The sequence below is a fragment of the Microcaecilia unicolor genome, chromosome 4 (genome assembly GCF_901765095.1).
Source record: "Microcaecilia unicolor chromosome 4, aMicUni1.1, whole genome shotgun sequence".
NCBI classification, from domain to species: domain Eukaryota; kingdom Metazoa; phylum Chordata; class Amphibia; order Gymnophiona; family Siphonopidae; genus Microcaecilia; species Microcaecilia unicolor.
Window position 1 is genome coordinate 317,377,262 of NC_044034.1, and position 288,358 is coordinate 317,665,619.

The following is a 288,358-nucleotide window of genomic DNA, read 5'->3' on the forward strand; positions in this document are numbered from 1 at the left end:
CTGCGCAGCAAGTGCTTTACTTGCCACACAGCCATTTCCTGCAAGAAAGAAAGACTTCTTCCCTTTTACCCGCTGCGGTAAAAGGGGGCCTCGGCGAGCGTGAGAAACACGCACAGATGCCAGCACAGGCCCCCTTTTGCTGTAGCTTGGTAAAAGGGGCCCAAAGGTTCCTAAATTAAGGTGTTTTAGCTATCTTTTGAATAGGCACCTTTATAAATGGGAAGGTGAATTTTTTTTATGAGCAATAATCCAATAAGCTAAGCAGATGTGCATATCTAGTGTTGAGTAATAATGTAGCCAGTTTAAGCAATTCACAGTTTTTAATCTTAGAAGGGGATATATTACAAGTGGACCTTTTTACAGAATCCTTTTCAGGATTGCTTCTGTAACTGCGCAGAGGCCTCTCCTAGCTTCCAGCAGTGCACCCCTAGAGCTGTAATTGTTTTTACACTATTTCTAAACATAAATGATTGTGTGTTTGGAAACATCCACTTGAAAATTCAGTTGTTTCTTCTTGACAAACCCTATATTGGTCGTAATGTAGATTCTCTGGATGGCACTGCAAAAAGTGCATACTTGCTCATAATATTATCTAAAGCAACATTCCAATGAAATTATGAAGGAATCATGTATGTTAAAAAGAAAAGAAAAAAAGTTATTTTTTCTAGAATTGCCATCCCTTATGGCAGGCACTTGCAGTGTTTGTTTATAAAGTAGTCTTCTTTTAACTAAACTGACCCTTAAGAAGAAAGTGCCTACTGCTTTAGTCCAGCCTCTATTAGCAATTAACATTCTCATAAACATTCTACTCCCTGTTCCTGCTATCTGAATTAGTTAAAGTGGTGCATGATTGATGCAATGCCTATTAACCGCATTAAAGGACAAAAGGGAAACAAATGGACTGTACTCCAGCTGGCTTGCTGACAAGGTTTGTCTGCACCTTTGACCTTGCCAGAGCTTTAGTTAATGCTACTGCTGCCCTGGTCACCATAATCTTCTGCGTTATATCCCTTATTTATCTTCTGTTCAGAATACCTCAGGATCAGCAGCCCCTCATCAATCTTGGTTCTCCTTATACAGCTGGTATTGTAAAGGGGGGGGGGGGGGAAGCTGCTGGTTGTACATTTAGGCTTGAGAATTCATTCTTTTAGCTAGAAGTTCTATGTAGTGAAAGTGAGCAGGGAGACCTGATTAAGCTGTAGTCTCTGAAAGAATCAGTTTGTGCAATGCCTGCAGGTCTAGAGCTTACAGCAAAGCAACAGTTGACAGAACTGTCGGCGAACAACTCTCACTGTGCTAAGTTTTAGTGGTATACCAATTGCCACTATCTTTATGTTATCAAAATGCTGTATATGATACATTTTATTACAATGTTGTTTTATACAAATCAGTCCACTCCTGCACACAGAGTCTACTTGTTCTAGGCAAATATTTTAAATTGATTGGAAGCCAGAGGAGGAACATTTGGGTTACTCTAGTTCCATTTACTAAGGCTGTAAAGCCCAGCTCTACTGTGCGGTATTCACAGTTCAAAACATAATGTAACCCTTTGGCTGTACATAAAATTAATACCAGTTGTTTAGTGATTATCTCAGAATGTTGTACAAATGAATTACCTAACTCAAGTTATGCAGCATAAATTAGTAATCTAGAATTGTTACTTTTATTATAGCATCTTTCAAAGTTGTCAGTTTTTGTTTATACATTTTTTTCTTCATATATTTTTTTCTTCCAAGTCTCTTCAATAACACATTCTCTCAAGTAAAAGTAAACCTGTATTGTCTAATTTAAAAACCAGTGTTCCTGTATAGTGCAAAATCTGTATTTTTGACAACCCATGCCTTTTTTTTTCTAATTTAGTATGTCTTTTGTTTAATGTTTTCTGATGTGTTTGGGAGCTTGGGACTTGTTGGTGCCTTTCTGTATTTCATGCATACTGAGATGAATTCCACAGCAAATGAGGTCACAAGAATTTTACTCAGCAGCTGAAGATGAGAGAAAAGACTGGATCCAAAAAACAAAGCCAAATGGGAGATTTTGGCGTGTGTGTATATATATGTATATATATTTGGTAAAATGCTATAAATAGGAAGCATTCATAGCAATTACTAAAACTTGAAATCCTCTGCTGTACTTTGAACTGTATTTTTGAACCTGGTACAAGTCAGTTTGTAAATACTGGAGGTTAATACCACTGATGAACATGGGCTCCAGTTGGGAACGGATACAGCTGTGAAAGATGATATTGTACTTTGCACTGATAGTTCATTTATTTTATAAATGGAGAAATAAATGCTTAACCTACTTTTGGGAAATATGTAAAGTATTAGCTGTGGTGATCCTTCTGGCACATCTTATGGTAATGTGATAACCAGGAATGTGCAGATGTATTAAACACAGACATTTTTCCAATTGTGAACGATCAAAGGAAACCTTTAGCTAAGGCAATGTGTATAAACACATTTTCTGTAGGCAAAGTCTGACTTCTAGATTCGCTTCACCCTGATAGTGCTTATAAGAAATTCTTGTAGATGTAATTTTTTTTAATGTTAATTCATAAATAGTATTTCTGAATCTTATACTTGGAAGTTTAGGTTGTTTCTTTTTCTGCAAATTGTTTGGAGGGCACTAAGGGGGTCTTACTAAGCTGCAGTATTGTTTTTAGCTCGTGGTAGAAATCAGCTTGCGGTAAATACCCATGATGCCATTAGGAATATAATGAATGTTTTGGTGTTTACCGCGAGCTGACCCCCTAAAACAGTTGTGTTTTATAGTATAAACTTGTAGCACTTTAAAAGTAAATTGATTGATTCAGTTTAGGAAAGCTCTTACTCCCTCCCCAAAACTCACTCCCAGTTGAGTTCCTTCTCCTACAGTCCCAACAGCCCAAACACACACACCTGTGCTCCCCAGTCCCTGCCCTTCACCTTCAGTATATTCTGGGGGAATTTTGCATTTAAAAAATAATTCTGCAAATAGTATCTTAAGATTTTACCTAGATTATTTGTGCTTTTTAAAAAACGTTTCAGTAACAAAGCACCCAACTCCCTACGTATTACTTATTCACAAACAGTAGTAGAAGATTTTTATTGGATCAGTCAGAACCGCATGTTACCACCACATTGGCATTATGCTTAAGCCAAACTATTGATCTGGGTGGGCATGTAATCATCATCGATCCAACTTTGCAATTTTGTATATTTTTTTTGTATAAACTTTTATATATATATGCTCAATTTCGTAAATGGAAAAACACAAAAGTACTTAGCTCCATATGATTTTTCTTTTTCACCCCAGTGTTCTATAAGATAGTTGTCCAAAATCAATCAGGAGCCCTTCTTATCAAGTTATTAAGGAGACTTTTCTTGCCGACATGAATTCATGGTTCGCGGAGGTCTGTATCAAGATTCATCTCCTAAAGACACATAGAACTAGTTAGACTTTTAAACAAAAACAACATGTACTAATACTTTCACTCCAATAGCAATGCTTCATACCACACAAGTTCTTGTCATCGCAGTTTAAAAAATGTTAGCACAGACTTCCCCCATCATAAGGCCTCCAAGCCTGAAATCACCCCTACCTTTTCCCTCATGCTCCACCCTCCATCGTGCTGTCTCGTTTGTTTTGTTGCCAGGGCTGGTTTGTGTTAGGGCCCTTTTGTTGGGGCTTTTTTAGCAGTGCTATTTTGATCAGGTACCGTGTGTGAAGCCTTTCTCTGGTCTCCTAGCAAAACCTGCCAACCTAGGATGCCTGCAGTTGAGCTGACTGACCACCCTGGCCATCACCTCTGCTGCCTCGGGGGTGGGGGTCCAGACTCCCCCCAAAGGTTAAAAAGCAGCCGACTGGTTACACTAAGGATAATGTTTCTTGTTTCCTTTCTCCTTCCCTGGGGAATATGGAAAACTGCTAGACTTTTCCTGCCTGTTCCCCTTTCTTTTTCTCCCCTCTTCTCAATCCACGGCAGGGCCTTTCTGCCACATTATCTGTCTATCTATTACACACCTATACCCTTGGTGGTGTTGAGGTGATGACTGTTCAGTTTAATTATCAGACTATTTGGAGAGCTGTGGGGAGCGGCCTAAAAATTTAGTTTAGCCAGGGTATCTAATACCCAATACCCTTGCACTAGCCCTGCCTGGGTGTTGAGGCTTAGGTGACCATGGGCCCACCCAATTTCCAGTGACCTTACTACAGAGGTTTGCCGGTGCCACTGCTGCCTTCTGTAGTTCACAATGCCTAGTCTTCTGTACTGACCCCCAATCCGACAACTAACCAGGGCTAACCCTGCTTTCACTTGAGATCTAACAGGTTTAAGCTGTCCTGTTGCTGGGACTATTCTAGGATATCAAGCATAAAATAAATCTGGTTACTCTCAAACCCTCCTCTTTTAGCTTCACGGTTCATGATGAGATGAGATAGAAATTGTAGACTTTGAGAGAGAGAAATTGTAGACTTGGAGCCAGACCTCTGCTACTTCTCTGGAATAAGAAGGCAGCTTGGAAATGAGGCTGAGTATTGATGGGGAATTTCAACACCAGCAGACAGTGATGAACTGGGGGAAAATAATGCAACTATAAGAAGCATTGAAAGAAAATTGCCCATGGCTGCCAGGCAATCACATCTTGTAAAAAAGCGACAGCAACATGTAGTCTGAGCTGGCAAAGTGGATAGGTGCCAGGGACAGATGGAAATGGAACTGGCATGCGATAAGGGAAAGAGACCAGTAGCTTCAGGATTTAGATTGGATAGTGGTGAAAAACTGCTAAATCTCTTATTTGTGATGTGCTAACACAGCACAGAGCTTTTGTAACATCCATGATTAAATCCCCCCCACCCCCACCCCTCCAACCAGGAAGCAACTCCTCCAGCTATGTCTTGAGGCTCATAGGAGAGTCCATGGAGCAGAATGTTAGGGAGACTGCTGTGCTGGTAAATGCAGGGTTTAGTACTGGTGTTCTTTTATAAAGAGAAGGTTATAATTTGTGAAAGGGAAAAAAAATCAGCACATGGTTAATAAAATCCCTCATCATTTTTGCAAGTGCTTTTAGCATCCCTGAGATACCATTTTTATTAGTCAAGGTTCTCTTGCTTCTCAGTCTAACTCATTTGGGGCATGGAATAATACATTTGAGAGTGCACTTAGCGTCAATTTGGCAGTAGTTGTTAAATATTCTCAAGCTTAATACAAAATAGCTTTTTTTATTCATCTCAGTAGACATTTGACTAAAATAATATTTAACTCTGCATTCACAACTGGTTGAAAATACCTCTGTTGCATTTATTTTATTCCATACTAATCTATGAGGGGGGGAAAATGGACCAACTGAAAAGCATTTACAACATGGTACAATAAAAAAAAAAAAATCTGATCATAATTTAGTTCTGCATTAGAGCTTACACGCAGGCACCTCTGAGCTGCTCTCCCTAAATGGAGTAAACTAGAGTACAAACAGAGAAAGTGACTGGGCTTGACAGTACATGGAGAAGCAGTGAGAAATGAGATTTGAATTTGTACCTTGAGATTTCTGCTTGTAACAGTAATTCCGTACTTGACTGACTAGAGCAGCAGTTCTGAACCCTGCCCTGGGGACACACCTAGCCAGTCTGATTTTCAGCAAAAATCCATAATGTATGCATGAGACAGGTTTGCACAGTGTGTGCAAACTTATTTTATGTATATTCTTGGTGTATTTTCCTAAAAAACAGAGTGTTTTAGTTACTTCCAGAATAATGGGGATCATTGCAGTAAAGCAGTGATTCTCAAGCCAGTCCTCATGATATATCCATCATGTTGAAGATGGTATGTTAAAGATTTTTATACAAATCTGTGTTATGCATACTGATTGTGGACAACCTGAAATCTCAATTAACTGGGTCTATCCAGAGGACTGGCTTGAGAACCATTGCATGGTAAGTGTGGCTCTTGTGCACATGCCCAGTCAAACGTAGGAGTGAAGTATACATTGGCACTGTTCCTCTGTCCCTTTAAATATAAGCCTTTTTCAGTTTTTTTCCAATAGACATGCGTTTCTCACTCCCAGCACTTAGAAACTTGCAGGGGCTTCTTCCGCTTCCAAATTCAATCAAAATCGAGCTGGTGTTAGGTTTTCAGCAGTAAGGGTGGTTTTGCTTTGTGCGCTGTGCTCTGAGCATGGGGAGGAAATAGGAAATGACCTCATTAACATCATTTAAATTCTATTTGCACTAATCTTTTTCCTGCTCTTGATCCCTCTGAATATCTTGTGCAAATTAACACTGGCACTAGTCGTGCTAATTGGCTCTAGCACCAGTGTTAGGTTCTAAGCATTGGCCCCAAATTCAGGAGAGAGGACTACAGAGTAGCAAAAAGGATAGAGATAAAGGGATTTTTTTACTGCACTAAAAAGTGGCCTGAACACACCGTACAGGGATCTTCCCCGTACACTAAGTCCATAAGTATTGCCATGCTAGGACAGACCAAAGGTCCATCAAGCCCAGCATCCTGTTTCCAATAGTGGCCAATCCAGGGCACAAATACCTGGCAAGATCCCAAAAAAGTACAATACATTTTATGATGCTTATCCTAGAAATAAGCAGTTGATTTTCCCCAAGTTCATTTTAATAATGGTCTATGGACTTTTCCTTTAGGAAGCCATCCAAACTTTTTTAAAACTCCGGTAAGCTAACCGCCTTTACCACATTCTCTGGCAATGAATTCCAGAGTTTAATTACACGTTGAGTGAAGAAACATTTTCTCCTATTCGTTTTAAATTTACTACTTTGTAGCTTCATTGCATGCCCCCTAGTCCTAGTATTTTTGGAAAGAGTAAACAGACACTTCACATCTACCCGTTCCACTCCACTAATTTTTAGCAGAGAAAGAAAATGGCTGATTTTCCATTTTCTGAATTAATAGCCACACATTAATTTTGTCATTAGTGCATGGCCATTAAAAGATTAGTGTGTGAGCCCTTATTGCCACCTATTTTGTAGGTGGAAAGGGCTCATTTAGTAATCACACGCAGCAATGCAGACACTCTTACTGATTAGCACAGAAACGCCCACTCCACCTCCAGACATGCCCCCTCAGCAAAAATTATTTTTTAACTCAGTTTCCGTGCACACATTTGCAAAATTACTGTGGACGCCTCAGTGTGTCTTGTAGCAAGCACTTTTCAGCTGTGGTAAGCACTTGCTAGTGCTTACCACAGCTTTGTAAAAGGACCCAAACAAAACAACACATACACCATCCTTAACACTAAGGAATATTTGTGGCCACAGTCTTATGAGTGATAGAGTATGATGGTAGAGATTGAAGTGCAAGAAGGTACCCAAAGGAAACCTAGAACCTTACCAATACCAATGCAATACTTCTTGACTGCTGTTTTCCCGATGCTAGGGTTCAACACAGTGTATATTAATAGAGATAACAATGAAATAAAACAATCTAGCCCAACATAACAATCAAAACAATATCACTAAGAAAAAATAAGCCTGGACAAATAGAAAAGTTTTCAGCGTCTTATGAAACTTAAAATAATTGTGTTCAACTCAAATGGATGAAAATTCCATTTGGAGATAATAATAACTGAGAAAATAGTGTTACTTATCCTCATAAGGTGCATATAACTAAGGCAAGGTGGGCAAAGGATCATCTGGTCCCGCAACTGTTTTGGAAGCCATACCAATTAGTAGGTGAGATGTGAGACTATGAATAATTTGAAACAACAAACAGTATGCCTTGAACAGTATATGTTCGACCAATGGTAACCAGTGTAGCTTTAACATAAACTCTATAACGCTGGTACACTGATTTACTCTGAAAATAAGTCTTAAGGCAGTATTCTGAGGGGTCCTTTTACTAAGGTGTGCTAGCGTTTTTAGCATGTGATAAAAATAAGATACCTGGTCAAAATGGCCCTGACAAAAAAGCTCCAAACAAAAAAAGCTCTCGACATAATAGTCCCTGACATAACAGCCACTGTCAAAACGGCCTGCCCACAATATAACCCTTGGCAAGTTAGCCGCATGACAAAAGGGCCTTGCCCAGAATATGGCACTGCATTTTTTTCCTAGTAATCTTAGCTTGCCAAACAGGATAAGGTTGGTAGGACTATAAAAATGATGACAATATATCTATATATGTATATAGATATATAGATATATATATATTTTAAATTAGCATATTGATGAAAGAATAGTTTCTGTAAATAACCGAACAGATCATGAATACTAGTTTGTAGCTATAGAATTTTCTTTATTTATATATGCTTTATGCAATTGAATGCTGGTAGGAGTCTTTATCAGTGAAGATTTCAGTTGTAGTTTATTATATTTTTTGTGATGTGTTATTTTTTCTTAGGGGGCTATTTTGTGTAGGGGCTATTTTGTCAAAGGTTGTTTTGTGGGAGGGGCCATTTTGTCAAGGGTTATTTTGTTACAAGGCTGTTTTGTCAGGGCTTTTTTGTCGGTGCCTAAAAATAAGCATGTGCTAAATGCTAGATATGCCCATATATTCCTATGGGTGTCTCTAGCACTTAGGGGCCCTTTTACTAAGCCGCGTAAGCATGCCAAAATGGAATTACCACCTGGCTACCGTGTGGCTCTTGTGGCAATTTCATTTTTGACATGCGTCCGATATGCACGGCCGAAAAAAAAATTTTTTTTTGGACTTGCATATTGGACACGCGCCAAGTGGCATTTGACACGCATAGGTCATTACCGCCTGGTTACTACGTGAGACTTTACCACTAGGTCAATGGCTGGCAGTAAGGTCACAGACCCAAAATGGACACGCAGCAATTTTGATTTTGCCGCACATCCATTCTCAGCAAAAAAAATTTTTTAAAGCCTTTTTTACAGGTGCGCTGAAAAATGGATTGGCACGCACCCAAAACCCACACCTACACTACCACAAGCCATTTTTCAGCGCACCTTAGTAAAAGGACCCCTTAGAGCCCTGATGGTGAACCTATGACACGCGTAGCCATTTTCAGTGACACGCGGCCGCATGTGGCCGCATACAGAGAAGCAGCGGCGTTCCTTGCTGACACCCGGGGTGGATCGCCGATGTGCCCCCCCAGGTGCAGCGCGACCTCCCCCCCGGCGAAATAACACCCCCCCCGGTGCATGTTTACCTGCTGGAGGGGTGCCGTGTGCGCTCCTATTGGCTCCGAGTCCTCCGCTCGTTCCCTCCCTGCTGCTCCCTCTGCCCCGGCTCCTGCACGGCCGTTAGGGGATCTTTGACCTCACTTCTGGCCGGCGGAGCAGAGAGCAGCGGAATGCCGTGGGGGACACATCTCTGGGGGCCCTGTGATCGCCATTACCAGCAACCACATAACCACAGCAACCATCATCCAATCTACTGTTCTGGGGTGCCGTGGATTTCTAATTGACCATCATTACTGAGATAGGTGAGGGGGAGGCTGGGAGAGGTGAGGGCATGTGCTATGGGTGCCGTTTCCCGCCATTAGAAATAGTTGCAGCCATCTTAATTTACATAAGGTGGTCAGTTAGGCTAGTTAACCCCTAATTGCCTGCAGGGCTAACAGGCTATCTATAATTCTATCTTCTGTCACTGCCCCCCTGATGGAAAACCCAAAAAATAAAAAACCAAGGTTAAGTAAAGGAAGTGGTAGTAGCAGTGGCCGACCCTTTCAAGAGACATGGCCCGAGATGTATGGCATTATAGAAAACAATGGCAGATCATTTTGCGTTCTATGTACTGAAACGGTAGTAAGCAGAACGTGGAATATAAATAGACATTTTGAAACTAATCATTCCCAGCTCTTGAAAAAACGTGAGGATGAAAGGAAGGAATACATTTCCAGGCAGCTACACTTTTATAAGAGCCAATCTATTTCCATCCTTAAATTTGTAAAAGGTTCTACAAATTTAACATCTGCAAGTTTGAGCATTGCTCACTCCATAGCTCAGCATGGAAAAGCACTCAGTGAGGGAGAATTTATTAAAGAAACTCTCCTAAGATGTGCACCAGTTCTATTTCACGATATGCAGAATAAAGATGCAATTATTAAGAGAATATCTGAGTTACCACTCAGTAGAAATATCATAAAAGACCGAATAATGAGACTGAACAAAAACGTACAACATCAATTAAAGAGAGACATAAGTAATTGTAAATATTTTTCGATCTCTCTTGATGAAACTACTGAGCCGAGGCAAAGTTCTTGAGCGCTTTGTGGAGTGCTTTGAAGAAATTAAGGTGTTTCTTGAGGATAAGGATCTGGGAAACTTTCCTCAGCTCAATGATGATAAGTGGGTCAACACCCTGATGTTTTTTACAGATCTCTCTGTTCATATTAATTAACTGAACTTAGTTACAAGGTTTTGGCAAAAGTATTGACGTTATGTTTGGATACATAAAAGCTTTTGAAAGTAAACTTAAAATTTTCAAGCGAGATGTAGAAACTAAAACTTATAAGTATTTTCCTCGAGTAACAAAGTATTTTGAGAAGGCCAGTGCAGCTATACAAAATGAAATGGAACCCTTGCATATAAAGTACCAGCATGTTTTAGACTTGTTACTTGACCAGTTCAGTGATAGATTTAATCAATTTAGAAGCCTAGAACAGACCATGAAAATAATTAAGTATCCTGATGTAGTAGTCTACAGTAGTTTCCAATGGATGCAAATGGATGATTTGGAGATGCAACTTGTAGAATTTCAAGACAGCATCTGGGCTCAGGTGTTTGTCGACTTGAGGTCAAAGCTTGAGAATCTGGAAAGGTGCCGCTTGGAGAATCAAGAGGAGTGCCACTACGAATAGGAAATTTGGAGTGCCTGGAACCGATTACCAGACACTTTTAGCACCCTGAAAAATATAGCAATGGCTTTACTCACAATTTTTCCCTCTACGTACTTTTGTGAAACCTTATTCTCAGCGTTAAATAATATCAAAACCAACAAAAGAAACAGATTGACAGATGAAGTTAGTAGCGCTTGCTTGGGCTTGAAGTGTACAAAATACCAACCTTCAATTGAAGATTTAGCCAATGAAATTCAGCAACAAAAAAGTCCCTAATGGGCAGATTAGTTAAAGAATTCCCCCTCCCCCTCACTTATCTTAGTTCACGGCACCCCACACAAGTTAAATAATATCAAGACCAACAAAAGAAACCGACTGACAGATGAACAAAGAAGTCACTAAGCAGGTAAGTTAAATAATTAGTTTTTGGTTTATTAAATAGTTATATATTTCAATTATACATTTTTGTTATTGAAACTATAAATATCGTGAAATTATGGTTTTTTTCTCGAAGTGACACACCACCTGAGTTATACTCGGTTTTTTGGTGAATTTTGACACACCAAGCTCAAAAGGTTGCCCATCACTGCCTTAGAGCATGCTAATTATTAGCACTCACAAAAGCAGTGCCACGCCTTTGTAAATGACCCCCTGAATGAGCTGAAGCTTTTTAAGGTATTTAGAACATACCCCCAAATAAAGTACATTGCAGTAGTCTAGATGAAATAATATCATCATCTGGCCTAAGAGTGAAAAAGCTTCCTGAGTGAAAAATGACCGAATTAACCATTACTATCTCATTTTAGTTACGCCTACCTCCTCGGTACCCTTTTATCCTAGGTTAGGACAAGTTCCTGGAGGAAAAATCTATAGACTGCTATTGAGACAGACGTGGGGAAGCCACTGCTTTCCCTGGGATTGGTAGCATGGAAAGTTGCTACTGTTTGGGTTTCTGCCAGATAGTTGTGACCTGGATTGGCCACTGTTGGAAACAGGATATTGGGCTGGATGGACCATTGGTCTGACCCAGTATGACTATTCTTATGTTCTTATAGCTATGACTTTCTTATGAATGTTTGAATTTCTTTCCTTTTAAATTTGGCATTCCTTTCCTGTCTCTTACTGTTTTGTTTTTTTTAATTTATGTAATCCGCATTGACCTGTGAGTCAGCCTAGGCTGTATATCAAGAATTGGTAATAAATATAAATATAAACATACTTGTTTCAACCACTTTACATTGATTTTATGGACAATTTACCTTGTGGCAGTCATTTTAGAAGAGCTATTTACATTTGAGATGCATAAATTGTCACTTAAATGTTTATCTTGCATAAATGCCTAAGTTCCCATTTTTCAAAGCCAGGATATGCATGTCAAAAACTCAACTGCATGCAAATAGAAAGGGGGCATGGTCTAGGACTAGGGCACGTGTAGAAAATACACATTTATTTTAGGAAGAATAAAGGGGGACGAAATCAATGTGGGCTACCATTAAGGTGGGTTATTTTACCAAGTGGTGCTATCTTAACACAGGGTCTCATTTTATACAATGAGACCCTGTGCTAAAATAGCATGAGTTGTGGTAAAACAACCCATCTTAATGGTAGCCCACGTTGATAACTCACCCCCCTCCTAAATGTCTATGTCCTAACAAATCAAAGTCAAGATTTACACCAGCCACTAAGCACAGTTTAGGTTTAGGTTTTGGCAAACTGCCCTGATTGAGCAGCGCTCCACTAGAGGGATTAAGGGAGCTTTAACCCCTTAATTCCCCAGTGGATTTTGTCCCCCCCCCCCCTCCCCGCCCAAAAAGCAAACTTGCAAAGGATACAGTCTCTGTCATAGCACTGGGAAATTACACATTTATATTTCTAAAATAGCAAAGATAAATGTGTATGTGCCAGTTGCCAGTTCTCAACCCACTGAAATGTTTTTCTAAAATGTATGCTTATTCCACACACACATATCCATTTCTCCTGTATTTTAGAACAGCCTCTATGTCAGCAGATTCTGTTTTAAAAAAAAAAAAAAACCCAGTGAAACTTGAGATGTCCTGATCTAGACTTCTCAATTCTGACTTCTATGTCCTTTTTAAAGTGGAGTATTTTACTGTTTATCTCTCTCCTTTTGTATATAAATATTCACTGCTGGAGTACTCATTAAAAAGGTTTTATTTTAAAGGCAATTACTGCCTCCACCCAGAGGGGGTATGGGGCCTGGCCAAGAGGGGCCTGGCCATAGGTGACACAAATGGCTTTTTCACCCCAGTGTTACATGCAAACCAGCATTAAATTCTCTTCCTGCTCCTGCTCTGTTCAGCATCTCTCTAGTCTTTCCTTCCTCCCCTCGGCTGTGTTCCTGCAGGCTACTGGCAGCTTCCAAAAAGAAAGCAATGTCTCCTATTTTGCTTTACTACCACCACCCCGCACCCCCCCCCCCCCCAATTTATGGTGGTCTAAGAAGGAGTTATTTTTATTTTTTAAATTTATAGTGATAGTTTGCTGTATTCCTTCCGTGTTTCTTTAGCAAGTGTTCTGCTTGTAATATTGTTAACAAATGTATATAAATAAAGAATTAAAAAAAAAAAAAAAGAGAAAGCAACCTGCCTCCGGCTGGCCTCAAAAGTATTCCCTCTGCTTTATTCCACTTCCTCTGATACAACTTTGTATCTATGTAGGCGAGACACAGCAGAGGAAACACTTCGGAGGCCAACCAGAGACAAGTTGCTTCGTTTTTGATGCTGCTGGCAGCCTGCAGGAACACTGCCGAGGGAAGCAGGGAAAGACAAAAGAGATAGTGAACAGGATGAAGGGGCAGCACCAGTGGTGAGCAGGCGGGGGTGTGGCGGTGGCAGCAGGCAGGCAGGGGGGTGCATTGTTTGCCCCAGGCCCAGCTTTGTCTCTCTGCAGCCCTGCCTCCACCATTCTTTTTGCCTGTTTCCATATTGTTACTTTTATTAATATTCTAGCTATAACGGTTTTGTGTGCTGTGAGTTGAGGTGAAGAAGGGAAAATAAAAGTATGGTCAAAGATACCACATATTGATTATGTACCTGTCTCTGGGGTAACCCTCAGCACCAACTAGCGAGGGGCTGACTGAAGACACTTTTCTTGTAGCTGAATTGAGCAGTAGTAAAAATATGTTGTAGAGGACTTACAGTGGTGGAAATAAGTATTTGATCCCTTGCTGATTTTGTAAGTTTGCCCACTGACAAAGACATGAGCAGCCCATAATTGAAGGGTAGGTTATTAGTAACAGTGAGAGATAGCACATCACAAATTAAATCCGGAAAATCACATTGTGGAAAGTATATGAATTTATTTGCATTCTGCAGAGGGAAATAAGTATTTAATCCCTCTGGCAAACAAGACCTAATACTTGGTGGCAAAACCCTTGTTGGCAAGCACAACGGTCAGACGTCTTCTGTAGTTGATGATGAGGTTTGCACACATGTCAGGAGGAATTTTGGTCCACTCCTCTTTGCAGATCATCTCTAAATCATTAAGAGTTCTGGGCTGTCGCTTGGCAACTCGCAGCTTCAGCTCCCTCCATAAGTTTTCAATGGGATTAAGGTCTGGTGACTGGCTAGGCCACTCCATGACCCTAATGTGCTTCTTCCTGAGCCACTCCTTTGTTGCCTTGGCTGTATGTTTTGGGTCATTGTCGTGCTGGAAGACCCAGCCACGACCCATTTTTAAGGCCCTGGCGGAGGGAAGGAGGTTGTCACTCAGAATTGTACGGTACATGGCCCCATCCATTCTCCCATTGATGCGGTGAAGTAGTCCTGTGCCCTTAGCAGAGAAACACCCCCAAAACATAACATTTCCACCTCCATGCTTGACAGTGGGGACGGTGTTCTTTGGGTCATAGGCAGCATTTCTCTTCCTCCAAACACGGCGAGTTGAGTTCATGCCAAAGAGCTCAATTTTTGTCTCATCTGACCACAGCACCTTCTCCCAATCACTCTCGGCATCATCCAGGTGTTCACTGGCAAACTTCAGACGGGCCGTCACATGTGCCTTCCGGAGCAGGGGGACCTTGCGGGCACTGCAGGATTGCAATCCGTTATGTCGTAATGTGTTACCAATGGTTTTCGTGGTGACAGTGGTCCCAGCTGCCTTGAGATCATTGACAAGTTCCCCCCTTGTAGTTGTAGGCTGATTTCTAACCTTCCTCATGATCAAGGATACCCCACGAGGTGAGATTTTGCGTGGAGCCCCAGATCTTTGTCGATTGACAGTCATTTTGTACTTCTTCCATTTTCTTACTATGGCACCAACAGTTGTCTCCTTCTCGCCCAGCGTCTTACTGATGGTTTTGTAGCCCATTCCAGCCTTGTGCAGGTGTATGATCTTGTCCCTGACATCCTTAGACAGCTCCTTGCTCTTGGCCATTTTGTAGAGGTTAGAGTCTGACTGATTCACTGAGTCTGTGGACAGGTGTCTTTCATACAGGTGACCATTGCCGACAGCTGTCTGTCATGCAGGTAACGAGTTGATTTGGAGCATCTACCTGGTCTGTAGGGGCCAGATCTCTTACTGGTTGGTGGGGGATCAAATACTTATTTCCCTCTGCAGAATGCAAATAAATTCATATACTTTCCACAATGTGATTTTCCGGATTTAATTTGTGATGTGCTATCTCTCACTGTTACCAATAACCTACCCTTCAATTATGGGCTGCTCATGTCTTTGTCAGTGGGCAAACTTACAAAATCAGCAAGGGATCAAATACTTATTTCCACCACTGTATAGCAGGAAACAAGAAAACTAGACACATAAAATACATAACCAAGCAGAAACATGGTTAATTAAAGCATTGACGACACATTGAAAACCAAGATAAAATAACAGTACATCCACAGCTAAGATGCATCAACATAACAGCCCATTTTATGTAGCCCCAGCCGAGGTTGTAGTTTGTTTGATGATAGATTCCCGATCTGAGTGGAGCTCCCTCTGAAAAGAGTATTCTAATACTGTGAGCCAACAAACGCACCAAGACAAAACATCAGAATTTTTATTATTTCAGATGGCAGGGTTTAAAAAGAGAGTCACACAAAGGATTAATCCATAGACAAGTATGAATATCTTAAGGGTCCCAGAAAACAGATAGGCAAGTGGTCCACTAGTCCTAAAAGGAAAGTAAATGTTGAAGTAGACACAATACAGATTTTAAAAATCTTTATTATAGAATCATTAATAAAAGGGTGCTCAACATGGCTGTGTTTCGCCCATCAGGGGCTGCTTCAGGGGCAATACACATACCTTGTGGTGTTAACATTCACTTCACCCAAGGTATTACAGAACCTCCTATCACCAGGGGGTAAAGTATTAGCAGTGAAAGTAAGGAGGAGGATAGTAAAGGATGAAAAGTCATCCTGAGCTGTTTCCAAAAATTTTGTTAAATAAAAAGAATCCAGAGTAGACAATACACCATGAGCCCGTCTCCACTATTCTCCTTAATAATTTTAAAAGGTAAATAATAACAATTAGAAATACCAGTTTTTCAGATTCAGATAACAATACTTTCTTAAAGCACTTCCTCAAAATGATCTCTGGAGACAATAATTCGTTCACAGGAAAATTTAAAAAACAAAACAGAACACAGAGAGCCCAATATTCAAAGCAATTTAAGTGGGCAGGAGAGGCACCTGCCTGCTTAAATCACGCTCAGTGGGTTGGCTGCCAATGTTCGGTGGAACTTAATTGGGCTGTGCCACTGAAAATTGGCACTAACTGGGCAGAGATGGGCATGAGGCAGGAGTTAGGCAGGTGGTGGCAATATTTGCTGCCTTGATATGAGGTAGCTAACTGGGCAAGTAGGACTCAATGTATAGTAGTCATAACTTTGCCTGGATAGCACTGAATATTGGGAATGTGAGACTGTATGAATAGTAGTCTTAACTGTGCTTGGTTAGCTATGTGGAACTGAATATTGGCTGGATCTCATATATCTTCTGGGTAGCTGCCTAAAGCAACATGTAGTCATCCCTCCCTCCCAACCCAGCCCCAGAAGAGCAATAGGCCCCTTCTTCCTCTCCCCCTAAAGAACAATAGGTCTGCTCCTTCCTTACCTCCCCCAAGAGCAATAAACCCCCTCTTACAGCCCCCCAACCCCCTACAGGCCTCCTCTGGCCTTCCTTAACCTTTCCCAGTGGTCCAGCAGGGTCTTCAGGGAGAAGCAATCCTCAGTTGCTCCTGCCCATGCTGGTTGCAGCCTCAAAATGACTGCCATGACCTCTAGCGGCAGTTCACAGTAATCTTCAATATTTGTGTATACTTGTTTTCAGGCAGCTAAACTATTTGTCATTTTTTTCTGGATCCCACTGCTAAGGGTATCTCCTGGATTTCACTGCTGGTTTCTGCCTCAGTCGTAGCCCTATGCCATGGAGGTTATCTTTTCTCCCATTCTCCCCGCCCAGTTGGCCGCGGTGGCGGCGTCGGGTTACTACTCTCGCCCTCCTGCAGTTTTCAACCTCTCCTCCTACCATAGTCTCACTGCTTCTCATCCTTTGAAGTTCACTCCATCCGTCTATTCTACCCGCTGCCGCTCAGAGTTGCAGTTATTTACCGCCCCCCTGATAAGTCCCTCTCTTCCTTCCTAACCGACTTCAATGCCTGGCTCTCCGTTTTTCTTGAGCCCTCATCCCCATCCCTCATTCTTGGAGACTTTAACATACACACTGATAACCCATCCGACTCGTACGCTTCTCAGTTCCTCACTCTAACCTCCTCCTTCAACCTCCAACTGAGCTCCACTACCCCTACTCACCAATCTGGCCACTGTCTTGACCTCGTCCTCTCCTCTACCTGTTCACCCTCCAATCTCTGCGCCTCAGCACTTCCACTCTCTGACCATCACCTGATCACCTTCACACTTCATCACCCTCCCCCTCAGTCCCGCCCAATTCTAACCACTACTTCCAGGAATCTCCAAGCTATCGACCCTCCCACCTTATCTTCTAGTATCTCTGATCTCCTTCCTTCCATCATGTCCTCTGAGTCTGTTGACAAGGCTGTCTCCACTTACAATGCCACTCTCTCCTCTGCTCTGGACGCCCTTGCACCATCAATCTCCCGTCCCACTAATCCCCAGCCCTTGCTGACCCCTTGCACCTGATACCTTCGCTCCTGCGCCTGATCGGCTGAACGCCTCTGGAGGAAATCTCGCATCCATACTGATTTCATTCACTACAAATTCATGCTATCCTCCTTCCAGTCCTCCCTATTCCTCGCCAAACAGGACTATTACACCCAACTGACTAATTCCCTCAGCTCTAACCCTCGTTGTCTCTTCGCCACCCTTAACTCCCTCCTCAAAGTGCCCTCCGCCCCCCCCCCCCCCCCCCCCTCACTCTCTCCTCAATCACTGGCTGACTACTTCAGTGACAAGCTGCAGAAGATCAACCTCAAATTCACCACCAAACCATCTCCTCCTCTTCACCCTATAACCCACTCCCTCAACCAACCAACCCAGGCCTGCTTCTCCTCTTTTCCTGATATCACCAAAGAGGAAACCGCCCATCTTCTTTCCTCCTCGAAATGCACCACCTGTTCCTCAGACCCCCATTCCCACCAACTTACTTAACACCATCTCTCCTACTGTCACCCCCCCATCTGTCATATCCTCAACCTCTCTCTCTCCACTGCAACTGTCCATGACACCTTCAAGCATGCTGTAGTCACACCACTCCTCAAAAAACCATCACTTGACCCTACCTGTCCCTCCAACTACCACCCCATTTCCCTCCTACCGTTCCTCTCAAAGATATTTGAATGCGCTGTTCACAGCCGTTGCCCTGATTTTCTCTCCTCTCATCCCATCCTCGATCTGCTTCAATCCGGCTTTCGCCCCCTACACTCGACAGAAACGGCACTATCTAAAGTCTGTTCCTTGCCAAATCCAAAGGTCATTACTCCATCCTCATCCTCCTTGACCTATCCGCCGCTTTTGACACTGTCAATCACAATTTACTTCTTGCCACACTGTCCTCACTTGGGTTCCAGGGCTCTGTCCTCTCCTGGTTCTCCTCATATCTCTCCCACCGTACCTTCAGAGTACATTCTCATGGCTCTTCCTCCACCCCCATCCTGCTCTCTGTTGGAGTTCCTCAGGGATCTGTCCTTGGACCCCTTCTTTTTTCAATCTACACCTCTTCCCTGGGCTCCCTGATCTCATCTCATGGCTTCCAATATCATCTTTATGCCGATGACACCCAGCTTTATCTCTCCATACCAGACATCACTGCGGAAACCCAGGCCAAAGTATCGGCCTGCTTATCCGACATTGCTGCCTGGATATCCAACCGCCACCTGAAACTGAACATGGCCAAGACCGAGCTTATTGTCTTCCCACCCAAACCCACTTCTCCTCTCCCTCCACTCTCTATCTCAGTTGATAACACCCTCATCGCCCCCGTCTCATCTGCCCGCAACCTCGGAGTCATCTTTGACTCCTCCCTCTCCTTCTCTGCGCATATCCAGCAGATAGCCAAGACCTGTCGATTCTTCCTCTATAACATTAGCAAAATTTGCCCTTTCCTCTCTGACCACACCACCCGAACTCTCATCCACTCTCTCATTACCTCTCGCCTTGACTACTGCAACCTACTCCTCACTGGCCTCCCACTTTGCCATCTATCCCCCCTTCAGTCCGTTCAGAACTCTGCTGCATGTCTTATCTTCCGCCTAGACCGATATACTCATATCACCTCCTCCTCAAATCACTTCACTGGCTTCCGATCAGGTACCACATACAGTTCAAGCTTCTCCTACTAACCTACAAATGTACTCGATCTGCAGCCCCCCCTTACCTCTCTACCCGCATCTCCCCTTACGTTCCTACCCGTAACCTCCGCTCTCAAGACAAATCCCTCCTTTCAGTACCCTTCTCCACCACCGCCAACTCCAGGCTCCACCCTTTCTGCCTTGCCTCACCCCATGCTTGGAATAAACTCCCTGAGCCCATACGCCAGGCCCCCTCCCTGCCCATCTTCAAATCCTTGCTCAAAGCCCACCTCTTCAATGTCGCCTTCGGACCCTAACCACTATACCTCTATTCAAGAAATCTAGACTGCACCAACTTGACATTTCGTCCTTTAGATTGTAAGCTCCTTTGAGCAGGGACTGTCCTTTTTGTTAAATTGTACAGCGCCGCGTAACCCTAGTAGCGCTCTAGAAATGTTAAGTAGTAGTAGCATCATTGATGTCATGTCTGGGCTGGACTCCTGTGCCTACTCTTTCATTTTACCTCTGCCCCTACCTCTCTGGCTTGGATTACAGTCACTTTTTCTTTGCTGTACTCATCATCTTTGGCGCCCTTTCATTCGGAGGATTGCTGTGATTCATCCTTTGACAGCCTCTGCTTCTCTTCAGTAAAGACTCTGCTTTACATGAAATTATAATATTAGACATTCTGTTCAGCAATTACTCATATGAAAGTTGCTGATCACAGAGATGGTAAATTCCATGGAATGCTACTTGACTTGTAATGATCTGATCCCTTCAGTAGGCTTTGCATTTTTAAATGGTTTACCAATTTGAAAGAAACATTGCTGGCCAAGCTTGTCATCTTATAAAAATAATTTTATACTTAAAAAAAGATATGATATTCATTTATAAGTGTCTTTCATTTCTTTGTTTCTAGTAAGTTGGGTCTTTCTTCCGTGGTGGTTTCTTTGACTTGCAATGTTGCTTCAGGGGCATTTCAGAGAAGCCTTTAAACTGGAGTCTGAGAAAAGGGAAAAAAGACATTAGTTAATTTTTAAATAACAAATGTACAACAGGAAAAACATTTAACATAAACTATGCTGGAATAGCTCCTTGAGCAAGCTCCACAGTTGCTTCCAACAAAAGGGGGAAAAATTATTTACTGATGGACTGATATTCAAAGGGATTTATGTCAACACACAAATCCCTACGATAATTTAAATAGCTAAACAACCTGATACAATCCATTGGGGTCCTTGTGAAAGATACAAATGAACAAACAAATCTTTTCCAAAATGGGGAGACTATAGAACTAGAGGGTATGAAATGAAACTTCAAAGGGAGAACTGAAAAGCAACATCAGAGAGGGTGTGGGATGCCTGAAATGCTCATCTGTGGAAGGTGCTGGGGATGAAAATGGGGTGACGGATTCTGTTAGCATGTAGTATATGTAGGAATATTTAACAATCCAGCTTGTTCCTGTTTCTCAGTAGCAGGTATATTGGTGCTCTAGGACCCAGTGTAAAATTTATAGTTGGGTTAGGGCTGTTATGGTTTGATAAGTTTCCTATGTAGGTTTTGAATGTAGTTTTGCAGGGTTTTGTGTTATTGTGCAAGTGTCTGGCCTTATTTAATAGGCCCTTGGCATCCCAAATAAAAATGCTCAGGACTAGTGGTTTCCACAATCTGTTGAGTCACCACACAAACAAAAACCCATCTGGATTAAACAAAGTGCCTGGCAGTGGAAGGAACAAGTGCTGTTCCTGAGATGATGATCACAATTTGAATACGGTTATTTATTGAATGGTGTGTTGTAAAGAGACAGATCCATTGTTTGGGAATATGAAGTTTGTGATACAGAACTGGAGGTACAGGGTTTATATTATTTTACTCCCGCAAAGAATTTGTTGAATGATGCTATCAGTTATAATGGTAGTTTTACTGGGTAGCTGAAACTAGCAGGAAGGGGAGGGTTTCTTATGCATGGAAGGCCCTGGTGCCTTATATTGCTAATTTAAAAATGGGGGAGGGGAGAGGTGTGGTGGTGGGCATGATGTACAGAAACATCGCTTTGGCTTGCCGCCCTAAATATGTCTGTCTAGAGATGCCACTAGCTAGAGAAGATTTGCAGGGCAGCCACTTGGGTGACCTTACATTCATTTTCTAGGCACTACCAGCTGACCGTCTAACCCAAGGAGCAGGCAGCCAGTCTGGGGGGGGGGGGGGGGGGGGGGAGGTCTAGGTATATCGAATTAGTCTGACAAAGACAATGAAGGTTAATTCAGTCCAGGTTCCTACCCAAGGAAGTTCCAGAAGTGGGAAAGAACCACTGCAACAAAGGCATAGCTACCATCGACCAAGCCTGGCATAATGCCGAGGGCCACCAAATGGTAGAGGCTGCCTGCAGCTAAACCCTCCCCCTCCCCTGCAAGTCTGTCATCCTTCCCTTCCTCTGCCCCGGCACCTCTTCAGGCGCTTGTCCTCCAGACGAATGGCGGTTGTTGGCAAAGGCAGCTCTGAACACAGGCTGCCTGTGAGACGATCTCACCAGGACCTTCTCTGTGTCATATCTTGCCTCTCTGATGCAATTTCCAATGGGCAGAATGTGGTGCAGGGAAGGTCCAGCTCGTAGGCAGCCTGTGTTCAGAGCTGCCTAAACCTATAATTGCCACATGTCTAGAGGACCAGCGGGGGGGGGGGGGGGGGGGGGGGGAGGTGCAGAGGGGGAAGAGAGGAGAGGCACCGGATCTGTTAGGGGGGGTAGGGGAAAGATGATGGACTTGGGTGGATGATGGACTTGGGTGGAGGGAAGCAGAAGGAAGAGAGAGCGAGAGACCCAGAGCAAGGGGAGGGGAGGAGGAGAGATGATGCACCTGGGGCGGGGGGGAGGGAGGGAAAAAGAAAGAGACCTGGAGCAAAGGAGGGGAAGAAATACTGGACCTGGGGAGGGTAAAACAGGGGGAAGAGAGGGGAGAGATGGTTGGACTGGGGGTATAGGGAGAAGCAGAGGGAAGAGAGACAGAGAGAAAGAGAGAGAGAGAAGGTCCGAGACACGTGGACCGATGGAGGGGAGGGGGAGAGAGATGCAAGACCAGGGGGTAGGGGGGGAAGGTCAGGGGTGGGGAGTGCAGGAGCAAGGGAAGAGATAGGGAAGACGCTGCACATGGCAAGGAACAGGGACACAGAGAAGAGATGCTGGCATGGAGGGACCAATGGCATTGCTGGACACAAGGGGAGGGATAGGAACACAGAGGGGGATGCTGAACATGGGGGTGGGGGTGGGGAAGAGATACTTAGACCCTCCTGGGACTTCCAGCAGCTTATAGATGCTTGTTCTTTATATAGGTATGTTTCATAAAATTTAATCATTTCATTGTTTAATTGCATTATTAGTTAAGTGTATAAATTGAATAAACTTTTAAACGTTTTTAGCCAGCCTTGTTCACCGACACTCTGGTTTTGGATTTTTCTTGTGAGTAAGGGAGGGAAATCCCATCCAATAACACCCTTCTTCTTTAGGTGGAGGCAGCCAGGTGCCAAGCATTCAGGGATCGATGGAGCCATGCCCAAGGGGAACTGTTTTGGGCATCCCAGGGTCTGGGGCTGACCTGGTAAGAGGGCATTACATTGAGAAGCAGGATACTGGGCTTGATGGACCCTCAGTCTGACTCAGTACGGTAATTTGTATGTTCTTAAAAGAGAAAGAATGGACAGGTTGTGTACATTTTAGTATGAAACCAACTGTAAGATATCTCATTGAACACTAGACTGACATTCTCAGTTCAGCCTGCCGCCCTCTAATTGAAGTCATGCATCTGTTTGGCCGAATGATAGAAATGATTCATTTCTATGTAAAGAACCACTTTCTTATCATAATGATTCATTTTCTTTGCTGGAGTCTGGCCCATATGTTCTGTTAAAAACAGGGTCAGTGGGGTGCCAGAAGGAAAACAGATTCCTGCTTTTTAATGTAGTTTCTCATTTGGAAGCATATCAGGAGCTGATAACTTTTGAATGTCAGAGAGATCCTGAGGGAGGACTGAGTAGACAACCTATTAAAAATTTTCTGCTCTGCTTAGCAATCCACCTCTAGATTTATTTAATCTGTCTTGGGGTTTTTTTTTTCTTTTTGCAGGATCAACCAATAGCTTGATGAGAGGTAAAGTTACTTAACAACCTCTGGGAAATTGTGTAAAACCACTCAAAAGTTTATCCACAGAGATACTTCTGTATATACCCACCATTAACCCAAACTTATCCTCAGATAATTTTTTAAATTTTTGTAAGTCTGCTCATAATAGTTTCAAGGACACATGCAGAACAAAACCGGTCCAATTAATGTCCATAATTTTTTATAATCATTGCACACAATTTTTCACTGTGTATGTAGCCAATAAATTCAAAGCCACTTAGATTTGAGGGTCCCAACATGGACCATGTTTTGCAACTTGGCTGTTTCAAGGAACCCTTAGATCTAGTCACTTGGCTGCCTTATCTCCCTGAAAAGTGAATAAGCATTAATGAAACTCAAAACATTGCTGTGTTAAATATAATCCATACACACTAATTTTTAGCACACGCTAAAAACACTAGTGCACCTTAGTAACCAGACCCCTAAATGTGTTCAAATATAATCCATACAAGAACAAAATTTATAAGAAAAAAAAACTTTAAAATCCTTATGGCCTTAAATGAGGACAAGACATTACCTTATTAATTTTTTTTTATATATTTGTACCCTGTGCTTTCCCACTCATGGCAGGCTCAATGCAGCTTACATGGGGCAATGGAGGGTTAAGTGACTTGCCCAGAGTCACAAGGAGCTGCCTGTGCCTGAAGTGGGAATTGAACTCAGTTCCTCAGGACCAAAGTCCACCACCCTAACCACTAGGCCACTCCTCCACCCTATTAGTTTAGGTGCATGTTATAGAATTAACCCTCCATGGAGGCAATTTCTATAACTGGGTACCTTCATTTAGGTGCCCTGAGGCTACCTGGTAGGAGCCTGGCGTAACCCAGTATCAGCATGCCTAAATTCTAAGGAGCTGATATTCAGCCGCCAGTGGGCAGCGAAGTTAAAGCCTGCTGCCGGTGCTGAACCTGAAAATTCAATGTTGCGCCATATCTGGTGATTGGCATTGAATTTCCGGTTTCATTTTTGGCCCCCAGAACGTAATCGGTTAAGCTGATATTTAGCACTAACCAGTTAAGTTCCAAGTGGTTAAAAATAGGACTGCTATTTATGTGGTGCTATTTAACCGCTAAACCCAGTGCTGAATATTGGTGCTAACTGGCTATAGTGTGTGATATAGCCGGTTAGCAGCTATTCCCCAATTCTATAAAAGTCGCTAAAAATTGTGCATTCAAATTTGGGTGCATGCTCAATTTGCATCACAATTTAATTGAATAATGAGCTAATTAGCACTGATAATTGGCTTGTTAAGCAGTTATTGGCACTAATTACTAAAGTGTGGTAAATTTTTGCACTTACTGCATTTTAGTGGCAAAAAGTAACATGAGATAAGTGCAAAGGCTGTGCACTAACTGTTGGGGGTGTGTTAAGAACATGAGAATAGCCATACTAGGAGCCAGATGCCCAAAGGTCCCGTTAAGGATCCATCTGCGTTTCCAAATCGGTAAAATTTTACCGATTTAGAAACACAGAGGGATTCACTAAGAAAATCGCATGCAAATGAGCTGCTCGTTACTGTGTCTTATCTTCTACATTCCAACTTATTTTCACACAATCAAAGTTAAACAATAATTTTTAAACAGAATTACTTATAATCAAATATACAGACCCCAAGTGCACTTGTCGGTCAAGGTAGAGTTTAAAAATAATCTTTAAAATTCACTTCCACTACACTTGGCTTGCAGTTAACAGGTGAATTAACATGTGCTATCATGCCACTGCAGTAAGCTACTATTCTCATGCAATATAGTAAATGATGGCAGATAAAGACCTGTACAGTCCATCCAGTCTGCCCAACAAGATTACATGGTATGCGATACTTTATATGTATACCTGAGTTTGATTTGTCCTTGCCATTTTCAGGGCACAGAAATCTGCCCAGCACTGTTTTTGTACTAAAAGTTCTGAAGCTAACGTTGAAGCCCCTTAAAATTTACACTCCAGCCCATCCATATCTATCCAGTCACGGTCAGGGTACAGACTGTAAATGTGCTAACAGTACATGTTAATTCATGCACTAACTGCAATTTAGTGAAAGGGCTTTTAATCTCCCTGTACAGCAGCAGAGCATAGATGACAAAATAATTTATGAAGGAGTTTTGCACTAAAATGTGCTTGTGTATTTTTTTTTAAAGTGGCAGTGGGTTTACTAAGTATTAGGTTCAGTGCCTTTCAAAAATGAATATACAGTTCCTTCATTTTACAGAAGGGGCTTACACTATGGGCCATGTTGTTTGAGGATAGCTTTGGGCAGTAATATGGCCATTTTTTAAAATCTGGATTTTATGATTTTACTGTATTAACTTTAAGTGGTTATAAAATTGTATATAATTTTCCCCATCATAATACACTGTGATGCTATACAAAGAGCACAATATTATGTCAATAAATCCAATCAAAATGAAATCAAATGAGCTGCTTATAGCATTAGAAAAATGTGAACTCCCATACATATAACCAGAATTGCCTTACGATATTTGCTTTATATGAATATCATGCTTTATCAATATCATGTAACCAAGATCCTTATGCAATACTAAATGTCTATTTTCTTATATATTTCCACTACTCATGATGTAATGTAAGCCACATTGAGCCTGCAAAGAGGTGGGAAAATGTGGGATACAAATGCAATAAATAAATAAATAAATAAATAAATAAATAAATAAATAAAATAGTTTCCTGTTAAAATGAATGGGTGCACTCAAAGCAATGGGGATCACGGAACAAGAAAAACCCAAACCAAGTCACTAGTGGCTTGGAAGTAATTGGTGAAAAAATCATAAACTATGTAGAACACATAGAGGGGCATAATCGAAAGGGACGCCCAAGTTTTTCTGAGGATGTCCTCGCAGGACGTCCCTGTGAAGGGCGGGGAAATCTGTATTATCAAAACAAGATGGACGCCCATCTTTCATTTCGATAATACGGTTGGGGACACCCAAATCTGGAAATTTAGGTTGACCTTAGAGATGGTCGTCCTTAGACTTGGTCGTTTCTGATTTTCGGCGATAATGGAAACTGAGGACACTCATCTCAGAAACGACCAAATGCCCTTTGGTCATGGGAAGAGCCAGCATTCATAGTGCACTGGTCCCCCTGACATGCCAGGACACCAACCGGGCACCCTAGGGGGCACTGCAGTGAACTTCATAAAATGCTCCCAGGTACAAAGCTCCCTTACCGTGTGTGCTGAGCCCCCCCAAACCCACTACCCACAACTGTACACCACTAACATAGCCTTTATGGGTGAAGGGGGGCACCTAGATGTGGGTACAGTGGGTTTCTGGTGGGTTTTGAAGGGCTCACATTTACCACCACAAGTGTAATAGATGGGGGGGGGGGTGGGCCTGGGTCCGCCTGTCTGAAGTGCACTGTACCCACTAAAATTGCTCCAGGGACCTGCATACTGCTATGATGGATCTGAGTATGACATTTGAGGCTGGCAAAAAATATTTTTAAAGTTGTTTTTTGAGGATGGGAGGGGGTTAGTGACCACTGGGGGGGTAAGGGGAGGTCATCCCCGGTTCCCTCCAGTGGTCATTTGGTCAGTTCGGGCACCTTTTTGTGGCTTGGTTGTAACAAAAAAAGGACCAAGTAAAGTCGGCCAAGTGCTCGTCAGGGACGCCCTTCTTTTTTCAATTATGGGTCGAGGACGCCCATATGTTAAGCACGCCCCAGTCCTGCCTTCGTTACGCCTCTGATATGCCCCCGGGAACCTTGGTCATCCCTGCGACGGAAAGCAGTTGGGGACGCCCAAAATCAGATTTCGATTATACCGATTTGGGCAACCCTAAGAGAAGGACGCCCCCATCTTGCGACTTGTGTTGAAAGATGGGCGCCCTTCTCTTTTAAAAATATGCCTGATAGCTGCTGTTCCAAATCATGAGTATTAATTGTCAAGCTTATTTGAAGTCCATAAAGAAATATATTCTCTGTTCTCCAAACAGGGGGCCTCACCCTCTTATTAAGATTTTTGTTGACATATATTTGAGTACTCAGTACATTAGACTGTCTGAAAATCCTGTAAATGGCCATCTATTAGTATGGTTACCCACAAAGAAGGCAGAGGGAATGATCCCAATGTGGCCTTGGGCAAAGTCACTTTACCTCCCATTGCCTTAAACAATAAGCTCCCTAAGAATGATATTCAGTGCACTGATATGTAAGTTATAAGGTTTAACAGGGCGTGCACAAGGTCATAATCTCCTCATAGTTGTCACACCCCTCACCTCTTTTCTGTGGTCTCCAGTAGCATTCCATGCAAAGAAGGATCTGTTTACTTCCTAGAAACCCAGCACTTCCTTTATAGCTCTGCAGGAGGGCGCTAAGCAGATGTAATCACTTCCTGTTTGGTAGTATTTAAAGAAGTTCCAGTCTCCCAGCCAGTGCTTTTGCAACAGGCTTCCTAGAGTGTGCTAGTGTGTGTTGCCTTGTTCCAGTTTGTCTCCTGTTCCTGCCTGTGTCTTGTTTTAGCCCTGCTCTGATGCTCCAGCCTTGTTCCTGCCCTACTTCCAGCTCCAGTCCTGTCTCCAGTCCAGCCTTGCCTGGGTGTCTCCCCTGCCTAGCCAGTATCAACTTGGCTACAGCCCAAGGGCTCACCGAGTCATGACAATAGTCTCCTTTCATTTCATTTCAGGTCCTAGCGGTATTACAGTCACACATTGTTTATTTGATTGCCAGTTTTATGTGACACTTCACTAGCAGCAGGCCTTTTATATTTATGCATGAGCCATTTGTTGCTTCTACTGAATGATTCCTGTTGCTTCTTGCATATTCGTGTGCTCCTCTCAGCAAGTTCCAGCATGAAGGAAGAGCTTATAACCCTTCAGAGGACACTGATTCATTTCTTGCAACCCTCTTTATATTACAAATTGTAGTTACAATTAAATCTTGTGCTTCAGCACAGAAATTCAGCATCCACTTTTCCAAAACTAGTTTCAGAAAATGAACTTCCCACTGAATGACATATTGGTTATGAAGAGTCTGATGTTGTTACACATCAAATATCTACTGTGGCATCACTGTGTTGTAAATTCTCTTCTTTATGTAGTGAAAAGTATTGACTTGGTAAGCAGTTGGTTGGTTGGGGGGGGGGGGGCATTATTAAAGCCCTTGCAATGATCTGACAGTGACAGAGTCTGTGCTTTGCCTCCCAGGGGGTTTGTAACATTTCTTAATCTCTGCCTTTCCATTCGCACAATGGTGGACATGATGAGCTTGGAGGGGACCTGCATAAGAGTCAAGAGAACAGAAAATTGCTCTGCTATTCCTTAATATTACTACTGGACAAAAATAGAACGGGGACAGGTGGGCTCAAGGAAATGCTCTGACAGGTGATTTACAGAATTTAATCATATCCTGAGGCTGTCAGACATCTGACTAACAAGCTGGGACCAATATTTCTATCCCACATTCATTTACCTTACAGAGTAGTGTGGACAAGATTAAATTTAACTGGGCATTGACAAACTGGCATCATCCAGACTGTGAAAAGTAAGGAAATCTCATTTTTCTCAGTGGGTTATAGCTAAAAGTTATTTAAGCTGTTAAAATATATCAAGGTCAGATAGTCAAGTAACTAATGGAAAGGCTGCATGGGCCATGCTGGTCTTTACCTGCCATCATTTACTATGTTAATGAAGCAGAACCTGGTTTATCAACTGAATATCTGTTATATATCTATAACCTGGGACCTGCCCTATCCGCCCTGTGGCTACTTGTGTCCTGAAGTAAACAGGCCCCTTATACCTTCAGGCTTTGTTCTTAGTCTGAGCCCTCCAGTACCTGAAATCAGTGTGGATGGTTGGTGTCAACAGAGATAGTTGCTCCCTGAGTATGCAATAAACCACCCTTGCATCACATAATTCACCAAAGAACAGACTGTTCCAAATCAGCCAGCTTTACTAGCACATACTTGTTAACTGTACTGTACAAGGTAGCATGTAATGGTACTTAAGAAAATAAATCATCAGGTTAATCATTAAACAGACATTAACATTAAACATTCAAAAAAGTGCCAAACACAAGTAAACTGATAGCCCAAGAGCCTGAACTGTTCAGAAACAGAAAAACAAAGTCCTGGAGAGTGGTTCAGAAGTCCAGATGGTGGCCACTGTGCAATTTTGGGATTCTAGTTCCCCTAGGCAGTTCCTTGAGTGCTCTAACGGTAGATATAAGCACATAAGCACCGCCACGCTGGGAAAAGACCCAAGGTCCATCAAGCCCAGCACTCCGTCTCCGACAGCAGCCAATCCAGGCCCCAAGAACCTGGCAAAAACCCAAAATTTAATAACAATCAATGGACTTTTCCTTCAGGAATTTATCCAGACCCCCTTTAAACTCAGCAAGGCCAGCTGCCATCACTACCTTCTCCGGCAATGAGTTCCAGAGTCTAACTACGCGCTGAGTAAAGAAATACTTTCGCCGATTCGTTTTAAACCCACAACATTCTAATTTTATCTTGTGTTCCCTGGTTCTATTATTGTTAGAAAGTGTAAACAAACGCTTCACATCTGTCCACTCTACCCCACTCATTATCTTGTAAACCTCTATCATATCACCCCTCAGCCGCCTTTTCTCCAGGCTAAAGAGTCCTAGCCGTCTTAATCTCTCTTCATAGGGTAGTCGTCCCATCCCTTTTATCATTTTTGTCGCCGTTCTCTGCACCTTCTCCAATTCATTTATATCTTTTTTGAGATTAGGCGACCAGAACTGAACACAATACTCCGGGTGCGGTCACACCATGGAGCGATATAACGGTATTATAACATCCTCATGTTTGTTTTCCATCCCTTTTCTAATAATACTCAACATTCTGTTCGCCTTCTTAGCTGCCACAGCACATTGTTGCGTTCTTGAGGGCCTTGGCATTCTGTCAGGTCGTCGAGGCAGGACTGGAGTTCGTGAGCCCTTGGACCACTGCCGAGGAGCGGCAGCGGCAGGCAAGACCACCTCGGGACTGGAAACACAGAAGAGCAGTACTGGAACTTTGAACTGGAGTAGTACAAGGCAGGCAACTAGAACAGATGAGACAGGAACAGCTTCACCTGCACCTAGCCACCATTCCTCCGGAGTTGAGCTCCAAAGTGCAGGCGGCCGGCAGGACTTGCAGGATAAGGCAGGAACTGAAGATCCAGAGGACCCACCCTGGGTCTGGGATACACGAGGGCGACAGGGCACGGAACTAGACTCAGACAGTGTGCTGCTGCACAGCCACTAGCAAGACCCAGAAGACAGACCAAGGAACACAAGGCGTACAGAAGCTAGCAGGAGCAAGGACTAGGGCAGCAACACACTAGGCAGAATGGGGATCCGGGAATACCCACAGGGTAAACCCTCTAGCTAGGTGGAGACAGGATACAGGAATAATCACCCAGGAAAATACATTAGCCAGACAGATACAGGATTCAGGATATACCCTCAGGATATAAAGCAGGGTAGGCACACAGGCTAGGCAAGGCAGGGTTCAGGGTAAAGAGAGCAAACCAGGAATAACAGGCCAAGGGTCTTGGGCAGGCAGCACAGCAAACAGAGTAACCAGGAAGAACAGGCCAAGGGTCTGAAGCCACAGCCGTTCCACATACTGACTGGGGAACCCACAAAGGCTGAGGCTTCGCATACAGACAGAGAACAAACCCGGACAAAGGCTTCACCCCAACCCAGGGTAAGCCAGGAACAGAGGCTTCACCCCAAACACAGGGTAAGCCAGGAAGGACCCGCAGTCCACAGACAGACAGTGGCAGGGAAGACCCCCCAAGGAAGGACAACAGAGACACAGACACAGAAAGAAACTGGGCTGGAACCCAGAGAGAGGCTAAGCAGTAGTGCAGCAGACACTTACTAACCTGACCTGGCCTAAGAGCATAACACTTATGCAAAAGGCCCTGACTGCAAGCACAGCACTTCCTTATGAAGGCTCTCACTGATGAGTCACCAGCAGTAGGACAGAAGCAGGAAGTACACTGACCCCAAAGAGAGGCTTGGCACACATAGGAAGTGAGCCCACAGGAAAGACAAGCAGGAGCCATCTTGAAAGCTGGCACAGAGCCGGTGGCAGCCATCTTAGATGCTGGCTCCCTAGAGAGGCATAGCCCACACAGGTGAGGTCTAGTGAAGCAATCAGGTTCATGCTGGAAGCAGCCAGCACACCAGGACAGAGACAAGACTAACACAAACACAGACAGAGGCCAGCAGAGCTGCTGACCCCCAGAAAGAAGGTAAGGCTGAGGGTGGTCACGGCCACAGACGTGACACACATTGAGCTGAAGATTTCAATGTCCTATCCACAATGACTCCTAGATCCCTTTCTTGGTCCGTAACTCCTAAAGCAGAACCTTGTGTAACCCGGCCCCTCTCCTGAGTCAATTCACCAACCACAATAAGGTTCTAAAATCCCTTCCTTTTATAGTCAGAGCTGAGTACCGTAATACCTGACTCAGGAGAAAGGGAAGGATGCAAAAAAAAAAACTCAATAAAAATTTAATATATGAATTTTTATTTAAGACAATACATAATCCTTCCAATTAGTCCCCTATGCATACCCCAAACATCCTTTTCTAGAATATTAAATTATAAAATATTACAGTGATATGCAAACTTTCTTCACAGACCTCAGGTAAGTATTCTTTTATTTATTTATTTATTTGGGTCACCCACTTAGCTCAGTCCTTGGCTTCCAGTTGAAATTCTCTTTCTTGCGTGGGGGCCCAGTGTCTCTGCAGCTGTACAGATGCTTCACCTCTTCACTCCTCTCCTCTCTCCAAACAGAGAGTACGATAAGAAGATGTGCTGACCTCAGATGGAACCAGGAATCCGCACCTACTATCCTAATCTTTAAAAATCAATAAAAGAAACCCTAAACCCTATCTAGTACAGAATATTATATAACCTTTTTCTTAGAACGTTTGTCTGAATTATTAACTTATTTTGAAGTTAATGCTTTCACTTAAACACTCAGCTTCAGTCACCACTCAAAAGCTACAAAACCACGCGGGGCTTTTAAAACTTAATCATTAATTAATTCAAAACACACTCTCATCACATAAACAGCTCTCAAAATCCATTTAATCAGCTTCTAAACGTTTTTTTTTGTACCCCAGCTGACCAGAGACCGTCACTACAGGTCTTGTCAGCTTTACAACTTACCTCCCAACTGCCTAACAGTAACATTTGGAACTCTGTCTATGTCATACACAGCACAAGCCTCTGCACTGCTCACTGTCTCCACACCAGATCCAGGAGCCAGGTAATCTTTTAAACTTTAACCCATAGGGTTACACTTGCATAACATAGCTGTAATTCGGGTTCCTCCTTCCCACATGCATCACTTTGCACTTGTCAATGTTGAACTTCATCTGCCATTTGGACGCCCAATCCCCCAGTCTCATGAGGTCTTCTTGTAATCTTTCACACTCCTCCTGCGATGAGACAACCCTGGATAACTTTGTGTCATCTGCGAATTTAATTACCTCACTAGTTACTCCCACCTCAAGGTAATTTATAAATATGTTAAAAAGCAGCAGTCCCAGCACAGACCCCTGAGGGACCCCATTAACTACCCTTCTCCATTGAGTATAATGACCATTCAACCCTACTCTCTGCTTCTTATCTTTTAACAAGCTCTTAATCCATAATAATACACTGCCTTTGACCCCATGACTTTCCAGTTTCCTTTGGAGTCTTTCATGAGGTACTTTGTCAAACGCCTTCTGAAAATCTAGATACACAACATCCACTGGCTCCCCTTTATCCACATGTTTGTTCACCCCCTCAAAAAATGCAATAGATTTGTGAGGCAAGACTTCCCTTCACTAAATCCGTGCTGACTTTGTCTCAGTAGCCCATGATTTTGTATTTGCTCTGTAATTTTATTCTTAATAATAGCCTCCACCATTTTTCCCGGATCTCCTCTGGAACCCTTTTTAAAAATCGGTGTTACATTGACCATCCTCCAACCTTCTGGTACCACACCTGTTTTTAGGGATAAATTGCATATTACTACCAGTAGCTCCACAAGTTCATTTTTCAGCTCTATTAATACTCTGGGATGAATACCATCCGGTCCTGGTGATTTAATACTTTTCAGTTTGCAGAACTGCCCCATTACATCCTCCAAGTTTACAGAGAAATCATTTGGTCTTTCTGACTCATCCGCTTCAAATACCTTTTCCGGCACCGGTATCCCTCCCAAATCCTCCTCGGTGAAGACCGAAGCAAAGAATTCATTCAATTTCTCCGCTACGACTTTGTCTTCCCTGATCACCCCTTTAACACCACAGTCGTCCAGCGGCCCTACTGATTCTTTAGCCAGCTTCCCACCTACTCTGTCTCTATGTACTCTTTGCTGGACAGGGGACGATGCAGAAAATGTTACCACGGGTTTAGCGTGGTTTTACCATGGGTTTTACTAGCCAAGCAATGCAGAAAAGGTTTCAGCAGGGGTTTTAACTTGCGTGGAAGCCACGACCACACAGCATATTAAAATGAATGATATTGCAGTTATTACCAAATTTGTGGCCATGCAGGGAAAAAAAGTTCTAGATATGCAGACAACCTGAGAAACTTTTTGCCAGGACTGAGGCAGCATAGATAAGATTCTTGAGAGAAGTGGGTGTCTAGCAGTAACCTTTCTCTCCTGTCAACCTGACCACCCTCTGTTAGCTTTCTGCAACGGTCCTTGCCCCCTTGATATTTAATAAAAAATATTTCCATGCTAGTCTATTGGACCTTCTCCCTCTCCAATACCCCATTCCCCAACTAAAAAATTTAAATCCCTGGTGTCTAGTGGCAGCCCCTCTCCCACCTGCGTTACCTTTCAACAAAAGGCAGGATGAGATTAGTGAGAAAATATTCCACAGAGATGCAGTATGCTAATGAGATGTAAATTCAAAGCATGCAAAACTAGCACACTAATCAGGGAAAGCCTACTGGACACCTTGAACAAAGGTTCTGTGGTAAGGTTAGCTTCACTGTGCGCATGTCTGAAGAAAACGAAAGTGCCAGCGCACATCTGTATATGTTGTTCCTTTCATAAATATTAGCATCACAACAATTTCTTACACACAGATCCTGTTGACTAACCCTTCTGTGCTGCCTTGGACCTGGAAGTGAATTTCTCGTGTTGTGCAAGTGTTACAATCCCCTGTTTACTTCTGTGTATTGTGAAGGAATAGCTAATGTCCTCATTACCATTCATTTTAATATACTCTGTTGCCCATGTGTAGCACACAAATTAATTGATGCAATGAGTCTCCTTCTGCATTGTGTGACAAGTAAAATGTGCATGCATCTCAGTGGCACATTTACGGACAGTTATGGTTGGGCCTGAGCCCAAAGTGGGTGTGCACAATATTTTCTCTGCCCTGCCCTGCCCTGCCCTACCCTGACCGCAAAATATAAATACATAAATATGCATGTTTAGGTGTTGGTGACTCAAGGATGTTGATGCTGACTGCAGAGCTTGGTAGAAGGAGGTTCTGGCCATCTTTGGAGGAGGTCCTCAGCTGGGGAGGCTTGGGATCCCTACCAGCTATACAGCAAGGGTCAGAACTGGTGTTAGACACGCTAGGACCCCCCTCCCTGATCCCCTCTCTTCTTTGCCTTACCTTCGATTTCCCCACCTATCATTACTGTCACACCGACAGACCCTCACCAAATACAGAACAAGGGATCACAAATCAGAAATAAAAAAATATTTAGACAAAAATTGAACTGGGAACCCCAAAAAGTTAAACTTAGCATGTACTGCAATACTGAAGAAATAAAAACAGAAATGCATTTCCTTTCTACTGAACGCAGTACAAACACATTAGCTATGCAGATTTCCCAAAGCCAACATATTCCATTTAAAACATTCAAAATAAATAGCTTTTTTCTACCTTTGTGGTCTGGACATTGTATTTTTCCATCATGTTGGTTGCAGTTTCTCTTCTGCTTTCCTGTCTGTCGTCTTCTAATTCTCTTTCAAGCGGCTGCTGTCCATTTGTCTTTTTTACCCTCACTACAACAGATTCTGATGTATTGATTGTGGCATATTGATTGTTCTTTTTTTTTTTGCTCTTTCCTCTCTTTTTTCTTCTTTCTGCCTCGCTATCAACTCAAATTTCACCTGCTCAATTCCCATTTTCCAGTACACCTTCAGTAACCTTTGGTATTTGTTTGACCTAGGTGTATTTATTTATTTATGGCATTTGTGGATGGACCGTGCAGGTCTTTTTCTGCCGTCATCTACTGTGTTACTACCGTGTTTCCCCGAAAATAGGGCATCCCCATAAAATAAGACCTACCGAGGTTTTTGGTGCCCTTAGAAAATATAAGGCCTCCCCCGAAAGTAAGGCCTAGCAAAGTTTTGTTTTTCCCGGTAAGTAGGGTCCCCCCCCCCCTGAGATCGCCGGGCCCCCCTCCGTCGTTCTGAAACTAACCCCCCACCCGAGATCGTCCCCCCCCCCACCCGAGATGGCGCCCCCACCCGAAGTCGCCGGACCCCAACCCCCTCTGTCGCTCCGAAACTAACCTGCACTTAAGCCTCCTTTCACTTTCCTTCCAGTTCGCAGCAAGCAGCAGCAGTAGGAGGGCAGGCCACTCCTTCCTTCCGTGTCCCGCCCTCGCCTGACGTAACGTAACGTCAGGCGAGGGTGGGGCTCGGAAGGAAGGAGAGGCCTGCCCTGCCCTGCTGCTCCTGCGAACTGGAAGGAAAGTGAAAGGAGGCTTAAGTTCAGGTTACTTTCTGAGCGACGGAGGGGGTTGGGGTCCGGCGACTTCGGGTGGGAGTGCCATCTCGGGTGGGGGGGGGGCGACCTCGGGTGGGGGGTTACCGGTAGTTGCAGGAGCGACGGAGGGAAGGTGGGCGGGCCAACCGTGTTTCCCCGAAATATTAAGACATCCCCTGAAAATAAGACCTAGCGCCTTTTTGGGCGCAAAAATTAATATAAGGCAGTGTCTTATATTCGGGGAAACACGGTATGTTATGTTATGTATCCCACATTTTACCATCTCTTTGCAGGCTCATTGTGGCTTACAATACATCATGGACAGTGGAAATGAGAAGAGAATATACATTTGGTATTACAGAATGATTTTGGGTTGCATGGTAATGGAATACATGATAGCAATATAACAAAAGGCATTATTAAACATTTCTGGATATATGTGGGGAGTTTCACATGTGTTGATCTTTGTGGTATATCTTGTCAAGTCTTCAGTAGTTTGCGGAAGTTGGTCACTTCATAGATTGCTTTTAGGTTGCGTGGCAGCGTGTTCCAGAATTGCGTGCTCATGTAGGAAAAGGTTGATGCGTGCATTAATTTGTATTTTAGGCCTTTACAGTTGGGGAAATGAAGATTGAGGAATGTGCGAGATGATTTTTTAGCATTCCTGGGTGGTAGGTCTATCAGGTCTGACATGTAAGCTGGGGCATCGCCATGGATGATTTTGTGAACTAGGGTACATACTTTGAACGTGATGCGTTCTTTGAGTGGGAGCCTTCTCTCGTAGGGGTTTTGCACTTTCGTATTTTGATTTTCCGAATATGAGTCTGACTGCCATGTTCTGGGCTGTTTGGAGTTTTTTTGAGTATTTGCTCTTTGCAGCCAGCGTAGCTTGAGTTGCAATAGTCTAGATGACTGAGTACTAATGATTGGACCAGATTACGAAAGACAGTCCTTGGGAAGAATGGTCTTACTCTTTTTAATTTCCACATTGAGTGGTACATCTTTTTGGTTGTGTTTTTCCCGTGATTCTCAAGTGTTAGGTGCCGATCAATGGTAACTCCAAGAATTTTTAGGGTATCCGAAATTGGTAGATTTAGTTTTGGTGTGTTGATGGTGGTAAATTTGTTCATATTGTGTTGAGAGGTGAGTATTAGGCATTGGGTTTTTTCTGCATTAAGTTTCAACTGAAATGCATCTGCCCAGGAGTGCATGATATGTAGACTTTGGTTGATGTCATTGGAAATTTCTTTTAGGTCTTGTTTGAATGGGATGTAGATCGTTACATCGTCAGCTTATATGTATGGGTTGAGGTTTTGGTTTGAAAGTAGTTTGGCCAAGGGTATCATCATTAGGTTGAATATGGTCGGTGAGAGGGGGGGATCCCTGTGGAACTCCACATTCAGGTGTCCATGTGGCAGATGTAATCGAATTTGATGTCACTTGATATGAGCGTGTGGTTAGGAATCCGTTAAACCAATTAAGAACGTTGCCTCCGATACCAAAGTATTCAAGGATCTGTAGTAGAATTCCATGATCAACCATGTCGAAGGCGCTTGACATGTCGAATTGTAGAAGTAGTAAGTTCTTGCCGGTTGCAATCATTTGTTTGAATTTAGTCATGAGGTCCATTTGAGGTCCATTTTTCTTTTTTTTCTCTCCTATGTATATTTGAATACACTGGTTAGCTTACATTATCGGTGAAAACCGATGCCGGCCATCTCAAACCCGGCCATCTCTGACATTTGGCCGGCCCCAACCGTATTATCGAAACGAAAGATGGACGGCCATCTTGTTTCGATAATATGGTTCGGGACACCTCTTTACGGCACCAGCCTTAGAGATGGCCGCCCATATAGATGGCCGGCACCGTTCGATTATGCCCCTCCACGTGACCCCACCCCCAAGGAACAAAATTCCTGCCCTATGTTACCTTTAAAAATCACAGTAACTGTTATCTCGGGCAGGGATCTGACCAAAACTTAGGTAAAAGTACATAAATTAATCTAACCTCTTCCAGCTATGCCTGAAATATCTGGAGGAAAGGAATCTAGAGTGGATTTTAAACTTTGAGATTAAGGTGCTCATTTTCAAAGCTAAAAACGTCCAAATCCTGATTTTGGAAAGTCAGAATTTAGATGTTTTATTTATTTATTGCATTTGTATCCCACATTTTCCCACCTCTTTGCAGGCTCAATGTGGCTTACAATACATCATGAATAGTGGAAATACACGATTAGATAGATATTTAGTATTATAGACAGATCTTGGGTGACATGACTATGATAAGACAAGATAGTAGTCTAACAAGCAGATATACTAAGTCTTTCTGGATATATGTGGAGAGGTTCACATCTGTTGGTCTTTGTGGTATGCCTTGTTAAAGAGATGGGTCTTCAGTAGTTTGCGGAAGTTAGTAACACTACAGTTCATCCAAATAGTGTGGGGGGGCATTTTGTGGGTGTGTTTTGGGTGGGACTAGGGAGACCTCAAAAAGTAGGGTGTCTAACATGGATTTTTGAATGGGAAGAAATGTCCTTGTCTAAAAAAAGGATGTTTTTATCTAGTCCTGTTTCAGCCCACATCCAAGTTACCAATGTTGCTCTAATTGAGCAGCTGACCAATGGAGGGATTAAGATATGACCCCTCATTAATCCCTCATGGTTGCTGTCCCCTTCCCCCTCTTCTGAAAGGAAAACTAAAAAGGAAAACCAGGCTCTGTCAGCTGCAGGTATTATATCCATTCTGAAGAAAGCAACAAGCACATCAAGGGAGTACCCAATGATTAGTGCAGTGGGCTATGAACCAAGGAACCCAGGATCAAATCTCACTTCAACTCTTTTTTTAAAAAAATAATTCTGAGCCTTCCAGAAACAGAAAAAATACCTACTGTATCTAATTATATAAGACACCTGCAAGCCCAAAAGCTATTGAATGGTGTATATTCAGGTGTGCAGTAGGAATGTTTCAGGTCTTAAAGGGATCACATTTACAAAAAAGAAAAAAGTTATAGTGGGGTTTGAACCTGTGTTCCTTGGTTTACAGTCCACTGTACTAATCACTAGGCTACTCCCCTGTTCTGTAGGGAGGTCTGTGTGGCCATATTTTTAAAAATGATGCCAGACAGATGTTCATGTCCCTGGTTTTTGTTTTGTTCAAAAGTTGGATATTTCACTTTGGAAATTGCTTTTCATTCTGGACATTTTCAGTGCAAAAACTTCCCTCTCGCAGCCAAAACTGAACAGGAATTCTAGCTGTTTATTTTGGATGTTATAAGCAGGATGTCTTTTTGAAAATGCCCCTCCGTGTGTTACAATCTTTGCAGTTATTAAATAAAGAATAAAATTGTAGTACTGCTGAGATGAATAACTTAAAAAAAATTATAACATATAGGTACTATGATAATTTTAAGTTTAACAGCTTATGTTTGTTTTTCTCAAGACAAGTGCATCCAACACTCTCAAATAACGTCAACTTCAACACAATGAGTGTAATATCAAATAAGTACTTGTGTGGTGTATGATACCTTATTTATTTATTTATTTATTTAGTGAGGTGCACTAATGGATTTAGCGTACACTGATTAGCGTATGCTAAATAAGATGCCCATTATATTCTTATGGGCATCTTATCATTTAGCACTCGCTAAATCCATTTGCACATGTTAGTAAAAGGACCCCTTAATTTTTGCAAAACAATTTATTTCCTAAAATTGATACTCTGTGTCTAATTTTGTTTTTCAGGTTGCCCCCCTCAGAAGCATCCCCAGGATCAACCCAGGATCAGGTAAGTTTATATGTCTCTCTCTCTCTACCTGTCTCTCTTCCTTTTCGGTCTACTCTTGCTCAGTCTGCCATCGCTATCTGTGTCTGTTTCAGTCCTTGTTTAGAAATCACTTAACTTCAGGCTTTCTTGTAAAATGATTTCTTTGCTTTTCTTTGGGTGCCAATGTTCTCCTCTGCTGCTCCAAGAAGTCTTCTTTTCAGAAAGCTACTATCCTACCTTTACAATAAGTAAAAGAAATCCTACTTCCCAACCCTACAATGTTAGGACTGTTGTGTTGAGAAATTGATTTTCATTTTCACTTTATCCTAAACTAGCTACCCAGAAATTAAAATTATAATTATTGTTCTTATCTATCCTGCCCAAATAGTAATCCCACACTGCTCCTTTTTCATACTATTTACACCTAGAGAGACTAATAAATATCAAATGTGATTGCCCTCCACCTTTAATACCGGTTAATGTTTGCCCCTCCTTTTGCATTACTTTTTAAGATTTTTCTCTAGGCAGCTTGATTAAACTGCATCAAACATTTATTTTAGACCTTGAAGATAAGACTCTTCCACACAGGCTTTAAGTGTGCTTTAATACATTTTAAGTAATTGTTTTCTGTTTGAAGCAGTTCAGCTTCTAAGTTCTTCCCCACAGTGAAGAAAACTGTATTTATTTCTCTTTCAATTCAGAGAATCAGAGAATGTAAGAATACTACACTCAGCCTTAGTTCAATTACCTTCCTATAATCTGACAGTTATTTTAAATTACCACCAGATCATTCCTGTCACTTTTTAAAAGGTTCAGTCACCTTAATTCACATAGAGTCAGCATACTATTCTTTAACAGTCTGACAGTCAATTAACCTGGCAAAGCTGTCAGTTTTGTATTTAATTAATGCCTGAGCCCTGTGAGTTTTATTGGCTCAAAGTGTATGTTGTATGAGAGTTAAAAAATGGCAAAGGGGAAAATATAATAATCATTCATACACCCAATTTCAACACCGTATCTTGTAATATATTTCTTTAAATTCTTCACAGAAATCACTTACAGACAGGCACAACTACCTAATGTGGCATTTAGAATCCCGAGGTCTTGTTGCTGCTTGCTTGCTGTGCCATCAGGCTGTTAGCACGAGCCATCACCATATATATTCTCAGTCACAAATTCCACCATCCCCCCCCCCCCCCCCGAAAAAAGCCAAGTAATTTTAAATAAATAATATTCCTAGCATATTTCCCCTTTCAGACCTTTTTTAAATCTTTGATTTACCCCTCTGTCTTGGGACGCAGCATTAACGTAAACACATTGTGAGCCTATGGCCCTAGGTGCATGTACCTCTCTTGTGCATGCATCTGTGCTAAAAAAGAACTCCGGTTCCATGGGTCTTTAAAAGTCTTCAGGGGAGCCTTCCTAGGCTCCTCCCCAGCTCCTGCCAGGCTCCCTGGAGCAGGTGGAGGAAGAGAGGTTGGTGGTTGGGAGGCGAGGATAATGGAGGGCAGACTTATACGGTCTGTGCCAGAACTGGTGATGGGAGGCGGGACTGGTGGTTGGGAGGCGGGAAATACTGCTGGGCAGACTTGTACGGTCTGTGCCCTGAAAAAGGCAGGTACAAATCAAGGTAAGGTATACACATATGAGTTTATCTTGTTGGGCAGACTGGATGGACCATGCAGGTCTTTTTCTGCTGTCATCTACTATGTTACTATGTTACTTGTCCTCTCTCTTTCCCTCAGACTCTGGTCCTCCAACTTAGGCCCTGTCTCCTTGATGGCTCTCAATCACTTCTGCACTTGCCCAAGTCCTTGGAGTCTTCAGTCATGTGCGGAAGTCACCTTGGAGGCCCCAATGCAGCCTTGAACTTTCCTGCTGCTGGTCCACTGCTCCAAGGCTACATGCACATGCATACACCTCCTCCACTAGCCAGCCCAGCACTCCCAACCACACCAGAGCTACTGGCAAACCTCCTGCGACTTTGAAGTTCCCAGGACCTGTGCAGCCTTTCTCCAACTGCAGCAACCAACTGAGGCGCCCCGCATCAGGTCACAGCCCCCATGAACAGCTCCTCCCATGAACCAATGTCGTGGCCAGGTGAGCCTCTCAAGCTTTTTTTTTTCTCGCACCTCTTGCCCTCAACTTCTGTCCTTCTCCACCACCTCAGTCTTTCCATTTTTTTTAAATTGTGGACTTGGGGGAAGTCACGTGATGCCATGAGTGGTGGAAGACGCGAGTCACTTCAGCTGTTCGGGGTCCCATCTGCAGTTCGACTTCTCCGCATGACTCCTGGAACTCAGAAACTAGATCTTTTGACTCATGAGTAGCTAACAACATATGGACAAATATTTAAATTGAGCTGCGATGGTGCAGGCTCCTAAAAGCTTGAAACGAAAAGAGGAGCGGCAGAAGCATTCAGATCCCAAAATGGCGGCCGCTTCTCCAGCGGCTTCACTGCCCTGCTCACCTCCTGATAATATGATTCTAGAACTTACTGACTCAGTGGTGCGCGCCCTGGATCCTATATTTACACAACTATCAGACAGCTTTAACTTCGGAATTAACTCGTAGAACTGGGGAACTGGAGGCACGAGTGTCTGAGGTGGAGGATGTGCAGCAAACCCATGCAGGGGAGTTAGAAAAGTTGGAACGCTTGACACAAGAATACCACCAGAAGCTTGAAGACCTGGAGAATCGCTCCCGCCGTGATAACCTGAGATTTGTCGGGTTTCAAGAATCCGTTGCTGAAACAAAACTTAAACAGACACTGGAAACCTGGCAACTTTCCCTGAGGTGAGAGAGGGAAGGGCGATCCGCCTTGAACGGGCCCACCGTATAGGCCAAAAGCCTGCAAGAGACCTCTGGCCTAGGGTGGTGATTGTCAAATTTTAGTGCTACTCTCAGAAAGCTACTCTGTTGCGACTTTACAAAAATTGTAGCTAGGATACAAAATTTGATGGTGAAATGATAAAAATTTTCCAAGACTATTCTGCGGTCCTGACAGTTAAACGTTGTGCATTCTCTGCAGCCTGTGCTAAACTGGTTGAAAAACAATTCCGTTTCATTCTGCAGTACCCGGCCACCTTGAAAGTTTTGATTAATGGCACCTGGAAATCCTTCATCACGCCTGAAGTAGTGTCGGAGTGGCTTAATCAACCAGATACTTGAACAGTGACTTGGTCAGTGCCTGGGACTAAATGTCGCTTTGTGCTTGGGAGAGCATCTCTGTTGGTTGCCAAATTGGCCATGGATTAGTTTGTTGAGTTCGGAATTGGGACTGCACCATTTGAGTTCGAAATTGGATTACAGTATGAATGTTGGACTAAGAACGCTGGCATATCACAGAGATAAGCTCGAGTGTGGCTGGCAGACCCAACTGCAGGAGAGACCAGGATGTGGAGGGTCAACAAGCTTGGGCCCATGTGTAGTGAGTTGTCGCTTCATGGAGAGTGAACATCCCTGGTTAATATGTATTCAGGCAATGACTCTATGTTATGCTTCTGGGAGCCATGCGTTCTGTGCTTAAGCTTGGGGATGGGGACCCCACAGCTTCCTAGACCTTACTTGACTGTCCTTTTGTAAGAAGGGGGGGTCATAGTTACCTAGGAGCAGGGTAGGGATCTGTGGGTTTGTTATGTTTGGTGTGTGTGTGTGTGTGTGTGTGTGGGGACGAGGGTTAGGAAGGTGGGGGAAGGGGAGGGGCGGTTGGTTTGGGGTATGGGGAAGGGAGCCGATTGGAGGGCAGTGTGAATGTTGGGTTGCTGTAATGAGTAGTGGTAGGGGTGTATGGTGGGTGTATGGATGTCAGTGTCACGCGGAGGGAGCCATATAATCTTCAGATCACTTGGATACCCCCTGGTTGAGGCTGGGCAACTGGGGGCCCGATACAGACTTGAAAGCACTTGCAATGTGGTATCTGGATGATTGGGATGCCTAAGACCTCACCAGTGCGAATAATCTCTTGGAATGTAGCAGGGATTACATCCCCTATTAAGCATACCAAAATTTTTTTCGACTCTTAAGCGCCATGGGGCCTCCATAGCATGCTTACAGTAAATGAAACTCGCAGACGCAGAGCATTGGAATCTGTGCCAGCAGTGTGTGGGGGAGTGTTACTTCTCCTCCTCGGCTGGCCGGCGGAGGGAAATTGGCGATCTTTTTAAAACAAGGTCTGCCTTGCGAGTCACGAATGGTGGAAGGTGACTCTGAGGGCAGATATGCTTTAATACACTTGAATTATATGGGACAAGAATATTATCTATGTGCTGTGTATGGGCCTATTGTCTACGAAGCTAGTTTGTTTCACACACATGCCAATTTGGGTCTTAAATATGATACAGCCCCTTGGATTCTTGTGGGTGACTTTAATCAGGTCCTGGACCCAACTTTAGACTGCTCATCACCTGGGACTTGGAGTGCGCTGGCTAAGGGCAGAGGTCTGCCCTATCTCTGCAGGCTCTTAGACCTAGTGGACCCATGGCGATTACTATACCCTTCTTTGAAGGAGTAAAGAAACATGTGGACAAAGGGGAGCCGGTTGATATTGTGTATCTGGATTTTCAAAAGGCGTTTGACAAGGTACCTCATGAAAGGCTACAGAGGAAATTGGAGGGTCATGGGATAGGAGGAAATGTCCTATTGTGGATTAAAAAATGGTTGAAGGATAGGAAACAGAGAATGTGGTTAAATGGGCAGTATTCACAATGGAGAAGGGTAGTTAGTGCGGTTTCTCAGGGGTCTGTGCTAGGACTGCTGCTTTTTAACATATTTATAAATGATTTAGAGATGGGAGTAACTAGCGAGGTAATTAAATTTGCTGATGACACAAAGTTATTCAAAGTCGTTAACTCGCGATAGGATTGTGAAAAATTACAGAAGGACCTTACGAGACTGGGAGACTGGGCGGCTAAATGGCAGATTACGTTTAATGTGAGCAAGTGCAAGGTGATGCATGTGGGAAAGAACCCGAATTATACCTACGTCATGCAAGGTTCCATGTTAGGAGTTACGGACCAAGAAAGGGATCTGGGTGTCGTCGTCGATAATACACTGAAACCTTCTGCTCAGTGTGCTGCTGCAGCTAGGAAAGCGAATAGAATGTTGGGTATTGTTAAGAAAGGTATGGAAAACAGGTGTGAGGATGTTATAATACTGTTGTATCGCTCCATGGTGCGACCGCACCTTGAGTACTGTGTTCAATTCTGGTTGCCGCATCTCAAGAAAGATATAGTAGAATTAGAAAAGGTGCAGTGAAGGGCGACTAAAATGATAGCGGGGATGGGACGACTTCCCTATGAAGAAAGACTAAGGAGGCTAGGGCTTTTCAGCTTGGAGAAGAGACGGCTGAGGGGAGACATGATAGAGGTATATAAAATATTGAGTGGAGTGGAACAGGTGGATGTGAAGCGTCTGTTCACGCTTTCCAAAAATACTAGGACTAGGTGGCATGCAATGAAACTACAGTGTAGTAAATTTAAAACAAATCGGTGAAACTTTTTCTTCATCCAACGCATAATTAAACTCTGGAATTCGTTGCCAGAGAATGTGGTGAAGGCGGTCAGCTTAGCAGAGTTTAAAAAGGGGTTACACGGTTTCCTAAAGGACAAGTCCATAAACCACTACTAAATGGACTTGGGAAAAATTCACAATTCCAGGAATAACATGTATAGAATGTTTGTACGTTTGGGAAGCTTGCCAGGTGCCCTTGGCCTGGATTGGCCGCTGTTGTGGACAGGATGCTGGTATTGATGGACCTTTGGTCTTTTCCCAGTGTGGCATTGCTTATGTACTTATGTACTTATACCCGACGCGGCGTGATTACACGCATCTGTCTCGGGCCCACTAGACTTGGTCTCGTATTGATTATATCCTGCTAGCTACCTCAATCTTTTCAAGGGTTGTATCAGAGGACCTGGGCCCTATGGCAATTTCAGATCACACGCCAATCTGGGTGGATTTGTCATTGGGTCTGGATGTAGGGGTGATGAGCACTTGGAGATTCCTATCTTATCTTTCGGACGACTCTGATTTCCTGGATTTTTTTATTTAAAATGGGAACTCTTTGCAGAAAATAACGCTGGTCATAGAGAGTCTCCAGAATTGTTTTGGGAAACATCAAAGGCAGTGATGTGGGGTGAGATTATTAGCTTTGTGAGTACGTGAAGCAGGAGAATCACCCAGGGGATCCTCCTGTTGGAGCGCTGTTACCAACAAGCCAAGAGGGCCCATTTAAAACATCCATCTGGGGTTAACTTTGAGAATGTGAAAGCCACCTTAGCTGCATTGAACTTATTGCTTCATGAATGTATGAAAAAACAGTTATTCTCTCGTCGCTGCCAATTCCATAAGTTCGGTAACCGGCCGGGTAAATTACTTGCCCGAGTAGTGAAATCGTGGTCAGCCTGGACGTTCATCCCTATGTTAGTGGCACAGGACGGTTCTAGGTAATCTAGTCCCAACAATATTATGCAAATTTTCTATGATTATTTCTCACAGATATATCAAGCGGATTCGGAGCGGGGTGGCCCATCGCTATTAGACTACCTTGAAGATTTGGGTCTCCCAACCCTCCCCCGGAAGCTAGCACTCAATTGAGTGCTCCACTGCACGCGCGAGAAGTCCAACAGATAATTAAATCTTTGACCTCGGGAACTGCCCCAGGGATTGACGGGTTCTCCTCAGAATATTATAAGATGCTAGTACAGCAAGTGAGTGTTCCGCTAACGTTATTCTTTGAGGAGGCAAGTTTGGGGGGAACATTCCCCGCTCGAGCTAATGAAGCACTTATAGTGCTTATTCCGAAGCCAGGTAAACCTCCTGACTCTCCTGGGGCTTACCATCCAATCTCGCTGCTCAATGTAGATGTGAAAATCTTAGCCAGAATATTGGCAGATAGGCTAGCTAAATACATTCCTGACCTAGTGGGAGACCACCAAGTGGGATTTGTTAGAGGGCGTCACCCGAGATTGAATGTTTGCAGAGCTTTGTTGGCAGTGGCACGGGGTGAGGCCTCACAACAACCGATGCTGCTGTTGGACTGGATGCTGAGAAAGCCTTCGATTGTGTATGTTGGGATTATCTTTTTGAAGTGTTGCGCTATGTAGGGATAAAAGGGTGTTTTTTGCAAGCAGTGGGCACCTTATATGCAGGGCTGGCAGCCAGGGTGCTGGTGAATGGTGAGTAGGGGAACCAGGCAGGGATGCCCGCTGTCCCCTCTCTTATTCTTACTATATTTAGAACCCCTTCTCTGCACCATCATGAAAGACCCGGCGATCACGGGAGTCATGTTACCTCAGCTCTCCATTAAAGTGTTGGCATATGCAGATGATATATTGCTTACTATCACGAACCCTCAGAGTTCATTGACTTCCGTGCTGGATGCTATTATGGAATATGGATACTAGTCAGGCTTCAAACTAAACTTACAGAAATCAGAGGCTCTACCGATCCCCACCTCAGTGAGGGGGGACTGGGGGGGACCCTTTCCGTTAAAGTGGGCATCTGGCCATCTCAAATACCTAGGTATTAAGGTCCCCGCAGATTTGAAACAACTTTATGATATTAACTTGGCTCCACTGTGGGCTTCCACCCAATCCTCTTTGGGGATGTGGCAACATCTTCCTGTATCTCTGTGGGGCAGGATCACCTTATACAATATGATTCTAGTTCCAAAATGGCTATGTCATTCAGGTGCTGTCCCTTTTTTTCTGAGATGAGATGGCCTTGGTGCGTTGTCTTAAAGTGTTTTCAGTGGCTGGCTGCATGAGACATCTGAATGATTGGTTTAGGGGCACGCCCTTTTTTTCTTTCCCGGTCACTGAGCATAGGGTGCTGAGTCCATGCCATTTCAGTTACTGGCTGCATGCAGCTCCTGGTCGTGCCCCCATGAGGCTGTACTTTGCCCCGCTCTTCCTTCCTCTGCGGAAAGCATGGTGATGGATTTGTAAACTTTATAACTTTGACCCTCATGTATCTCCTTGACTGCCAATTTGGGGGGATGCAGACTTTCCTGTGGGTAGGACCTCAGTGGTCTTCCACAGGTGGAGGGAAGAGGGGACCATTTTTCTTTTCCAAGTATTAAATAAGGATGGCACTTGTAAATCTTTTCAGGATTTGTGTATAAGTAAGCATCTGACCCCTCAGGCTTTCCTTCCATATTTACAGCTATGTCATTATATTGCTTCACTGCCACGGGCCTCTTTGTCACTGAAAACACGGGAACAATTGGTGGAGATTTATGACCTGGAAGCTCAGCTATCGGTTCCCTTAAAATACTTTCATAATCAACTAAGAGAGGCGCTGCCTGAGGTGTGCTATGGGGACCTGGCGCAGAGTTGGTCTGGGGAATTGGGGTGCTGGATCCAGGATAAAACACTGCAAACTTGTTTACGTACTTGCTATGGGGCTTTTGGGAGTGCTAGCATCAGGGAGCTCCAATATAAATTTGTTATGCGTCTTTAAGTCTCACCAAACAGGGCTTTCAGGGCTACCCTGCAACCCCGTGATGACTGTCCAAGGTGTGCGGGATCTGGGGCCCATCTTGGCCATATGTTCTGGCTCTGGCCTCTGGTCCTGGCATTCTGGACATCCTTGTGCGCCTATGTGTCTAGGATCTGGAGGATTAAGTGGCGACCCTCCCCTGTATTGCTGTTTGATGTGTACCACATAGGGGGACCCCCTTAGGGAGGGGATGTTAGCCTTCGTAAGGCGGGCGGTAATGATGGGGAAAAAACTATATTAAGTGTTTGGCTACTCACCGACCGCCCCTCGATTCAGAAGTGGCGGTCCCTTATGACTTCCCTGAGCGTGATGGAATGTAAGGATGTTCGAGATTTGGCCTCACAGCGAGGGGACCATCTTTTTCAGTGTTGGTCCCCCTTCTGGGACACGTTAACACCAACTGCTCGTAGTAGAATTTTGAATGGTTGATGTCCTCCAAGGGAGGGAGAGGGTGGAATGGGGGGGGGGGGGGGGAGTGGGAGAGGGAATCTGGGGGGGGGTGGGAGGTTTCATGAGGGCAGGTTTATCTTCATTTTTTGAGGTTATGTAAGTGTAGTATGGGTGTTTATGACAAAATGATAAGATGGTTGACTTTTTGCTGTTACTGTAACCGTGTGCACTTCCATAAATAAAGTATTTAAAAAAATAAAATAGAGAGGTATGGTAGCCGTGTTAGTCCACTCTTAAAGGTTATCAATAGAAATCAAACAAAATAAAACATGGAAAAGAAAATAAGATGATACCTTTTTTTATTGGACATAACTTAATACATTTCTTGATTAGCTTTCGAAGGTTGCCCTTCTTCGTCAGATCTGACAAAGAAGGGCAACCTTCGAAAGTTAATCAAGAAATGTATTAAGTTATGTCCAATAAAAAAGGTATCATCTTATTTTCTTTTCCATGTTTTGTTTTTTATTTCTATTAACAAAAAATAAAATAAAATTGTGGACTTGCTGAGAAATGTAGTAGTTTTGGGACCACTTGGCAATAGTGATCATAACACAATCATAGATAGATTTGGGGTGGGGGGGGGGGGGGTCTTTTACTAAAGCTTAGCTTGAGTTATCTGCAGCAGGGCCCATTTTACTCCTATGGGCCCTGCTGCAGATAACTCAAGCTAAGCTTTAGTAAAAGACCCCCCTGGAGAGGTAGATTTGAAGTGTGGTTATTCATAGGGTTTTGAAGAGATAGATTTGAAGAGAAAAATGTAGAGGTAGCTTTTGTGTTTAGTTGTAGAGTTTTGGTTGTTTAGTCATATAGTTTTGAAGAGGTAGAGTTGAGGACAGGCGACAATGTCTTTGTGACTAGCTGTAAAATTTCTCGAAGAGGTAGGTTTTCATTTCTTTCCTGAATTGGTGGAAATTTGTGATGCTTCTTATGGTTTTTGGTATCGAGTTCCACCATTTGGAACCCTGGTAGCTAAATCCTGCTGTGTAGATGGTGTTTTTGCAGTTGGGTAGATGTATGAATAGGTAGTTTCTGTTTACTGGGCTGGCATTTCTTGAGGATAGTTCAGAGTGGCTGCACAGGTTAAGAGTTTAAGGGGCCTTTTTACTAAGCTGCATAAGCGTCTATGCGCACCCAACAAGCACCAATTTGGAGCTACCGCCCAGCTACTGCATGGCTCTTGCAGTAATTTCATTTTTGGCACACATCCGATATGCGCGTCCAGAAATAATTTTTATTTTCTGGCTCACGTCTGCTACACGTGCCAAGTGGCATTTGGCGCGCATAGGTCACTACCGCCCAGTTAACACATGAGACCTTACCGCTAAGTCAATGGCTGGCGGTACGTTCTCAGACCCAAAATGGACGCATGCCAATTTTTATTTTGCCACATGTCCATTTTCGACAAAAAAATTTAAAAAGGCATTTTTTTGCAGGCGTGCTGAAAAATGGATCTGCGCGTACCCAAAACACACGCCTGTACTACCACAGGCCATTTTTCAGCGCACCTTAGTAAAAGAACCCCTAAATTAGGCATGGATGTTGTTTAAAAATACCATCTTGGAAGCCCTGACCCGATGTATTTCACATATCAAAGACGGAGGAAAGAAGGCCAAATGATAGCTGGCATGGTTAAAAGGGTGAGGTGAAAGAGGTATTAGAGCCAAAAACCATCTACTAAAAAAATGAAAAAAAAGATCTGAATGCAGAAAACAGGAAGCAGCATAAGTATTGGCAAATTAGATGCAAGGCATTGATAAAGAAGACTAAAAGAGAATTTGAAAAGCAGCTTTCTGTAGAGGCAAAACTCATAGCAAACACATTTTCAGATACATAAGAAGCAAAAAGCCTGTTAAGGAGTCAGTTGGATTGTTAGTTCTTTGAGGAATAAAAGGAGCACTCAGAAAGGACAAGGCCATAGTGGAGAAACTATGAATTCTTTGCTTTGGTCTCTACTAAGGAGGATGTAAGGGAGCTCAGCTGCCTATGCCAGAAATGATATTTAAAGGTGATGATACAGAAGAACTGAAAGAAATCTTGATGAACCTGGAAAAGGCAATATATCTGTATTTTATAAAGGTAACTTAGGTATCTGTGTGCCTTTATAAAATAGGCTCCCCAAAGCTCCTGCATACCAATGTTTTACCCCCCCCCCCCCTTTACAAAGCTGCACGGCAATGAATGGGCTATGTCGGCATTACTGTACCAGCAGCCACTAACACAGCTTTGTAAAAGGGGGGGGGGGGGGCTGTTAATGTTTTATTGCATATTGTGTTGATATATTATACCATACCTTGTATTATTATTTGAATATTTTTACTACTGTAATTGTCTGTTGCCTATGTTTGCTTATTCTTGCTGTACACCATGTTGAGTGATTTTCTTTTGTCAAAAATGCAGTTAATAATTGATAATAAATAAATAAATAAATAATGCAGTTATAGTCAAGACAGGCACACCTTTTCCACTATTTGTGTGTATATGCACATATAACAATTGCAAAAAATGTGAAGAACCTATTTAACTTCAATGTCACAAATGTTTGTATGTAACTAAAACATTAGTCTTTTCATACACTTTTCATATAAACTTGTTTTTACATCTCTCTATATAAAACGCACCTCCAACGTTCTAATGAAGCCTCACTTACCCAACATTCTAAAAGTGAAGGGGGTGAGATCGCTTTGTGTCTGCCCCGCCCACGCGTCAAACGTGATGACGTCAAGGGCGGAGCAATGACACTCAACCAATCGCATCGCTCCGCCCTCAACGTCATCAAGTTGGATGCGAGGGACGAGCACACATCGAACACACACGTTGCTAGGGACTTTTGGAGGCTTCAAAACAAGTACACACCTCCCCCTCGCCACCCCCCCCCCAAGGTCGCCTATTCAGTTCAACTCTTCCACTCTCCAAACACCCGCGAGCGAGGTCGCTGCTTCCCCCATTCCCCCCCCCCCAAAGGTCGCCTCTTTCAAACACAACCCCCCCCCCGAGTTCGCAGCTTCCTCTCTCAAGCCCACCCTCCCCCAAGGTTGCCGTTTCACATTTCCACCCTCCCCCCTCAAAGATCGCCGCTAATCTTAACAAAAAAAAAAAAAAACACAGACAGCCTTCAGCCATTGGCTGTCTGCGCTGCAGCCACTCATCTCTCACTGGCCCGGGAGCACAGTAACATGAACTTCAAAACAACTTCCTGATACCTGCGCTCCTACGGAGACGGAAAGAGGAGAGAGGAGCAGCAGCACAGCAAACAAATCAATGCATGAATGCTGCATGCACTGCCAGGGAGGCAGCACAGAAAAGAGGGAGGAGGGCTTGGGATGAAGAGGGGGGGCTTGGGGGAGGGACAGCAGACTGGAATGTCGACGGTGAACACAGGGGGAGGAAGAGGAGCACAGAACGGGAAGGGGAATGCGCCACCTGCTTAAAACACTCACACACACACACACTCTTTCAAACATATACACTCACTCTGAGGGGGGGGAGGGTGGCCTGGAACTTGGAGGGTGACTGGGGCGGTGAGAGGAGGGGAAAGAACAGCGGCACGGTAGGGGGAGGGGAATGCACCACCTGCTTAAAACACTCACACATACACAGAAACACACACACTCTTTCAAACACACACACTCTCTCCCTCAATCACTCACACACAAAGTCTACATATATCAAACGCACACTCACATTCTTACACACACACTCATTCTCACACACACAGCCTCACTCTGTCACACACACTCGCACATTCACTCAGTCTCTCTCACACACACACTCTCACGATGAAAACCATGCTAGCGCCCGTTTCATTGGTCTCAGAAACGGGCCTTTTTTACTAGTATATATATAAATAAATAAATAAATAAATAAATAAATAAATAAATAAATATATATATATATATATATATATATATATACAGTGGGGGAAATAAGTATTTGATCCCTTGCTGATTTTGTAAGTTTGCCCACTGACAAAGACATGAGCAGCCCATAATTGAAGGGTAGGTTATTGGTAACAGTGAGAGATAGCACATCACAAATTAAATCCGGAAAATCACATTGTGGAAAGTATATGAATTTATTTGCATTCTGCAGAGGGAAATAAGTATTTAATCCCTCTGGCAAACAAGACCTAATACTTGGTGGCAAAACCCTTGTTGGCAAGCACAGCGGTCAGACGTCTTCTGTAGTTGATGATGAGGTTTGCACACATGTCAGGAGGAATTTTGGTCCACTCCTCTTTGCAGATCATCTCTAAATCATTAAGAGTTCTGGGCTGTCGCTTGGCAACTCGCAGCTTCAGCTCCCTCCATAAGTTTTCAATGGGATTAAGGTCTGGTGACTGGCTAGGCCACTCCATGACCCTAATGTGCTTCTTCCTGAGCCACTCCTTTGTTGCCTTGGCTGTATGTTTTGGGTCATTGTCGTGCTGGAAGACCCAGCCACGACCCATTTTTAAGGCCCTGGCGGAGGGAAGGAGGTTGTCACTCAGAATTGTACGGTACATGGCCCCATCCATTCTCCCATTGATGCGGTGAAGTAGTCCTGTGCCCTTAGCAGAGAAACACCCCCAAAACATAACATTTCCACCTCCATGCTTGACAGTGGGGACGGTGTTCTTTGGGTCATAGGCAGCATTTCTCTTCCTCCAAACACGGCGAGTTGAGTTCATGCCAAAGAGCTCAATTTTTGTCTCATCTGACCACAGCACCTTCTCCCAATCACTCTCGGCATCATCCAGGTGTTCACTGGCAAACTTCAGACGGGCCGTCACATGTGCCTTGCGGAGCAGGGGGACCTTGCGGGCACTGCAGGATTGCAATCCGTTATGTCGTAATGTGTTACCAATGGTTTTCGTGGTGACAGTGGTCCCAGCTGCCTTGAGATCATTGACAAGTTCCCCCCTTGTAGTTGTAGGCTGATTTCTAACCTTCCTCATGATCAAGGATACCCCACGAGGTGAGATTTTGCGTGGAGCCCCAGATCTTTGTCGATTGACAGTCATTTTGTACTTCTTCCATTTTCTTACTATGGCACCAACAGTTGTCTCCTTCTCGCCCAGCGTCTTACTGATGGTTTTGTAGCCCATTCCAGCCTTGTGCAGGTGTATGATCTTGTCCCTGACATCCTTAGACAGCTCCTTGCTCTTGGCCATTTTGTAGAGGTTAGAGTCTGACTGATTCACTGAGTCTGTGGACAGGTGTCTTTCATACAGGTGACCATTGCCGACAGCTGTCTGTCATGCAGGTAACGAGTTGATTTGGAGCATCTACCTGGTCTGTAGGGGCCAGATCTCTTACTGGTTGGTGGGGGATCAAATACTTATTTCCCTCTGCAGAATGCAAATAAATTCATATACTTTCCACAATGTGATTTTCCGGATTTAATTTGTGATGTGCTATCTCTCACTGTTACCAATAACCTACCCTTCAATTATGGGCTGCTCATGTCTTTGTCAGTGGGCAAACTTACAAAATCAGCAAGGGATCAAATACTTATTTCCCCCACTGTATATATATATATATATATATATATATATAAGGAAAAAGGACTCAGATACCCAGCAGTTTATAGAAATACCATCAAACAATTCAAGGTTGAAAGGCACCGCTAATATATGGGTAAAATATAATCATTGATCTAAGAGTTCATACATGTTTTATAACATACATGCATATTTTCCAGCTCTGCCCTCAGGAACACCCATGTGTATACTGCATACAAGAACAGTCGTGCATCAGTAACTCATACCTTTTGCGAGTGTATATTCACAGGCAGTTTTATAAGTGCTTACTTCTGTATATAAAACACTGTGTTATACAAATAAGAATTTATAAAATTGTGCCCTAAGTGTACCATATCTGAACAATATCTGCAAAACTCCTGGCCCTTTTTGCCTATTCTTTTATGAAAAGGTTTGGTTTCAGACACCTAAAAGAAAGCAAATGTAAATAGTTTAAAAAGTTTGGACACTGAAATGTCTGTGATTGGAGCTTGACTTGGTGCTGGACAGAGTGACTTGTGTTTTGCTATTTTACTTAGAGAACTGTAAAACAATATTCAACATTTCTTATATTCTAACAAATTCAAGTTGAAATAATGATTTTTTTTTTTATAAATGTACTTATTCTTTTCCCCAGCAGTTTTCCTCAGAACTAGGGCTGTAGTTTGGCACCGTAAGCTTTCATTTGCAACTACTTGTATATTTTCCCCGTGTTATATCCTCTCCTAACTTAGTTTAGATCATTCATTGCCACCATGGTCCTTGGCCAGTCTAATGAAACAGTAAGGCCAAATCAATGAGTCTTTCAACACTTAAATCACTCGTACAACCAATGGATTCTCAAGAGTGTAGTGTATTGGAGAACAGAAAAGGCCCCTGAAGCAGGCTTTCTCAAACCGAAACACAGTTCTGTGTCGGGTACTTTCTATTCTGCAATAAACTACACTCTTGAGAATTCATAGGTTGTACGAGTGATTTAAGTGTTGGAAAATTCATCTATTTGGCCTTACTGTTCCATTGTTCTGTATATTCTGTAAGGTTCCTCCACTTTGGTGGCTTTTCTCCCCTTGGCCAGTCCAGACATAAGGAATCCTTCTGGAGCAAAACAATCAAAGGCCTTAAGCCCAGCTACTAGAGGGTGAATTCAATATAAGTCACTAAGAGTTAAGCACCATAAAACTTGGCTAAGTTCCATGCCAAAGCTGTTATAGAATACTAGCACGAGTCCATAGTTACATGCCAAACTTTAAGTGTGACCATGTATATGGCTGGCGTAAATGGTGGTGCCCAAATGTGACAGTTGGGCACGTAAATACAACTGTTCTATAAAGTGTTCACCAGAATAGTCAGAACATCCCGACACACACATGCCCCGTAACAGTAACACTCCCTTTGCAGTTGCACATGACAGAAATTAGATGCACTGTTTATAGAATAGGGACATAAGTCTGTTACATGAGCAATGGCAAATTAATGCCAACTAGTGCTTGTTAACACCAATAATTGGTATTTATTGCCAATTTAGTGCCAATTAATCATGCTACATGCACAACTGGCCCTATTCTATAACTGTGCATCCAACTGTGTGCCTAACTTGGGGTGCCATTTATAGGATTTGAGGGTAGGTGTTGCCATTGTGTAGTGATATACGATGACTGTTACTCTTCATTCCCACCATATCAAGGACCTCTGCACAGCAGTCGCACTGAGCCACCAAACCAGCCCTCTTCTATTCCCAAGTGCAACCAAATTACAGTTATTTTTCTCAGATATCTACTTATATGTCTCTTAATATGTGCACAGATCCCTTAGCAAAATTAAATTATCACCTGTTCTCCACAAGATTAAAACTATCAATAGCATCATAACTTGAAAATACACCAGCTTTCAAAAACCATTAGTGTTAAGAGAGATTTGAAATGGCAGATATTACTAGAGTTGGAGATTGCCAATATAAACCTAGTTGTGACATAACATCTACAATTCATAAATGAACTGTGCATTTTCTATCCTGCAGTTGACAGCATATTATAAAATCTAATTGATTTGACCGAGGAGTAGATGTTATTGTGAGGGAAAATACGCTGATGCTGTCAGCTTGAGAGTCTCTGTAGATAATGAACTGAAAGCTCAAGGACCCCTCATCTCTCCTAGCTCAAGGTAAAAGCTCAAAATGATATGATGATTCCCATCTTTCTCTGTTATGCTGCTAACTTTATACTGGTTACTGTTTGGTACTAGGGTGGGAGTTCTCAACCCAGTCTTCTGGACACATCCAGCCACTTAGATTTTCAGGATATCCACAGTTAAGATGCCTGAGATAAATTTGAATGTGCTACCTTCATTGTATGGAAATCTACCTCATGCATATTTATTGTGAGTATCCTGAAAACCAAACTGGTTAGGTGTGTCCCCATAACATGTTAAGTATATATAAAGACTGTGAATGATGGCAGTGTTCCCATGGAAGTGCATGAGTAGCCTAGTGATAAGCCTTAACACCTTAAGTATCTATAAAGACTGTGGATGTTGGTAGTGCTCCCCTGGGAATTCTGAAGTAGCCTATTGGTCACAGCAACTGCCTGAAAACCAAAGAAGCCAGTGTTCAGATTCCGTTGGCATTCTTGATGATCTTGGGCAAGTCTCTTAATTTTCCATTGCCTCGTATACAAACATGAAGGGCAATTTTGTATAAGATACACCTTCAGTTATGCACATCCAGTGCATGTAACTGCAGAATAAATGCCACTTGCGTGTCCTTCTGCCCAAAGTGCTATACTGTAAGCTTGCATAATGAGCAATTGTGAAGAGGGTGATTATGTGGAAGGAGTATGGGTGGAACATGGGCATGTTAACCATCAATGCATGCAGCTTATGGAATACTACAATTTGGGTGCACTGATTGGTGCATTTAGATGCACTCGACTGCCATTGACTTGGTGTAAGTGGGCGTGCCAATGGATTCCCTGATGCTGTTAGAGAATTGGTGCTGTCCATGCTGCATCAGGGTACCAGTTTATAGAACTGTGTCCTTAGATTGTAAGCTGTCAGGGAATGTGGAAATACGTGGAGGGGCATTTTCGAATGGGGACGACCATCTCTAAGGGCGCCCATCTGTAAGGACGGCACTGCGAAGGGGCGGGAAAACCTGTATTATCGAAACAAGATGGGCATCCATCTTTCGTTTCGATAATATGGTCGGGCTGCCCAAATCTCAACATTTAGGTTGACCTTAGAGATGGTCGATCTAAATGTTGGTTGTTTAATTGTCCCTTATCACTTCAGTTTTATCATTATCTTACCACTTGCCATATCAAGAGTGTAAATCTGTTTTGGAGAAATCCTACATCAAGAAATTGGGAGAGCTTACATGTAGCATTCTGTTTTCCAGTGGGAAACTGAGAAAACTATCACCGTGAAACAAAGGAACCTTTCAAAATTGTTAAAAAGGGTGCAAGTCCTGGACAACCTGAAACCAGTGAGCTGTAACTTTTTGGGTTTTGTAAAATCTGTTTATTAGGCAGCATTGGACAAATAAAAAGAATAACAAAATGACAGTGGCTACAAACAACTATAGCTTGTACAAGCAAAAGAATGTAAACAATGCCCTCCAGTATACTCTTATCCAGAAGGAAGCAGAACAAGAAATATGAAAACACCAACTACACCCCCCCCAAACACCAACAAACAACCAATCATCTCTCATAAAACCTCCCTACCCCTATCCACACAAACCTCTGCAAACCAGCGGCGTACCTACCTTTTATGGTACCCGGAGCGGAGCACACCCCCCCGGGCAGTGTACCCCCCCAGGCAACGCACACACCCCTCCTCCAAGCAAGGGGGGTGTACAGAGCAGGTACTTGCTGTTGGCTCTGCCGGGCAACTGCCCCCCTCAGATGTCTACTTCCAATTCTGTGGCAGGGGAACAGCAGAGTCGACAGCATGCACCTGCTCCATGCACCCCTTGCTGCCAGCAAACATGGTGGTCCGCCCCCACCGCCTCACCCTAGATACACTAGAGCTGCAAACTACTACACACGAGAGTGCATAGATAAGCAATAAAGCAAAACAGTAAGCTGTGCTAAGGTGGGACATAACAACCACACTGTTGAAAAAACATCTTCCAAAGCTGGTCAGAGCTGCGGGTTTTTAAGAGTTGTAAGACACAGCTATATCACCAGCTGGTGGATATCATGAAGATCTTGACTGACCCCTTGCCAGGAAGTGACATTCCTTACAACCTTGGGAAAAACACTCTCCATTGTCTCAAGCACAAACTTAGGGCCAGATTTGCTCCTCAGTACCTCTCCACTCTCATCTCTCCCTACATTCCTCCCCGGGAACTCTGTTCACTGGGTAAATCTTTCTTATCTGCATCCTTCTCCTACACTGCTAACTCCAGACTCCGTTCCTTTTATCTTGCTGCACCATATGCCTGGAATAGACTTCCTGAGCCGGTACGTCAAGCTCCATCTCTGGCCATCTTCAAATCTAGGCTAAAAGCCCACCTTTTTGATGCTGCTTTTAACTCCTAACCCTTATTCACTTGTTCAGAACCCTTATTTTATCATCCTCACTTCAATATTCCCTCATCTCTTGTTTGTCCTGTTTGTCTGTCCTAATTAGATTGTAAGCTCTGTCGAGCAGGGACTGTCTCTTTATGTTCAAGTGTACAGCTCTGCGTACGTCTAGTAGTGCTTTAGAAATGATAAGTAGTAGGAGTAAGTAGTAGTAAAGTGCGTTATTCTGTTAGTGCACATTAATACAGGTGATGTGCATTATTAGTGAATACATCCCATTGCATAAACAGGACCTGTGGTAAATAATATGTTAATGCATGTTTAACATACAGTAACATAGTAGCACCTTTTAGTTAAATGTAGCTCTTAGACTGTAAACCCTCTGAGGACAGGACAATACCTAGGGTATTTGAATGTAACTCAAAGGAATCCTGTTTAGAAGGAATGGTTCTAATGAATCTTAGCAGAGATTGGATGACAACACCAGTAATTGGGAAGCAAAACCAGTGCTGGGCAGACTTCTAGGGTCTGTGTCCTGATCATAACTGAATAGATACGGATGGGCTGGAGTGTAAATTTTAAGGGGCTTCGACGTTAGCTTCAGAAATTTTAGTTCAAGAACAGTGCTGGGCAGACTTCTACGGTCTGTGCCCTGAAAATGGCAAGGACAAATCAAACTCAGGTATACATATAAAGTATTGCATACCATATAAAATGAGTTTATCATGTTGGGCAGACTGGATGGACCGTACAGGTCTTTATCTATCGTCATTTACTATATTACGATATGTTACCGTGAACTTCCAACGACAAATCATGAGCTAAATCCAAATTAAAGGGGGATTTAGCTCATGCTTTTTTTTTTTTTCAGTTACAGCTCAAGGTGAGTTACATTCAGGAACAGTAAGTATTCTCCAGTCCCTTCAGGGTTTAACAATCTAATCTCATACCTGAGGTAATGGAGGGTTAAAATGACTTGCTCAAGATCACAGGTTCTCAGCCTGCTGTTCTAACCATTATGCTATTCCTCCATTCACAAAAAAAATAAAATTCTGGGCTGGTTTAATTGGAGAAGAGCTAGAAACCAGAAACGGGATGATATTACCATAAGTGAGGAGTCTTTGAGCAGCAACTTATTAGCCCTTACACCAGTCATAGTCCAATCTTTGGTTACATTTTTTTATTAAGTGCTCACAAACCTCGTTATGATCCACTGGTGAGGTGCCCAAGGACAGAATATCAGAAGAACGAACAGGCAACTGCTCCAGTACAAACAGGAGTGGCCTAGTGGTTAGAGTGGTGGACTGTGGTCCTGGGGAACTGGGTTCAATTCCCACTGCAAGCACAGGCAGCTCCTTGTGACCCTGGGCAAGTTACTTAACCCTCCATTGCCCCAAGTACAAATAAGTACCTGTATATAATATATAAGCCACATTGAACCTGCTATGAGTGGGAAAGCACAGTGTACAAATGTAATAAAAATAAATATTACATTTTCTCCAGTGAGGGGTATATGGAGAAGAAAGCCTACCTAGTGTTCTCTTTAAATCACCATGGAAGGCAATGTACAATTTATTAATTAGACTTTCAGTAAAGGTTAGTCAGGAGGAGAGGTGAGAGGGGGGAAAGGATGAGCAAAGAAATTGGAAACTGGAACATTGGATAATGTGATGAATCATCTCTTGTATTACCTAGTTTAGTGGTCCTTTTACTAAAGGGCATTAAGCCCTACTGTGCATTTAGCATGTGAGAAAAAGCATACGAAAAGATTCGCTAAAACGTTTTGCAGTATTCTGCCTGTTACTGTGCGCTAAACCTCACATTGGCTATTCTTTTAAAATATTTTTGGGAGGGGCATGTCATGAGTGAAGAGTGGGCATGGAAGTGTTATCCAGCAAGCGTGTTCTGAACAGCACACATATAGGGCATGATTCTTTATATGGCGCCTAAAAAATCAGCGTGGAAAACATTTCCATTTAAGTGTATTCTATAAGCGGTGCCTAGATTTGGGTATGGCATATCGAATGCATTTAGTTGATATCCTAGTTTCTAAAGTTACGTGCCTCTATTTACACCAACAAAACCGTGGCGTAAATCCTGGCGCATAGATTTAGGTGCAGAGGGCCATATTTTATAACAGTGCACGTAAATTTTGGAACACCTATGAAACATCCATTTCTTCACCCATGACCATGCCCCTTTCGCCCGTGCATTAAAGTTTAGGTGCAGTGCGTTACCGAACATGCTTAGTGAGTTGTGCACATAAATTCTAATTATTACCAGTTAGTGCTCATTATTGCTTGTTAAGTGTTAACAATACTGATTAGTTTGTTAAGCCATTGTTATAGAATATGCTTGGATTTCAGTGCAGAACGCTAGGTGTGCTATATAGAATCCGGGGGATACTGAATAATGCTGGGTTAATGGAGGAGCCATTAGTGCCTCCTAAATAGGAAGCGGTAGGTGCTCCTGCATTAATTTTTTGCAGGTACCATGCAAAAAAAAACAACCCTTTAATATATGTCACAGTAAATCAGGGCTTTGGGAGCCTTAATACAGGAAAGTCCAGCCCAGATTTTATCACACTTTAGTAAAAGGGCCCCTTAATGAGAAAACCTTCAGGGCACCTTTGTGTTTATCAATGCTCTATTTAGGTGCTCCATAATCTTTTATTGAGGGAGGGGGGTGGAGTTTATATTGAAAAGAAAAGAAGTTCAAGTGTCAAGTGCTGTATGATGTCACAGTGAAAGGCAGTTGGACAACAGTGATTGAGCTGTGGTTTTCATCATTAAACCATGGCTGCCAAGAGACCAAGCCAGGTCTGGGGCAGGGCCAGCGCTGGACCTGTCCCCCCTCCTGGATCGCTGCCGTCCCCCCCCCCCCCCCACTGCCTGGCGCAACTAGAAATACCTTGGCTGGCGGGGATCCCAAGGCTCTGCCAGCAGAAGTCTTCGCCTCCACTCCAGCGCTGCTGTTGTTCACAGTTCTGCCGCGTGGCCTGCCCCTGAGGCTGCTTTTTATCTCAGGTCACGTATGCTCAGTTTCAAAACAGAGCATGCGTGCCTGAGGGGGAAAAGCAGCCGCTTAGAAGGCAATGCGGCAGTCGACTGTGAAGAAGATCTCTTCTGCTTGCTCTATCTGCTGCTCCTCTGGGTCCTCCCCAGCCTCCAAGGGGGGCCCGGTGCTGGAGTTTTCTCTCTCCTGCTCCTGTCAGGACGCGATCACCAGGGTCCCATCAGGAACAGCAGAGGGAGAGGGAGACTGCGGCTCCAGGCCTCCCTTGGAGGCCCGGGCCTGGGGAATTTTGCCCCCCTCTTGGTGGCCCTGCATTAAAGTGGATGATCTAAGGTCTTGCTGCATTGCCCACCCATTGCATTAGCCTGAGTTGTTAAAACCATGCATAATGCTCTGTGATGACCCCCCCCTCCCCACCACCACCAGTTTCTGGTTTCAGATACTTCTGCCTAATGACTACAGTGGCCAACACGAATCCTGCAAGACTCTTTTTTAATTTTAGAGTTTTTAAAAGTGAAAAGAACTGATCTGTCATATGAAAAAAGTTATACTGAATTTCAAAAGGCTTTTGGATAAACAGTGATTTTAAGTAAAAAAAGAATTGAACTGCACAGAACTTCAAAAGCATCCATTTCCAAGGCCAGCCAAGTCCTCGTTTTCATGCATATATTTTTTTAATCAAACATCAGCAGGAAAAACAATATGAAAGGGCATCTGGAAACTGAGAAAAATTGATGAAAAAGCAAAATGCCCATAAGCAAACCATTAAAATGGATGTATGAAAACAAAATCCAATGGCAACCCTCGAAGGTCAACCAACATTGAAGGAAAATTAATACTTTGGTGCAAAATGAATCTCTCTGTTCTGTGAAAAACAGGCTTTAAATTAGTGCTTTCATGCCGACTGTCCATTGGGAAGCCTGTCTGCATTGGTGTTCACCAGAGGGTAAATGGCTACTGTTGATGAGTGAACGGATTCCAGTTTTGCCGATGGTAATGGGTCACAGAGTTTCAACTCCAGGTTTTCTGCACTCAAGTGGCCGTGCAAACCTCTGCCTTCCTTCCTTTTTACATGATTTGAAGGTACAGATTTTGATCGCCCAGACTGCTGGCTCTCCTGTTTCTCAGGCTGCTCAGCATTCCGAAATTTACACAAGAGAATGGCTACAAAGCTCTTCTTGAAATTCTCATTCATAAAGGTATAAACCACTGGGTTGTTGAAGGAGTTGAAGAACCCAACTGCTTGGACAATGGCAAAGATCATTTTTATGGTGACGTCATCATATTCTTCTTCCAAATCATCTGAAAACGTATATTTAAACTAGAATGAGTAAACATGGACACACAGGTACAGTGAATTCAAGTTTATTATAGTTTGATATATCACCTATCAGATGGCCACCTAAGGGTTTCCAGTAACAAAAAAATATAAAGAAATAATAGAAATAGAAAAAAACCCCAAACCAGCTGCAAGTTATAACTGATAATAATTTTGTTCAAAAACAGAACAAAACAAATTAATATAAAAGTACCACAGAGCATATCAATTTAGTCCCATAATGAACCATTTCACCTAACTCATATTTATTTCAAAAATGATATCCACATTTTAATATCATCCTTTGATTTACAACTGTACCCTTCTCCAAGATTCAGCAGTATTGTCATAATGTACCATGCAGCTTTACAAATATGGAAGCTTAAGCTGGAAACCTTTCAAGAGGACAGATTTAACGTTGCACTGTAAAAGAGTCAGTACAGTTGAGTGACCAAAGCACAGACAAAATCTATACTGCCTGTTGACCCAAGTTTCAATCTTTCCTCCCATTTAGAGGACAATTTTCAAAGCCATGTACATGGCTAAATGTCAGTTTTACCCACATACCCACAGATTCTGTATATGATGCCCAAATTTGTGTGCTGATAGATTCGCATGCAAATTAATTGGCTTACGAGCCAATTAATTGCAATAAATTGATGTTAATCAATTATTGCAGTTAATTGGCATTGTTGAGAATTTGCATGCACATCTTCCTGGGCCCTATTCTATAACCCTGTGCGCCTAAATCCCCTAGGGGTCCTTTTACTAAGCTGCTAATGTGTGGGTAGCGTGCGCCAAATTGGCACTACCGCTGGGTTAGCGTGGGCACCTGGCAGTAAATATTTTTCTATTTTCTACCGCAGGGGCGTTCCCAGAGGTAATCAGCAATGTGGCCACATTAGCGTGCTACCTGATTACCACATGAGTAGTGTGTGAGCCCTTACCGCTAGGTCAAAGGGGGCGGTAAGTGTTCAGGCAGTAAATAGCCGAGCGCTACTTTTAATTTTAGTGTACGGTCATTTACCGCCCCACTAAAAATGCCCTTTTTCCCAGCCCCAGTAAAAAATGAGGGTCCAAGAAAACAGCGAGGCAAACGATCTGCAAACTCCAAGATGGAAGGACAAAAAAAGCAGATCAAAGAAAATAGTTTATTAAATGACAACCAAATACCGTCCTGAACCTTCACAATTCTAGAATTGTGAAGGTTCAGGACGGTATTTACGTCACTATCTTTTATGATTCATTCGGTTCATGCTGTTTTTTTTTACTGCATTTTGGAAGATTCATGATTTTAGACTTCCATAACTCCCCTGAAGCAGCCCTGTTGGGCGAAACACGGCCAGTGTCGGGCTGATTTGTCTATTTGGTTGTCATTCAATAAACTATTTTCTTTGATTGATCTGCTTTTTTGGCCTTCCAGTAAAAAATGACCCAGTGCGTGCCAAATTCACGTGTCCAGACTGCCACAGGCTACTTTTTACCACAGCTTAGGAAAGGGGACCCCTAGTGTGTAACTCAAAGGGGGGTGTGGCTAGGGGCAGGACAGGGGTGTTCCAAAAAATAGCATAATTCTCGAACCCAAATGCCTAGAGTTGGGTGCTGGTATTTACACCATGTTTCAGCCAGTGGCATAACTACAGGGGGCCACAGGGGTCTGGGCCCCCCAAATTGGCTCTGGGACTCCTGGTTTGGCTGGCGGAGGTCCTCAATCCCTGCCAGCTAAAGCATTTTTTCAGCGCTGGTCTCTGACTCTCTGCCACATTGCCTGCCCTGCTCTTCCCCTCACGTCACGTGCGTGCTCAGTTTCACTAAAATGTGCATGCACATAACGTGAGGATGAGCAGGGCATGCAATGCAGTGGAGACTGGCGCTGGACAAATGCTTCAGCTGGCAGGGGTTGAGGACCCCCGCCAGCCAAGGTATGTGAGGCAGCAGTAGTGGCGGCGGAGGTGGGGAGAGTGACGGGCCAAAATGTGCCCCCCCCTCCCCCCCACTTTGGGCTCTGAATCACTCCCATGTCGAGATCTGGCTATGCCACTGGTTTCAGGTGGTGTAAATACCATTGCCCAAATTTGAACACTCTTTATAGAATAGGGCTCCATGCCAATTTTTCCTGGTGCCTAAATTTGGGCGGTATTTACTGAACCTAGTCCATATTGTAAATTAACAGCTAGAAAACTGTGCTTCTCCAATCCATCTAAAATAATACCATGTATACATTTAGTTGCATTTTGGGGGAAGCAATCCTGGGGTCATGATTTGGGCAGGATTATAAAGTAGCATGTCTGGATTATATTTTTATCAATCTACATTATTTCCCATGAAAAATCTACCCACACCAAAAGCAGTTGCAGAAATCCTGGGTGCCCATACCAATTTTCAAAGGAAAATATGCACATATTTTCCTCTTGAAATCTGGTGCACAATCTACGGTCCAGTTTGAAAATTTTCCGAGTACTCCATAGCTATAAGATACATGTTTCCCAGTAACCTGTACCTGCTTCTATACTCCTAGTGGGCCCTTTACTAAGCAGCAGTAAGTCCAATTCGGGCTTACTGCTCGCTAATCTGGAACTACCGCTAGCTCATCGCAACCGCCGGTGGTAGTTCCGACTGGAGTGCATGCCATTTTCAGTGCTCTGGAGAATTATTTTTTCTGTAGTGCAGCGCTAATACGGCGGTAATCGGGCATCACTGCACTTCCAGGTTACCGCCAGGCTACTGTGAGAGTCCTTACCATCACCTAAATGGATGGTGGTAACTGCTCCTCACCGCATGGCCATGCAGTAAGGGTTATCTTACCGCAGCTACAGTCCTGCCTCGTGGCTGCGGTGCTGCATAGGTGGACCTGCACAGCTCTGCCAGCTGCAACGATAGGAGCCGCTGAGCGAGATACACCGAGGGCTGCCGAGGCGAGCGGTCAGGCGCTGTGGCTTGATCGTGATTCCAACCCTGCCTCGTGGCCACGGCGCTGCCTGGGTGATATCATTCCCCCACCCGCCTCTGCTCCCAGACGGAAGGCCTCACCGATGGACAGAGGACGAGCGCGGACTGAGGAGGAATGAACAAGGACTTCTGCCAATGGGGTAGACACCGAGGACGGTCTCCTACCGGTCGGAAGCGTGCTGTGGCTCGGTCAACAGCGGCGCTAATCGGGCAGCGGAGTTACCTCTAGGAAAACAGCACACTCCCATGCCCTCGACATCTCTGGCTGCAGCAGATGCCCCTGCGTACGTTGGAAGGCGAGTGAGCGACAAACAGCTGACCACCCACCGCGAACACACGGAATAGCGAGGCCTACAGGATCCCAAGCCGATCGCGCAGCTGTGGAATGCGAAGGCCACGCCCTTTCCAGAGGAAGACGGGGCCCTGAACTTACCCGACTGAAGTCCTTAACCCCCATTGAGGCCATCCCACCAGGAACCCCACCTCAGCCAAATGACCCAGACCACAAATTTAAGGAACCTCAGCGATACCCCAACCATCAACACAACCAAGGAGCCTTTGCACCCCAGGGCAATCCTCTGAATATCTAACTGTGAGTACCCATATAATCACGGCACATCAGCAGTCCTGAGTGAACTGACCCCAAAATGAACACTACAAACTGATCCTAACAATCTACTCCCTATCCTTGATTCACCTAACACTAACCACCTCTCTTGCTGAATACAACATCATACTATATAATCACCAAAGTATGACCAGACACAACACACCTCACCAAACTGACTACCACCTAAACAAGGGAGGCACACCTACAGACGGACAATCTCAACATAAGGGAAGGAAAGGTCACAGCAAACCCACACCAATAAAAAATCGACAACTGACAAAAATCCACATAACACTGATGATAAATGACCCTTACCAAAAAATTCAAGTGGGCTACATCAATGCCAGATCAGTAGTAAATAAAGCAGCAATAATAACAGACTGGATCATATCAGAAAATCTCGACCTGCTTTTCATCAATGAAACCTGGATCCATGACCAAAAGGGCCCTATAATCCTAGACCTTTGCCCCCCAGGGTTACAAAATCATTCATTGGACCAGAAAGGAAAAGAGAAGTATAGCAATGATCCACTGATCACACTTCGCTACTGAAACCACTGCCGAGTCCATATCACCACAACTTGAAATTGCCTCCATTAGAATCAACCAAACTACCCTGCAGGACCACCTAAACTGTGTCTTGTTTTACAGACCACCAGGCAACTGGAACGAATGCCAATCACACTTAATGGACTTCATATCAAACACCTGTGTTGCCCATTCCAACATACTAGTACTGGGAGACATCAACCTCCACCTAGAAGACCCAAACTCTACCAACGCATGTGAGTGCAAGGAATTCCTCCATCAATGGAACCTCAAATGCCCACAGACTCAGGCAACCCATATCAAAGGGCACACACTAGACCTTATCACAAACTATCCTCAGATCAGAATCTAATAATATCAGAGATCAAATGGACAAATTAAACCTATCCCTACTATGGAGAAAAAAGGGTTCACACCGTCCAAAAAATGCACAACTTACAGCACAAGAGGCCAAATAGATCTGGAAACATTCTGGCAACAGATGTACAACAATGAATGGATAGCACAAACGGACTCCACACACTATCTCTCAGACTGGGATATAAGATGTAAAAACGTACTAGATGAAATAGCACCCTTACAAACAAGAACCTCACATAGGCACAACTCGATACCATGGTACAATAAAGAACTGAAAAAACTAAAAACTCAATCCAGGAAACTCGAGCGAGCATGGAAAAAAGCAAAAGATACACAAACACTCAATGCATGGAAACAAACTCAAAGAAAATACAAATATGCAACAAGACAAGCCAAAAGGTTATACTACAAAACCAAAATAAGGCCTGACTACAAAGACACGAAAAAAACTATACCAACTCGTGAACAAACTATTAGACACCACCTTGGTCACCGCAATCAACACAGACATGCCACCTGCAGACAAACTCGCCAAATACTTCAATGAAAAAATTGTAAATCTATGGAACACGCTACCTCAAAATATCACTGGCATTGAAAACTTCATCGAATGTCTGGAACCAAACCCCGGCGAATACCCAGCAGACAGACTTTGGACAAGCTTCGCCCCCCTTACTGTCAAAACAGTCAATCAAGCGCTTAATAGGTTCTCTAAGACTCACTGTAAATTGGATTCTTGCCCTAGTTACCTATTAAAATCTGCTCCCCACCGCTTCATTGCAGACTGCACATCCCACTTAAACTACATGCTTCAACATGGGCTTTTCCCCAAGGAAAAAAGCAACATCTTACTCACCCCAATACAGAAAGATACCAAGAAAAAAACAGACGTTATCACCAACTACCACCTAGTAGCTTCAATCCCACTGGTAGTCAAACTGATGGAAAGCGTGGTTACCAAACAACTCACTGACTACACAAACAACTTCACAATACTACACGAATCACAATCAGGATTCCGTTCCAACCACAGCACCGAAACAGTACTAACTACCCTCCTAGCCAAATTCAAACAAGAAATTGCAACAGGCAAAAGCATACTTCTCCTACAATTTGACATGTCTAGCGCGTTCGACATGGTGAACCATAACATACTACTAAACATACTAGATTGCTTCAGGATCGGTGAAAGTGTACTTAACTGGATCAAGGACTTCCTAATGACCAGAACCTATCAAGTGAAATCGAAATCGACCATATCATCACCATAGAAAGCAGACTTGGGGTACCTCAAGGATCGCCACTATCACCGCTCCTTTTCAACCTAATGATGACCCCACTAACCAAGTTCCTATCCAATCAAGGCCTTAACCCTTTCATATACGCAGATGACGTCACATTGTACATCCCTTACAAAAATGATCTAATGGAAATCACCGAAGAAATCAAAATCAGCTTGAACATCATGAACTCTTGGGCGAATACATTTCAACTAAATCTCAGTACAGAAAAAACACACTGTCTCATCCTCACATCCCAATATAACACAATCAAACCCACAACATAACCACCCCAGATCACACCCTCCCTATCTCAGATAGCCTGAAAATTCTCGGAGTTACAATCGACCGAAATCTCACACTGGAGAGCCAAGTGAAAGCCACAACAAAGAAAATGTTTAACTCAATGTGGAAGCTCAAATGAGAGAAACCTTTCTTCCCGAGGGAAATATTTTGCAACTTAGTACAATCCATGGTACTAAGCCATCTAGATTACTGCAATGGAATCTACGCGGGATATAAAGAACAAATCATAAAGAAACTCCAAACTGCTCAAAACACAGCAGCCAGGCTTATATTCGGAAAAACAAGATTCGAAAGCACCAAACCTTTATGAGAAAAACTACACTGGCTCCCAATCAAAGAACGTATCGCGTTCAAAATCTGCACCCTTGTTCACAAGATCATCTACGGCAATGATACATGATAGACCTCATAGACCTACCAACCAGAAAACCAACAAAATCAACACGAACACACCTAAATCTCCACTACCCAAGCTGCAAAGGGCTTAAATACAAATCAACCTATGCATCCAGCTTCTCTTATATAAGCACACAACTATGGAACGCGCTTCCGATCGCTGTGAAAACAACATACGACCACCTAATCTTCCGGAAACTCCTAAAGACTTACCTGTTCAAAAAGGCATACTCAAACAACTCAACCTAAATGCCTAACCCCACAACACAACAATATAAATGTTCATATTGGACATAACTTACTTTTCCCCTTGACCCCCAATATGCCTATCAATTCTGATCATTAGTCTGTCATAACCTCACTTCATATTTGTTCATGCCGGTATTGGCGACTGCCACTACTGCACTATGTAAGCCACATTGAGCCGGCAAATAGGTGGGAAAATGTGGGATACAAATGCAACAAATAAATAAATGAATAAATTTCTTTGGGTAGGCATTTTACCCGCTGCAGTAGAGAGGTGTGGTAGCCGTGTTAGTCCACTCTTAAAGGTTATCAATAGAAATCAAACAAAATAAAACATGGAAAAGAAAATAAGATGATACCTTTTTTATTGGACATAACTTAATACATTTCTTGATTAGCTTTCGAAGGTTGCCCTTCTTCGTCAGATCGGAAATAAGCAAATGTGGTAGCAGATAGTATATATAAGAGAAACATCAAAGCATTACTTTGACAGTCTGACAGAGTGGGACAGTGGGGGTATGCACTGGTCTCCAGCAATACGTCAGGAGTCAAGACTCACAGGAACAGATCAGCGAATGTGCCGGAGACCGGCGCTGAAGAGGACTTTGGCTGACGGGGGTTGGGAACCCCCGCCAGCAAAGGTACCTGGCAGTGGGGGGGGGGGGGGCGGGGGTCGAAAGTGGCAAGGGGGGGTCAGCGGTGGGGGGGGGGGGGTCAAAAGGAGAGGGGGCCAGGGCTAAATCTGTGGGGGCCCATGCCCCTGTGGCCCCACCTAGCTATGCCCCTGGTCTGACCTGCTCATAAACTCCTCTGATGAATAATGTAACTGTAGTGCACTTTAGCATAAAAGTACTTATACATGAAAACAAGGGGAGAAAGTGAACAACAAACTAGTGCTATTCAGTATTACACTTTAAAAAATAACTTATATATCTTATAGGGCTATGTTGGACCTTCCTCCTGTTTTGAGTCAACTGGTGCTTGTTTAATGGAAGTTATTGTGTCTCTGGGAAGATGGACATACATTCGGATTGAATTACTATTGTAATGCTTTTGCACCCTGTGTTGAAAAACACTAAACATAGCAACTTCTGGTATGCACATAGAACAAGAGCTGCATTTTGATGTGAGAACAGTATAAAACTTCTTCAAAAAGTTTTATGTAATGCTTCTTTGTGGTCAATTACTATTGTAGGTACAATCCATAACAGAAGTATTCAAGTTAAGAGGGGCTATATAAAAAGATCTCCAGCTTAAAATGAAACATAAGTACATACCAGGAACTGGGCCTGCCAGCACAATATTACTAAATGCTGGCCAATCAGGCCGGTCCTAGGTGATATGCTGCTTTATGACTGTAACTTAAATCCACTTACTGTTTTCAAACAAAATGTGGACGACATGGAAGGGTGCCCAGCAGGCGGTGAAGAAGGTCACCACAATTACCATCATCATAACAGCCCGTTTCTTCTTCCTACAGATGTTATGGAAAGAAAAATGAGACAATGGCATCCTTTTACCAAGTTTCCATGGACTTGCCAGAATGTAAACCAAATCAATCATTTCAGTGAGTCAGAGTTGTAATGTTTGCATTGAGGTAATGAGATAAGTGTCTACTTTGTTCAGAAAATGTCTAAACAGTTACCCCCTTATTCTATAAGAGGACACTTACATTTATAGAAAACAAGCATTTATGTATGTAAATGCTATCAGGTAGAAATATGGGGGACCTTTTACAGAGCGGCGGTAAACCCAACTTGGGTTTACTGAATGCTAATCTGGAACTACCGCTGGCCGAATGTGGGCATCGGCAGCAATTTCAGCCATGGCACAGACTATTCTCCTTCTACAGCTAGATTACTGCAATTCATTATATTGTAGTATTTCAACCAGAAAAAGTTACAGTTGTTGTAGTATAGATTAATATTTAGCAAATGCAAATTTGACAGTACTGATCCGCTTCTGATGGATCTTCATTGGTTATCTGTTAAATATATTGAAGCTGATATTTAAAGTGATTTAAGTGGGCAGGAGAGACTCCTGCCTCTTAATTAGCTTCCCACCACCTAACCGGGGATATTCAGCAGCATTTAACCAGACAGTGCTGCTGAATATCCCCTGAGATCGCCCAAACAAAAGTGGGCATGTCAGGGGTGGCGCTGGGGTGGCACGAGAAGGAACCCCACTGCATGCAAATCTCTCTCATGAATATTCATTGTGGATATCCAGAAAACCTGACTGGCTGGGGTGCCTCCAGAACCACTGGAATAAGGTATTAATTAGTGAGACAGAAGGGCTGGTAAACAAGAGTAGTGAACTACATGAACTAAGGTAAGAAACTTAAAAGTGATGTGATATGTGATGGGTAACCAATGTTCATTCTGTAGTAATGGCTTTACATGATCAAATCTCCTTGCTTTGGTCATAATCTTAACTGTGGTGTTTTGAATGAGTTGTAATCATCTGACATCTTTAAGTCAAACACCTTTAAATAAAGAATTACAGTAGTCTAGATGTATAAGAACTAAAGAATGAACCAGAATTTTCAATGGTTTTTGTGATAACAGGGATTGAACAGAACAATGATTTTCAATTCATAGAAACACTTCTTAGATACATAGAAAATATGCTCTCGAAATTGCACGTGTCCTGTGTGTATGACCAAGGCTGGATATTTTACTAACACGTAGCTTCTTTTTAGGGCATGATATAAGTATGTTTTGTTCTGTTTTGCCAATAAAAGGTGTACTGGTGTTCCAAGGCTCATTGTTATAGTTTTAGTACTGCCTTTCGATAGGTTGTTACTGTCTGAGTCCTGGGAGTTAATTTTGATATGTTATGGCAGGTTTGCTGTCTTTATATCAGGATTTTGTATCACTTCGCAATATGCCTGGCAGTGGAGGTAGTTCCAGTCAGCTGTCTTGGGACATGTGGGTACCAATGACACAGGAAAGAGGGGAGGGAGGTTCTGAAAGCCAAATTCAGGATTTTAGGTAGAAAGTTAAAATCCAGAACCTCCAGAGTATCTTTCTCAGAAATGCTGCCTCTTCCATATGAAGGACCCAAGAGACAGGCAGAGTTCCAGAATTTCAATGCATGGATTAGATGATAGCACAGGGAGAAGGGACTTAGATTTGTTAGGAAATGGCCAACATTATGGGGAAGGAGGGTGGGGGGGAGGTCTATTTTGAAAGATGTCTCTTCTCACGGAGTCCCACACACAGACATGCAGGAGTTTGCAAATGTAGGAAGGGGAAACAGACCATTGTATCACACACTACACAAGTGTACTCACCTGGTTATTTTTGCCATCTCATTGCGGCTGAGAGTATTGAGCACCGAAGAGTCTCCAATACGTTTTTTGATCCAGAGTTCATAGCCGATCTTGGAGTACAGAAGTAAAATAGCTGTAAGAGGGACCAGGAAGAGGGCTACCAAGATAAAGATTGCATAAGCACGGCGGAGTGAAATATTGCTCCAAGACTCTAGACAGCAGACATGGTGAAGATTATATAGAAAGTCAAATTTTACCTAGTGGGGAGCAAAAAAGTAGCATGATCAGTGCATACAACAGTGATGCTTAAATTCAGAAAACAACCATAGAGAAGTTATGAAGTGTGACGTGCTGCTATTTTGCAATAACATGAAAACCTCAGCACTATTAGTTATACCATTATAGTACATGCTGTTTCCTACCCAAAATAACACAAACATCTAGCAAAGCTTTGTACTAAGGGGCTCATTTTCAAAAGAGAAAAACATCCAAAAAGTGGCATAAATCTGCAATTCGATATTTTTCTCATAAAGATGTCCAAATTGGTATTTTCAAAACCAATTTTTTAGACTTTTTTTTCTATAAAGTCCATCAGAAGTGCTTTCAAATCACAAGGGGTGTCTTAAAGGCGGGATCTGGGCATTCCTAACATGTGGACGTTTTTCTGCCATAATGGAGCAAAACAAAACATCCAGAGCTATAAGTTGGATGTTTTAGCCTAAACCTGTTTTATCAATGAATAAGCCACAAAATAGTGCCCTAAATGACCAGATGATCACTGCAGGAATAAAGGAACGACAACCCCTTACTCCTTTCAGTGGTCACTACCCCCTCCCACCCTGCAAAGATGTAGATGAAAACAGCACATACCAGCCTCTATAATTGCTTCAGAAGTTATGACCAGTCCTATTAGAGCAGCAAACAGGTTCCTGCAATAGCCTAGTGGTCAGTGCAGTGCACTGTAGAGAAGGGCACCTAGGTCCATAATCCACTCTGACTATTACACTTGTGATGGAAAGTGTCAGTCCCCCTCAAAAAACCCCAAACCTACTGTACCCACATATAGGTGACGCCTGCAGCCATAAGGGCTATTATAGTGGTGTATAGATGGGTACAGTAGGTTTTTTTGTGGGTTTTCAAGGGCCCACCACACAATATAAGGGGGTAATGGTGAAATGTGTACCTGGAAACTCTTATGTGAAATCCACTGCAGTGCCCCCTAGGGTGCCCCACTGCTCTGCTAGGATGCCTGTGTGGCCAGTGTACTAGAAAAAATGGCTCCTCCTACATCCCAATGACTTGATTTTGTGCATTTTGCACCTGGACGGGGTTTTTGTTTTGAAAATGGACCAAAAAGATAGACGCTCTAAGCACAACAACATCTAGGAAATGATCATTTTCAAAGAAACAAGATAGACCTTTTTCTAGTTTGAAAATAGTCATTTTCATGACTTGATTTTTGGACTTTTTCAGCAAAACGTCCAAAGTCAGATTTAGACGTCGAAAATGCCCCTATAAGTGTGCTTGCTGTGAAAGGGTACATACATAGTATAAATACAGTATGTGCTAAAATTCAAATGAACAAAATATTATACACAAGAAAACAAAATAATAAAAAGTTCATAAATTGCAAGTGATATAACAGCATGAAAACAAATGTTTCTTCCATGCATCTCCCTACAGATCACCTCCGCAGGAGTTAGTGGGCACACTCCACCAGAAATTCCTTTTGGCATGCAGTGCAATTGTTTGTGAGCTACAAAGTACATTATCTTGTGTTTTGTAAATGTTTGTATTTTTTTTTTATTATAAATGTGTACAATGCAACATAGATTTTATGCAGTTATGTCATAGATCATTCTTGGCATTGCCCCATCCCTTTAAGCATAGTTTTCTGTCATATATTTATAGAGGCATATAATTCAGAACTGTGAATTATCTAAAGTACTAATGTTTTGATCTATAAAAGGCACAAAATATTATATACAAATAATAGCTAAGCTTACACAAATGTTAATTATGTTATTGAGATTTTTCCCCTTCTCACTACTCCATTCAATTTGAATGTTGCAATAATGTGGGCGAGTTGTTTTAATAGTTGAATGTTTCCCTTTTTTTCCTTTGTGGTACGATATTTATTACTGTTTGCATTTTCCTAAATATACTTTATTGCTATATTGTATGTTTGTTTACAATCAATTTAAAAAAATGCATTGACACACAGCCCTCTTTTTCCCTTTCCCTTCCTTGTGCTTCATTTCTCTGTTTAGCTATATTAGTTTTCAATCTGGCTGTAATGACAAAACCCTTCATTTTAATGAGATATAGAAATCCATATCCCGTTAATTTACTTTTTATGCTTTACAGCATATTTATTATAGACACAAAGGGGTTCCCCACTGTGCAAAATTTCTGTTTATGTGAAGCATATTTTTAAAGGCGTGAGTGAAATGTTCCCATGGTGCTCTGAAAAACAGGCAATGATTGGAAGAAGGAATCTCGATGAGATCAAGAGAAAACCGAACGAAAAAGAAAGCTCCCTCGTCTGTTAAGGCTGTCATATGGATGAGAGTAAGTCCAAAATGATCGAAGCATCTCTTTGAATGCAAGGAAACGGGACACACAGTGAAAATCTCCTTGAGAAAAGAACTAAAAGCAATTAGGTTGCTTTTTTTGTCCACTGAAAAATCTCAAGTTTTTGCTTCGATTACTATTTTGTAGGAAAGAATTATGTAAATGTATCATATGCTGGCAGAGTACAATCTTGCCTGATTTGTGTCCTATCTAATACTGTAATCTGTCACATGGAAAGATCACCATCATTACATGGGGACTTGTCACTTTCTAATAACATTATCCTTGAATTTGAATGGATGTTTCCAATTCTAGAAACAGCAGATGTGGAATAATTTTGGGGGGTGTTGAGGGCAGGGATTTCATTAAAAAAATGAATACAATGCAGAAAGTTATACTTTATAAGCAAAGTAATCCCTGCCTGCTGCATTCAAAGGGGCAGTCCAGGATGCAGAGTATGTATTATATCAGGGTATCCAGAGATGCCAAGTTACCCAGTTCAACCCTGGAAATTGTGGGACAATCCTGATTTTGAACTTACATCCAAAAGCAGTGTGGGATTTGTAGTGCCTGATCCTGCCCGTTGAAATTAGTGCTGCAAGTATCATAATGCAGTAGGATGGGGTGGTCATAAATCCAGGACTGTCCCAAAATTTCCAGACTGGAACTGAGAAACTTGGAGAGGCATTTTTGAAAGGACTTGCAAGTCAGAATTGGGACATCCTGGAACCCCCCCCCCCCCCCCATTTATCTCATAGCCATTTCAAACAGGAAATACATCAGAGTTTCCTATTCAAAAATACATGAGAACATCCAAAATAATCAGCCATTTTACAAACTAAAACATCCAAACTATGAACGCCAAAAATCCAGGAACAAAGACCTCTGTCTGGCAGCATTTTTGCAGAAATGGCCACAAAGATGTTCTTGAAGAGCAGAAGGGCAACCTAGTGATCAGTGTGGTGGACTTGTAAACCAGGGCACCCAGGTTCTCTATCCCTCTAAAACTCTTATTTGAAATACTTAGCACTCCAGGAACAGGGAAATACCTACTGTACCTGACTGCAGTGGCGTACCAAGGGGGGGGGGGGCGGTCCGCCCCGGGTGCACGCCACTGGGGGGGTGCCGCGTGCCTGTTGGCTCCTCGTTTTCATGCTCCCTTTGCCCCGGAACAGGTTACTTCCTGTTCCGGGGCAGAGGGAGCATGAAAACAAAGAGCTGGCAGGTGCGCGGCACCCCCCCCCCCCCCAGCGGCGTGCACCCAGGGGGGGGGGTTGCCGGGGGGGGGGGGGCGTCGCGCTGTTCCAGGGGGGTGCTGCACCCGGGGGCGGGGCGCATCGGCGATCCGCCCCAGGTGTCAGCCCCCCTAGGAACGCCACTGCCCGACTGTATACCACCTCAATAGACTTCAGACTTGCAGGTGTCATAAATATTTAGATACAGTAGATATATGTTTGTTTCTGGAGGGCTCACAATTTAAAGGGGGGGGGGAAGAGAGCTGAAGTGTGAATTGAACCTGGGTCCCCTGGTTTACAGTCCACCGCACTGACACTGGACTACTCCTCAGACCTGCTTTCTTGCTTTGGTCAGAATGCCTATCATACCTGATGCTGTCATAGAGCCTGGTTTTCTTTTCCAGTTTCACTTTCAGGGGAGAGGGACAGCAATCACTGGAGGACTGAGGATGTGTCATGCCTTAATCTCTCCAGTGCTCAGCTGCTCAATCAGAGCACCTTTTTGTGTCCTGGACTTGACTGAAAAAGGTCTAAACAAAAAAAATCCTTCTGTTTAGACTTGGATGTTTCTTCTCATTCGATTATCACTGTTGGACATCCTAATTTTTGGTCCCTCCCTAGTCCCACCTAAAACACTCCCCCTTGCTATTTGGATAAACTTCAATGTAGTACATCCAAATTTTGCAGTTGAAAAATCGCAATTTGGATGTTTTGGGCAGATAGGTGTCTCAAAATGGCCCAAAATAGTCCATGTGGTTTGAAAATGAGCCCCTTGGTGTCTCTGGGTTTCTCGAACCTGTTCTGGGGACACCACAACCAGGCAAGGTATCAGGCTATTCCAAATGAATATGCAAGAATTAAATGTGTATGTACTGAATCTCATGCATATTGATTGGTAAGATCCTGAAAACCTGTCTGGCTGTGGCGCTCCAAGGACAGGTTTGGAAAGCCCTGCATTAAATCATTAACAATTTGTCATATAATTCAGAAGATGGTGAGAAGAGGGCTGTATGACCACAAGGACAGCTGAGCTAGTCCTAGTTTTACCTTTCTTCTGCCCTCACCTTGCATCTCTGGACTTGTGGTGCTGCCCTTATACAAAGTACTGAAACTGGCTCAGCCCATGCAGTGGCATTCCTATGTCAGCTGCCACCCGGGGCTGGTCGCCGCTGTGCATCTCCCATCCCCCTGACGCATCACCCATCCCCCCGGCGCATCACCACCACCCCCATCTCGGCAAATCACCTCCTGGGGGTGCAGGGAGCAGTCACACAGCTGTTGGCTCTGCCGGTTCCCTGCCCCAGACAGGAAGTTACATCAGAGGGAGCAGGGGGGCCGGCGGAGCCGACAGCCACGTGGCTGCTCCCAGCACCCCCTGCAGCGTGCACCTGGGGTGGACCGCCCCCACCATCCCACCCTTGGTAAACCACTGAGCCCATCTGTTTGGGCTAGGTTTGTCGGCTGGCTTCATGCCATAAGGAACAGGTTGTATCCATTCCTGGACTTACTGCATTGCACAAGTGAATTTGTAGTTCTGGTTTTCCCATTAATTCATGAAAGTCAGCAGATGCCTTGCAGGCAAACTCCCACTGACCACACTGAGAGAAGTGCAAATCAAATGGGGATAGTAAACCTCTGGAACTACCAATTATCACAGCATGAGACCTCTGTACTGTCAAAAGGGCTCTCTTTTTGTTCTTCTAGAAAACTAAATCAAATTCAACTATACTCAGACTAGAAGAATTCTTTAGAAAATTGTGCTTGAAAGTACATTTCTACAAAAGCGAAACTCCCAAAAGAATACAACCATAAACAAAAGAACACATATTTCATCTGACACAATGGATAAAACAATAAACTAGACAACTACATAGAAAGTTTCAGAAAGCGTGAAATCACAACTTTCCAGCAAACAAAAGAAAGTTCTGTATAACCTGTCTCTCCACCAGAACGAGCTGCCATAAAAAGAAAACTACAAAATAGCCAAAACATTGTCATCAAACCTGCAGAGAAAGGAGGCTCTATAGACACATAAAAATACTTTGAAGAAGGACACAGACAACTCTCATACAACATATACTATAGGAAACTGACTGAAGAACCCACACAAGATTATGCAAAACAGCTGAAACCCCTTATCAAAACACTTCCAAAGCAAGTACAACCACATTTAAAAAAAACCCCAAAACAAACAAACAAACAAACAAACAAACAAACAAATAAAAAACCTCATTCCAAACCATCCTTCTGTGGGCACATTCTACATGCTACCTAAAATCCACAAACCCGGCAGATCAATCATATCTGGTATTGGCACACTTACAGAGGGAATATCTGGATTTATAGAGGGGATTCTTAAACCCTTTGTGTAAAAGACAAACAGCTTCATACAAGACACCATAGATTTTCTGAACAAACTAAACATCAAGCTGCTACCACCGGAACTCTTCTGGTTATAATGGGTGTAGAAGCACAATACAACAGCATTCCCCATGCAGATGGTATAGCTGCATGTGATAAATTCCTAACAATATCCACCCTGGACCACCAATACTCACTGGAAACTATTAAAAAATTAATCAAATTCATTCTAACTCACAACTACTACTACTACTACTATTACTATTTAGCATTTCTATAGTGCTACAAGGCGTACGCAGCGCTGCACAAACATAGAAGAAAGACAGTCCCTGCTCAAAGAGCTTACAATCTAATAGACAAAAAATAAAGTAAGCAAATCAAATCAATTAATGTGTACAGGTGGAGGCGAGTGGTTACAAGTGGTTACGAGTCAAAAGCAATGTTAAAGAGGTGCGCTTTCAGTCTAGATTTAAAGGTGGCCAAGGATGGGGCAAGACATAGGGACTCAGGAAGTTTATTCCAGGCGTAGAGTGCAGCGAGACAGAAGGCGCGAAGTCTGGAGTTGGCAGTAGTGGAGAAGGGAACAGATAAGAAGGATTTATCCATGGAGCGGAGTGCACGGGAAGGGGTGTAGGGAAGGACCAGTGTGGAGAGATACTGGGGAGCAGCAGAGTGAGTACATTTATAGGTTAGTAGAAGAAGTTTGAACAGGATGCGAAAACGGATAGGGAGCCAGTGAAGCGACTTGAGGAGGGGGGTAGTATGAGTAAAGCGACCCTGGCGGAAGATATCATTGTTAAAACTATTTCTGTTTTAAGAATGATATCTATAGGCAAATCATGGGCACCATGATGGCACCCCAAGATGCTAACCTCTTCATGGAAGAACAAGAGACATTTTTGAATAAATATCAGACTAAACCCTTAAAATACTACTTGTACATTGATGACATTTTCATGATTTGGACTGAGGGAGAAGAGGCTCTCAAACAATTTTATAGTTCCTTCAATCCATACCATCCTATAATCAAATTCAAAACTGACTACTCCCCAGAGAAAGTCACCTTTCTAGACACCACAGTTTCCATCAGCAATGGCTATATACAAACATCGATATACAGGAAATCTACGGACAGAAGCAGCTATCTCCAGAACTCCAGCTTCTACCCTTCACATACAAAAAATCCATTATAGCCAAACCACCTGATACCACTGTATCTGCTCTGACCCAAGAGACAGAGATAAACACCTCAAAATCCTGACTGAATTCTTCAAACAAAAGGTTCCAGTCCCCAAATAATCTGCAAGAATATTGCTTCTTCCCTTAAAACACCTAGAGAAAACCTACTGCAGTACAAATAGAAGAAAGCCACAGGGAATTCCTCTTGGAGTGACATATAATCCAGAGCTAGAAAAACTGAGAAGGATCATAAAAGATCTACAGCCACTACTTCAGGAGATATTCCCAGTCCCACCAGTGCTGGCTTTCTGACGACCACCTAATTTGAAACAGAAATTAATGAAAAGCAAACTCCTAATACAAGCTCAAAAAGAAGAGAATGGCACCCATCCCTGCAATATACCTAGCTGCAAACTGTGCCAATACAACTCACAGAATCCCACAGTCAGTCACATGGGAAAAACATTCAGCATAAGGGAATCCTTCATATGCTCATCCTTAAATGTGGTATATATCATTCATTTCAAAAAGTGTGAAGAAGGATGCTATATTGGAGAAACAAGTCAGATACTAAAGATGAGGCTCAATTTACATAGACACAATATTAAACATTCCAATGACAACCAAGATGCCACCTCTGTGGGACAGCACTTTACAAAACCAGAACACTGCATCAATGATCTTATGGTAAGAATACTGAAAGGAAATTTTAAGACAATCCAGGAACGTAAGACCTTTGAAATCAAAATTATGAAATATTTTGACACCCACCAAACAGGACTTAACAAAGATCTGGGTTTTCTATTCCACTATAAACCATAAAATTATACTGTTTTGCACTCTCTTTTTTTTTTTTTAATTCATTTATTTATAATTAGCAAGCATTACATCTTGTATTTAGAAACACAGAAAAGCAAAAAAAAAGTACATAGGAAAAAGAAACACTGAATAAATTTTCATATTCTTCCTTAGACCACAATAAGAGCATAGGAGACGTGTCTAGTAATAAAATAAAGAAACAACATAATCTTATACAATAAGAAATACTAAAGAAAATGGCCTGGCTCATTTATCCACTGTAGTAAAGATTAATCCGTTATTAAATTATTACACTGGAGATACATTGAGGACCCGCTTTTGTTCCAGAAAAAACTTTAACTGATCCGACTCAAAAAAGACATATTTTACATTAAGATACTTCACTATGCATTTACAAGGATAGGATAACAAAAAAGAGGCTCCAATTGCCCTTGTCTCATCTCTCAACGCTAAGAATAACTTTCTCCTGTCTTGAGTGGTTTTAGTTACGTCTGGATAAATCCAGATCCTGGATCCACAAAAAGGTTTCATAGAATTTTTAAAGTACATTTTTAGAATTGCGTTAAGGTCTTGCTCAAAGACTAATGATATCAATAAAGTCTGTCGATTTGAAACTGCTGAAAAAGACTGTTCCAGAAACGCCGAAAGATCTTGTATTTCCTGGTTTTTCTCTTGTGGTTTAGTTTGATTGTCTATCTGCTTCGATTCTCCCTCTTTATTTTTAGGCAAAGGAAGATAGAAAATTCTATTTACTGGAGGAATATGAGAGGGAGAATATTGTAGATTTTCAATCAAATATTTACGAAACAGTTCCATCGGGCTCAAGCCTATTATAACAGGAAAACTTAATATCCTTAAGTTCAAGCGCTTATTAAAATTTTCAAGTTGTTCAATCTTTCTCAAAGTCATCAGCTTGTCTTTAATCAAAGCACTGTTAGTCTGTTTCAGCGTCGTTATTTCTGTTTGAATCAAATCTATTTTTGAAGTAGTATCTACTTTAAAGTTATCCATAGATTCTGTTAAGAGATCAACTTTACTTACAAGCATGGAAGTCTCTTTTACCGTGTTCGCTACAGTTTGAGTCAGTTCTTGAATAGCGGTCCAAATCAACTCCAGTGTAACCACCTGGGGAGCATTCTGTTCCACAGTTGTTTCCTCGGTCCGCTTTAGAGTGGAGCCGCCACTTACAAATCCGCCGCGTTCGACTTCCGAAGCGGCTAGATCCGACATCCACTGCCGACTGCGAGCTGGACAAGGTGGTTGATTAATATCCGGCGGGGATAAGAAGATCTCTGGGCCCAAGTGAGCCGTCGCTCCTTCGTCGGCGCTCACAGCAGGCGAACTCTCGCCGGGATTAAATGTGGGCTTTGTTGTGAAGCGATCCAGCGTCGTCTGAACCGGCGACGAGGTAAGAACCAATGACGGATGGCTCTTTACCAAAGCTTTCCTCTTTGTATGAGGCATTTTTAAAAAAGGGAAACAAGTTTTAAGTATAGGTCCAGAGAGCTCAAGCGCACACACTCAAAGCTGAGCCGCCATCTTGGACACGCCCAGTCGTCTTTGGTGCAATTCTGAATGCACAGAACACAAATCTGTTTTGCACTCTCTTGTCAGCCATCCATCTCTCCCTGTCTCTCACCCACCCAGCTCTCCCTGTTTATCACCTAACCTACCCCACCCTCTTCCTGTGAGACTGTCATTGGAATGCTTTTGTGTTTCACTTATATATTCTGATGTTTGTCTACATTTACTTATTTATGATCTGAAGAAGGATTACTTTTGAAAGCTAATCAAAAAATGTATTGTTAGTTCAATAAAAAAGGTATCATCTTATTTTCTTTTCCATTTTTTGATTTATTTCTATTTATTAACCAAAAACAATAGGAACTACAAGTCCATAAATACAAAAGGACAAAGCTGGAAATGGACTGGTTTGTTCTTACACAGAGCCAGATGAGTTTCTATCAGCCCATCACAGGGTTTACTAATGCTCTGGGCATTCAAGGGGAGGGGGTAAGAGGTACCCCTGCAAAGTTCTAGCCAGTTGTGGGGGGGGGGGGGAATCCTCTTCCAAATTTCTGGCACAGCCAGCTGCAATTCCCTTTCTAATTACAGCCATACAAAACGTGATTGGCAAACTGTTACTATAACAGCAGAGAACATTAGTACCCCTGTCTCTTCCAACCCTTCCAAGGACCTTAACTCCATGTCCATAGTTAGCAGTGAGGGAAGGGAAGATATTCTTAGTGTTGTAAGCAACATTATTGCGGCGTTATCTTCCAAGATTGTATCATATAACCAGTGCGTTTTTTCTAACAAAAATGGTGCCGGTACTCAAATGACAGGCCACCTTTCAGGGGTGGGGTGATCACTGAGAGATCCACCCCACATTAGCCAGGCCCCCTGCAACCAGTCACAGAATCTATGATAAGGCAGAATTGGTGTGTAGAGCCTGAGCTCTTTCATTAAAACTTGGAGACCATGGGTCAATTTTAGTAGACAATGGAAAAGGTGCAGGTACTCAGTACCACCTCAAAAAAAGCCCTGCATATAACTGTCTATATGAGGTTGACAAGGTTACAGTGTTTAATCATGAAAAAGTGGAATCTGTGCCTGGTGCTAGATACAACACTGGCCAAGTTGTTGGGCAGACAGGACGGACTGTACAAGTCCATATCTGCTGACATTAACTATGTTTCTATGTCCAAAGAAGGATTTATGACCGGCACCCTGACTGTTATTGTTAAAGAAGCTACTGCAGATATAGTTATTCTGCAAACTTATTTATTTATTTTACAAATTTATATATCGCCTATAACCTAGGTGGTTTACAAAAGTAACATACATAATAAAAACAAAACTGAAAAAACAATCACATGCCACATATGTGTGGAGGAGTGGCCTAGTGGTTAGGGTGGTGGACTTTGGTCCTGAGGAACTGAGTTCAATTCCTGGCACAGGCAGCTCCTTGTGACTCTGGGCAAGTCACTTAACCCTCCATTGCCTGCCGCATTGTGCCTTCCATGAGTGGGAAAGCACAGGGTACAAATGTAATAAAAATATCATAAACAAACTATAAGCTACTTGTACTAGTCTTCATTAACAGATTAAGCACAGATTGCCCCTACATAAAAGCTTCCACAAACAACTGCATTTTTAGCAATTTCTTGAACTGAATCACATTGCTGCACAAACAAAGTTGTCCAGGGAGGGCATTCAATAGCCGAAGCCCAGCAATGGAGAAAGCAAACCATCAACATAACAAACTCGTGCTACTGTGTCCAAAGATAAGCACATCCCATTTTCTGAATGTAACAACCTTCATGGACAATATGCTTTAACAAATTGAACTTCTGCAAGATGTACTATTTGTCCCATAGACTCAACGATGAGAATTTTTGCATGTTTTTCTCTCAGGGCTTCTTTACCTCTTCCGTCATTCACGGCCCTTTTAAAAACCTTTTCATTCTCTTCAGCTTTTCCTACTGTCAATTAAGCTGTTCTCAGCCTCTCCCTCCATACCTCTTCCCCACCCCAGATGTTTATGATTAGCGAGTTGTAAACTGCTTAGCTTGCCTCTCAAGGATCAATTTGCGGCATATCAAATGGCTGGAAATAAATTAATACATGAGGAAAATTTCTCTTAGAAAATTGCACATGGCTACAAACAGTAGGAGGTAAATATTCAAAGCAATTTAACTAGTCAGAAATGGCTCCTGGCCAGTTAAATTGCTATCTGCTGATATTCAGTGGCAGTTAACCAGTAAGTATTGCTGAATATCACCACAGCCAGCTTTCAGTTAAATGGTCTATTTTCAATTCAATTCAAGTGAGGTCTTATATACCGCTAAAATCCCATTATCAGGGTTCAGTGCAGTTTACAAACATTAGATTAGCTTGAAGTAGTACATTGTATGAAGAGATAGGGAGTTGACCGTGAGAGGAAAGAGAAATTTAAGCACTAGGTAGTCCTGGGGGCAGAGTCGGCAATTATGCGGTTAAGTATTGATATTCAGCGATCAGCCACCTTAGTTTGGCACTTAAATTGAACTACATAAAAGTCAGTTCTGTCTTTATGTGTTGACTATGCACTTAACTGCACTAGAGATAGCTGGCTGCATAAACCCAGATATTCAATGCCAGTGCACGGACATGGCCCGGCCTTGAATATCCAGGAATAACGCTGCCGTCTGCTGAATCAACCCATAGGTAGACAGCAAGGGTCTAAGGGGACCTCAGCTAGTGCTGGGAGCGAGACCCAGGTTACATTGGCAAGTGGGAGAAGGAGGAAGACAACACCCATTTCCTACCTTCTCCTCTTTCCCAGCACAGGAAGCAGGAAATGCTATCATGCTGAAGGACATGGTGTCAGAGGAGCAAGATCAGGAAAAGTAGAAGTGGTCACCATATACTGCTTTGGTGGTAGAGCTCCGCAATGCCATACAGGAGACCTGGATTTGATTCCCAGGTCAAGATTCTGCTTCCTGGGCTACCTGAGGATGGAGATGCTGGGAAGGAATCATAGTCTTCTTCACCCAATGGCAATGTCTAGTGGCTGCACTTAGGGTCCATGTTAACTGGGTTTTGAAGGGAACCACAGCTTGTGGCTCATGGCTACAGGTTGTTACTGCAATGGTTGAACCGAATTGGGAGGCAGAGCTTCAAAGTTATACAGTTTCAGGAGGGAGATTTTAGACTAGTCCTGGATTTCTAACAATCTCATTCTGATGCAACATGGGACCTGCAGCACTAATTTCAATGGGTAGAATTAGGAACTACAAATCCCACACCCAGCAGCATACCAAGGGAGGAGCGGTGGGGGCAGTCTACCCCGGTTGCACGCTGCAGGAGGGCTGCAGGAAGCAGGTGCACAGCTGTCAGCTCCGCCGGTTCCCTGCTTCCTCTCATGTTACTTCTTCTTCTGGGGCAGAGAGAGCAGGGAACTGGCGGAGTCGACAGTCGTGTGGCTGCTCCCAGTACCCCAGGAGGTAAGAGCAATGCACCCCGGGGGAGGGGGGGGTTGGAGGTGATACGCCAGGGGGACGACACTGCACCGGGGGGGGGGGGGGGGAAACAATGCTGCACCTGGGGGGGGGGGGGGGGGTGCACAGCAGCGATCTTTCCCGACCAAAGAACACCTCTGCCCACATTGCTTTAGGATGCAAGCTTAAAACGAGGACTGGCCAAAAAGTCTTCCTACTACTACTACTACTATTTAACACTTCTAAAGTGCTACTAGGGTTATGCAGCGCTGTACAGTTTAACAGAGAAGGACAGTCCCTGCTCAAAGGAGCTTACAATCTAATGGACAAAATGTTACCTCATGGAACTGGGTAACTTGGTAGCTCTGGGGAGGGAATTATAAAAAAAAAAGGGGGGGAAACTCCCCAGGTAGGTGGGAATGGCCTAGTGGCCTAGTGGTTAGGGTGGTGGACTCTGGTCCTGGGGAACTGAGGAACTGAGTTCGATTCCCACTTCAGGCACAGGCAGCTCCTTGTGACTCTGGGCAAGTCACTTAACCCTCTATTGCCCCAGGTACAAATAAGTACCTGTATACAATATGTAAGCTGCATTGAGCCTGCCATGAGTGGGAAAGCGCGGGGTACAAATGTAACAAAAATAAAAATGAAGGATCATGGTATCATAACCATAACAGAAGCCAATTTCAATCAAGCTTAGAGCCCAAAGGGGCAAAGGAAAACTGCCAGGCCAAGGGAATAAGTGTTTGTTAGTAACAGCTTTGGTCAAATTTCAGCAAAGCACCCATCTGGTTAATTTAAATCATCCAACACTTTCTCACCCAGGTTTGTCACACTTCATAGAAAATGATTCTTAAGAATGAGGGTTTTGGTTACTTGCCATAAACATGGCAGTGCACCAGGTCCCATGCATTATGGGATTTTGCGCACTGCTTGAATGCTTCTAGTTTATGGAAACAAGATGCTGTTGGTCAAGATAGATAATGGGGATATTCAGAAAAATAACACAGATACCCTAAAGCAGAAATAGAGAGAGAGAGACATGGCAGCTCCAGGCTACAGTGAGACTAACCATATGAAGAAAAATCAATAAAAGTTTAAGTTTATTAAAATGCGATATACTGCCTATTCTATAACGTGTAAGCAGTTCACAATGTCTTCATATGATTAAAAAAAATTACAATATTTCATAATAGGAAAAGAAAAGTGAAAAGATCTTAGGCGTACATTAATATTCTGCTGCATCGCAGGCCCTGATCCAATCCAATAGTGACAAATAGTCCCTATAAAAGAGATCAAGGAAGGCAGTATAGACGACTTTCTAGAAGAAAAAAGCCAGACAACTTCTTTGAGAGATGCATCTAGGGAACACTGCTGCTTTAATTGACTTATAATGAACTGCACATGCAATGATAGCACAAAGGTTCAACAGAAGTTTGAACTTTCGTTTTGGTGATGATTGAACAAAGAAGTTACTAATGAGCTGCTTGATTCATAGACAACGTTTTAATTGCTTTCATTCTATCAAATTACTTGAAAAGAAGTATGAGTGGGCTGTAGGAGGTGTCATATCTAATTAAGCAGGTAGCTGTAACTCTATATAAGGGAAAAAGTGCACAAATGGGAAGATATAAATGCTAAGTACATTTGTAAATCATTATTCTGTAAGTGCTATGCTTAAAGATAATCAATATTGTAAGCACTTCCACTTAATATTCTTTGAAACTGGTTATTTAATTTAAAAATATAGTTTTTATTAAGATGCTGACTGACCTTATATGAAGACTAATTTGAAATCACCTCAAAGAATACATATTTTTCATACTAGCAAGATAAGTACATAAGTATTGCCATACTGGGAAAGACCAAAGGTCCATCGAGCCCAGCATCCTGTTTCCAACAGTGGCCAATCCAGGTCACAAATACCTGGCAAGATCCCAAAAATGTACAAAACATTTTATACTGCTTATCCCAGAAATAGTGGATTTTCCCCAAGTTCATTTAATAACGGTCTATGGACTTTTCCTTTAGGAAGCCGTCCAAACCTTTTTTAAAACTCCGCTAAGTAAACCGCCTTTACCACATTCTCTGGCAATTACACATTGAGTGAAGAAATATTTTCTCCGATTCGTTTTAAATTTACTACAATATAGCTTCATCACATGCCCCCTAGTCCTAGTATTCTTGGAAAGCGTGAACAGATGCTTCACATCTACCTGTTCAACTCCACTCACTATTTTATAGACCTCTATCATATCTCCCCTCAGCTGCCTTTTCTCCAAGCTGAAGAGCCCTAGCCGCTTTAGCCTTTCCTCATAGGGAAGTTGTCCCATCCCCTTTATCATTTCGTCGCCCTTCTCTGCACCTTTTCTAATTCCACTATATCTTTTTTGAGATGCGGTGACCAGAATTGAACACAATATTCGAGGTGCGATCGCACCATGGAGCGATACAAAGGCATTATAACATCCTCATTTTTGTTTTCCATTCCTTTCCTAATAATACCTAACATTCTATTTGCTTTCTTAGCCACAGCAGCACACTGAGCAGAAGGTTTCAACGTATCATCAACGACGACACCTAGATCCCTTTCTTGGTCCATGACTCCTAACGTGGAACCTTGCATGACGTAGCTATAATTCGGGTTCCTCTTTCCCACATGCATCACTTTGTACTTGCTCACATTAAACATCATCTGCCATTTAGACGCCCAGTCTCGTAAGGTCCTCTTGTAATTTTTCACAATCCTCCCGCGATTTAACGACTTTGAATAACTTTGTGTCATCAGCAAATTTAATTACCTCACTAGTTACTCCCATCTCTAGGTCATTTATAAATATGTTAAAAAGCAGCGGTCCCAGCACAGAGCCCTGGGGAACCCCACTAACTACCCTTCTCCATTGAGAATACTGTCTATTTAACCCTACTCTCTGTTTTCTACCTTTTGACCAGTTTTTAATCCACAATAGAACACTACCTCCTATCCCATGATTCTCCAATTTCCTCTGGAGTCTTTCATGAGGTACTTTGTCAAACGCCTTCTGAAAATCCAGATACACAATATCAACCGGCTCACCTTTATCCACATGTTTGTTCACCCCTTCAAAGAAATGTTGTAGATTGGTGAGGCAAGATTTCCCTTCACTAAATCCGTGTTGACTTTGTCTCATTAATCCATGCTTTTGAATATGCTCTGTAATTTTGTTCTTATTAATAGTCTCTACCATTTTGCCCGGTACCGACGTCAGACTCACCGGTCTATAATTTCCTGGATCTCCTCTGGAACCTTTTTAAAAAATCGGCGTTACATTGGCCACCCTCCAATCTTCCGGTACCACGCTCGATTTTAAGATCTTTCATATGAGTTTCATTTTTGAAGAATAAAGATGTAGGCTTAAAAAGCAACTAACCACTTTTCTGAGGCATAATGTCCTTCTGAAATTCCATTACCTAGAATCACACATTTTACTGCAAATACAACAGCATATGTTTATGACTCATATTTTTTGCCTTTCATAAAGATGATCCATGCATCGCCTCCTGTGAGAGAACATTTTTTGGGACTGGCTCACTACTTGAAAAGGAAATTTACAGCAATCCAGGAGTTAAGACATTTGGATTTCAAGGTTCAAGGTTACATTTCTTTGGTTGTCAGCTTAGGGTCAGATCATCAAAGCAGATTGCATACATTAATACTAAAAGATAAAAAGGTTACAATCTGATAGGAGCAGCAAATATAAAACAACATAAAACACCATGAAACTGCTGCGTTCCAATAGACCCCGGGATCCAAGGCAGTCCATTTTCCTAGTTAGGCCTTAAATCATATAGTAAAAGCTTAGCAAAATAGATGGGCCTTCAACATAATTTTGAATTGTGAGTATCCTCTGTACATAGCGAAAGACGGAGGGCATTCCATATTGTAGGTTCTGCTACACTGAACATCGATGTTCGATATGTACTTTAATGGTACGTCTCGGACTGCAGGAACAGCCGGCAGGTTTTGTTGGCTGGAGCGCAAGAACCTTAGCAGAGCATAGGGTAGGAAATAGGAAAACAAAAATAAAGGGGAACCAAATACAAAATCACAAGGATGATTTTTTAGATTCATTCATTCAAGAATTTATAGACCATTTAGATTTAAGCGATTTACAGTTTCATTTTACAGGTACTGGGTCTGTCCCTAGTGGACTCACAATCTAAGTAGTACATTGTACTACTATTGTACCTGGGGCAACAGAGGGTTAAGTGACTTGCTCAGGGTCACACAGAGCTGCAGAGGGAATTGAACCTGGTTCACATGATCTCAACCCACTGCTGACCATGAGGCAGCAGCAGGAATCAAACCCAGTTCCTCAGGTCCACAACCCACTACACTAACCATTAGGTCACTTCTCGATGTTTGCATTGTGGTTTTTCTTGTTTAAAAAAAAAACTGAAGCAGGACACAATATAGGGGTAATTTTAGAAAACATTTTAATGGTACATAATTCTATAACTGTGTTGTCTACATATAGGTGTCGAGAAGGCAGATGATAGGAAGTTATTTTATAAAGGAATGTAGGCACCTGCTTTCTTTTATAGAATACTAGTCTGACGGGGTATATACAGTATACTGGTATAAGTATTCACACTTAAGTGTTGATAATAAGTATACAACTTATAGCATTCTAGAAGTTATGTGTTTTTGAGTCCCACCCATGCTCCGCCCAGACTCCGTCTCCGCCTATGTGTATGCTCACCTGCAATTTATGTGTTATGGAACATATGCACTTATATACAGAATAATGCTTAGACAGAATTCTGGCTTCTTTGTGTGCATGTGACTGTGGTAACATGAACGAGGGCGGGCCCTGGAGCCAGAATAGACTGGAACCACAGAACAGTCAAGGTCGACAAAATAATAATACTTATTAAAGGTGCTAGGTTTGGGGGGTCCTGTTAACTTCACAGGCAAGGGGAAAAATAACACAACTAGCTCTTAGGTGTAAGCAAAAAAGTCCTCCTGTGGTACTGATCCTGCAGGCCGTGGCATACACTGGTCTCTAAACAACGTTCACCAGCCAGCCTCTGGCTGGATCAAGCATATAGTTATTCAAGGTACCCAGTGGCACTGGGTCTACGTGACTGTCATAGTTACAGTTCACATGCAGGTGGCAGAGGCAAAGGCACTTGGGCGTCTCTGCTTCCCTCAGGGCCTCTTTAACCTAGCTGTGCCCTGAGCTTTTTCCTTTTCAGGCTCCACCCCTCCCATGTCATTTGTCCCCTTGGGCAAAACTATGGATCTTAAGGTGGTTCTGACCAAGGAGGTTTAATGACAGGAGATGGCATGAGCCTATCTGGCCCATTATCTGGGCTGAAGCCAGTGGTTAGTGGGAGCTGTGGGCAGTGAGAGCTCCGGGGTTAGGGGTGATGAGAGCTAGGGTGCCCCTCAAAATGACACACTGATTGTGAAACTTGGAAACTCGGTTTTAGGACAAATTAACCGATGAAAGGTTATTCCATTGTGATACTTCCTCTGTGCACATCCATATGGTCAGTGTTTTTTAAAATGCTGACCACGGGGGCTGAATTAGCCTTGAAGATTCACTGCTGGGCTATGCCTGGGCATCAGCACTGAATATCTGGGACTAACTGAGACTGTAGTAGCCATGAAGCTTATAAGGATTCTGGCCGATATTTATTCAGGGCCCCCATAAGACAGATTTGAAGGTCAGCTGAATATTGTCCAAGACCTGCATAACACAACAGAGGTGCCTCAGCCCCTAAGATTTCTCCTCCCACTGCTCCACCCCTCCTGGCAAGGTCCACACACCCCAGCCAGACTCCCCTCCCACCCACCATCCAGTGCTCAAAAACAAGATCCTTCTTTCAACACTCTATATCATCTGTTTCTCAAAAATCCCTCAAACCATTGTAAAATCATATCAGAAATCCCCATCTTTGATAACGTCCATAGTAAAAGATCATGGTTAACGGTGTCAAATGCTAAAGACGAGACTCAATTTCCACAGATATAATATTAAAAATTCCAATACCAACCAGGATGACACCTCTGTGGGACAGCACTTTACAAAACCAGAACACTGCATGAATGATCTTATGGTGAGAATACTAAAAGGAAATATTTTGACAACCACCAGACAGGACTTTACAAAGATCTGGGTTTTCTACTCCATTATAAACCATAAAATTCTGCTGCTTTCTCACCCTCTTATCAACCATCCCATCTCTCCCTCTCTCTCATCCCCCAGCTCTCCCTGTTTCTTACCTAACCCACCCACCCTCTGCTGTATTTCACTTATATATTCTGATATTTGCCAAAATTTGCTTATTTCTGATCTGAAGAAGGGTTACCTTCGAAAGCTAATAAAAAATGTATTAAGTTAGTCCAATAAAAAAGATATCATCTTATTTTCTTTTCTATGTTTTCTTTTATTTCTATTTATTACCTTTAAAAGTGGACTAACACAGCAACCACATCACTTTACTCAAAAATCCCTCAAACAGTTGTAAAACCACACCAGAAATCCCCACCTTTGATAACCTACATAGCATAAGATCATGGTTAACGGTGTCAAATGCCGCCAAAACATCAAATTGTAACAGCACCATTTGACCACCTTTACTTAACTCTGTTCTTACTCATGACACCAGCTCCATCAACAGGGTTTCCAAATATAAAAGCTTCTAAAACCATGTTGAAAAGACAATAAGACATTTGAGTCAGCAATAAAATCACTCAAATGAGAAGCCAGTAAAAATTCAATCAATTTCATCAGAAATTGTATACCCGCAACTGATCTGAAACTAGATATTAATAATAAATCCATACTTGTACCCTTCAGGACTGGAGTAAGTATATTTCCCCAGAATCAGGTGAAAACCAACCATAATTTAATATTAAGACAAACCAACCAATTAATCACTGAAAAATGGAGATCAGAATGCAAGTAAGCCAGGCACATATCCAAAGGGCAACTTGTTTTAGATAGTCTCTTAACTACTAACTCAACCTCTACATTGGAAACTATATGAAAAACTGACCAGTTCCTATCAGCTGGTATACCACATAAAGAACTACCATCACCAAAATCCCTTTCATAATAGAACTGGTTTCCCAAATCACTTCCAAAAGATCTTATTTTACCAGAAAAATACAATGAAAGATTCACTGCTGTAGGTTGTTTTACATTTAAGCTATCAGCAACAGGACAATTTGTCAATTGTTTCCATATGGGGCTCATTTTCAAAACAGAAAAATGCCCAAAAAGCAGCACAAATCGGCAGATGGACGCTATTTTCAAAACACATGTTTAAGACGTTTTTTTCTATGCAGTTTCTCTGCAGTGCATCCAAATCACAAGGGGGCATGACAGTGATGTGATTTTGACATTTGCATAACTTGGACATTTTTCTGCCATAATGGAACAAAGCAAAAATGTCCAGGGCTAAAAGTTGTAAATTTTGATCTAAACCTGTTTCAATAATGACCAAGTCATAAAAAGGTTTCCTAAATGACCAGATGATCACTGGAGGGATTAAGGCATGACCCCCTCTTACTCCCCCAGTGATTACTGACCCCCTCCCACCCCTGCTAAGATGTATATACCAGCCTCTATGACAGCTTCAGATGTTATGGCCAGTCCTATTAAGAGCAACAAGCAGGTCCCTGGAGTAGTGGTCAGTGCAGTGCACTGTAAAGAAGGGGACCCAGACCCATATCCCACTCTAACTGTTACTCTTGTGGTGGAAAGTATGAGCCCTCCAAAACCCACCAAAATCCTACTGTACCCACGTGTAGGTGACACCTGCAGACATAAGGACTATTGAAGTGGTGGACAGTTGGGTACAGTAAGTTTTTGGTGGATTATGAAGGGTTCACCATACAATATAAGGGGGTAATGATGAGATGTGTACTTGGGACCTTTTATGTGAAGTCCACTGCAATGCCCCCTAGGCTGCCCTACTGCTCTGCTGGGATGTCTGTGTGGCCAGTCTACTAAGAATGCTGGTCCCCAATTCGTCCCAATATCTTGTTTTCGTGCATTGTTCCCTTGGATGCTTTTCTTTTTTTTCGAAAATGGTCACAAAAGAAAAATGCACGGAGCACAAAATGTCTAAAAAATGGCCATTTTCAAAACAAAAAGATAAGGCATTTTCAGGTTTGAAAATGGCCACTTTCATCACCTGATTTTTGGATGTTTTCAACAAAACATCTAAAGTTGGATTTAGACATCATATTGAAAATGCCCCTGCACATGAAACAACTTATTTAAATTTGGACAATCCAAGCCAGTCAAACTTCACCCTTCAGAAAGAAACTGTGGTGGATTATTAAAATATGATTTTTTTTTCAATAAGTGACAGTGCTGGGGTAGAGGCGGCACTTGATCCAAAAACACATACTAGCAATTGCAATAATAATGAGAATTGTCAATTCCTTGAGTCAAGTTACTTTGCAATGAGGGAGGGGGTAGGGGGAGGACATAGAGGGAATTTAATTGGAGCTGTAGTTCATGAACCTTAAGGTGCTTTTACCTTACCTCCAGAGTCTGCACCTGCAGCATGGGTGACCCAACAACGATGGCTATTGCCCAAACGAATCCTTAAAGAGGAAATAACAAGTTACATCATGGATCAGACTGATTGATTTCTCTTTCTTCCTTCCACAGTACACAGCTGCTTCCACTTGCTCAGTTTGTCCACTAAATCAGCCAAAAGTCCCCCAGCTGCCAAAGTTCTTTCTGCACCATAAATTCATCCAGCTGACCATCAACATCTGTTCCTCCCTCAAGATCTTACATAGTATGTCAGGAGTAACAAGATTAAGTGGCAAAAAGTGTGTTTGCTAAATTTATGGTTTCTGTTTGTTGATTTGCTGGTTCCCTCTGAAATAGCATTAAGGCATTCTTCAGCTCAGAAGTTTGCATTATTGATTTTATTCCCTGCATTATTTGGTTAGAGTGGTCCAGCTGTAGAAACAAACTGTTAGGCTGCCTATTATCTACAGTACACAGCTGCAAATATGAACTGTTGTATTTTTAGATCTGTATTTCTTCTTCCTCAGGTCTGCGGGGGGGGGGGGGGGGGGGGATCTTTTATTAAAGTGCTTTAAGCAGGAAATGCATGAATCTGGGCACCTTAACCTCCACTGCAGAAGTGTGCTAACAGTTACTGCAGTGGCATGACAGTTTGCGCATGTCAACTGCATATTGTGTTAGGAGGCAGGAACTAGACAAGTCATTGGCAGCGGTGCAGCCATGGTTGGGCACAGGCCCACTCAACAATGGCACACTGCTGCAGTAGCTGGCGGAGATCCCCAAGCCCTGCCAGCTGCAGATCTCCCTGAAGGCGCCTACAAACACCTGTGATCAGCTAAGCAGCCAGAGGTTGTTTCCTGAGCCGCCAATGCTGGTACTCTGCCCATGTTCAGTTTTCTCAAATGTGCAGAAACTGAGCATGTATAGAGGTGTCAGCGTCTGCAACTTAGGAAGCAGCCGCCGACCGCCAAGCTGAGCACAGGAGTTTCTGGGTGTCTTCAAGGAGATCTGCAGCTGGAAGGACTTGAAGATCCCCACCAGCTCAGGTACTTATAATTTCTTTTAAAATTTGAGTCTAGGGGGGAGGGGGAATGTACATTTAGTGCCTACCCATTTTCCCCTTTGACCCACTCAGATTTTACTCTCTGGCTATGCTACCTGTCATGGGTGGAGAATGGACATGAGCTGTATAATACAGTGCTAACTTTTATTTGTGCATTTAGCATGGCTTCACTTAGTGCTAACTGTGACCGGTTTGATGTGAACTATTGCACATACCATGCGTTAATTCCAGAGGACATGCTGGGCACATCTCCAACAATTAGTTTACAGCTTATGTACCTAATGCATGTTGATTTTTGCTGCTAAGGTGTGTTAAGTGCAAATACTTAATGCACCTTAGTAAAAAAAAACCCTTGGAGGGGCATAATTGAACGAAAACGTCTATCTCCATGGGCGTTTATCTCCGAGAACGGGTTCGTGAAGGGGCGGACTGAACCGTATTTTCGAAAAAAATAGACGTCCATGTTTTATTCGACAATTTGTGAGCTGGGCATTTTAGTTTTTCAGTGATAATGGAAAATGAAAGCGCCCAGCTCAAAAACGAATAAATCCAAGGCATTTGTTCGTGGGAGGGGCCAGGATTCGTAGTGCACTGGTCCCCCTCACATGCCAGGACACCAACCGGGCACCCTAGGGGGCACTTTTACAAAAACAAAAAAAAGGTAAAAGAGCTCCCAGGTGCATAGCACCCTTCCCTTGTGTGTTGAGCCCCCCAAATCCCCCTCAAAACCCACTGCCCACAAGTCTACACCATTATTATAGCCCTAAGGGGTGAAGAGGGGCACCTACATGTGGGTACAGTGGGTTTGGGGGGTTGGACGACTAATAAGCATTAAGCAGCACAATTGTAACAGGTAGGGGGGGATGGGCCTGGGTCCACCTGCCTGAAGTCCACTGCACCCCCTAACAACTGCTCCAGGGACCTGCATACTGCTGCCAGGGAGGTGGGTATGACATTTGATGGTGAAAATAAAAAGTTGTGAAACATCATTTTTTGTGGTGGGAGGGGGTTAGTGACCACTGGGGGAGTCAGGGGAGGTCATCCCCGATTCCCTCTGGGGGTAATCTGGTCATTTAGGGCACTTTTTGGGGCCTTATTCGTGAAAAAACAGGGTCCAGGAAAGGTGCCCTAAATTCTAGCTACAAACGCATACTTTTTTTCCATTATCGGCAAAAGGCGCCCATCTCTCCTCAGCCGATAACCACGCCCCAGTTCCACCTTCGCCACGCCTCCAACACGCCCCCGTCAACTTTGTACGCTTCCGCGATGGAGTGCAGTTGAAAACGTCCAAAATCGCCTTTCCATTATACTGATTTATTCGTTTTTGTGAGATAAACGTCTATCTCCCGATTTGGGTCGAAATCTAGGCGTTTTTCTCTTTCAATTATAAGGTGGATAGTCTTCTTTCCTTTTCATTTTGTTTTATCTATGCTTTGATATGAGGGAGAGGTTTGGATTGCAAGGTATGAAACAATTTATAGCCTGTGTTATTATATAACAATCTTTTTTTATAATAGAAAAACAAGGTTGTGGTACAATAGGTGTCAATTCCATTTATACTCATGGATTTACTGTACATTATTTGGGAGAGGGGAGAGGGTTTGTTCAGCATTTTTACTATTATTTCCTTCTCAAAATGTTATTCTCTGCTGCTGGGCTGAAATGTCTCTAATAACCTGCCCAGGACTTTGATGAGGGTCGGAAAAGCTATGCACCAGGAAAGATTTTCCTCCCTAGATTCATAATATTGGGAAGAGTTCAGAATATGGAGTTTTCAAGACCTTCAAACACCACTTGCTCAGGAATGAAATAAAACCTTGATTACAGAAGAGGATATTAATCATTGTATTGAAACTGCCATCTGAATCATCAAAAAAAGGGTGCTAGTATGGTTGCTTTAAAATATATATGGATGGAAGAAATTAAATATATAAGAACATTTATTATATATTAAGGTGAAGGGAAGAAATTTAGGGGCCCTTTTACAACAGCAAGGTAGAGCTACCGCGGCATTGGCGCATGCCAATTTGGCACTACTGCTGGCCTACTGCAGGAGCCAGCGGTAGTGTTGCCCTCAGCTTGCGCCATTTCCGGTGTAATGGGAAATTGTTTTATTTTTAGAACCGGGGCTTACCTGGCGGTAATCAGGTATGGTCGCTCACAGCCCGGTTACCGCCAGGTTAGTGAGGGAGCCCTTACCGCCTCCTAAATAGGAAAAGGCCACACAGCAAGTATGTACTTACCGCACAGCCATTTCCTTTTTTTCTGCCTTTTACCCTCTGCGGTAAAAGGAGCCTCAGCACACTGCAAATCCATATGCCGACGCCACCACAGGGCCCTTTTTACCACAGCTTGTGCTTAAAACATATTACATTTCACTGGGTGACGAGAGAGTTGGATTGAGGGAGAGCACTAGATGTTGTGTATTTAGATTTTAGCAAAGCCTTTAACACAATTCTGCATAGATGACTTATGAACTGAGTGTCATTGGTATGGGCCCTAAAGTGACTGACAGGGTTAGAAATTGGTTCAGTGGAAGGCAACAGAGGATAATGGTAAATGGAGCTCACTGAGGCCCAGATACACAAAGGTCCCTGTTAAGAATCCATATGTATTTCCAAATCGGTAAATATTACCGATTTGGAAATGCAGAGGGATTCCCAAAGAGAATCGCATGCAAATGAGCTGCTTCTGTGACCTAGTCTCTCCTGCCTGCGGGGGGGGGGGGGGGGGGGGGGGGGGACGACCTTCCCACCTCTGTCACAAGGCAAACTCAGCAGCAGCAATGCCTGGCTGGACAGGGCTAGCAGACAGTGTAGTTTTTTCTTTTGTGCTGGCTGTAGGCAAAGACTTTTCTTCCCTCTCCCTCTCTCCCTCCTCCCCTTGCTTTTCTCTTGGGGGGGGGGGGGGGCCTTTGCTGATAAAAGTGCTTTGCTCTCACATCTTCTGCACAAGAGGACCCTGGGGCTGAGAACTGTCAGGACTGACACCTTCAGACCTCCTGTTAATTTTCAACAGTAAAGGCAGGGGTTGCTTCTGTCCATAGGGTCGGAAAATGGCTATACATCGCTTTGAATGCACATTCTTATAGTAATTAGTTCATTATAATAGCTTTGCATAGCTTTGCATTCCGTTTTCGTTATCTGCTACCATGATAGGAAAAGAGTTTGGAGAACCCTTTTGTGCATGTCTTGTTTTACTCCTTGCTTGCTAAATCGGCTAGAACTGGTATGAAAACCACACTGCTGGCTCATTAGGTTTAGTGCAGCTGGACCTGAGAAAAGGGACATAACCAGTGGTGTGCCACAAGGTTTGGTTCTTGGGCTGGTTCTTTTCAACATTTTTGTAAGCGGTATTGCTGAAGGGCTGATTGCCTCTTTGCAGACCATGCCAAAATCTGCAATAGGATTAGACACCCCTGATGGTGTGGATAATGTGACGAGGGACCTTGTGAAGCTGGAAGAATGGTCCAGAATTTGTCAGCAAAGACTTAATGCTAAAAAATGCAGGGTCTTGCGATTGGGCTGCAAAAATCCAAGGGCATGGAACAGTTTAAGGGGTGAAGAACTTGTACATGAAAGAGAAGTGAAACTTGGGTGTGATCGTATGTGTTGATCTTAATGTGGCCAAACAGGTAGAAAAGGAGATGGCGAAAACTAGCAGGATGCCTGGGTGCATAGGGAGAGGAATGGCCAGTAGGAAAAATGAGGTGATGATGCCCTTGTATAAGACTCTGCTGAGACCTCATTTAGAATATTCTGCACAATAGAAAAAAAACGCGGTGATGGGGACACACGGTTAACTACGGGGAAGGGAACAGAGCCTGTGGTGATGAGGCAGAGACAGGGACAATCTTTGTCCCCCATGCTATTCTCTAAAAGCTTAATACTAGCCTTAAACAGGCTATTCCAGCTAGATGGAACAGTATCTATAAAATGCTAGTATCAATATGTGAAAACTTAACACATCTTAGCCAACTGGCAACTGAATTTAATGATTAAAAAACTGCAGAAGCTGCTTTTGGATTTAAATGAAGCACTGTTGAATGACATCATTTGTGTCTTGTCTGCCTTTGATGTGGCAACAGAAGTCATGTCTGCTGATCAGACTCCTACCATTATGCAACGTCCTTCCATCACTTGCCCAGTTGCTCAAGCATCTTACTGTTGCTGCAACAGATTCATCCATTGTTGCTGGCATCAAGGAGCATTTCCAACACTTAATTGACACTTATTTTCCTGTTCATCCACTATACTGTGTTGGTTCTCTTCTACAGCCAGGTCTGAAAGACAATCCAGTTATCTTCCCAGATGATGTTAAAACACAGGCAACCGAATCTTTGAGAAGGTTGTACCAAAACCAGATTGAAATGGAAGGCTCAAGTCCATCAACATCAACAACTCGGGATCCTTCACAATCCACATTCCCAGAAAGCGTCATATCTGTGGAAGAGCTCCCCTCCAAAAGAATGAAAATAGATGTAAGCAGTGCTTTTATGGACCAATGCCTCCTTTGAAGGCTATTGTTAATGAATTGGACAGTTATTTATACTTGAGTGATGCAGACGATGATGTTTTGATTTTTTTGGAAAAAGAAGCAAAAGTGCTGACCAAAACTGGCAAAACTTGCATGGGGGATCCTGTGCATTCCTGCTACCAGCACATCTTCTGAGAGGACATTTTCTATTGCAGGAATGACTGTGAAAGACAGGAGAGCTAGACTGAATCCTGAGATTGTTGATAACTTATTATTCAACCACAGATTAAAAACTCATAACAGTACTTCATAGGGCATATTTTACCTCTGTTAGGGCTTGCACAGCGTGTTGTATTTTGTCACCATGGCCATTTTAACAGGGTGGATTAGGGTTCCTTGAGGTAGGAGAAGTCAGATATTGTTGGGGGTGAAAGGGTAGAGGGTGGTGGGTTGTGGGGGGGAGGGTGTTATTTCAGTTGCTCAATGTTATTATTGTTTTTTATTTATGATTTATAAACAATATTCTTCCATTTTATATTTTAATAAAAATATTTTAAATATAAAATAATAAGTGTTCAAGGCTTGTGCAGATGAGAATAGAGCTCGTGGGGATGGGGCAGGTAAGGGGTCAGAACCTGCAGGGATGGGGCGGGGACAGGGACAAACTTTGTCTCTGTGTCATTTTCTAGTGTACAATTTATTTATTATTTATTTATTAGGATTTATTTACTGCCTTTTTGAAGGAATTCAGTCAAGGAGGAGTACAGTAAGAATACATCAAATATGAGCAACAGGCAATTACAGCAGTAAAAATATTCAAATAACAATACAAATTACGGCATAGTATACTACTTACAATGTCAACACAATACGTAATAGAACATTTTAATTGATAGTGAAAGGCATAAGCAAAGATGGAACATATAGATAAGTATGAGAGTAAGAAGAGTTAGAAAGTAAGGTGACTAAATTAAAGTAAGTTGCACATGAGGTCAGAGAGATGGTTAAATATTATCTCAGCTAGGGTAGGAGTGGATAAACATGTCCTGCTGCAGTATGTGCAGCCCTTGTCATTCTTTGTGTGTGTGAGAGTGAGACTAACAAGTTAGTTACTTCTTCCATTAAAGGCCTGATTGAAGAACCAAGCTTTCACCTGCTTTCTGAAGTAGAGATAGACCACACCTTCAAAAAGATATGAACAGGATAGAATCGGTCCAGAGGGCAGTTACTGAAATGGTCAGTGGTCTTCATCATAAAGTATATGGGGACAGACTTAAAGATCTCAATATGTATACCTTGGAAGAAACGCAGGAGAGAGAGATATGATAGAGATGTTTAAATACCTCCATGGCATAAATGCATAGGAGGCAAGTCTATTTTAATTGAAGGAAGGTCTGGAATGAGGGGGCATAGGATGAAAGTGAAAGGAGTAACCTGAGGAAATCTTCATAGAAAGGGTGGTGAATTTGTTTAATGACCTCCCGGTGGAGATGTGTCTGAATTCAAGTAAGCTTGGGACAAATACATAGGATTTGTAAGGAAGAGGGAGGGATAGTAGATGACATGGATGGGCAGACTGGATAGGCCATATTGCCTTCATTGTTTCTTTGTTTCTGTTAATTTTATTGTAAACTGCTGGGCTGAGAGCCCTCGCTAATCATGGTACATCAAACTTGTGTAATAAATTAATACATTTGTGACACTATAAAAGAAACTATACTATTATTATTAGATTCTTGATATACTGCCTTTCTGTGAAGGAACCACAGCAGTTTACATTTTACATACATTTACTTTTTATGTTCCTAGTGGGCTCACAATCTAAGTTTTGTACCCGGGGCAATGGAGGATTAAGTGACTTGCCTATGTTCACAAGGAAATGCAGTGGGAATTGAACCCAGTTCCCCTGGTTCTCAGTCTACTTCACTAACCATTAGAGGCCTACTCCTCCTAAACACTTAAAGTATTTTTTGATATTTCAGCTGGCAATTTAAAATTAATAGCATTTCATATATAAAGATAGATAGATTAGATATTATTAAGAGGGGCAATTCTATAAATTGACACCTCAGTCTAGGCAACAGAGAAACCACTGGAGTGGAGGAATAATAGCCCCTACAAAATTGCCACAAGCAATGGGAAAGAGTAGGGTTGGAGGATGAATCTTCCAACCTAGGACACTGCACACTGGTACACTGGTTGATTCTCACAAATAATGTTTATTGAATGAATAGCTAGATCTCAGCTATTCATTCAATAAACACTTTTTGCGAGAATGAACCAGTGTGCAGTGTCTTATGTTGAAAGATCCACCCTCCAACCTCACTCTTTCCTGTTGCTTACCTCAGTCTAGATCCCCCAATGCTGTATTCTTAGCACCAATTCTATAACAGCATATGGTGTCAAGATTCCATTAAAAAATACTAGCGTAGGGTCGACATTGGCACACCCATACATAGGCGCACTCTATAATGCCATGTCTAGGTGAACCAAGTGATGTGCATGGTTTAGAGTATTCTATAAACTGCACACTTACCTGGGAAAAAGCCCATAGCCCACCCATACTCCATCCACATGTATGACCCACTTGTAGTTAGGTGCTATAGAATAGTGCTCAGTGCACATAGGCACCTACCCGTCAATTAATGGCACCTTTGATGTACCTAATTTGTGCTTACCTCTAGGCACCACTTTATAGAACCGATCCCTTTTTCACATGCATGCATTTTAATAGATGCATGCTTTGAGAAATGCTGTTTGTTGTAATACACTAATTTTTGTCTTTAATGTAACCACAAACTCTTTAGAGAGGTCTATAGCAGTCAAATAATACCACCTAATAGTTCCAACCTACAGAAAGCATCCCTTGGAAATCCAAATGCCCAACCCAACAAACTCAGACTCTGTTACATCCTCAGGCTTATTTTCAAAAGAGAAGGGCGTCCATCTTTCAACACAAATCGGGAGATGGGCGTCCTTCTCCCAGGGTCGTCCAAATTGGCATAATCGAAAGCCGGTTTTTGGCATCCTCAACTGCTTTCCGTCGCAGGGATGACCAAAGTTCACGGGGGCGTGTTGGAAGCGTAGCGAAGGCGGGACTGGGGCATGCCTAACACATGGGCGTCCTCGACCGATAATGGAAAAAAGAAGGGCTACCCTGACGAACACTTGGGTGACTTTACTTGGTCCATTTTTTCTTACAACCAAGCCTCAAAAAGGTACCTGAACTGACCAGATAACCGCCGGAGGGAATCGGGGATGACCTCCCCTTACTCCCCAAGAGGTCAACAACCCCCTCCCACCCTAAAAAAAACCTTTTTAAATATTTTTTGCCAGTCTCTATGCCAGCTTCAAATGTCATACCCAGTTCCATGACAGCAGTATGCAGGTCCCTGGAGCAGTTTTAGTGGGTGCAGTGCACTTCAGGCAGGCAGACCCAGGCCCATCCCCCTCTACCTGTTATACTTGTGGTGGTAAATGTGAGCCCTTCAAAACCCAACAGAAAACCACTGTACCCACATGTAGGTGTCCCCTTCACCCCTTAGGGCTATGGTAGTGGTGTACAGTTGTGGGGAGTGGGTTTTGGGGGGGCTCAGCACCCAAGGTAAGGGAGCTATGCACCTGGGAGCAATTTCTGAAGTCCACTGTAGTGCCCCCTATGGTGCCCAGTTGGTGTCCTGGCATGTGAGGGGGCCCAGTGCACTATGAATGCTGGCTCCTCCCATGACCACATGACTTGCATTTGGTCATTTCTGAGATGGGTGTCCTTAGTTTCCATTATTGCCGAAAATCGGGGATGACTATCTCTAAGGATGACCATCTCTAAGGTTGACCTAAATTTCGTGATTTGGGTGTCCCCGACCGTATAATCGAAATGAAAGATGAATGCCCATCTTGTTTCGATAATACGGGTTTCCCCGCCCTTTCACCAGGACGTCCTCAGGAAAACTTGGGTGCCCCTTTCAATTATGCTCCTCCAAGACATCTAGTGCTCTGCTAATGGTACGTGGCAAATCACGGTTGACATAAGGAATCTTCAATCAGTGCTTAGCATATGTGGTCCTGATGGAAGCAATTTTTAGGCAGAATATTGAAAACAAGGTTGCAAGGGACCCTGAGAGACCATCTAAGTTGTCATCCTGCTCCCAGGTAGGGTCCCATGGATCTGAACCATCCCAGATAGGGACCTCAACCTTATTTTAAAAATCTTTAGTGACCGATGATCCAGCACCCTTCTTACCTGGCCCTCCAAACACAGATAACAAATTCCAGTGCTGGACTTATCTTCACAGTTAGAAAGTTCTTCCTAATGCCAAATCTCTGTTTCCCCTGCTGCTGTTTAAAACCCATGAGTTGATATCTTGTCCTTTCCCCCAAGCCCCCTTTATTCTATCCAGTCACCCTACCTTCAGTATTCTCAGTATATTCAATTCATGAACCTATCCTCACAGATCATATTATCCAGGTCTTCAGTATATTGCTCTATTCTGCAGTTTCTCCAGCTTCTGCTATTATAAGTATACAGTTTCTCGAGTCCCTGATTGGTGTATTCTACAGTGAATTGGAGTTAGAATCTAAGGCCCTGTCACATTTTGTTCCACTGGTGGTCTGGAATCCACTCTAACACATACCTAGCATTTTGTAGGCTCTCTTACTGGTGTACTTCTTCTTCATCTTCAGTGGGTGCACTATTCCCTGGTACCTTTCTACTGCGATGCACGTCATGGTCAGGGTGCTGGCCACGATGGCTGTGGTCTGAATGAAGGGCACCATCTTGCACACAAATGGGCCTGAGGGAGAAAGGGGCATGTTTTTAGTGAGCAGAGATCAGGCTTCGTCCAGGAATATCATCTATCGGGTGCCACTGTTAGTGCTTTGCATTTGTTAGCAAAAACCTTCTCAAGCTAATAGAGTTCCGTTAATCATATGCTGATGTTTAAGATAATGCTTTTTAAGAAAAAGTGAATGGAGTTTGTAGCATTCTGACATAATGAATCCCTGGCTCCAGGGATGAATAACACATATCACCTAGATCTGGATCTCAATAAATAGATGAGCCAGTCTTGGGATTTTTCAAAACCTGTTTTGAACAGTTCTGGAGTTTCACTTTGTCAAAAGTTTGGTAAAGGGAGTTGATAATCCAGACCTGATTTGAGTTTCTTTCTGACTAGGATCCTTTCACCCTGCACGTTCTGGATACATAACTTTTCATTGTACATTTTAACTTTATTGTACATGCCATATCCACTGCAGATACACTGTTACACACTCTAACTGCATGGTAGATAAGCCTTGTAATGTACCAGCAGCCTCTTTAACCACAGTACTTATAATGCAGTGAGTCTGCAAGACACTAATTACATGTCAGATACACAGGAAAATATTTCCTGCACAAATCTGGCTGTTTAAACTACAGATCATTGTAGCTACATTGTGACTCAAGAAAACAATTCAACATTTCAAGAGTAACCTCCAGTCCCATTATAAAGTCCTGTACTTAGTGTAGAGACCCTAGGGTCCTGATCTAAGGGTACCCTAGAGGCACTACTAAAATTATATACTTTTGACTTTACTATTGCCTCCCTGGCTGTAGAAAGAAGGATGGTCCCCTTTGACTAGTAATACAATGAGGGGAGGGTACTAGTTTTGGAGGGAGCAAGCTAGGGGTATAAAATCCTTTGTACATTTCAGATTCTTGTCTTTGGCTCCTGTCTCCTCAGCCACTGGTCTGCATGTGAGGAAATAGTCCATCCAGCCCAAAGGCCCTAGCCGACTAACTACAGCAAAAGTATGGAAGAGAATTCTGGCACCCTAGCCAGAAACAACCTCGGAGCATATAGCAGTAACAGCAGTCACTTTTTTTTCTTCTCTTTCTATCCTATGCATTATATAGTTCCTTTCTGTTTTCTTGTTATAAATTATACACCGCTGTGATTTTGAACAAAAGGTAGTATATCAAGTCACAACTAAACTAAACTAAACTTCCATAAGTTGCACGTCACTTGGCAACATGCCCGTGAGATGCCGCGCCCCCCCTTACAGCGCCTAGCACTTACGCACATAACTGGCAATTATTGACACCAATCACATGCATACGCACCACTATTCTATAAACTAGGTACACTAATGATACCTAAATTTAGGTGCCTTTCACATATCACTAAAAATAGGTTAGGTTGAATATACAGGATGTTGCATTTCCATCTCGATTGCTGCAGGACAAGATGGGGGCCTATATGATCATCCCAATGGTTTGAAATCAGTAGATTACCTTCTTCTCCCCTCTGCAGAACTTCAGAGTGCTAAGGGGTCCTTTTACTTAGCCATGGCAAAAAGTGGCCTGTGGTAGTGTGCACATGTGAAATTGGCGCGCGCTGGGCCATTTGTTTACCACAGCTGGAAAAAGGGCTTTTTAAATGGGGCAGTAAATGGTCATGTGCTAAAATTAAAAGTAGCGCATAGCTATATAGTGCTTGAGCCCTTGCCACCACCCATTGACCTAGCGGTAAGGGCTTACGCACTACTCATGCAGTGATTAGGTAGCATAAGCCAATGTGGCCGTGCTGCTGATTACTGCCAGGAAGGCCCCCCTATGGTAGAAAATAGAAAAATATTTTCAACCACGGAAAACAGTGTGCAGTAATTTCAAAACTACCACAGGGCACCGACACTAACCCTGCAGTAGTTTCAATTTGGCGTGCGCAACCTGTGCATTAGCCCTACCGCTGCTTAGTAAAAGGGCCCCTAAGTGTTTTATGAAGCTGACTCTTATTTATTTATTTGTTACATTTGTATCCCACCTTTTCCCACTTATTAGTAGGCTCAAAGTGGCTTACATAGTTCGGGAGAGGTGACCCTCTGGAGACAGGCGAGCAGGCTTCCCATACTACTTTCAAACCACTACTGATAAATTAGTCTCCAGAACATTAGAAATAATAGAAGTTTATAAATTGATCATTAAAGGGCTGTCTGGCTGGACATGTGAGCTAATTATAACTCATATGTACTATAGACCTGAAATCTGTATAATAAGACTGTACAGACAGAAATGACATGTCATGCACACAGATGCTGGGAAATCAATTCCTCCACAGAGTAAGCCAAAAATCGAATCTAATGTTATCTGTTTTTAAAATTATTTTATTTTTGAAATTTTAACAAAACCATCACAACTATGTAGCACTTGTTAACAGTAACATAGAAAGAACAAGGAAAGGAAAATCAATAGGATAAAGAAAAAAAATTAAAAGTGCAATAATAGAATTCCTTGTTATTTCAAATTAGCCCGCAATGCATTGTAAAGGAGGCGAAATAAGTATCAATTGGAGACATAGGGGCCCTTTTACTAAAGGTTCCACCCCCAGCATGTGCCATTTCCGGTGCTCCAAAAATATTTTTAATTTTTGTTGCTCCAGTGCTTACCCGGTGGGTTACTACCGGATTAGTGAGGGAGCCCTTATGGCCACCTCAATGGGTGGCGGTAACTGCTCCCCCCTGAAATGGCCATGCGCCAAGTGGTTCACTTTCCGCACGGCCATTTCTTTTTGTGAAAAAAGACAGTCTGTTACCTGCTGCTGTAAAAGGGGGCCTCAGCGTGCAATAAAAACACATGCTGATAATAGCACAGGCCCTCTTTCACTGCAGCTTAGTAAAAGGAACCCATAATTAGGAAAAAATACAAAATACTAAAACAACTTAACAACACCCTACTTCCCTAAACATACACATTTCACTAAACTTCAACAGCAGCTGAGCAGATGATCCAGACATCTTCTCAATATCAAGAAATGAATGTAATTGTTCTGGTAGAAAGAATATGTGTTGAGCATTCATATATTTCACCAAGCATTTGCTTGGATATCAAAGGAAAAATGTTGTCTAATGCTACATTTGTATCCCACCTCTTTAGTCCGATAGGATCGCCCAAAGTAGTTTACAGTGCAATTTCTTAAATACATATGAATTATATTTAAATTGTATTTATATAATCAATAACAAGACATATATATATATATATATATATATATATATATATATATATATATATATATATATATATATATACTTAATATACCGCTTAACTTATAATGATCGAAGCAGTGTACAATATATTACAATACATATAAAATTAAAGTAAAAACAAGACATACATAATACAAACAAATTCAATCCATCCCATTCAATCACAAATTGTGTTCTGCAGAGAAGCTAGTGTATAATACTGTTGCCATCTAATTCAACACGAAAGGCTTCCTTAAAAAAGAGAGTCTTTAGCAAGATTTTAAACATTTTTTGAAATTCTCTTTTGCATTGACATAATGTGGGAGATGATTTCATAAAAATAGTTGCCAAGTAAAAGAATGCTTTTTTGAAAGATGGTAATACTAATCTATGATCCTAAGTAGGGATATAAGAGATAGTTAATGAATATAGGTAATTTGGTAGTTGAGTGTAATATGCCTTATGGGTCAAAGTTAGTAACTTTCTAAGGGCCCTGTTTACTAAGCCACGCAAGAGACACTTTAGCATTTTTAGCACGTGCTAACTGTGTAGGTGCCCATAATATTCCTATAGGCGCCTACACAGCGCACGTTAATTTTGTGAATGCGCTAAAAATGCTAGCACACCTTAGTAAACAGGGCCCTAAATTTTATCCTATAAAATACTGGTAACCAATGAGGGAAAAGGCTTTCCTAAGGAAGTTGGTATTACATTAGGTTGACTTCCATGTCCAGTAATCCAACATGTGACAGTTATATCAATATTTAGAACAAGACGATGTTCCTTTGACCACTGTGATGCTGCTAATAAGCAATGTCAGATCTAAATTTAGAGAATCAAATTTAGGTGTTTATTTTCCAGCTAATTAGGAGCTTATGGAGAGTATACAAATTGTGGTAATTGGTGTTTTCACACCACAGGTACTATTGCTGGGTAGCTTTTCTGATGGAATCAGACGCATGTTTTTGTCCCTTAAGAGTCGTTACCACAGAATAAATGGAATGGCAGATATAAGACAAGCCAGAGGAGGGGTGAGAGAGTACTAAGGGAAGCGGGGTATTTCCAGTGCTTATCCAATAAACTGTCATTCTAGCTTTTATGCATTGGGGTATTTTATTGATGTTTATAGATTAGAACCTAAACTCAGAAGCCCTATTTATGAAATGCAAATGAGAGCTGGTATTATTGCTTGGTACTCTTTTGCAGAGGAAACAGCTTTCTGTTACTGCAAACATGATGTGGAGGAGCATTTTAGAAAGGATGTCCAACACAGGGGCACAGCTACGTGGGGCCACGGGGGCCTGGGCCCCCATAGATTTGGCCCTGACGACCCTCTCGACCCCCTTCCCGCCACCAACCCACCGTCGCCTACCTTTGCTGGCGGGGGACCTCAACCCCCGCCAGCCGAGGTCCTCTTCTTCCTACGTTCTGTTTCTGTGAGTCTGACGTCCTGCACATGCCAGTTTTCAGACGTCCAAAACAAGAATAGAGCTTCTAAAATAACCACCATAGTATCAGTTAGTATCCATCTCTTTCCAACTGGTACCAAGAAGAGCAAGGAGGTGTTGAGAAAGTGCCCTCAGTAAAAGTCAAAATATATTTAGGAAATGCAGATTTTGACTTAGCAATGGTTTAGTTCAACGTAAAAGTCTATGGCTGGTACCTTCACATGTATACACTCAAGCCACCCCTGAAAGTAGAAAATAATTCTTTCCCTCTCCACAACCTCCCCTCTCCCCTCCCCTCCAATAGGCAAATTTTGCTTCTCCCTCTTTGCTCCAGTATAATTCCAGTGCCATTAAAAGCCTGAGCAGAGATTTATGGACATGCTGCTGGCTAAGTTGAGTTTGTTCTTCAGCAGCAACTTCTTTTTAATTTATGGAAATTATTTCCTTTGTTTATATTGGCACAGATTACAGGATGATGAAACATGTTATTTTCCGAGAGCACTGAACCAGTCGATTCAGGCACCAGAACTTTGTTTGGCTGGGTCAGATCTGTGATTGGTTTCCTGGCTGTGAGCTTGGCTGTGAGCAGATTACAAATTGCAGATTAACACATACTTTTTTCAGTATTACTTGTTTCTTTTTAAATTACTTCACCACTATAACCTAATTGTTTTAGTCTGTGAAAATTCAGTGTTCACAAAATCACTCTGCATTGCTGCAGAGATGCTGACACTGAGCTACAGAAGCATCCTTACTCCCCCCTTGAGATTGCACAACATCCCTAGCCACAGGTATCACTACAAGGTGGCAAGTGCCACAAACTACTACTACTACTACTACTTAGCATTTCTATAGCGCTGCCAGGGTTACGCAGCGCTGTACAAGTTTAAACATGGGGAAGGACAGTCCCTGCTCAAGAGAGCTTACAATCTAAAGGTAAAAACTATGTAGTCAGTGTAGGTATCAGGAATGGGAAGGTGGTTAGGCACCAAAAGCTTGCCATCCCTTTACCACCCCAGTTTTTGGCAGTGTGTCCAGTACTGTCCCGACTACTAGGGTGGCAGAATTTGGGAGGTGGTGCTGATGCAGCAGTTGCAAACATGCCAAATCACGTGCATTAGATGTGTGGCACATGCATTTGGCCCACATCTCGATCTCACATGCTGAAGGATCCTCCTCACACATATTCATTCCCTGCTCCTGCTCCCCTCTCTGATGGTCCAGTATCTATCTCTCTCCCTTCAAATATATCAAATAGTAAAGAAACTTGAGAAACTTCAAGAAACTTCTCTTCTCCCCATTCCCCTGGGTCTGGTATCTCTTTCTCTCCCCCCCCCCCCCCCCAGGGCCTTCCCTTTGCCATATCCTGCCTCCTCTAATGCAACTTCCTGTTTTTGCATGGGCAGTGTGCAACAGAGGGAAGGTCCCTGGGTCAGTGGTGGAGCACAAGTTTGAAGGACTATGGGATGGGGATGGGAGGGAGAGAGAGGTGTTGGACTTGTCAGGGGGGAGCACAGGGGAGAACCGAGGTCATCCATCTCTAAGGTCGACCATCTCAACATTTAGGTTGACCATCTCTAAGGACCTAAATGTTGAGATTTGGGCGTCCCGACCGTATTATCGAAACGAAAGATGGATGCCCATCTTGTTTCGATAATACGGGATGCCCCGCCACTTCACGGGGATGTCCTCAGAGATGGGTGCACTTAGAGATGGGTGTCCCCGTTCGAAAATGCCCCTCCACATGAATGACACTACATCATCCTGAACAGCATACATTCTTGTTATTTAAAACATGCCAACTGGATATCTCAAGTGACATCGAGAAGCGGTGTTTACATAGAACAAAAACAAATTATGCGATGCACCATTAACCTGCATAAAATGTAATTTTGTTATATAACATGTGAAATCAAAAAACTCATGCAGAGAATATTTGCACTGATAATTAGATACTGACAGTCTCCAAGCTCACGTTGTATTTATGGATCGGGTCGGAGATAGAGCACATTTCAAGATAAGTGCTGGTTTTCTGTGCTGTGCTATTTGATAGTAGTTGCTAAGCACACCAGATTTACATGCTTGCTGCAAGTGAAAAGTGAGAATTGAAAACAAAATTTAAAAATATAAATGGGAGGTTTTTTTTACCAATGATTGGTCTGATTCAGTAGGCGGCTTTGGTACTCATGTCAGAATGACTGAATGGAATGGACAATGCTTAGTCTCTACTGTATGAACCTATGAGTACTGAGGCTTTATCCCTCCCTTTTGGAAAAACAAAAATAAAAATAGAAATATGAGAAAAAAATGATACACTGAGATATCGTAGTAAGAAGAATTGAACAGTGTATCTGAAAGAATTTGTACATGTTAAAATTAGTGTCCACAAAATTTTTTTGTTTGAAGCTGAGCTTTGTTGGTGGAACCATTCAAAGTTTTTTTTTGTGTTATTGAAACTAAAATGGAAGTAGGATGTATATGTCCCATGGGTTAGAACTTAAAGTAGTGCTCATTGAAATGCACTTTGGAACAGACTGCACATTTTTCAACCCTATATGATAAATTCAGCAGAGGTAATGGCTGAAAAACTATCAAAAATGGGAGAAAACTAAAGTGAGGGGATGAAAAGAGGAAGGAGAGCAATTAATTCACAGAAAGGGGCAGTAGTCTATTTCCATGTTTGGCCCAGAGGGTGTGAGTGTGTTGAATTTGTAGATTAACTTCTGTTCTTCTCTAAGTTTTCAAGAAGTTCCTCCCCACTGCTCCTACCTAACCTCAAACCCACTGCAACACCCTTGTATATCTTCAGATATTGACAAATCAACGCAAACCTAACTCTTAGCTTACTCCACTCACTTCCACCATAATAATCATATATACAGCCTAGGCCATATCTGTTGCTTGTAATAAGTGATACTCTTTAACCAATCTGAATCAGTGTAATCGTCTGCCTTGGTGTGACGACACTCTTCAATTCAAACTGAAACGCTGTAATTGTATGTCCTGTTGTATGTAAGCCACATTGGACCTACCATTAGGCGGGAAAATGTGGGATACAAACGCAATAAATAAATAAGTAAGTAAGTAAGTAAAAGATTGTCAAAGTTGCCTCTTCTCCAATGTGGTTTAAAGATCTTGTACACCAGGAAGTTAAGGTAATCTATGGAGTGATTCACTGTGTTCTTCCAGTGTATAATGATGGGAGCACTTTCAATGTTCCTATTGATGCAGCTATGATGTTCTATAATCCGTGACTTAATCATCCTGTTAGTCTTCCCAGTGTATAGACATTGGCATGGACATTGGATAATGTTCATGACCTGGGATGAGTTATAATCAGATGTGTGTTTTAATTCATACCTTTTCTGGGTTGTAGGGTGGATGAAAACCAATGTTTCCCATACATGGTGACACACGCTTCACGTGCCACATTTCTGATATCTCAGAAAGACCTCCTGTGGTCCAAGTCTGAGTTCAGGCAGGGTAGATGGTACAAGTTTCTCCCTAAGGTTTCTCTCCCTTGAATAAGCTATAACCAGCTGTTTGTGCCTAAAACACTCATGACGTTCCAGAATGTGCCTATATGAAAGTTTCTTATACATACATTTGCCTAATTGCAGCTTTTATCTGTTCATTTCTCTATGCCAAAGTTAAGATTGAGAGACTGCTTCAGGAACTTTTTCTATACAAGTTGTTCAATAATTAGACTTGATGTGTGTCATTTTTTATGTTTGCTCCGTATTTGAGCTGTCTTTTTAGTATTTACACTGTATTCATTTCGTACTACCCTAGGCAGTTTTTTCGCATGTTTTTTAAATTGTTTGATTGCAGCTTTTATATTTTAGTCTCCGTATGTGGAAGTTATGATTGAGATACTGCTTCAGGACTATATTTTATATACACTAGTTGCTCATCATTCCACTTTGAGGTGTGCCACTATATACTCAGCATTTTTGCTGATATTTATTTCAAATATATCTGTTTGTTATATTGCAGCTTTCCAATTCAATTTCTTTATGCTAAAGTCACAATTGAAAGACCGCTTAAGAACAGACTCATGCTGACAAACTCGAGGATCTAGAAAATAGGTCCTGGCGTGGCAACTTACGTTTGGTCGGTATTACAGAGACTGTGACTGACTTGCACCTGCAGTCATCCTTAGAATGTTGGTTAGCAGCTGAGCTTCCTATGCGTGAGAGCCTAGACCCAGCTCGTCTGGACCATGTGCATCAATTGGATCAGAATGTGTCCAGAGTGCTGCGACCACGGGTGATCACTGTGAAATTGCACTAATATGTGCACAAGGTGGAAATACTGAAGCAATTTAAATCGAAGAGAGACACACTGAAGTATGTCGTATATTCTAGGATTACTGTAGGATATTCTAGGATTAGAGACACACTGAAGCAGTTCGTATATTCTAGGATTACTCAAAGGCATTGATGGAATCCTCTATGTGCCTCTTTGGTTGAGCACCGGATGAGATTCATGTTTTTGTACCCAGCCTTGCTGAAGATTTACCACGAGGGTCGTTCGAAAGCTTTTGATTCAGTGATGACAGCTCAAAACGTTCTTAACATCATGCCTTCAGCATCAACATCTACACCATGATGTGTGCTACTTGCGGTTCAATATATTTAACATGAACCACTGCTTCTGGACCTTTACATTTATTTATATGACAAAGCGTTACATGTTATGGGAGGTCATGTTCTTGGTTTGTTAACATTGGTTTTGTACTAGGGGTTGAGGTCCTGGGAAGCATCATATCCATGACTAGCCATCAATTTTGGTTTAGCCAAGACTTGTCAGTGTGGATGGAGCTAGAGTTATGGGGAGTAGTCTTAATGAGGGGGGTAATGGGGGTGAGGGGGTGGGGAGACTCTATGCATTAGGTATAATGAGGTTTTGGGTCATTTTCCAATGTGTTTGTACAGGAAGGTTGTTTGTGACAATGTGCCACTTTAGGTTTTCCATGCAGCTTTCTTTTGCCAGAGGGAGGGCAACGCTTTGGGTCGTGGCTGGGGTCCCGAAGTGCTATCGGTGCAGGAGCATAGATCTGAGTTCTCCTGTTTTTCTATTTCACATGGGTGATTCTCCTTTGTGACTGATATCCTGGAACGTATCTGAAATCAACTCACCAGTGAAGAGGCAAAAACTCTTAACACTATTAAAACATCACCATGCAGATATTGCTTGTCTGCAGAAAACAAAGTTAATGGATGTGGAGCATTCAAAGCTTTGGCATGCATGGGTAGGTGAAGTTTATTTCTCCTCTTCTCCTACAAAGTGAGCAGGTGTCAGAGCGGTGGCATGATGGGATTTGCCGTGTGAGGTGTCATTGGTGGTGAAAGATGCACACAGGAACTATCTTCTCCTTTTGGTGAACTATCAGGGTACATCCTTTTCTTACTTATTAGTGGCATACGCCCCCCCTCCAAAAAAGATTATGATCATATCTTTTTCTGGTGAGTTATTAAAGGTGGGACTTACAGACCCAACACAAATGTTAGTGGTAGCGGGGGATATGAATCAGGTCTTGGATCAGCAACTGGAGTGATCTGGGGCGGGGATCCTACCTGGACCTGGGGGCGAATTGCATGGGGATCCTTTTTTATGTTCAACTTTAGGATTAGTGGACCCCTGGAGCCTGCTCCATCCTACGGAACATGATTATACTCATCAATCTGAGGCGCATAATACACTTTCATGCATAGATTATATTCTTGTATCTCAATCTTGTTTTTCAACAGTTCAGACAAATGAAATTAGACTTACTGAGGTCTCGGACCATGCCATTATTTGGGTTGGCCTGAAGTTGAGTGGGCCCTCGGGGTCATTCCATGTTTGGAGATTCCCAGTTTATTTAGTGGAAGATGCAGGGTTCTTCTTCCTTCAGAAATGGCAGGATTTATAACATTTAATGGACAGCACTAGCAGGGCCCACGACTATTTTAGGAAACAGCAAAAGCTGTGCTGTAGGGGGACATGATTACATATGTGGCCAGGCCACTCACATAAAGTGAGTAACTCAGGGTATCTTACACTTAGAAAAGAAATATACAATGGCTAAGCACGCATACAGTAAACACCCTATGCTATACACTAGGGAAGCCCTTAAGGCTAACTAGGCTGCTTTGAATGCTCTTATCCATGAAAGAACTAAGAAAATGTTGCTGTGTCGAAAATGTAGATATTATCAATATGGCAATAAACCAGTTAAATTGTTGGCGCACATGACAAAGAATTTCCATGGCTCCAGATGCATTTCAAGGTTGGTGGACTCCCAGGGAGGTATGCATACTACTCAGGAGGAGATTGCTTCTCAGTTTTTTGACTACTTTAAACATCTTTACTCCTCCGTTGAGGATAACTCTGGACCCCAGATTTCTGAGTATTTAGAGGATGCGGGTCTTTTGGTGCTGTCCCCGGAGGCCCAGTCTGGCTTGATGCCCCCTGGGGGCTAAAGGAATGCAATTGGCAATTAAATAACTAAAGAATTGTACAGACACCAGACCGGATGGGTTCTCCCCAGAATTCTTTTTAAATTACTTGCAGTTCCACTGTTGGGTCCTTTGCATTCTTATTACACAAAATCCATTGAGAAGGGAGCTTTCCCACCTCGAGCAAATGAAGCCTTGCATACTCATGTCCCTAAACCAGGTAAGCCTGGTCTGTACTGTGAATTTTACTGTCCCATTTCATTGTTAAATGTAGACATTAAGATATTGGCCAGAATTTTGTCTGTTTGGCCAAAGTTTTACCGACTTTGATTGGGGATCATCAGGTTGGCTTTCTCACCTCAGGTGTCCTATCTCTGCAAAAATAGCTTTTTTGTTCTTTGCCAACTACGTTCAATATGCTGCTACTTTGATCCTTTCTCTCCTGGTTTCAAGACATGATTACTGCAATATCATATATCTTGGTTGCTCATGTGCTAACCTAAAGAAGCTTCAGTCTACCCAGAACACAGCTATCAAGTTAATCTGCCATGCAAAGAAATTTGATCACATTATCCCCCTCTTACAAAAATTCCATTGGTTACCTATAGAGCAATGAATCACTTTCAAACTACTTAAACTAACCTTTAAGGCCTTTAGTTTAGGACTCTCTGATTACTTAGCATCCTTGACCATCCCTTATTTTCCAGATGGCCTCCTCCGCTCTATAAATGATTTCCACTTGGTACTTCCTGGACCAAAATCTGCTCAACTTGAATTTACACATCATTGTGCCTTTTTCTTTGCCGCCTCTTTCTTCTGGAATTCCCTCCCTCTCTCTATTCGGGCCGAACTATCTTTCAAAAATTTCAAGGCTGATATAAAAACCTGGCACTATCACCAAGTCTGTAACACAACCACTTGATGTGGGATGCTTTCGTGTGGTTTTCAATGATCTTTCCCTCCTCCTGTTCCCCCAGTCCCACCTCCCTTTCTCCTCCTCTCCTTACTCCATCTTTCTCTGCTATTCTACCTGTGTATTATGAATTGTTGTGTATCTTTCCTATCTTATATTGCAGTTCTTTTCCTACTTTTATTTTAAGTTATATTATGTACACCACCCAGGTCTGCCAATTAGTTTTGGTGGTATATTAAATTTTAATGAACTGTAAACTGCAAACTTTTAGAACCTGAGGCACAAAGTTTACCATGCTTGCAATGTTTGCTTTAGACCGGTTGTAGCCAGTCTAAAGCAAACGCTATTTAGCATCTAATGCACAAAAAGGTTCTCCATGGCTTTAACTGTGCGCCATAGCAGTTACTGATGATCCAATGCATATGTATTACAATGAGCTCATTAGTATTGAAGTAAGCATTCCGTGCAATGCACAGATGTTTCCATGCGATGCACAGAAAGGAGCACCTACCTTTAACATGCAAAATTTTCTGGCAGGTCTAGAGCTGTCATATGAGGGCAACTTCTGGGAGGAGCAGTCTGCTTGCATTTTTCAATAGTATTGGAATAGGACCAGGAGAAGCAAAACAATGTCGGAGAGCAGAGAACAGCTTAAAGGGGTGGAGAAAAAAAAACAGACAGCCAATCGGCTAGTGAAAGCTCCTATGATGTCAACTAGGGGGCTTTCAGCAAGGATGCGATTCCCACGTGTCCCAGCAAAATCAGTCAGGGGCAGCCTGAGGGAGAGCGAGTAAGCTGCAGTGCAGGGGAAAGGAGAAAGTGCAGCAGCGGGACAAAATGATTCTTGGGCATGTGCAGAACATGGACACTTACTGAGAGACTGTTCTGCGCATGTACTAGGTGCTTTCCCTACTGAGCCCCTTGCAGAATATCCGTGTATCTCGTTTGCATGTGATTTCCTTTGAGCATCGGTCGTTGTTTAGAAATCAGTAAGTTCAACTCCAGCTATAAATGCATGTGGTATTTAACAGTGACTTTTGAGCATCTGTTAGGAGGTGTGGATGTGGGATGAGCATGGGTAGGTCAGGGTTGTGCCTAGCACTTAGGGGCCCTTTTACAAAATGGCAGTAGGGCTACCGTGCTTGTAGCATGCGCCAAATCAACACTATTGTCCAGTTAGCACATCCACCCAGCGGTAATTTCGAAGTTGGCACGTGGTTTAAATCTTTACGTATTCTATAACACTAATTAAGTGCATAATTGCCATTATAGAGTTTACAATTAGCTCACACACTTTAGACACCTAACTTTACTTCCAATGGGTGTCAGTTTGGCTTGCCCCCCTCCATATCTAGCTTGCCCCACGTCACAGTCCCAAACCACATTAAGCTGCTTAAAGCCTCTAAAAATTCAATAAGTAACATGTTGCAGCCCTTCAGTGGCACAAAATATTTACAGTTGCCCTATAGTATTAGTTCAGAAACTAAAATTAGTTGAAAAAGTCATTAAAGCAGAAAGAATACCTGAGAAATGTTTATAGGTGCAAGACTTCCAAGGCCCCTTTCTTATGTTAAATACTAGTCAACAGATCAATAATATTTGAGGCTGGTATTGTTAGCTGATTAGGAGACTGAAATAAACTTCTTTCTATTTCTAATTTATTTTTTTAACGTTGCATTGAATTTACACAGCACTTGAAAGGTCCACAGGTACTTTAACCAGTGAACTTTGCACCAATTCTCAAATATGTTCTTTCTTAATCACTTGATAAATTGCCACAGTTCCGGCGAGTTACATAAACATATATAAGATATATAACAGATACAGTGTTGTGACAAATCAGTGGCTCCCACTAAAAGACTGAGAACGGCAAATGTCGTGAGGCAGTTCCTGAAGAAGTTTATTCTGGTGAAATGGAGAAACTCCATAGAGTGTGGCCTGAGAAAGCTAAGTGGGTTTTTTGGATGGCGTAATTATATTATAAAAGTTTGAAATTAAAAGGACAAACAAATTGAAAAAATTATTGGAGGAGGAGGATTTTTTATGACATGATAGTTAATACAGTTTAGCCTAATTACTTATCAGGTGACTGTTATACTTTATCCTCCTGTAGACCTCCCTTGTCAATGTGTAAGAATTGATCGGTGTAAACTAGTAATAAGACTTAAAAATATTTGGTATACACACAGATACCCTGACATCGCTAACCTATAAGCATACAATTCATCAAACATATAACATGTCTTTAGAGTAAATCTGCAGCAACACCATACATCAGATGTGCCACTAGTAGGGGCACTTTCTTACACATTATGGGTAAAATTCGACAAAGGATTTGCTTACACTTACATGTACATTACTCACATAAATCAGAGTAGGGCTCCCTCTTTATCTGAACACACTCACCATTCCTTATTCCCCACCACGTCTCATTCGCGCTTTAAATGACCACAGGCTTGTTTTACCAGGTCCAAAGTCTGCTAAATTGGAATTCACCAGAAATCGTGCCTTCTTTTATTCTGTACCCTCTTTTTGGAGCTCACTTCCTCTTCATATCCATGCCGAGACTTCATTAAATGCCTTAAATGCGTTAAATGCCTGGCTTTATGCACAAGCCTTTGAAACCACCTAAGCAGGCTGTGCCCTGAAAATGGCAAGGACAAATCAAACTATTGTATACATATAAAGTATTGCATACCATCTATAATGAGTTTATCTTGTTGGGCAGACTGGATGGACCATACAGCTCTTTATTTGCCATCATTTACTATATTATTATGACACCACTAACTCCAGTCTCCGTTCATTTTATCTTGCTGCACCATATGCCTGGAATAGACTCCCTGAGCCGGTACATCAAGCTCCATCTCTGGCTGTCTTCAAACCTAGGCTAAAAGCCCACCTTTTTTGATGCTACTTTGAACTCCTAACCCTTACTCACTTGTTCAGTACCCATACCCATACCCTTATCTCTTATTTGTCCTGTTTGTCTGTCCTAAGTAGATTGTAAGCTCTGTCAAGCAGGGACTGTCTCTTCTTGTTCGAGTGTACAGCGCTGCGTACGTCTTGTAGCGCTATAGAAATGATAAGTAGTAATAGTAGTACCAAGGTAGAATGTTATACCATTTAGCTCGTTATTATTTTGCTTGTCTAGTCTATTTTCCTCCTACTCTTTGCTTTAATAGTGTGTTGGCTTTGCCAGTACATGCGATCTTTCCTGTCCAAAATGTAGTTCTTTTTCATCTTCTACCTTCTATATTTTTTGTAGTTTGTAAACTTCTGTGACCTGCTAGTTAGCTATAGTGGTATAGCAAATTTTTAATAAATCATAAATCATTCTATCGACCGGAGTAACTAACGTGCCCTGTTTACTAAGCCGTGCTAAAGGAACACTAGCGTTTTTAGTGTTCACTAAAACTTAATGCGCACTAATGCTAGAGACACCCGTAGGAATATATAGGTGTCTCCAGCATTAGCGCGTGCTCATTTTTAGGGCATGCTAAAAACACTAGTGCAACTGGGCCCTAATACTTGTAATAATATACAAAAAATAAAGTTTGTTAAAGTAGCAGTAAAGTGGTGTGGTAGCCATGTTAGTCTACTTTTAAAGGTAATATATAGAAATAAATCAAAACATAGAAAAGAAAATAAGGTGATACCTTTTTCGACAGCCACCTAATTTGAAACAGAAATTAGTGAAAAGCAAAACTCCAAATACAAGCTCAAAAAGAAGAGAATGGCACACATCCCTGCAGTATGCCTAGCTGCAAACTGTGCCAACACATCTCACAGGATCCTACAATCACTCACATGGGAAAAACATTCAGCATAAAGGGATCATTTACATGCTCGTCCTCAAATGTGATATATATCATTCAATGCAAAAAGTGTGAAGAGTGCTATATTGGAGAAACAAGTCAGATGCTAAAGACGAGGTTCAATTTACATAGACACAATATTAAACATTCCAATGCTAACCAGGATGCCATCTCTGAGGGACAGTACTTCACAAAACCAGAACACTTCATCAACGATTTTACGGTGAGAACACTAAAAACAAATTTTAAGACAATCCAGGAACGTAAGACCTTTGAAATCAAAATGATGAAATATTTTGACACCCACCAGACAGGACTCAACAAAGATTTGGGTTTCCTAGCCCATTTCAACCATAAAATTATACTGCTTTGTCATTCTCTTATCTAGCATCCATCTCTCCCTGACTCTCATCCACTCAGCTCTTCCTGTGAGTCTGTCATTGGAATGCTACTGCTATTTGTCAACATTTGCTTATTTCCGATCTGAAAAAGAAGGGTTACCTTTGAAAGCTAATCAAAAGATGTATTATGTTAGTCCAATAAAAATGTATCATCTTATTTCCTTTTCTATGTTTTGACATTTCTATTTATTACCTTTAATAGAAACTACCCCCAAAGACACTCTATATTATATCTTTAGACTGGGCACCTCGGGATCAAATGTATAAATACACTTTAATAAATAAAATAAGCCTCAAAAGCCCAGGGTACCAACAACTTAGGACACCACTGCATTGGCTAACATCATAGGCTCCACCTACCTCCGAAAAAACCCACAGAGTAAAAACTTCCAAAAACAATATAATTGGAAGAAAACCTCTGTAGGTAAAAAACGAGAGGCAGGATGTCAATTAGCCTATGATGTTAGCCAATACAGTGGTGCCCTAAGTTGTTGGTACCCTGGGCTTTTGAGGCTTATTTTATTTATTAAAGTGTATTTATACATTTGATCCCGAGGTGCCCAGTCCCAAAGATATAATATAGAGTGTCTTTGGAGGTAGTTTCTATTAAATATTGACACTCTTACAGTTCTTTGATTTTTGAGTATTTATTACCTTTAAAATAGCAGAAACTACATCCACTCAGGTTTCCTGAACATTTAATTATTAAACAAATGAAACATCAAATCTCCTGATAGGGGAGTACCACAAGGCTTTTTTTTACCTCACTATCTTACAAGGAGTCCAGTTACTATCATTGGTTTCTGAGAAGAAGAAAAAAAGAATCAGTGAAAAAAACTCCCAATACTGGAGAAAAATAACTGATTACAAAAAATCCTCAATCTCTGGTATTAAACAAAAATCCCCCAAATGGGTGAGTCTCACTATTTATTTATTTATTTATTTATTAGGATTTATTTACCGCCTTTTTGAAGGAAATCACTCAAGGCGGTGTACAGTAAGATCAAACATGAGCAATAAGCAATTACAGCAGTAAAAATATTCAACTAATAATACAAAATATAGCATGGTATACTACTTGCAATGTCAACACAATACATAATAGAACATTATAATTGGTAGTGAAGGGTAAGGCAAAGTTATAACATATAGATGGGTAAGAAAGCAAGAAAAATTAGAAAGTAAAGTGACTGATTTGAAGAAAGTTGCACATGAGGTCACTAGATCATGAAAGGGTTCTACTAGACAATAATTTCAAAAAATAACCAAAAGTAAAAAAGCATGCATGCCAGCAATAAAAGACGAAACTTGTCTTAATCACGGATGATAACTTTGTGTCTGATTCTTTCTAGAACCACAACTGCATCCATTTGCAAGCACCCAATCTCCACATCCTATTTTCTTGCCAGAAATCCTGCTAGAGATCTCCAATTACATAAATCTGGCAGTGCACTGCTTTCCAGATGTATGTCCTCAACAAGGTCACCTTGTTTCACAATAAGAGGGTCTTCTAAAAAGACGTGCTAGCGTTTTTAATGCACGTTAATGATTAGTGCATGCTAAACACTAGAGATGCCCATAGGAACATATGGGTGTATCTAGCGTTTAATGCATTCTTATTTTTAACATGTGCTAAAAATGCTAGCGTGCCTTTGTAAAAGGACCCTTAAACTTGCTGCTTCAGGAGGAAACCTTCTGTACAGAACTTTCAACTTGGGAAAATCCACTGCTTATTTTTGTAGGATAAGCAGCATAAAATTTGTTTTATGTTTTTGGATCTTGCCAGGTACTTTTGGCCTGGATTGGCCACTGTTGGAAACAAGATACTGGACTTGACAGACCTTTGATCTGTCCCAGAACAGCAACGCTTTTGCAGAAAGGTGCTCAGGTAGGTGCCTCTTACCTGCTGCTTCCTCCTCTACTAGTTTTCTTCTTCATTTAGAACCATTCAGGGCCCCATCTGTTGGAGTTTCAAATATAGTTGTACTATTTTATAGGGCCAAAATGATAGTCTGCCTTGTGCCCACCAAAGAGATAATCCTGCTCTGCTAACTGGGAAGTTTGGGAGGGGTACAAAGGCCATGAGTGCTAATGCCAGTATTCCCAGAGTTACAATACCTACATTTGTTGTAGTAATTATTTGCAACAGATATTAGTTCTTTAGAGATATAATGCCATTTGGAAAATAATAGGGTTCCTTATTTTGTGTTTCTTGTTCCTTGCTCTTCTGAGTTATAGCTCGCCTAGATTATTACTTCTGAGGGCCAGGCTGATAGAGAAGATTCACTTGACATAAATCTTTCATCTTTCATGTCATAATACTTGGTGAACTGAGATTTAAAGAAATTGAGAATGATATTTTCAAGTGAAGGAAACAAAAGCTCTCAAAAAGTTTCTTTGTGACAAGAAAGGAATAGTTGAAAGCTTGCTCTCAATTTTTATTTTTCTGACCTCTTTCTCACACTCTGAGATATATCAATATAGCCAATCAAAAATGAGCTCTGTACTTCTCCCTTCTACCTTGGAGTGAGGAAACTGTGATGGAGACCTGAGGGTCCAGATCAAGGAGGTACACTCAAAACAAACCTATAAGCTCCTGCATCCACGCTGTCGTTCTTTATCGTTGGTAGCATTTTTATTTAATCTCACTTATATTTTCAACATGTCAGCTTGTGCAGCATATAGATGTACAGAGAGGAAGTATAATAACGGAATAACTTTTCATAGGTAGAGTAGTAATTTGTTATAAATCGTAATCAGTGTGTCATTTGTAGGGGCTGGTTATAGGGACTCCCTAGCATATCTTGTATTTGTGCAGACAATTGTTCTTCCTGGTAAAGCACCACTACAACAGATATGATGTTATGAAAATCAGGTGCTCAACATTTAGAGTATCTCACTACTTATTTACTTATTTATGACATTTATATCCCACATCAAACATGAATTAGGTTGAAACCTGGGAGCATTTAAAATCTTTTTTGTTGTTGTTTTTTTCTGTGCCTAGATCAAAAGAGAAAGATGGTTTGTGGGAACTTGCTCCTTTTGTTTTGTGGAATGCAGTGGTATATTATAAAAATGCACTTAATGTTGTTTATTACTACTATATATTGAATAATACATATAGATGCGTCCTGGGAATAATGATGGCTAAGGGAAAGCAGCAGTAAAACAGTTGGAGTTGAATGACAGGAACAAATCTGGTGGAGGTGGAGGTGGTGGTGGGAGGGGGAATGAGTCAGCCTTTTAGTAAAAGTTTTTATTGTGCCATTTTGGATGGCTCACTGTTTTTTCTTGTTCTATATGAAGCTTATTAACCAACATGTCGTGCTTTGAATAAAGACGATTAAAACAAAAAAAATAAGTTTTGGATGTTACTGAATTCTGTTATTCTGTCTCACTGTATCTCCAGTTTTGACACAGTATAAGTCATCACAAGGACAAAATATAAGAAAGCCAATGGACTGTACTAGGGCTTAGAGCCCATTTAGTTATGTTTAAACAAATAAGAGATCTGCATGAAAGAAAATATTTGTTTTTATTATTTTGACTTTACGAAAACCAATTGTCCCTGAAACATGCTCAAAACAGAATAATCCATTTGTATAAACGAGCTGAGGTGAAGAAGTGATTCCATGTGCCCCAATGAAAGGAGAGTTTAATTTTACTTCCAATATTTATAACACCAGGCTTCCCAAAGCAGATTACAACAACAGTTAAGATGAACCCATCAGTAAACTGGATATCCTCACTGAAATTTGGCCATATAGAACAGTGTGGAATAATAAACACAAAATACAGCCTTTAGTAATGCTGTTTCCACCAGCTACAATACTTTTTGAAGCTGTTTTAGTGATATTCAGTTTTTATTTCATTTTATATATATATATATATATATATATATATATATATGAAGCTTTCAAAAATAAATTAAAAAGCTGTCAAGTAAACAAAAAAAAAATCTGTTGTCCTCCACCTTTTAAGGCACTGCCTTTCCAACTGGAACAGCTTTTGAATTTTTACAGATGGACCACGCATAGGCAGTCCCTTATTTCTAATAATCTTTTACTAGTACTTTCAATAGTGTTTGCTATTGTTTGGGGTGAACCAGTGACTCCGCCTACTGCCAGCAAGATCTGCCTACTACCTTCAAGCCTTGTACTGTCTCCTGTTCTCAATTTAACCTCCTTGGTCCAGATGCTGTTTCACTGACTTCTTGTTTAGTCATCTGCTATGCAAGCTGGGGGAGCCCTCAGGGTCTTCATGGAAAATAAGAGCTCTTGTGACTTTGATGGATTAGATATGTACATTTTAAAATGCCTAAAATGTAACTAAGATATCTCCAAAGCAAACCTGCTGATTGTCTCCCTGTTCTTAATGAGGGTATTGCTAATAAAATCATGTTGCTCCTCTGTAGTGTTGCAGACAAAATAGATATCACTGCTTGATCCATGTCCCTAAGTACCTAGATGATGCACTTGGGACCTCAAGAGCAGGAGTTCATAAGTCGTACAAAACACCATTGCACATGTACTATGTCTTGCAGAGCAGAGACAAGCAGGGAGGGGACTGGAGCTAAAGACTACCAGGGTAAAGACAGACAAGCAGGGACAGAACCAAAGCTGACCTACACAGACAAACAACAGAACTAAGGCTGAAGCTAAGGTAGAAGGGACTAGAACAAGCAAGGCAGACTAGGCAGGACACAAAGCTAACTCACATAGCCAAACAACAGAACAAAGGCTAAAGGCAGAAGTGCACACAGGCACCCAAATAAGAAAACAAGACACGGAAGTGCCCACAGGCACCCAGACAAGAACAAGGCAAGAAATCTAAACAGAAGTGCACATGGACTAACCTCGGGACCTTTGGCATTGCAAAGGCCCTGAATGAAAGTGCACCACTTCCTTATACATTGCTCTGTTCTATCTTGGCAGCTACAGCAGTCTAGCAAATTTTAAATAATCTATAAACTTTTTACTGCATCTTTGTAAAATGGTCTCATAACCAGTTAGGGGGGCTGTTAAGAAAGCTAGTTGGCTTGTTAAACCAATTAAGTTACGCGCATTGTTATGGAATACGCTTAGATTCAGGTGCAGAATGCTAGACACGGTATATAGAATCCAGCAGATAGTGTAAGAAAATGCAGAACTTTGCATGTTACTGCCTTCTGACCTCTGTCCTGAACCTGCCGCCTTTGCCTATGGGCAAAATTCTGTGTGCTGTTGATCCCCACACATACTTTTACCAGGAGAAAGGGGAGCCAATGTACAGATAGCCTAATTGCATGGGTAAATGACTTTTGAAAATTCTTCACCCCATTCTTACACAGTTTGAGACTGGATAAACCTCCCTTGCTGTGATTGGAATCAAGGTCCAGATCTGGGAATATCTGACTTGAACATCCAAAGACAGTAGGAGTTGGTTTCTTTCTGCCTCAAATCCAGCTAATTTTTATATGACTACACGCTTTAGATGTATTTTATATTGCTTAGGATTTACAATAAACTCATCAAGGTGGTGAAAGATGGCACAGATCTCAACAGAACTGACTGGATCAGGAGAATGTAAAGATCCAAGTTCAGTTTTGTGGCTCTGATTTGCATGTACTGATTTTGTGGCCCGCATTTCTTTTATTATTATTTATATTTTGTTGAACGTTTTAAAGTACAAAATAATCACACAAAGAAAACCCCAAAAAAGGAGATATGCCCTATAGTATAAACAGACGTGATATTCACATTAAATTAACAACAGCATAATACCACATGCCCACCATTCAAAGTAAAAACCAGCAACGCAAGAGGGACGCACATTTCAGTTATGATCATCTCAACTGCTTCCATCACACACCTGTTTCAGGCTCCATCTGAGATGCCTCTCCCAGCGCTGATTAATTTTGACTGTACATAAAAAGCATTAAGTTGCAATTTAATATGAGCTGCAACTGCCAAACCATAATTAAATGAAGCAGATCTCTGCTGATAAATCTGTTTTAGTGACACAGACTTTCTGCTTGCCTGTATGCAGATGTTCTAGAGCTCTCTTTCACCCCTTGTTGGCATGTTAAGATACTGAACAGTAATGTGTTGAGTGGCGCTTAAGAGTCTCTCAAGATATATCTTACACCATGCCATCCAATTGTTAGGCATAGAGGGGCATTTTGATATAATGTCTAAGTCCTACTTTGGACGTTTTGAACAAAACATTCTAAATCCAAATAGGAAAACAGGAAAAGATTTTATCTTTTTTTTTTTTTCCAAAATATCATTTTAAACAAAGTTTTCTGCTTTATAAGTTTTTTTTAAAACATTTTTGAAAAAAAGAAATTCCAAGTGAAAAACACAGAAAATCACGCCATTGTGATGTAGGAGGGGCCAGCATTTTTTGTAGACTGGTCCCCCAGACATCCAAGGAGAGCAATGGGTCACTCTAGGGGCAGTGGCGTCACGAGGGCAGCTGACACCCGGGGCGGGTCGCCGCTGCGCACCCCCCCGGATGCAGCGCGACGCACCCTCCCCCCTCCAGAGTGCAACCCCCCCCAAGAACATACCTGCTGGAAGGCGGTGAGGGGCGGGCAGGAGAGCCAATCCGCCGAGTGCACGCCGCTGGGGGGTGTCGGCGCCTCGCTGTTTCCTTGCTCTCTCTGCCCCGGAACAGGAAGTAACCTGTTCCGGGGCAGAGAGAGCAAGGAAACAGCAAGGCGCCGACACCCCCCAGTGGCGTGCACCCGGGGCGGACCGTCCCACCGCCCCCCCTTCCTACGCCACTGCCTAGGGGGCACTGCAGTGGACTTCATATAAATGTTCCCAAGTACACATCCCATCGTTGCTCCCTTATCTTGTCTGCAGAGCCCCTCAAAACCCACCCAAAACCCACTACCCCCACATGTACACCACCTTGAGTGAATTCCTTCAAAAGGTGGTAAATAAATCCTAATAAGTAAATAATAAATAAAACTGTACACCACTACAATAGCCCTTATGGGTGAAGGAGGCACCTATATGAGGGTACAGTGGGTTTCTGGTGAGTTTTGGAGGGCTCACAATTTCCACCACAAGTGAAAGCAGTAGGGAGAGATATGGGCCTGGATTCACCTGTCTACAGTGCACTGCACCTACCACTAGACTATTCCAGGGACCTGCATGCTAATTGGCAGAGGCTACTTTTAGTGCAGATGTAAAATGGCCACAATTTTTTTCCATTAATGGCCACACACTAAGTTGCCAATTAGCATGTGGCCATTACTGCATGAGCCCTTACCGCCATCTATTTTTAGGCGGTAAGGGCTCACGCGCTAACCCCATGCGGCAATTTGCCTGCACTAACGGATTAGCACAGGGTGTGCCTGCTCTCTGCTCCCAAACATGCCTCCCACATGTGCCATTCCCAAAACTACAGTGGAACCCCTTAGCGCGTCCCACGGTAGTGCCTTTTAGCATGTGGTAAGCACTCAGCTTACCACATGCCTCTATGTCAGCCTCAGATGTAATACTCAGGTCCATTAGAGCAGCATGCAGAAACCCACTGTACCCTCATATAGGTGCCTCCTTCACCCATAAGGGCTATTGTAGTGGTGTACAGTTTTATTTATTATTTACTTATTAGGATTTATTTACCACCTTTTGAAGGAATTCACTCAAGGTGGTGTACATGTGGGGGTAGTGGGTTTTGGGTGGGTTTTGAGGGGCTCTGCAGACACTAAAAATAGCATAGGTCACTTTTTAGGGCAGCTTTGTAAAAGGGCCCTGTTTTTTTTTTTAATTGGCAAATGTATTGTAGTTGCCATGACAATTTCACTTGGATATGTTGACCTTCAGTTTGTTGACCTGTAAGATTGACAAGTTCTCCAGTAGAGTACAATAAAGACCTTTGTGTTTGATCTTGCCTATAGCACAGGCAACACCTGTGACAATGACAGGCTACTGTAAACCACTTCTGCTTCTGCCATACACAGGAGAAAAGTCCTGAAGCTGAGAGCAAAAGATGGGTCTTTGATATTTTAGAGAGTGCAACATCAAATAATGTAACATCAGTGAGCACTAAAAAATTAACATTTAATGCGCCTGAACTTTAAAGGCGCATTAAAAACACTAAGCGCTTTAGTAAACATACTCCTAAATTAGCCCCAGAAATTCAGTGCCATGCCATGTGCAGGCCACAGCACTGAATATCCAGAGCTAATTTAAACACACTGGTTGAATACCACAAGGCTGCCGCACAAGGTTGTGGCAGCCATGTTCAGGATGCTGCCGCTAGGGGCAGGAGTAAGGGGGGTTTCCTCCTGCCCTTTTGCCCTCACTGCGCTACCAATGCTCGAAGGTAGACCCGGGGGGGGGGGGGGGATTGTTCAGATCATGGGCTGGGGTGAGGGGGAATGGGAGAAGAGGCCTTTTTCAGTGGGCCAGAGAGGGCTTGGAAGGCTTCACAAAGGGTTTTCATAGTTAAGTGGGTCCTGGTTGTTATTCAGTGCCGAGACCCACATAATTACCCCGGCCAAGTTAGGACACTAGGTCAAAACTGTTTCCACTTTCCTTGGGAGCCCACAGGAATCCATTTTATCACTACACTCTTTAATATCTTCTTAGCACCCTTGTTCATTATTGCCCAATCATTAGGCTTTACAGCCTTTGTCTACGCAGACGACATTCAGATCCTCCATGCCCTTGATCCAGTTGACCCCCATGCAATCATTCATACTAACAACAACTTGACTCAACTAACTGACTGGTTACTGGAGAACAGACTAGTCTTCAAGCCAGATAAATTGTGGTGTCATTTTCTCTAATATGACATCCATTACTCTATCTCTATCTATCCATCTTTGCTCAGTGCCCATTACCCCTCAAACAAGTGCCAAGATACTAAGTGTCATTTTAGACAACACACTATCCTTTCAACCACAAATCTCTGCAGTAGTCAAGAAATGCCTTTTTAGACTCTAACAGATTATCCAGCTTATTTTCGAAAGAGAAAAACGCCTATAGTGCGACCTAAATCGGGAGATAGACGTTTGTCTCGCAAAGGCGCCCAAATCGGTATAATCGAAAGCCAATTTTGGGCGTTTCCAACTGCACTCCATCGCGGAAACGAATAAAGTTGATAGGGGCGTGTCGGAGGCATGTCGGAGGCGTGGTGGAGGCGGAACTGGGGCGTGGTTATCAGCCAAGGAGAGATGGGCGTCTTTAGCTGATAATCGAAAAAAAGGCGTTTTTACCGTGATTTTGGGTCACTTTTTTTGGACCCTTTTTTTCACGAACAAGTCCCAAAAAAGTGCTCCAACTGCCCAGATGACTACAGGAGGGAATCAGGGATGACCTCCCCAGACTCCCCCAATGGTCACTAACCCCCTCCCACCAAAAAACCCCCACTTTAAAAACTTTTTTTCCAGCCTCTATGCCAACCTCAAATGCTGTACCCACCTCCATGACAGCAGAATGTGTTTGATTCTGTCACAGCCTTTCCCTGGGTCAGATGTGGCTCTCGGGTGCACTACAGGGTCACATCAGCATTGCATTGTGGTGGGTGTAGGGTATTGGGCTCCGTGATTTCATTAGCTTGTGTTACAGTCTCACGATGTTGGTAGTTGGTAGGCTCTTCTCCCATGGTGCTTTTCCCCCTGCCTACTGGGTCAGAGTGTGCCCTGTTGTGTTTCCTGTTGTAGTCCATGCGGTAGTGGCCATTTTTGTAAGCCAGTTTTAGTTCCCTTTCCTGTGTTAGCCACGTTACAGAACTTAGTTCTTCCCTTGAATGTGGCTGAAAGAGGGCATTGTACAGCATTATGCTAGCTATGACCTACTGCTCATCTCAGTACCAGGGAGACTCGTTGCCAGTGGGGCACAACCTCTGATCTGCAGTTAACTGTGAGTAAAGGCGATTATTCCAATAAAGGACGTTTTCGGAGAGATTAGTCTTCAGGTGTCAACTGGTGTGCCAATGTTATATAGCAACAACCAGTCCTAGAGGCCTGCGTGTATGCAGGTCCCTGGAGCAGTTTTAGTGGGTACCGCAGTGCACTTCAGCCAGGTGGCCCCAGGCCCATCCCCTCCCCACCTGTAACACTTGTGCTGGTAAATGGGAGGCCTCCAAAACCCACTGTATCCACATGTAGGTGCCCCCTTCACCCCTAAGAGCTATGGTAGTGTTGTACATTTGTGGGTTTTGGGGGAGGGGGGTTGGGTGCTCAGCACCCGTGGTAAGGGAGCTATGCATGTGGGAGCTTTTTCTGAAGTCCACCGCACTGACCTTGGGTGCCCAGTTGGTGTCCTGGAATATCAGGGGGGGCAGTGTACTACGAATCCTGGCCCCTCCCACGACCAAATGGCTCGGATTAGGACGTTTTTGAGTTGGGCGTTTTTAGTTTCCATTATCGCTAAAAAAAACAAACGCCCAGCTCATAAACGTCCATTTTTTCGAAAATACGCTTCAGCCCGCCCCTTCACAGACCTGTTCTCGGAGATAAACGCCCATGGAGATAGGCGTTTCCGTTCAATTATGCACCTCCACATCAGTCAAATCCTTGGTCCACCCTCCAGCTTTAAACATACACGATTAGTCAATTAGACTACTGCAACACACTTTATTCAGATCTTAGGATAAAAGACATTCATCGACTACAATTGATACAAATCACAACTATAAAATTAATTCTTGGATCGAAAAGGTTTGACCACATCACACCTCTTTTAAAGTCAGCCCACTAACTTCCATTGCCACACCATATCATATATAATTCTTTCTATTCTGAGTTTTTTATACTGACCATTATTCCAAACAGGATTCACAGCGGTTCACAAAAGAGAAATTCCTAACAATTACAATGCACAATTTAGTAATACAGGTCCAGACTATTATTCATAAAGATGTCTTTAACATCTTCCTAAATGATGTCAGCCGGGGAGGGTGGCCCTGGGTGCTGGGAGCAGACTGTGGAGGGCACGGAGGCTGGACAGTGCAGTAGGTCCAGGGAGCAGAATACAGTTTGCCACAACATCACCCTGTATTTGTTCACACCAGAGCCTGCAAAGGCCTCTCCGGTACTATGTAAGCCACATTGAGCCTACATATAGGTGGGAAAATGTGGGATACAAATGTAACAAATAAATAAATATATGATGATTGCATTCTCATAGTCAAAGGTAACGCATTCCAGAGGCATGCCCCATGGAAAGGAAAAGATCTTTCAGTAATTTACTTAAATCTAACATTTTTCATTGTAGGATAACCTAATGTCAAAATTCAAAAATAACAAAGGTTTCTCCTCGAAGAAGGGATCTCTAACAGATCTACCAAACCTTCCATGTTTACCCCAAAAAGTGATTTAATAATTAAACATATTATCTTGAATCTAACATGCCGTTCAGTAGGCAGCCAATGCAACTCCCTTAGGGAAGATGAAACACTAATGAACTGACCAAACCAGAAATTAATCTACCTGCTGTATTTTGTAATAACTGCAACCGATATTTCAATTTATAATTGATCAGAGAATATAATGAATTACAATAGTCCAAATGAGGAATGAGAATGGTCTGTGCCAAAATTCTAGTCTTCTTTTCGTAAGGAAGATCTAATTGCTTTTAATTGTCTGTTCTAGTATATAAGATTTATTACAGTGGCAAACCTTCCTACTTCTCGCGGTAATTGATACTGTACTCCTCTTCAAGAACTTTAAGATCCCCCCTCCCAAAATCAGTTGGTAGTACCATCATTTCGAGAGATGTTTCATGAACATACTAGAAGAACAATCTTTTCAATACAAGGCCCACTACACTAGAACAAATTACCATCATCATTCCATCATCAGGCATCATTAGAAAAATTTAAAACTGTACTGAAAAATTTTCTATTTACAGATGCCTATGGCCCTGCTGCTTGACGTACTATTGGTCCCTGGGACAAGATGGAGTGACTTTTACCCCCTTCCCTCATGTACTTACCCTCTATATCCTACCCAATTGGAATTGTAGTTCTTCCTCCTTCTCCCCTTCATGTCATGTCTGATTACCCCACCTTTCTCTCTTACTAATTAATAGATTGTAAGCTGCCCAGATATTACAGTTTGATGGGTGGGATAGCAAATCCTTAATAAACTTGGAAACCTGGCCAGGTTAGCTATATGGGTCCTGGCATTGAATATTTCTGGCACTTGCATAACTGCCGGCTCCTCCACAACACAGCCCCCCTGTACCATACCTGACTTGCCCATTTTTAACATTGGCAGTCAGGGCCAATGTTCAGTGGCACTGCCCAGTTCAGAGCTGCTGAATATCAAGGGTTAGGTGGCCAAAGGTGATTTATGCAGGCAAGAGCCTCTTGTTCCTGCTTAAATTGCTTTGACTATCGACCAGCTAGTTACTAATTACATCTAACAATAGCCCATGTTCATAGGCGCCCGGTATAAGAGGCTTGGACAGGCTAAGCCTCCCCTGCTGTGCTCTGAGGGGTTTAAATTGTTGATTTACCTCCATCCTCACAGCAGGAGCTGCAGTGAAAGCCCTCTAGCTTTGTCCAGTTGTAGAAATTGGTTTATGGTTTGTTTACCTTACTGCTGGGAGAGCGGGGGAGGGGGGGTTGGCTGGAGGTGTCCTGGGTTGCCAGGGAGATATTTAATGAGGATGACTTCCTGACCTGCACTGAGGACAGATAGCAGCAGAATCAAACTGGGCCAGCATGATCAGAAAAACTCACCAGACAACAAAGGTAGAAAACATAGTAAACATAGTAGATGACGGCAGAAAAAGACCTGCACGGTCCATCCAGTCTGCCCAAGAAGATAAATTCATATGTGCTACTTTTTTATTTGTACTGTCCTCTTCAGTGCACAGACCGTATAAGTCTGGCCAGCCCTATCCCCGCCTCCCAACCACCAACTCCGCCTCCCAACCACCAGCTCTGGCACAGACCCTATAAGTCTGCCCAGCACTATCCCCGCCGCTCAACCACCAGCCCCGGCACAGACCGTATAAGTCTTCCCAGCACTAGCCCCGCCTCCCAACCACCAGCCCCAGCACAGACCATATAAGTTTGCCCAGCACTAGCCCCGCATCCCAACCACCAACTCTGCTACCTATTCTAGGCTAAGCTCCTGAGGATCCCTTCCTTCTACACAGGATTCCTTTATGTTTATCCCACACATGTTTGAATTCCGTTACTGTTTTCATCTCCACATGTCTTAATTGTAGTCCACGTTGATAACTCCCCCCTCCCCAAGTCTACCCTGACAGGCTGCTTAGCATCAAGAGCAGTTTGCAGTTGAGCAGGATTAAAGAACATATACCTCATATTTTATAACTTAACTATATATTTACAAGGAAATCTAGGTGTAATGGCTGTGCCAAATTCCAACAATTTAGGATGCAACTTCAAGAGAAGCCTTCTTCTTTCCTATGTAGACCTAGCAAGATAAGGGAAAATCCAGATTCTCTGTTTCAAAAAAAAGATAACTAGCATTAAGAAAGTGAAGCCTAGGAATCCTGCTCAGGTTTTGCTCAAAAAACAAAAGTAACTAGCAAAGTAGATCTTCCTGCTTCACCAGCTGCCAAAGACACCAACATTCCAGTAACATCCAGGCTATCTAATGATAGCTGACTACTACTACTACTACTACTATTTAGCATTTCTATAGCGCTACAAGGCATACGCAGCGCTGCACAAACATAGAAGAAAGACAGTCCCTGCTCAAAGAGCTTACAATCTAATAGACAAAAAATAAATAAAGTAAGCAAATCAAATCAATTAATGTGAACGGGAAGGAAGAGAGGAGGGTAGGTGGAGGCGAGTGGTTACAAGTGGTTACGAGTCAAAAGCAATGTTAAAGAGGTGGGCTTTCAGTCTAGATTTAAAGGTGGCCAAGGATGGGGCAAGACGTAGGTGCTCAGGAAGTTTATTCCAGGCGTAGGGTGCAGCGAGACAGAAGGTGTGAAGTCTGGAGTTGGCAGTAGTGGAGAAGGGAACAGATAAGAAGGATTTATCCATGGAGCGGAGTGCACGGGAAGGGGTGTAGGGAAGGACGAGTGTGGAGAGATACTGGGGAGCAGCAGAGTGAATACATTTATAGGTTAGTAGAAGAAGTTTGAACAGGATGCGAAAACGGATAGGGAGCCAGTGAAGGGTCTTGAGGAGAGGGGTAGTATGAGTAAAGCGACCCTGGCGGAAGATGAGACGGGCAGCAGAGTTTTGAACCGACTGGAGAGGGGAGAGGTGACTAAGTGGGAGGCCAGCAAGAAGCAGTTTGCAGTAGTCTAAACGAGAGGTGACAAGGGTGTGGACGAGGGTTTTGGTAGAGTGCTCGGAAAGAAAGGGGCGGATTTTACGGATGTTGTAAAGAAAGAAACGACAGGTCTTGGCGGTCAGCTGGATATGAGCAGAGAAGGAGAGAGAAGAGTCAAAGATGACCCCAAGGTTTCGAGCTGAGGAGACAGGGAGAATGAGAGAGCCATCAACAGAAATAGAAAACGGGGGGAGCGGGGAGGTGGGTTTGGGGGGGAAAATGAGAAGCTCGGTTTTGGTCATATTTAATTTCAGGTGGCGTTGAGACATCCAGGCAGCAATGTCAGACAAGCACGCTGAAACTTTGGTTTGGATGCAAGGTGAGATATCAGGGGTAGAAAGGTAGATTTGGGAGTCATCAGCATAGAGATGGTAGGAAAAGCCATGGGATGAGATTAATGAACCAAGGGAAGAAGTGTAGATAGAAAAGAGGAGGGGACCAAGAACAGAACCCTGAGGTACGCCGACAGGCAGAGGGATAGAAGTAGAAGAGGATCCACCAGAGTGAACACTAAAGGTGCGGAGGGAGAGGTAGGAAGAGAACCAGGAAAGGACAGAGCCCTGGAATCCAAGTGAGGACAGGGTATCGAGAAGTATGCTGTGATCGACAGTGTCAAAAGCAGCGGAAAGATCAAGAAGAATGAGGATGGAATATTGACCTCTGGATTTAGCCAGTAATAGGTCATTGGAGACTTTAGTAAGCGCAGTTTCGGTTGAGTGGAGAGGGCGAAAACCAGATTGTAATGGGTCAAGAATAGCATGTGAGGAGAGAAAATCAAGGCAGCGGCGGTGAACAGCACGCTCAAGTAATTTGGAGAGAAAAGGAAGGAGGGAGATTGGTCGGTAATTAGACGGACACGTAGGGTCAAGTGAAGGCTTCTTAAGGAGAGGTGTGACCACAGCATGTTTAAAGGCAGCAGGGACAGTCGCAGTGGAAAGTGAGAGGTTGAGAATGTGACAGATAAAAGGAATAAGAGTAGGAGAGATGGCATTAAGAAGGTGGGTGGGAATGGGATCAGAGGAACAGGTGGTACATTTTGAGGAAGAAAGGAGAAGTGTAGTTTCCTCAATAGTAACTTCAGGAAAGGAGGAAAGGGAATGAGGGGAAGGAGAGAGAGGGGAACGGACTAGTGGAGGGAGAGCTGGTGAGGTAGAGAAAGCAAGGTTTATCTTTTGAACCTTGTTGTGAAAGAATTCAGCAAGGGTCTGAGGAGATAATGAAGGGGGAGTTGGGGGAGGGGGCACCTTGAGGAGAGAGTTCAATGTGGTGAAGAGAAGTCGAGGATTAGAACCAAGAGAGTTGGTCAGTTGGATATAATAATCCTGTTTGGCATGTAAAAGAGTAGATTGGAAGGAGGTCAGCATGAACTTAAAGTGTAAGAAATCAGCAAGGGCCCGAGATTTCCGCCAGAGGCGTTCGGCGGAGCGGGTACAGGAACGTAGGTAGCGGATATTAGAAGTCAGCCAAGGTTGGGGTTTTGTACGCCTTGGTCTTGCCCACCTTCTAAGGAGGATCTATGTATAACCCTTCAGAAGATAATGGACTTTATTCAACAGAGGGATGGTCTCTTCTGGGATTCAAAGGTAAGAAAGGTAAGGGCTCTGAGGGATAGAATCTAACTTTCTCCTTCCTCTTTTTCATCCTGCAAATAACAAACTGATGAAAATATTTATGACAAGAAAACAACTAGGATGTTGTGAAACCTAGCATCAGTTCCTGGTCAGCCTCTCAGGACACCATTTTGACTCCCTGCACAGCAATTTAATACAGCTGGAACATTTCTTGCCCAACAAGATATGGAGCCAAGGTGAAAGTGATGTGAAGAGAGAGAAGATGAGGACCCAGAAGCACTATTTCAGGATTAGTGGTTAACTGATGGCTCTTCAATGTTACAAGTCGTCAAAGCAATGCCCTACTTTGTGGGCTTAGCAGCAGAAAACATTATCATATTCTCTATTATAATTTATGTACCACTAGGTATTATAATGTGGCTTCCCAAGAAGTAGGAATGTATCATTCTGGGAATCCACACTAACTTCTGAATTTGAGTATCCTAATATACACAATTTTTCAAATCGTACGCCCTTGCCAATCAGGTTTTCAGGATATCCATAATAAATATGCATGAAAGAGATTTGCATGCACTGCCTGTATTGTATGCATATTTATGCATATTTATTGGGGAAATCCTGAAAACCTGACTGGGTTGTGGCCCTTGAGGACTGCGGTGGCCCACCTCTACTATGGACAAAACCTGCCTCAGATTGAGCACAAAACTGAGAGGAGTGGCCTAGTGGTTAGTGCAGCAGACTTTGATCCTGGGGAACTGGGTTTGATTCCCACTGCAGCTCCTTGTGACTGTAGGCAAGCCACTTAACCCTCCATTGCCCAAGGTACAAAATAAGTACCTGTACAGACGTAAACCGCTTTGAATGTAGTTGCAAAATACCACAGAAAGGCGGTATATCAAGTCCCATTTCCCTTTCCCCTTTCTACTTGCAGTCCTTAATCTCAGTTCCAGTGGACTCTCACAGATACATCAAATTCAAAATAATAAACTGACACTAAAATAATAGATTGTCACCCAGTGTTGTAATAGAAATGTTATTCTCCTTTCTTCAAACCATTACAAAGGATCAGTGAATGTGGCTGACAGTTCAAAAAGGCTATATTTTAGCAAAGTGCAAAAGAGGAAAAACAGATCAGAACCTGCCCGTTTCACCTCTGTGGTCAGCACATTTCTTGATGAAATATGGCAAGCAGGGAAAATGCAATCTGGAGTGAACAATCCATTTCCCCACAGCAATAAATGTGAAAATATGTCTCTCTCTCTCTCTTTCTCTCTAACATTGAGAAAAATATGAGCTTAAAGTCTGGATCTATCCCCACACACGAAGACTTCAAGAGGTGGGTAATCAGGTAAGAGGACACCTGGTTTAAAGGCTTAGTAGCTATTTTATAAAGACACAAGGGCACTGAAAAAATGCACTTAGCGCTATTCTGTAAACCTCGTCTAAAGTTAGATGCAGTTTATAGAATACGTAATGTGGCCATCCTGTGACTAAAATTTAGGCACAGCCATTTACAACAACTAAAACCTGGTGGAAATGTTCACATCTTATTTAGGTGCGGATTGGTTTCAGAATGCCCATGACCCGTCCATGCCCCTCCCATAACCACACCCCCTGTCGTGATCCACGCATTAGAATTTATGCACACCACTTTACAGAATACGCTTAGAAAGTTGTGCATATACATTCTAATTAGTGCCAATTACTGCCGATAATTGCTTGTTAGCAGCCAATTATTGGCGCTGATTAGCTTGTTAAACAATTAAGCTCTCTACAAAAATTAGCTATGCATGCAGATTTATGAACACAACTTTAGCTGCCATTTATAGAATCTAGGGGAAAGTGTCTATGGTGCTTATTTTAGAAGCCTTGTTTGTGATTTAGACCTTTGAATCATTAAGTCCAGCTATGAAGAGCAATTTTATTCCAGTTTTGGAAAGGCAGGATTCAAAGGTCTAAATCGTAAAGACATCCAGCTGGCAAAGGGGCATGGTCTGGGTGGAACAAAAACATAGATGTGCATTCCCAGTTCAGAAGGGGGGAGCATGTCTGTGACCCCTGAGATCCATATTGGGGGTTAGAGCTGCTCCTGAGGACATCTAGTGTGCAAAAAAGCATCGTGGATGGCTGCAATAGCTGGTGCACAGGGTTAGAATGAGGTTTTGGTAAATGCAGCTGTGCTACTGGAATTCCAGTAGTGTGGGAATGGCCTCTACACATAGGACCAGCAACAATGCTCTGATCTTCCCACCCTCCCCCTGATCACAGTACTCCGATTCCTCTGACCCTAATCACAACACTCCAATCCCCCATCATAATACTCTGATCCTCCCACCCCTGATCACAACACTCCAACTCCCCCCCTCCACTTTGAACACCTTCTATAACACTCTCCAAGTCCCTCCCTCCACCACAAAGCCCATCCCATATAGCCTAACTCAACCTCCCCCCCACCCCCACCCCTCAGACCCTGCAGCCATCACTGGGACTCACCTGGGGTCCTCCGTGGTAGCATAGTTGTATAGGGCAGGAGCAGTCCCCTCCATTCTTGGAGGAGCGGCCTAATTGTTAGTGAAATGGGTTTCAAACCTGGGGAACTGAATTCAGTTCCCACTGCTGCCTAATGGTTGGGGCAGTGGGTTGAGATCCTAGGGAACTGGGTTTGATTTGCACTGCAGCTCCTTGTGACCCTGAGCAAGTCACTTAACCCTCCATTGCCCCAGATACAAATAACCTTAGATTGTGAGCCCATTGGGGACAGAAAAGTACCTGCAAAAGATAGTATATGCAAACCACTTTGACTGTATCTACAGAAAGGTGGTATATCAAGTGTGGAATAAGCATAAACATTTGGTTCGGGTGTCAAAATGGCACTGCTGACCACTAATGGTAGTCTTACTGTACAACTGCTAAGGATCAGCATGGCCATTTTGACAACAGGAGCCAGAAGCCAGATGGGGCAGAAGTGGAAGGGACCACTCCTGCTCTGTACCACTACACCACCAAGGACGGACCCATGGACCTACCCTGGGGTGGCTGGAGGGTCTGGGGGTGAGGGGAGGTTGGATTAGGCTATGTGAGATGGGTTTTGTGATAGAGGGAAGGGCTTGGATAGAGATCCAGGGGGTGCTGAAAGGGGGCAAATCAGAGTATTGTGAGTTGGGATGGAAGGATCAAAGTGGTATGATTGGGGGGGACTCTGGACTTGCTGTTGTAGGTGTGCAGCATTTGGCACTGCAATATCTGTGGTCTAAAATTTCCACCTAGAAGAATGGTCCAGAATTTGAAAGCTAAGATTCAATGCTAAAAAAATGCGAGGTTATGCATTTGGACTGCAAAAACCCGAGGGAACAGTACAATTTAGGGTTTACTTCCAATGTTCAGGCTTTAGAATTATAGTGAACAGTACAAGGAGTATGTTGGATGTTTAACCTGATGAAGCTTTAATAAAAATGTTGAAACATAAGAACTTTTGTGCACGAAAGAGGAGTGAGACTTGGGTGTGATCATAAGTTGGACAAACTAAAAAGATGCTTGGGTCCATAAGGAGAGGAATGACCAGTAGGAAAAAGGAAGTGATGATGGTGAAACCTAATTTAGAATATTGTGTACAGTCTGGAGACCACATCTTCAAAAAGCTATAAACCAGATGGAGTCAGTCTAGAGGGCGGCTACTAAAACGGTCAGTGGTCTTCATAATAAAGTGTATGGGGACAGACTTAGGGGTCCTTTTACTAAAATGTGCTAATGGATTTAGCACTTGCTAATTATTAGCATGCACTAAATGATAAAGAAGCCCATTATATTCCTATGGGTGTCTTATCATTTAGCATGCACTAATCGTTAATGCGCGCTAAATCTGTTAGCGAACCTTAGTAAAAGGACCCCTTAAAGATCTTAATATCAGTGGCGTAGGAAGGGGGGGGCAGTGGGGCGGTCCACCCCGGGTGCACGCGCTGGGGGGGTGTCGGCTCGCTGGTTCCCTGCTATTTCTGCTCCGGAACAGGTTACTTCCTGTTCCGGGGCAGAGAAAGCAGGGAAGCAGCAGAGCTGACGCAGCTCCCAGTGACGTGCACTGGGGGTGGATCGGCCCTCCCGCCTGCCCCCCCGCTGAAAGGTAGGGTGCGTTTCAGGGGGGGGTGCGCCGTGCCCTGCACCCGGGGGGGTGCGCAGCGGCGACCCGCCCCGGGTGTCAGGCACCCTCGCTACGGCACTGCTTAATATGTATACTTTGGAAGAAAGATGTGAGGGGGAGATATGATAGAGATGTTTAAATATCTCCATGGCATAAGTGCACCGGAGGCTAGTCTCTTTCAATTGAAAGGAAGCTCTGGAATGAGGGAGCCATAGGATGAAGGTGAAAGGGGGCAAACTCAGACGTAACCTGAGAAAATACTTCTTTACAGAAAGGGTGGTGAATTCATGGAACAGCCTCCCAGTGGAGGTGAGGGAGATGAAAACTAACCGAATTCAATAAAGCTTGGGACATATATATAGGATCTCCAGAGGAGGGAAGGGTAGTAGATGGGATGGATGGTCTGACTTGATAAGCCTTAACTGCCTTCATTCTTCCATGTTTCTATGAGAATGAAGAATGGCAGTTCTCAGTGAAGACACATTCAAGGAGTTGTTTCCTTCATACAGTCCTCCCGAGGACTTCTGGTTTTAACCAAGCTCTGACAAAAGAGACAGAGGCAACCAGTCAGGAGAATTTCAGCTTTCTCTTGCTAAAGTTTAGTACTGCTGACCAAGGCAGAGAAGGGAAGCACTGATAGCTCTTTGATAACTGTATGGAAGGCAGAGGGAGACTCTGTCCTTCATCTGTTGTTTTATAGAACAAGTGTTCAGAGCCAATCTATACAACTTCTGCGCTGATATCTATTTGCCAAAACCTCCAGCTCCCAATGGATAACATTGCTTCATTTCATAATTTATATTCTGCCTATCCAAACATTAATGTTTTAAGTCTGCTGTTTCAACTCACTTATATCAGTTGCTTGCCGCTCAACTTCCTTTTTAAAGGGCTCCATCCTCTCCTGAAAATTTGTAACCATAACCACCAAGGCTTCCAGTTCTGATTTGATCTGCTTAGTCATGCTGTGGTATTCAGTCAACATTATTTTGATGCTGCGCATTTCTGCAAATACCGCGTCAGGCTGCACTGAAACACCCAGCAGTTGGTTCCAGGACTGAGAATAAACAAAGCAAAAAAGGCTTTGCTCAGTGACATACTTCTTAATTTTTTTACAATAGAGGACTTCAAACTGATTTTCTGTTTGCACCTGCTGTACTCAAATGTATTGCAGAATGCTGAGCTCACTAATGATGCATCCATCTCCATTGGTTGCAACAGTGCTCCCTTCCCCCCTCCAAATCTGTACCATTTCTAATGACTGGCAAGAGCTTGGAAACTAATTGTGTTTTCCCAGTACAGTTGACTGAAAGATTGAGTTCTGGCTTTTGGCCCTGGAAAGAGCTAAAAAAAAAAAGTAAAACCAAAGACTTACCATGTTAGACTGAGTTGCTGTTCTGGGTTGACATGGTTCTGCATGCTTCAGTGCCTGTGTACTAGTTATTTCATCTCATTAGTGCAATCCACTGAACAGTTTTTTAAACTTAGGGTTGTGCAACAGATTTTTTTTGTTTTCTATTTTCTGCCTAAAATGTATATTTATAATCATAGTATATCTGAAGTGCTATTTCTAATGCATTATTTCCCAAATTCTATAAGTGGCGCCTTAAGTTGTGCACGCTAATTTGGCCGCATGGCCAAATTGCGCACACAACTTAACTGATTAACAAGCCAATTAGTGCTAATAATTGGTACTTAACAACCAATTAGCAGCCCTAATTGGCTTTAATTAGAATTTACACATACAACTTTCTAGGCTTATTCTATAACATGGTGGGTAAATTCTAATGCATACAGCTGAAAAGGGGGGCATGGATATGGGCGTGGAATGGGTGAGCTGTGGGTGTTTTAAAAAACTAGTTGCACTATTATGGAATACACCTGATCTGAATCTAAGTTAGGTGTAAGTATATAGGCCTGACTTTAGGTGGCCTAAATGGGTGCGCCTAAATTTTAGTTGCAAGAATGGTGTGTGAGCATATTCTATAAACTATGCCTAACTTTAGCCATAGTTTATAGAATCGTGCTAAGCATTTGGCTTTTCAGCGCTGATTTTTAAGTTACCATTTATAGAATTTGACCATGTGTAACCTATGTGAAGAAAAAATATAAAATTACCTGGGACCTGGTCAGTACTCTCAATGGGGAAGGGTAGATAATGGGGTTCCCCAGGGGTCTGTGCTGGGCCTGCTGCTTTTTAATATATTTATAAATGATCTAGAGATGGGAATAACTAGTGAGGTAATTAAATTAGAAGCCAGGGCCTCAATTTTTGCAGCTACCTGGAGGGCTGCCACTAAACATTGCAGGCAACCGCCGATAGTGAAGAGGGTCCATCCAGACCAGATCTAGGGGGGTTGGGGTCTGATAAGCATCCTGGGACTATGGTAAGAGGTCCTTTTGGCCTCCTGGTTTCTTATTTTATTTTTTTTATTTAAATCTATTTATTAATTTTATATTTTAACAAGCATTCTACTTGTACAGAAATACAGCGTTAAATATAAACCAAGAAAAAAAAAGTATCATACATTATTATTCATGACATAATATTTATATATATATTCAACATTTCCTTAGACCACTATTCGGGGACATAGTCAAAACTTGAGAAGAATTATTTGTGGATTAACTTAGCATATAATAAGGCTACACATGGTGGCTTCGCATAATTCTTATATTATCTCAGTTGTTTAGTATCTAGAAAAGATTTCAACTGTTCTGTTACAAAACGGACCAAACATTTACAAGGGTATGCGAGGAAAAATGTCCCTCCCAATTTCAGGACTTCTTGTTTCATTTTCAGAAAATCTTTCCTCCTATCTTGGGTCTGTCGGGTTACGTCGGGATAAATCCAGATTTTCTCCCCATAAAAAGGATAATTTGGTAATTTAAAGTAAAGTCTCAAGATCGCATTTAAATCCTGTTCAAACACAAATGTAATTAGCAAAGTGGCTCTGATAGTTATTATTTCAATTGATTGCTCCAGAAAAGCAGAAATATTATCAACATCAATATTAGGCTGTTCATTTACGTGTTCATGTTGTCCCTCTTTCATACCTGTTTTTTTCGGTATATAATATAGCTTTGTTATAGGAGGAATAGCTTCTTTAGGCATTTTTAGATTTTTAATCAGGAATTTCTTAAATAAATCAATAGGTAACATTCCAGGTATTTTAGGAAAATTCAATATTCGTAAATTCAGCCTTCTATTATAATTTTCTATCTGTTCAATCCGTCTGTTCAGCAAAATCTTATCTTTAGCCACTGCTGCTTTAAAATTTTGCAAATGTTCCAATTACTGGTTTCTTATTTTAATATGTGAATTTTGGAACTGCTGGGTCAGGCTCTGGGTGTTGGTAGTTTAGGGATCAGGAGGTCCTTAGGAGATAAGCTTGAGTGGTGAGGTTTTTGAAAAAATTAATTTATATGATCAAAATTGTGGTTTATGGTACAGGTCAGTTTTGCAGTTTCTAATTGTTTGTTTTGGGCTGGCGTCACTTGGAAATGTCTTTGAGATGGTGCTGTATTTATTTGATTGGACAATGGTGGGTTTTTGTTGATTTTATGGGAAATTTGGGGGAAACGTGTGAAAATGTGTTTAAGCATGTTTTAAAGCCACAGGGTTCCTCCTTTTTTTTGTGGTATGGTGGGGGAGGGTTCTGCTCTTTGTGGGGGTATATAGACTGGGTTTTATGTGCATAAAACTCAATAAAATATATTTTAAAACACATGTTTTAAAATATGGGAGAACAATATGATGTCTGTGGTTTGAATAGATTAAAGGTTTAGGTCACTTTGAGTGATTTTAACAATAATTTTTGTGGTAATTTCATTACAATTATGACTTTCCCATTATAGTTAAGTTTTATGACTAGAAAAAAACCTGAAAGTTCTGTATTCTGAGACGTGATTGGCTGACAGAGGTCAGATGGGATAAACAGAACCACTGTCTCCCTTAGCTGGCTGTTGGCAGAGGGGCTCAAGACACTGAGGACACTGGATGCACATGTGTAAGCTCTGCGTGAAAGAGAGAATTTGGGGTTTAAAGTGGTTGAAAGTTGGACCACTGTTCACAAATACAATTATTAAATTCAAGGGAAAGGGTTTAGTGTCTTTTGTGGACAAAAAAACACCCTGGGTTTTTAAATTTTATTTTTCTACCCAGTGTGTTGTGCCTGAACTAGGTGTGAAAGCATCTGAGAAAAGTGGCTCGCTATTTGCATTGGTGTTTTAAAGAGAACTCAGCTCAAAGGAAGTTTTTCCCATTTTGTTTAAATAAATTTAAGATTCTATTCTGACAAGTCCCGGCCTTCAGGGTCTATATGTACATAGGGCGTTCAGGTGTGTATGTGAGAACTGTTTTAGTGAATACTGCCTTGAGTGATATTGTGGTGTGAAAGGCTTAACAAATTTGTGATTCTCTTTGAATAGGCAAGCAGTAAAAGAATAGGCATACCATAGATAAGGATTTTGATTATTCATTTATTTAAGAAGCTAGAGGACCAAACAGAGTCCTTTTTTCCCCCCAAACAACAGATAGTTTATTACAGAATAGGATAGTAGGTGACAGCATCCGGTTGTAGAAACTGAAGAAGCTGGGCCCCAACATATACAAGAAAGGAGAAGAGATGAAGAGACAAGAGAGACCAAAGTGGACATTCATACCTGCAAAAAGAAAAAGCACACTAATACATAACAGAGAATATAGTAATTTAATGACATACTTACCTGCTAGGACAAGAAGTAATTTCAGAGTATTTGAAAGATAGAAATAAACACAAAGGGTCACTCCTTAAAGAAAGTTGGTTACAGTCAGAGACAATATAGAGTACAAAGGGTTAATATTTAGTAATACTTATCTGATAATTGCTGTTCCTAAGGTCCGAGGCTTGACATAATTCCAGATCTGTTTGCACACAAAACATTTGTGTATTACACAAAGTTATTTGTTACAACATATTGAGAAAAGGAAAAAAATGTTTTTTTTTAATTCAAGTTTGAGAAAGATACAAAAACTTCAGCTGTTAGTTCCATTTTGACATTTTGCTAATTACTCTCTATTGGAACCCTAATAAAATCTGTTAATCTGACGGATTCCTGGACTCAAAATTAATTTAATTTTCTATTCCTTCTTTCAATTTTGAATTGAATGAACAAAGCTAGTATAACTGTATATATCTGTTGGGAAATGTTCTGAGGACTCAAGGTATTCGGCTGGATGGTTACACAGAAACACTGGTAACCGGTAGAGTCCCCAGTTTGAGCCTACATCTGCAAAGGTTACTTATGTATTTTAACTACTTATTCTATGCTTAACCCATTATTTTGCTTTTTCTAACATCATTTCTACTTTGAGTATTTCATTTTACTGCCTTGGCATATTGTTTTAAAGTATGAGCTATGCTATAATGTCTACTGTTATCAGAATATTTTTACTGCTGTATATTGCCTATGTCTTGCTTAGACTTTCTGTACATTGTCTTGGGTGCTGTATATAGTGCTCTGTAGTGCTTGTTTTGCTCCTACAATACAAAGGCATTATGATATTTTTTGTTTCCTAATAATTCCTAACATTGCGTTTGCTTTTTTTGGTTGTCACTGCACACTCACCAGAAGATTTCTATGTATTGTTCATGATGATGCCTAGATCCTTTTCCTAGGTGGTGATCCCTAATGTGGAACTAGCATCGTGTAGTTATAATGTTGGTGCATCACTCTGGGCATTCAAATGTCAGATGAGTTTTAATGTGCACAAGAGCAATCTCTCAGTCTTAAAAGGTCCTCCTGCAATTTCTCACAATCCACTTATCCTCCAGGCTAATCAGATAGCAAGGCTGACTGAAAAAGACCCAGTTCTGGCCCATGGTCTGAACTGTGTGTGGAGGGGATGGCCAGTGGTAAACATTTTTAGGAAGTTAAGTTACTTGCTAGTAGACAACATGAACTATCAGTCCATAAAGGATGTTTCCTTTGAGGAAACTGTATAGTTATTCCAAAGAACTTATGAGTTGTCAGGCACAACTGTGTCAGACATCAGATCTGTTTTCACGTTTGATTTGATTAACTTAATATACTGCTACATACAAAAACCGCAGTTTACAATAAAACAACATTTAGGCAGTTTACAATAAAAATAATCAATTTATTTATTTATTACATTTGTACCCCGCGCTTTCCCACACATGGCAGGCTCAATGCGGCTTACCTAGTAACAATATAAAGAATTACAAAGTCGTAAGAAGAATATACAGTTTGTAGTAAACACAAAATTAATGGGGTTAACAGATAAGTAAATTGAACATAGGAGGAATTGGGTGCAAAAGGAAATGAGCGTTGGGAGGTAGGCGTAGGAAGATGGAAAGGAATGGATATGGGGTAGCAAAAAGGATACTAGGAAACATGGTCAATGTGAAACAATTGTCAGTAAGAATCATGTGGGCAAGTTTTCAATGTTGAACTGAGCCCTTTCTCTTGAGTGCCAGGATCTCAGTTAAACAGCTTCCACCCCTTGGACTGGACAATTAACAATTAAACTAAATATACATTATAAAAATAAACACAATGTTCTTAATTTCAACATAATTACAATAACTACCTAAAACTTTAATTATCACATTGCACAAAAACCTAATAAAAATATCAAGCAGTAAGCCCATAGTGCTCATCTGATGACTTCAAAGACTTTGTGCAAGGAAACTTTATTGGGGCTGCCACCATTGCACCACACCAACCCAAGACAAATGGCCCAGAAGACCAGGAAGCCAGTAAAAGATGCACTGAAAACATTTTTTGAAGGAGATTGGCCTAGTGGGCATACTCTGTTTCTCATCTCACATGTCCCATCTCGTCCAGCTAAATGGATCAATCTAGCAGAAGTACTTATGGGACACAAATTTAAGATGTTTGGACCATCTCAATCCAGACCTCATTACATAATAACAGCTCAAACAGGAACAGAAGCTAGATGCCTCCCTGAACTCTTAAACTCTTTGACACTGCAAGACACTCTGAGGCTTATTTTCAAAGTACTTAGACTTACAAAGTTACATAGAGGGGCATTTTCGATATGACGCCCAAGTCTGACTTTGGACGTTTTGCAAAAAATGTCTAAAACATGAATAGGAAATACTGTTTAGAACAAGGTTTTGTGATTTGGACCTTTTGATTTTTGGTCCATTTTCGAAAAACAAATGTCCAAGTGCAAAACACACAAAATCAAGCCATTAGGATGTAGGAGGAGCCAGCATATTTAGTAGACTGGTCACACAGACATCCCAGGAGAGCAATAGGGCACCCTAGGGGGCACTGCAGTGGACTTCATAAAATGCTGCCAGGTACACATCTCGCCATTGCTCCCTTATCTTGTCTGCTGAGCAGAGGCGTACCTAGGGTAGTTGACACCCGGGGCTGGTCATTTTTTAACACCCCCCTCCAACATCCAGTACTAGGCATACCGAGAATACAAAACACTCAGGACCTATAGAGCAATTCTACCATACCATAAGCAGTCATTTCTATGAGTCACACAAGGAAAAGCAAAGCATCTTAAACACTACAATGAGCACTAGAACATCAATTCACCTACTGTACAACGAAGCCAGATCGTCGATCCTGCACAGTCAATGCCAACTGAAAGTCACGTCTTTTTCACAAACACAGATACACCCTAATCCATTATAGAATAAGTAATCATAACCTTTCTTTATTAGACAACAATTAAACTGAACCCCCAAGATGCCAGACTCTGCATACAATGCAATACCACAGAAACAGAAAATGTCCCCATAAAGACAGCAGATGTAAATTTGAAAAAAACTAACAAATACCAATCACCACTTTACAAATTAACAAATAGAAATGAAACAAATATAGAAAATAAAATAATACCATTTATTGGACTAATACATTTAGCTTTCAGGGGCCAAAACCTCCTTCCTCAGGTCAATACAGTATAGTGCTGTTACAGTATCCTATCCTGACCTGAGGAAGGGGGTTTTGTTCTCCAAAAGTTAGTCAAAATGTATTAAAATTAGTTCATTAAAAAGATTACCTTATTTACATGTTCTATTTATAAAGATTTATTAACACATCTACAATACTACTTTATCCTAAAGCAAAAAAATAATAAAAATATATATTATTTGCAGTTTGTTGTCTCTGGTTTCTGCTTTCCTCATCTTCTTTTCACTGTCTTCCTTCCATCCAGCATCTGTCTTCGCTCTCTCTCTGCCATCCAGTGTCTGCCCTCTCTGCTGTCCCCTCCATTCAATATCTGCCCTCTCTCCCTGCCCCTTCCATCCACTGTCTGTCCTCACTCTCCCTTCCATCCAAATCTGCCCTCTATCTCTGCCTCTTCCATCCATCATCTGCCCGTCTGCCCTCTCTCTCTCCCCCTTCCATCCACTGTCTGCCCTTTCTACCCCTTCCATTCACTGTCTGCCCTTACTCTCTGCCCCTTCAATCCACCATTTGCCCTCACTCTCCCATCCATCCAGGGTCTGCCCTCCCTCTCGCTCCCCCTTCCATCCAGGGTCTGCCCTCCCTCTCGCTCCCCCTTCCATCCAGAATCTGTCCCCTCTTTTCGGCCCCCAGTTCCAGCCCTATTATCCCACCTGCCCCTAGTTCCAGCTCCAGCCCACATCTCCCACCTGCCCAACTTTTCAGCCCCCAGTCCCCAGTTTCAACCCCAACCCTTTTCGCCCACCAGTCCCGAGCTTCAGCCCCAGCCACTTCTCCCTGTCCCCATTTTAGCCCCCAGTCCCTACAGTTTCAACCCCTGCCTCTTTTCAGCCCCCAGTTCCAGTCAGCAGTGTAGTGAAGGCGGGACTGGGGTGTGCTTAGGAGATGGGCGTCCTCGGCCGATAATGGAAAAAAGAAGGGTGTCCCTGATGAACACTTGGCCGACTTTACTTGGTCCTTTTTTTTTTTCACGACCAAGCATCAACGAGGTGCCCAAACTGACCAGATGACCACCGGAGGGAATCGGGGATGACCTCCCCTTACTCCCCCAGTGGTCACTAACCCCCTCCCACCCTCAAAAAAAATCTTTAAAAATACTTTTTTGCCAGCCTCTATGCCAGCCTCAAATGCCATACTCAGGTCCATCACAGCAGTATGCAGGTACATGGAGCAGTTTTAGTGGGTGCAGTGCACTTCAGGCAGGCGGACCCAGGCTCATCCCCCCCCCCCTACCTGTTACACTTATGGTGGTAAATGTGAGCCCTCCAAAACCCACCAGAAACCCACTGTACCCACATGTAGGTGCCCCCCCTTCATCCCTAAGGGCTATGGTAGTGGTGTACAGTTGTGGGCTTTGGCTTTGGGGGGGTTGTGGGGCTCAGCACCCAAGGTAAGGGAGCTATGCACCTGGGACCTTTTTCTGAAGTCCACTGCAGTGCCCCCTAGGTTGCCCAATTGGTGTCCTGGCATGTCAGGGGGACTACAAATGTTTGCTCCTCCCACAACCAAATGCCTTGGATTTGGTCGTTTTTGAGAAGGGCGCCCTTGGTTTCCATTATCGCTGAAAACTAGGGACGACCATCTCAAAAACGACCTAAGGATGACCATCTCTAAGGTTGCCTAAATTTCATGATTTGGGCATCCCCGACTGTATTATCAAAACGAAAGATGGACGCCCATCTTGTTTCGATAATACGGGTTGCCCCACCCCTTTACGGGGCTGTCCTGTGAGGATGCCATCATGAAAACTTGGGCACCCCGTTCGATTATGCCCCTCTAGGCATCCCCCTTTAGGTGCCCCAATGCTGTGCGAGGAGCACCTATTCTATAACAGCAATTGTGAACCCAGATTTCATTATAGAACACTAGTGTAAACCAGCATTGCCATAGCTAAATATAGGCATGTCCATTTACACCACGCCAATGGCAGGCATAAATGGGTGCACCTAAGTGTGGCATACAACGTGCATAACTTACAACAGAGGTACTCAGTGTCGGTCCTTGAGGGCCACAACCCAATTGGGTTTTCAGGATTTCCACATGAATATGCAAGAGATCTATTTGCATACAATGAAGCAGTGCATGCAAATAGCTCTTAGTTCATTGGGGAAATCCTGAAAATCCAAATGGGTTACAACCCTTGAGGACTGAGACTGAGTACTCCTGACTTACAGTAATGTGCGGTCGACTGTTATTCTCCAGGCCTCGCTTCTCCAACCAGGAATCAGTTCACAATTCTCCTTGATTTGGCTCCTTCATTCTCCTCGAGGGTCGCCTCTCCCATCTGACCTTGGTCTTCTGGACAGAATCGTTTCTTACAGAAAGGAGAGATCAGTCCCTCTTCCTTAGGATCTCCTGCTGCAAATCCTCGCGCCTCCATGAATAATCTTTTGTCCTCTAGAGTCCTGGGCCTAACAGGGTCCCATTCTTCCCTCCAGGGTTTCTCAGCAAATAATGTTCACAGTTCATTTTCTATATGCAAATGAGATGCAAATCTCTCTCCAGTTCAAAGTTCACTAGCTGGGTATTCTTGGCTTGCTCCCAGCATTCAGGGAATTGTACTAACGGAAATCTGGAAGGGTTAGTACCCCCGCCAGCTCCTGCATAGCCTTCCCTGACCGATTGCAACCACCTGCCGCAGGGTCCCAGTCCAATTGCCCTTAGTGTAAAACCAACCTCAAATGCAGGTTTCCAGTCTACACTCCTGAGCCCTATCAGATTTCCCCTGGACTTTTCATTCCAAACCTCCCCGTGACAGGTCATATATGTCCTGTTTCGGTTATTGGTGAGCCCTTAGGTTCCCGGAGGCCCGCAAGACCTCAGAGGACCGCCGTGCACCCCGAATCTTCACCCGCGGCGACCGCCGTTCACCGAGGGTTGAGCCCCCAGCTGCAGGCGGCCAGCAGGACTGCTGGAACCGCGGGGTGACGGCCGGCCTGGCGGGTAGTCAGCAACACAGTCTCGGAAGGGCAACTAGCAAGGACGGCTAGCGCAGAAAAGGAATGCAGCCACTGAGGATGGCTAGCAAGGACGGCTAGCTGGAAGAGGACAAAGTCTCTGAAGGTGGCTAGCAAGGACGGCTAGCTGGAAGAGGACGCAGTCTTTGAAGGTGGCTAGCAAGGACGGCTAGCTTGAAGAGGAACACGGTCTCTGAAGGTGGCTAGCAAGGGCGGCTAGCTGGAAGAGGACACCGTCTCTGAAGGTGGCTAGCAGGGACGGCTAGCTGAAAGAGGAACACAGTCTCTGAAGGTGGCTAGCAAGGACGGCTAGCTTGAAGAGGAACACGGTCTCTGAAGATGGCTAGCAAGGACGGCTAGCTGGAAGAGGACACCGTCTCTGAAGGTGGCTAGCAAGGACGGCTAGCTGGAAGAGGAACACAGTCTCTGAAGGTGGCTAGCAAGGACGGCTAGCTTGAAGAGGAACACAGTCTCTGAAGGTGGCCAGCAGGGACGGCTAGCTTGAAGAGGAACACAGTCTCTGAAGGTGGCTAGCAAGGACGGCTAGCTTGAAGAGGAACATGGTCTCTGAAGGGCAATGCTCCGTACTCCACTGTGTCGGCTCCTGACAATAGAAATGGAAGCGCTGAGCCCTTCTTGTTCCGGGGTTTAAATCCCCCGCCAGTCCATCCCCTCCCTGGAGAGGAGCCAATCCCTTCAGCCCTGACAGGCCAGGAGGGCCTGGAGAGGTGGACCTGCCTCGCAGGCGGAGTTCTTCCTTCCATGCGCCAATCCAGCGCGAGTGGGCGGGACTTGCTCACTGGTTCGCTCTGGCCGGGGAGACAACGACGCCGGCGCCGCCATCTTGGCCGGCGCCTTCCCTTCCCTGAGGCCGGCGTTCGCTCCCGCGGGTCGCCAGCCTCGGGCCGACCCGCGGAAGCACTGACCCCGTCGGCGGCTTGTCTCTGCCACACTGGAGCCCGCGGCCCCCGTCGATCATCGCTCCCCGCCGCGGGAGCACAGGTAAGGACCCGGAACGGGACAGTATCCTCCCCGGATGCCCCCTTTCCCCCGGGCCCGGGTTTGGAAGGATACTGGGCGTGGAAGGCTTTGACCAACTCTGGAGCATGTACATTCGCCGCGGGCTCCCAGGAGTTGTCTTCGGGGCCAAAATTCTTCCAGGACAATAAGTAATATAGCCTTCCCCGCCGCTTCTTTGAATCCAGAACATCCTCCACCTCATACTCTGGATCGGGATCTGCTTCAAGATCTTCGGTCTCCTGCCGTTGGGGGTGCCATCGAGATCCTCGAAAACTTTTCAATAGGGAAATATGGAAGGCGTTATGCACCCGCAGGGTCCTAGGCAATCGCAACCGATATGTCACAGCTCCAATTCGTGATTGGATTGCAAACGGTCCAATATACCGAGGTCCCAATCTCCGAGAGGGCACCCGGAGTCGGAGATATTTCGTGCTTAACCATACCTTCTGTCCTGGTTGCAAGACGGGAGCGGTTCGCCGATGACGATCTGCGAAGTCCTTGTATTTGGTAGCTGCCCTCTGCAATTGTTCTCGGGCCATCTCCCAGACCCTTTGCAAATCTGTCAGAGTTACATTAACCATGGGGGTCGGAGATCCAGACGGGAAAGGTGCTGGCAGCCGAGGGTGTCGTCCATATACCAAGAAGAATGGAGAATCTCCCAAGGCCGAGTGGACGCTGTGGTTATATGCAAACTCGGCCCAAGGAAGTAGGGAGACCCAGTTATCTTGACGTTTGTTGACAAACGCTCGTAAGAACCCTTTTAATGTCTGATTCGTCCTCTCGACCATCCCATTGGTCTGAGGATGATATGCTGATGAAAAATGGGTCTTCACCCCCAAAGCTGTACATAAGGCCCTCCAGAAAAGTGAGGTGAATTGGGGGCCTCGGTCACTAATAATCCGAAGAGGCAACCCATGAAGTCGAAAAATGTGTTGAATGAAAAGTTGGGCTAAGGCGACCGCCGAAGGAAGTCCCGGCAGGGGAACAAAATGGGCCATCCGGGAAAAACGGTCAATCACCACCCAAATCACCGTGTGTCCCCGGGAACTGGGGAGGTCGGTGATAAAATCCATGGAGAGCTCCGTCCAGGGGCCTGCCGGTACAGGCAGCGGTTGCAACTTCCCCATGGGGGTCCCGATTACTGGTTTCGTTCGGGCGCAGACAGGACAGGTGGTTACGAACTGAAGAATATCCCGCCTCATCTGAGGCCATCGATACTGTCTGGCAATGAGACGCAGAGTCTTTTGATACCCAAAATGTCCTGCCCATCGGGACGAATGCCCCCATTGCATTACCTTTGCTCGATCAGCGGCCGGCACTAGTTCTTTCGTAGGAGCGACCTCCCCCACGGCCGCGTTGAGGCATGCCGGATCCAACATGGAATGGATCTCCCTGGTCTCCTCTGGAACCTCAAATGCTCTGGAGAGAGAGTCCGCAGGGGTATTCTGGGCAGCAGCCCGAAAGACCAGTTGAAAATGAAATCTGGCGAAAAACAATGACCACCGGGCTTGTCGGGGATTGAGCCGTTGAGCCTCTTGAAGATACAGTAGATTTTTGTGGTCAGTGATCACCATGAACCGGTGTTCCGCTCCCTCCAGCAGATGTCTCCATTCCTGCAGGGCTAATTTCAATGCTAAGAGCTCTCTATCCCCTACTGTATAGTTACATTCCGCCGGGGAGAATCTCCGAGAGAAGAAAGAGCAAGGTTGGCGCCGGCCCTTGGGATTCACCTGAGAGAGGACCGCCCCGGCTCCCAATGCGGACGCGTCCACCTCCACAATAAAGGGTTTCTCTGGATCCGGGGCTACCAAATTGGATGCTGAGTTGAATGCCTCTTTTACCTGGCGAAAAGCCACTTGCGCCTCGGGCGGCCAGTCCCGGACCTTCGCATTTTTTCTAGTGAGCGCTGTCAACGGCGCCGTCAGTTGTGAATACTGAGGAATAAACTGGCGATAGTAGTTCGCGAATCCCAAAAAGCGTTGTAGTGCCTTCAAACCCAGCGGTCGCGGCAATTCTCGAATCGCCCGGAGTTTATCCGGCTCCATCTGTAGCCCCCCAAGAATGGCAGCGACCGCTGATGAAAAGCGCACTTACTGAGCTTAGCGAACAGGCGGTATTGCCGTAACCGTTGTAGCACTGCGCGAACATGACTCACATGTTCCGCGGGGTTTCTGGAAAAAACCAAGATGTCGTCCAGATATACAATCACTGTGGAGTTCAGCAAATCCTCGAGCACAAAGTTAATAAGTCGCTGAAACACCGCCGGGGCATTACATAGGCCAAACGGCATCACCCGATACTCGAAATGTCCCTCGTGGGTGTTAAAAGCCGTCTTCCATTCGTCCCCGCGCCGGATTCGAACTAGATTATAGGCCCCCCGCAGGTCCAACTTGGTAAACATCTGGGCTCCTTGCAACCTGTCGAAGAGTTCGGGAATGAGCGGTAGAGGGAAGCGATCCTTTACCGTGATGGCGTTTAACCCTCGGTAATCAATACAGGGCCTCAAGGAGCCATCCTTCTTAGTAACAAAAAAGAATCCGGCCCCGGCCGGGGACGTAGAGGGCCGGATAAAGCCTTTCCGCAGATTCTCCCGGATGTATTCCTGCATTACCTTGGACTCTCCTCGGGATAGGGTATACAGTCGGCCCCGCGGTGGTATGGTATCTGCCATCAAGTTAATGGCACAGTCGAACGACCGATGAGGCGGTAGAACGTCCGCCTCCATAGGACAAAACACGTCTGCAAAGTCCCTATAGTCCATGGGCAGGGAGCCCAGCTCTATCCGCGCCCCCCCGGGCATACTAGTAAGTGCAGGGCAGCTGCCGGTCCGGCCCTTACAACAGTTCTCACGACAGGAACTACCCCAAGCTCGGATACTTCCCTCGGTCCAGTCAATAACAGGGCTATGACTCCGTAGCCAGGGCAATCCTAGAACTACGGGATGAATGGTCCGGGATAGTACCAGGAATTGGACTTCTTCCCGGTGATCCTCCCCCACCTGCAATTCCAAAAAGGAGGTGATCTCCGTGACCGGCTGCGGTAATGTAGTTCCCTGGATGGAGGTTATTTGCAGCGCCGGCCGCCGCGGGAGCGTGGGCCAGCCCATCTGTTGTAGCAGTTCGTGCCCGATGAAGTTGCCCCCGACCCAGAGTCCACTAGGGCCCGGGTCTGGATCGCGGTCTCGTGCCACCGTAGTATTACTGGCAGTGTGATCAGGGAATCCGGTAGGGGAGCGGAATGCCCCAAGACCCCTCCCCTCAAGGTGCCTTGGGGGAGACGTTTCCCGCCCGGGAGGGACAGGCTCGAATAAAATGTCCGGCCTCACCACAATAGAGGCACAGTCCGTCCCACAAGCGTTTCTTCCTGTCGGCAGGAGCCAGCCGTTGACGGCCCATCACCATCAGCTCCTCCCCATTCTCCTTGGAGTCCCGGTTCCCACGGCGAGGAGACGGCCCCTTAGTAGTCCGGGACGTTCCCTGTGCCCACTTCTGCCGTTCCGCCCGGGCTCTCGCTCGCTCCTGGAACCGGGTATCTACTCGGATACAGAGTGAAATCAGGGCATCCAATTGGCCTGGGACCTCTCGCCCTGCCAATTCATCCTTGATTCGTTCTTGTAACCCTTCCGTAAAGATGGCCAACAAGGACTCCGGGTTCCAACGGAGCTCCGAGGCTAAAGTCCGGAAACGAATGGCATAGTCGGCCACCGTTCCCTCACCCTGATGAATTCGCAGCAGTTCCGACGCCACGGAAGATGGTCTCCCAGGAAGGTCGAACACCATACGGAACCGGCGCTGAAATTCATTATAGTCATCCAAGATGGGGTCCTGTTGTTCGTTAAGTGGGGCCACCCAGGCCAGGGCCTTCCCTTCGCATAGGCCCATGATATATCCCACTTTACTTTGGTCCGAAGCAAATGTCTCCGGTTGCATCCGGAAGGCCAAGTTGCACTGATTGAGGAACCCCCGGCAACCTCCGGGGGCCCCATTATATCGTGCCGGCTCAGGGAACCGAGGTCCCGTGCGGAACCCTCCCGAACGGGGAGCCGCTGCGGCCCCCTGGACCGCAGCGGCCTGGTTCTGTACCTGAAGCGTTGAAAGTTGAGAGCATACGTTCTGGAGTGCCCCCGACAGGGCGTTCAGCTGCTCCTGCTGCTGCTGAAGTACCTTGGCCAGGTCCCGTAGATCGGGCTGCGTAGGCGAGCTCATGGCTTCCGTTTCCTGTCCTGTTTCGGTTATTGGTGAGCCCTTAGGTTCCCGGAGGCCCGCAAGACCTCAGAGGACCGCCGTGCACCCCGAATCTTCACCCGCGGCGACCGGCGTTCACCGAGGGTTGAGCCCCCAGCTGCAGGCGGCCAGCAGGACTGCTGGAACCGCGGGGTGACGGCCGGCCTGGCGGGTAGTCAGCAACACAGTCTCGGAAGGGCAACTAGCAAGGACGGCTAGCGCAGAAAAGGAATGCAGCCACTGAGGATGGCTAGCAAGGACGGCTAGCTGGAAGAGGACACAGTCTCTGAAGGTGGCTAGCAAGGACGGCTAGCTGGAAGAGGACGCAGTCTTTGAAGGTGGCTAGCAAGGACGGCTAGCTTGAAGAGGAACACGGTCTCTGAAGGTGGCTAGCAAGGGCGGCTAGCTGGAAGAGGACACCGTCTCTGAAGGTGGCTAGCAGGGACGGCTAGCTGGAAGAGGAACACAGTCTCTGAAGGTGGCTAGCAAGGACGGCTAGCTTGAAGAGGAACACAGTCTCTGAAGGTGGCTAGCAAGGACGGCTAGCTGGAAGAGGACACCGTCTCTGAAGGTGGCTAGCAAGGACGGCTAGCTGGAAGAGGACACCGTCTCTGAAGGTGGCTAGCAGGGACGGCTAGCTGGAAGAGGACACGGCCTCTGAAGGTGGCTAGCAAGGACGGCTAGCTGGAAGAGGAACACAGTCTCTGAAGGTGGCTAGCAAGGACGGCTAGCTTGAAGAGGAACACAGTCTCTGAAGGTGGCCAGCAGGGACGGCTAGCTTGAAGAGGAACACAGTCTCTGAAGGTGGCTAGCAAGGACGGCTAGCTTGAAGAGGAACACGGTCTCTGAAGGGCAACGCTCCATACTCCACTGTGTCGGCTCCTGACAATAGAAACGGAAGCGCTGGGCCCTTCTTGTTCCGGGGTTTAAATCCCCCACCAGTCCATCCCCTCCCTGGAGAGGAGCCAATCCCTTCAGCCCTGACAGGCCAGGAGGGCCTGGATAGGTGGACCTGCCTCGCAGGCGGAGTTCTTCCTTCCATGCGCCAATCCGGCGCGAGTGGGCGGGACTTGCTCGCTGGTTCGCTCTGGCCGGGGAGACAACGACGCCGGCGCCGCCATCTTGGCAGGCGCCTTCCCTTCCCTGAGGCCGGCGTTCGCTCCCGCAGGTCACCAGCCTCGGGCTGACCCGCGGAAGCGCTGACCCCGTCGGCGGCTTGTCTCTGCTGCACTGGAGCCCGCGGCCCCCGTCGATCATCGCTCCCCGCCGCGGGAGCACAGGTAAGGACCCGGAACGGGACATATACTTCTTCACATGCTCACAAGGCACATGTAATTGTACAATATCAGTTATAGAATTGTTTTTTACATATATAAATGGCAATTTTTCTCCACATTAGACAATTATATACAACATACCAGTGGGATATGGAATTTATAGGAACTGGTGCTATGTAGTATAGGAAATATGCTGCATTTTGTGTGCATTCTGATTTCCTCTTAGAGACTCAGAAGGCGTCTGATGCACATTTCAAAAGTGTAAACCCCTCCCCCTGCTCTGAAGAGCTTGGTCTTCAGCTAATAGGTGACACAGACCTCCCTTTACCTGTAGTCGTGCCAAAGGAGTGATCACCCACTCCGAAGCAGAGGAAGTCAGGTTACAGTACACTAACCTTGTCCCACACCTGTCTCAGGGATGGGAGGAAAAGAAACTAAATTTTGGATTTTGGCTGATTAGAAAGAAGCAAACTCCAATTTCTGATTCAAAAATTGGTTTATTTAACTACTAGGTAATCAGAAGAAGTGCCACCCTTGTAAATTTCTGATGCACTTTCTATTGAGATGTTACAATGTGTTCATCTAAATAGGATAAGACTCAGTTAACTTTTGATTTCTTTGTTTTTAACACAGATTAAATTGTCTTTAAAAAACAGAAACTATCAGATAAGTATATTCTTATATCTCTATTTCTCTAAATTAACCATTTAACCTTGTCTAATGTATTTCCATTTGGTTAACATTAGAATTTGATGCTTTGTGTTTTAATCTTTCTCTCCAGGTTCCTTCCAGAACAGGAACTCACGGGTAAGTATGTAAATGTTTTTCCTTTAAATTCTCAAATTTATTTAAAATTACTCTTTTAATGGTCACTTAGCTGCTTGTCAATTTAGGCGAGGCAATGACTTTCTTGCGTCGGGGCCCGAATCTTCTGTTTCCAGAATCTCAGCAGTTTTCCTCTCCTCCTCTGAAGTCTTCCTAAACCTTTCACTTTAACAAAAATAATTGGGAGCAAAACCCTTCTCTTCCTAACAGTTCTCCGCAACCTCAATGGGACTTAAATCAGGTCTCAAATACTGTGGGCAGCTTTTCTAATTAAAATTAAATTAAATAAAAACTCCCTTCTAAACACCTGTGCTGTACTGAAACACCCTAACCTGTAGCGCTGCATGCTTTGCTGGTCACTTTCTCCACTCCAGGTTCTTTTCTCATTCAGGCAATGAACATTCTATTTCACTCTCTCTTGGTACATTGGATATCATAAATCCTAATGAACCATTTTACTTCTTTTCAAATTTAAAATGAATGTTTTTCTCCCTACTCACAATCAACCTTATTCAATTTCCCCCTTCTGCTCACTCCAACAACCCAATCACCCTTTGGCTTTTATTCTCTGTAAATCTTCAATTCCCTTTACTTCACCTCAAACAGACTCCTCCTGCACTTTCCTTTATCATCACACTTTTACCTTGCTCACTCTCACACCTCAGTTCTGAAAATCCTATTTTACCCTCAATTTATTCACAGTTCTTCACCCACACTCAGAGCCCATTCAGACATCAACCTTCCTCATCAAAGCAGCAGGCTCCTCTCAACTGCCACAATTCCCCCCCTCCCCCGTTTCCTAGGAAACCCCTCTTAAAATTCCAAGTTACTTTGCTGACCAGAGGAATGTTCACCAGCACAAGTAAATCCCCATTTTACTACTGTTTTTCCCATAAACTATAATGGGAAATGATTAAACATTAAAATTTAAACCAAACCTTATCACCAAAATGACCCAAATTTACAATTTCTATCCACCCCTACATTACCCAATTTATTTATTTTTCTTAACCCTATGTTACATAAGCTGTTCAATGACCTCAGTCAGAAATGCAGGTTTTAGCATCATGGGAGGGAGAGGACTGGCCACTGCATGTTGCTGGCCATTAATGAATGAAGAATATTTCTATCTGCCTTTATCCATCTTTCTTTAATTTGAATAACTTAATTGCATTTGTTCATTTGTAAAGCCATCGCCCTTGGATACAAACCCTGAGGGATGCCAAGAGACACATTCTTTAGGGAAAAGTGAATGAAATAGACAGGAATAAATACTTTCTTTTACCAGATCATCACCCTGGTGGCTGATATAAAGATGATTATAAGCAGCTTGTCACTTAAGCTATTCCACCGGGAGGCATCAGTTGTCCTTCCACATCCTCCTTTGTCTCCAGCATCTGATTCCTAAGGGCTTTGGGTGGTCAATATGTATTCCTGCAACAAAGTGCTGACTGGCTGTCTGTTACTGAGCTCTCTAACTATCCAGAAAAAGCATTAAAAAAATAAGCAGTACCATTGGAAAAGGAAAGGGGATGGGATGATATAACGTCTTTCTGTAGTTACAATCAAAGCAGTTTATATGTTGTGTGAAAGTACTTATTTTGTGCGTGGGACAATGGAGCATTAGGTGACTTGCCCAAAGTCACAAGGAGCTGCAATGTGAATCCAACCGGTTCTCCTGGCTCTCAGGCCACTGCACTAACCTCCCTGAGGAAGCCTATAGCATATACACCAAAATCCCAGAGTCAATTCATGGTACATCCCATTCGCTGCAACCCCCCTGCCTTATTTATTAAAAGGCAAAGAGACTCATTTTAGAGGAGGAAAGGGAGGAGAGTGTCACAATACAATACCCGTTGTTATAGGATTTGCCATTTGACACCACAAAAGAGAATGTGGTCTCTGTACAAGCAAAACCTCAGAGTTCCGGCTATGTGTGACACAGTATAAAATGCATTAAAAGGTTTCTATGCTAGCAGTACATGAAAGAAGGACAGGAAGTTACAGAAAAGTAGCTCTCAAAAACACAGTCCCCCTCATTCTACAACTCAGCACCTAAATCTAAGTCTCGCTTATACTGGGGAATATTGTTTCAACCCAGAGTACACTGTCCTGCTTATAATCGAAAGAGAAAAACGCCTATAATGCGACCCAAATCGGGAGATGGGCGCCTTTCTCCAATAGGCGCCAAAATCGGTATAATCGAAAGCCGATTTTGGGCGTTTCCAACTGCAATCCGTCGCGGAAACGGGTAAAGTTGACGGGGGCGTGTCAGAAGCATGGTGAAGGCGGAACTGGGGCGTGGTTATCGGCCGAGGAGAGATGGGCGTCTTTAGCTGATAATCGAAAAAAAGGCGTTTTTAACGCAATTTTGGGTCACTTTTTGTGGACCCTTTTTTCACGAACAAGTCCCAAAAAAGTGCCCCAACTGACCAGTTGACCACTGGAGGGAATCGGGGATGACCTCCCCGGACTCCCCCAGTGGTCACTAACCCCCTCCCACCAAAAAAAACCCACTTTACAAACTTTTTTTCCAGCCTCTATGCCAGCCTCAAATGCCGTACCCACCTCCATGACAGCAGAATGTGTTCTATCCTGTGACAGCCTTTCCCTGGTTCTGATGTGGCTCTCGGGTGAGTGTGACACCTTTTCTGTTATGCGCACTGCAGAGTCACATCAGCAATGCATTGTGGTGGGTGTAGGGTATTGGGCTCCGTGATTCCAGTAGCTTGTGGCAAATGCTCACGATGTTGGTAGTTGGTAGGCTCTACTCCCATGGTGCTTTTCCCCCTGCTTACTGGGTCAGAGTGTGCCCTGTTTTGTTTCCAGTAGTCCATGAGGTAGTGGCCATTTTTGTAAGCCAGTTTTAGATCCCTTTCACGTGTTAGCCACGTTACAGAACTTAGTTCTTACCTTGAATGTGGCTGAAAGAGGGCATTGTACAGCATTCTGCCAGCTCTGACCTACTGCTCATCTCAGTACCAGGGAGACTCGTTGCCAGTGGGGCACAATCTCTGATCTGCAGTTAACTGTGAGTAAGCGTGCTTATTCCAATAAAGGACGTTTTCAGAGAGATTAGTCTTCAGGTGTCAACTGGTGTGTCAATGTTATATAGCAGCAACAAGTCCTAGAGGCCTGCGTGTATGCAGGTCCCTGGAGCACTTTTAGTGGGTACCGCAGTGCACTTCAGCCAGGTGGACCCAGGCCCATCCCCCCCTACCTGTAACACTTGTGCTGGTAAATGGGAGGTCTCCAAAACCCACTGTACTCACATGTAGGTGCCCCCTTCACCCCTAAGAGCTATGGTAGTGTTGTACATTTGTGGGTAGTGGGTTTTGGGGGAGGGGGGTTGGGTGCTCAGCACCCGTGGTAAGGGAACTATGCATGTGGGAGCGTTGTCTGAAGTCCACCTCACTGACCTCTAGGGTGCCCAATTGGTGTCCTGGCATGTCAGGGGGGCGAGTGTACTACGAATCCTGGTCCCTCCCACGACCAAATGGCTTGGATTAGGACGTTTTTGAGCTGGGTGTTTTTAGTTTCCACTATCACTAAAAAAAACAAAAGCCCAGCTGAAAAACGTCCATTTTTTCGAAAATACGGTCTGTCCCGCCTCTTCATGTACCCGTGTTCGGACATAGACGCCCATGGAGATAGGCGTTCGCGTTTGATTATGCCCCTCCACATATATTACAATAAACACAGTACCCTGTTACTTCCTACTAAATATTCATATACTTTATTTAAATACATGCATAAACCCATAAAACTCTGTAGAGCCTACGTACTCACTCACACAAACCATGCACCCTAGAACTTTCTCCTTATTACATTGCAATGTTGTATCGACTTTATATACACTTAAATCCACACAAGTTCCTCTAGCTCCTCTATATATGGAGCTAGAGGAGCTTGTGTGGATTTAAGTGAAACTGGAAGGGGTTCACAGTGGGTGCAGGTTTTAACACCCAAGATCAACCAAGACCAGGAAGATGGGGTGGAGGGGTAGCAGTCCTGATTCGGGATACAGTCAAACTGTACAGAATCACCATTCCCCAACTAAATGAATCAGAACCTCTTTTAAGCCAGCTTGAAGAGGAGAAATCGATCTGGCACCTCGTAAAAACACATTATCTGTGCAAAACCTCCTGGACCAGATTACTCAAGTGACCCTGAATTGCCCAAGGATGGTGATCATGGGAGATTTCAATCTACACATCAAAACCCCAGATACCACCACAGCTGCCTTCCTGGACATGATGACAGCACTAGGATTCACACAGGTGAATCCCTACGAAAAGGGTCACATACCAGACTTGGTACTCTACAAAGGGGTTGACATCCCAGAATTCCGGGTTAGCAGTACTGAAATAACACCGCTATTATGGTCAGACCATTTTCTAATTAAGTTTTCCCTAAGTGACCACCTGAAACAAATGGCACCTCCCAGAGTTTGGAAGGAGATAAGAGACAAAAAAAAGCTGACCATTGAGAATTTCCTATAGGCCTTGGACTATCCACAGGTGGATGAAAAGACAACTACAGTGTCAAAACAGTTTGACATTTGGAATACACACTTAGCTAAGATCTTACAGAAAATGGCACCACTAAAAAAGGTCTTATGCCCCACACACAAATGCTCACCTTGGTTTTCTCCAGAACTTCAGATCTTTAAACTTGAAGGACAGAAACTGGAAAGGAGATGGCGTAAATCTCGCTTTGATGAAGATGGGCTAAACTGTAGGAAACACATGACAAAGTATCACCAAGCCTTAACAGCAACCAAAACACAATATTTCTCTCAATGAATTGCACAGGCTGCCAATTCAACCAAGGTCAGTGGACTTCTGGTTGTTTTAATGGGTTTTATGTTCTTAATTCTTCTTCCTTGATGTATCTGTGGCACATACACACGGCTTTTCCCTGTTCTCTACTTTCTATCATCCTCCTCCTCCTCCTCCTCTTCCCAAACTATATCACTACTGCTCCCTTCACCTTCCAGAAAGTAAATAAGTTCAACAAAAAAGGATTTCTTGGCTTCTTTGATCCTAACCCTTGTAGAAAACACAAAATGTTCCTTTAAGTGAACACATAATCTTTCCTCATTACTCTTTTCCCAGACTTTCTGTACTCAAGCTTCTAGATGGGTTATATCAATGCTCCTCTTTACAACCAAAGGGCAGTTTCCAAACAAAACTCCTTCTTTTCAAAACCAAGGCAGTTCCAGACTTAAACCCCTTTTAGCCACCAACCTAAGGCTTCTACCTTGCTAGGCTTTTACTCCCAGACTTTTTCCCTAGGCTGTTCACCTAGGTTTTTACCTACCGCTGATATTGCCTTCCTTTAAAGGCTAGATCTAACCCAACAATTTGCAACCCATATCCTTCCTCTCCCTTTCTGCTTGGTAGCTCCTTCTTATATTGCCTGTTTATCTTGCTGGAGTGTTTCCAACCACACCCCGTTCCTGAAGCTGCCAAAATGATTAGTGTAGTAGCTTGCTGGAGTGTTTCCAACCACACCCCTTTCCCCCGAAGCTGCCAAAATGATTAGTGTAGTAGCTTTTCCCACCTAGGGAGAAATAAGCTCCTGCACTATATTTCCCATGAAGTTGAGCTTTCTTCCCAGACTACATGGTAAGCCTCTCCTCCACCTCCTGTTCGATTCCCAAGCCAGCTCCTTGTGACTCAGGGAAAGTCACTTAACCCTCCATTGCCCCAGATACAAAATAAATACCTGTATTCAATATAAAAACCTCTTTGATTGTAACCATAGAAAGACAATAAATGAAATCCCATCCCCTTCCCTTACACCGACTGGTTAATTCTTAATTTCCATTTCCCTAGGTTCATAGGGGTTGCTTCAAGAGGGCAAGTGCCACCCCTAGAAAATGGCTTGCCACCCCAATTTCATTGGGCAGGTGGTTCGGTATTTTCTTCTCACCCTCCCCTCAAGGTTCAGCTCAGTTCTCTTGCAACTTCAGTCCTGGAGGAGGTAGGGTGGTGGCAGCAGCAGGAGGGCCAGAAGGGAGAAAGGAAGATGCTGGACATGAGGTAAAGGTAGAGAAGGGAAGATGAGATGCTGGCTGCTGGCCACCTGAAGAGGTATAAAGGGGTATGCTAGCCATTTGGGGGGGGGGGGAAATAAGGAGGGAAAGAGGTTAAGGTGTGTTCCTTGGGATAGGGAGAGGAAGTGGAGATGCTGACTACCTGGGGTAGGGTTACTGGCCACATGGGAACAGGTAGGGAGGGAAGGGAAGATGCTGGTCACTGAGGTAAGTAGGGAGCGGACAGAAAAGGAAGATGCTGGACTAGGGGAATAGGATCTTGAGCTCCCCTGGTGAGGTTAGATCCTTGAGCAAGGGGGGAGGGGTAAAGGCCTTGAGCTGATCCTGTGGGGTGCACACAGCTGAAGAAGGGTGTCAGACATCCTTGGACCTGCCTTGAATGCAGGTACTTTATCATACTGAGGGTAACCAGTGTTCAGACCCAACACTTTTTACTTGAGGAAATCATTTTGAAATTTTCCCTCTAAGTGACCAATATCAGTGTGTGCTGGTTGTCTCATTCACTGTCTTTTAAGAATGACAATATCTTTCTGATGGCTGACTATTCTGAATTACGTCTTTTTTTTTTTTAATACCTATTGTACCTTAATTGGGATTAAATCAGCTTTTCCCTGTGCTGCTTGGTTACTGTTTCTATTACTCATAGAACTGAGAACTTTTAGACGTAATTATGAAAAGTGCTGTGCGTGATACTATAATGAAGCCTTTGAGTCAGGAGGCCGTATTTATGACAGAACTGCAAATCTAACTTGCTTTCACCCTAGCCAGTACTGCCTCTGTGCCCTTCAGCCATGGTCAGATTACAAACACTTTTGGGTATAATGTAAGTGCCTTAGAGACTGATGTGAATTACTGTGCACAGCCCATGTGTGTAGACAGTGCTATATATACAGTATTATTATTTGCTATTTTTGAAATCACCACTATTGCCTTCTGTGTTATTCAACCCTTTAACAATTCTGAGCAGACCCCTGTTGTTATATATCATTGCTTTATCAGAGTGTGCAAGTTAGTGGGGGGATCTTGGATGGAAGATCTGTGAGTACATGAGGAGCAGACAGTTGGGTCCCTGTGAGGGTGTGTGTTGTTGTGGAGGACAGGGACTGAGCAGGAGATTAACTGTGTGACGAATGGTTTTGAGATTGAGCTGGAGCTGTGTGACAGATGGTTTGGTAAATAGGGCTTGTGATGGAGAGACGTTGGGGGAATGTATTTGGGCAATTTAGTAGGTCTGAAGGTCAAGTTTTGGGGTACGTTTTAGTGCAGCCTCAGTCTTGTGCAGAGCACCAGGGCTGAGCACCAGGCTCCATAGCAGAGTTTCAGGCTTTGCTGATGCAGGCAAATGTTTTGCCTGCTTATTTAGTCTGTTACTGCATTAAAAGCACTGTTCAGGAAGCGGAGGATATATTTTGAGTATTGTAATAACTCACTGCCTTCAAAGCTTGGAGAGAATCATCTAGTAGTCGTGGCTAGCCATTGCAAGAATGGCTAGTGTGAAGCTATAATTTTAAGATCCTCTCCCTCAGCATAAATGGGCTTCAGCAGCCAGTGAAATGAGCTACTATTTTTTCGGTACCTTAAAAAAGAAGGTGCTGATGTGTGGATGCTGCAGGAGATGCACTTGCATCCTATGGTAAGTTCATCTTTACATGTCGACAGAGGTAGAAAAGAAGTCAGGGTCTCTATTTGCTATAAGTCTGCAAAGGTAGCTGTAGTATCAGCAAACTGACATTGATGAATGATGGGTGTTAGTGGATATTTGTGGGTCAAGATTATCTGTTTATGAAGATCCCCCTAAGTTTATTCACGCCTAGGAAGAGGTTTTGAGTACATTTAGGGATATCCTTAAAATTATAGGTGGTGACTTTAACCAGCACAGAGAATAAACTAATGAATAAAATGTCTAGATATCGAGCCTCTCCCTCAAAAATCCTCCCTGCTATCCAGGATCTAATGAATAATGAAAGGTTGGCCAGCCACTGGAGATTGCTCCATCCTGTGGAGAAAGAGTATATTTTCTATGCCCCATCAAAATCATACTAGGATTGTTTATTTTTTGATATCAAGATATTGTTGGCACCATAGTTAATTCCTCCACTTTACCTATCTTGAGTGCCCCCCCCCCCCCCCCGGTGCCCTGCAGTTCGATCTAGAGAATTAACCTGGCTTACTTAGCTGATGAGACTTTTGTATCTCAGTTAAAACTGTTCACAATTGAATATTTTCCTCTGAACTGAAATGGGGAAACAAGTCACTTAATAGTTTGGGATGCCTATAAAGTTGCTTTGGGTGAGGAAATTAATAACTACTTGACCTGAAGCTATAAGCAACAAGCACCAGAGCTATATAGGCTAGAGAATGAAATTGCTAACTGAGCAGAGGGTGATTGGTCAAGACAATATTATCAACGATCAGCTCCTTCCTTTAAAATACAATAGAATTCTCCACACATGTATATGTTCACCTGCAAAGTACGTGCTATTGATGATGAGCGTGTTTACAGAATAGCACATAGTATTTATGTGTGTACTAGAAAGTACTTGCATGTAAGTAAAACCACTTTGGTTGTACCACAGAACAGAAGTTATAGTATATTAAGAACCTATTAATAATAATAATAATAAACATAACTTTGGTCAGCTTTTTTTTTCTTTTAAAAATGTCACTCTTCAGTGCATGAGCCAATCACCATTCACGCACTGACAGGAAGGGGGACATTTCACAATAAGCTGCAGATTACTATTTGCAGGCTCATTGAATACTGCATCCTATGGACAATGTTTTTGCAGAAAACTCATGGTAGAAGCCATGTGGTCAGAGGCTCTGATAGAAGGCTTTCTGTTTTGACTTTTGGAGTCTGTAAGGTTCGAGAGAGTAGCAAGATAAGTAGGGACATGAGTGAAAAGTGCTTTATGAACCCGGAGTGGAATGTTATCTTTCATGCACACAGAGATGGGGAGATTCAGTCATAATAATGAGCATTCTGTAGAAGTTACACAGTTATCGAGTGCAGTGAACTGATTCTATATTGAAATGTATGATTGATTTTTGAGTTTTGCAACATGAGTAGTAGGGCTGGCACAGATAGCAGTAAACACTTGGGCACTCTGCCCTATCTTCTATCCCTGCTACAGTATGCACAGTGTGTACTTATGCGGTGGAAAAATCTGGATAATATATTTTAATATACTGTTAAGTTAGAGACATTTTTCTTGATTATGAAAAACTTGAGAGATAATTATGATAAATGGTCCTGTAAGTGGTGTGTATTTTTTTGTCCAGTTTTGGTCACAGGCATTTAGCTGCATCTTGAAAGCTCTAAAGAATTATTATTATTATTATTTTCAAGCCTTAGGTTATGGGGGAAATTAACAGAAAGCCCTTTATTCAATTTTACTTTGTGTTCACTGCTATCCAATGTCACACCAAGTACTTATGCTGCAGGACTCAAACTCAGAGTCATACATGTCAACAAGGAATCAATTCATTGCACTCCATCTTTTGCTCTGAAAAGCATGGTGTTATTTTGGTTTGGATCTTGTTGGATGTTCAGAGTGAAGAGCCTTTCTGGGGATATGGAATATACAGGGGCAACCTGAAATATATGCGAGCAGTGCAGCTGCACAGGGCACAAAAAATACTCTGTCCATTGTCTCGTCTGTGGTGGCCATGGCGCAGTAGGTGGCGTGTAAGGGTGCTAGGAAATGTGCCACACAAGGAGCGATTCTGGCTTGGAACACTCCTGGGAATATAAGTCTAGTTCTGTTAGGCAGCCGCACTGGGGCAGTGCCAGTGGTCTAAAGCCCCGGGGGGGGGGGGGGGGGGTAATTACGTTTGCTAAGTTTATAATTAAGCTTTTTAGTTTTATGGAAGATCCAGCTTGCATCCAAAGTGGCGGAAACTTTCACTTTGTCCCTGTTTGATTTTAAGCTATGGTTTAAATTTTATTCAGATGTTCCATTTTAAAGTGTTGTCCTGCAGCCTGATAATTCATCTCCTGGGAGAATAAATACTGATAGCACAAGGAATTAATTTTGCCCTTTGTGATGTTAAAAAAACTGCAGCATCTACATAGTAACATAGGAAGTGCGGCAGATAAAGGCCTGAATGGTCCATCCAGTGTGCCCAACAGTCACATTATCAATTCTAAATTAAATCAACAATGAATGTGATATTATTAGATTGTAAGCTCTGTCCAGCAGCGACTGTCTCTTCATGTTCAAGTGTACAGCGCTGTGTACGTCTAGTAGTGCTATAGAAATGATAAGTTGTAATACATACTTGATCACGGTCTTTCTTTGTGATTCTGGACACAAACCGTAGAAGTCCACCCGGCTCTGTCCTTATGTTCCAACTACTGGAGTTACCATCAAATCCTATCCAAGTGTGTCTTGTCATTTGCGGGACACAGACCATAAAAGTCTGCCCAGCACTGTCCTCGCATTCCAAAACTGGAATTTCCAAAGCTCTATACAGCCCATCCTAAACTGGATTGCTATATGTGGGACGCAGACCGAACAAGCCAGCCCAGCACTGGCCTTGGTTGATACAGCCAGAGTTGCCATCTAAGCATCACTTGAAATGAACACATATGCAACCCTTTAAGTTTTGTTTTATTTTTCCATTCATTTTCTAAGTAGAGATCCTCTGTGTTCATCACACGCCATTTTGAATTCAGCCACAGGTTGGTTTTTTTTCTCCACCACCTCCGTCTATGTCCAAAAACAGGTACGTGAAGAGGCGAAAAAATGGACGTTTTTGAGCTGGGCATTTGTTTTTTTTAGCGATAATGGAAACTAAAAACGCCCAGCTCAAAAACGTCCTAAGCCGAGCCATTTGGTCATGGGAGGGGCCAGGATTCGTAGTACACTGGCCCCTCTGATATGCCAGGACACCAACTGGGCACCCTAGAGTGACATGGGAGATATGATACAGATGTTTAAATACTTAAAAGGTATTAATATAGAAACAGATATTTTCCAGAGATGGGAAAATGGTAAAACTGGAGGACATGCATTAAGGTTGTGGTGTGGTAGACTTAAGAGTAATATCAGAAAATTCTTTTTCACTGAGAGGGTGGTTGACACATGAAAGGGATCTAAAACTGGCTTACAAAAATGGCCATTACCTCATGGACTACCGGAAACAAAACTGGACACCCTCTGACCCAGTTAGCAGGGGGAAAAGCACCATGGGATTACAGCCTACCAACTACCAACATCGTGTGCATTTGCCACAAGCTAGTGGAATTACGGAGCCCAATACTCTACACCCACCACAATGCATTGCTGATGTGACTCTGCAGTGCGCATAACAGAAAAGGTGTCACACTCACCCGAGAGCCACATCAGAACCAGGGAAAGGCTGTCACAGGATAGAACACATTCTGCTGTCATGGAGGTGGGTACGGCATTTGAGGCTGGCATAGAGGCTAGAAAAAAAGTTTTTAAACTGGGGTTTGTTTGGTGGTGGGGGGTTAGTGACCACTGGGGGAGTCCGGGGAGGTCATCCCCGATTCCCTCCAGTGGTCATCTGGGCAGTTGGGGCACTTTTTTGGGACTTGTTCGTGAAAAAAAAGGGTCCAAAAAAAGTGACCCAAAATCGTGGTAAAAAGGCCTTTTTTTTCCGATTATCAGCTAAAGACGCCCATCTCTCCTTGGCCGATAACCACGCCCCAGTTCTGCCTTCACCATGCCTCTGACACGCCCCCGTCAACTTTACCCTTTCCGCGATGGATTGCAGTTGGAAACGCCCAAAATCGGCTTTCGATTATACCGATTTGGGTGCCCACAGGAGAAAGACGCCCATCTCCCGATTTGGGTCGCAATATAGGCGTTTTTCTCTTTCGATTATAAGCAGGTTCCTCTTACTACTCACAATGCAAAGGAGAACAAATTTTGGTGTTATCTCAATAACAGTGACAAAAACTTCCTCCACTATCAAGCATCCTGTGAAGTAACAAAAAATCCTTGAAAAGATGCACTCAGCACAAGCCTACCCTACAAAACCACCATTTAACACCCAGAACTTAGTGACAAAACAATACAATGCGTCTTACAACACCAATACACCTGCTGTTGGGAGGCACAGATCCAAAACAGAACAAGCTGGCCTACTACAGATTCCTGCACAGAATCTACAAACTAGAAAAATTCCTGACCTGTGTCATGTATGGGAAACACAGACCCTCACCAAATATAGAATGAGTGATTACAGAGTAAAAAAAAAAAAAAAGAACAACGCAGACAAAAACTGTATGGAAATCCAAGCAGCTAGATTCTTCTTGCAATGCAATACTGGAGAAATAGAAATGCATTTCCTGTTGAACTGTGCAAAACACAACCCCCCCACCCCGATTATTCAGCGCTATTTAACCGGTCAGAAACAGCTGCTGACCACTTAAATAGTGTTTTTGCGGCTAACTGTAAATATTCAATGGGAGATAACTGGTTATCTCCCGCTCAATATGCGCAGCTAGTGCATACTGCTAAACCATAAGTACATAAGTATTGCCATACTGGGAAAGACCAAAGGTCAATCAAGCCCAGCATCCTGTTTCCAACAGTGGCCAATCCAGGTCACAAATACCTGGCAAGATCCCAAAAAAGTACAAAACATTTTATACTGCTTATCCCAGAAATAGTGGATTTTCCCCAAGTCCATTTAATAATGGTCTATGGACTTTTCCTTTAGGAAGCTGTCCAAACATTTTTTAAAACTTTGCTAAGCTAACCGCCTTTACCACATTCTCTGGCAACAAATTCCAAAGCCCAACTACAATTTGAGTGAAGAAACATTTTCTGCGATTCGTTTTAAATTTACTACATTGTAGCTTCATCGCATGCCCCCTAGTCATAGTATTTTTAGAAAGCTTAAACAGACGTTTCACATCTACCCGTTCAACTCCACTCATTATTTTATAGACCTCTATTATATCTCCCCTCAGCTGCCTTTTCTCCAAGCTGAAGAGCCCTAGCCGCTTTAGCCTTTCCTCATAGGGAAGTCGTCCCATCCCCTTTATCATTTTCGTTGCCCTTCTCTGCACCTTTTCTAATTCCACTATATCTTTTTTGAGATGCGGCAACCAGAATTGAACACAATACTCGAGGTGCGGTCGCACCATGGAGCGATACAAAGGCATTATAACGTCCTCATTTTTGTTTTCCATTCCTTTCCTAATAATAACTAACATTCTATTTGCTTTCTTAGCCGCAGCAGCACACTGAGCAGAAGGTTTCAACGTATCAATGACGACACCTAGATCCCTTTCTTGGTCCGTGACTCCTAACGTGGAACCTTGCATGACGTAGCTATAATTTGGGTTCCTCTTTCCCACCAGCTATATTGTGTGGCTTATCCAGTTAGGTGTGGATATTCAGCACCATACCAGATAAGATTAGCGGTTAAGTCAGACCACATAAATAGCAGTCCTATCTTTAACCACTACAAGAGCCCCTTTTACTAAGCGGAGGTAAGCCCAACACGGGCTTACTGCTCACTAAACAGGAAGTACTGCCGGGCTACTGCAGCAGCCCGGCGGTACTTTCCATCCCTAGTGCGCCATCATATCCAGGGCTACAAAAATATATGTAGCGCTGTAGCAGTAATCGAGCAGGAAAGAGAGACTTCTCTTTTACCCGCTGCAGTAAAAGTGGGCCTTGGCTTGAGTGACAAACACATGCCGACACCAGCGCAGGCCCCCTTATGCTGCAGTTTGATAAAAGGGGCCCTAACTTAACTAATCAGCCACTGAATATCAGTTTAATCAGATATTCAATGCCAGCCGCTGGAAAAGGGTTTAACCCCGGTGGCTGAATATCAGGCCGAAAGAAAGCAGATGAACACATTTCCTAAAACTAACACAGAAAATGAAAGACTTCCTACAAAAGAATGAGGGAGAAAAACTCTCCATAAGATGGCTAACGTGTCTGCATATTTTTCAGTTTATTCCTTTTGGATCTGAGGCTGATCAGGAGGCAGGAGGTGGATGTGGAGTCTCCACTTATGTAGGTCCCATCTGGGACCACATCTGCTTTTCTCCAGTCCACCAGGACCACTCCCACCTCTACAGCCACAGAGCCACTAGAACCACCCTAAGTTCCTGCAAAATAGCCTCCTTTGTATGTCTCCTCTCCCATGTATGCAATTCTCTGTGGCTCAAGACTAGTTTGCTTGGGGATCAGTGGCGTACCAAGGGGGGGCCGGTGGGGGCGATCCGCCCCGGGTGTCAGTGGGTGGGGGGGTGATCCGCTTTGCTCCCGCTGCTCCCACCCTACCTTTAAAAAAAAATTTTTGAAGCGTCGTTGCAGGCAGTGCCTCGCGTCTGCCCTGCAGAAGTAAATCTCTGCGCTTCGAAGTTCGTCGTCGTCGGGCCTCACTATGTCCCGCCCTCCTCTGAGGAAACTTCCTATTTCCACGAGGGCGGGACATAGTGAGGCCCGACGACGAAGAACTTCGAAGCGAAGAGATTTACTTCTGCAGGGCAGACGCGAGGCGCTGCCTGCAACGACGCTTCAAAAAAAATTTTTTTAAGGTAGGGTGGGAGCAGGAGAGTCGGGTCGGGGTCAAGGGGGTCCTCAGATGGGAGAGGGATATTGTGGGGGTTCTCACATGGGGAGGGGAGGGGGTTTTCATATGGGAGAAGGGGACTGGGGTGGGGTGGGGGGGTTCTCAGATGGGAGAGGGGTGTTGTGGTGGTTCTCACAATGGGAGGGGAGGGGGTTTTTATATGGGAGAAGGGGACTGGGGTGGGGAGAGGGTTCTCAGATGGGAGAGGGGTGTTCTGGGGGTTCTTAGATGGGGAGGGGGTTTTCAGATGGGAGAAGGGGACTGGAGTGGGGAGGGAGTTTCCAGATGGGAGAAGGGGACTGGGGTGGGGAGGAGGTTCTCAGATGGGAGAGGAGAGGGGTGTTCTGGGGGTTCTCAGATGGGAGAAGGGGTGGGGAGGGGTTCTCAGATGGGAGGAGGGAAGGGGTTCTCAGATGGGAGGAGGGGGCTCTCAAATGGGAGAAGGGCGCTGGAACTGGGGTCTGAGAAGGGGTCATGATGGAAAATGGGGCATGCCTGGGTCAGGTGGGAGAATGGGTCGGGCTGAAAAGGGGGGCAAGGCATGTGGATGAAGGGGGCTGAATCTGGGGGCTGAAGGAGGGTAGGTGGGATAAGAGGGCTAGTACTGGGACTGGGGGCTGAAAGGCAGCAGGGGCTGAAATTGTGGGGACTGGGGGCTGAAAAGGAGACAGGGAGAAGTGGCTGGGGCTGAAGCTCAGGACTGGTGACAGAAAAGGGCTGGGGTTGAAACTGGGGGCTAAAAAGGGGACAGGGAGAAGTGGCTGGGGGCTAAAGCTCGGGACTGGGGCTGAAACTGGGGACTGGTGGGATAGTGGGGCTGGAACTAGGGGCTGGAAAAAAGGGGCAGAGAGGGGACAGATCCTGGATGGAAGGGGAGTGAGAGGGAGGGCAGACCCTAGATGGATGGGAGAGGGAGGGCAAATGGTGGATTGAGCGGACAGAGAGAAAGGGCAGACAGTGGATGGAAGCGATAGAAAGGGCAGAGAGTGAATGGAAGGGGGAGAGAGAGAGGGCAGACAGGGGCAGATGGTGGATGGAAGGGGCAGAGATAGAGGGCAGATGTAGATGGGAGAGAGGGCAGACATTGGATGGAGGGGACAGCAGAGAGGGCAGACACTGGATGGCAGAGAGAGAAGAAAGACAGATGCTGGATGGAAGGAAGACAGTGAAAAGAAGATGAGGAAAGCAGAAACCAGAGACAACAAACTGTAAATAAAATATATTTTTTTATTTTTTTGCTTTAGGATAAAGTAGTATTGTAGCTGTGTTAATGTTTATAATAGAACATATAAACAAGGTAATCTTTTTATTGGAATAATTTTAATACATTTTGGCTAACTTTCGGAGAACAAAACCCCCTTCCTCAGGTCCGGATAGGATATTGTAACAACACTATACTGTATTGACCTGAGGAAGGATGTTTTGGCCTCTGAAAGTTAAATGTATTAGTCCAATAAAATGGTATTATTTTATTTTCTATATTTGTTTTATTTCTATTTGTTAATTTGTAAAGTGGTGATTGGTACTTGTTAGTTTTTTCAAATTTACATCTGCTGTCTTTATGTTTTGCACAGTACTAGGGGACATTTTCTGTTTCTGTGGTGTTGCATTGTATGCAGAGTCTGGCATCTTGGGGGTTCAGTTTAATTTTTGTCTAAAAAGAAAGTTTATTATTGCTTATTCTATAGTGGATTAGGGTGTGTCTGTGTTTGTGAAAAAGACATGGCTTTCGGTTGGCATTGACTGTGCAAGACGGACGATCTGTGTTATTCTGCCTGGTTTTGTTTTACAGTAGGTGAATTGATGTTCTAGTGCTCACTGTAGTGTTTAAGATGCTTTCCTTTTCCTTGTGTGACTTGTAGAAATTACTGCTTATGGTATGCTAGAATTGCTCTATAGGTCCTGAGTGTTTTGTATTCTCGGCATGCCTAGTACTAGATTTTGGAGGGGGGGGGGGGGGGTGTTAAAAAATGACCGGCCCCGGGTGTCAACTACCCTAGGTACGCCACTGTTGGGGATGATTGTCCTATTGTCAGTGGCCAAGTTGGTCACTTAGGAAGCAGCACCTAGGTTGTGCAGGGCACCAACTGGTGCGAACAGTCAGCATCTCTTTACTTCCTGGACTCCTGTGATGGAAGACATGGCCCTTCGCTCCTCCTGCCCTATGATTGATAAAGGAGTTCACCCTCCATTACATCACCCTCTCCAGAGGCTTACTGAGAAACAGGAACTCTAGGACACATTATTGAGACCTCTGCTACACAAGCTTAATCATATTAAACCCAAAGGCCCTACTAAAAGCAGTATAAATTAGATTTTGCTGGGAAACAATGGGCATAGTACTTTTGATCTTTCCAGCCTGAACAGACTCTAGAAAGTAGGAGTATTTCCTGTGTCTAGTGTTATAATCAAGGGAGGAGAAAAGTTTGGGAACTACCCAGGAGTATAAAACCTTGTACAGGATACAAATTCCTGTCTTTGGCTCCCTTCCTCCCTGTGGCACTGTGAGGGGAGAATAACCAGCCTAAGGGCCTTAGTCATCTATGCCCTACATTGAAGGATTGAGAGACACCTGGCTACCCTAGTCAGGACAGTCTGGGAGCAAGTACAGTGACAGTAACCACTTAAACTTTGTGCTGTGACTTGGACAATGGGAATAGGGAACCTGCTGCACCAACTCGTAGAGCTGAGTGAAGGAGACATGCCAGTTGGGCAACCAGGGTCACGCAGTCATCCAAACAGGATCCTGAAACAGCTCCAGATTCTGAGATAAACTACAGCCATCACTTACAGTGACAAGCCTTCTGGGATCTGCACCTCAAACCAGGACCACATCAGTTTACTCCTGCTTTGGAGCCTCAAGAGCCTCATACAGCATCATCTACCAAGACCGTAAGTCACTATCTCCTTTTAAATATACTTTTACTTCTTGCTACAATGTTATTAAGGAGAGGGTATTCACATATTTTCACAGAGCATGAAGGATATGAAAGGGATATAAAGTCTGGCAAATAGTGTTTGCTTAGTACTTCTGCCATATTGACTGTTTTTGCAATTGTTGCTCAATTACTAACAAGACTTGTAAATAAGTTGGTTCAGAACGTAACTACTGGACAGGTCTGGCAAATTGACTGAGTGAAGAGTGTAGCAGCGTGTCTAGTAATTGCCTATGGCCGCCTGGTTTATACCAGTCTGGATTCTGGTCCCAACCAAATAAATATTGTTATGTGAGCGGTTCCACCATCCATATCCAGGCCTACATCAGGACCACCCTTAGAAAACCAACTGATATAGCTTTCCATGTGCAGTACTTGTTTAACGTGCACGGCCTACCTCCATATTTCAGGAAAACCAGAACAGGCACAGAGAATCCTCAGCTGCTGAGAAAGAAGTGAGAGGAAACCAACTGATACTGTACCTGGAAAGAAACTGGACAGGCAGAATGTGTTTTATGACCCTTGTTTGTTGTATATTCTATGTTTCTGTCCACTTGGCATACTGCCCTTTGACTGCGAATAACTTCCAGTTGGATCTGTCACTAGGGAAGGCACTTTGTGAGCTGTTCAGAAATGCAAATAAACTTGACTGACCGTGAATGTCACTAAATTGGGTCATTTATCTGGTAGTAATTTTCCTAGGGTCTGTTGCAGGGAGCAATGGTCTGGTCTGTGATATATTTAAACTATACTCAGCCATTATTTCAATATAATTAGATTTATGATTTATTGTTACAGCCCGAACTTATGCTTGCCTTTTCTCATTTATTTTCAGTATGGTCTTTTTAGAAGACCATGCATTAATCAGTGGATATCTAGAGAGAATGCAATTTAATTAGAATTTGATACTGTCATTAAGGATGAGTCAATTGAAAACTAAACTAAAGGTAAACACGTTAATAAATAAGAGCTTCTTTTACAAAGCCGCGCTAGCGATTATCAATGCAGCAAATGAGAGGAAGCCCATAGGAACTGAATGGGCTTCCTCTCATTTGCCACACAGGAATTGCTAGCGTGGCTTTGTAAAAGAAGCCCTAAGTGCACTATGGTCAGTAAGAATACTCTTGAGCAGTGGCAATGTTTCGGAAAAAATAAAAACGTAAATACAATAACAAGGTACGAGGTTTGAGCCAGCAAAGGGGTTCTAGGTTTCACCTTCAACTCCAGCTGCAGTGGAAACAAGGAAGCAAGTTCAGAAAGGTTTCAGATTGGTAACAAAAAATTCAGCTGGTGACCTGGCACAAAATTAGCACTTCTCTTAGGGGTCTGTTTCCCCCTTCCTTCTGAAGTCATTATCCCTGCTGCAGGTCTAACATTTGAAGTTCCCCTTTCACACAATGATCTCGGGTTGCTTAGAGTTCTGCTTCCATCATGGTGGTGGTCCTGTACTCTGGATCTCAGTAGGGTTTCTACCTGCCCTTGTTCTCCAGAAGTATTTGACCACTTTTAAGCCCCATACTGTGACCTGCTTTATATTCTCATGTCTAGATAACTATAGCTACATTAGGGGATAATCTCCTTTCTTCATTTCACCTACAAAACCTTCCCTTAAACCCCGGAGGGACACTGAGTAGCAAATTGCCTGGACCTGATGGTATTCACCCTACTCCCTGGACCTTCTCTGGATGGTATTCATCCAAGAGTACTGACAGAATTGAAAAATGAACTTGCAGAACTATTGTTAGTAATATGTAATTTATCTTGACAATCAAGCATGGTACCATAAGATTGGAGGGTGGCCAATGTAACGCAATTTTTTAAAGAGGTTCCAGAGGTGATCCGGAAAATTATAGACTAGTGAGTCTGACATCGATGCTGGACAAAATGGTAGAGACTATTATAAAGAACAAAATTACAGAGCATAATCAAAAGCATGGACTAATGAGACAAAGCCAACGTGGATTTAGTGAAGGGAAATCTTGCCTCACCAATCTATTACATTTCTTTGAAGGAGTGAACAAACATGTGGATAAAGGTGAGCTGGTCGATATTGTGTAGCTGGATTTTCAAAAGGCATTTGACAAAGTACCTCATGAAAGATTCCAGAGAAAATTGGAGAGTCATGGGATAGGAGGTAGTGCCCTATCGTGGATTAAAAACTGATTAAATGGAAAACAGAGTAGGGTTAAATGGTCAGCATTCTCAATGGAGAAGGGTAAATAGTGGGGTTCTCCAGGGGTCTGTGCTGAGACTGCTGCTTTTTAACATATTTATAAATGATCTAGAAAAGGGAGTAACTAGTGAGGTAATTAAATTTGCTGACGACACAAAGTTATTCAAATTTGTTAAATCGCGGGAGGATTGTGAAAAATTTCAAGCGACCTTACAAGACTGGGAGTCTGGGCATCCAAATGGCAGATGACGTTTAATGTGAGCAAGTGCAAAATGATGCATGTAGGGAAGAGGAACCCGAACTATAGGTTCCACATTAGGAGTCATTGACCAGGAAATGGATCTAGGCGTCATCGTTGATGATATGTTAAAACCCTCCGCTCAGTGTGCAGCGGCAGCTATGAAAGCAAATAGAATGTGCTAATATGGAACGTATGGGACATGCTGGACATGGCTCATAGAGAACCATAGCACAGGCTTTCAACTGTAGCCTGCTTCATTGTGTGTTGAGCTAGGCCACAATAAAAGGTCAAAAGTACAGTCACTGCACTGAGATGCTAGCATGGCAGATGTTCTCCTAGGAGCTTGCAACAACAAGCTGATAAGGAAGTGAATGCAGCTTGCTAAGGAACAGAAATATGATTGCACTGTAAAATGGTTTATAGCCTTGCTGATTTTAGGGGAATTTTTGGGTAGCTAAACAGGTGATAAGAAGTTTCAGAGGAACTATGGTTGCAGGAAAATTATGATGTAAGTGTGAATGACCTTTGTGGTAATTAGCATAGACAAAATTACTGTAAAAGTAAGATTAAGTAAGTTTCAATATTAATATGTGCTGATATAATGGAAAATTACTAAGTGCACAAGAAATGAGACATATGTATCTTTGACACAAAGGCATGTGATTAAAAGGGTATAAAACTGACAGCTGTAACCATTAATAGTTAGAGAAGTAATAACTGTGGAAACGCTCTTTGCGGCCTGGTTTTACCACTCTCATATGAGAATCGCTTATGAATATTCTGATTGATTTATACTGATTTGCTGTACCATCTAACCTGAAATAATCATATGCCAGTGTACCCTTATTTGGTAAGTTTAATAAAAATGCTTATTCTCATATTAAAATAGCCTTCTGTGTCTGTCTCTCCTTCTTTTAGTAATTTATAAGACATTCTATTAGCTGCAGTGGTGGACGCTAGCATCTGTATAGAACTGTGTTTATGTTACCTGAAGGAGGGCAGACAGGTTGGAGTACTTTCAAATGTTAGGTATTATTAGGAAAGGAATGGAAAACAAAAGTGAGGACATTATAATGCCTTTGTATCACTCCATGGTGCAACTGCACCTCGAATATTGTGTGCAGTTCTGGTCACCGCATCTCAAAAAAGATATGATGGAATTAGAAAAGGTACAGAGAAGGGCGACAAAAATGATAAAGCGGATGGGATGACTTCCCTATCAGGAAAGGCTAAAGTGGCTAGGGCTCTTCAGCTTGGAGAAGAGATGGCTGATGGGAAATATGACAGAGGTCTTTAAAATAATGAGTGAAACTTTGCAGCTTGGGTAGTGGAGATTTAGGTATGTTCGTGTTGATCCTGTTGTGTTTCTGGTTGGTAGGTCTATGAGGTCTGTCATGTATCCCGGGGCTTCGCCGTAGATAATTTTGTGAACTAGAGTGCAGATTTTGAAAGCAATACGTTCTTTGATTGGGAGCCAGTGCAGTTTTTCTCGGAGGGGTTTGGTGCCCTGCCAAGTCCTGGGAGCAGGCCAGTCTCTCAGTTGGTGAGGAGCTGGCCCAGGAATCTGTGAAAGAGACATGGGCATGCACCATCCACATACCCTGCACATGTCTCTCAGACATTTGTCTTGGCCATCTCCTCACCAACTGAAGGGCCAGCCTGGCCCAGGATCTGACAGGGCAATACCTGGCCTTGTGAGTCAGCTTGGGAATGGCCCAGATGCCCTACAGCCATGACCCGGGAGAAGGGAGTGTACAGGGAGCTGCAGTCTTGTGTGATTCTCCCCCCCCCCCCCCCCCTTCGGGGGAACTAGGTAGAAGCTTCCATAGACCTTACACCCGTGCCAATACTGTGGTGATAAACCTTAATTCTACCTTTATTGCAGGCTGTGGTAGGCCCTAAGACATTTGCCATTATCTAAATTTTGCCTACTGGAGGCACAGCATGATGGTTTGGGGTGTGGCCTCGGATCCTTTGGGGCCAGGTTTGAGTCCCACAGGGCCACCTTCTACTGCAAGGCCCATCAGATCCTGGTCCTGGTGTATCCTGAAGCGCCTGCAAAACACAAGTTGGTGGAGGCAGGGTTCAGGTGATGGGCCTTCTTGGCGTCACATACATTATTATTTTTGACATGTTTGCAATACTCCTCACATAGCCTGTTACAGATGCAACAGGTAGATTGGGGGAGGGGGTTGACAGGGTGGGTATGTATTGCCCAGGTGCTGTGTGAGCTGAGGTGGCCATGGGGATAGAGGATGGCATGGTGACCTTCTGTAGAGCATGTGCACTATTGCTGGGAGGTGGGGATAGGCAGTGAGGTAAAGCAAGTGTGACTCTGGGTGGCTCAATGTATTTAGTGAGCTGCTGCCTAGGTTCCCATCAGTATGTAGGTGTGGGCCAGGATGCAAGGGGGGGGGGGAGGAGTCCTGATATGTGCAGCCCCTCATTTTAGCATTACATGGTTAGTGGAGGGGGGCCCCATAATTAGTTGTCATTGGATATACTGTACATTCTGATTTCAGCAATGTTTCTTTTTCTTTCTTATGAAAAAGCAATTAGTATATATTGCAACAAAAAAGGAACCTCACTGCATGTGACCCTGCCTATGTATAGTGATTGCACATGAGTGGTGCTCTGATCCTGGGGGGCAATGCTGCACACTCACCTTGCCAGGGGTGCCTCTGATGGTTCTCCATGCCCTCATGGAGACGTTGTGAGGGGGCAGGTGGTGGTGGTTAAATATCTGTGTTCTGTGCCTGAACACAGTAGAACGAAGAGATCTGTCTCTGGGATTGTAAATTTGGGCTCCGTATGCCGAGACATTACTGTGCCCACTGAGAAACGTTCCTCCACATACAGAGGTATATATGCACGTTTTGCATGTGGAAGGAATGCCCTGCTGTTGCCATGGATATTTTCTCAATGCAGGGAACAGTACCACCATTCTACATTTTGCGTAGTGTATTTTCGATTGGTGGAAACATTTATTTCTGAACAACTATAAGGTTTTCGGTGTGTCCTCTTTCAAAATGTTTTTTTTTGGTTTGTATTTTCAAATATTGGAAAATGTTTAGTATTTTCTTCCTTTATAGACTTGAGTTTTTAGACATTTTCCAATAAACGTTTATTTCGCCATTTGGATGTCATATCAAAAATGCCCCTCCACAGCACAGTACCCTATCACTACACATTAGCATGTATTATTAGTAAATAAGTCCCTTTGTATAGCTAAGACTGTAGCACTTTCAAGTAAATCTAGCCCTTGATTGTATGCCCTCTGGGGTAAGGAACACCTTCTGTTTCTGAATTGTAATTCACTTAGAACTGAGATTTAGAAAGGCAAATAATTTTATTCTAAACTCCAAATCCCTGGTTAGAATTGGTTGGCTGGGACAGTGTTAGCATTCACAGGCCTCAAGGAAGGAGAGGAATCTCAGTCATCACTCTTCAGCAACACAAGACCCATAATTACAGGATCCAAAAGGTGCTATGATATGTCCCCTCTCCCCCCCCCCCCCCCCCCAAGCTGAGTATGATTGCTAAAATGACTGGCCTACATCAACTTGGAAAGAATATAAAATGGGGGCACAAATCTCAGAGGAATTGTGCAGAAAGGCTTATGACATCATAGCTCAATGTGGAGTCATGCTAAATTAAAGTAAAATGAAAGTTGAATGGAGCAGGAGGACACTGCTGGGCCAAAAATAGATAATTTAAACAAAAAGCCCTATTCCTGTCCATTTCCTTACTCCCACCTATACTGCCACCTCAGCTCATTAAAAGGAAATGAATTCTACAATACATCTGTCAATGTGATGTCTGAACCTATAGCTTAATTAAGGTCTTAAAGATGCTAGAGGAAGCTCTCTGGAACAACTTCTTTAATTAATGGAAAAAGAGAGAGAGCATGTCATTAAGGGAGTAGGGTTAGGTAAGACTTCTGGAGGATAATTTTAGAAAACCTTTTTCATGTATAAAATGGTTTAAGCATGTAGAAGACTCTTCTAAAATTAGGTCACACTTGTAGGAGCCAGCTCTGGGTGTTTGAACACTCCCAATATTAGGCAAACTCCTTGATAGTATTCAGGAAGGAGTAATTTCCATTGAGGCCAATATTCAGACCGCAGGAGTTAAACCGGCTAACTCCCACAGTTGGCGCTAAAACCAGATATTCAATTTCAGGCTGTTTCCAGTGACCGGCACTGAATATCCGGTTTAGTTTTGGCCTGTTAGAAGATATCCGGCTAAGTCAATATTCAGACTTAACCGGTTATCTTTAAACCGGCCAATGATATCCCATGTTTTCATGCAGCCAAATATGACTGCTTAACTGGCTTTAAAAAAAATCAGTGGATAGCCAGTTATATCGGGCGAAATAACTGGCTATCTTCTAGCGGCTAACCAGGGATATTCAGCGGAGATAGCTGATTATCCTCCACTGAATATCAGCGGATAGCCAATTGAGTGCTATTTAACCAGTCAGCAATCGTTCTGGCTGGTTAAATAGTGCTGAATATTGGTGGTTTGGGTTTAGCACCCCCCAATTATTCTTGAAAAGTTGGTTCCTATGGTAACACTTAAAAGTATTCGTGCTGCAAGCTAATACTTCCTTGTACAGGAGGTGTGCTGAGGGGCGGAGTTTGGGTGTCACATGAGTGGAGTTGCAATTTAAATGCATACATACTTTTCATGCTAACATGTAGGCCTTCTAGTTGTCCTAATCAGGTGTACATTTCAGAGCCTATAATCTAAGTGTTAGTTCTGCAGAATTGGTGATAGTATTTTTTATAAAGCCACCGGCACTTATGTGTCTATAAAATAATCCAAAAATAGGCATCTTTTTGCCCTATTAACCCAGGTGACCTGTTATAAAATTACCCTCTCTGTGTCCAGAGTGATATGTATGACAGAAGGAGAGGTGGGGAACAAGCAAAGATGACTGTAAATTATTGCAAGCAATTCCTGTCTTAGAAGTTTTTTTTATCCTTAAAAACATGTTTATTTCTAGCTATGCCAGGCTTAGTCCATCCTCGTACAGGTTAAAAATGTATATGAGCACAAACAGTGAAAGAGAGCAAAAAAAGGCAAAGGCCAAAGTAAGAAATGAAGCTGAGGGCCAAAGTGCATGGAGCGGACATTAACATGGTGCCGTGCACCTATGAACCCAGGCCCCAGCAGTGGGGGGTTGCTGCAAAGCATCAGGGAAGTCTGGTGGCCGAAAGTAGGTTTTGTGCCAAAGCCAGGCTCCCTGATGAGAAAGACAAAGCCCACAAGCTCAGTAGAAGATCCCTCTTTTGCCCCCCCCCCCCCCCCCGAGGACATGAAGGAGAGATGCCTACCCTCCCATCCACCCATTGCTTTGCTTAAAATTTGCTCTTTTGTGCAGCTTGGAAGGTGGGAATACCCAAGCCTGAGTGAGTGAAATAGCGCTAATTCATCAAACTATAACTGGTACAGATGGGTTCACTGCACCTGGGTTGGGCGCATCTTGCTGTGTGGCGGGAGCGCCCTGGGGACAGTGTTTAGTGCATTGATCTGTCTTGCTAATGGCGACGGACTGGGTGCATTACTTATAGCTTCTAAGAGCTTACAGTAGCTCGGGTATCCTGTTTGGCTGTTGTGTTTGAACAGAGCCATGATAAAAAATCTGCAGCCAAGTTGTTGCCATTTAATCTACAAAGTCTATGTGGTGTTATGGGTTGAGTGGAATGAGGGTCTGGCTTAGGGTGTCATGGTTGCCTTTGTTATCCCATGTGTGCAAGAGGGGGGGGGGGGGGGCAGACTGTCAGCACGGTGATTTGATGCTGCTTTCCCAGTCATCTTCCCCTTTTCCCCCCAAGCTAAGGCTGGGTGCTCATTTACTGACTGAAACTGGATGGATGGCCAAGTTGGCCAAAGGCCAGCTACCTGACAGAAATCCCATGCTAGTTGGGGATCTGACCTCAGCGTATGGGTGAGGTAGGCAAGCGCCCAATCAATTGCACCACAAAGCTTTGAAAGAGGGAATGGATAAGAGTAAATAGTAGAAAATTGTTATTCTATTATGATTTATAATGGTTTTCAAGCAGGAACCCTTTAGCACAAAATTGATGGCCCAACCCTGCCCACCTTCTAACACAGTACTGCTACAGCATGTGGCATCAAACGTTTTGTTCTAGAATGTTGATTGGGGTTAGGAGGTGTGGTGGGAGTAAATACTATAAAATGTTGGTCAGCTTGGACGTTGTATTATTATTGGTATTTGGCATTGATTGCCTCTTGCATTGTGCTTATGTTTTGTTTACTTGAGCAATAAAAATATTTAAACATAAAGATGAGTATGGAAACTGGATACCAGGGAGGAGTTGAACATGAGGTTGAGTATTGCCCCATGGAGACTGGAGAATGTAATACTCTTAATATTATATCTGTTGGATGGGAATGAAGGTGTAACATTTGGTTATGTATAATGCCAAGTGAGTAAGAAGTATGGCATGTACTGACCACATAAAGTTTTCTTTTGAAATTTATTTTGTCACATGGTCAAGTAGTCAGAGAGGAAAAAATTCTAATGGAACTAAACCCACATTAATGGGGATTAGAGACAGCAAATTCCAAGGAAGAAAAAATATGGAAAAACTATAAACTTGGCATTATACATAGCCTAGTAACTAAATCAGTACATACAGCTGAGCTAACATTTATTGTTTGTTTATCTAAAAAGAATTATTCAAGCTGAGCAGGAATATAAAATACATAATTAGGTTCCAGAAACCTAATTAAGAACTTGAAGGGGAATTTAAACAAGAAACCCATTTGACACTTCAACTGCAAAAACTCTTTTCTCCTTAACTATATAGAATGAGCCACATCAGGAAATAATTGTACTTAATAAACAAAAGATTAAAAAAACAATCTTGTCAACAGTCAGGATTCCAGAAATGGGATAGTACCAAATCAGTTCTAGAGACTATGGTCGCTGAGAGTGCCTGACAAGTATGTTGTCCTAGGACAGTGGTTTCCAAACCTGGTCCTGGAGGTACCACAGCCAGTCAGGTTTTCAGGATATCCACAATGAATATTGATGAGAGAAATTTACATGCACTACCTCCATAGCATGCAAATCTCTCTCATGAATGTTCAAGATGGCCGCCAGTAACGGACGGGACACCGACGGCTCCAAGCATCCGTGGGGTTAATTTTGTAAGCGCGGCGGTTGGGCTCACTTTTGCTGGCCCTGAGCCTCTTCTTGAACACCACGAAACCCCGATCATTTGCTCATCCACGTCCGGACCGCTTGTTACCGTCGCGTTTGCGGCTCAACCGCTGGTCCTCCGCGGCCTGCCTCATCGTGTGGTAGTGGGCTGCGGTGTTCTCTTCACTGTGGGGAGCCTGCATGCATCTGAACTGTTCCCGCTCTGTTGCTGTTGCTTAGCTGAGCGGCTCTTTTCTCTTCCTTCTTCCTGTGAGTTGGGGCACTGACGAGGGTGCTTGGAGAGGAGGAGCGTGTGGTGTGTGCCTGCTCAGTTACTGTTGTGAAGCTCCACCTTCTCCGCATCAACTCAGCTGGGGATCGCCGGAATCCCTCATACCAGCTGTTCAACGGGGGCTGTCCCGGCTTGCCTTGCTGCTGGTTCCGGTTGCTGTGGGGAGACAGCAGCCTCTGCTCCGGGCAACATGGTCGGTGTTGTTGCTGGGCCCTTTGGCATCCTGGGCCCCGCCTTCTTTGAGTGTGATCCGTTGATCCACTCTTCGATCGTTGATCGCTGCGGCTGGGCCGTTGGGCCTTTTGGACCTGCGTCTCCTGGTTGCTGTACCCGACATCTGGGGAGCTGGTGTGGTTGGTTGATGGGCAACTTTCGTCTTCTCCTTCTGCTGCCTGCGGTTTTGACTCGGCAGCTCTCGACACTCACTCGAAGAGTCACGGCCTTCTCATCGTCAGAGTTTGTACAGACAGACTCAGAGATTCAGCCTATTCCTGAGCTTCATCATAACGCCCACAGTCATCATATTTGCGGACCATCTTTATCTCTATTTTTTTCTGTTTCTTCCCCTCCCTTCTTCCTCCATGCCTTTTTCTCTACTGACATTGTAATTGTTTCTTCAGTTCTTTGTAAGCCGCTTTGAGGCTGCTTTCAGTGGTATAAAGCGGGGTATAAATGTTCTGAATAAATAAATAAATAAAATTTATTAGTTAGGCTGAGTAGAACCATCTGAAGTCATACAGACTATGATGATTGATAAAATATGAGAGGGAGACTCGGGGTTGGTAAGAGCCAAATGGGAAGGCAGCATAGGCTAAAATGGCCTACCTTTAGAGGTAGTGGAGGCCCAGCACAGCAATAGAATTTAGAGATGTTTGGGATGGATATAGAGGGCAATGGTCAGAAAAAGTCAAGTAAAAAATGGGAGGAAGGATAGAACAGGGGTTCATTTAAATATGGGAATAGAAGAATTTATATTCTCATCTGCCCAAAGTGGTATCGAACAAAAGCAGCAGAAAATGAGCCCAGAAGACTGGATAGCCCAACTGGTCTTTATCTACCATCCTGTCACTACTAGGGGCAGGTAAGCCCTTGGACCACAGTCAGGTTTACGCTGCCTACTCAACCCGAAGGCTAGGTGGGCCACAGCTGGTGGCAGGTGAGTCATGCCCCAGAAAAGACTAGACCAGAGAGTGGCTCTTAACGGAGCCCTTGAGGACTGGCCTGACAGAATCTAGGCCAGGAACAGCTCTTAAAAGAGCCCTTGGGGGCACCTCGATAAGTTAGGGTGGACTGTGGCTCTTAAGAGAGCCATTTGGGGCTGGCTCAATGGAGTTGAGGACAGGGAGTAGCTGGAACTTGAAGACCAGGAGATCCAAAAACCTGGAGCCTGAGAAAGCTAGAGGCCTGAGGCTGCATGACCAGGCTAGAACACAGCAGGAGCCAAGTTAAAGCCACAAACTGGAACAAGGCTGGAACAGGGTGGAAGACACAGGCTGGGACAAGGCTGATGATACAGACTGGAACAAGGCTGAAGACTCCAACAGGAACAGAATTGGAATAATGGCTGAGGCCACAGACTGGACAAGGTTGCAACTCACTCTAGACCAGGCTAGGTGACCCATTGCAAAGGTATCATAGTCCAGTTGCAAGAATCCTTATATGGGCCCCAGCAATGGTGTCATCAACGGCCATCTCTAGAGATCTTCCCGCCATGGGCCCTAGAAATGCTGTCCCGTGACGTGCGCATGTGCACTTAGGGGAATCTGCCATCAGCCAGCACCAGGGAAGCAGCATGGGAAAAGTCTGCACTGACTCACCAAAGGCCTCAGCGCAAGCGGTTCACTGCATGGAAGGAGCAGCCTGAAGCCCCAGCACAAGTTGTGAAGCCCGCCCCTAACACCCATTGATGGCAGCAGGTAGGCTGGAGTGCGAATCACGGCCATAGCCATGACACATCCTTTACCACGTTATATTTGTCATACTATCCCTACAATCTCCTGCTGCTCACACGTTTTGTAAAGCTAAACAGATTTCCATATTACCTCTCATTTAAAGTAGGCTTAGCTTTAACTACTGTCAGAACCATCCAAATATACAGTTCATGCAAGAGGTGGCAAACCAAATACTGACCAAATATACCTGTTTTACTTGGTAAAAAAAAAAAAAAAGAAAAAGAAAATGTACAAATCTGTTTTCTTGCTCCTCAGCTTTAGTCATACAGATGGCAGACAGCCTTATTGTCTACCTGGTCCTTATCTGTGTACTTGTCCATGGTTCTCTCTAGTTAAGAAGTTTAGCCTGTGTAGTCCATGGTGCAACAGACCTTAATCATCGTGATGCCTCACCCTCTGCAAATTGTCTGTGCAACCCTCAGCAAGGACTGTTTCACTCTCTGATCACATACCAAATATCATCACAATTTAAATACATCCAGCGAGTATTCAGGACAGGAACAGCACAGGTATGGACGAGGCACCTGATTATATATCATGGAAGAGGCACCTGATTATATATCAGTCTCATTAATTAACTTAATTAATTATATCACTTTCTCAGCTGTACAGGGGACACACTGGAGGCTAAAGGTGCCTCTTAATACAATACACAATTGAAGGCTACCATTAGAATGCAAAATAAGAAAAATATGAAAAATATTTATTGTTACCAAAAAGTAGTCATTAAGAAAACACACACCGCAGAAATCCATGACAGCTTGGTAACTAATTAGAAAAAATGTAGCCAGTCACAAAAAATATTGTCAGACAAGCATCACTATTAGCTAAAATAACAACTAAACATTAACAAATCTTATCTCTACAGTTGCTAAACTCAAGCTAATACAGAAACCCTTAACAGAAAATCTAGCTGCCTGGACAGGAGAAGTCAGGCAAACATTAACAACCTTTAATCATGACTATTGCTCCTTGTTAGGAGATTACATTAATGTCAGAACTCCTAAGGACATCTTATCATTGCTGAAGGCAAATTAACATTTGAAACCATCAAACCCTAATGGATACATTCAAAGGGATCTTCAGCAACAAATAGAAACACCAGTTGTTCTTTCTTAGGATTGCAAATCAACAACTTGATTCCTTCTGCGTGTCCTGGTTTAGTTGAGAGCAAGCTGGCATTATCCTGCAAATTTGTAGACACAAAGCCTTAAAAGAGCCCAAGCATGGTGGTAATAGTCCTTTATATAGATGTAATCTCTACACTGGAATCTAGTCTTCAAATATAAAAGTTCTTACCCGACACAGAACTGTGTTTCATTTACACTTCATCAGGAGTGAGAATGTGAGTCAAGGTAAAACAGGATTGGCATAGCAAGAGCGGATAAGCTCTAAACAGCCCCTGCAGGGACTACAGCCCGAAGACTAAAACCAACGCAGCAATGATAAGATGTCATTAGGAGTTTTGATATTAATGTAAACTCCTATGCCCAGATGATCAGAAGCAAACGCGGCCACTGGCACCAAACTAACGCCTGCATTTGCCTGAACCCCAGGATCAGAGCCGGTGAACCTGTGAAACAGAGAGAGGGTAACTAGATCACAGCCACATAATACTCTGGCACAATACTACTGCAGAAGTTGTTTTGACAGGTCCGGACTGTCAAACAAAAACAAAGCCCAGACCTGTCAAACATTCCAGAGCAGATCCCCCCCCCCCCCAGCCCAGTCTGGTCAGAAACCGACCCAACAGAAGATGACCCGGCTCGTTGGCTCTGACCACTAATTGCTTGTTGGCTCTGACCACTAATTACATGCAAATGCTTGCAAATGAGGGTCTCCTGCATTCCTCCCAAATGATCAGTGGGCAGCACGCCAAACAAGGGCGCTGCTTCTGCTGCAAACCCTACGCCAGCTTGGAGCTTGGAGGGTTTAGAGGAATGGGGGAGACCAAGAGGTTTCACAGGTCTAGGATTTTCTCCTGGACCTTTGAAACCTAAGCCCAACCCCCCCCCCCCTCCCACCAAACACAAGGCCTGGAGTTCCTGTGGACATCCAGGCCCCCCCAGCACTAAAAAGACCTGGTGGTCCAGTGGGTCTGCTAGCCCCCCACCCCCTGACAGAAGAACCCCCGGCCCAGCCAGACCCAATCCGATGACCCCCCATGGAAGATGACCCAATGACCCCCTCCAACAGAAGAGACCTCCTTGGTGGTCTTGTGCCCTCCCTTGACCCGACCCCCCTTCCCGACTGAATACCCCCCTCCCAGCCTGGTACTCTAGCAGCCCCAACCCCTCCCCTCCCGTAGCACTCCCTTCTCCTTCCAGTGCCGCCTCCAAAATGGCAGCGCCCTGTCCTGCCCTACCCAGTGTATCCTGGGGTGTGGGGGGTTGGGTTGGGGTAAATGGGGGTGCTAGACCACACCAGGGGAGGTCTCTTTTGTTGGGAGCGTCAGGTCATCTTTCGTCGGGTCGGATCTTACCAGGCAGGGCTTGGGGATAGGCGATCTGCTCTGGAATGTTTGATAGGTCTGGGCTTTTTCTTTTCTTTTTGACAGCCCAGACCTGTCAAAACAACTTCTGCGGTAGGATTGTGCCAGAGTATTAGGTGGCTGTGATCTAGTTACCCTCTCTTGTCCTCTGTCCTCATCTTCTTCTTTTGTCTCTATCTTTGTCTCTTTTTCACTGTTTTTTTTTCTCTTCTCCTCTGTTCCCTGCATCCATTAGTCATTTTTCTTCTTGTACTATGATATAATGCACAACATATTTTCAACCTTGACTCTACTCCAGCGGTGTTTGTTGCTCATATTTTGAGGGATATTTTGAAGAAGTTAGGAGTTGTGCATGCAAATTCTAAAAAGCTATGGGGTACAGGGACACAATGAATAAGCCATATAAATCCAAACAGCTTTTTTTTTAACCAAATCATAACATTTAAATAATATTGTACCCAAAATTCAAAGTGATTTAAGTGAGCAGGTGAATCTCCTACTCACTTAAATCGCCTGTGGCCACCTAATCACCAATATTCAGCCAGGCAGCTCAGGAGCGGTACAGGAGGTAGCGTAGAGGAGGAGTTGGCAGTTATGTGGGTGCCAACGATATTCAGTACCGGCACCCACATAGCTAAGTGGATAAATTTAGAACAGCTCAAAAGCTGTTCTAATTCGATTCACGTAGTGATGCGGTTGACAATGCTGAATACTGCCGCCACCTGCATAACTTTTTGTTTTGTTTTTGGTCCCTGCAATCCCTCTCCTGCCCCCCTGAAAACTACTACTAGTTCCAGCCCCTCACCTTCCCTCACCCCTCCTGAAAAAGCCCCTCACCTTCTCTCACCCCAACCCCACCCCCCACAATCTAGATAGGCCTCCCAGGCCTACCTTTGATCCATGATGGTCCAATGGGGGTATTAGGGGCAGGAGTGAAGATCCCTCACTCCTGCCCCTTGCAGCTGTCTATAGAAAATGGCTGCCGTGACCTCTCACCTCTCCATCCAGGTTTTGGGGGAGGGGTACACTTTCATTCATCCTGTCTCCCAGCAGTCCCAATCCAGTACCACTCTAATGACTCCTGTGTATGTTCTGCCTTTCATCCTAAGGGTTTTGAGACAGGGAAGTCCTCTAATGCAAGCTTGTACATTTTGTTTCCCCTTAAATTCACAGTACTAAGTACAAGAATATGAGCATGATTTATTTGCATGTTATTTATTTGAATTATTTTTAACGCACTTATCCTCTGACGTGGATAACCAATAAGCATTAACAATAATTAATAAAAACAGATAACAAATAAGTCATAAGAATTAAAGAAAAACATCAATAAGAGAAAATGTGCTGTCAAACATTTGCTTTTAAATAATGACTTTCTGTCTCGTAAAAGAGGCAACTATAGGGACTTGAATATTATTTACCCTAGGCCTTAAATCTTTTCCATATGCTATAGGATCCCCTTAGGAAGGAGGGGTGCAAGCTTCCATCATGTATATGTCCACGCCAGTGGCAAATATGTGACCATCTCTGGGAAAAGGTGCTTACAGAGAAGGTAACAAAAGGTTGAAATGGCCGGCTGATTTTTTTTTTCATGTCTTGAGTACATAAGCAGTGAAATGTTACAGGTCTGAGCTTCTGTAACTTATTTATTTTTTCACATAAACAGATGGGGTTTAGACTGTTTTATTACAAATTGCTCGAACAGAATTCATTAAAGCTTCAGTTTTGTTTCTGATGATTTTATTTTCCCAGTGGTGGTCACATACTGTTCCAATTCCCTTGTCATCCTTTTCAACTTCCTACCTTAAAAGCCAAGTGTAGAGAGGCTGCGTGGGTTCTGTCTCTTATGGCACTGGGGTTAGATCAAATCCAGTTGTTTCATAACCGCAGAAGCAGGAGACTACTAGGTCACCAGTCAGATGATAAGAGGTCAAAGAAGAAGCCAGCCTTTTCCCAAGGAACGAAGCATGTCAGTACACAATGTCTGTGGTCAATGATATTTTCAGATGGAAGAAAGAGGTTATCTGGTTTTTCAGGACACAGTGGGCCCGATATTCAGCTGGTGGTGGACAGCGCATTTGCTGTTCACACCCACCATTAAACCCAGATATTCAAGGCCGGGCCATTTCTGGTGACTGGCATTGAATATCTAGGTTTATTTTGGATGTTAAAAGGTTAGCCAGCTATGCCAATATTCAGCGAAAACCAGTTAGCTGCTATTTAAGCGGCCTATTTTGACTTCAACATAACCAGTTTGGCACTGAATATTCCCACGTAACTGGCTAGATCATGTGATATAGCCAGTTAGCCGCTGACTGGGATATTCAGCGGGAGATAACCGATTATCTCCCACTGAATATCCACAGTTAGGTGCTTAAACACTATTTAACCAGCTGGGAGCCACTCCTGGACAGTTAAATAGTTTTGAATATCAGGGGGAGGGGGGGAGAGAGTGGGCTCAGAATGTCTGTACAACAGTCTAACACATCTACCGCCATCTTATAAATTCCACAGGCTGCAGGACCACCTGTGTCAACTCATTAAACCAATAATCAGTGGTTCCTGGGAAATATGTGCCAGTCAAAAACTAGCCCAAAGCTGTTTATGCTATTTAATAACTTATTCATCTGAAAAAACAATCAAGGGTGACCTTTTCATTCTGGAGGGGTGTCTAGTATGGTCAGGGTTGGCTTAAGCATTAGACATACAAGGCAGTTGTCTAAGGTGGCTTCAGGAGGAAGGAGGCAGCACACAGTAGCTGCAAGCTAAGCAAATAAATAGATCCTGACCGCAGCACAATTCAAAGATTCATTAGCACAGACTTTAACCTGCAAGGAGGGAAAACAGTTTTCAAATAGTTCCTATACCTGGATACATGGTTATTTTGAGCCTGCCCGTATATTAGGTATACATAAAGTGCAAAGTAAACGTTAATATTTAAAGTAGGATGTCTCAATTATTGGCAGAGGTAATATTAGGGTGATCACGATAGTTGAGTTTAATTATCAAAATCTTGGAATGGGGGTTGGAGGGATGCCTAAGGGCTTGAAGCATCACCGAGGGTATGGAATACCCTTGCACCAGCTCTGAGCACAGCAGGAGCTCTATAAGCCCTGAACAGGAGTGTTTTCTGCATCATGTTTTCATATTCAAGATTTGTTTGTTTTTTTAATTAGAAAGCACGGGGTAGTAACAATGGATGGTAAAAATACAATGAAATTGCCAGGAAGTCTACGTCACTTATTATCCTGTTTTATGTAAATAGATGGCTGACACCTGGAGCAGTTTCTGTGCAAGTATGTTAATACTAACACATTTGTAAATAAGAGTCCTGTCTCATCCTACTAAAGGTTCTGCCCCAACTCTCTTACTTGCCTCCCCCACTCCCAATTATAACACGATGTCAGCTTTTATTTGAGGCTGAGGCTGGCAAAATGCAAGTCTTTGATGGCAGCTGTAAGCACCTATCCACTTTCAGCTGCCGTGCTGGACAGCTCCTTTCCTTCTGTTCCTATTAGATTTAACATCCTTACCCCCATCCTATCGCAAGCTCCCATACTTTATCCTCTTTTATCTGTGGTGGGACCTGAAGAGAAGCCCACTTGGAAAGACCTATCCGATCCGAGACGAGAAGCCCAGCCCAGACTCACCTCCCAGCCACTCGGAGGAGATGTTCTGCAGGAGAGTGAAGGGGATGCAGAAGAAAGTTACCAGCAAGTCGCTGCACGCCAAGGAGCAGATGAAAATGTTGGTGGCCGTCCTCATCGCCTTCTTCCAGACGATAATATAAACCACCAGGCTGTTGCCGAAGAGAGCTAGGACGAAAATGAACACGTAGAGCGCCAGGAAAATGATCTTGGTGTTGAGGGGCAGCTCGGGGATATAGACCAAGGGCTTGAGTCCGTAGGCTGCAATGAATTCTTCCCTGGTCATATTGTGCTCCCGCAGGAGCTGGTTCAGTGCTTCGGGAGTCACGTTGAGTCTCCGATCCATACCTTCTTCCCACCCTCCAGAAAACTGCTCCTTATCCAAAAAGAAAACCCTGCAAGATCTGCCTGCCCTCCTCATTCACGCTTTCTTCACCGCGATCCGGCAAAATAAACAAATAATTTGCTCCAGTAAGCTGCATTCAGCTTCGACCCTTCCTAGGGTGTCTTTGCAGGGGCTCTTATACCCCCCCCCCCCCCCATCCCCACCCCATCTTGCTGCTGACTACTAGAGTTTCATGCAATAGGAGGGAGACGGACGGGAGTCACTCCTTTAGGTGTGAAGCCCTCCCACCGTCCCCTTTTGCCTACCAGGGACTAATGGGTGCAGCGTGGGGGAGGGAAAGAGGGGATCCGGCGCGCTATACTGAGGCACTCTCTAAACCCCCCCCCCCCCCCCCCCCCCCCCCCCCCACTGAGGAGCTCTGACCATGGCGCCTGAGAAAGCCTTGAATCTGGTGCACCTGCACGTCCCCAGCCTCTCTTTCAGTAATGCAAGCAAACCACCAGAAAATCAAGATCGTCTTTTCTCCGGTTTAATAGGATTTCCAGGCTAATATAAATATGTTTTCTTTAGGTTATCTGTTAGCTGTCACTCTCACTCCCTCGCATTCGCATGCTTTCCCTCATTAATTCACGGTTTACTGTACGAGTGGCAGGAACTTGGAAGCATCCATTCAGCCTTTTTATATTAGTGTTTGGAAATGCTAGCAGGGGTAGCTTAGCTGTGTCTTCACTTAGCTCCCCAAGCCTTCCCTGTGAATAGAAAATAAGAGTAAGAATTCTTTTTAAAGTATTTCTGTGTTTGACAGAAGTCCCTTTATCTGCAGTGCATGGCTTCCTGTGCTTTTAATCCAGATGAAGGAGATTTTATTCTTTATTTTGTGCAAAATAATGCTCCATTTTGCTTCCTGTTGAAAATAAGCAGATATTTGTTTGTTATTAACCCAAAGCAGTTTGGGCTTGTATGCAAACACAAGATATTGACAGCTAAGGACCACTTGGCCCAGGATCTGGCCCTATGTGCTGTGACAGGTCTTACTCATGTCTCCCTTTCTCCCTCTTTCCATCTGCCTGCTTGAAATCTGCAGCTGTTTTGTCCTATAACCTTGGCTGCAGGCCCTCAGGTGTCTACCACCCTCTCAGTAAAAATCTATTATTTTTCACATTCTGTTAGAGACATCCTCTCTTCAGTTTCATATATGACCTCTTGTCCTTGAGAATTTCATTCCATGAAAAATGCTAATTTGTTTTTATGTAATTCAAAGTTTATTGCTGGCATACACAATTCACAGAGATCACAAGGAAAGAATCCAATTACAAAAAATGAAAGTTATATATATACCCAGTGTACCTGAATGTGACTCACCTTCAGCTATTACTGAAAAACAGGTATGAGCAAAGTCCAAATAATAAATAAATATGTAAATCTGCTGTTTCATTCAAAGATCACCATAATTCAGATTGATCAGACCCCACCATAATATAAAACTACTCCTTTCCAACCAGTTCTCAACCTCCAGCCTCAGTGTGTATATGCTCGCTACTTCCTCACAAGACCTGACAGCCATTCGACAGAATTAACAAAGCATCTATGTCCACTAAGCTTTCAATTCACACACTAGTACATTAAAATTGTATCTCAAATCAGGCTTGACTAGTGTCTTAGTAGCAGTACATGTGGAGGGGCCACCTAGGTTTGATTCCTTGGTCAGATGTTGCATTTGCTGGACCAGCCCAGGATACTATACATTCCCTTGAGGAGATTCCAAGCCACCGCAAAATGGCAACACTTTGATTTAGAGCCATTTGATATGACAGTCTGAAGACACCTGATTCTCAGTCAAATTTGAGATCTACTAGCAGTGTGCTAGTAGATTGTGTGAATAGCACTTGTCATTTCCAATGGATTGCTTCGCCTCTCTAATTGATATGGGGAGATCTGACCCAGATTCGTCATGCCACCCTAAATTTGTCTTTTTAACCTATGTTGATGTTACATTGCTCAGATATTCACAATACTGTGCCTAATAAGTTTTTGCAGATTATATATTGTAAGGCCTTCCCAGTACAGAATAAAACAGATTTGCCTGATAAGCAACCTCATTTTCTATGCAGGCTGTATGATGGCAGGTATGCTCAAGAAACAGCAAGCAATCAATCCACAATTTCCAAGATGGAAACCAACGAAGCAGATAAGTAGTAAATGTAAACAAATTTTATTAATAAAATAACATCTAGAGTATACTGCCCGACATAGGCTGCGTTTCACCCAGCAGGGCTGCGTCAGGGGCTATAAAAATCAAATAAAACATACAAACCAATTAATAACAAATACATAAATAAATAAAACCAATATCAGCTGATAATACACAAACACCATGACATAAACAACCAAAAACATGTATATATTATTCATATATAAATATATCAGTGTATAAAAATATATATAGACCACAATCAAATATCACATACATATATATATGCATATCTGTCAATAAAATATATAAAGTATGAGACAAATGTATATTTATACATACAAAATAATAGATAAGCCATCTCTCTTACATACATATTAAAAACCATGATTAACTAACATTCAGTACATATAGAATCAATTTATCAAACTAATTCAACAAAATCCATCACATAAAAATGTAGATATGACTTACATATACTTAGGAGAATGATTAACATGATGGCAGATATGTTACTGCTGAACCAATTATGCCCATCGAATTATGGATATGAGGATATGTCACAAGTAGGGTGTCAAGGTGGTGCATAGCTCTTGTTTATAAAACTTCGGGCCCCTTTTTCTAAGCCACGTAAGCGTCTGCGCGCACCCAATGTGTGCCAAAATTGACTTACCGCCCGACTACCGCATGGCTCTTGCGATAATTTCATTTTTGACATGCGTCCGATATGCACATCTGAAAAATAATTTTTATTTTCTGGCGCACGTAGCAGCATCTGACGCGTGTAGGTCCTTACCGCTAGGTCTATGGCTGGCAGTAAGGTCAGAGACCCAAAATGGACATGCGACAATTTTGATTTTGTCGCATGTACATTTTCGGGGGAAAACAAGAGGCCTTTTTTACAGGTGTGCTGAAAAATGGATTGGCACGCGCCCAAAACCTGCGCCTACACTACCACAAGCCACTTTTCAGTGCACCTTTGTAAAAGGACCCCTTAATCTGCTCCAATAGAGAAAGTGATCCACTTCAATTCAAGTTGTGAAAGTATCTTGCTCAAATTCATCTGTTGGTCAATATATTTCATTTATCAAGCAACAGAGTCTACAGCCATTAGCACTTTGGAATTAGTCAAATGTTTTGCTTTCTTAAAAGTAGATTTGAAATCAATTCTTTTAGGCAATTAAATTCTAGATTCAGAAGACCCTGCCTTTTAAAGTCTTCTTTAGCAACTATGTCCTCACTTGGATTTCAACAATGTATTGATTGTCCCATTGATAAGGCTGCTGGGCATAATGTTAATTTGTTCTTTCTACAAATTCATTTTGGTGGAAGGAATGCTTTAGCTAATCTGCATGTTACAGCAGTCTCATGATCAGATCATTTTATCAGTTTTTCAACTCCCTGACTTGGAGATGAATGAGTGTAACTTTTAAAAGCCATCCTAAAATGGTTCCTAATTTAGTTCTCAGTAATGGGCCAACCGAAGAGAAGAAATCCAAAGTACACAGGACAAAGCAGCAAAAAAACCAAAACAAAACACCAAGGGCCTTCAAAATTGGGATAGCAAGCTAATCCAAGACCTGACATGGGCCGTGTTTTGGCATGAACACCTGCTGTTTTGGTGCAGTTTTTATGTGGCTTTGCTATATTGGCACAGTTTTGATGTAACTCACAGCGGCTACATGCTCAAGGATTGATTTTCTCGGCACTTTTTGAAACGTGCTGATTTTTATATATGCTTGAAACGTGACTATTGGATAGCATCCATGCACTGAGTGGACTGTACGGATTGGCCCCGATGCAAGCGGTTATGCCAAAATACGGCTCGTGTCACATCTTGGAATAAAGATTTGCTTGCTATCCCAATTTCAAAGGCCCTTGGTGCTTTGCTGTTTTGTTTTGTTTTTTTGCTGCTTTCTCAGTGATGGCCCACTAGAGAAAACATTGATGGGGATATTACAGTAACCTAGCTGACTGTTGGAACTCCTCAACAATAATGCACTGAATGCTAGTGCCCCTATTAAGGTATGTTATCGAGCAACTGGAAACTCTCATGTCCCTTAGAACATAAGAACATAAGAGTAGCCATACTGTGTCATACCAATGGTCCATCTAGCAGACCATTTAGAAGCATGTATTTTATATGTTCAGTGAGGCAGTTGATGAACCAGTCTGGTGGATTTTTCATCAGGTAGTTGGGGCACTTGTCCAGTAGGCAGTTAGCATGTGCGTATTTTTTTTTATAAGTTTCAAATAATATTACATTTACATAAAATAAATGTAGGAAATCAGAAGTTACCTAGGAAAATATTATTCATCCATTACATACTCATGGATTTTCAAATATATCTAGGTTAAGTCCACAATTAACGATCAAGATACAAGGTAACTTGTTAAAGAAAAAAAAAGTTAAAGAAAAAACTTTTATAACAACAAAAGGAGGACGGGGTTTCAGGCTTTACCAGCGGTTTTAGCTCCCTACTGGTGCCACCGAGGCTTGACCATCCCTGCTTTCCTTACTTATTACAAGACATTTCAGTTTATCTGGGTCAAAGAATATATAATGAGTATTATCAAACAAAACAAGACATCTACATGCAAATTTTAATTTAAATGTTCCTCCCAAGGAGAGGATTCGAGGCCTAAGCCCCAAAAACTCTCGCCTTTTTTTCTGTGTAGATTTGCTAATATCTGGGAAAACCTGTATCTTTGATCCGTAAAACTGAGCTGCCATAAATCTGAAGTAAAGTCTCAAAATATTATTTCTATCAGTCTCAAAAGCGAAGGTCGCTATGAGAGTAGTGCGTTCGATTATTGTCTCTAGTGAGGTTTCAAGAAATTGTGTAAGATTTATATCTGGAGGTACTTCCAAGTTTGGTTTAACTCCTGAAATATAATATGCTTTCACTATAGGAGGAAAAGCTTCTTTAGGAATCCCCAATATGTCCTGGAAGTATTTCTGTAACATTTCAACAGGAGGCAATAAAGGGTTCTTAGGAAAATTTAAAAATCTTAAGTTGTTCCGTCTGAGTTGATTTTCCAAAAATTCAACTTTCTTTTGATCTCTTTCTCTTTCCATAACAACATTTTCTACTAGAGTTTGTAATTTTTTAATCTCAAGCAAATTTGACTCACTTTTCTCCTCTTGCTTCTTCACTCTTGAGTCTGTTAATTGTTGTCGAGTTTTCAAATCCTTTACTTCAGCTGTCAAGGCAAACGACGCTTGCTGCAGGGACGCATTCATAGTCTGGATGGCATCCCAGAGGGCCTCCAGGGTAACGGTTGTCGGTCTTACTATTTCGCCGAGGCGTATAGGTGAAGACGCCTGGATGAAAGAAGGGGCCGATTCAGCTCTTCCCGCCCTCAATGTCATCACATCCGGCGTCGAGGATCCCACAGGGCCACTACCTGCCTCGAAACTACACGAATGAGGCTCACTCGTGGGGTCTAACTCTCCACCCAGTCTCGGCAGCGCAACCCAAAGGGGTGGACTCAATGACGCCACCTCCAAGCCAAGATCCCCCGTAAGTTGTTGCTCGGGGGGTCCAACCAGGGTAGATGCCTGAGATCCCAGCGTATGGAGCCCAAAGGCTTCCAGAGTTGGTTGTCGCAATGGCAAGCTGTTCCCGGGGCTAGGGGCGGCTTTAGCCCCAATTTTCCCCTTCCTTGTGACCATATTATGGGCAAGGGAAAGAAAAGCACTGCAAAAACCAGCTCGAGACTCGGAGCTTCAAAACGCTGCTCCTCCTACGGACGCCATCTTGATCTTCGCCATGCGTATTTTGTTAGCATTGTTTTAACTGATTTGGTGGTAGGTATTGTAAATGATGTCCACATTTTGTCTGCCTCAATGTGCTCGTTTTTGGTTTCATGCTCGCAATCGTGTAGAAAGTCCATGATGGATGTGTGTGTGTTGGCTAGGTTTGAGTGTAGGTTAGTTATTTTTTGTGAGCTCGCTCGCAGTTGGTGGTGTTTTATTTGATGCTGGTAGAATTTTGGTGTTTAGTAAGTTATTCATGAGTTTGTACACTTTTTTCGTGTTAATCTGATCTTGGCTCACATATGTGCTGTAGTATTTAGCTTTTGCTCTTTTTATCTTGTGCTTATATTTTTGTATTGCTTTCCTCCATTCGGTTTTGATTAAGTCTGATTTGTTTTTGGCCCTGTTTCTTTCTAGTTTCCTACATAGTTTTTTCACCTCTCGTAGGTCATCATTGAACCATGGGTGTGGTTGTTTCTTACATGTTGCTTTTGTTTTAAGTGTTGCTATTTTGTTCAGTGTGTTTGTGCTTAGTTCATCCCATTTACTCATGAAGTGGATGTTGTTGGGTGATACGCTTGTTTGTTCTTGTAGTGCTGTTTGCCAGAAGGTGTGGTTACCCACCTTTCCTCTGGTTAGATACTGGGCAAGTCATTTAATCCTCCATTGCCCCAGGTACAAAAAGCTGTTAGATTGAGAGCCTACCAGGGACAAAGAAAGTATCTGCATATAGGTGCCTATTCTATAAAATAATGCATCTATGTTTAGGCATAGAATTGCCCCTTAAATACTTTGACAAAGAAGACAAATGTGAAACCCATATGAAAAGATAAATAAAAACAAACAATACCAGGAATAAGAACCATCTGGATTTTGTCTCATAGTTCTGTCTAATTACTGTAAGTAAGGGCTTTCGCCATCTGGTGCCAGCACTTGTGGTCTCTCTCTGAGGAATGCAATGGTATAACATCTACTCTCCAGTAATTTGAATATGTATATCAGAATACAGAATGCAGTTTTGAGCTGTCTTTCTGTGGTAGCATTCAGAGATGAAGTGCAGTACACTCATCAAGTTTTTGGTCTTGACTACATCTCTCCAGGTTAACACTAGCTGTCTTTGGAAGTCTTGATAAGTAGGATTTCATAGTCTTGCTTGATAACTCCTAATTTCTTCAGACAGAAAGAGAAGGAAAAAACTAGCACCGTGAATGGTGTCCGCTGTTGCTAGGGAAATTCAGGATAACTGAAGATCTTTGCATCACTGAAGCCTAAAGCCTTGTACGCATCCGCCAATTTGTCATATGGTAGTTTAGGAACAGTGCAGCAAAGTTATTATTGATACATTTACAGACCATAATCGTTAGCTGTATATTCAAGACCCACCAAAATGCTGGATTTTTTTCTGTCTCTTGCACAACAGCTACATCTAGTTCTATAGACAGCAGCTGGGATACGGAAACGGAACTTGTAACAATAGGAGAGACAGGCAAAGACATGGGTAACAGTAGTGTAAGCTTCCCACACACCGTGTGCCAGCACAGAAAAGGGTGCAATATGGAAGGAGCAGTGGCAGCTTCTTCATGCTGGCCTGCCAAAGTACCTTCAGGCTGCTTTCCACACCTCTGGTGGTAAGTGACAAATAACAAGGTTCATGGTTGGGTTCTTTGTATTGCCTAATGACTTGGATGCCCATTAATGCTAGTGGTTTCCAGTGATTCGGGAACTATCACTTGGATTCATCACTGCTCATACCCTTAAATGACACTGCAGTGGGGGCAGAGGAGGATGGGGGCATACGGACATGATGTTTCTTAACTCTTTTGTTCTGGTGCCTCAAAACATCCAGAAGAGAGTCAATTCAAGAAAAGTCACCTAAAGTTAGGTGCCAAAATTTTGTGCGTTAAATGCAAACTCTGTAATGGAAATTAAGCACATAATTGACGTAATAAAATGCTAACATAAGTTGGCATTCATGCGCCAACATTTAGGCGTGACCATCTACACCTGTCTATGGCAGGTGTAAATGTACATGCTTAAATGCATGTAACTGTCTATAAAGTGTGCACTAGAATAGAACGTCCATGATCTGCCCGTGCCCCTCCCATGTTAGCGCCCCCTATGTGCACTTTATATAATAGAGACATCTACCTTCGATACTTACCCAACTAACTCTTTTCTATTCCCCCACCTAATCTTGATACATCACTAATTGTATCTGATATCCTGTAATGTCAATGCCATAACAAGACTCTGTAAGCCACATTGAGCCTGCAAATAGGTGGGAAAATGTGGGATAAAAATGCAATAAATAACACACACGTAACTGCAAACTAATGCTAGTTGAGGTCAATTATTGATAGTTATCGCAGATTAAGCGCCAATCGAACCAATTAAGTTACACGCATAAGTGGTACTATATTCTATAGTTGCGTGTGCAAATGGGCATATAACTGTGTGTAGCCAGTGTAATTTTCACTTAACTATTTCAGCACATTTTGACTTTAAAATAGTTAAGTGAAAATTACTGCATTGAAATACAAATATTGTGTTGACATTGTAAGTAGTATACTATACCATACTTTGTATTGTTACTTGAATATTTTTACTGCTGTAATTGTCTATTGCTTACGTTTGATTTATTCTTACTGTACACCACCTGGAGTTCCTTGTGATACATTCTCTAGCACTATATTTGTTGAAGTTGAAAATTAAATAAAAATAAAGATTAAGAAAAAACTGAAATAGATACCCCAAGAAACTGGACTCTGCCTGCAGTACAACTGTGAAGAAATAGAAACATAAATTTTCTCCTGTAGTGTACAATTTACAAAGATGTCAGAGATATTACACATGCAGATTCTCAGCTGGCATATTCAGATTGCTAAACCACAAAATTTGTTAGAAGTCTTTATTAATGTCCAAAAGCAAGTAGTACAGATACATACAGCACCACCAATGGCAAACAAGTAGGAGCACTCTAAAAATAACCCCCCATGGAGTACCAAGTGCAATTGTAAAAAGTGGACACGCCAAGAACACAAAAAGAAACAAGATCACTTCTAACATGTTTATCTTTGTACAAAGAGATTTTTTTTTCTCTGAAAGTATTTTGAAATGGGAAAAGTCCCTGGTGGCAAGACCTGTCCAAGCTGCAAACCAAAGGTAAGAAAACATTCCAATTCCCCTTCACAACCCCCTCCCCGTCAATCACCCAAAGGAGAACTAAAGACAGCAATGAGCAAGGAACGGTTCCCATATTTTTTCTCACTTAGAGTGTGATTCTGAATAGTGCTCAAATGTTCCATTTCACAAATGTACCAAAGCTTGTTGATCCACTTCACCAAAGGGGGAACCAAAAGCTGCTTCCAATAAGCAGCCAAAGACATCCAAGCAGCACTCATCGCACGATGCACCAACAGAGATTGGTAAAGGGCGAAACAAGGAGGCTTCTTAGGAAACAGAAAGACAGCTGGGTGCCACTGGATCAGAGAGCTATCCATCTCTGAAGCCTGTATTGGGCAGCTCTCCAGTGTGCTCGGGCAATGACATAAGAACACCAAATATGGCCCATGGTGCTGAACTCACCACAACTACACGCCAGAAAACGTATGGTGAAGACGTACTGGAGTAAGATACCCCTGGAATATCACTTTAACAGCCTTTTCCTTAATAGGAACAGAAATGGAAACTTTTAACCACATATGGTGTCCCAGTCTGCATTCTCATTATGAATTCCCAATTCACTCGAAGAGTGAAAGTTTTCCTCTCCTAATTCACTCGATCAAGAGTGTAAGACAAGACTAAACCACAATTTTAACATTTGTTTTCTACCTTTATTATTTGGATAGCTCAGCCTCTGCAGCCCATGTCTCCCATATTTTGAAGGAGCTGAGCTATTATGTGTTGGCTGCAGCGTACACCTCCATAGCCTCCCATGGGCCTGAGAGGAACGGCTGAAGACACTGCTGTTTTTTTTTGTGGGGGGGGGGGGGGTAGGGAGGCACGCTGTCTTTATATGTATTTGGGGTGAGCAGAACCTGAGTTGTTTCATTATTACCTGCTGATCATGAGTCAATTTGAGCAGGCAGTGAGAAAAGTGCTGGTACTCAATACCATCGAGAACCCCCTGCAAAAGTGCCCTGGTTTTCTAAATAAAACTCTTCCTGAGAAAATGTAATTCCTTTACAAGTACAATCATAACCTCCTTCAGAGGTTGCAAGGTTTTATTTCTCTCTGCATTCTTCTGGATGTTTGCGATTCTAGCTGCAAGCATTAGTTAGAGAAGCAAGGACAAAGAATAACGTATTAGGGGAAATACAGTAAGAATGTGTCCATTTCCAGATAGAGCTGGAAGAAGATGAACAAATTTCCTAACATGAGTAGGAGGTGTTCTTAGCTACACTTCACAGTTAAGAATAGAAGAAGGAAGAACAATCTCCTGTAGGCAGCCAAGCTTGTAGGGCTGACAGATGGGAGAGATCCTTATCTACTACAGTGTAGGCAGAAACAACTGGGCAGACTAGGTGGGTCCCTCCTTACTGATATCTCCTAGGGATGTGCATTCGTTTGATTTTGGAGTTGAAGTTGGTACATTTTTACTGACTGTCTCCAACTCTGCAACCATGCGTTCCACCCCACATGGAACTCCTCAGTGTACTAATCCATGTAGGTCTCACTTTTAGTACCCCTCCCCCATCCCATCTTATGTAGGTCTCCCTCTTGCCAGCACCTCCCCCCAGCTCTGTTGAATGGATCTTGTCTTCCACTATGAGCCATTAGATTGAGGATATGACATCTTGTGGCTTGCATCCACACCCAATTTTGAGCATGAGGATTTACACCAACTGAACCCTGGTGTAAATCCCCATGTCTAAATTAGGTGTGGACCCCCGAATTCTATAACACTGTACACAAATCCTAGAACTGCCCAGATCCACCAATGTCCCTCCCATGGTCATGCCCCCTTTTCAGATTTATGCAGAAAATTTTACATGTACATCTTTATAGATTAAGGTGGCAAGTGTGTACCTGAGGCAATAGAAACTTAACTGACTTGCTGAAGACCACAAGTGTCAGTGGGATTTGAACTATGGCTTCCCTGGTTCTCAGTCTGCTGCTGCTGTATTAGGCTTTTCCTCTATTCTCCTCCATGAGAGATGTGCACTGTTAGGGATACGGCCACCAGGGGATGGGGAGGGAAGAAGGAAAATTAAAGTATCAACCACTCTAGTGTCTTTGCCTCCCTTCTTGCCCTCCCCTGAATCTTGATACTCTAGGTAGTAGCCTAGTTTGCCTAATGGAAACACCAGCCCTGGCCCTGCCTTACCCTCTTCCCTCTAAATCACCTGCATCAAATAAACCAGATCATGTGGCACCTAGAGCAGGAGCAGAGGCTGCTTTGCTCAGCTCCTCCATCTCCCCACCGAAATAGCCACATATCATGCTTTCTATATCAAGAAACAGGCTGAAATTTTACCTGCTACTGAGTGCTGCTGTTGAATTGCAGGTGGGAGAGTTTCAAGGTTCCTGACTTTGAAATGAAATCAAGACTTGGACTCAAGGAAAAGGAGAAGCAGAGGAGAACCTGTGTTGAGATGGCAGCTCAATCGGCCTCACCAAGTCCCTCAGTTAGCTCTTCTTGGATTCTGGAGATTGTAACTGAAATGAGGGTGCTGGTGGAGGCTGCGCTAGATGTGCAATTGCAGCAACTACATGATAGGGAAAGGGAAATGGGACTTGATATACCACCTTTCTGAGGTTTTTGCAACTACATTCAAAGCAGTTTACATATATTCAGGTACTTATTTTGTACCAGGGGCAATGGAGGGTTAAGTGACTTGCCCAGAGTCACAAGGAGCTACAGTGGGAATCAAACTCAGTTCCATAGGATCAAAGTCCACTAGGCTACTCCTCCACTAACCACTAGGCTACTCCTCCAGAATGGAGGCTGTTCATGAACGTTTGGACAATATGGACTTACATGCACAACAACATTGGGTTCTGGCACTGAAGGAGAAGGCTCAGTGTGCAGCGCAGGATGTGGATCAGCTCAAGCTTTGCATGCAACAGTTGGAGTGTAACATTGATGATGTGGAGGGCCGCTCTAGGAGCAAGAATTTGCAACTGGTGGAGCTTCCCAAAACTCTGAAGGATTAGGACCTTGCAGGCTTTCTGGAGACCTGGCTCACACAATCCCTGACCATGGGGTCGTTGAAGGGTCCTTTTAAAATTGAGAGGGCCCGCAAGATGATGATACTGCAAATCCTGGAGTAGTTGTGTTCCATGTCTTACATATGGTACATAAGCAGGCCATTTTGCAGGCTCTATGTCAAGGGAAGAACCTGGAATATAACACCGGAAAGTACTTTGTTCCCAGTGAAAAACTTTTGCTCTCTTATGCACTGAATTACATCTACAGAAGATTCAGAATGCATTACTTTATCTAGCATGTCTTCAGGTCTCCTATGATGGTCAAATGCATTTATTTACATCAGTGGAGGCAGCGAAAAAAATTTTCAAAATCTCCCAGCCAGTGTGGGAACTTAGGAAGCTACCTCTTTGTGTTTTGGACTCACGGGCAGACTGATTAATCTGGTCTTCTTAATATTGCTGTTTCTTTTTTAAGTATCTTCTTTTTATTTTATTTCTGTGTTCTCTCTATTTTGCTTGTGAATCACAGACAGATGGTTCTATTTTGTCCCTAGTTTCTTGTTAACTCTTGCTGTACTCTTGTGGGTTATGTGGCTATAATCTTAACTTTGTAAGTTATTTCAGGTTGGTAAGGTGGGGGTTGGGCAGGGGAATGCCTCATGTTAGACCCATGTAGTATGGAATATTAGGATATGGGGGATTGGATATAGGGTTTGGGGAGTGGGTAGCAAGGGTGGATGGGATGAAACAATAAAAACATTTATGATGACTGTGGATTCGTGGCTAGTATTCTCTGTGTAATTTGTTGTCTTTTGCTGTCTGGTGATGGTTGTATTATAAATTTAAACATAAACCTGCTTAATCTTCGAAGATATAAACCAGCTCAGTCTTCCAAGATATAGTGCGTGCTAGCTTGTTCTCCATCTTAGTTATTTATGCTCTGATGCCACCTTGTGACTAATTGGAGCAGCTGCAAGTTTGCTCACAACCTCAGGAAGAAATTTAGAACCTATTTATTTATTTATTTATTTATTTATTAAAATGTTCCCTTAGTTTAATATTGATTTGTTATTTCTCTGGAATTATGCCTTACAGCTTGAAAACCAATGATGAGTTACCAAATTAATGGTTGCAAATGTTTTTTTGCTGTTAGAGGTCCTTTTTAGCTGCAATTCAGCTTACAAGCAGCTCCAGACTCCATTCCTTTCATCTTGCTGTGCTATGTGCATGAAATAGACGTCCTGAGTGGGTAAATCATGCTCTGTCTCTGGCCCTATTCAAATCTAGGCTAAAAACCTGGCTTTTTGAGGCTGCTTTTAACTTTTAATCCCTTATTCACCTGTTCAGTACCCATGTTTGCCCTAATCAGTCCCTTAATAAACATCTCCCCAGTCCCTCATTTATCCTGTTTGTTTGTCTCATAAATGTATATAGTGCTGCATGCATCTAGGAGCACTATAAAAATGATAAATAGTAGTAGTAGTATTAATTTAAATATGGGGAAGTATGAAATTCATTGCCTTGGGGAAGAGAAGAAGTTCTGAGAGAAGAGGACATTTCTCTGGTAAGTAAGCATTATTTTGCTCTGTGCTTTGGGAACTTAAAGACTGGGGTTTAAAGGAAGAATGATAGCTTATTGATAAGCAGAATAAAAAAAAAAGCAAACTTTATCAACTAGTCTCTATACTCTTTCCCCCCCTAGTTTTAAAATTTCAACTTTGTACCACAGCATTAACTGATAGCCTCCAGCAGGCACAGCAGGACCTAGTTTAGTCTACAATCCCACCCACCCAGCCCAACTCCCACCCATCCCTAACACAACTCTTCATTTATAGTCAGTTATTCTAATTAGAATAACAAGGGTGGAGTGCTCTTACAGAGTTTTAATTACATTTCATTATTTTCGAAGAAGAAAACACTAAATAAATCACAAAATATACCATCAGGCTTATTTTCGAAAGAGAAAGACGCCCATATTTCGACCCAAATCGGGAGATGGGCGCCTTTCTCCTGTGGGCGCCCAAATCGGTATAATCGAAAGCCGATTTTGAGCGCCTCCAACTGCAGTCTGTCGCGGGAACGAACAAAGTTGACGGGGCGTGTTGGAGGCGTGGTGAAGGCGGGACTGGGGCGTGTTTATCGGCCGAGGAGAGATGGGCACCCTCGGCCGATAATGGAAAAAAGAAGGGCGGCAGTGGCGAGAATTTGGGCTGCTTTTTTTGGACCCTTTTTTTTCACAAACAAGTCCCCAAAAAGTGCCCCAACTGCCCAGATGACCACCCAAGGGAATCGGGGATGACCTCCCCTGACTCCCCCAGTGGTCACTAACCCCCTCCCACCAAAAAAAAAGAACTTTAAAAACTTTTTTCCCAGCCTGTATGCCAGCCGCAAATGTCATACCCAGCTCCATGACAGCAGTATGCAGGTCCCTGGAGCAGTTGTTAATGGGTGCAGTGCACTTCAGGCAGGTGGACCCAGGCCCCCCCTACCTGTTACACTTGTGGTGGTAAATGGGAGCCCTCCAACCCCCCCCAAAGAAAATCCACTGTACCCATATCTAGGTGCCCCCCTTCACCCATAAGTGCTATGGTACTGGTGTAGAGTTGTGGGGAGTGGGTTTTAGGGGGCTCAGCACCCAAGGGAAGGGAGCTAAGGACTTGGGAGGTATTTTACTGTTTTTTCTACTTTTTACAAGTGCCCCCTAGGGTGCCCGGTTGGTGTCCTGGCATGTGAGGGGGACCAGTGCACTATGAATCTTGGCCTCTCCCATGACCAAATGCCTTGGATGTGTTCGTTTTTGAGCTGGGCGGCTTCGGTTTCAATTATCGCTGAAAACCGATACCACCCATCTCAAATCTGCCCAAATCCGATGTATTTGCCCGGCACCAACCGTATTATCGAAACAAAAGATGGACGCCCATCTTTTTCGAAAATACAGTCTGTCCCGCCCCTTCACGTACCCATCCTCGGAGATAGTCGCCCATGGAGATGGGCGTCTGCGTTCGATTATGCCCCTCCATATAAGCTAAAGATTTTTTAAATATTATATCTTTATTACCTTAGCAAGTTTTAAATTATTGAAAAACTCAAGAATACTAAGATGGAGACAGCAGTCCAGCAGAGAGAAGGGTACTATCTAGTCTTTTACACTGAGTGTCATATTTACGATTATCGTCCATTTGGTGAACAGTTATGTATGTGTGCCCGATGCAAAGAGCTCCTAGCTCACAGAACGGGTCCATTCTCTTGAGGCTAATGTAGCAGACTTGGAGGAGCTGAGGGAGACAGAGAGTTACATAGAGAAGACCTACAGGGACATTGTAGAGAAGTCCCACCTCCAGTCTGGCAGCCCCTGTGCTGCCTTGGAAGAGGAAGGTCTCCTAGAAGGAGAGCATCACCCTGGTGAAGTAGGAAGTACTCCTGTAGCCAGGACCTGCCCACCAGGGGATGCACTATTCTCTTGTACCAAGGATATGTCTCAAAGAACTTCTGCCCAGGTGGGAAGGGTTAGGACAGCTATTGTAGTTGGTGATTCGATCATTAGGCGTGTAGATAGCTGGGTGGCTGGTGGATGAGAGGATCACCAGGTCACTTGCCTGCCTGGTGAGAAGGTGGTGGACCTCATGCATCACCTAGACAGGATCTTAGATAGTGCTGGGGAGGAACTGGCTGTCTTGGTACATGTGGGTACCAATGACATAGGAAAATGTGGGAGGGAGGTTCTGAAAGCCAAATTTAAGTTCTTAGGTAGAAAGCTGAAATCCAGATCCTCCAGAATAGCATTTTCAGAAATGTTCCCCATTCCATGCGCAGGACCCAAAAGGCAGGCAGGCAGAGCTCCGAAGTCTCAATGCATGGTTGAGACAGTGATGCAGGGATGAGGGATTTAGATTTGTTAGGAACTGGGCGACATTTGGGGAAAGTGGGAGCTGTTCTGAAAGGATGGGCTCCACTTTAACCGTGATGGAACCAGGCTGCTGGCACTAACTTTTGAAAAGGAGAAAGAGCAGCTTTTAAACTAGAATGGGGGGGGGGGGGGGGGGAGCCAACAGTCGCCCAGGAGTGCATGGTTCGGTGTGGAGTATCCTTGAAGCATACTATTGAAACAGGACATTTAGGGAATCCCAGTAGAGAGGTTTCAACAACGCTGAAAGTTAGCCAGGTGTGCTTAATGAGAGAGCAGGATAAAGGATGCACATTATTCCCTTCAACTTCTAAGCAGCTTGTAGACCCAAGAAAAAACACAGTCTGAAGTGCCTGTGTACAAATATCAGCAGGGTTTGGTTAAGGTTGATAATAATGATATTTGCTTGTGCTCATTTGTTGGTAACATAATAGAATCCTAGGATTGTTATATGTGCATCATAGACTCTTACTTTTGGGGTTTACTCCCATGTGAGGTATGATAAATTATCATCATATTCTATGTATTTTTACTTTATTTTTGTTTGTGGTCTTATTATTTATTTTATTGGTTTGGTCATTGTTTTAATGTGTATGTGTTGTTTGTACTTCATTCAGAATTGTAGATGATTTGAGTTAGGGCCAGTCCAAGGGTGTCTGACGGCATAAGTAAATCTTCAGTCATACACCACCTCCCCACCTCAGCTGTCTTTCTGTAAGCGGAGACAGAGTGAGGTTGAGCTTGAGTGTGGGTAGATGCTGAAAGGTCTACGCCATGTGGGCTGCTTTAAAGTGCCACTGCCCTCCTCATCTCTACCACAATGAAGCCACATTGCCACCATCCCTTGAATTCTTCCACCTAGATTAGGGCCAGTCCTACCACTAGGCATCAGAGTTAGAAATTCTTTAAATAAGCTTGTACATAAATTGATGTATTAAACTTGCCAATGAAAGTGAATTGATGGGTTCAAGAAAGCACAAAGGCAGACGGTCTGCAAACTCCAAGGTGGAGAGCAAAAAGAGCAGATCGTGTAAAAGGAAAAATGTAATTTATTTCAAACAATATAACAATTTGTATTTATATAAGAATTGTTATATTGTTTGAAATAAATTACATTTTTCCTTTTACAATGAAAGTGAATTGGCAAGGTTAATACATCAATACATCTTACCTGTTGAATTGGAATGAGGGGTGGGGATAAATGAAAAGAAGGGTGAGCCAAGCCTAGGCGGCAAGGAGTATTTTGGACTGGAGCAAGGAGAAAACAGGAGCAGGGCAGGCTAAAGAGCAGTAGAAAGTGGAGCAGATAGGGAGCTATCAAACCTCCTGCCCCAAATACATAACATCAAACTATGCCCATGGAGGAGGGGAAGAATTACAAAGTGCAGCGGGAGGAAGGGGATGAGTAAAAGAGGACATTGAGAGAGGAAGAATAAGGGCTTAGGCGAATGTGAGAGAATAGGGACATTGAGAGAGTGGTGGGGACAGGCTAGGTGAAGAGGGTGTGATATAGATGAACTGAGAGGGAAGAGAGACTGGTTTGGGTAGAGAAAGAAAGAGAGAGTATGAGAGTATGATGTGGACAGGCTGTAGGGTGTGATGGATAAGTAGAGACTGCTGCATATGACCTGGGATTGAGGAAAGAATGACTAACTAAACTTTGTGGACTTCTCTAGCTTTGGATTTGACCATATGAGTCTTTCCCATGTGCACAACGCCCACTCTGCTCTTGCCATTTAAATATGGGCTGGTCAGTCATACAGAAACCCACAGTGCTTTGTTTTTCTTGTTTTTTTTTCTTTTTTGCTGGGGAGGGATGAGAGGGGATAATTTGTAATGAATTCCACAGTCCTATTCATTTTCAGAAGTTGACGCCTATGGCTCACAAACAATCCCAGTGTTTCTCATCAAGTCTTAGGTAGAAATAAGAGTCAGCTACCAAGCTGTAGGTGATAACCTTTTGATGGACTATCAATGTTTCTTTGACAAGCTTTTGAGAGTTATCCTCTCTTCATCGAGTCAGTTAAGAAACAATGCAGTTACACTGGGTTCAAACAGTGCAAACTCATCTAGGGTTTAGATTGTCTACATAGGTTAGTAGTATGAAGGCGGAGTAATAGAGGTGATGAGAGAGTAACACTTTAATGGCCGATGTTCAGCTGAAACTGCCCAGATATTTGTTGCTGGAGTCAATCTAGGCACCAGCATTGAATATCTGAGACTTGTATGGCTGCCGGAGAGTTTCCAGGTGCTGACTAATATTCAGACCTGTGCTTCGATTAAAAAATGGATACAGTTAGAATGCTTTTTATCCAGTTAGTGGTCTGAACAAACTCTAACTCTGCCCCCCTGATTCCGCCTACCGACTCCCCCTGTACAAAATGGATAGTGCTGCAGCATTCTTCAGAGATTTTCAGCACCCTATGCAGTTATGTTCCACTGGAAATCTGTGGATCACCAATCTGGAAGATAACCAGTTAGGAGGAGACCTAACTGCATCCCAAGCAACAGTTTCTCCTCAGGAATTTACACACTCCATTCTTTGCATGGCTCTACAATCTTGTTTCCTTGGGACAACCTCACTTCTCTTAGCCACTCCCACTGTGTCTCTGAATGGTTCCCATGAGAACCTGCACACTGCTGGCTTCACTTACAACTCTATGGCTGCTGCAAGGTCAGTGAAACTTACTTCCTGTCTCAGTTCCACTAGGGAATCATTCATTGTGAAGCTAGTAAGCACTGTTGTTTATCCTGCAGCCTTATTAAAATAATCTAATGCTCTTGAACAGTGAACACAACTACCAGGGCATGCTTCTCATTTCAGCTTTCCCTTAAGCAACAGTACACAGTTACAAATGGTACTCCTTGCCTTTAATAGTCAAGTCAAGTACCTTAAACCCTGATTACAGTAACTTTGTACTAGAACATTTAATTATCCCCGTTTCAGTAGAAGAACTGAATATCTGTCAGTGCTGGTTAGATGGGGAAAATACAGGTGAGAAAAGTCTTAGTTTATTGTGAGACCTGGTTGGTCTGTATATCAGTTCCCTTAACTGATCTGTATTCTTTAAAACTGCAACAATTTTTATTTTTATAGCTTTTAATTTCATTTTAGAATCAATATAATTAAGCAGGAGAAGAAAATAGAAGCATCTTAGTGGACTGAAATAATATTTTAGCCTGAATGTAATGCACCCTGCTCTGCAATATCTAATACATAACCTGGAGTGGAGGACTGGCCTAGTGGTTAGAGCACTGGTCTTGCAATCCAGAGGTGGCTGGTCCAAATCCCACTGCTGCTCCTTGTGGTCTTGGGCAAGTCACTTAACCCTCCATTGTCTCAGGTACAAGCTTAAATTGTGAGTCCTCCTGGGACAGAGGAATATCCAGTATACCTGAATGTAACTCACCTTGAGCTAATACTGGAAAAGGTATAAGCAAAAATCTAAAAATCTTGAAAATATACCTGACCAATGATCACAAAAATCATAACTAACAAGGACCATGCCATTTCCCTTTAACACCAGGAGATGGTGCCTATGCCACAGTAATTTGAGCTGAAGCACCTAATGGTTGGTTTCCATTTTCTTGCCATTAAGGACTTTCCCACATCTTCTTAAATTCCATCACTGTGTTTACCTGTATCACTATCTCTGGGAGGGCCCTACAGGAATCCACCTCTCTTCTCATGAAAAATATTCCCTGATAGTGTTCCTGAGTCTACTTCATATCATGCCCTGTCATTCTGCAGTTTCCTATGGAAAAGATGTTTTTTAATGCATTTATTTGGATCTAGCTCAGCCTTTTTAAGTGGTAGCTCAAGATTAATTGCATTCAGATTCAGTTGGTATTGCCCTGTCCCTAGAGCCTCCTATACAGGGCAGTATCAAAGGCTCTGCTGAATTCCAATTAAACTACATTCAGTGCATGCCTTTAATCGTATTCCCTAGTCATTAATTCAAAAATAAATTTTACAAAATCAGATTTGTTTGGCACAATCTGCCAGTGATAAAACCAGGCTCTCTCTCTCAGATGTTGCAAGCCATTGGATTGTAGATAGTTCACTGTCCTTTCCCTTTTTGAGCTCCCTCAGTATCCCGGGATGTATCTTATACAGCCGCATGGCTTTGTCCACTTTCAGTTTTGCAAGTTCATCATAAACTCAGGTCTTTGTTATTTTCTAAATGGGGGTTATTTTGTCAAAAGGAGCGCAGTGTGAGAGCCAAGACTATCATTGGATGAAGTAGCAGACACCCAGTTAACCTCCACTATCCTGTCTCCATCTCCGTACCCTTCAAGCTTGTTCTCCACTGCCCCCCCCCCCCCCCCCCCCACACACACACAATTTTTAATCTTCTCCCTATACATTCTCTGGAGGCTTGTTTGTGGTGCTTCTTTTGAATAGCTATTCTATTTCCATCCAACACTACGTAGCTCACAGTAAATTTGAACTACGTGGTTCTCTCTTAGTCTTGTGACAATAAGGTGGGATTTGGGGCAGTATGTAGGTGAAGCTTATCAAGAGCTACATGTCACAGGCATTAAACAGAACAACTGTTATGGAGATATGCCAGCAGCAAGTCTAAAGAAAAGGGAGAAGTAGACTGTGTACTCAGGAGAGTCGGAGCACCACACTAAGGGTCAATGGGAGCTGCCACTGTAATGAAGAATGCTGTCATAGACACTCTCTTCAATGAACAATGTTGTATCCATGCCATATGTACTTTTGCCAGCCAAAAATGAGGATGTTATAATGCCTTTGTATCGCTTCATGATGCGACCGCACCTCGAATACTGTGTTCAGTTCTGGTCGCTGCATGTCAAAAAAGATATAGTGGAATTAGAAAAGGTGCAGAGAAGGGCAACAAAAATGATAAAGGGGATGGGATGACTTTCCTATGAGGAAAGGCTAAAGCAGCTAGGGCTCTTCAGCTTGCAGAAAAGGCAGCTGAGGGGAGATATGATAGAGGTCTATAAAATAATGAGTGGAGTGGAACGGGTAGATGTGAAGCATCTGTTTACACTTTCCAAAAATACTAGGACTAGGGGGCATGCGATGAAGCTACAATGTAGTAAATTTAAAACAAATCAGAGAAAATATTTCTTCACTCAGTGTGTAATTAAACTCTGGAATTCGTTGCCAGAGAATGTGGTAAAGGCAGTTAGCTTAGCGGAGTTTAAAAAAGGTTTGGACGGCTTCCTAAAGGAAAAGTCCATAGACCATTATTAAATGGACTTGGGGCAAATCCACTATTTCTGGGACAAGCAGTATAAAATGTTTTATACTCTTTTGGGATCTTGCCAGGTATTTGTGTCCTGGATTGGCCACTGTTGGAAACAAAATGGTGGGCTTGATGGACCTTTGGTCTTTCCCAGTATGGCAATACTTATGTACTTCTCTATACAGAGAAGTATATGTCTATCATTTCTGCCTTTCCTTTGCCACCTTCTGTACATTGTTCTTTGGCACCTTTCATCTTTGTTACATTAGTACCCCATGCTTTTCCACTCATGGCAGGCTCAATGCGGCAGTGGAGGGTTAAGTAACTTGCCCAGAGTCACAAAGAGCTGCCTGTGCCTGAAGTGGGAATCAAACTCATTTCCCCAGGACCAAAGTCCACCACCCTAACCACTAGGCCACTCCATCAGCTTACCGTTCCATCTTACAGTTCCAGCTCTGGCTTTCTTCCATTCTCTGACCTGGGCAAAGTCTTATAGTCTTGTAACCTCACCTTATCTCTTTATCAATCTTTTCTTCCACTTACATTTTTGCCTCTTGATTTCTCTACTCATCTTTTTCAGGTTTAGACTTTTCTCTATATTGCTGTATTTTATTTTATTTTTAAGATCCTTTGTACTTTTGCAGTACTAATAAATTTGTGGCCTTTATGTTTTCAGCCACCTCCTTGATGATGACAGATCAATGGAGGTCGGAATGGGGCCATGAGCATCAGGTGCCAGCATGAGAGGAACGCTGGAGGAGGAGGATGGTCAGAAAACAAAAGTGGGCTTTTGTAATGTGTGTGTTTGGAGGGGGAGCAAATGTAAATATAGAGGTACTCAGGTCTTGCTCCCTTCAGGGTCCATAGAATTTTCTAGTGGTTCTAATAGTATGATGCATTTGACCTTTTCCCTACCCCTAAATATTCTGGAACAATGGACAACCCTTCTGCCTAGACTGACAGCAGTAGGGAAAACTGGAGTGAAATAAATACTGAGCCTAGGAGGAGTTTCTTATCTTTGGCTCCTGCTCCCTGGTCAATGCACCATTAATGTTAGGGAATCCCGTGACTGGATGGCTCATGCAGAGGACAGGAGTAGAGAAAAGGTACGGAAACAGTAACAGAATCCATTCAGCTGCTGTACTAAATCCTGATGGAACCCTGGACAGGGACCAGATCATCACCAATGCATCACAAGCGAAGAAAGAGACAAGCAGTAAAAGATTAAGCCTGAAGAAACAAGTGGGGACTGGAAGGAGTCCCATAACATCTACAAGGATAAAGGAACCAGCAGCAGGAGTGATATCTTCTACTGAAGACTCAGAGAGCCCTTCTAAAAGATAAATCATTTATAGAGGCACTTACCATATGGGAGTGGAGCCCTAGATAGTGTAAAGGATGCCAGAGGACTATATCCATACAAAGGGCTTCCAAGAAAAACCTACTATAAGACTGTTAAGTGTTAAAACATTTTCCCGTTATACTACTGCTGTATATAGTTGCTGCTAAGCACTTGTCCCATGTTTGACCTGAAGAATCCAAGTTATAGTAAACCTTTTTTGTTCAAAGCTTGCATTCTGGACTGGACTGTTTTACTGAGAGAAAGGAGAGTGCTGAGTTGTCACTATCTGCTGTACTTGTAATCCATTCTCCTGCATCAGAGATCCAATCCTTTTTCCCTCCTACAGAGTATCAAAAGCATCATCTTTCTAGCCTTTTCACAAGGAGACTTGTAATCCTTCCTTTTGTCACTCTGGTACAAGGTGTACTGGCCTGAGTGAGCCAAAAGCTAAGAATGAACCATTCTAACCTAGTAAACAACATCTGGTTTATAAGTTTTCTCTGGGTATAGCATTCATTGTCTGATGTCATCTGGCTTTTACTGTTCTCCCAGGAGCTTTTTATACAATCCTAACCTACAGTACTTCGCTCACTCCTGTATTGTCGCCTATGCAACCATAGACTGCTGAGAAAGATTGTGAACCTCTTAAAATGGTCCATATTTCAGCACAATTTATACTCAAAATATGATTAATTCATAATCTAAATCCTGATAAGATAGAAAAATAACCCTACTGAAAAAAATAACAGACAAAAAGATTTTGATGTAGTTTAGACATGACACAGTGACGCAGTTCACAATCAAAGTGTTAACAAAATAAAATAAAGACAGATAAGTAAAAAGACAAAAACAAGAAGAAAAAGAAAAATCAGCAATTACAACCAAGGGATTATAAAAGCAGGGGATAAGAAAGCCAAGCAAAACGTTTTAACAATAAGTATCATTGTGCAAAAATGTTTGTGAATCCCATTTGTTTCCTTAGCTCAATGAATTGGCTAATTAGAATAAAGTATTTAAACAATTGTTTATAAGTAAACCACTTTGCATGACTGCTTGAAAATCCTGTCCTATATAAAGGTTCTAAATTATTTCAATTTGGTCTTCACCATAAAAGTTTCTGAGAACTGATCATGCCACAAGCGAAAGAAATCCTGAGAAGTTGATGTTTCTCATTGTGGACAGGGTCACATGGTTATTTTTATATATTTAAGCCTCCATCCATCCAGTGTCAGACAGTATACAAAAGAAAAAAGTTGAAGATTACAATGACTCTATCAAGGAGTGTTCGCCCTGCCAACACCAGCCCAAGAACAAACCAGAAAATCATTCACAAAGTCAAAAGAACCTGGAATTAAAATTTACAGACCTACAGGCCTCTCTTGGCATGGCTGATGTGAGCGTTCATGTGTCTGGAAAGGATGGGAGAATAGCCAGGAAGAAACCACTGCTCTCTAAATTTATTTATTTATTTGTTTGTTTGTTTATTTGCTTTGTAATTAGAATTTATTTATCACCTTTTTGAAGAAATTCATCCAAGGTGGTGTACTGTAAGAATACACCAGGCACAGGCAATAGACAGTTACAGAAGTATAGAACATTGCTGCCTACCTCAGGTTCACCAAAGAGCATCTGGATGACCCACAAGACCTCTGAAATAATGTTCTCTAGCTATAAATTTCACATTTTGTTCACAATAAAAAATGTTTTGTTTGGAAAAAAAAAAAAAAAAAAAAAAAAAAAATATATATATATATATATATATATTGCCTTCATCCTGGCTGTCAAGTTTGATGGTAAAGACTATCATGGTGTGGGATTGCTTTGCTGTATCAGGATTTGGACAGCTTTTCCATCATAAATGGAACTAATTTATATGAGAAATTTCTAGACGATAATATCAGACCATACGTCCATGAAGCTGAAGCTGAGCCAAAAATAGGTCATGCAGCAAGAAATATAAATATTCAAATAAATCCACTATAAAATGGCTGAAGAAGAGATTTTGTGTTTTGGATTAGCAACTTCAAAGTCTTGATCTAAACACTACTGAAATAGTGGAGCAAGACCTGAAATGAGCTGTTCATGCAGGTTAGCCAATAAATGTCAGAGATGAAACAGTTTGGTATGGAACAATAAGCCACAGTTCCTCAAGGGTGATTTGAGACACTGATCAACAGCTTCAGGAAGGTTGGTGATTCCCTTCTGAGGGGGGACAGAGACATCCTTATGCTATGCTGACCAGGCATGATGTCCTGGGAGGTTTGCTGTCTGTCTGGAGCCAAGATTTGAGACATTACGGAGTATGCCGAGACTCATCATGAATGATAGATATCCTTCCAAACTTATCAAAAGTGACTTCATGGCTCTGGAAGAGTGGGTGAAGCAGATATGTGCATAGGTGATGTTCTCTTCAGTCCTCCCTGTTGAAGATAATAGCCAAAGCAGAGAGACTTGCATTCTGAGATGAATGCATGGCTGCGTAGATGGTGTCATCAAACATGTTTTGGCTTCCTGGACCATAGGATGATTTTCCAAGGGCTGTTGAGTAGAGATGGTGTCCATCTAACAATGAAGGAAGGAGGGCAGAAGTATCTTCAGCAGCAGACAGGGTAACCTACTGAAGAGGGCTTTAAACTAGAGAGTTGCACGGGGACAGAAATCTTACCCATCCCCGCCCATCCCTGCTGGAATCTTACCCGTCCCCGCAAAGATTTAACCCATCCCAACCCATCCCCACCTGTCCCCGCAAGAATTTAACCTATCCCCACACATCACCGTAAGAATTTAATGGTACATAAAAGAAAATTCCAGTCAGCTCCCTCGGTCTCTCTCTGGATTTGAGCCACAGCACTGTAGGCAAGGAAGGAATGGAAGTTGGAACTTGGAACACTCTGGTGCGCACATGTAAGATGTGTCTCTGATTCACTGGCACTGTGTGCTGAGAGGTCGCCACATGCACGCGCCAGTAGGTCAGGTGACATCTGATTCTCGTGCCTGTGTCAGAGCTGAGGTCTATGCACCAGCCTGGGAGCAAAGAGGATTAATAGTAACATAGTGACAGCAAATAGACCTGAACGGTCCATCCACTCTGCCCAATAGTCACACTCATGATCAATTCATCATTAAATCAACGAGTGTGATATTATATACTTGAAAATGGGCTTTCTTTCATGTTTCTGGAACAAAGACCACAGAAGTCTATCTGGCCCCATCCTGATGTTCCAACTGCTGGAGTTGCCATTGAAGCCCACTCCAGCCTATTCATGTTCTCATTTGTGGGACACAGACCGTAAAAGTCTGTCTAGCACTGTCCTCATGTTCCAGCCACTGAGGTTGCTGTCTAAGCCCTTTCCAGCCCATCCTACACCAGATTGCCATGTATGAGACACAGACCATACAAGTCTGCCAGGTATCAACCCTAGTTCATCACAGCCAGAGTCGCCATCTAAGCGTCACGACACATCCACACACATGCAGCCATTTAAGGTTAGCTTTTATATAACTTTCATTTTCTAATTAGAGATCCTCTGTGTTCATCTCACGCCTTTTTGAATTCCATCATCATTTATGACTCTACCACCTCCTTAATGGAAGACTTTCCACATTTGTGCTGTTAAAGAAGGAAGAAGAGGAGGAGGAGGAGACAGCACTCAAAGAAATTGGTATTCGGTAGATGAGAGGCTGGTGCAGGTGCAGCTTACACTTCCATGGGAAGCCCTTAGAACTGCTTCCATCCCCGTGGGAACCCCGCAGGAACTGCCGCCATCCCCGCGGGAACCCCACAAAACTGCTTCCATCCCCACGGGAACCCCGCAGGAACTGCCTCTGTCCCCGCGGGATTCCCGCGAACCCCGTTCCCGTGCAGCTCTCTAAACTATAGTCATCAGGAATGGGTGAACTAAACTCTCAGGCATGCAAAAACCTTTAAGTAAGTAAAACATTAAATATCTCTAAAGACATGTAAAAATATGGCAATATCTGGAAAGCTGTGTATAAGCCTATAGTATGGGAAATAAGGTCCTGTGTTGGAAGAAGCTGGTTTGGATCTAGTGGTGGACACAGAGATGTGGTTCACAGAGAACCATGACTGGATATAGTTATACCAAGCTATAATCTATTCAAGAAGGACAAGGTAGGAAGAAAGAGAGGAGGAGTGGCATTATATGTTAAAGATAATATTAAAGCAATAGAATTGCAGGACTTACAGGGTAAGGAAGAGGCACTGTGGGTTAATGTGGACAGAAGGAATGAATCAGCTATTTATATTGGTGCGATATACAGATCTTCACAGGCAGAAAGAGGTGAACAAAGATTTAACTGAAGACATTCATAATATAGCTATGAAAGGGAAGGTACTACTAATAGGTGATTTCAATATGCCAGATGTTAATTGGGGTATCCCTTTTGCAGGGTTGCCTAGAAGTAGGGAGATCCTGGATCCTCTACAGGGAGAACTGTTCCAGCAGTTGGTAATGTAATCCACACAGGATGGGGCCATACTGGACCTAGTGCTTACAAATATGGAGAGTGTTTCTGATGTTATAGAAGGTAATCATCTGACATCCAGTAATCACTAGATGGTGTGGTTCAATACTAAGACAGGCGTGGAGAGGATTTATTCACAAGTGAAGGTTTTAGACATCAAAAAAACTGACTTTGTTGAGATGGTGGACTTCCTCAAGGAGCTATTAGATGGGAACATCTGGAGGAAGTAGAAGAGCAGTGGACAAACTGAAAGAAGCTATTTTAAAGGCAACAAACCTGTTTGTAAAGCAAACAAAAAAGGAAAAGAAGGCCACTTTGGTTCTCAAAAGAAGAGCTGAAAAAGTAAGAAAAAAAGAGGTTAGCCTTCATAAAATACAAGAGATCGCAGAAAAAGGAAGACAGGTGTAGCAGGCTGCCAAAATGTGCTTTCCTTGGCAGGTGCAGGAAGAACATTCTGGCCCTTGCTCCAAAACAGTGCCAATCAAATCTGAATAGGGAGAGGTCTATGCCTAGAAAGTGGCCCAGTACCATTGAAACTTGAGCATTTGGAAGGAAGTTTAAAACTCTGAGTTAAGGGAGGAGCCTTGTATTTCTTCCCATAGAAGTGGTCCACTAAGGAAGAGATGTAAATCTGTAGTGAATGGGTACCCTACACGGGGTCCACTGGAGTCTTGGCTCTGGGAGCTAAGGAAAAGGAGGAGCTAGCACAGGGGATGTCAGTCTGCTCCATAGCTATCCCTTTGGGGAAATATTGGAAGCAGCTGGATTTGTTCCCACTAATACTGAACTGATCAGGTGTTGTCAGTCTGATCCACAGCTGTCTCCTGATCTACAGAGAGCCCAGAAAAAGGAGGGAGCTGGTCTTCAGGGAAACTTGATCCTGATTCTCTGTCTGAAAGAGCAAATGAATGAAGCTGCTACCATACAACTGTTGGGGAAAGGACCCAAAAACAGTCGAGCTGGTAAGTGCTGCTAGCTTAAAGTAACATGGGATAGCAATCCATCCAGGGTCTTATCCACTAACCTGTTCCAACAGGGAAAATCAAAGCACACAGGAGAGTTAGAGTGAACAGCAAAGGAGTTAGAGCGCAAGAGAAATAAAGAGGAGGGGGGGAGGAGAGAGAGAGCAAGCGAGAGGAAAAAACAAGGTGATACATTGGGCTTAATCTTGCCCAAAAATAATACACCAACTGAAAAAGGAGCTATAGACTTTAGATGTAACATTCAATTGCATAACTGCTAGTTTTCTCTAACGTACATTTGTAATTGGCATCTAACTTTAGTCAACCTGTTATAGAATGAGGAGTTAAATGGTTAAGTTAGTCGTGCTATTTAGCAGGCCTAACTTAAAATGCATAACTGTTAATGTGTAAGCTTCAGAATGGTCACCAAGTATAGATATAGGTCTAGATTCAGTAAATGGTACCCAAAATTGAGCATCTAAAAAATCCACACGGAGCACTATTGTATAAATGGCACTCCGAGTTGTGTGCCATTTATAGGCACTTTGAGCCAATTTCCATGACAAATTTTGGGTGCAAGGATTTACATCAACTGAAACCTGGTGTAAATCACAGTGTGTAAGTTAGGCGTGGGATCCCCCAAATTCTATAATACTGCGTACATCTTTGGTGAATACCCCTGTCCTGCCCATGCCTCTCCTATGGCCACACCCCCTTTTGAGTTGCATGCTAAAAAAATTGCACACAGATCTTTACAGAATAGTGCCTTTGCAAGATGCGCATTCAAATCCTAATTGGAGCCAATTAACTGCAATAATTGGTTCTTGTGCCCAATTATTGCTAGTTGATGGCTTATTACTTAAGTTGCACATGCAACTCGGGCTCATGCCCAAATTTAGGCATGCAATTTTGGGCACAATATATAAAATCCAGGGAATGGTCACCGATGCTAGTTAAATGCATAGCTTATCTGAATGCACAAGTAGTGTGCTGACAGTTTATCCACTGCTGAATATTAGGCCCTGTGTCTAGCCATAAACTAAAGTAACAAAAGAACTCTACTGCTAAAACCACTGACCCTTTAAGGCCAGTGTTCCCAAGCCTGTTCTGAAAGTCCCCCATCCAGTCAGGTTTTCAGGACATCCTCAATGAATATGTATGAGATGAATTTGCGTGCAGTTGGGGCAGTGCATGCAGATCTATCTCCAGGCCATATCACCTTGAGCCAGAGCCTCCCCCCCCCCCCAATTTTGGGTTCAGGTCTCCAAGGTCTGCGGTGATATTTGATGTCACGCTGTCTGTTCTGTTTTCCCTCCCCCGCACACATGCTCAGTTTTAGTGAAATTAAGCATGCACGAGCTTAGTGCATGCTCAATTTCACTAAAGCCAAACATGTGCATCAGGGCAGGCAGTGCGGCGTCGAATATCGCTGCAGGAAGGATTCTGCTGGCGGGGCGTGGGGAACACCAAGTATGTGGGGTTGCAGCAGGGGTTGAGAGTGCCAGACATGCAGGGCAAAATTTGCCACCCCCAACTTTAGGCTCAGCTCTCCCCCCGCCCCCCCCCCCCAAAAAAAAATCGAGGTCTGGCTACACATCTGATCCTACCATTTCTTCTTTGCAGGTTGTGGGTCCCAGGATCCACTGGGAATTAGCTGCTCTGTTTTTATGAATTAAGTCACAAAGCACACAGAATGGGACTGATGTGCTTTTCATCCCCCCCCCCCCCCCCCCTCGTGATCTGCTGTACACCTTTTTGGTACATTTCTAACCAAGGGCTGCACATGAAAAGCCAGAAATCAAGAGTAACTTTCACTGAGTTCACCCTGAAGTTTTGCACTTAGAAAATAAATATTAACATTCTTATGGCTTTGACCCAACACTTTGACCTTAAGTTGGAGAATAAATATTCAATAAAAGACATCACAGATTTTTATCAGCGCCTTACATATACCAAAAGCAAGCCAGCAGCTTCTCTCTTGCCAGGCCTTTCTAGCCTGTGTAGTCTTCTCCTTTGGGTTAGAACTGCCTCTGACAGGCAGACAGAAGGAATACAGATTAGCTTACCAAAGGGTTTCACTCAATAGAGCTTTTCTCCTCCACCTTTATAGGTCTTTGGAAACTGCTGGCAGAATGAGCCCTTTCAGAGGTGTTCATTTCCAAAAACAAACCTTTTTTTCAGACTTTGCCCGACTGCCCTGGCTGGACTGTGTCTCTTTCAGCCTTGCTTTTCTTGCACCGGGGCTCCTTTAGGATTCTCCCTGGGACTTTTGTCCAGCATGCTTAGATTGTGTTACCATTCATTGAATTTTAATAATCATTTTTCTTACAGAAGCAGGGTAAATTGGTGGTGCAAATCCCAGGCTGAAGTAGTGACTGTGTTTGAAGCACTACTGTTACCAAAATATATTTTTGTGATAACATGCTGTAACCAGGTGGATCCTATACAATGAAATTGCTACATGGGCGCTGCAGATCAACTCTTTCCCCATTTGATTTGATTTATTAATGTATCGCTTATTAATTGGGTCAGTAGAATCGTAGGAGAGGGAAGGAAGGAGGGTGCTTACAGCCACCAAGGCTATTGCATGTGAGTTTAAAGTCTGTTATGAACATTTATATTCCTCAGACCTAAGGTGCTCAAAAGCTGAAATACTGCAGTACTTGTGAACATCCCTGAATTTCAGTGGAGGATTAGCCCAATGGTTAGTGCAATGGGCTGAGATCCAGGGGAACTGGACTCAGTTTCCATGGCAGCTCCTTGTGACCCAGGGTAAGTCACTTCAGTGCCCCAGGTCCAGAAAACATAGATTGTCAGCCCACTAGGGACAGAGAAAGTACCTGTATATAATATGTAAACCACTTTGTTTGTACCACAGGAAGGTGCTATATCAAATGCCTTACCTATACCCATAATAGAACAAGTTTTAAAGTGGTTTACAACACAAAAGCAATCAACTAATACATTAAATATTCTAAAAATAAATTAACTAACTGATGCATTATTGAGCATCATATACATTATCATAAAATCAGCCAGTACTCAAACCAAAGCTTTTTTCAAAAAGCCAAGTTTTCAACACCTTGTGAAAAGCAGAATAACTCAGAATAGTATTCTTGGCATTGAATTCCAGAGTAATGAACCTTCATAGCAGAACACTCTGGGGCCCTTTTACTAAGCCGCCTAGGCTCCTATGTGTGCCCAACACGCATCAATTCAGAACTACTGCCCAGCTACCACGTGGCCTGGGCAGTAATTTCATTTTTTACGCAAGCCCACTACGCACGCATATTTTCCAGCGCATGGCCGCATGGCGCTAAGCAAGCAGTAATTGGCATTGTATGCACGCTGATGATTACTACCTGGTTAATGTGTGAGACCTTACCGCTAAGTGAATGGGTGGCGGTAAGTTCTCAGGCCCAAAATGGACACGTGCCAATTTTCATTTTGCCACACATCCATTTTCGGCCAAAACAAAAGGCCTTTTTGCAGGTGTGCTGAAAAATGGGCCTTCGCATGTCCAATACATGTGTCTACACCAGCACAGGCCACTTCTCGGTGATCCTTAGTAAAAGGACCCCTCTGATTCTGGTAGTAGTTAGTTTAATAGAATGTAAGGAAGGAAGTTGAAGTAACCCTTTCTGAGATGAATGTAATGCACACGTAGGAACATAATTTCATTGTGTGCGCAGAGCATCATGTTCAAAGTTATAGTTCTAGGACCTCTCTTCCAGTTTGAGATGAGGGCCTCACCAGCACTCCAAAACCCTCAGAATGGGAAAGGGATCCTTAGACATTCCAGATTTCCTCTTCACTTATTTTTAGATCTTAAGGTGATCATATAGCCCCATGCAAAAAGGTCACCCTGAACCCTTCCTGGCCCTTGCGTCTAAAGAATTAAAAGTAAAAGTCCTTTGTGAAAACCAGGACTGGATTAGCCTGATACCTTATGACACAGAGCCACTGACCAATGGAAAATGCAAATAAATATATGTCAAAATAGTTATATTCAGCAGCCACCCCTCCCCCATACACACATGCATTTGGCTAAACATATGTACACAGAGAAAATAAACTCAACCTAAATAGAAAAAAGAAGATATTTTCGGCATTTGTAGTTTCTCTCCTGATGATGTAAAATAGCTAAGAGTACATACTGTAAGCCCCCTGAGATTCAAAACCATTTAACCAGACAGGATCAGCATCTGGCTGGTTAAATGGTACTTAGTCGGTTAAGTGCTAATATTCAGCATGAGATAGCCGGCTATCTCAGCTGAATATTAGCACATAGTGGCTAGCCAGATGACCGATTACATGGTGTGACATAGCCAGTCAGCGCTCATATTCAGCATCTGACCAACTATGTTTGGCGAACAAATATGCCTGCGTCAATGGGTGGAATAACTTTGGCCGGTTCCAACTTAACTGGCCAGCGCTGAATATTAGCTTGGCTGGTTAAGTTCAATTCAGCCAAAAATAAAACCAGATATTCAATGCCTGTCACCGGAAACAGCCCAACATTAAATATCCGGACTAAGCGTCAACCGCAGGAGGCAGTTCAGCTACCTCCCGCGGTTTGAATATCAAAATGTTTAATTCTATAGCATAGTGGTACCTTAGTGCACAAGTTCTTGGGCTGTGCTTGTCAGCATATGCACCATGAATTTGTAGAAGATACATTTGCATGTTCTACCTTCCCTGAGGGCAGTTTTCAATGGATCTAACAGTGCTACAATAGATGAATGCAGCAAAATGAGGCTGTTTGAAAACTGCCTCCTCAATGCGGGTAACAATATGTTTGCTATGAAATTGAAAGGGGTGGGCCTAGGGTTAGGCCTATGGTAGGAATGGGAAAATGTTTGTGGGGTTTCATTTTGAAATACCTGTGTGTACTTTGCCTTGTGCATTTTCCACCTACTGTAAAGTCAGTGCAGAGTCTGGAGGTATTTTTGTAGCCACAGCCCTAGTTTCTCAGAGAAACTGGTTTGTGTTAGAAAATTAACTTACAGGTCCCTGTGGTGTTTGAAAATTACTCCCGAAGTGTACATCCATATTTTAGGAAGTGTGGATATCCTGAAAGCCTAACTAGCTGGGCAGGTCCTGAGGACCAGGCTGTGAACCTCCCTTTAATACATTTCCTGAGGAAAGAATACAATCACTATCAAAGTAACTTGGGCCAGGGTTGACTTCATTTGGTGGTCTAGGTATCTGTCTAGGGTGGAAGAATTTGGGGGGCAGTGACACAACGCCCTTGCAACAGAAGAGCAGCAATTTAGCTGCTCTCAGCAGCATGGGTCCTTTTAAACCCACACTCAAGTACTGCCTCATCAAGCCCTTCCTCTGCAGTGGCATCGTCAGACAGAAATATTTGGGGTGGCAACACGGGACCAAGTTAGGTATGGAGATATAGGCAAGCCAAAGCAACATTTATGCACATCATGCCCACTATCAGCGGCATAATCGAAAGAGAAGGACGCCCATCTTCTGACACAAATTGGGAGATGGGCGTCCATCTCTCAGGGTCGCCCAAATCGGCATAATCAAAAGCCAATTTTGGGCGTCCTCAACTGCTTTCCATCGCGGGGACGACCAAAGTTCATGGGGGGGGGGGGGGTGTCGGCAGTGTACCGAAGGTGGACGGGGGTGTGGTTAAGAGATGGGCGTCCTTGGCCGATAATGGAAAAAAGAAGGGCGTCCCTGACGAGCATTTGGCCGACTTTACTTGGTCCAATTTCTTTCACGACCAAGCCTCGAAAAGATGCCCGAGCTGACCAGATGACCACCGGAGGGAATGGGGGATGACCTCCCCTTACTCCCCCAGTGGTCACCAACCCCCTCCCACCCAAAAAAAATGTAAAAACATTTTTTCCAGCCTCTATGCCAGCCTCAAATGTCATACCCAGCTCCATCAGAGCAGTATGCAGGTCCCTGGAGCAGTTTTTAGTGGGTGCAGTGTACTTCAGGCAGGCAGACTCAGGCTCATCCCCCCCTACCTGTTACACTTGTGGTGGTAAATGTGAGCCCTCCAAAACCCACCCGAAACCCACTGTACCCACATGTAGGTGCCCCCCTTCACCCCTTAGGGCTATGGTAGTTGTGTACAGTTGTGGGGAATGGGTTTGGGGGGGCGCTCAGCTCCAAAGGTAAGGGAGCTATGCACCTGGGAACAATTTGTGAAGTCCACTGCAGTGCCCGCTAGGGTGCTCGGTTGGTGTCCTGGCATGTGAGGGGGACCAGTGCACTACAAATGCTGGCTCCTCCCACAACCAAAGGGCTTGCATTTGGTCGTTTTTGAGATGGGCATCCTCGGTTTCCATTATCAGCGAAAACTGAGGTCGTCCATCTCTAAGGTCGACCATCTCAACATATAGGTCGACCATCGCTTTGCTCCAGAAGTGTTTTCTATGTTGCGTCCTGCCTCTTCAGGAACAGGAAGTTGGGCTGGCCCTGACTTGGGCAGTGGTTGATTCCGTATTTTGGGCTCTTTCCTCCAGTAGACATGGTGGCCATGTTTTGGAATTTTTGTTTGGAGCTGCAACACTTGCCAATGTGAGAAAAATGTATGAGGCTGTCCAAGTAGTTGAGGGCATCAAATTGTATAACACAGGAAAGTTAATGGCTAATATTTTATATTAATAAGAGGGTCACATGTGATCCAGGTCAGTACTTCCTTATAAAACTGTACAAGGAGCTCAATTCCAAGAGATGCACCAAAAATCCTAAGTTCAAGTAGGAGACCCACTTGAGTCCTGGCCAGTTTCACTGGTGACTGCTTTCGCACCTTACCTACATAAGGTGAAGAATCTTTTTTTCATGGTCTTCACTAAACTGTGTATGATTAAATAAAGCTCTGAGATTCACTGCTGTTGAATGTATGAAAATCAGTACATGGGAGGAAATATATTACATTGGGAAATCAGGGCAGTGAAAAAAATTGAAGGATCATGACATGTGGGTCAGAGCATAAATCTAGAGCACAACTGAAACCAAAACTGAATCTGTGACTCAAATTAGCCAGTTTCATCAGAAAACAAAACTGCCCCAACATTTCACCCCCCACCCCCCCCCCCCCCCCCCATCTTGAGCTAGCTCCCCTCTGAAGCAGCAGCCTCCCCTCCTGGGCCTACCATGTCAATGGTGAGTAGTGGGTTCAGAAGCAACTGCACTCGCTCCTTTTTTTTTTATTTTATTTATAACCGTTTAAATTTTTACAAGCGATAAAACAACTTGCCAGAAATACAGAGAAGGTAATATATAGGAATTATTTCAATCAGGTTTTTCTATTCTCTTCCTTAGACCACTAAATAGGGAGAGTGAAACAAGACAAAGAGATCAATTAAACAATAAACAGAAAAAAAACGTGTTTATCCCCAGATATTACTCATCTAAATCATTATTCCACATTGAACATCTGGTTGGCTTCTTCAAGCCCAATACGGTGTATAGTCAATTCATTTCATTGAAAACATACTTATTATCCAATATTAGTTAGAAATAATACATCTGATTACATTCTTTCTCTTTTAAAAACCAGAAGTTATTTAACAATGCATCTACTTAAGTCTCTAATTCAGATCCCACTGATTAAAGTAATCCCAGTTTTCACAGGCTTCACTCCTTTTAAAGTAATAATTGAGGAAATATTTCTGAGGAAACCTCTGCACTCGCTCCTGCATGGCCGATTCCAGATCGAAATGGCTTCTGGGACTACCAGCGGCAGTCTTATCCGTGCTGGTTCCAATCTCAAAATGGCAGCCAGAATCTCTCACAGCAGTGTTGGCAAGCATTTGACTGAGCAGTGGCACCAGGCAGCAAGAACAAGTGGAGTTTGTTCCTACCCCCGAAGAGGTGGCCAATTGAGATGGGGGGGGGGGGGGCAGAGAGTGATCACGGGGGAGAAGAGAGTTTCAGGTTCACACGAAAATACACTGGCATTTTCAGCCAAAACCTAAACCCAGATTTTGAACCAGTTCTGGTAACAAATCCAAAACCAAAATTTGGTCAGGCTCTACATATCATGGTTGAAGTGATTTCAACCAGTTTGAATCTGCTATCCAGTTTACCTAACTAGGCATCTGTGGTTGGCCTTGGCAAATCCTTATTATCCTTAATAACTAATTAATCAAGTAAGAGAAAAAACAAAGATGTGGATATGTGAAAAGATGAATGACTCAATAAATGTGTGGATGAATGAATAGATGATCATGAATCAAAGGAGAGATAAGTGAAAAATACATGAGTAAAAGAATTAGTGACTGTAGTGAATCAGTCAGTGAATTACTGTTGAAGGGTCCTTTCCGTACCCTTGATAATTGCCCATCCCTCTCAATCAACTTACCCAATTTATAGAGAGAGAGATCTTGGACTTGTTCTGGCTGTCCATCTCCCATCTCAGTTCTGTCATCCTATAAGTGCTAACAATCCTTTCTTGGGAATAAAAACAGAGCAGGACTACAGCCATTCCAGTTCTGATGGTTTTATATCTAACCTGAACTGGTTTGCCCATCCCTTGTCAGTTCACTAGAAAGCTAAGAAAATAAAAGTTCTTCACACTCTTCTAGGACATAGATAGAACAATTCATTTCTGTTTTACATGCTTCCCAACCATGAATTACTGTCTTCCTACACACTCTGAATGCTCTCATTCCTGAATAGTTGCTTCTCTGATGTGGCCTACTTACACTTTCCCAGCTGCCTTTCTTATTCGCAATCACTCCTACAAATGTTTGGATAGCATAGAACAAATCCCAAGTCCCAAACGTTCCATCGTCATATGACAACAAAGATTTTTGGGGGAAGTACTGACTTAAGATAAATGGCATCCCATTAACCTGGCACAGATTCTACACCCAGTTCAAAGATGCTTTCTTTTAGTGTGTGTGAATCCTCACAGAGAACATATTCTGGATAGTACTTTCTCTGTCCTTCAACTATCTGCCAAAGAGGAAGGAAAGTTGTTTTTATTTGGAGGTGGTACTAGGAACTGTATTGGTCCTGCAGAAATACAAATTTGTTGCAGATAATTCTGCAATGCAAAGGGTAATACTGTAAACTAGGCACGGACCAAAAAGAGTCTGTTCCAGGAGACTGGATTTTATTAAAAATTATAATAAATAGAGATACAGTCTCAAATTGGAATACTTGTGCAGTATAGATGGAAACTCTAAATATGGGGCAAGTAACTATCTCAGACTATCCAGCTTATTTTCGATAGAGAAAGATGCCCATATTTTGACACAAATCGAGAGATGGGTGCCTTTCTCTCACGGGCGCCCAAATCGGTATAATCAAAAGCCGATTTTGGGCGCCTCCAACTGCAGTCTGTCGCGGGAACGGACAAAGTTGATAGGGGGGTGTCGGAGGCATGGTGAAGGCGGGACTGGGGCGTGTTTATCGGCCAAGGAGAGATGGGCGCGCTGGCCGATAATGGAAAAAAGAAGGGCGCCAGAAGCAAGAATTTTGGTCACTTTTTTTGGACCCTTTTTTTTCACGAACAAGTTCCCAAAAGAGTGCCCCAACTGCCCAGATGACCACCAGAGGGAATCGGGGATGACCTCCCCTTACTCGCCAAGTGGTCACTAACCCCCTCCCACCCAAAAAAAAGAACTTTAAAAACTTTTTTTTCCAGCCTGTATGCCAGCTTCAAATGTCATACCTAGCTCCATCACAGCAGCATGCAGGTCCCTGGAGCAGTTGTTAGTGGGTGCAATGGACTTCAGGCAGGTGGACCCAGGCCTACCCCCCCCCCCCCCCCCACCTGTTACACTTGTGCTGGTAAATGGGAGCCCTCCAAACCTCCCCCAAAATCCACTGTACCCACATCTAGGTGCTCCCCTTCACCCATAAGTGCTATGGTAATGGTGTAGAGTTGTGGGCAGTGGGTTTTGGGGGGGGGATTTGGGAGGCTCAGCACCCAAGGTAAGGGAGCTATGGACTTGGGAGGTATTTTAATTTTTTTTAATTGTTACAAGTGCCCCCTAGGGTGCCCAGGTTGGTGTCCTGGCATGTGAGGAGGACAGTGCACTACGAATCCTGGCCCCTCCCAAGACGAAATGCCTTGGATTTGTTCGTTTTTGAGCTGGGCTCTTTTGGTTTCCATTATCGCTGGAAACCGATACCGCCCAGCTCAAATCCGCCCAAATGCAATGCATTTGCCCGGCACAAACCATATTATCGAAACAAAAGATGGACACCCATCTTTTTCAAAAAATATGGTCTGGCTCGCCCCTTCGCGGACTGGTCCTCGCGTTCGATTATGCCCCTCTATATCTCCCAAATTGCAAAAAAAGGTGATCTACAAAACTGTCCGCTCTGCAGACTTCACTTACCAAGGAACCAAATGGTGGAACTCCTTACCACCCAAAATATGAAATATATAGGAAAATACAAAATCCTCAAATTGTTCCTATTCAATCAAACCCTCACAAAGAACAACCATATCTGAAACAACTAATTATTACCTGAATTGGTTATTACTCTATTTACCATTAACCTTCTCTTTGTTTCATGTACAATTTCTCATTCATAATAGATTTTCTAAAAGTTAAGCATGCAGGAAAAACAGAAGAACAGTAACCCTTGTAGACACACAGAAGAAAAAGTCACAATAAGGGTGACAAAGGAAAGAGCAGCAGATGATGTCCAAAATAACACCTTTATTGAAACATCCACGAATAGTGTTTCGGTCTGCAAAGGCCTTCCTCAGGAGTCTTTAGTTGGATGTATGTTGGTATAAAGCTATGTCTAAAATGATACTGGTGATATTTGATATCTTGCTGCTTTCTTCCAATAAACACTTCATAGAACATTTGGACTCTCAGGAGAACAGGGGCATGGACCTGAGTAGCAGGTCCCCATGAGTTGTCTTCCAGCCCAAAACCTTTCCAAGCTATGAGATATTGTAGTCGGCCATGCAGCCTGTGTGAATCCAGAGTATCCTGAACCTCACATTCTTCACTGGACTCTATTTCAACAGGTGACGGAGTGGGAAACATTTGAGCCAACCTCCTCAGGACCGCCGGCTTTAGAAGCGACACATGAAACGTGTTGTAGATCCATAAATTGTGTATGCAGTTTTAGTAAGTAGGTCTCAGGGCCAACCCGGCGCAGCACAGGGTATGGGCTGATGAACTGGGGAGTGAACTGGGCTGAAGTGATCTTTAGTTGTAGATGTTGTGTGGACAACCAAACTAGATCCCCTGTCTGAAAATGGGGAGCCAGGTGCTCCTTCTTCTTATCTGCCTGTTGTTTAGCCTGTAGAATGATCTGTCTTAGGATGTTTTGGGTGGTTTGCCAGATCTGTATAAGTGAAGTGATGGGCTTTAGCCACAGCGGGGACTTCCAGAGTTAATGGTACAGGCAAAGGTATCTGTGGGTGTTATCCATATACAATCCATAAGGGAGATGCCCCCGTGAAGCTGCAGACCCAATTATTATGACAGAATTCAGCCCATGGTAGTAATTGCACCCAGTTATCCTGAAGAGCTGATACTTAGACCCGTAAAAACAGTTTCAGGCTTTGGTTGGTCTGTTCAGTCTGTCCGTTGGTCTGAGGGTAGATCCTGAAAAGAAGTCTAATTTTAGTTGTAACACCTGATTAAGGCTATGCCAAATATAATTGATTCAGGTAAACCATCTCAGCAAACCTGTGGGCTGAAGGCAGCCCAGGGAGTGGAGTAAAGTGGGCCATCTTTGAAAACCGGTCTACTACCATCCAGATGGTCATATGCCCTTTAGTATTAGATAAGTCTGTAACAAAATAATTAGAGATATAGGTCCAGGATCTCTTAGGTATAGGAAGTGGCTGTAAAAGCCCTCAAGGGCAGACATGGTTAGGCTTTTGGCGAGCACACACTGGGCAGGCTGGGACAAATCCTTTGACAACCTCCCCAAGTGAAGGCCACCAATAGGAATGAGAGATGAAGTCCTTGGTGCCACGAATACCAGGTGATTTTAGCTTCATGTCCCCATTCAAGGAGGTCCTCCTGCAGCCATCTGGCTACAAAGGTCTTGCCTGAGGATACAGATGTGATGGCTGCTGTCAAGATACAGACCGGATCTATGATGTATTGAAGACTAGTTTTCTCGTCATCAAATTCCATGGTCTGTAACAAGGCATCTGCTTTGATGTTCTTATTTGTGGGCCAGTAGGATAGCAGAAAATTAAAATGAGAAAAGAATAAGGACCAACAGGCCTGATGGGGGTTAAGCCTCCTGGAGGTATAGTAGATTCTTACAATCCATGAAGACTGTGAAGGAAATTCTAGCTGCCTCCAAAAAATGGCACCATAGCTCCAGGGCTAATTTGAAAGCCAATAATTCTTGGTCCCTGATGGTGTAGTTCTTTTCTGCTGGAGAAAACTTCCAAGAGAAGAAGGCACAAGGAAGAATTTTGCCCCTGGAGTGAATTTGAGAAAAGATAGCACCAGTATGGTTGGGCAGACTGGATGGACCGTGCAGGTATTTTTCTGCCGTCATCTACTATGGGTAACTTCCACATAGAATTTCTTCTCGAGATCGGGGTGCTGGAGGACCGGGGCTGATATAAAGGCCCATTTGAGACACTCAAAGGTGGCTAAGGCTTCAGGGGCCAGACTCGAGAATTTGCCTCTTTCCGGGTTAATACTATCAATCGAGCCGCTATCATGAAGCAGTTTTGAATAAATTGTTAATAATAGTTGGCAAAGCCAGGGAACCTTTGGAGGGCCTGCCATCCCACAGGCTAAGGCCATTGAATGATAGCCGATACTTTAGTGGGATCCATCTTCAATCCATGATCGGAGATAATATAACCCAGAATGGGCAACTTGGTGCAGTGGAAGATACATTTCTCTAGCTTAGCATAGAGATGATTGTGGTGCAGACATTGAAGAGCTAGCTTAACATGCTGTTGGAGCTGTTGTAATAAACTGTGAGAAAATCAACATATCATCAAGGTAGACTAAAACACACTTGTACAGGAGATCTCAAAAGATGTCATTAATGAAGGCCTGGAAGATGGCAGGGGCATTGGCAAGGCCAAAAGGCATTACAAGGTACTCGTAGTAACCGTACTGGGTATTAAAGTTGGTTGTCCACTCATCTCCTTCTTTAATCTGAAAAAGATAAGCCCCCCTGGGGTCTAGCTTGGTGAAAATATGGGCCCCCTGGAGGTGGTCAAAGAGCTCTGAGATGAGCGATACGGGGTATTTGTTCTTTACTGTTATTGTGGTAAGGCCTTGGTAATTGATACTTGGTCGCAATCCCCTATCCTTCGTACTCACAAAGAAGAATCTGACCCCTGCTTGTGATTTGGAAGGAGAGCTAAAGACTCGCTGGAGATTATCTTGAATGTATACTGACATAACCTCTGTCTCTGAACAAGATAGGAGTTAGAACCTTCCTCGCTGTGGCACTTTTCCTGCCATCAGGTCAATGGCACAGTCATAGAGCGAATGGGGGTGGAAGAGTCTCTGTCCATTGTTTCGAGAAGTCATTGGCGATATCCATGTAGGCCTGAGGTAAGTGTGAGTCAACCTGTACCATGTGGCGGGGCAAGGCCTTAGGAGATACCACGGTATCCAAATACTGCTCCCTACATGACAAGTCCAAGGCTGACAGTTAGCCTTGCTCCCAGTAAATCAGCGGGTTATGTTGTTACAGCCAGGAAGGGCCCAGGATGACAGGATTCATGGCAGTCTGCAGGACATAGAGGGTTATGGCCTTTTGATAAAGTGTGCCAATGTGAATGCGGAGTGGGATAGTCTTGCCTTGAGGATCCCCTATGTGCCCGTAGACCAAAGATACCGGTACATGATAACTCCTGTGTAGGGATGTGATATTGTTGCACTAGAGCCACATCGATGAAAGTAACCCTGGTTCCCAAATCTATGAATGCTTCAATGCGGACTTCTGGGTCTAGTGCAAGAAGGGCTGGGACAACATCTGTGGGTGGCAAGGCTGTCTGATAGACCCGAGTCCTGCCTCTTCAGTCAGGACTAGGCCTGCCGGTTTCTTGGCTTCTTTGGGCATCTCTAGGCGTAATATCCCCTCTCGCCAGAATACAGGCACAGGCCCTGGGTCCACCGGTGCCGCTTCTCCTACTCTGACAATTGCAGTTGATCCACCTGCATAAGCTCCTCCAAACTCCCAGACACATCAGCTTGAGAGGAGGTGGTCACTTTTGGATGATATGTAGGCCCTGTCCACCACGGCTGACGGCTCGCCTGATGTTCTAGGGCATGTTCTCGAAATCTTAGTCCACCTGAGTGCACAGAAGGATACAAGTTCTCTAGGTTGGTAGGGAGTACTCATCCAGCCAGCTCGTCCATAATTGCTGAAGACACCCCTTGCCAGAACACTGCAGCAAGGCTGTCATCATTCTATACAAGTTCCACAGATAGTATCCGAAACCGGATGGCTTAATCTCCAACAGTTTGGGTACCTTGTCATAAATTTAGAAGTTGAGCAGCAGCAGAGGAGGCCTTCCAAGGTTATTCAAAGATGTTGAAAAAATGAATCAGAAACCCCTGTAAATTATTTAGTATGGGGTCGTTCTCTCCCACATTGAAGAGGCCCAAGCCAGGGCTGGTCCTGTAAGCAGGGAAATGATATAAGCTACCTTGGCCCTTTTGGATACAAAATCTCTGGCCTGGATATTGCGTTAATACAATCATCCGGGTCCTGGTACACAGGAGTAAAAGAGAGACAGACCCAGAAGCAGGCAGGCAGGAAGAAGATTGTCAGCATGAGCCCCCCCCCCCCCCCCCCTTGGAGGCCAAGCCCACGGAAGTTTGCCCCCTCCCCTCTTGGTACCCTGGATCTGTGTGAACCATTCTGGGCAAGTTTAAGGAATTAATTAAATGTTTCAAAGAGCATTGTAAACTAAAATCTTTTAGGTAAAAACTTTCTCCCACAAACACTTTTGGACTGTTATCCATATGGTCAGCATTGCAGACTAATACATTTATCTGGCAATAAAGAATCTTAAACGGGTCACCTTCCATAAAATTTCGTTCATATGATTTGCTCAGGATGTTACGGTTAAGGGTGCTCTGTGTCTCTTCAGTGGCAGCATTTCTTTACTGTAGTCTATCCTTGGCCTTTGCAGGTATGAAGCCACATGGGACGTTTTTGAATCCATCTGATGTAGCAGGAGAGTTATAGTTTGGAAAACATTTATGTCATATTATTTTTCCCCCCAGACTGGATTCTTCCTGGTCTTTTGAAGTTAAAAATAAATCCCAGCAGTTCCTGGGGAAATCTGATTAATGACTTGAAAGCAATGTTGCTGATTTATCCATGAAACACAGGCAACGGGGTTCCTGAACCACTGACTGCTCATGAAACCCATACAAGCAAAATTCGGCAATTCAGCCGTCACTCAGAAAGAAAATTCAAACAGAAATAGAACTGCTTCATCTAAGCATCAGTGAGTCTTGAAAACAAGCAACAAAAAAAAATTACTGTTCTGGATCAGGGCCAAACACAATTCTCCTTACTACAGTTTGCTTCTGTGCAAATAATGATTTAAAAAAGTAAAAAGTCTGTGTTTGTATGCACTTTCCATACTCTGGCAGGTTTCATCCAAAATACACAGGGCAGCTATCTTTTATCCTGCGTGCAGGCACACACACAGGGCCTTGTTAAATGCTACATCTGTACAGGGGTTATATACACTTCTAATAGCTAAATAAATACAACCTCTGTAGTGACTTTGTGTCTGCCCTGGTGACATCTCTGATTATTCTCTCCTTGATGCGCAAACAGCTAATAATTATTTAACATTTTTTTCCTTTCTAATTAGCTCCAACGCAGTGCATAGCTTTAGGCACAGTTCATAGGGGATTTCATGCTTCAGTAAGGGATTCTGTGTTTCATGCCAGGTAAGCAGATGTGTATAGAAGTCCTTCTGTTGGTTGGTAACACACTATCTCAAAGCAGTCAGTTGTAGTACACTACAAATTCCAGATGTTGCCTACACAGAACTATGCTTTTACTTGCAATTGGTTAGAGTTTCCTGTTTTGGCAATGGTTGTCTCCAGTGGCAGGGTGTTCACCACGTCCCCTCTCTCCAGTATTGTACAGGTTCTCCATAGCCATGAGGCCCTGGGCAAACTTTTGTTTATGTCCACCCCTCATCCAGTAGTGCTTTTTCTCCCCACTGTTCTCCTCCCCTTCCCTGATCCAGCATTATCCCGTACTCTCTTCCCTCTAACCCATCCAGTATCATCCCTCTGTCTCCCAGATCCAATCGCATCCCTTCTCTCCCCACCCCAAGCATTTCCCCTCAAACCTACTACCTCCTCCGTTCTGCAGCTGCCACAGCTCACTCCTGCCATGCCAGCAGCAATAAACAGTACTAGTGAGAAACATGATGGAGCCTTCAAAACCCATGTGCTCATAAAGGCCTTGCAGGCCTCACCTCCTCTGATGCATTCTGTATGTGTCAGGAGAGTCAGGACCAACAGGGCTTTTGCAAATGCATGGGCCCAAGGGCTCCTGGGTACTCTTTGCTAATGCTGTGTTTATAGATGCTGTAGGCCCAGAGGCATGGCAGCAGTGGGTTGCTGCAGCAGAGAGGGAGGAAATTGGCCCAGGAATCTGGTGACCCAAATATCACTCCCTGATTTGACCAATGGATGGCTGGGCAGCTGGGGCCCCCTTTATGCAGCTGGGGCAACTGCCCCTTTTGCCCACAGGCAAAAGCAGCCCTGTCTCCATCTCAACCAAAAGATCAAGAAGGGATTGTCTTCTGCTCAAGGGTTCAAATCCCCACTCAAAAGAGATCGAGACATTTGCCAGTTTCTTTGATCTGAACAGTTACATTGAAATATGCAACCCTGGGTGAATAATACCATTTATACAGAGGGTTTAAATATGTAAAGACAAGCTGTTGTGCTCACCTCTAGTATATCACTGTACGTTCTAACTGAGACATATAAAGAAATTGTGTTCTTCTTGTTGAATATATTGTACTATGGCTTTAACACAGGACTGGTAACATAAAGCTAAAATAAAAAAAAACATATTGTTAGTCCAGTAAAAGTATGGCCTTTGTATTCTTTATTGTGCTTTGTTTTTATTTATTAATCTTTAATGTTCACTAATACGACAAGTCTACTTTATTGCAGAATTTAGCTGACTTCTGAGACCAACAAACTAATGATGGGTTTGTGTCATTTTCCAGTGTGTTTGGGAACCAAGCAAGTATATCAATTATGTTTGTGTCTGTCTGTCCCTCCATATGCATGTCTTTAGTGTGCATGGAGGGATGGACAGACACAGTGAAAGCAGACAGGAGAGCTTACCTTGTGGTTGCTATGGGCCAGGTTGGGAGTAGGGTAGGTACTTCCCAGGGGAGACCCAGACCCCACTTCCCCAGTGCCAGGCTACCACTCTATACAGTCTCTCCAGAAATCATCTGACAGAGATTTCCCTGGGGCAGCTCTGAAAGGCCTGATGTGGCTTGGGCAAGGTTAGTCTTGTCAGCATGGGGATTCTGCCAGCAAGATGAGGGATGAAGGCAACTTAGCTGAAGAGGGAGAAAATGCATCACTGGTACTTGGGCAAGTCACTTACCCCCCCCCCCCCCCCCCCCCCCCCCCGCCCATTGGCTCAGCTACAAACTTAGGGGCCCTTTTACTAAAGGGCAATAGCCCTAACGTGCTTAATATGTGAGAAAATGCTTACCACAAAATGCATTGATGTGTTCTGTGGTCAGATCCAAACACTAACCATGTGTTTTAAAACATATTTTTGGAGGGGGTATATCATGGGTAGGGAATGGCATTGAAGCATTATCCAGCTAGCACATTCTATTCAGCACATGCTAACTGGATAAGGCAGACTTAATGTGGGAGCACTTAGCACCCCTTAAATAAGAGGTGGTAAGTGCTCCCATGTTAATTATTTGCAGATGCTGTGTGTTAATGATAATATTGGCATACAACCTGGAAATTAAAAAAAATTAAAAGCTTAGTTTTACTGCCATGTTAAATATGAGCTTAACATGTGGGAAAGTCCCATTTTAAACTACATTAAGCCAATATTTTAACTCATTTTAGTAAAAGGGATCATTAGATTGTAAGCCAGAGACAGGAGACTACCTAGAGGGGCATAATTGAATGGGGACGACCATCTCTAAGGGCGCCCATCTCTAAGGACATCTCGGGGAAGGGGCGGGGAAACTGCTACTATCGAAACAAGATGGGCGTCCATCTTTCGTTTCGATAATATGGTCGGGGACGCCCAAATCTCAACATTTAGGTCGACCTTAGAGATGGTCGACCTAAATGTTGAGATGGTCAACCTTAGAGATGCTCGTCCCCGGTTTTCGGCGATAATGGAACCGAGGACGTCCATCAAGCCATTTGGTCATGGGAGGAGCCAGCATTCGTAGTGCACTGGCCCCCCTCACATGCCAGGACACCAACCGGGCACCCTAGGGGGCACTGCAGTGGACTTCAGAAATTGCTCCCAGATGCATAGCTCCCTTACCTTCGGTGCTGAGCCCCCCAACCCCTCCCCCAAAACCCACTCCCCACAATTGTACACCACTACCATAGCCCTAAGGGGTGTAACTAACGGGTCTTTTTACTAAGCTGCAACAAATAGTGACCTTAGGGTGCCCTTACATGGGTCTTTCCTGGATACTAAAGTCATTTTTCTATTTCTCCCATTAATGGGCATGTGCTAAGGTTGCCATTAGTGCACAGCCATTTTTAAAAATTACCACATAAGCATTTAAAAACATAAGAATAGCCATACCGGGTCAGACCAATGGTCCATTTAGCTCAGTATCCAGGACCACCGAGGGGGAGGGCGGGGGGGGGGGGCAAAATTCCCCGGGCTCGGCTTTCAAAGGGGAGCCTGAGCATGGCATCGGCAAGCTTCTTTCTGCCTGCCTTGGAGGCAGAGGCAGAAAGGTAAGGGAGCAGGTGGGAGGGAGCGGCAGCAGTCCAGTTCTGCCCCAGACCCAGCTGTGTTTCTCAGCGGCCCTGCTAGTATCCTGTTTCTTGCAGTGGCCAATTAAGGTGACAAGTATCTGACAGAATCCCAAATAGTAACAATAAATGTTCATGCGGTATTCCTTCGCTAACCAGTTAGTGCACAGTAATATAGATGTGATAACTGGTTACTGCAGGAAAGGCCACTCTCCACACCCTAACCTGCATACATTTTGTAGTTACTGCAGGATGCCTGAACGCATCCTGCACTATGCCATTCTAAGCTGTGTTAAGCATGCATTAGCCTCAAAATGGCAAAACAGCAACATAATTCAGCAGGTTTCTAACTGCATTTAAGTTACAGAGTGATTAGAAAAGGCATGTTTGTTATAGAAAAGGCATGTTGCTGTGCTCTAATTTTTATTGTGGTTGGGTGCCTGCATCACATGACCTGGCATCACTGTCAGTCTATTATTTCAGCTGGGCTAAAGAACTTTACCATTGTCCTAGCAAATCAGAAGGGAACATGATGTCAATACACTTTGCACTCAGGAGACACACTGTGCTTCTCTGGGCATGGTGCAGCTGAAATCTTGCAACTCAGAAAAGGGGGTTCAGAAACATGTATGGAGTCAGCAGCAGGTAAATTGGTATTTCCCTTTGTGTTCAACATTTAAAATTTGGGGCAAGTAAATTGCTGAAAAGCCAAAATCTAATAGGGCAGTTCTGTAAGCTCATTCTTAGAGGTAGGCGTCACTTACATGCGTCAAAGGCACCTTTAATTGGCAGTGTCATGCATAAGAGCACTAGGCAAAATTATATAAATTAACACCTAAGTGCTATAGCATGTAACTCCAAGGTGGGCAGAAAATGGGAAGAGCATCAGTGGACCATAGCGCTAAGTGATGCATATACCTTATAGAATACTACATGCATCATGTGTCACACTTAGGCACTCTGTAACAACATAGGCATGCCCAAGAAAATTTGATTGACAGGAGATGTCACATGACAAGGCTGCAGCCATCTACACCCAAGGAGGTTTAAATGCTTCCCTACGCAGCAGCCACCATCTTGATACACTCAAAATACTTTACTTTGAATAGTGGCAAGCTCCACCTACTGGCTTCAGGCCAGATAATGGGCAAAGCATGCTTCCGCCATCTCCTGAGTACGCCTAAGTACCATTATAGAATAGGTGCTAAATGCACCCTATTATAGTGCTTACATTGAGGCAACAAGTTATAGAATCACCTCCTAAAGTTTTAGGCAAAGGAGAAGCTATAGCATTGTGGCGGCAGAGAAAACTTTTATACAGAGCATTGGCATTCAGACATAAAATGATCTATGAATACCAGATACAACTTTAAATGGAAAGAGCTCTATTTAAAGTTATACAGAGATTTCCAGTGGTGCCACGTGCATGGATAGTGCCACTGAAAATTGACACATCTTCAGAAAGACTTTTCATCTCTTTAAAGTTAAGCAACCTGGACCACTGGAAATGAACCCCTGCTTCTAGTGTCCAGAAAGCTTTCATAGAGTACCAGAAGGAAGCATTTTCCACAGAATAAGAAACTCAAAGAGAAGGGTTCATCTCATGAATCTGAAAGCAGGCAAACTGGAATGAAATGTGAGAAATGAGTTTTCCAATGAGAGGGAGGGGAACACATGGAACAGACTTCCAGCTAAGGTTATAAGACCCAAAACAGTGGCAGAATTCAAGCACGAGTAGAGTAACACAAAAGGACCTTAGTGGTAGGCAGTTGGGGTAGGAAGGGGGGCAAGGAAAACGCCACAGTTCAGGAAGACCTGTGACATCACAGATGAGCAGAAGAAAGGCGGGAGAGGGGAGATATGTTCGAGATGTTTAAATATCTTCATGACATTAATGCACAAGAGGTAAGTCTCTTTCAGTTGAAAGGAAGTTCTATAATGAGGGAGAATAGGGAGAAGGTGAAAGGAGACAAACCCAGGAGTAATCTGAGGGAATACTTCTTCGTGGAAAGGGTGATGAATTTGTGGAACAGCCTCCCAGTGGAGGTGGAAGAGACAAAGACTGTGTATGAATTCAAGCAATCTTGGGACAATTACATAGGATCTTTAAGGGAGAGGAAAGAACATAAGAATAGCTGTACTGGGTCAGACCAATGGTTCATCTAGCCCAGTATCTTCTTTCCAACAGTGGTCAATCCAGGTCACAAGTACCTGGCAGAAACCCAAATAAAACCAACACTATATGCTATGGATCCCAGGGCAAGCAGTGGTAGACTTTTCCTCCAAGAACTTGTCCAACCCTTTTTTAAACCCAGATATGCTAAACGCTGTTACCACTTCCTCTGGCATCAAGTTCCGGAGCTTAACTATTCATTGAGTGAAAAAAATATTTCCTCCTATTTGTTTTAAAAGTAACTTCATTGAGCATGTCCTAATCTTTGTACTTTTTGAAAAAAAGTAAAAACTTGATTCACTTCTGCTCGTTCTACACCACTCAGGATTTTGTAGACCTTAATCATATCTCCCTTCAGTCATCTCTTTTCCAAGCTGAAGATCCCTAACCTCTTTAGCCTTTCCTCACATGAGAGGAGTTCCTATCCTTTTATCATTTTGGTTGCTCTTCTTTGAACCTTTTCTAATTCCACTATATCTTTTTTGAGATACAGTGACCAAAACTCAACGCAATACTGAAGTTGAATGCAATACTCAAGGATAGTAGGTGGTATAGATGGACAGAATGGATAGACCCTATGGTCTTTATCTGCCTTGGTTTTCTATGTTTCTATGTATGTGGTCTTTATCTGCCAACATCTTCTTTCACAAAATATAAGATGTGTTTGGATTCTACTGGCATATGTTTTCTCAGTATATTGCATGTGTGCCTGAAAAACAAGTGTGTGTGTATCTATGAAGAGAGAGACATAGAGAAAGAGAGTGTATGTGTGTGCGAGTGAAGAGTATTAGAGTGCATGTCTGCTTGAAGAGCAAGTGTGTGTGTGTCTATACAGAGAGAGAGAGAAATAGAGTGTGTGTGTGTTTGTAAAGCGTAAAGCACATATGACTGTGAGTGTTTGTATGCACATGTCTGAATAGCAAGAGAATGCATGTACATGTGTACATGTGTGTGTCTGAAAAGCAAGGTCGTGCATGCATATGTATGTCTGTGAGTCTAAAGATCAAGAGTTTGTGCATATTTTTAGTTTAGTTTATTTTTTGATATTCTACCCTTCAAACTGTACAACACGGCAGAGCGGTTCACAATAAAAATCAATACATACAGCAGAGCAGAGAACAGAGGAACAAGGGCAGTGTTCTTCAATGCAAGGCCCGGGGCCAATGGCAGCACTTGGAGACCACTAGGGAGGCCACCATCAGCATTATGGGCTCATTTTACAATGCAGCACTACTGATTAGCGTGCAGTGAATGCGAAGAAGCCCATGAGAACTGAATGGGCTTCTTCACAGTCACCACATTGCTAATCGGTAGAACCACTTTGTAAAAGGAGCCCTAAGTTTGTTCTTCACTACTTTTTCTTCCCAAGCTCATGACAGAAAAGAGGGAAGTATTATTGCATCCTTGAAGAACAAGGCATTTCTCAATAGAAGAAGAGAATACATTTGCAAAATGCCCACTTCAAGGATACCTTTAGTGAAAATTTTGAAAGTTGCCTAGTAGCAATGGATGTCATTGACACACATTTTGATGTTCTGGGTTGATACATTTGTTAATGTTTGTGTGGTAAAGTTTTTCTCTATGGGGACAGCGTCATATAATTAGCCCGATATTAAAAAGGACATATCTTTAGCAGCTGCCACTAAATGTGTAAGTCCCCTATCTGTTAATTTTCAGTGACACTAGTGCCAGTGGCATACCTTCCTTGGTAGCCACCCAGAATGGAGCACCCCCCCCCCCCCCATGTAGTTGTAAGGTGGTGCATTGAGCAGTCACAGAGCCGCAGTCTACGTGTGTGCAGCTGTTGACTCTGCTGGTTCCATGTCCCAGAACAGGAAGTTGACATCAGAGGAAGCAGGGAAATAAAAGTTCCTTACCTGTAAGGAACCTCAGTGATGTCACCAACCCGGTCAATCTGCAAGTTTGCAAACTTAAAAGTCTGCCACGCATGTCCCTAGAATCCCACACAAATATAGTGGATATAGGTACTGACCATGCACCCTCCTCAGTTCTATAAAAAAAGCAACATATGGATGGGAAGGAGGGACTGTGTGGCTATAAGATCTTCTGTCCACAGAGAACTACTGTTACAGGTAAGGAAATTTTATTTCTCCATGGACAAGATCTTATAGCCACACAGGTGAAGACTCCCAAGCTATACTCAGGTAGTAGACATCAGACATTTTATTTATACAATACTATCATATATGATATATTTATATCTGTCAATGGAGGAGGAGGCCAGTTGTCAATTATAAACTGGAAGCTAAGACTGCTTGACTGAAACTTGAATCAGTAGCTGAAGCAGTATTGAGGCAGTAAAGTATAGATAGATGTCCATGTAGCTGCTCTGCATATATCTATCATTGATGCTTGATGTAGCTGAGCCTTAGAGGTAGCAATGGCTCATAAATTATGAGCTTTACCATGAGGAATTTGGTCATGGTGTTGGTTAGGATCATTCTGATAGCAAAATCTAATGCAATTTGCAATCCAGTGTGATGTAGAACGCTCAGAAACTGGACACGAATGCTCTGGACTAATTGATAGAAATAGCTGAAAATATCTGTTTGAAGATGATATTCATTGTAGGTATATTGTAAGTGCTCTTACATAATCTAAAGTGTGTAACTGTTCATCTCTTGGTGATTGGTGAGGAGGACGAAAGAAAACCGGTAAAATAATGGACTGATTAATATGAAAAGAGGATACAATCTTTTGCTGAAACTTTGGATGGGATGTAAAATAACCTTGTCATGTAGAATTTGTGTATATGGAGGGTAGTAGACAAGGGCTTGAATTTCATCTATTCCACGTGCAGATGTTATAAGTAGGAAAGCTGTCTTCCATGTTAAAAATTAAAAATGTGTAGACATCATTGGTTCAAAAAGAGATTTTGTTAGTTGGTTTAGAACCATATTGAGATCCCAAATGACTGGAGGCATATGAACAGGAGGTTTTATATTTAACTAGGAAAAAAGGCCCGTTTCTGACACCAATGAAACGGGCGTTAGCAAGGTTTTCCTCGGAGTGTGTGTGTTTTACAGAGTGTGTGTGAGAGTGAGTGTGTGATAGAGAGAGAGTGAATGTGTGAGTGTGTGTGACAGACAGAGAGTGAATGTGTGAGTGTGTGTGACAGAGAGAGTAAGACTCTGCGAGTGTGTGTGAGAATGAGAGTGTGTGCCAGGGGCCCCCTCCCTCCCTGCCTCCCAGTTTCAGTGTCCAGCCACCCCCCCTTCCAAGTTCCAGAGTCCGCCCCGTCTCCAAGTTCCAGAGTCCGCCCTCCCTCCCACCTACCCATCCAGTTCCTGGGTCGTTGCCCCCCCTCCCTCCCAGTTTCATGGTCTGCCTGGCCCCCCTTCCAAGTTCCAGAGTCCGCTCCCTCCCACCCACCCATCCAGTTCCTGGGTCATTGCCCCCCCTCTCCCCTCCCTCCCAGTTTCATGGTCCACCTGGCCCCCCTTCCAAGTTCCAGGGTCGGCCCTCCCTCCCACCCACCCATCCATCCATCCATCCTGTTCCTGGGTCATTGGCCCCCTCTCTTCCTCCCTCCCAGTTCCAGGTTTAGTTGCCCCCCTGTTCACCCCCCCCCCTCTGTTCACCCTGCGATCGCACCTGTAATGTTGTGAAGCTAACTCCGTGGCTTCATTGAAGTGAAGGGTTAGTAAGTTTCGTTACCTTCCGAAATCTGTAACCATCTCTCTCGGCCCTGCCTTCGCGCCTCTGATAGGTCCGCTGCCCTCAACGTCATAACGTGATGACGTTGCGATCGTCAAAACATGTTGACGTCGAGGGCGGCGGACCTATCAGAGTTGTGGGGGCGGGGCCGAGAGAGATGGTGACAGTTTTACGGAGATAACGAACCTTATGATCCCTTCACTTGAGTGAAGCCAAGGAGTCAGCTTCAGAACGTTGGAGGTGCTTTTTATTATAGTACAGATAAGCCCTTTAAAAGCGTTTAACAACAGGATGGTGGAATAAAGTAGTATCATCAAGTGGATCATGAAAAACTGCTAAATGGACAAAGTGTAGCATATGATAAACCTGAATTTGAAAGATGGAGAAGGTAGTCTAAAACATTGGAAATAGAACATTTAAGTGGATCTATATTCCTTGTAGAACACCAGTTCAAAAATCTGTGCCATATGGCTGCATATATTTCTCTTGTAGGTTTTCTAGATGCTAATACTGGTTGTGAAAAGAAAGAAGTTAACTTAAGGTGGAGATACCAAGCTGTTTGTTTTAGTGTTGGAATATCTGGATAAAGAAGATTCCCATTTTATTGAGTTAACAAATCTGGTTCCTGTGGAAGGAATATAGGAGGTCAAGTTACTAGGTTGAGCAGTATTAGAAACCATGGTTGTCTGAGCCAATACAGAACAATCAGAATTAAGTTGGCCTTGTCTTGAATTATATTCTGTAATGTCTTTGTGATCATTGGAAGAGGAGGGAAAGCATAGAGAAGGTGAAATGACCATGGGATGGAAAGCACATCCTCTACGATTCGATTCAGAGCAGGCCACCTTGAACAAAACTTCAGACATTTGTTGTTTATCGGGGATGCAGTTAGGTCTATCTTTGTATTGCCCCATTGAGCAAAAAGGCTTTGCGTAATTGTAGTCTTTAGCGACCATTCGTGTGGTTGCAACTTTCTGCTCAAAGAGTCTGCTAGTAAATTGTTGGTGCCTGGGAGATAAGTTGCTTGTAGAGATGAATGTAGAGCAAGAGTTGGGTTCTGAAGTGCTTCGGCATTGAGATGGCGAGAACCTATTCCTTCTTGCTTATTGAGGTAATACATGGTTACTTGATTGTCCTTATGAACTTGAATAGTTTGATGGTGAAGATAGTGCTGAAAAGTTTGAATTGTTAACTGTACTGCTCTTAATTCCAATAAGTTTATTGAGCACTGAGATTTCTGATGAGACCAATATCCCTGAGTAGAAAGATGGTCCATATGTGCTCCCCATCCTAGTTTGGAAGCATCTGTTGTTATTATCATGGATGGAATTGGTTTGCGAAATGGAGCTCTGTTATGGACATGGGCTAAAGATGACGAACTAGTCAAATTATTATTATTAATCTTTGAATTGGAAGAGATGCTATTGAAATGAATGTGCACCTATGAATTCCAGATTCTGAGTTGGGTTGAGCTGAGATTTCTTGAAGTTTATCAGAAATCCTAACTCTGAAAGAAGTTGACTTGTTAGATTTAAAGCTGCTAGATTTTGAAGTGGAGAATCTGCTACTAGGAACCAGTCATCCAGGTATGGAAATAGAATTATGCTCTTTTGTCGAAGGTTTGCTACAGGTGCTACTGCAATCTTGGTGAATACCCTAGGAACTGAGGAAAGGCCGAAAGGAAGGACTTTGTATTGGTAATGTTGATTGTTTACTATGAATCAAAGAAGACATCTGTGATTTGGATAGATAGGAATGTGTAAGTATGCGTCTTGAAGATCCAGAGACATCATCCATGCATTTTGATGAATGAACGGAAAAATCTGTCCCAGAGTAACCGTATGGAATCTTTCTTTTCATATGTATTTGTTTAATAGTCGAAGGTCTAAACTTGCTCGTGTTCCCCTTCCCTTCTTTGGAATTAGAAAGTATTTGGAGGAAAATCCTTTGTTTCTTTGAGCAGGGGGAACTTACTCTATTGCTTTTGCTTGAGTTGTGAGCAATCTTTGCACTTCTTGAAACATCAGAGGATGGTGATTTTGTAGAGATCAAATTTGAGGAGGTTTTCTTAAGGGTGGTTGATGGTAAAAATTTAGACGATAGCCCTGATGAATAATTTGAAGTATCCATTTTGATACTTTGCCAAGCAGGGTAAAAACTTTGAAGTCTTCCCCCCACAGGCAGAGTGGAAGGAATTAGATTGTCAAAAAATTGGGTTCTACTTTGGTTGAGCACCCACCCATGCCCACCTGTAACTTCGCCACTGATGGATGGCATCGATGAAGAAGAGTGTCGACTATGGGCTCTGTTTCTTTGGTGCTGAGAATATCAGGAACGGTGCCATGCTGAGCTAGTTTTAGAGCGGCTCTGACTACTCCGAAGAAGAAGAGGAGAAGCTATATCGACGTCGGCGCCAACGCTTTGTAGGGAGAGAAAAAACTGTCTGCATCTGCAGTTCTGTAGTGCCAAAAGGAAGGGAAGGCTGCAGCTGCTCGGTTCCATTGTGCTGTGGTGCCGACAGCATCTGATTTGGAGAGTTGGCATCGATGAGTTGAGATGCTGCAGTAACTGTAGAAACCTGGTCCCCAGTCACTGAGGGAAAGGGGAGAGCAGGATTTGAAGCAGCCTGTTCTCCGGGCACTAAGGCAAGGGGGAGAGCAGGGCATACACTTTGAGCATTGCTAATAAAAGCCGACTGAGGTGGAGATGTGGTACATTGTTTAGAAGTACTCCTCTTTGAGCTTGTAGTTGACGTGCCTGATATAGAGGTTCGAATAAACTCTTTTATTTTTAAAGAGTCCTATGTGATAAATTTTTGGAATGAGGACATTTTGTTGTGTCATGTTTAGCGCCTAAACAGCGGAGACATGAACTGTTTGAGTCTGTGAGAGAAAGTTTCCTTGAACACGATGTACAACACTTAAAACCTGGTTTAGGTTGAGGCATAGTAAATACTAAAGAGGCAAAGTCGAACTCCATGGTAAAATAACAATGTGAAGGGACAAGAAAACAATACAGGTTGTTCCGCAACCGGGGACTGAAGAAAACTGAGGAAGGGGCATGGTCAGTTCCTATATACTGTATTTGGGCGGGATTCTAGGGACATGTGCGGCAGACTTTTAAGTTTGCAAGCTTGCAGATTGACCGGGTCGGTAACATTACCAAGGCAACGATTCACCTCTGTGGCTATAAAATCTTGTCCATGGAGAAGTGGCAGAGTCGACAGCAGCTCTGCAACTGCTCAATGCACACCCTTGCCTCCTGCATCTACAGTGGACCACAACCACTGACCTACCCTTGGTACACCACTGAATAGTGCTGCCAACAATCCCAGGTAAGTGCTAGTATTCTATAATTTAAGTGCACAAATGGGGCTTTAATTTAGGCACCAAATTATAGAATAATAGTGAAAGTGGCTAAATATCACTGCTATACATATACTTACCAGCAGTGGGTGCTTTCCATGTATGTTCAAAACCTGAGCAGGGTGTCAGACTGGGGGCAGGGAGGAGCCAGCCTTCAGAATTTTAAAATACTGGACACAGAATCTCCCCAAGGGTAATCATTTTCTTTTTTCTATGGAGACTTTTTGATACATCTTTCTAGATATGTTTCTCAGACACATTACTTGCTAATCTCATTTTTTGAGGTAGTCTACTCTTGGCATCTCTGGTTTATACCAGAAGTGATGGAAGGAGAAAATGACTTACCCAGCTTCCCTGGAACTCAACTCACTCTTCTAATCACCAGACCTCTCCATTCAAAGTGTATTCCTGTCAATTCCCCACACATACACTACCTGCAACTGCTGTCAAATCCACAAATAGGCCCTGTAGTTTTCCCTATGCTAGTTCTAGAGGGGTGAGGTCTGGGGAGAGGGGAAGGGAAGGAAAGATAGTGGGAGGGGGTTGTTAAAAGAAGTATAGGTTGCCTACACATGTATATTTGCCTAGAGTCCAACACAGTATTAATCTCACCTGGGGGGAGGGGACATTGAGAAAAGAAGTACATGGGGTTCCATGGGAGAGACTCACAAACGTGCTTGCCAAGAACTTAACATACTGTTAATCTGCATCTGCTGGTAAAAGCCATAGAGGCACTATTTTTGTCTAGTCTTCTGCGAAATGACCTTTGGGATAAACTAGCTCTATTTCAAAAGTGTTCAGTCTAAATGATACATGATATTTTGTGTGTGGGTGAGAGAGAGAGAGAACTGGGGGATATTTTCCACAAACCTACAGCTTGGTGACACTGTCACAAATGCAAAATGGTTTATGTATGCAATGTTTTTGCAAGGGTTGATATTAAAATGAATACATATTGTACATATAGCCACACACCCATTTTAACCCAGTTCTTAAAATCTTACAATAAGAAGTGCAAAGGTTGGATTCTTGGTCTTACATCTCCTCTGTGTTTCATCTAGCACATATGTTATCCATATGTACTAGGGGGTAGGTTGCAGAAAGATTCTCATCTCTCTCCACTTGTTTCACCAGAAGATTTTGCTGAAAGCAAGGTGTGAAATCTCAGCCCTCTGTGCTGCCAGTGCCTCCCCGAAACAGCAGCAGGTTCTCACGCCTCCATTTGCATACCAGCCTTCTGCCGGCACTCGTGTGTGCACACCTGTGCCAGATCAGACAGGGCTGGGCCCCTCCCTTAAGAAAAAGGTGAAGTGCTGGGAGCCAGGGATTGTTTGCTGCTTCATATTTAGTTTTATTTTGTTTATGATGGGTGTTTTCTTTTAATAGCAACAGCAGGACTCCAAATGATTTCCCACTTCTCTTCTATGCCAAGGGCAAGGTAAGGCTGTGCCTTTAAAATAATGTGGAGGGAGGGGAGGAGAGCAGAACTAGCCAGCGCATAAGAAAGTTTACAGCCAGCCAGATATATTTCTGAACTGCTCTGGTGATGTTAAGCTCTTCCTGTAAGTGGAGCATTAGATGTTTTGAAGACGTTGCAGAGCAGCCAAGTTACCTAGTTCTAGGAGGGAGACTTTCTGGCCAGTCATGGTTTTAGATTTACACCCCAAAGCCCTATGGTATTTGAAGTCCATGATTCTATCCATTGAAAGCAGTGCTGTAGGTCTCATAATGCATAAGGATGGGGATGGCAGAAATCCAGGTCTGGCTTAAAATCTTCCTCCTGGAACTGGATAAATTAGAAGCGCAAGTTGAGCAAATGAATGTGACATTTCTCTAACAATCACTCTCTTTCCAGACCCACTCTGTTATATTCAAAGCTGTCAAGTTACCTCCTAGATCCAGGAGGGAAATTTTGAGGCAAGTCCTGAATTTCCAACATGTCCATCATTGTGCTTATGGACCTGTAGGATCAGGGACTACACCTAGGACTTTGAGATGTCAGCTCAAAATCAGGACTGACCAGAAAGTATCCTTCCTGGAACTGGGTTAAGTTGAAAGCCAGGGGTGGAGCTACCATTAAGCGAGCTTGGCAAAATACCCAGGGCTACCCAATGGTAGGGGCTCCCTGCAGCTGAATTTTCTGTTCTTCTCCTTGCCCCATGCCCAGGTCCAGAAATGCTCCAGCTCCTCACCCCTCCTGCCAGTCCTCCAAACACTGTGGCAAGCTGTGGCATAGAAAGCATTGAAAGCTGCTTCTCTCAAGCCAGTGGACCCTTTTCTCTGTCGCATCCTGCCCACAGGAAGTTTTCGGCTATCTCTCTGCCACAACCCGCCGCAGCACTTGGAGAACCAGCAGATAGGTGATGAACTGGAGTGATGCTGGACCCAGGTGTGGTGGGGGGAGGGAAGCTGGAAAGATGCCAGACTCAGTTGCATGGGGGAGAGCAAAAGGTACAGAGAGACCTAGACCAAAGGAGAGAGAAAAGAGAGGGGGAAGATGCTGGACAGAGTGGGTGAAGAGAGAGAGAGACCCTGGACCATGGAGGGGTGAGGGAAGGACAGACAGACAGACACCCTAGACTAAGGAGAGAGAGAGAGAGTGAAAGAAAAAGAAAGAGACCAGGGGGAGGAGATACCCTGAATCAAGGGGGGGAGGGAGAGAGAGAGACCCTGGACCAAGGAGGGAGCAAGAGAAAGAAAAGATGCTGGACCATGGGGGGGGGGGGGGGCAAAGATGGGGAGGGGGGGTGCAAGAGGAAAGAAAAGAGAAGAGATGTTGGGCATGGAGTGAGCATAGAGACAAGGACACAGAGGGGCGATGCTGGATACAAGGGGAGGGATAGCAACACAGAGGGGGATGCTGGACAGAGAAAGATAGGGACCCAGAGAAGAGATACTGAATATAGGGGGAGAATGCTTTATAGGACAGAAAGGAATGCAGAGAGAAGATTGATAATGGACATAGAGAGAGAAGAAATGTCAAATTTCCAGGAGACTCTGGAGAGAGTTAAGAAAAAAAACAGAGAAGAGTAAGAAACACTGGGATCAAAGCAATGCTCAGACAATAAGGGTAGAAAAAAACACGTCCAATTGTAATATGTAATTCAAAAAGATTTTTGCTTAAATTTATTTATGAGAAGGAATTCAAAACATTTTTATTCAAATTTCAGTCAAATGAAACCTCAGCTGCCAAGGAAGGCCCGTATATGTTGCCACTCCCTAATTGGCTACTATTACAGGGTTCCTATAATCACCCAGGCAAAAAAGAAGCAACCAAAAAAACTCCATAAGGGGAGAAAAATTATTGTTCCCCCCAAAATGGGTTATGTAGCTATAAAAATCAATAATTAACCCCCCTGTTTACTAAGCTGTGCCAGCAGCTGCGGTAAGTTAATGCCAACACAGCCCATTCACTTTGAATGGGCTGTGTCGGCATTGCCCTGTGGCATAGTAAATAGGGAGGTAAGTGTTTAAACCCCTTCTCAAAAAACAATATCTAAATGGGCGATAAGACAAAAAAAAACAACTATATTTATTTATTTACATTTTTATATACCACACAGTCCCATGGTTCTCTGCAATGTACAAATTTACATACATAAAAAATCAAATACATATCATCATAAAACATAAGAACAAACATTAACAACGTAAAATTGTTGTTAAAGAGGAAGAAGTGACAGGTCTTGGCTATCTGCTGGATATGCGCAGAGAAGGAGAGAGAGGGGAGTCAAAGATGACTCCGAGGTTGCGGGCAGATGAGACGGGGAGGATGAGGGTGTTATCAACTGAGATAGAAAGTGGAGGAAGAGGAGAAGTGGGTTTTGGTGGAAAGACGATAAGCTCGGTCTTGGACATGTTCAGTTTCAGGTGGCGGTTGGACATCCAGGCAACAATGTCGGATAAGCAGGCCGATACCTTTGCCTGGGTCTCTGCGGTGATGTCTGGTGTGGAGAGATACAGTTGGGTGTCATCAGCATAGAGATGATACTGGAAACCATGAGATGAGATCAGGGAGCCCAGGGAAGAGGTGTAGATTGAGAAGAGAAGGGGTCCAAGGACAGATCCCTGGGGAACACCAACAGATAAGGGGATGGGGGTGGAGGAAGATCCATGAGAGTGAACTTTGAAGGTGCGGTGGGAGAGATAGGAGGAGAACCAGGAGAGGACAGAGCCCTGGAACCCAAATGAGGACAGTGTGGCAAGAAGTAAGTCATGATTGACAGTGTCAAAAGCGGCGGATAGATCGAGGAGGATGAGGATGGAGTAGTGGCCTCTGGATTTGGCAAGGAACAGGTCATTACAGACTTTAGAGAGTGCTGTTTCTGTCGAGTGAAGAGGGTGAAAACCGGATTGAAGCGGATCAAGGATGGCATGAGAGGAGAGAAAATCAAGACAGTGGCTGTGGACTGCGCGCTCAAGTATCTTGGAGAGGAAGGGTAGGAGGGAGATGGGGCGGTAGTTGGAGGGACAGGTAGGGTCTAGTGATGGTTTTTTGAGAACTGGCATGACTATGGCATGCTTGAAGGTGTCGGGGACAGTTGCAGTGGAGAGAGAGAGGTTGAGGATATGACAGATGGATTATATATAATCATATATATTACAGATTTTGAAATACAGGATGTAGAACAATATAATTTAATCATCTGTTGATAACTTTCACTCCAAGTAGCTTCAACTGTGACTGCACAGATCACACATTTTCTGCATTTTTGATAGCCCCTATATAGAACTATATTCTGTCCAAATGTCTGATCAGGGGATGACGTCGGGAGCAGATGCCTGATTGTGCTGCTTCTCCCTACCTCTGGACGCTACTGCTTCTGCCTTCAGCTATATGGAATGGGGAAGTAGAAAGGCGCTTTGAGAAGCTGCCCTCCGGCTCAGGCGCCGCCAAGGCATTTGGTGCAGACCGCATTGGAGGGAGCAGTATCATGGCTCACTGTAACTACAGAGCCTACTTCGGGAGGTTTGTCCAGAGATTTGGCGGACTTTAGGCACCTCTTAGCCCAGAACAGGGGCCTAGCCCCCTCTCCCTGCAACCCGGAAGCATACTTGCAGTGGTGCCAGAGGTAGTTTCCCGTCCTGTAGTGGCTAGTGGAAGCTTTCTCCAAGGAGGGGCGGTTGGACAGGAGCCTTTGGAGCCTGGGTTGACCACAAGAAGATCTGTGCTGCTGAGTGGAGAAACGAAGGAAGCTTCTGGAGGTAAATTGTTGAGTGAGATTGCAAAACCAGCTGTAGTCATATTGGACACTTTATGCCAGCTGGACATGGACACTAATCTTAAACTGGAATTGACTGAGTTTAAAAATTACTCTGTGTTGATTTCATCCAAAATGGAGACTACAGGGAGAACAACAGGAGAAACAGGCTAGGCAATTGGTTGAAATTGAAGTTTGGAACTGTCTTTATTGAAGGAGAGATCTTTGGTTGATTGAAAGTTGGAACATATGGAAAACCAATTTCAGAAGAAAAACCTTGAGATTTTTAAACTTTTCCAGATCTCAGATTGTTTCCCCTATGAAGATGGTGCATAAATACTTTCGTGAGGTTTTGCAGATACCTGCTGAGTGTTTGCCACTTCTCATAAGAGATGTATATTTGACATTAGGCGTGAAGCCTGAAAGTTCTACTCCAGTTCGAGGGAAGAGAGATGATCCAAGTGACTTGGATTTAACAGCTTTTTTGGAAAGTTCCTTGGAGATTATAACAACTAGGACAACTGTCTTAGGGGTATGTTTACTAAGGTGTATTAGCATTTTTAACATGCCTATAAAGTTAAGGCGTGTTAAATGCTAACTTGCCAATACATTCCTATAGGCATGTTAGCATTTGACGCGTGTTAGCATTTAATGCACGTTAAAAACGCTAACCTATAGTGCACATTTGTAAACACATGCATTAGTGACTTTCGCTTTGGAACATGATAGCGTTTTTGTTTTGAAATTGTATTTCCAGCATCTTAATGATCAATTTTTAGGTTCTAATATATGTATATTTCCTGATTTGTCGCAGGTGACACAGAAACGTAGGAAAGAATTCTTAGCCCTTAGGCCTAGAGTTCTGGCTTTAGGTGCCACTTTTATGTTAGAATTTCCTGTTAAATGTTGTATTATATATCAGTCAAAAAAAATTCTTTTCTTTGAAGCTAAACAATTGATTTTATTAAAGCCAGGGAAGGTATCAGTGTACTAGTGAGTCCTAACATTCAGTCATTAGAGTAATACAAACTGGCTACAGACCTCTGTTTAGTTTATTCTGCTCTCTTTGTTATATCGTATTTCCTTTATTAGATTTCCGTTTGACCCCTTCAAGTATTCTAGACTAAATATGGATGTAATTTTTCCTTTTGACTAGCTGGATATTTAAATATTTTTTCTGATCTTTAAGTTTATGATATTTATATACTTTATACTTATGAATAAAAGTATATTAAACATTTTTTTAAGTCCTGTTAGCATAACATATCTGTTAAGTTTGTATTATGAGAATATGCTATCGTGCCATGAGAACTTTCAAAAATATCATGTACTGAAAGAACACTCCAGTGTTTCCTAATTATTTTGGCTATCTTAGGAGATAGACTTGATCGACCTACCAATGAGAAACACATCCGAATCAACACGAACATACCTAGACCTGCACTACCCAAGCTGCAAAAGACTCAAATACAAATCAACTTACGCATCCAATTTTTCCTACATAAGCACTCAACTATGGAACGCATTACCAAAAGCCTTGAAAACCACGTATGACCACCTACACTTCCGGAGAACACTAAAAACTTATCTTTTTTAAAAGGCATACCCTACCAACCCAACACAAATGCCTGATCTCTGCTACACAACAAAACTAAAATACGGAATGCACAAAACACAACTCTCCCGCTGTACGATGACCTTATGTGGCTGTACCACATGAAATGAACTTTATCTTATCTCAACATCACTCTGTATTTGTTAACACCGGAGTCTGCAAACGCATCTCCGACACTACGTAAGCCACATTGAGCCTGCAAATAGGTGGGAAAATGTAGGATACAAATGTAACAAATAAATAAATAAATAGATTAGTATCCTTTAGTTTCTACGCCCCAAAGGTGATTGATCTGACTCTGTCTTCCTTAACTATTCACAGTGTAACCCATAATCGTAATGTAACAAACTGTATTTCCATCATTTACAACCAGGTTCATTTTCAAAGCACTTAGCCTCCCAAAGTTCCATAGAAACCTATGGAACTTAGCCTCCCAAAGTGCTTTGAAAATATGCCTCAATGTATTGTAAGCCACACTGAGCCCGCAAATAGGTGGGAAAATGTGGGATACAAATGCAATTAAATAAATAAATACTTCAATATACATGAAACACTGGATTCCTAACACATCATCTTCTTTTCTTGCAATAATAAATCTCGATCATTGTACAGAGCACATTTATAAGTCTGTTTGATAGTTTTAACTGGATATCCTCTGCTACAAAATGTTTCCTTCAGTTGCATGGAGACCACTTTATATCTAATTGTACAGGCACAAATTTGTCTATATCGCAGACATTGAGCAAATGGTAGGTTCTTCATGTAGTAGGGATGCATGCTCTTAAAAGCCAACAAAGTATTGCAATCAATCAGTTTTGAAAAAACACTAATAGTTATTGTTCCTCTTTGTACTATGATCTTTACATCCAAGAAACATATTTCAGAGGAGTGACCACACATTGAAATTTAATGGTGGAATGGCATAAACTCCTGTAATCCTGTCTCCGTGTCTTGCCAAATGAATAACACATTGTCAATATAGCGCTACCAACGCATAACTTGCTCGAAGCTATCTTGTTCTAAGGGGGCCATAAATAAATTTGCTACTCAAGGGGCAAAAGATGCCCCTATTGTAATACCTGAAAGTTGTAAATAGATTGCTCCATTAAAGAGGACATGATTATGCGTTAAATCTCATTTTACAATAAAGTCTGTGGGAACTGACCAAGGATGTGAGCGTGTATCTAAAGCAAATTGCACTACCTGAAGCACTTCGGCTTGGGGTATTACTGCATATAAGGACTGGACATTTAAGGTTACCAACAAAGCCCCCTCAGGTATATGATGTAGATCACGTAATTTATTAAGAAAATGATAAGATGGGCTCTTTGGAACTAAGGGCAATAAGAAACAATCAATATATTTGCATACGCTTTCAAGTAAAGAATCATGGGCCAAAAGTATCAGATGACCTGGAGGGTGTAGCAAAGCATTGTGAATTTCAGGTACTATGTAAAATATAGGCAACTTTACTTGGTGATGGTTCAAAAATTTAAATTCATTCTTGGTCAAAAATCCCAGCGTCATTGCATCTGTAGTAATTTCTCTAATTTGTTCCAACAATTGCTCAGTAGGGTCTTCTACTAAACGCTGATAAAGTCTCATCAGATAATTGATGCGTTACCTCATTCACATAGTCCTGTTTATGTAGCACAAATCTTGCACCGCCTTTATGAGCTTGTCAGATAGCTATATTTTGATTAATCTTATAAAGCTCCCTTTTCAGAACCTGAAAGATTACATGGGAAAACCTGGCATTCCAGTTCAAAACACAATATATTTATTTATTTACAAAAATTTATAATCCTCCCAATCTGGGCAAAGTACAATAAAGCAAACATAATCAAAGCATATAAAACATCATCAATACACTCAATAAACATAAACAGAGCCTTAACCTTGATATGGCAGCCCAAACCCTCCACCAACTATGTTTCAGAGAATGCTTCCTGAAACAGCAAAGCCTTTATCTGTTTTTTCAATTCCGCCAAAGAAGTCAATTGCCATACAAAAAGAGGCAAAGCATTGTACAATTGAGGTCCGACAACAGAAAAAAATCCACACACGAGCAGCCTGCAGTCGAATACTGTGGACAGAGGGAATAGTAATTTTTGATCTTGCAATCGCAAGGGTCTTGGAGGATATTACTTCTGCAACTTTTGAACCACAGCATGAGAAGCCTCATCGTGCAGTGCCTTAAAAACCAATACCAGCAGTTTAAATTGAATCCACCAGGCAATAGGCAACTAATGAAATTCTTTCAAATGTGGGGTAATATGCTCAAATTTACTTGCTCTAGTAAGCAGTCGAGCTACAACATTCTGTGCAGAGCTCACAACACTCCATGCGGTAATCCCACAACAAGGCGTTACAATAAGCAAAGTGTTGTAACATATAACTTTGCAAAACCACATGAAAATTCTGCTCCAAAAGAAAACCTCGTAACCGAGTCACCAAACCCAGTGTTAAAAACTCTGCACGAATCACCAACCCAACATGTACCTTCATGGACAAGGTCGTGTCTAAGGTCACTCCTAAAATCTGAATAGGATCTGACACTGGAACAAAAACAGAATCCAAATAAAGACCTGAAAAAGGACGGACCTCACCCACCTGCGCTAACCACAAAATTTGGGTCTTTGCCACATTCAGACTTAATCCGTTCATCCTTAACCAGGATTGACTCTTACAAAAATGAGACCCCACTAACTATATACCTTGCAAAACTATTTTTTTTAAATATCAATTGCGGGGTCAATAGGTCCTGAGGGAGACCAGGTCCTTTTTTGCCAAACTCCTGAAACATCTTCTGATTAAACAGAAAGCAAGGCATATATTTAATATGTCAGCTTTGGGAAATGTGTATCTCTGTTATCTTGCATTTCAATTTATATTATTTATTTATTTATTAGGATTTATTTACCACCTTTTTGAATTCACTCACGGCAGTGTACAGTAAGAATAAATGAAATATAAGCAGTAAAAGTATTCAAATAACAATACAACGTATGGCATAGTCTACTACTTACAATGTAAACACAATCCATAATAGAACATTCAGTTTTCTATATAGGTCTAGAATGTGTTTGCTTTTTTCAGAGAGTGTTATGGGGTTCCATTCAGTTCTAGCTACTACCACTGTGAAAGCTCTGTAAGTTTTGAATCTGTAGTTAGAAACTGAACAGTTATTCAGAAATGAATCGAGAGAATCTCTGGAGCCAAAGGCACAACTTGTATTTCTACTTTAAGAACGGGGCATCAGGACTATGTTTTGTATGGGCTGTTGACAGATTTCTCACCAGGCTGTTGCCTGCAGATGCATCTATCCACAGCTGGGGGAGCTGGAGTGCGTTTGGCAGCGTATGAAGACTGTGCAGCAGGTAACAAGAGCAGAGGTGAAAGGCAGGAGATAAAGGGGAGGAACCCTGGGCCACGCCCCTCCTGCTACTCGAACCACTCCCGGCCGGCCCTGGCACTGGCGAACCCTGCCTTCCGGAATAGCGCCAGCCAGAGGATGAGACCCTGACGGGAGCCGGCTCACTCTAGCAAGTGCTCTGTCGGCTGCACGGCTCTGCTCGCTAGCGCATTCGGATTCTTTGGGTCGAGTGACATCGGATCGGACTGTACCTGTTGCTGGTGAATGGGCGGTGGTCCACGCCGGTGAGAGGCACTGGGTGGGGGGCTGAAATCTGGTCTCTAGCCTTGTACTCCAACCTGGAAACATGTTCTCCTCACCTGGAGAGATCGCCCTGCTCCTGCTGGGTAGGTTTGATTTATTTTATGGGGGTTCTGACTCTCAGATAAGAACACACTCTAGTCAAAGTTAAAAATGAAAATAATAATTATTTTTTGTTTTGTTTTGGATTTTTTTTTCTACAGATAAAGGGTGTAGCTGTAATTTTTAGAAGGGCGGCAGGGACAGGGTAAAGAAAGTGACAATGGGATACGTTTTGCGGTGTGGTACTTTGTGATAGGAGGGGATGTGATGTTCTCAGTGTTAGCTTGAGTTTCACACACCCTTCTGGGCTCTGCTCCCAGTCTCGGACCAGGGATGCTCTGCTAAGTGCTATTTCATTTCGTTGTGTTTTGTCTGGCTCTCAGTTTAAAGGACCGATTCATAGTTTCACAGATATTTTGTTTTGTTTTTGTAAATTCCTTGCTTTCCGTTTAATGTGCCAGAAAAATGCTGTGAACTCTGCTGTAATCTTTATCGGGGTTTGTTTGTTTTTTAATCGCAGATGACTGGAGAATGTATTTCTTAAAATGCTCTTTCTTTGAAGTCTTTCCCCATTTTTGGTTAACTTAAATATACCTGAGTACTTGGTGAGAACAATTTGGGCTCTGGAGAGTAGCGCCCAAGTGACACTGTGGTGACCTACTTTTGCAAAGGGATTTCTGTAATCCAAATATTTTTTTCAGATCTAAGGCTGGCAGTACACCTTAACCCTTGAATTTGAATCGCTGCTGACTGTGCTTTCAGTGCTCAGCTGTGGAGTGGATTCCTGGGTTTCTTCCAAAATCAGGCAGTGAAGCTGGGTATCCAAAAGCCACTGCTTAAATTAGACAAAAAGCCACAGGACCTACTAAGAAATTAAATTACTTCACAATCCATTTCAAAACAAAGCTTAGCCATAAATCCTGAAGAAAACTGGTTGCTTAGTAGACTGATAAACTTTTTATTTGCACCTGGGAGCCTTTGGGGGGGGGGGGGGGTGAGATAGCTGATAAAGGGATTAATATGGTCCTGCTCACCTTATTTTAACAGTGGAAGTGTCATGTTCAATGTTTAAAATTCTTTACGGTGTTCTTTCTGCTCTTGAATTAGCTGAGGAGCAACTTGGAAGCCTTCCAGAACCACTAGCTTGGGATCTCCTTCTCGTATAGCATTCCTACTTTTGTGCGTTAATTACGTCCATGTGGTAGAAAAGTTGAGCTTCCTTGTGGATTTGATGGCGCAAAGTTCAAAGAAACTCGACCAGTATTTTTTTAAGCAACCAAAAATGACCTGTTCTTAGTATACGAATGTTTGGTAAAGTTTTAGGGCCCCTAGCAATCCCTTTCTGAAACAGTGTAACACCAAATGCAGCTGAAATTCCTTTACAAGGAGGGAAGTGCCACTATATCCAAGTATCTCTTGCTTAACTTGCAGTGCATTACTCCAGGAGAACTCTGAGTTCAAAAACTTCCACCAGGGTTTCTGTGCTTTCCGGTCTGCAGACTAAAGGTTTTGGCTGCTTACTAAGGAGAGAATGCAGCCTAGCTAAAGATTAAATAGTTTCCTGAAAGCTTCATTTCACCTTTTTGAATAATGTTGAGAATCTCAGGGTTTGACAAAACTACAGCTGGAAAATGCCATCTTTGTAAAGCAGTGCTTGCTTTGTCCAGTTTATGAATGACCCAGCCCACTTTTGCCCACTGAATGAAAGCGTCATCCATTTTCACACATGCATGCTGGCGTGGGTGCCTTACATGGTCGGTATGAAGCCTCCTAGGCCATTTTTTTTATCTGAAGCCAGTATCTCAAATTCTTTCCATCATGTAGAGGGAATTACTTCCAGTCACACTTTTCATAATCATGCTTAATGGAGTGGAGGAGTAGCCTAATGGTTAAAGCAGCAGGCTGAGAGCCAGGGCAAGCCTGAATGAAATTGCAGTGTGGATTCTTGTGATCTTGGCCAAGTTGCTTAACTCCCTGGTACAAACTTGTAAACCCTCCAGTGACACAACCCCCCCCCCCCCCTGCTGTACCTGTCTTGAGCTACAACTGAAAAGGGCATGAGTTAATTCCAAAATCCCATCTCTTCCCTTACTCAGCTCCAGAGAAATTATTGTAAATATGGTTCTTCTGGTTTACTGTTATCAGCTTTAAAAAAGAAAGTCCTTATCACAGATTTCTGTAGTCCTGTTTTTTTTTTTTATGGAGACCATACCAACCGAATTACAAATAATGTTAAATTTGGATCCAAAAAAGTATTTGATTGTCCATTACATGAGGGATGCTGTGGTTTCTTATTTTGGGAGGATCTATTGGTTGTGAGCTCTGAAGAGGGGAACGGTTGATAGTAATAGATTTGTTCCTGGCTTTCAACAGTAGTGTTTAGAGAACATATAGTACAGGTTTAGAAGGTTGGATTGTGAAATGAGTTATTGAATATTTAGAGAGGAGATGCCATCGCTCACTTTCAGAAACAACTTCACTATTTATTTTTTATTTATTTGGATTTATCATATGCCTTTTCAGCACCATAGTGTGCAGATGTAGAATTGAGGTACTGTGTATTGTGGAATTCAGCAAAGCAGTTTGAGCACAAACTATAGGAATTTCACCAGGACAGAGATCAACCTTGTAAAAACTTCAAGGTCCTAAGCAGTACCCAACCCCCACTCAGCTTGTGAGGAAGGGAGGGATCTGATGGGCACCATTGGGAAGGGAATAGATGTCTCTTCACTTTAGGGCTTTGAATAATGGTTTTGAAGGGTGCAGACGCTGCAGAACTGAAAGAAATCTCGGTGAACCTGGAAGATGTACTGAGCCAAACTGACAAGTTAAAGAGTGTTAAATCACCTAGACTGGATGGAATACACCCAAGGGTGCTCAAAGAACTCAAACATGAAATTGCTGATCTGTTGTTAGTGATCTGTAACCTGTAATTAAATCATCCGCAGTACCTGAAGATTGGAGGGTGGTCAATGTAATGCTGATTTTTAAAAAGGGTTCCAGGGGTGATCTGGGAAATTACAGACCAGTAAGTCTGACATCGGTGACGGGGAAAATAGTGAAAATGAACACATAGTTTAATGGGACAGAGTCAGCATGGGTTCAACCAAGGGAAGTCTTGCCACACCAGTTTGCTTAATTTCTTTGAAGGCGTAAATAAACGTGAATAAAGGTGAGCCGGTTGATGTAGTGTATCTAGACTTTCAGAAAGCTTTTGACAAAATTCCTCATGAGAGACTCCTGACAAAATTAAAAAGTCACGGGATAGGAGGCAATGTCCTTCTTGGATTAGGAATTGGTTAATGGACAGGATACAGAGGGTAGGGTTAAATGGCCATTTTTCTCAATGGAGGAGGGTAAATAATGGAGTATCACATTTTACATATTTAAAAATGATGTGGAAATCAGAACGAGTGAGGTGATTAAATTTGCAGATGACACAAAACTATTCAAAGTTGTCAAAACACGTGCAGATTGTAAAAATTTGCAGGAAGACCTTAGAAATCTGGAAGACTGGGCATCCAAATGGCAGATGAAATTTAATGTGGACAAATGTAAAGTGATGCACAGTGGGAAGAATAAACCAAATCATAGTTACCTGATGCTAGGGTCCACTTTAGGAGTCAGCACTCAAGAAGAAGATCTAGGTGTCACTGTAGACAACACACTGAAATCTTGTGCCCAGTGTGTAGCAGCAGCCAAAAAAGCAAACAGGATCTAGGAATTATTAGGGAAAGGATGCAAAATTAAACCAAGACTATTATAATGCCTCTATATCGCTCCATGGTGCAACCTCATCTTGAGTATTGCATTCAATTCTGGTTGCTGTATTGCAAAAAAGACGTAGTGGAATTAGAAAAGGTTCAAAGAAGAGCAACCAAAATGATAAAGGGGATGGAAATCCTCCCATATGAGGAAAGGCTAAAGAGGTTAGGACTCCAACTTGGAAAAGAGACGGCTGAGGTCTATAAAAGCCTGAGTGATGTAGAACGGGTAGAAGTGAAACAATTTTTCATTTTCAAGAAGTACAAAGACCAGGGAACACTCAATGAAATTACATGGAAATACTTTTAAAACATATAAGAGGAAATATTTTTTCACTCAAAGAATAGAAACTCTGAAACACGTTGTCAGATGATGTGGTAATAGCGGTTAGTGTATCTGGGTTTAATAAATGTTTGGACAGGTTTTTGGAGGAAAAGATCATAGTTGTTGTCGAGATGGACATGGGGGAAGCCTCTGCTTGCCCTGGGATTGGTAACATAGAATGATGCTACTAATTGGGTTTCTGCCAGGCAGCAGCGTAGCCAGACCTGCCATTTTGGGCGGGCCCCGCATTAACCTGGGTGGGCTGTTCCCAACCCCACCCCTACACAGTAATTTTAAAATATTCCCTCCCCCCCCCCCGGCATTTTCTTCTGTCTCCCTCGGCCTACCTTGGCAGCGCTTTCTCCCTTCGCCATCCCCTCCCTCTCTTCTGACGGCTCTCCCCGTCCGCGTGGTCTGTTTATTTTTAGTCCTTGAAGCGCCGTTCTCCCTCCAGCACCGCACCGGCAATTCCGATAGCCTTTTGCCAGCGTGGCGTGCGTCGTCGGGGACAGGGCCTCTCAGGCGCGTCCTGAGGTGGGATGCGCCTAAGGAGAAGCCCCGCCCCTGATGATGCACGCTGGCAGAAGGCTATCGGAATCGCCGGTGCGGTCCTGGAGGGAGAACGGCGCTTCAAGGACTAAAATTAAACAGACCACGCGGATGGGGAGAGCCAGCAGAAGAGGCAGGAAAAGATGGCTTGGGTTGGGGCTTGTTAGGGTGGGCGCTGGGTGGGCCTGAAGGAAAAGTGGCTGGGCCTGGGCCCGTCCAGGCCCACCCGTGGCTACGCCCCTGCTGCCAGGTACTTGTGACCTGGATTGGCGCCACTGTTGGAAGCAGGATACTTGGCTAGATGGACCATTGGTCTGACCCAGTATGGAAACCTAGACTATGATAGTGCAGACTCTGACCCATTTATTATGCCATTTTCATTCCTAGACCAATGCTATAGACCAGTGTTTCCCAAGTCAGTCCTGGAGTACCTCCTTGCCAGTCAGGTTTTCAGGATATCCACAACAGATATGCATGAAAGAGATTTGCATACAATGGAAGCAGTGTATGCAAGTCAGTCTCATGCATATTCATCGTGGATATACTGAAAACTTGGCTGGCAAGGGCTACTCCAGGACCAACTTGATAAACATGCTAGAACCCCCCGATTAATCTGTTTTTGTTTCCGTCATCTTCACAATTAGGGATCCTCTCAGAGCTAGCATAAGCATTAGGCAGACTAGACAGCTGCATAGGGCAGAAAGTTGGGGGTGGGGGGAGCAAAGAGCAGCTTCCTTCAAAGCAACACGTATGGCAATCCGGTTTAGGGTGGGCTGGAGAGAGCTTCGACGGTGGTTTGGAACGTGAGGACAGTGCCGAGCAGACTTTTACAATCTTAGTCCAGCAAATGACAAGATAGATTTGGATAGACTGGAGTGGACTTTGACAGTAACTCCAGTAGTTGGAAGATAAGGACAGAGCCAGGTGGACTTCTATGACCTATGTCCCAGAAACACCAATGAAAGACCATGATCGAGTAAATAATATTGTTGATTTAAATGTTGAATTGATAATGAATGTGACCGTTGGGCAGACTGGATGGATCATTCAGGTCTTCATCTGCCGTCACTTGCTATGTTACTATCAATGTGTACTTTTACCCACAGGGATGATGGAGAATTGTCATAGCTCAATTATCTGGGTAAATGTTTTTTTGGAAATTCACCTCCATGCAGAGATAGAGGTGTGTGTGTGTGTGTGTGTGTGTGTGTGTGTGTGTTATTTAAAAGTGTGATTTCCACTTATATGATTTTATATAGGATTGTTCTGGGAAAGCTGATGTTGGAATAATCATGGTTGTTGGGTTTGGCTATCATAATCTCAGAGGGAGTGCAGGACCTAGGAGTATGGGAACTGCATTGGAAGATCTGTGAATAGAGACTTAGAGACCTGAATATAAATACCCTAGTGAAGAGGAGGAACAGGAAAGATATCATACAGACATGTAAGGGTCCCTTCTGTTATGCTGCATTAAGCCACTAATGTGGAGTTTACCATTCAGTAGGCAATAACACAGACTCCTACATTAAAAAGGCAACCTCTTTGGTAAAAAAAATTCCCATGTTAGCTGTTCAACATGGGAGAAAGCGGAATCTGGGCAAGAGGAAGAGTGGCTGGCTGTGACAGCTAGCACATGGGTCATTATTGTGCGCTAGCTGTCAGGAATGCCAACAGTGCTGCCAAACTTACCGCCGCCTCTTAATCTGGTGGTGCTGCTGAACTGCTAGAAGTCCAGTAGCATAGCAACACTCCCTACCCCATCCTGAACCCCACATCAACCCCCAAGCCAGAACCCTGACCTTCTGAAATCTTTTTCCTGCAGATACTAGCCTCCCTACTGGAAAGGGGGGGGGGGGGTCTGCAGAGTTATTAGGTCATTCAGGGAAGCCCAGGTTGGCACCTGACCCCCTGGCAGTTGTCCTGAAAAGCTGATGGGATGCCTCAAGGACTAGGTTGAGAAGCACTGGTATAGAGAAGAAATAAATGTCACAGTAGACTGCACTGAGATTAATAACCCTAAAGACAAGGTGGGGGAGGGGAGTAACCATGTAGAGTCACAGGTATAACCCTGGCTGCCTTTCTGGGCAGATTGGATGGGCCACTCTGGTCTTTATCTGCTGTCATTTACTCTGATACAATATAATTGAGAAGGGACATAAAGCTGAAGGTTTGTTTAGGGTGCCTAATACCCTTGCCCCAGCCTTGGATTTTCTGTATGTATTCTTGCCTTCTTCAATTCTTACTGTTTGGTATCCACCTGAACTAGAAAGTTGTTCTATGCATCCATCACCCTTTCTTGTAATTCCATGGTTTAAAAGACAAGACCACTTTTCATTGCGTTTTTTTTTTCAACTTCCGGGGTTTACGGATATTGTGCACTTTCTTAAATCTAAAGAAACACATTTTCCTATATAAACAATGTTATTTGCATGTTAAAATTTTTGAATGCTGTTTTTGGTAACACTAGTTTAGTTGAGTGGATTATTAATGGTATGAGAGAGAGGGAGAGACTTCCTTCCTGAAAGTGCTGCAGACACATCAGGACCAAAGTAGCCCTGGAATCTAGTACAATAAGATATACTGCACAAGGCAAAAGAAATTACACCTCTAAGGTGTTCTCTCAGTAGATATTTTTCTTGTGGACTATGGATGCAGGGAAACTCATGGTTCCCCACTGTGGGACCTAGAACATTCCTTGTGCTTGCCCACATTGTCCTGCTGACTTTATCCTTAGGGAGAATTTCATGTTAGCCAAGCACATCCATATCAAGAGACTTCTGCGGTTATTAAGGAGTTTCAGTGAGAGAAGAGTTATTTCTCAATGGTATCTGTTTGTATACAGTGCTCTTGTAGTGATGACTACTGTTTCACAGTAACCCCAATCTAACAAAGTAACAGTGAGTTGCTAATCGCTGGTTTATTGGTATAGTGAGCAAGAACTTCCCGAGTATGATGAGAGCTGCAGAGAATATCTTGTCTTGACATCCACATAGGAGCAATGGCGTTTCCCAGGCTTTTATGTTTTGAATTCTTAATTTGCCTAACCTGTATCTATCCATGAAGAATGCAATTACAAGTACTGACAATTTCAACAAAAAGTTTTTGTACGTGTTGTTTCTCTTTGCGAGTTTTGTGCATGTTTATTGAAGACCTTTATAACGGGGGATATGAGACAACTCACCCCCTTCAGGTCCATACCCAAACAAAGAATAGATAAACAGTTAGCACTTGACCTTGCAATAAATATATATACTTTTTTATTTTCTTCCTCAAGTTATTTTCAGTTTCAAAAACAAATTAAAATCTATTTACTTAGGAAATTCTACAAAATTAAGTAGATTGAGTTAATTTTTTTTTCTTGAATGTTGAGGTTTGATGACTGTACTTTCTGGAAACGTCTAGCTTCTTCTACAATGTGATCCACTTTGAACCACAAGGTATGTGGCAGAAATACTGTCAATGTTAATGTTAAGAGACAGACAAGCAAGTGGAGTGAAAATTTGACCCAAGCTATCAAGGCAAAAATTCAGTTTAACAACCAATAACCCGGACTACCTGCCATCAGCAGCTAGGAGTCCATGCGAAATAGTCGAAAGAACTTAAATAAACAGATACCCTGCCATAGCAACTAGAGCTAAGATAAGCATGAACCTCCACGCCTGAGTTTGGGAGCTTGGGCCTAACATTCACCGCTCAGTGAATATTAATGCTCTGTTTGGAAGGACCTCCTTTTGAATATGCTCCTAGCGGGTGGCTGACGGATCACGTGCCTCCCCCCTACCACCACACCAGAAAACAAGGCTGCAGGTCATAAGACATTTTTAATGGCTTTATGGACACCATTCAAAAACAGGTCCCAGCTGACATCCAAAAGATGGACTCGTCCTGCCTGTAAAGCCCCCTGGCAAGCAATGTCAGCCCAGGAATGTTGGAAATGTAACTCTCCCTCACCACAAGCCAACACCCCACTTGGCAAGTAACCTTCACCAAACCCATGGTTCACCTACTATCCCCCACACAGCACAGATGAGGCACAATATTGGGTCATAAGCATGAGGTCAAGGGACACTAGTACAACCAAACTTTATAGTCATCCTTGACTATATTTATCAACTGCCTGCGATGAATGAACAGACATCATTTCCACCAAGGTGAATCAGTAGGAGGTCCAGATGCTTGCCTTGCCTCTTGTAGTGCCAAAGTAAGGGGACCAGATCCTGCCAATGCATTCCCCAGTTGCCCTACCATAAGGCACGTACGCCCCAAGTTGCCAGTCCTTTGTGAGGTGCACATGGCCGCTCCATGGCTTGCCCAATAGACTACAAATGAGCCAAAATCTAAGTCCTGTAAGGGGTAACAAAGGCACCTGCAACAGAAGAAAAGATAGTGGAAGCAAAATAGGATAACAACCAAGCAATAGCCAGCACAGCCATCAAAAGGGGAAGAAGAATATTACCTCTCTCTGACTCAATCCATCTTCCTAATGCACCCCTGAATATCCTTGGCTTCCTCTTGCCGAAGCGCTGAATGATCTCACCCAGCCCACTGCTTCCTCACTGGTCACTGCACCTATACAGAAGGAGTGAGGGCTAAAGCGCGAAGGATCCAAGTCCAGTGCCACTCAATCTGCTTAAGGACATTGGCAACTGGTACCCCATGAGAGGTGCCATTCTCATGCAGGAAGAAGGTGCAAAGACCTAGGGCCTGACCTGAAGGTATTCCCATAGATTGCTAAGCAGATATGTCACTAGCCCCTATATCCGTTGGAGTATGAGCACCTGACCTGTACACAGCTGCTCAAATTTTGACCTGACCACAGCAACCCGGACGGTATGGTAAAATCTCTAGGTGCTCAAACAGGAGGACCTCAGTCAGTGAGAGCTGACTCAGGAATCAATTCCTCCACCTGAAAGGCAGTGAAAAGACAAAAAAAAAAAAAAACCTCCATGGGAACAGTAAATCTCAAATAGAGAGAAAGCAACAGATGGGAGCATCGACCATAAAGAAGGAAGGAAATCATGGGTGATAGGAGGCGGGGCAAATGTGCGCTAAACTAGGAAACCGCTGGCATGTGCCACATTAGGAAAAGGCAAACCCCTTAACAAGCTGCACCACTGCTCCCTTTTAAAAACTTCATGAGTTGGCATACAGGACAAATCACTCCAACCAGGTGCCCAAGGTCTCGTCCCCAGGTATACCAGTGCCCTGCAAGAAGTCCCTGACCTTGCAATAGCCATACTGGTAGGATTTCAACTTTGAATTCGCGATGGAGGGTATCAGCATCTCTCTCAGATCAGTGGTGGGCCTGGGTGGGCCAAAGCCCACTCAGTAGCAGCATACCTATGATGTGGCTGGCAGGGATCCGCAAACCCCACCAGCCCAAAACTTCCAATAACTGCATACCTTGTAAATAGCAGATCTTTGCCTGCCTCAAGCAGCACTAATACATACTACTCGCACTGGCCCCACAGCCTTCCCTCTGATGAATTCCTTCCTATGCATAAACAAGAACTTGCATCAGAGGGAAGGCTGTGGGGCCAATATGAGCAGTGTGTATTAGTTGCTGCTCGCTGCCGGTGAAAATTTGCTATTTAAGAGGTATGCGGGGGGGGGGGGGGGATGTTTGAGAGACCATATGGCATGCAGGCGAGAAAGGGAGAGACCAAATCACTTGTGGGACAAGGCAGAGTTCTGCCCACCCATCTTGGGCCTAGGCCCACCCAAAATTGGGTGTCTGGCTACGCCCCTGTCTCAGATGCCAATAGGTAAGTTGGCATAGGGGTTCCCTTCAAATCTGCCTCAGGAACCAAAGACTGAAATTGGAAACAAGATAAGGAGTCAGTAAGTTTTGAATCCCTGGCCCCTGACAGGCTCTAAAAGAGATGTTCAACATTAAAACCTTTAATTATAATCTCTCCTATTGGGGAATTCACCTTCAAACAATGGGCCACCTACCTATTAACCACTTCCACGACTCCCTGCTGGTCGCACCAGAAGAGGACCTGCTTATCATGCTTCTGTAAGGCCAGAGCTCTCAGGCCACTAAAATAGGAAAAGTTCAAGGCATGGGATATTCCTTGTCAGCCCAACAGCTGACTACTCGGGTGGCCATTGCGCAGCACACCACAGGCCTAGGCAGAAAACTCCAAACTGAACCTCTCCAGGTGCATCAGAGAATAAGTCCAAGGTGGAGATCTCAGTAACCTGCAAAGGCTGCATGCCATTCAATAACGCAGAAACAAAAATGCTCCCAGATATCCAAGTCCCTGCAGATGTAGACCCTTTGCAGTAGCTGCTGACCCATGGGCATAGTACCACAAGCAAAGTTTAGCCTGCATATCTGTGACTGGGCCATCCACAACAACAGTTTTTGGCAGGGTAGACATCCAATACCAAGTCGAAGAGACCCGACACCTTATCCTGCAGTAACCTTATCCTGCAGTTCACAACAGAACTGTCAATCTATATGAAAAACCCTTTGGTCTTGACCTTGGAAAGGGGAATATTAAAGACCCTGGCCCCCTGGAAAAGACTGCCATTAACCTGCAACAATCATCCAACACCATGAGACCAAGGAATACAAAACCCACCAAGATAAAGAATCGGTGTAGAAAGGCCTAAGCTGTACTCTTCCACCTAACTGGCAAACATACTGCAGCACTCCAAATAGGCACATGAAACTAAGCAAACCACGGGCATGCATTTATCAAAATAAAGTGCTGTAGATCCTGAAACTGAAAACCGAGCAGCAGAATGGAGCTAGGGTGGACAGGCAACAGCTGGAAGGCCGATTCAACATCAGTGTCGGCCAAAGAGTGCTGGGACAACGACTGTGAACAAGGGAAACCACCCAATCGAAGGAGGTATGCCATACCACACAACACTTGCATCTGTACATTAACTGAACCACCAAATGGATAAGGTGGATTGTGGGTGGGATGAAACTTCCCAGGATCGATTTTTGATATGACAGCAAGCAGGGAAAGCATCATAGATGGAAAAGGTTGAGACCCAAAGGGACCAGCTACACAATCCAGGTCGATCTCCTCCCCTCCCCCCCCCCCCCCCCCCCCCCACTCGTGCTCTTACTCTCCATTAATTTAAAATAATCAATATACACACTCTTTTGACTTTTTTTTGTGCACCAATAATCAGGGAACAGGAGAAGGCCCACCCCTTGAATAAGGGCTCCCAAGCAGGGCAGAACCCAAACACCATCTGAACTAGAGGAGATGGAGGGCCTACAAGATCCTGATAAATTAGTAAACCCATGTGGCAGGAAGAGAGAGCCAAGATAGTAAACACAGCCAAGCCAGATAGAAGAGAATACGTGAGATGGTGACAGAGGCAGCCAGGAGGCCTGAATGGAACTTCGGCTGGGGGGGGGGGGGGGGAAGAGAAGCTCTTAACCAGTCTGAGGACATGTTTGCAAAGGAAAAGCAGCATAAAATGTATTATACTGTTTTGGGATCTTGCCAGGTACTTATAACCTGCATTGGCCACTGTTGGAAACAGGATGCTGGGCTTGATGGACCTTTGGTCTGTCCCAGTATGGCAACACTTATGTTCTTGTGGAATAGGAAAGCTGCAGTGGGCCTTGATCCAGTGACCTTAGGATCTCATTTCTGACTCTCAACTGGCAGCTTTAACCATTAGGCCATTCCTGCACATCCTGCCAATGATTCTGGTGGGACACAAACCCACAGACTTTGAATCTCCTCAGCCAGCTCAAAGCCTTCAAAGCACCACGATGACCACAGATTCAGGACATGTAGCCAGTAAGCGAGCCACTTCCAAGGAGCAAAAAGGATTTTGGGCTTCAGAGGCACTCCCCTAAATAGCCCTGTCCCAGACCCCTCCCATAAGTGAACAGGAAATACTCCCATTGGAGAAGTATTTCCCACTGGCCACAATCAAAATAAATAGCCCAATCGGAAAAAGACCCCGTCTGATCTTCTGGTGCTTGCTAGTGCTTTACATCACCCAGCCCCTCCCCTAACACTGTAGCCTTGGCGAGCTAGGCTTGACCTCAAGCCTGCCATGATCACCAAGGCCTGCCTTATCGGTGGTGTCTCACCCCCCCCCCCCCCCCCCCATTAAAGATCAGGCTCTGGACTAGCTGGTCACCTTTGGTGACTAATAACTTCAGAGTCTGGACTCATTAGGTTCCCTAGTCTCCATGGTTAGCTGTAACAGAACTGTCGCCAAGCCCCAAACTGTAAGAAAGCAAATGGTATCATTTGTTTAAAGAAAGCAAACTGATGTCATAAAGCCTCCTGTGACCACACATTCCTCTCAGATCACTGGATGGTTTGTCTAACATAAGCTTGGTGAGTTAAAGTGTTGTGTGGATGTTACATAGTTGAATTGGATTGAGTTGAAAGAAGAGCAGAGATTCCATTGAATCGAACCTTGCTTGCTCAGCAACCATTTCTACAAATCCAAGGAAGGTATCTAGGGCTGATTCTCCAGCTCCAGTGTCTTCCTGACAGGCTCATCCAGTCCTGGTTTCACCCCACTACATGGTTCCTGCTTTTCTGTAGAGCAACCCCTATGTGCAGTGTAATAAAAACCAAGTGTGAGTCATTTGGCAAACTAACACACTCATCCTTTAGTACCTTTTAGAATTAATTTTCAAAGGGACTGTAGAAGAACAGAAAGCCACCTTCTTTTAAAGTACCATAGGTCTGATTTATGAAAGGCATTTTTCCCTCCTGGACCACAAATGGGAAGTAACTCTTTGATAAATCAATCCTCCTGCACAGGGATGTCAAGACCGGGATGTAACTTAGGAAACAACATTTCTCACCATTTCAAAGGATCCCTTCTCCCTTGTTATTGGCTGTGTATATATGTCTGGATATATTTGTTTTAGAAATTAAAGGCTGCATCTGGTAATTGCTTTTTCTGTTGCTGGAAAAGCAGATAGGTTGCAGTAAAACAAACTGGCCTCAGGTCTTACTGTTTGCACTAATTGTAACGTGTTTCAATGCACAGCAGACAGCTCCGGGACAGGGGAAAATCCTGGACTTATATCAAACTGGGAAATGTGGTGTGTTTGCCAAATCTCTTGTAGCCTGGAAGATTCCCCCCCCCCCCCCCCCCCCTAGGATCAGGAGCACCACTATTGAGCAAGCTTTTTCAGTGTTTCCAGGTAGGGGTAGTTTGTATTGTTTGGTACCCCCAGTCATTTTGAAATAACATAGTAACATAGTAGATGACGGCAGAAAAAGACCTGCACGGTCCATCCAGTCTGCCCAAGAAATGTGCCACTTTTTTGTGTATACCTTACCTTGATTTGTACCTGTGTTTTTCTGGGCACAGACCGTACAAGTCTGCCCAGCACTATCCCCGCCTCCCACCATCGGCTCTGGCACAGACAGTATAAGTCTGTCCAGCACTAACCCCCCCCCCTCCCAACCACCAGCCCCACCTCCCACTGTGCCACTTTTTTGTGTATACCTTACCTTGATTTGTACCTGTCTTTTTCAGGGCACAGACCGTACAAATCTGCCCAGCACTATCCCCGCCTCCCAATCACCAGCCCCGCCTCCCACTACCGGCTCTGTTATCCAATCTCGGCTAAGCTCCTGAGGATCCATTTCTTCTGAACAGGATTCATTTATGTTTATCCCACGCATGTTTGAATTCCGTTACCATTTTCATCTCCACCACCTTCCGCCCATACCTGTGCAGCATACAGTGCTAGTATTTCTGCTCACAAAGGGGACAAAGAAAATATGATTTAATGATATTGGCCGACTGACCCCAGAATGAGGCTTCTGCTTGCATGAGCTTAGCTCGAGTTATTTTATTTGTTACATTTGTATCCCACATTTTCCCACCTATTTGTAGGCTCAGTGTGGCTTACATAGTACTGGAGAGGCCTGTGCAGGCTCCGGTGTGAACAAATACAGGGTGGTGATGTTGTGGTAAGATCAAGTTCATGTGGCACAGCCACATTAGGGAATCGGAGAACGGAAGAGTTGTGTTATGTCCGTTACGTGCTTTAGTTTGGTTGTGTTGAAGAGATTAGGCATTTAAGTTGGATCGGTGAGGTATACCTTTTTGAACAGGTTGGTTTTTAGTGATTTCCGGAAGTTTAGGTGGTCGTGCGTCATTTTCAAGGCTTTTGGTAATGCATTCCACAGTTGTGTGCTTATGTAGGAAAAACTATAGATGCGTAAGTTGTTTTGTATTTAAGTCCTTTGCAGCTTGGGTAGTGCAGATTTAGATAGGATCGTGTTGACCACATGGGCTTTGCTGCAGACAACTTGAGCTAAGCTTTAGTAAAAGACCCCCCCCTGAGTGTCTTCCCCAGGGAGCCAAATATATGGCTAGTTGGACCAAGCTGTTCGTATCTGCAGGAACTAGAAACCCCAGCAGCCTTGTATGAAGTAATGAGGTTCCCCTGCCAAGGACTAATACTGAGCCCTCTGGACAGCTGGAACATAGGCTAGCCTCTGCCTCTCCAGACTGCAAGAGGACAAAATGGTTTCTGTGCGGCCAATCATTTGGATTCAGCACCAGCTTCATAGAAGACATGATTGGAACATTTTGGGCAAGTAGCTATCTTCTGTTGGTGTGAACGCTCTGATTTTTAGATATGTTTTCCCTAGAGAGGGACTGACTTATTCAGAGTCCATCTGTCTGCACATTTGCATGAATATTTTCACATCTGTATGTATGTATGTATGGCGCAACAAGGGCTCAGAAAATGTAGGATAAGTGAGCCAGATCAGTCCAGGAGCAGCAAGGGTTCCATACGGAGCATAAGACCCACCACCTAAAAGCTTTTGCTGGCTCCTGATTGTAAAGAAATGATTGAGATGGGAGGGCTAAGGAGAATGGAAGGTAAGGAGTGGAAGAGATGAGAGATAGCATGAAAGCAGAGGGATGGCACAGGGAGGGTAGAGGAGAGGAGGATAGATCATGGGGTGAAGACTGGAAAAGGAAAGAATGTACCTAACTCTCCACCTTCACCCCTGTTCCCCATATCCTGCCCGTACTTTTATCGTCATGCACACACTCTCTTTCCCCTTTATTCTCACACACACATACAGAGTTTATATTTATTTATTTGTTGCATTTGTACCCCACATTTTCCCACCTAGTTGCAGGCTCAATGTGGCTTACATAGTACCGTCAAAGGCGTTTGCCCAGTCGGTGGATAACAAATACAAAGTTGTATAGTGATCGTATGAGGTATAAGTGGAGGGTCGGAATGGATGAAGATTGCGTGATGTCCTGTTCAGTCATAGTCATGCTGTGTTGGTAGGTGAAGAGGGTTACGTGGGGTCGTTGGGGTAGGCCTTTTTTAAGAGGTAGGTTTTTATACCACCCACCCCATAACATGTAACTATATGAAAAATCATCCTCTCTGTTGCTGAATCAGGTGGAAACGTCTGAGTCTGGCAATGCTGGAAGTGAAAAGATGCCGTTGTGTCACGCTGCAAGTTCTCACTTTTTAACTTGTGCTTTTCTTAGCTCAGTGTGAACTGGGAAAATTCTTTTTCTGATTTTAAAAACGAAACACGTCCTTTCAGCAGATAGGGGCTGTGGCAGTTTAGACTGAAATTAATTCCTAAGAGGACATCTCTTCCTGAAGCATCTTTCATTCAACGAACTTTACAAGCCTCAGGGGTGGGGGGCTGCAGCATGAGAAAAAAAACCCCTCTAGGATGTGTCAAGTTCTTTGGATTTTATTGTCTCTCCCCTTCTCAGTAATCTGGTTCCTGTCTGAGCAGTGACTGTCTTGCTGCCCCACACCCCACCCCACCGAGAGATGCGCCTGTCTTGTTATAATCCCTCCCTGTTTGTTGATTGCTGCCAGCCTCAGAAGGGAGCTGCTGAATGGGTTTCCAGCTGCAGAGTTTTCCCTCTGCTGGGTTACAGAGTAGGGCTATGACTAATGAAGGCAATTGTTTGTATAAGTGATATAATTAAAAAGGAAATAATGTATGGGCTGTTCCTAAAATGTAAAGAAAAACAAAGCCCTGGGAATGGAAAGAACTGGATAGACAGGGTGCTGCTTGTAAGGTGGGGAAGGTGCTGGCTGAAAGCATCCAGATGTGGATCGTCACTCTTCCGGAAAGGTTAGAACGCCTGCAGAGGAGCCTGACATTTTACTCTGAGAAAATTCAGAAATCTGGTGGTGTGGCAGTAGGACTTTGGCCTGTTTCTTTTTCAATTAACATTTTCTTTTTAACATGAGGTTTTCCAGATGAGATGTGCCCTCCCACTCAGCCCGTAAAACAGAGCAGCAGTGGGGCTGAGTTGTTCCATCATCATCACCTATTCCATGTGCTTTAATATACACTATCCAAAGCTTAGCCTGGGATCTGGTATTTAGTTCACTAAAGGGATGGCAAGTAACACAAGAGTTTGCTTTCAAAGAATTATTCAGAGTATTAGCAGTATATGCAGATGGAAAGGGGAGTGAGTATAATGGACATAAATTAAGTCACCTGAGTGAGGTATCCTCAGGTTACTAGTTCTACCAATCCCAAATCTATCTCTGGCAGTTCCTCTCCTCACAAGACAGGGGCAGGGAACTTCAGCCCTCCAGAGCCACAAATATATTTGATGTTTAGGAATAAACAAATGTACCTGATACATATTAAGTAAGAGTAACCTGCAGAAATGGTCTTGCCTGAGAGTCTGGAGCAGCAGCATTGTCCACTCTCTGTTCCAGCACCCCAATGTTAACATTTAAGTAATGCTGAGATGTTTCATTAAAACTTAGTATACTGCTCAAAAATGTTTTTTAAGCTTGGGCCTAATTTGACTTGTCTTTGGGAGTTGGTGGCAAACCTGAATCCAAAGTACTGCAAATGTACTGTCAAAAGACTCGACACGGCCGTGTTTCGGCAGGCATACCGTCATCAGGAGCCTAAATAAACAGAGTGCAATAAATGTAGCAATAAGGAAAGGTACAATATGATACACATTGAGCTAAGCTGTGCCGGGTGGCTACTTGTTTGAAGTCTGAGCTAAGCTGTATCAAGCGGCACCATCAATGTGTATCATATTGTACCTTTCCTGATTGCTACATTTGTTGTAAAATATTTATGTAGGCTCCTAATGAAGGCACATCTGCCGAAACACGGCCATGTCGAGTCTTTTGACAGTATGTTTGCAATACTTTGGAAGCAATAAAAACTCATTTTATTCGAGCTTTGGCTTCCTCATCTTTTTGTTTCCTCACTCCCTGCTGCTGGTTTTGCATGTGTTTGTGAGGATTGGAGGTTTCTGAAACCTGAATCAACAGAATGCTACAAAAACCATGCAAAATCTTGTTTGTCATTAACAGCATCTTCAAGGTGATTTCTGGCACTTTCCTGTCTACCAGAAAGACCATTTTTCTGCTGTTTGGCTCAGCGCCAAACATAGATTCTTAACATGAGTTCAATATCATGTCTCGGTCTTTTGAGAAGCTGAACAATATGAAGGGTGGGGGCTTTTTCACACCCTGTCACTTGACCCCTTTAGGGACATGATGAGATTATGACATTGCCAAAGCTCAAGAAATAGGCCACCTGCCAAAATATACATATATTTTATGTCACAGCAGGGGCTGGGTGAGGACCTGTTCCACTGCATTATTCCATGTCTGATACTTCGTTTCCCTCCTTAGTGACCTCCCATGTTACCTGAGATGACCTAGGGCCTGTAGTATCGATACTCTGTCTCATCTTGCAGGAAGGAACAAGTGGTATTAACTAAATAAGCTTAGCTGCTGCTTCACCAACATGTGCCGGGAATGAAATTGGGAGCGAGGAGCTCTAGGAATTGTTGCAGGCAAAGTTAATGGAGGAAAAAAAGCATGGGCAATGTGCACTGCAGTCAGACTTCATTGTACCATGGTGTGTCTTGTGCCTCTGCAAGCATGTGACACAGTGCAGGTGTTTTTTTTCCCCTCCTGAAATATTTTGATCCTGACACCATGATAAACAGTGGTTCCAAGGAGGTTGGCATTCCAGAGGCAACATGTCACTTAGAACTATCAATAAAACAGATTTGCTCAGTCTTCTGAAGGGGATGGGGAGTCTGCTACTTGTGTTAGAACTGTTAAACTTACCAATAGTGGTGGCCTAATATTTGGTAAATCAGTGTCTTTTCACTGTTATCTGTTTAGTGTACAGGCTTTAGCATTTCATCTATGTGGAGTGGTCTATCAGTTTAAAGCATGCTCTGGACAAAAGATTTTGAAGTGCTAATTCAGGATCAAAATCAAATTTTTAGGATTTTTTTAAATTTTATAATCCTATATGGAGTTCTTACCCTGCCACTAGTAGCAGTCCTCACAGACAGCAACTCCAATATGGAAAGTCTGACCTTTATATAACCGTAAATAATGAATACTAATGTAAACTCCACCCCCACCCCCAATTGGAGCTTCACAATTCCTGTCACAAAAGACTCCAGGTGACCCAGTTACTGACTTTGCTTCGCATTTACTAAACACTGAATGTTTTACAGGGTATTTTCATAAATACTTCTGTTCATTGATTGCAATAAAATATTAAAGAACTTTTAGCATTAGTTAGAGCTTCATAATAATAATAATAAATCCAGCTCCCAAAACGTGTCACAGATGTATGGAGTTAGTCAAATTAAAAAGGTGTCATGAAAAACTTGCTTGTTAACCCTCACTTCTATATAAATCAAGCTGGAGATGCCTCTTATTATAAGATTATTTCATGCAATTTGGGGTAAACAGCTGAATAGGAGACTTGCTCTTAACCATGCCATTCTTGCACTACAGGTTGTTGAATGTCTCTCCACTGCTTAAAAATTCAAAGTTCAAACTATTATCTCCTGGGTATTTGTACCTTTCCTCTCCCTGCCCCTGGTCTGTCTTCTATCAAGCAGTTCACCTGAGACTTTGTGCTTTTCTTTCCCCAGGACTTGTGCTAGTGATGTGTCAGGCGCTGGAGAATACAACTGCTGTTCTGAGTGGTAAGTGTCCCTGTTTTTTCTTCCATCTCGTGTGGCCTAATGTTTTGTGCAGAAGTGGTAATAAGCAAGTGCCATCACCATGGGTGATTTCTTCCCTCCTCCCCGGCTAAAAATAGTTGCCAGTTTTATTTAAAACACTCGCAAGGTGTGCTTTACCAAACGGCTTACCTCCCTTAAACCTAGAGGTTTTCAGCCGAGAAGGACCTCTTAGCTCACCCGGTCGGTCGTGCTCTCCTCTGTCACCACAGACCCTACTCCGTCTCTAGCTTTCTGTCCTTCATTATCCCTGACTTCTGTTTATCCCAAACTTGCTTTAAGCTTTTACAGTTTTGGTGGTATAGCAAAGCTGAACATATATGGCTTATAGCGAGCTGTAGCATAGCTTCGATGCAGTTTAGAACTTAGCATCTCTATATTCTATGTTTGGTAGAAAATGTAAATGCTTGGCCTCTCAGGTGGGCAGTCACTTTCCCTTCACCTCTGTGGCTGTTGCTGGCTCAGTTAAGGAAGGCAATCGAATACCACTCTGCAAATCTGGGTGAGCAGAGGGCAGTGAAGGAGCTATCGTGTGGATGAACTGAACGGTCTGTACAGCAGCTATAAAAGGAGGGATAAATCTTCCTTCTGACTAGGGTGTTGGCTTATAACATCTGTTTACAGGTTCCATTCCTGGTGTGGTCAATGCGTCCTTTGTGTATGTGTGGTACTATAGACAAAATAAGATGTAATTGGGTAAAATTAGGAACACTTGTGTAACTTGTCTCCCTAATGCTCCTGGTCTTTGGATATAAGTTACTGTAAGTTATTACCGCACATAAAGTCACTTTAGTCTGCCATTTGATTCTAGTTATTAGGATCATCTGCTGAGAGCATGGTGAGAAAGAGGTGCCATGTAGTTTATCTGCCATCACCAGTACCCAGCTGTTGGTTTGTTTTCTGTCACTGAGCATCCTTCCTGGAGACAGCAGAACACCTGGAGAGATACTTTTCTCCTCAGCTGGATCCTTGGTGAGCTGTGATACTTTTTATTTAATTGAACCAAAGTAAGGCGTTGCTGTTCACAAATTTTCCAGGCCACACACTTTTTTTCTTCAGTTATGATCAAAGACATGAAGGGGCCTATACGACATCAAAAGTTCACAATGCAGAATCCTGTTTTGGATAATTCTTATAAAATGTATCACAACCCACAAGGAATTCATATTACTGAGCTATTAGAACTGTGCTCTACAGCCCGCAGCAGGAGATACAAAGCCTTCTGTAGTTTTTATTAATTATGGTGCATACCAGTCATGCAACAACACTGTACCTGGAAGGTATTAAAGGTATAATAATCCTACATTTTAGGGGTAAATTCAGTATAAGTTGCTAAATGTTGGGTGTCAAAAAAACTGGACGCTAACAAGTGTTCTATAACAGCAAAGTTGCGCTAGTATTCTGTAACACATTTGGGGCCCTGTTTACAAAGGTGCGCTAGCATTTTTAGCATGCGCTAAAAATGAGCGTGTGCCTATAATATTCCTGTAGGTGTCTATGTGGTTAGCGCGTGCTAAGACCACTAGTGCACCTTTGTAAACAGGGGCCGCCAAACTTATGTCGTGTCTACAGGTGGCATAAATGGTGGTGTCTAAATGTGGCAGTTGGGTGCATAAATAAAATTATTCTATAAACTGCACACAAGCTCATGTCCCTTCCACGCTAACACTCCCTTTGCATTAGCGTGCAAGAGACATTAGGTACGAATAGGGGCACAAGTCTGTTATGTGGGCAAAGGCAAGTTAGTGCCCGTTGTTCGTATTTTTCACCAATTTAGTGCCAATTAGGCCCAATTATACAGGTACCACTTATAGAATTTGGGGGGTAGAGAGCAACTCAGTAACATAGGTGCTAATGTTTGTGTCCATTACTTGTGTAAATGTTTAGAATAGTGGCATTTCTACACGCTTGTGCACGCATAAGTGTGTAAATGCCAAAATTCCGCCAAAGTGCTAATCTACAAATACTTAACTTACATAGTGCATGTTTGTAAGAGGGCTGTACACAGGGGTGGGGCTCAGACATACACATATAACTTATAGAACAGGGTAACCTATGCAAATATCTTAGCAATTAGGTGCTAACACAGCAGCTTTATGGCTGGCATAAGCACTCATGCCTAAATGTTAAGCATGTATATACCTATTTAGGATAATGTTCTATAAGGGAAATTGGATGCCTGTGTTCTTTTTATAGAATAGGCCCTTACTGGGTGCCCTGTGTTAGAATTGCCCTCCCAAACAGCAAAACATCAAGCTTCCTGGCTGGATATAAACCCTGTGTGGGCGAGCCTAAAATTTAAAAGTGATAATTTTCTTTCACCAATGCTAATAGTAAATCAGAACAAAATTTTAATAAATGATAAATAATGTGGGTGGAATAATGGAAGTTACTGGCCAGGAATTATTTGGACGAATTGTGATCACCAAACTGTGCATTTTGTGTTGTAGCCCTCCAGGCCTTAAACTTGAGGTTTACCAACTGGGTTCAAAAATGAGAGATTTTAGGAAAGATACATATAGAAATTTGTCTGTGCAGGAGGTCAGCCAGTCTGGTGTTTCTCCTGTTTAAAGCACAGCTGCTTAGCAGAGTCTTTGAGTGTGAAGCCTCTTCCTTGTGCTGTGGTCTGGATGTCATCCCGTACTCAGCGCTGGTGATCTAAAATTAGCAGATTCACCTGCAGCACAGTGTACGCGATGCACTCATACTGTTGGTTTGTTGACTTGTTCAATACCTCTCTCTGGCTCCATTCCTCTCATGCAGGCGGAACTGTGCAGCACATTAAAACTTGCTGCTTTATCCTGATTGGAAAAGGGAGACAATTGAAGCTTTCCCTGGTTATGACCTGAACGATGTACAAGCTGCCCAGTGGGGTCACAGGCAAGGAAAACACAGCCCGTGCTTCCCAGTGAGGATAAAATCCACATTAAATTTTTTTTTCTTAAATGAATTAAACTGATTCAGTGTGAGCTGAAGATTCCAGAGAGAACCAAATCTGCAAGCTTCTCTAAGGACAAAAGTTATTCCAGGTAATAGATTAAAACTTAAAAACATGGTATTAGCAGGGCTCATCTTAGATCATGTGTCAGGTCTGAGCTAAGAGATGAAGAAAGTCCCTTCTTGACCAATATTGAGACCCTCTGCATTATGGGAATTAAAGCCCTGCCACTTAGTTTCACTGGGGACACATGGATATAAGGACCATTTTCAAAGCAAGAAGATATGATAGAGACATTAAATATCTCCATAGTATAAATGAACAGGAGATGGGCCTCTTTGAATTAAAAGGAAACTCTAGAACAAGAAATCATAGGATGAGACTAAAAATGGTGTAATCTAAGAAAATGTTTCTTTATGGAAAGGTTAGTGGACACATGAACAGCCTTCCAGCAGAGGTGATGGAGACGAGACTGTTTAGAAGACCATGGGACAAGCATAAAGCATCCCAGAAAGGGACATGGTAGAGCTTAGTGTTTGGCATAGATTGAATAGGCTGTATGGCCTTTGCCATTATTTTCAGTTTCTATTAAACCTCCAACTGTGGAGTTCTAGTGGCTTGAGTTTGGCTCCATCCTCTTTTCTTCCTGATGTTGGTTACAAACCCCTGGCTTGAACTGATTGTGTTGGTGGTCCAACAGCTAGTATAACTTGGCAAGTGGGGGGCAGGTTACCCCACTGCCTGTGTCTGCTGAGGATCTTGCATTGGGGTGGTATAAGTAACCCGCTTTGACTGTATCTACAGAAAGGCAGTATATCAAGTGTGGAATAAACAAACAGACACTCGAGGTCTTTCTTGACAAAGAGCTAGCTTGTGTTTGCCCACTTCTATACATTCCATAATTTGCTCTCCATTGTGAGTCTGCACAGAGCTAAGTTCTCTGTTCATTGGCTGAGTGCCTCTGGGACAGCAACAGACACAGTAATGCCTGTGAGCTTATAAAGGAGCAACAATGGCCAATGGATCAAAGACCTGCCAGCCCAAGAGTGTTTGTTTATTGTGTTTGTGATTTTTAAATGGCACTTGCTAAAAAAGAAAACCTTTAATTAAGGTTATTTTTCTTTGTATTTATTGGTGTGAGAAACCAACCTGCCCAAAAGCAATGTTTGCCTTCCTAATGGAAAGCTGATGGTGGTTGGGACTCTTGTGGGCCCAGCCCCTGTTCTTGGTGGGGGTGGAGTGGGGGGAGAGTTCTTGAGTATCAGAGTCAGCTCGGTGGAAACTGCCTTTAATTGGTCCTTATTAACATGTGGTTTTTAGCACAGCTCCACAACCAGTCATTTAGGGGCCCTTTTACTAAGCTGCGGTAGGGCCTATGCACGCGCAACATGCACCAAAATGAGACTACCGCCAGGCTAGCGCACCCCCCGGCAGTAATTTCAGATTTGGCGCATGCTCGTTCCAGCGGTAGAAATTAATTTTTTATTTTCTACCGCACGCAACGTTTCTGGTGGTAATCGGCAGTTGGCACACACAGAACAGTTATCATATGTGTAGCGTGTGAGCCCTTACCGCTAGATCAATGGGTGGCAGTAAGGGCTCAGGCCATAAATAGCTGTGCGTTAGTTTTAATTTTAGCACACACCCATTTCCCAGCCCATTAAAAAAATGCCTGAGACGGAAAAAATGACCCAGAGTGCGGCAAAAACACACACCCACGCTACCGCAGGCCATCTTTTACTGCAGTTTAGTAAAAGGATCCCTAAGTCAGTTCAATAAAAAAGGTATCATATATGTACATAGTATATATATATATATATATATATATATATATATATCTCTTTAATAGAACATATCATAACGACCCATCACCTGAACTTTAGTACATTACTGTTCTAATTGTTATTTCATCATCGACCTTGCTATACCCAATGTTTTATTCCACTATGAGGGGCATAATTGAACGTCACCGGCGATCTATTTTGGCAGCGGCGCAACAGCTGGCTGGAACCGTATTATCGAAAAAGATGGCCGGCCATATTTTTTCTCGATAATACGGTTTAGCCCAGCCAAATGCTAGAGTTTGCCGGGTTTGAGATTGCCGGTTTTGTTTTTCAGCGATGATGGAAAAAAATGCCGGCCATCTCAAACCCGGCGAAATCCAAGGCATTTGGTCATGGGAGGAGCCAGTATTTGTAGTGCACTGGGCCCCCTCACATGCCAGGACACCAACCGGGCACCCTAGGGGGCACTTCTAAAAATGTTTTTAAAATACACAAATAGCTCTCAGATGCATAGTTCCCTTACCTTGGGTGGTGAGGCCCCCAAATCCCCCCCAAACCCACTCCCCACAACTCTACACCATTACCATAGCCCTTATGGGTGAAGGGGGGCACCTACATGTGGGTACAGTGGGTTTTGGGGGGGTTTGGAGGGCTTAACATTTACCACCACAAGTGTAACAGGTAGGGGGGGGGGGGTGGACCTGGGTCTGCCTGCCTGAAGTGCACTGCATCCAGGGACTTGCATACTGCTGTCAGGGAGCTGGGTATGACATTTGAGGCTGGCATACAGGCTGGTAAAAAAAGGTTTTTATTTTTATTTTTTTAGTGTGGGAGGGGGTTGGTGATCACTGGGGGACTACGGGGAGGTCATCCCCCATTCCCTCCGGTGGTCATCTGGTCAGTTGGGGCATCTTTTTGTGCCTTGGTCGTAAGAAAAGCATGACCAGGTAAAGTCGTCCCAAGTGTTCGTCAGGGACGTCCTTGTTTCTTTTGATTATGGGTCAAGGACGTCCAAGTGTTAGGCACACCCAAGTCCCGCCTTCACTACACCTCCGATACGCTCCCTTGAACTTTGGCCTTCCCTGCAATGGAAAGTAGTTGGGGACATCCAAAATTGGCTTTCGATTATACCGATTTGGATGACCCTGTGAGAAGGATGGCCATCTTCCGATTTATGTCGAAAGATGGACGTCCTTCTCTTTCGAAAATGAGCCCTTTAGCCTGTTATGTGCCACTGAAAATTAGCAGCTATCCCCCACCAAGCAATTTAACTGGTCAGCGGCCAGCTAAATCACTTTGAATATTGGCCGGTTAGTGTTTTAGTTCTTGGGGTGAGTGCCTGTCTAGTTAATTTTTAGAGCCTGTGGTATTTTTGGCTCTGGGAGCTTGAGTGTTTGTGTGACACTATGATGTGGGAGAGATGTAATATTGGTTAAGAAGAACATACAGCAGGGTTTTCCTTTCTTCCTTCCTTTCATTTTGCTAAAGTTGGAATAGTAGGTGCAATGCAGAGAGCAAGGAGAGAAAATATTTATCTGTG

General features: G+C 43.3%; 1 protein-coding gene across 1 annotated transcript; it reads right to left on the minus strand.

Moving 5' to 3' along the window:
* Positions 1 to 62,910: 62,910 nt before the first annotated feature.
* On the minus strand, positions 62,911 to 195,772 carry QRFPR (pyroglutamylated RFamide peptide receptor). The gene is made up of 6 exons (XM_030199621.1): positions 195,430 to 195,772; positions 105,263 to 105,421; positions 95,096 to 95,157; positions 73,424 to 73,659; positions 71,505 to 71,602; positions 62,911 to 63,416 (listed from the first exon to the last, which is right to left on the minus strand). Exons 1-6 carry the CDS (start codon positions 195,770 to 195,772, stop codon positions 63,010 to 63,012), a joined length of 1,305 nt encoding a protein of 434 aa, XP_030055481.1. The 3' UTR covers positions 62,911 to 63,009.
* Between the last annotated feature and the right edge of the window lie 92,586 nt (positions 195,773 to 288,358).

What these genes read in the sequence shown, in the direction of transcription:
- QRFPR (XM_030199621.1), bottom strand. Translation starts at nt 195,772, where the DNA reads ATGGATCGGAGACTCAACGTGACTCCCGAAGCACTGAACCAGCTCCTG. An exon ending in GAGATGGCAAAAATAACCAG is followed by an intron (nt 71,603 to 73,423) that starts GTGAGTACACTT and finishes TAACATCTGTAG; the next exon opens with GAAGAAGAAACGGGCTGTTA. An exon ending in CCACATTTTGTTTGAAAACA is followed by an intron (nt 63,417 to 71,504) that starts GTAAGTGGATTT and finishes ATACGTTTTCAG; the next exon opens with ATGATTTGGAAGAAGAATAT.